We start from the raw sequence: 224,336 nt of genomic DNA, 5'->3' as shown, positions 1-224,336 counted from the left end.
TCCTCCATAGGATAGGAGCAGTTGGAGTGAGATTCAGGAGCCTCCCCGCCTCTGGTGCATGGATTCCTACCAGTGCCTGGACCATGCAGTTGAAACCCTGCACCATGGAGCTCATGCCCTCAGCCATGGAGGTCATGCGTTGAGGCATGGAGCGGATGTTTCCGCAATGGAGTATACCCCCAGCACCAAGGTCTCCACTGCAGATGTCACCCTCAGTTTTGGCCTCGTTGCAGAGCAGTGACGGTAACATTTCTTCAGAGAGGTGGTGATGGGACTTCTCCAGTCGTCCTTGCACTCAGAGGAGAGATACAGGAATCCCTTCCTGATGCTCTCAATTCTGCCGTTGCAGTTCCAGCAGCTCTGGGATGATCGGATCCTGAGATCGGCCATTGGCTAAGAGTTCAGCAGAATCCTGGGCTCCTGCATTCCTCAGAGTGCTGGTTCCCTGGGACATCCTTGCCTCCACCTGCTGTGGATCTTCAAGTGTGAGATGCTCACCAATGTGTGACCAAGAAACCTGGCTACTAATTAATCCCACTGTGTTGAGAGTATCTGTGCTGGTGGAGGGTGCGGGTGACAAATGTGACACCTCTTCAATGGTGGTGTCTGAAATGTCGCCGTCTGAAATGTCGCCCTTGGTGCTGCTCATGTCCATGGTCTCCAAAGAGCATAAGGCTGATCCTGACTGGTCGACTGCCTGCCTTACAAGGGAAGGGAGATGGCATTAGTGCATCACGGAGGATAAATGATGCAACAATGTTTACTCATGGGAGGTTTGAAGGATGACTGTGTCCTGGGGATTCTCACTTTTTTCTGCAACCTCTCTTCTCTCTCTGTGCAGGCGCCGTAGTGTTCCACCCTGGCTGGCTCAGGGGTTCCTTCCTCAAGGGAAAGGCATTACTCTGGGTGGCTGTGCCAGCTCACGCTGATTATGCCTAAGTTGTCGTACAAAGAGACAAATGGAAAGAGTGTAGCCGGGAGCCCATGCAGCTCAGATGGTGAAGAGGTGTTGCATGTCTGGGAGCGGGGATGTGAGGAGCAGAGTAGATACTGTGGAGCACCATGGAGATTGTGGGGTTGTGCACTTAATGGATGTTGACAACCTGCGAGGTAGCTGGGTGAGAGGTCACCTTGGAGGTGTGAGGGAGACTGGAGGGGGCAGCCATATCTTCGTTGTGTGAATGTGGTCATTCATCTTGCAGCACTGCTGCCCCGTCCCTCTTCTGTAATGAGCTGGCACTGGCCAAGGTTGCCACGGCCTTGCAGGCAGAGATGGTGACCTTGCCGAAAGGAGTTCTGCAGGAACAGGGGTCAACAGATCTCACCTCTGCTGCTCACCATCCAGTAGTTTGGTGAAGGCTCCCTCGGAGAATCAAGGTATAGGCTTGCTGGCAGCCACCCCCAACTGAATCTAGAACAAGTGCTGGGAAGGCGTTTATATGCAGCTCCCCACTGATTGCAGAGATCAAGTTGCCCGGGGGTAAGCGAATCAGCAAAAGGCTAAAAAATATTGTTAAAGAGGCTCAAATTTCCATGAGAAGTCGCACCAATTTTCTCACCGGAACTGACTCTTTACCAAATTCTGGCAAGATTCCACCTAATGTAAAATGGGTTTAAAAACATTTTAGCATGCTCACAGAATGAAGTACAACTATTAGTGGGTGCAGAAGTGCTAAAGTCCAAACCGTGCATCAGGCGGGGTGCACAAACACCATGGATGAGGGAAGAAGATGACAGTGTTGGAGTGAGATTTATTCCCCCGCTTTATGTTTTGGCTGTCAGCTTATTGAACAGAACTTGGAACACAATTACACGAGAAGGAATCTTTTCAAATGAATGGACATCTTCAGTTTTGTTTTAGAGAATAGATGTTATTAAGTACAACAAACAGAATTACCACCATAAATTTGAACACAAATCATTTATTAAATCATAGATCAACACACTGCATAGATAAAGTTCAGTTTGGGGCAACAAACCATTTGCATTATCCTGCATCAAATACCTTTAATTTCTTTTGATTTTTTTTTAGTTCATCAATAATCTCCCATGGAAATAAATTTATTGAACATGTAATGGTCAGTTGGTTTTCAAACATTTTGAATAATTTTTTAAATTACTGCTCAGTCTAAATAGCCAATGTGAGAATAAATATAACTACAGAACTGATAGAAGAAAAAGGAATGTTTGACCCGCTGTCTTTTTTTAACTAAAAAGATAAATTATACATTTGGGCAGTGAAAGCAAAGTCTGTCAACTTTTCATGATAAATTGAATATGGAAGTGAGAGTTATTCTCATGTAAAGTGAGGGCAGGCTTAAAATTTTCATTATGTGCCTATGCCATTAATGATGTCTCAATGCTTATTGTTATTTTCCAATTTGTTTTGAACTGTTACAGTGCTTTTCAAGCACATAAGGCCCAGTCGACCAACATTATTTTTTTGATCTGAAACAACAGAATTGTTTAATGGCAAGGTAACCTGCAATTTACAACATTCCAGTTAGCTGGGGTCAACTATACTACCTCTACTGATTCACTCGACATAACTCTGCTTGTTGGCTTACAAGTTTCACCGAATAGTCAAATGAATAGACCAAAGTGAAAAAGTAAAAGGTCTACAGAAGCTAAAAAGCAAAGAAATTCACTTATATTAAACTGGTCATATTTAACATGAAATAAAACAATTTCAACAATTGTAAAGCAATCCACATAAGCTGTCTGTTGCAAGACAAAAATTAATGTTTGCACATATGAAATAGAATTATCTACAATGATATCTTTTAACCATCTCAATAAGATCACCGTGCATGTCTAAATACACACAATGTGTTGATGAGTTTTCATACAATATCATACACACATGACAGTTAATGCGATTTGTCACATGCACAAATCACTAATGGCATTATGATTGATTATATTTGTAAACCGTTGAAGGCTGGAGGCAAGCTCAGCACAAAAAATATTGCCGTTGTAGGATTCATTCTAATGCATTTTTTTTTAGTACTCTATTAGATATGTTTTTCCTAATTAATTTTGATCATACCATGGCTTCACATTTCTTCAATTGAGTTGCAGCAGGTAAAAGGTGACTAATGCCAGAATAATTCCACAGACAGGGAGCATCAGGTATTTCTTGTATTTCTGCCAAGCTGTTTCTTTGGTCTCCATTGTGTCTCGCCTCTTGTTCTTCTTACGGCGACCCTTCAGTCTTTTTTCAAAGGCTTCTAATTCCACCTGGATAAAAGGTCGGACAAAGTTTAGTTCGTGAACGTATTTGGCTGTAAGAGGAATACACATGCGTAAAAATCAAAGTGAAATAAAGTGAAGGCACAACGCCTTTGTGTTGTGAACCGAGATAAACCAAACAAACCAGGTTCAATCGCTGCTTTTAATAGGCTGAGTTCAGCCTGGGCAGGATTTGGGACAATATAAGTGATAGAAAAATATATTGATATATTCAATGTTTATGTTGAACAAATATGCATAGAATTAGACATAATTGCAGTGATAAAAATTGGAACAAGAACATAACAAACTTGCAGTACACTAGCCACAGCACTATTTGCAGAATCAGAAGAGGACTGATCAAGTAAAAACTTGAAGTTTAGAATATTGTTTGAGTATGAACATCAAAAAGACAAAAACATTAGCAACTATGAAAACGAGTGTGAAAATGGAAGTCGATGTTCTCGCGCTGGAACAAATCAATAAGTTTGTCTACTTCAGGAGATGGTAGATGTGATGCCAAAGGCAGGAGGAGGATAGATAGCCAAAAATAATTTTACAAAGATGAAGGATGTTAAAAGCAAGATTGCAACAAGGAAAAACACTCAAGATACTACATTCTGCACACACTTGGGCAATAAATAAAAATCTGAATTAGAAAATTGTGGCCTTTGAAATGTGGATGGTAAGACATATGCTAAATGTTGCAAGCAGAGGTGCTACAAATTGGAAAGACAAAAATAACTCCAAAACCTGACATCTAGAAAAGATACGGCGATTGGGAAACTATGTTCTCCTGCCAGAGGGCCCTGTTACGCGTCTCCCTATTACAGAGCTGTGTGCGTGTGTGGGGGTCTCCCTATTACAGGGGTATCTGTGGGGCGGAGAATTGTCCTTCTTATTACAGTGGTCCCTGTGGGATCGGGGTGGGGTGGAGGTCTCCCTATTACAAGGGCCCCTGGGGTGATGGGGGGGGGGGGGGGGAAGAGAATGGATTCCCTGTTACAGGGGTCCTCCTATTACAGGGGTCCCTGTGGGGGTCTCCCGATTCAGAGGTCCATGGGGGAGGGGTCTCCCTATTACTGGGGTCCCCCTATTTCAAGCGTCCTGTGGAGGGGATGGGAGTGGGGGGAGGGGGTTGCCGGGTCACCCCCATTCTTGAGGTTGGGGAGGGGGGGCAGCCAGGCAATCCGGGGATATGGGGGGTGGGGGCGATTTGCGGGGTAGGTGGTCGTGAGACCTTACTATCGGTCTGCCATCTTCCAGGATTCCCTGGGAATCCCTCGTATTCCACGCCATGCATAAATTTAGCATGGGGTCTGGGGTAGAGGCGTTGGTAGGCAGTGCATTGTGGGGTGGGGGTGGGGGGGTGCTCTTGCATGGGCTGGGTTGGTCTCAACCATCAGGAAGCGGATTCCGGGCGTCCCGGGACAAAGAATCCCACCCAAAGTGTCAGTATTTCAGCCTTTTCATCAAAGCTGAAAAGCTATAAAGATCTCTTCTAGAGGACAAAATGGAGGGCAGCATAAAGAAGGGATGACAGTGGCGTAGTTGGGTGAGGGACAGGTTGCAGAAGAGCTACAGTGGATGTGTGAGGATGGCACAAGACAGACGAGCATGACATACCATGACAGATCTCCTGCTGGGAATAGTTACAAGCAGCAGCAATTGACCTTTGGGCTTCAGAGACAATGGAAAAGTCAGCCCAGAGTTCAGCTCCTGATGACCGTTACTGGAAAGTACATGTGAACGTGCAGACAATGAGAATCAACAGGAACAGACTTGGCTGTTATGTCTACTAGACTGAAATATTTTTCTGCCACTTTGTCTAAGTTTCCACTAGAAGAATGGTCACTTGGGCAAGGAATAGTTGGGTTCTGTCTTTAGAAGAGGGATGAAAAGAGAAGAATTTGAATCGCTACAGTTTTCAAAATTTAGAAACTAATTTAGTTCTTTATGTTGCCTCAGAAGAAACATAAAACACACAACTGAGATCACAAAACAAGATTTTGGAAACAAGAATCACGGGAACAGAACAAAGAAGTGATTTCCAATTTTTAAAAATAATCATTGATCATTCATAGAAAATGTAAATATCACTACAACATTGCTGTGACTGGTTATAAGGCAACAGTTCAGGAAATACAATAGGCATACTTGTAAGTACTAATGATGTTCAAACATGACATTTAATAGTTTCTTTACTGGAAATGTGAATGTGGTAGCATGATACTTTTGCCAAACAACTAAAAGCTGTGCAGCAGCAGAATGTGAAGGACATCTGAATTTTCACCCCCTCCAACAGCTATTTGTGGGGATTACACTCCCTTTGGTTGTTTTTCTTAATTTGTTCTGCAAATTAATGCTACTTTTGCTGAAGTGGGTTACAGATAAATAAATCATTAAATGCTTATGCATCCTCCAGGCTTTTATAGGTCAGTTTCGTTACAGACAAAATAAAGTTTCAAGGTTAGATGATCTCCAAATCTTAGAAAATTACCCAGGGTTGCAAAATTATTGAACTTCTCCAACCAGGTTAACTTTGATGAAGTTATTAAATTGACAAATCTTTTTGTTCCTTCCCATTAACTTTAGCCTGGGTACATAAATCAAACTGACTTAACGAAGAAAGGAAGCACTTGCACAGAATAACATCCCTTCCATTTACGTGTCCTAAAGTCCTGTGTAGCCAACTTGAAATGAAATGAAAATCGCTTATTGTCACAAGTAGGCTTCAAATGAAGTTACTGTGAAAAGCCCCTAGTCGCCACATCCCGGCTCCTGTTCGGGGAGGCTGGTACGGGAATTGAACCATGCTGCTGGCCTGCCCCGGTCTGCTTTCAAAGCCAGCGATTTAGCCGTGTGCTAAACCAGCCCCTGTCTACACATTTGTCTACAGATGTACTCAGTAAGATCCCAAGAACTGCAAACCTCTTGATGCAGGATGAGAAAGAAATACTGGCCAAGAAACCAGGGGAATATCATGTTATCCTTCAAATAGTGGCATGGCGTCTTCACCTAGAGTCACATTTTAATGCGTCACCTAAAAGAAAACACCTCTGGCAATGCAGCACTCCCTTATTACTGAATCATCAACTTATTCTTGAGTGGAGTCTGAGCACATAATCTTCTGATTCAGAGGCAATCAAATACTTAACAGCTTTATTAACTTCAAACAAATGTGGCACAAATAAATCCTCGAAATTCCATTCGCCAGTTTATGCTTTCCACATATTCACTAATCAGAATGATTATCCTTGTCACTTGGCAAGAGCTGAAAGGTAAAATGGAAGCAACCAAACACACCTAGTGAACCTATGTTTACCCTGTTGAGTGAGGGTAAAGCAAAGGCCAACATAATCCTATGCAGAAACACCAGAATTTCATTGTCTCACAAAGGAGCCAAATGTTTTTATATCAGAAATCTCATAAACACATGATAATGAAGGGTCTGAAAAAAAAAAAATCTATTGAATTTGTTCCAAAAGGTCATCTTGCAACCGAGCATCATCACCTGTGCCCCACACCCACAAGTGGTGTAATATCCTGAGAGAGACTAAGAGAATAAATCTCAGGTTAAAGCAGGGATTAAAATCCAGAAAATATCTCTGCAACCCTTGAAGGCAATGAAAACAAGTTTTAGAAAATGCCAGTTTATAAGGCACATTGCCGACTACCCCACCTATCTTACACATGTTGCACATCCCTTTGCGCACTCGCAGCAAATCTACATTAACTGCAAGAGCTGGCAACATGTCCAAAGATCAATAACCCACTGTTAAAAGAAAACCCCCTGACATCTAGTTATTTCTAGTAATCCTATACAGTCAATCTCTGTTATTCATAGACATTCCGTTCCCACAAAATCACAAAAGGTGAATTTGTGCATGTGCGCTTCACTTTGGAAAGGTGAGAATTTAACAGTTTGAGATGAGTCTCCAAATCATGGATGAGAACGTTTTGGGGCCGCAAACGGTGATTTTGCGCACATGTACATTCAAGCGGGTAAACAGATTTGCAAACAGGGGATTGGAGATAACAGGAGACTGTACTAGCATTCCATGATTCCTCTCAGCATGTTTAACTCAAATACTGTATCCACATGGACTTAGTCAAATCTTCACAAAGTCTACGCTTAGAGTTAAAAGGCCAGCTCAGCCTCCCATAGTAGCTAAGAGCTTTCAGGGTACTTATCAGCGTAGTGGCTTCTCTGAACATTTTACAGAGTCTCTATATCACCTACCATGTGATGTGATCAACTGTATATAGTATTCTAGATGAGGCCGAACCAACAAGGATAGTATAATATTTTTTTGTTTTATGTGGGATTACCCTAGCAATACATCCCAGTAGTCTATTTGCCTCACTACACTGTCAGTGAACCTTACGATTAATCTTCTAGAACAACTGAGCCTTTTACACCACTTAACAGTAGTTAGGTGGCAACACTGGATAGTAAGCGGTTATTGGATAGGCACATGGAGCACACCAGAATGACAAGGAGTGGGATAACTTGATCTTGGTTTCGGACAAAGCTCGCTATGTTCTATACACATGCTTAGGATCATGTCTATTCATATGAACACCATATTAATTTAAGTTAAGTGACATGTACCAGCAACAGAATCTGTCCCTCATTACATCAAGATTTATTTGCAGTAATTTTATAAGACCATAAGAAATAGGAGCAGAATTAGGCCACTTGGCCCAATGAGTCTGCTCAGTCATTCAATCATGGCTGATATTTTTCACATCCCCATTCTCCTGCTTTCTCCCTATGACCCCTGATCCCCTTATTGATCAAGAATCATTCTATCTGTCTTAAAGACACTCAGTATGGCTTCCACAGCCTTCTGCAGCAAAGAGTTCCACAGATTCACCACCCTATGGCTGAGGAAATTCGTCCTCATCGCTGTGTTAAAGGATTGTCCCTTCAGTCTGAGGTTGTGCCCTCTGGTTCTAGTTTTTCCTACACGTGGAAACATCCTCGCCACATCCACTCTATCCAGGCTCGTAGTATCCTGTAAGTTTCAATCTTTCTAAACTCCAACAAGTCCAGACAGACCCAGAGTCCTCAACCGCTCCTCATGTGACAAGCTCTTCATTCCAGGGATTAGTCTTGTGAACCTACTCTGGATCCTGACTCATCTAAAATCTTAACATGCAAGTCTGAGATGAGTAATGATCTCAACATCAATGCCTATGAAGCTTCAACAGTAGCCAAGCTCAACTGAGAAATCCCATCATGAATAACAACCTTGGGCCCACCCAAACATAACCAATTCTTTAGCCAAATAAATTGTTCAGCCAACCCAAGAGCTGCTTGTCAAATCCACAGGATTGCTTTTCATGAAATTGAATATTTACCTGGGCTGCACTTTTTTTAATTAAAAGCTTTTTGGAAATGTAATTATATAATTACACTCTCACCCCCACCCACATATTGGTTTGCTGCAATTTCCATCCAGGCTGCGATGAGGCTGTAAAATTCTGCCACTGACTCTCGCACTCCTGCCCTCCCTCCAAACCCTCCCACACGCCCTTCCATGTACATGTGGACATGTACACACACGGTAGGGTTTTTACCTTGTCTGGTGAGTGCGACAGGTGGGACCGGAAGCAGATGTGAAATCTCCTGCCAGCAATTGGCTTCAAACATCAACTTTACATTGGCTGGTCAATTAACTGCTGCCCAGCATGAAACACCTGCTGAGGCAGGCTCAGCACTCCCAGAGGTGATGGGAAGAGTGCAGGTGCCGGGGCCAGTGAGGTCGCAATCGGAGGAATTAAATGGAGCTCCCTGAAGGCCGGCAGTCAGTGTTCCAAGGGCCTCAGGGAACGGCTTTGAAAAAAGTATCGTTTGACTCATTAATTCAGTTATTGTGCTGTGCAGGGGCTGGTTTAGCACAGGGCTAAATCGCTGGCTTTGAAAGCAGATGAAGGCAAGCCAGCAGCACAGTTCAATTCCCGTACCAGCCTCCCCGAACAGGCGCCAGAATGTGGCGACTAGGTAACTTTTCACAGTAACTTCATTTGAAGCCTACTTGTGACAATAAGCAATTTTCATTTCATTTCATTCATTTCGCTAAGTGTCTGCAGCATATCATCTGCACCCAGAGCCCATGCTGGGATGGATGGGAATACACTGAAACAGTCTGCCCCCCCCCCCCCCCCCCCCCCCCCACCACTTTTCAAATGAATGCCTATGGGTTCAGCTGGAGGCAGTCAGTGCCCGATGTGAGATCTCTCTGCCGCAAGCAAGTACAAAGAGGCCACTCCAAACGACAAAGGCGGCCTGGTTAGAGGTGTCAGGCTGGCCAGCAGCCATGATGTCATCCTCAGAACCTGGATCCAGTTCATGAAAAGCTTCAGTGATCTTCTGCACTCTGCAAGTGTGATACTGAATCCAGTTGGAACCTTAGACAGATGTCTTTGTGGTTGGCAGCATATGTTAGTACTCACAGATGTGAAATGCAGAGCGTAAAGTGGCACATAATCCTGTGTTTTGATAAAACTATGGGTGGTATGTATGTGAGGTGTGGCAATGTGATGGGCAGCTGAACCTGTGTCTTGGGGAACAAGGACTGACAAACTGGGATTTTCTGGCATGTAGAGGGGGGACTAATTAAAGCACTTTTGTACTGACAAGAGAAAAGGAGTCACAATGCACAGTAGTGAGGAGGGACAGGTGATGGGATCACAAACCTTTTAGCAAGTCAGGTAGAGCACAAGAGATGATCTGCAAATGTGGAGACAGGTCCACTGGGCATGGAGAGGCAGGACTATTGGACGAAGGCAAGAGTCTAGTGGACAGGAAAGAGATTGGTTGAGGGGAGGAGAGATGTGGGCAGTGATTATAAGACTTATGTGAAATCCGCTTATCCTTGTTGCTCATCCATTCAAAAGTCTTTGCGCAGTCAGATGTCCATTCTGAGAATGAACCAGACTGCACCCAATTCAATTTCGTAATGCTGTTCCAAACAGACTTTTGTTTTTGTCCCTCAGATGGAACATCACCACGACCCCAGGAGAACCCATGACCCCCTCTCCCCCAACCGACCTCCAAGGATGATCAGGAGCCAGATGAACCTGCATCACATTCTCCCTCTGCACCTTGCACCAGCACAGATACAGGCATGTCAGTGGGCATATGCATATCAGAGCAGGTGGCAGTGCAGAGTGGTGAAAGCACATTACACTTGTCGGAGGAGCTAGCGGAGGCAGAAGTCCCAGGGTCCTGGCAGTCCGAGAACTGCTGATGACCATCTTGGAATATAAAAGCAGCGCTGTGCTACTGAGCCTTTATAAGGCTCTGGTTAGGCCCCATTTGGAGTACTGTGTCCAGTTTTGGGCCCCACATCTCAGGAAGGACATACTGGCACTGGAGCGTGTCCAGCGGAGATTCACACGGATGATCCCTGGAATGGCGGGTCTAACATATGATGAACGGCTGAGGATCCTGGGATTGTATTCTTTGGAGTTTAGAAGGTTAAGGGGAGATCCAATAGAAACTTACAAGATAATACATGGCTTAGAAAGGGTGGACGCAAATAAACTGTTTCCGTTAGGCGAGGAGACGAGGACCCGTGGGCACAGCCTTAGAATTAGAGGGGGTAAATTCAGAACAGAAATGCTTAGACATTTCTTCAGCCAGAGTGTGGTGGGCCTGTGGAATTCATTGCCGCGGAGTGCAGTGGAGGCCGGGACGCTAAATGGCTTCAAGGCAGAGATAGATAAATTCTTGATGTCGCGAGGAATTAAGGGCTACGGGGAGAATGCTGGTAGGTGGAGTTGAAATGCCCATCAGCCATGATTGAATGGCGGAGTGGACTCGATGGGCCGAATGGCCTTACTTCCACTCCTATGTCTTATGGTCTTATGGACCAGGACCAAGTTGAGTCAGAGGCAGATGAGGAGCCTCTGCAGTCGGCCACCTGGTGCCAGGTGCTGATTACCCAGTGGGATTCGTGGGGTGATCTGGCAGAGATCCCGGAGGGTCTGCGTGCCATGGTCTCTGTATTGGAGACCAAGTAGAGCACGAGCACAGGGTTGGTCCAGAGGTCAGAACGCACAGCTTCTTCCATAGACAGAGCAGAATCATAGAATTCCTACAGTACCGACAGAGGTCATTTGACCCATCCGGTACACAACGACCCTCCAAAACAGCACCCTTCTGAACAGTGTGTATGTTACCAACTTGCTGCAGCTATGGGCAGCGGTATGTGAGACTACGCATAGATGCCTGGAAAGGACCTGAGGCATAAAACTTTAGGGCCACTGTCACCTTCAGAGCCACTGGCATATGGTGGCCACCTGCACAGTTGTCGATAATTTTGGGGCTAATAATTTCACAGATAGAGGTGACAGGTCCTCTGGAGAGGAGCCTTCTTCAGCACAGAATCTCTGACATGTCCAGGTAGTATAATTGCTCTGGACCTTCTGCTTTGCAAATACTTCTGGCCTTCCACCCCTTCTGGCTGTGCCTAGGGCTAACTGTGGGGTGGTGCCTGTGAGCAACTTGCCTCCTCTCCCTTTTGGCTCTCTTTTCCTCTTCTGAAGACATCCCTCCAGCAGACTGTGCAATCCTCATATTTGTCCTGATGATTACATAGTTTTCTGCACTGAAGGGGCCTTTCTGCAGATAGCCTCTGCAAATATTTAACAATAATAATAATAATCTTTATTGTCACAAGTAGGCTTACAGTAATACTGCAATGAAGTTACTGTGAAAATCCCCTAGTCGCCACACTCTGGCACCTGTTCAGGTACTTGGAGGGAGAATTCAGAATCTCCTATTCACCTAACAAGCATGTCTTTCGGGACTTCTGGGAGGAAACCGGAGTACCTGGAGGAAACCCACGTAGACACAGAGAGAACGTACAGACTCTGCACAGATAGTGACCCAAGCCTGGAATCGAACCTCGGACCCTGGCACTGTGAAGCAACAGTGCTAACCACTGTGCTACCGTGGAGCCCTAAAATTATGTTCGCATTGGCCAGGAATCAAACCCAGGCCTCCCTCATGGCAGGCGAAAATTCTACCACTGAACCGTTATTCAAAACAACTAACAGCAAAACTCTAACTCCTCACCATACCAATATCTTGTGAGCCTTGAAACCGCCCTGGATGTAAAATGAATGAAAAAAGTGAAGGCCGCCTAGCCGATTGTCCCATGCGTTGAGAGTAAAAGTGCACATGCTACTCAAAACCGCTGTCAACTGGTCTTCAAATGGGTTAATTTGGCCCTTTAGCTGTCAGTGGGTGTGGTTCTAACTTCCGAGCATGCTGGCCAGCCAAATATCGCAAGGCAGTGCAATGATGTTGGAATGCCCTCCCAGCATCATCGCGTTTCACCCCATTCATGACCATTAGTATCTAGCACGTGCTGGCACGGCAAGTGGGAAATTCTGGCCTCACTCACTCCCACAGTCCCTCACACACTCGCTCCCACAGTCTCAATCTCTGGCACAGGCCAGCCAGCCTCTTCCCCAACCCCTCTCGCTCAGCCTCTCCGTCCTGAACAGCAAACACGGGAGAGGAGTGACCTGTTATTGGGAAGACAGCTTCTTGCAGAATCTTTCACCACAACTTATTTGTTTGTCTGGTATTTTTAAAATTGTATCCGGGGACCACTTACAGGAACTTGAGGGGCCAGATGCAACCTGCGGGTTGCAATTGGAGAAACCTGATAGAGTATATCCAAACGATCCGTCCTTCCTTGTAATTTTACTTTATAACCAATGACAAAGCTTATAATTGCTGGCTTTTGAATATGGTAGATGAAGTTCCAGCATTAAAAAGCAAATGCCACAAATATAATCCTGTCATAGTAGAGACAAGAAATACCACAGACTGCAAGCATACAGGATCTACCTCAAAATATGAGATGATAGAATTGAAACATTTTGACGAAGTAAATTATATGCACAGTGTAACATGATCAGCAGATAAAAGAAACTCCATTTTAATAATGGGAATATTAAACTCTGGGTTATTCTCACTCTCTCCCCGGTAGTGCTAATCATACATTTAAAGCACTAAAAGAACACCACGTGCATCACTGATAGGTTTTGTGTCTCCATAATTCCCAAAACCAGCCCGTCAAGTAACTTTAGATGAAACAGACAAGAAAGCAAATTCACCATTCAACCAACAAAACAAACAAATAAAAAAAACAATTTTTTTTTTTATCCAAAAAGACACACGGTTTCCAGTGGTTTGAAGGATTATTTTTCAAAGATTAAACATATTGTGTGGGATCAGGAAGGTTGGGAACAGGAGCTGATGAGTGAGCGAATGTATCAGGTGGAAGAGGATTGGGAAGAGGGGCTGGGGAATATATTTACATGCGTGTGTTTATGGTGGGAAGAGAGGGTTGATTACATTGCCTGTGTGGGGGTAATGGGGAGAGGGGCTTCATTGCGTTTTGTCACCAGCCTGTCTGAAACCTACATCAGTGCATAAAATAACATTTTTACAAGTACTTTAAAAAAACTGATTTTCACATGCATATGATGCACATGTTGATCTATAATACACAAATATAAAAAATCACATTCTGAAAGTTACAATGCTGCCTTATTGCTGGTTTGTTTTCGCTGACATTTGGATAGCATTAATTTTTAAACTTAAAATAGATCAATAGTTTGGGAAGCAGAGTTCTAGGCTACTTTACCTGCTGTTTCAATCTTTCTTTTTCAAGGGCCGCTTTTTCTTCAGCTTCTTTCATCTGAAGAAACAGTTGAAAAAATAACAATTGTCCAGAGACAAATTAAAATTTGACATTCATGTAACTACTGCATTATTAAAAGGATATTTAAGGGAAGGCAGTGATTAACTGGCAATGCCATTGGATTAACAATCCTGAGGTCCAAGCTATCACTCTTGGGTCACGGGTTCTATCCTGGTGGAATTTAAATTCAACTAATAAATCGGGAATTAAAAGCTAGTCTTGGTAATAGTGACCATGAAACCATCGTTGATTGTCATAGGAACTCCTTTATAGAATAAAATCTGCTGTCCTTGGCTGGTGTGGCCTAAATGTGACTCCACAGCAATGTGGTTGACTCATAACTGCCCTCTGAGCTGGCCTAGCAAGCTACTCAGTTATACCAAACTTCATGAAGTCCAAAAGAAATGAAACTGGAATAACCACTCAGCACCGACCTAGGTACCGGAAATGACAACTGCACATCAAGCTCTTGTCAGCCCTGCAAAGTCCTCCTTATTAACATTTGTGCCAAATTTGGGAGTGCTGTCCCACAGACTAGTCCAAACAACAGTCTAACAAAGGCATAATCACCAAATCAAAACTTAGACAATTTAATCATACATTTGTCCCAGACGTCACCTTCACAATCCCTGGGCATATCCTGTCTCACCGACAAGGCAAGCCCACCAGAGGTGATGGCACAGTCAGGAGGGAGTTGCCCTGGGAGTTCCCAACATCGACTCTGGATTCCATGACATCCGGTAAAACTTGGACAAGGCAACATCCTGCGGGTTACCACCTGATTGGCTGGGTTGAATTTGTGGCTGGGTTGAATTTGCACTGCTTTTTGTGGATAGGACAAACTTGGGCAATTTTCCACATTGCTGGGGAGGTACCAGTGTTGTAGCTATACTGAAACAGCTCGGATAGTGGTGCGACTAGCCCTGGTGCATAAATCTTCAGTACTATGGCTGGAATGTTGCCAGCACTCTCAGCCTTTGCAATTCAGCTCTTATTTGATATCATATGGGGTGAATTGAATTGGCTGAAGACTGGCATGTGAAGCAGGGGACCTCCAGAGGAGGCGGAGATGGGCAATCATCTGCCATTATAGACGTCATGTGGCTGCAATCAGATCTTCATCTGAATAAAAGCAAATTACTGCGGATGCTGGAATCTGAAACCAAAGAGAAAATGCTGGAAAATCCCTTTGAAGGGTCATCTGAACTCAAAACGTTAGCTCTTTTCTCTCCCTACAGATGCTGCCAGACCTGCTGTTAGTTTCCAGCATTTTCTCTTTGGTTTAAGATCTTCATCTGAGCTTGGACAGTGATATGTCAAAGATGATTTTTTTGCTGCTGGGAACCTCAAGAGGAAGTTAAGATGGATAATCTGCACTTCTTGCTGAAGATCATTGTCCTTTGCACATCATTGGATGGCTATATTTGTGGAACCTCTCTGGTTGGTTGATTAACTTATGGCTGGGTATGGCAGGACTGCAGAGCTTAGTTCTGATCAGTGGGTTGTGAGATCGCTTAGATCTGTCTATTGTATCATAGAATCCTTACAGTGCACAAGGAGTCCATTCGGCCCATTGAGTCTGCACCGACCCTCCAAAAGAACACCTCACCAAAGCTCACTCCCCCACCCTATCCCCGTAACCCCACCTAACCTTTGGACACTAAGCGACAATTTAGCATGGCCATCTAACCTGCACATCTTTGGACTGTGTGAGAAAATCGAGCACCCGGAGGAAACCCATGCAGATACTGGGAGAACGGCAAACTGCACAGAGTCAGCCTCAAGATCGGAATCGAATCCGGGTCCCAGGTGTTGTGAGGCAACAGTGCTAACCACTGTGCCAGCCTATTGCATTTTGCTTCTGTTGTTTGGCACACACTATCCTGTATTGTAGCTCCATCAGGTTAGATCTATTTTTTGGGTATGGCTGGTGCTGCTCCTGGCGCACCCTCCTGAAATTTGAATTCAATAAAAATATGGAATAAAAAAAAATAATGATGACCATGAAATAATTGTTGATTGTTGGAAAAACCCATCTGGTTCCCTAATGTCCTTTAGGGGAGGAAATCTGCCATCCTTACCTGGTCTGGCCTACATGTGACCCCAAACCAACAGCAATGCGGTTGACTCTTAACTATCCCCTCAAGGGCAATTAGGGATGGGCAATAAATGCTGGCACAGCCTGCAACACCCCATGAACGAATAAAAAAACCAAATCACTGCCCCATCAGCCTACTCTTGATCATCAGCAAGGTGTTGAAAGGTGTCACTGAAAGAGCTATCAAAAGGTACTTACTCAGCAATTTCCTGCTCACTGATGTTCTGTTTGGGTTCAGCAAGAGCCACTCAGCTCCTGACCTCATTACAGCCTTGGTCCAAACATGGACAAAAGAGCTGAACTGCAGAGATGAGGTGAAAATGACTGCATTTGACATCAAGGCAGCTTTTGACTGAGTATGGTGTCCAGCAGCCCGTGCAAAACTGGAGTCAATGAGAATAAAGGAGTCGGGAAGGGGGGGCACTCTCCACTGGTTAGAGTTGTGCCTAGCACAAAGGAAGATTGTTGCATTTGTTAAAGGTCAATTATCTCAGTCCCGGACATAGCTGCAGGAGTTCCTCAGGGTTGTGTCCTAGACTCAATCATCTTCAGTTGCTTCATTGATGATCTTCCCTCCATCATAAGGGTTGAAGTGTGGATGTCCACTGATGGCTGCACGATGTTGAGCACCATTCACATCTCCTCATTCACTGAGGCAGCTGTGCAGCATTCAGGCTAGAGCTGATAAGTGAAAAATTATCTTTGTGCCACACAAATTGCCAAACAATGCCCATGCCCAATGAGAGAATCCAACCATCCAATCCAAAGCCTTTCCACCATCTACAGTGCACAAGTCAGAAGTGTGATAGAATACTTTCTACTTGCCTACAGAAGTGCAGCTCTGACAATATCAAGAAGCTTGACACTAACCAGGACAAAGCAGCCTGCTTGATTGGCACACCAAGTTATCACCTTCAACATTCACTCCCTGCACCACAAGTACACAGTGGCAGCAGCCTATACCATCTGCAAGATGTATTTATTATAGCAACCCACCAGGACTCAAACAGTACCCCCCAAACCTGAGATCTCTACCACCTCAAAGAGCAATGGCAACAGATGCCCAGGACACCACTACTTCTAAGTTCTCTTCCAAGCCACACACAATCCTGACTTGGAACTATGACATTCCTTCATTGCCCCCTGGTCAAAATCCTGGAAGTCGCTCCCTCACAGGACTGTCAATAGCACATGGACTGCAGCAGTCCAAGAAGGCTGCTCACCACTGCTTTCTCTAGGGCAATTATAGATGGGCATCAAATGCTGGCCTGTCCAGCAACACCCACATTCCGCTAAGTAATTTCAAAAAATGTAGGATTTTTAGGAAGATGGCCCATTTCTGCAGCTAAATGTGATATTTAAACCATTGCGTACATTTTTGTTTAAATTATTTTCAACGTTATTATTACATTAACTGAACATATTTTCCAAAAAACAAAATGAGTAACTTATCTATTATTTAACTACTGCTTGTAATTTTACCCTTGAAAGTTGCAATAGTAAAATGTAAAACGCTGTCTCATTTATATTCTAGCTCATCAGTGACCCTATTTATTGGGTTTTTTTTGTGAAACTTGTTGCAGTCAATAGTAGTTCAAAACTACTATCTGCAAAAATTACATTATTTTTATGAACCACTATTTAATAACAAAATGTGCACGATTTTCTTTTACATTTTATTGCCAAAATTGCTGATATTTCCCCCCAGGTGCAGCATTCTTTAGGCATCTCATTTGTAGAAATTCAAAAAAGGAAATCTAAGTTGTTGCTACTACTCATAATATGTTGATTTGCAAGGCCCTTAAAAGGAGCAAAATAAAACTGGAGGAGATCCATGAAAAATCCAAGCCACCTGGTCAACTTTAATGAGCATATGCTTTACATCTGAAGCTGACTGTTCTGCAAGGTTCCACATGTAATCCAATACAGTTCTTTGGCCTCACCAATTTAAAATGCTGTCTTCATTCTGAAACAGTAGCTATAAAATGCCAAAAAAGATTACAAATTTCACATGCAGCTTTTGACTAATCTTACTGTTGTTTAATTTTGAGAGTAATGAGCTTACAATTTTCCTTACTGTTTTTGCAATCACTATTTCAGGCAAGTTTTAAATCAGGAACCAACTAATGTTCCTATGTACTGCTGGCAATTCAGTTGGGGAATTCACTATCATTAGAAAATTAGATTTCTGTAACTGAGTTTAAAACATAAAAATGGAATTTATTACAATAACAAATTTAATGAATTTGGATTTCTAACAATTGATAGGTGCTTTGCTTACAGCATTTAGGTTTTTCCTAGTGTATGAAAGTTAATTTTTTAAAAATCAAATGTAATGATTGGGCTAATGGATGTATTTTACCTTCTGAATGGTCGCAGTTCCATCACTTTTTTTGCATTCTTTCATGCAATGTGGGTGTCACTGGAATGGGTCAGCATTTGTTGCCCATCCCTAATTGCCCTTGGCTTACAAGGCCATTTCAGTGCGCAGCTAAGAGACTGGAGTCACATTTAGGCCAGGCCAGGTAAGAATTGCAGATTTTCTCCCCTAATGGCTATTAGTGAACCAGATAGTTTTTTATGACAATCAATAATAGCTTCATGGTCACCATGACTGAGACTAGCTTTCAATGTCAGAGTTATTAATTGAATTTGGGATTTGAACACATGTCCCCAGAGATTGAGATTGATTACTAGTAAAGTGAAATTACTGCTACACCATCAATATCATTCCAAAAAGTCACAAATTGAGATAGTGCAAGTCTGACAAACCATTTCTTTAAAAAAGTAGTATGACTTAAATTATTCAGAGTTAGAAAGACATACAAAACAGGATCAAGACAACATTGTAAATGTAGATCAAGAAGATATAACTTTTACAATGCACCATTTAATACTGCTATTTTAAAATAAATTCAAACTATAACATTTCCCCGAATTAACAAAAGATTTGATGGCCTAAATTGTTGGTTAAGTTTCTAAACAGCTAATAAAAAAATATTTCATCAACTTGAGCCTGGACAGATTACAAGTACTTTCAACTATAGAATTTTAAAAGACACAAGATGATCACTGGGCCTTTGCCAGCTTTTTGAAATGATTCTAAATACTTGACTTTGTCTCTATTATCTGCTCTTTTCACATAGCCTATTGCTTTCCTTTCCAAATGTTTCAAAACATTCTTTTAAAAGCCACGTAAATTCTGCCACTATGATTTCTGGTAGAGCAGTGTATAAAATGCAAGCAGTCTGATAAGTCTAATAATGTAGACAAACAAAATTGAAGCTTAACATATGAAATGCAATGTACTCGTTGCAACAATTGTACATGGGTTTCATTGTATGCAAAGTCTATTTTAGAATATGTTCTTTGTATCTACTCTTAAGCAAAGCTGGGAGTATAATGTAACAAGGCAAGAGACGTTACCTCAGATGCTTTTTGCTTCATTTCCTGACAGACTTCACCACATTCCACCAGGACCTGCTCCTCAGTCACCACTGAACACAGTATTTCCTTCACACAACACATAAACGTCTTTGGTATCAATTCTTCAAAAAAATATTGTATAAATTTAAAACCATACATTCTCTAGGTGCAGAAAGGATATAGTTGATCATTTGAGATTAGATAAACTTTTGATTAAAATAACACCCATTTAATGGGCATACTTAATAACATTGCTCACACGAGTTCTAGTGTTTCCATTCAATTTAGAGACTTTCCATACCCCAATGAGGTTCCATTGGAGATTACACTCAGAAATAAGGGATCATCATCAGTCTGGAGTTTCAAATAATAGAAAACAGCTTATCCTAGTTGAACCCAAAGTAGAACATTTCCCTCTGCCTTCTTTCAGTGGTGGTGTGTGTAACACTCTGCAATGCACCGTCTTGACAGAATAATTAGTTAATATTCCATCTGTTGCTTTACATTCCACCCTTTCTCCAAACTACCTGCCTATACCACCCTCTTAGACATTAGAGTAAAAATCTAGTTCTCTGGAGTACATGGTGATTTTTTAAATGTACACACACAGACTGATATACGCAGACACATCTCCTTTAGTTGAATTTGAAATAGTTCTCTGCACACTTGGTACCAACATAAGCAATCATTTGAAGATAAAACAACATGGCTTGCTTTTTTTTTTCCTTTGCCAAGGGAAGCCTGAATATAATTATGTTTATTTTAAATCGTATTTAAGAAGGATTAGCTTTAAAGTTCACTGGATTTTCTGGCTTTGAAGAGCTGCTTGAAATTAATAACTTTGGAATGTTCTTAATTATATTATATTCAGCACTTTAAATTCCTAAAATTAAACTTGTATTTTTCTGTTAGGGATTTAGAGTTATTTTGGGAGTCCATCTTTCTTTGTATCAAATACATATCTGAATTAAGATGTTTCTTTCAAACCGCTCTTGTTGAATTAACCCTAATCTTTAACGTACAATGCCTAACTTTAAATAGATACTGGGGTCTTTCTGACCTTTCTTGTCCAAGGTTTTTCTCTACATTTTAGAACTACATGGCTTTACAATATTCCTTTGGTCCAAAGTACTGACAGAAATAACTCCAAAATCAAAATAACTTGTCCCAATTACACGATCACCACCAACACTGGGAACTTGTGCCAAAATTGAGAGCCATTACATTGACTAGTCAAAGAAAAGCCTAATGCAGTCATACTCAGAATCATATATTTCAACCAATTTCCAGACTCCTCCACCAGCATTTGTGAGAATTTCCTGCCCCAAATGTAGGGTAGACCCACCAGAGGTGGCAGTACAGTGGTATAGTTAGGAGGAATAGCATTCAACATTAAATCTAAAAGCATCAATGATACATGGGAAAGAAAGTCCCCTGCTGATAGTCATCTCCAACCTCCCTCAGATAATAAAACCATCACTTGGAACAAACATCGATGGTAGCAATGGCACATGTACTCTGAGTGGGGATTTCAACATCCATTGGCAAGCGTGGCTTGGTAACACCGCTGCTAATCAAGATGGCAGGGCCCACGAGAAAATACTGCCAGGTTACAGGCTTCCCAAAAAATCAATGAGTAATACAGACAACAGTACTGTGTGGTGAGCAAAGAGAACAGGCTGCTTGGCTTTGCGAGCTACCATGTCAGATGGGGGAGGAAAACAGTCTCTAGTCGAAAAGACGCATCCTGCAGCCATCTAAGGATTCCGGGAGATTTATTGAGGCTTAGCCAGGGGGAAGAATAATCACTGGTACAGACTTTATTGCTGGTACTGGATTGAGGGAACTCTTTGAAAACTGAGGAAAGCATCTGGAGATGGTCACTCAAAGTTAGCACTGGAGGAATTAGGGATATGGGAACCCTTTGGAGGCTAGGAGCAACTGTGGACTGTTTGCTGCAAGGACTGTGATTCCACAATGTGTAATAAGTATAAAAAAGAAATGTTCCTTTCGGTACTTTAAGTATGGGTTACCTACAAAAAGAAAGCAGGGTTTAGTCAGGTTTTAAAAAATTATTTGTTGCAATAAAAGATTTACAACATGAAATCTTGTGCTATTCTTTCATCGATTAACCGGATGTTTGAAGCAAAATTGACCTTTAAGGGGATTGTAACAATGTCTTGCAAACGAAAAGCAGGACAAATCCAATGCATTTAATAACTAGCCCATCTAGCCGGACAGGCGCCGGAATGTGGTGACTAGGGGCTTTTCACAGTAACTTCATTGAAGCCTACTCGTGACAATAAGCGATTTTCATTTTTTCATTCATCAGTTTCCATCAGCAAGAACAATTAGAGAGAGGCAACAAATATTAGCCTCGCCAGCGAAGCTCACATCACATGAAAAACACTTTTTAAAAAGCGACGGAAGGTATTTAAAAGCACCTATTCATCATGACCTGCTCAAGGATATTCAGTTGGATTCCAGAAGGAGCACACAGTTTCTGACTTCATTACAGCCTGGTCCAATCATGGACAAAAGAGTTGATTTCCACCAGTGATATAGCTAAAGGGGGTGCACAGAGCACACCTAACCAGAACCCGAATGAACAGGCTCAACCCAGAGGTGGAGGACAAATGTGAATGGTGCTAGGGAGGCCCAGCCAACTAAACCCACATGTTCTGGGCTTGTCCCAGACTGGTGGGGTTCTGGACAATCTTTTTCGAGACAATGTCCATGGTGGTGGGGGTGAGGGTGGAGCCATGCCTGAGAGTGGCAGTCTTTGGGATATCAAACCAGACGGAATTCTTTGTGGGGAGAGGGGGCAGACACCCTATCCTTTGCCTCCCCAATCGTTCACTGAAGAATCCTGCTCAGCTGGCAATCAGTGGCACCATCACACGCCGCAGGTTGGCTGGCCTACCTGTCGGAATTCCTCCAACTGCAGAAGATAAAATTCAGAGACAGAGGGGGCTTCCACAAGTTGTGGAAGCCATTCACCAACTTGTTCCAATACCTGCTTGTAGCTAGCAATCAGTAGAGCCATGGAGCATAAAGCATAAAGGAAGGGGGGGGGGACACAAAAACCCGGAGAGAAAGAACGGACATGGGAACAACCACAGGGGACGGGGCCCGAGGGCAAGCTGAGAGCCGAGGACTCAGCAACCCATTCTAGGACCAGCGTTCGGTAGGGTAGCTGAGGCAGAAAAACCCGTATGAGGTCCACGGCCACTTGTAACAAGGTAGATAAATTGACAGCAATAATAGAAGTAAACAGGTTTGGTCAAATGGAAACATGATCGCAGGGTGACCAAGGCTGGGAACTGAATATTCAAAGAAAGATAGTCAAACTGAAAAAGGTGAGATAGCACTGTTAATAAAGGATGAGTTCAATATGTTAATGAGACAGAATCTTTGATCAGAAGATCAAGACGTAGAATCAGTTTGGGTGGAGCTAAGAAACAAAAAAGCAAACACAGTTAGGATTTGGTTTTGGCCAGACAGTAGTGATAATGTAGGGCACAATATAAATCAAGAAATGGAGGTGTATATAATAAGGTTAATATAGTGATCATGGAGGATTTCAATCTATATATATTTATTACAGAATGGACTATTTTAGATCAAATATTGTGCAATGAGAAAGGGATCATTAATAATCTAGTTGTCAGGGAGCCTTTAGGGAAGAGTGACCACAATATGGTAGAACTTTACATTTGAAAATTATGTAGTTCAATCCAAAACTTGAATCTTAAATCTGAACAAAAGAAACTGCAAAGGTGTGAGGGGTAAGTTGGTGTGGTAGATTGGGAAGCTATTTTAAAGGTATGACAGTAGACAGGCAATGGCTAGCATGTAAAGAATTAATGCATGGTTTACAACAAATATGCATTCCTTTAAGGCACAAAAACCCAGCAGGAAAAGTGATCTAACCATGGCTAACAAGAGAAGTTAAGGTGTGTATTAGATCGAAGGAAAAGGCCAATAAAGTTACCAAAAAAAAGTAGTAAGTTTTAAACAGACACTTGTCTATCTTCACAGAAGAAGACCAAAAACATCCTTGAAATACTGGATTGAGGATTGGTTTACAGGCGGAAGACAGTAGCAATAAACAGGTCATTCTCAAGTTGGCAGCTGTGACCGTTGGGGTATCACAAGTTTCAGGGCTTGGAGCCCTGCTATTTGCAATCTATATCAATGATTTGGATGCGAGGGGGCCAAATGTGACAGTGCCCACGTTTGCCGATGGGACAAACTTGTTGGGAGTGTGAGTTGTAAAGAGAATGCAACGAGTTGTCAGGACTTAACTGATAGGCGTTGGATTTGCAATCACTAATTTTTGCAATTTTACATTTTATTTCAGCTTTGCTCTTGATGGAATATGTATTAAGCTTGTATTGAATTTTTAGAAGTTACTTTGTAGATCTTGATTTTAAACTGAGCATGATTGTGCTTTGATTAAGTCATGTAATTAAGCAATTATGTAATCAATAGTAATCAGCGGAGATAATATTAACTGTGGACTTGTTCTTTTCCCCTCCAAGGACTCCTTTGGTGCTTTTCATGCTGATTCAAGTAGGCCAGTTCGCAGCTGTTGTTTTGTCTAAACCACTATTTTTTCTCGTCTTGCTCAATTTGTTGAAATAAAAGTGTCCTATTATTTAACACGAGCACGTTCTTACTGCATTTGATGAACCATGAACTACAAGAAGGACAATGGACAAACTTGCACATGGAGTGGTCAACTATGGTGTAGCTGCTACATCAATCAGTGACCCATTAACATGCCCAGATTGTCTTTCGAGATAGGAAGGCCAAGAAGATTTTTATTGGAACACAAGTTAATGATAGAGATGATATATGATTCTATCCACAAAGGTGACGGACGGTTCTAAAATACAACACCGTTGGACAAATATTACTGTATCTCACTAATTCAGGTGATAGCCACATTTTAAGATTATTTTGTGAAGTAATGAAAATGATTGGGTTGTTCTTAAAACTCCTTATGTCTGAACAAAGTACACAAGAAAGAAATGCTAATGTTTAAAAAAAAAATCAATTTGTGTTATATTTAAGAGATACCTTTTTAATTCGTTTGCAGGGGCACTTCATCTTTACTTTCTGGCTGCAGCTTTGTGGACAGTCACCAGGGTGGCAGGTTGCTTTGCATCGATGACCACATGACAACTGGTTAAAATGCACATGAAAAGAAACATTAAATTCTATTTAATAAAGATTGTATAAAACCAAAACTTTTAAAATGAAACTTCATCCTGCTTAAAATTGTTCAGTTATAAGTTAATCAGCAAATAATTTGTCTGGTTCTCAACTGAGTTCAGCCTTGTTTAAGAAATAGATAACTTTTCATATCCTTGCTAGCCATATGGATGCTCTCATTTTTGCCTTCCTTCTTTTTGCAGTATTTCTTGTATTTCTTTTAGCACTTCTTTTGAAATACAAATTGTGCTCTCCCAATATATCAATGAATTAATTCAATAAGTAGCTAAACCATATTAACAAGTTCCTAAATTTAATCTCCAGTCTGTGTTGAATTAAAAGATTTCAGCAGGCATTGTTATGAAGTGTTAAGATAGACCTCAACATCTCTGGCAGCTAACGTCTGGCTCCTAACTGCTCCCATTACTCCTTTCTGGAAATGGACTATGTGAATGCTGTGTGGGGTATTCAATAGCTGTAGTGCCTCTCAAGATTTAAAAGTCTGTTCAACACAGTTTGAGGCTTTACTTGAGCAAAAGACATTTCAGGGAGGCACTACAGGACCACCAGCATGTATGTAACCATGCAAATTTTCAATGGATTCAAGGGGAAAGAGAACAGAAGTAGCGGACTGGGGATAAGGAAGTAAAATTGGCAAGAAAACAAAATCACTGGCAACTCATATGAACTCCCTCTCTCCACCGAGTGTCGACTTACTGCAATACAGTCTCAGAGGCACCAAGCATCTGCCAATACTTTATTCAAATAGTCCTTTTCTCTGTGTGAACTGAAAATGCAAGTGCTAGCAAAGTAATCACAGAATCCCTACAGTGCAGGAGGCCATTCGACCCATCAAGCCTGCACCGATCCTTCAAATGAGCCATCTACCCACATCCACGTCCTCCCTATTCCCGTAACCCCATAACCCAAGCTGAACATCCCTGGACACTAAGAGGCAATTTATCATGGCCAATCCACATAACCTGTACATCTTTGGACTGAGGGAGGTATCAGGAGCACCCGGAGGAAACCCACGCAGACACGGGGAGAACATGCAAACTCCATACTGACAATGACCCAAGTCGGAATTGAACCCGGGTTCCTGGTGCTGTGAAACAGGAGTGCTAACCACTCTGCCACCGGCCCGCCCTTTCACTAAAGGTAAAGAAGCTAAGCCAGATGCTGCCCCACTCAAGGATAACACTTTTAGTCCAGTGGCAACCTCACAATACCAGGAACCCGGGTTTGATTCCAACCTCGGGTGACTGTGAGGAGTTTGCACATTCTCCCAGTGACGGCATGGTTTCTTCCGGGTAATTCCACAGCCCGAAACTATGCAGGTTAGATGGATTGGCTGTGCTAAAATTGCTCCTAAGTATCCAAAGGTTAGGTGGGGTAAGGCTCTTTCGGAAGGTAGATGCAGATTCGATAGGCCGAATGGTCTCCTTCTGCACTGTAGGGATTCTATGGCAATCATCAGACTTCAGTCAGGATCAAGAAGCCTGGATGATATTCACCAGGTCAATCAAAGCTCTCTAATAACTATGCTAGGGCAGCAAAGGTTTGAATACTCTGGTTTATATGGCACTAACACCATTCCAGTACCTACTCATTTAAGACAGTAGAGGAAACCAAAAAATATCCGATAAAGTGCTACTTGCAGAAAAGTCAGCGATCGTTAGGTTGTCAAATATCAGGGGCTAAAAAGCAGGATATTCCAGCTAAAGGTGATTGACCAGCGCTGTAATTTACATTTTAACTTTGCCATAAATAATGTTTTACCAGCCCGAGCTGATTCACTATCCTTTGGGAAAGAACCCACCGTCTGTACCTGATCTTACCTGTTTGTGGTCCAGTCTCATGCAAAAGTGGTCCACCTTTAACTGCACTCTCAAGTGGCCTATCAGGCTACTCAGTTGCATTAAACCACTATTCAGGGGTTCCAGAAAGTCCATCTTCACTTTCTCAAGGGGAATTAATAAATGGCAGCCTTCACAGCAAAGCCAACACTTCAAAAATATATATATACTTTTAGAAGAAAGTTCTTGAAAAAGCCATCACAAATTACACTGATCCGATTTAAATTATTACCCAAATTCCAAAATAAAATCTTGCTATTTAGTTAATTACAGGCAAATAAGAATTAGTGGACTTTTTGTTGGTGTGGATAAAAATAATTACATCAACTTAAACAACGATTATGTGCACTGATTGAACAAATCATTCCTGGATTTAACTAATGTGATTGAACAAATGGATTGGTGGGCGCGCAACTCCATTTGTCATGATTGAAGTTAATATTGCTTTTTTTGACCCTACAGCAACAAAAAAAAGTACTCTCTGGCTAAACTGCCACCAGAAACTACGTGCTGCCTAGTGAGTCTTAAAATGGAAATCAGGATCATTCTTATAACACTGGAGCATCTTGGCATATTAATAGAGGACTTATTGGAGTCCTTGGAAATACAGCACAGCCATTCTGTCAGCAAGAACAGGAGCAAAAATCATATTCTGCCATTTTTAAGGTGCTAATGCCCATTTTGGTCTTTTCAAGCATCTTCATATTTGTGCAACCGTTGAAATGAGTGCGATCAGGTAGTGGTGTTTGTGTTACTATTTATAATGTACTATTATAATCTATATCATGCCGTGACAGTGCAATGATGCCAGCTTTGGATCAATCTTTGCATTGTGGGTTTGCACCGCTTTCTTTGCACTACCTGCAATCTGATTTTTTTTAATGAAGCCTCTTGTACCACTGCACAAAATGATCTACTGACTGAAAAAATAACTTTTCATTTCTGCTTTTCAGCAATTACCGTTGAAAGACCACCATTTATTAACAGTGCAAACAATATAGCTAGTTACACCTGTACACACAACCACATAAATAGTGGCAGTACAATACTGAACAACCAGTATAACTCGATCACCAAAGGTGTCCATAAAGAAGTGGTAAGTAACAAAATAAAGAGGACATGGAGATGGAAACAAGACAATGATGGATTGAGAACAGATCGATGAAACAAGTTAAAAATAAATTAAAGGACTTATTCCCATTGTTCTTGTCAAAAGATGGCTTTACTTTTAAAAGGGTTTTGCTCTACTGTATTCCCAATTACAGTTTAGGGCAAGAAAGTGACAAATGTACATGTGCATATATGTTTTTTCTACTGGACCATAATTATAAATTAATATAACTGAATGGTTGAGTAAATCTGTTTTTGCTCACCTGCATTACCAAATGTTAACTGTTCCAACATTCAAAACCAAAACAAGAGCATCCTGCTGGGTTAACCACGATTCAAAGTATAAATACAGAATAATTGAATTATGACTGCTAGTCTAATATAAGTATGAGGGAGCATTCCATTCCAGTTATATTGGTTTGAAACGTTAACCCTGTTTCTTTCTCTCCAGATGATACCAAATCTGCTGAGTTTTTTTCCAGCACTTTGTTTTAATTTGAGCAAAGGGACACATTTGTACATTCATAGGCTGCTCACACAATGCACTATTATTAGAAGGAGTCTTTTTAATTTTGGCACAAGTATTATTGAACTACTTAGCATGATTTTTATGCAAATACCTGGTTATGCTTAGGTATAGATTTTTTCAAATTATTACTGTGAAATAAACGCTTCAAACATTGCAAATCCTTTTCTTAACATTTATTTTCAGGATGTGGGAAATGCTTAGGTAACAAGCCTAATTGCCCCAGGGTGGTGGCAAACTTCCTCTTTTAAACACGGCAACTCTCACACTGCTGCAAGGAAGAGAAATCCAGAATATTGATCTAGCAATAATGAATTAATAATTAATGAAAATTTAAGATGAGAGGATTCAAAACAGAAGGTATCCATTAATAAAATGAAAATCCCTTTGTACTTTTTTATTCTTCCTTTTAAGGGCTTCATTTTAGTTCTGCGATCCAACGTTTATTATTCCTTTGCAAAGGAGATAAGTAAGTAATTTACTAACAAACTACCTGCCAATGTTACTTGGCCCAAGTGATTCACCCTCCATTTTCAATTCCCTCCTGCAGGGAAGCCTTGGATCATTGCCTGCCTGCCCTGTACTGTGCAGCAAGGAAAAAAAGGGAAGCCACAAAATTAGTGGCACACCACAGAACCATTTCACTAATTTTTAAAATACAAAAGCGTTCACAAAAGATTAGTCAATTATTTTACATAATTTACTGCAAAGCCGTTAATCCTAATCCCCCAGCTAGCTGCATCATGGGAAAATTTGGACATGTGCCATAGCACTCAAACCAAATGGATTCTTGACAAACTAAGCATATAAAGTAAGTCCCCACTCATACATATTATTGTATTTAGTTGATGGTTAATGACATGCTCATCTGAAACATTCCTTAAAAAAAGTGAAGTAATAAAATGCTCGAGGTTAACATGACATATCCGCAACCAGGTGTTTTACATTTTACAAAGTAATTGAGAGAAAACAAATATAATTGAAGTCCTTAGTCACATGTTTTAGTACCCAACCTCAAAGAACCAAAAAGCTTTGAGATAAATATAGTGCTTTCTAATCAAACAACCTTCATGAGCCCGCTATATGTATTATACTTCTTCTCGAGCCAAAGAGTCCAGCATAATGGACATAATTGGGCAGCACGGTAGCATGGTGGTTAGCATAAATGCTTCACAGCTCCAGGGTCCCAGGTTCGATTCCCGGCTGGGTCACTGTCTGTGTGGAGTCTGCACATCCTCCCCATGTGTGTGTGGGTTTCATCCGGGTGCTCCGGTTTCCTCCCACAGTCCAAAGATGTGCGGGTTAGGTGGATTGGCCATGCTAAATTGCCCGTAGTGTCCTAAAAAAAAGTAAGGTTAGGGGGGGGGGGGGGGGGTTGTTGGGTTACGGGGTATAGGGTGGATACATGGGTTTGAGTAGGGTGATCATTACTCGGCACAACATCGAGGGCCGAAGGGCCTGTTCTGTGCTGTACTGTTCTATGTTCTAATGAGCTCCAAATGTCTCTTTTGTATTGTTCCACGTTTTTTTTAAAAACTCGTTCTTGGGATGTGAGCCTTACTGGCATGGCCAGCACTTGTCTAATGCCCCTTGATAAGGTGGCAAACTACCTTTGTGAACATGCAGTCCATGTGGCGCAGGTACTCCCACAGTGCTGTTAGGGAAGGAGCTCCATGATTTTGACCCAGCAGCAATGAAGGAACAACTAAATTATTCAAAGTCAGGATGGTGTACCCATGCACCTGCTGACCTAGTCCTTCGAGGTGGTAAGGGTCGTGGGTTTAGAAGAGACTGTTGAAGGACCCCTGATGAGTTGCTGCAATGCATCATGTAGATGGCACAACTACAGCCACTGTATAATGGTAGTGGAGGGATGTTTACGGTGGTGGTTATGAGTGCCAATCAAAAAGGCAAGATGGTGTTGAACTAGTGTTGTTGAGTTTCAATTATCCAGACAAGAGGAGAGTACTCCATCACACTCTTGACATGTGCCTCATAGATGGTGGACAGTCTATGAGAAATTAGGTGAGTCACTCATTACAGAATAGCCAGAGTTATCACTTCATCCAGTGCTGGCTATCGTCTTGCTCATTTTTGATTGTATGTTGTGGGAGGTTATCTAGCATGTGCATGTCGACCACCGAGTTCTGACTGAATAACTCTACAAATATATTGGATATTACTGGTGCTCGTCTGAGCACGGAGTGTCTCTTCAGTTGATTTGAAAAAGGTTACTTGTCAGCAAGAAATTAAATGTCATTAAAACTTAAATTTCCTGACTTCTCTGTCCACCATTTTATCTTCAAACCACACGCTCTTCTTTGAAATTCATCTTTCACTGTCCAATGGGCAGGCTTCTTTTCTGTGGAGTTTGGACTCTATTGCCAGTTTTGGAACGTTGTCAGTTTCCACTTGATGAGATTGCGTATTTCTGTGGTGCCCTCATCAAACCAAACTTGGTGTCTTTCAGTAGTGTCTCCCAGGATTTCTCGCAGGTTTTGTGCAAAATGGATTTCAATCATTGCTAGCGATCTTGGATGTTACTTGTTGGCGCAGTTTCTGTATAATGCATCTCTGTAGTTTCTGATTGACTTGCTCTTGAAATTCCTTAACTCTGAGGTAATTTGACAAGCTAAAGATGATTAACTTTAACCGTACTGGTCATGGCCGTCATTTCCTTTTGAAGGACTTGTGAAGCACCAACATTTATTCTTTTAAAATAAATTTAGAGTACCAAATTAATTTTTTCCAATTAAGGGGCAATTTAAAGTGGCCAATCCACCTACCCTGCAAATCTTTGGTTTGTGGCGGTGAAACCCCCACAAACACGGGGAGAATGTGCAAACTCCACACGGATAGTGACCCAGAGCCAGGATTGAAGCACCAACATTGAGCAAATGAACTGCTGGTCTGTCCAGCATTCATTGACCATAAACATAACACATGTAATATGGCGTACTTTTTCGATCCCTGGTCTTGATTTAAGTGCCAGTGCACTTGGATGTTGTCATGATGTTGTCAAATGTTTTTTTGATGTAAACGGGTCAAAAAGTTAAGGAGGTGTATACCATTGGGATTGGATCATTGGGATTGGACTTTCCAACTCCATGCATTCCAATAACGTATGGCCAAAGGTCATGGTTATCATTCACCTTAGCAGTGATATCATGAAAAATCTTTGACTGTGATGGTACAGCTACCCGATGTGCATCTTGGTTGCAATAGAAAATTTCTTTCAGTTCATCTTCAGAGTCCAAGGTAGCTGTATAAATACTGATGAGGATTGCAAGATTGATTGGTCTTTCAGCTGATGATTGAATGTCATAAGTATTTAATCCCAAAAGGGAGTTTGCAGAGTTTCTTCATGAGCATGTATGTGATCGCAAAGCCAATTCCATGAATTCTGAATTTTACCCTCGACTTTCCTTTCCAGAAAAAAGTATATGTAGAATATGTAGACTATTGAATCCGTACACCACAGAATCCAAAGTGCCATCTCAGCCTCTGGTTGTTTTTTAAAATTTGTTCAGGGGATGGGTGCTGTTAACTGAGTGGCTTGCTAGGCCATTTCAGAAGGCAGCAGGTAACCATGTTGCTGTTGGTCTGGAGTCAGAGAGGTGAAGGTGACAGATTTGCTTCCCGAAAGGACATTAGTGAACCTGATGGGTTTTTACAACAATTAACAATGGTTTCATGGTCATCATTAGACTTTTAACTCCCATTTTTATTTCAGTGATGGGATTCAAACCCAGTTCGCCAGGGCATTACCCTGGGTCTCTAGATTTCTAATCCAGTGACAATACTACTATGCCACCGCCTCCCCTTTGATATAATATAAGACCCTACACTAAGTCTAGTGGGCATGTATGGACACTGTATCAAGGCTGTGGGAAAACATTAGCACTGCTGTCTTAGAAGAATATTTCGAACCAAATGAGAAGACAAAGACCAAGCGAGTGTCCAAAACACAGATGCCAAGTTTAGATGCCATGATAATCTCACATCAGCTGAGATGGATGGAACACAATGTCAGAATGCACGATTCATGACTGCCAAAACAAGGGCTCTATGCCAGTTCACACGTGGGCAACAGAAATGTTTAAAAGATAATCTCAAAGTCGCCATGAAGATAGGCTCTATTGTCAAAACGTATCACACCAAAATAACAATCCATTATCAACAAGAGCAGCAACCAAGAGACAAGGTGGGAAAGACAGTAAAAAAAATAATCTGCTCAAGCCAACAATCTGCACTACTGTTACCAGCTGAAAACTGATGTCCTCACTGTGAGAGAGTCTGCAGGGTTAGATAGGGCTTATAAATCACCTATGAACACATAGACAACACTGATATCTCACTTCCATCCAGCCATGCGCAAGGAACAATCACCCTCAACATGAAGGAATGCTAATGATGACAGCCAGAGTATTTATTTGGCTGGTCCAATTGAGTTTCTCGTCAATAATGACCGAAGGAGGCTGGGGTTTCAGCAATGGCAATGCCGTTGAATGTCAAATATGGATGACGCTAGCTAGGGGCACGTTGCCACCCACGTTAGCACAGGCCTCAATCTCGCTGATACCTAAGAAAGACAAAGACCCAACGGAATGTGGGTCATACAGACCCATATCTCTGCTGAATGCAGACGCCAAAATACTGGCCAAAATCCTAGCCAAAAGGCTAGAAGACTGTGTACCTGAGGTGGTCACAGAGGACCAGACGGGCTTTGTCAAAGGTAGACAGCTGACCGCGAACATCAGGCGCCTGCTGAACGTGATAATGACCCCCTCCGGGGAGAGAACACAAGAGGTGATCGTCTCCCTGGACGCAGAAAAGGCCTTCGACAGAGTCGAGTGGAAATACCTCATAGAGATACTGGAGCGGTTCGGGCTTGGAACAGGGTTCACCGCTTGGGTAAAGCTCCTGTACAACGCTCCCATGGCGAGTGTACAGACCAACAATACCAACTCCCAATACTTCCAGCTGCACAGGGGCACCAGACAAGGATGCCCACTGTCCCCGCTGCTGTTCGCACTAGCAATTGAACCGCTAGCAATCGCGCTCAGGGCAGCAAAAAATTGGAGGGGGATCCGAAGGGGAGGTAGAGAGCACAGAGTCTCACTCTATGCGGATGATCTGCTCCTCTATATCTCGGACCCACAAAGCAGCATGGACGGAATCATCGCGCTCCTGAAAGAGTTTGGAGCCTTCTCGGGCTACAAACTCAACATGAGCAAAAGTGAGATCTTCCCATTACACCCGCAAGGGGGGGGGGGAGGGGGCAGCACTAAAGGGGCTGCCGTTCAAACAAGCCCGACATAAATTCCGCTACCTGGGGATCCAAATAGCCCATGACTGGAAAGGGATCCACAAATGGAACCTCACCAGCCTGACGGAGGAAGTTAAAAAGGACCTGCAAAGATGGAACACACTCCCGCTCTCCCTCGCGGGGAGAGTTCAGACGATCAAAATGAACGTACTGCCCAGGTTCCTCTTCCTGTTTAGATCCATTCCGATCTACATCCCCAAGGCCTTTTTCAAAGCGCTGGACAAACTCATCATGGCGTTCGTATGGGGGGGGGGTAAAAATGCTAGGATCCCAAAGAAGGTCTTACAAAAAACAAAAACCAGGGGAGGGTTAGCCCTCCCGAATCTACAATTCTACCACTGGGCAGCAACAGCCGAGCGAGTAAGGGGATGGATCCAGGAGCCAGAAGCTGAGTGGGTGCGTGCGGAGGAGGCCTCCTGCATGGGAACCTCCCTCCGGGCCCTCGCCACGGCAGCACTCCCATCCCCACCCAAAAAACACTCCAGCAGCCCAGTGGTGACAGCCACCCTCCAATCCTGGAACCAACTGCGGCAGCAACTTGGCCTGACCAAAATGTCGAACAGGGCTCCCATCTGCAACAACCATAGGTTCAAACCAGCACTGACCGACGCCACCTTCAAAAGGTGGAGGCAGGACGGGGGGGACACTGACAGTCAGGGACCTATACACGGACGACAGGATCGCAACACTGGACGAACTGACAGAGAAATTTCAGCTAGCTGGGGGGAACGAGCTACGGTACCTGCAGCTCAAAAACTTCCTACGAAAGGAGACAAGGACGTACCCACAACCGCCACGACAGACACTACTGGAAGACCTACTGGACGCAAGTATCCTAGAGAAAGGGAACTGTAGTGACATGAATGACCGACTGGTAGATAGGGACGACACCGTACTGGACGCAACAAGGAGGAAATGGGAGGACGACCTGGGAATGGAGATAGGGTGGGGACTCTGGAGCGAAGCACTGCATAGGGTCAACTCCACCTCCACGTGCGCAAGGCTCAGCCTGACGCAACTAAAAGTGGTACATAGAGCCCACTTAACAAGAACCCGTATGAGTAGGTTCTTCCCGGAGGTGGAAGACAGATGTGAACGGTGCCAAAGAGGCCCGGCCAACCACGCCCACATGTTCTGGTCTTGCCCCAGACTCGTGGAGTACTGGACAGCCTTCTTCGAGGTTATGTCCAAAGTGGTGGGAGTGAGGGTGGAGCCATGCCCGATAGTGGCGGTCTTCGGGGTTTCAGAACAGCCAGATCTATTCCTGGGGAGGAGGGCGGACGCCCTTGCCTTTGCCTCCCTGATCGCCCGCCGTAGAATCCTGTTTGGCTGGCGGTCAGCAGCACCGCCCAGAGCTGCGGACTGGCTGTCCGACCTCTCGGAATCTCTCCAAATGGAGAAAATCAAATTTGCCATCCGAGGGTCGGACGACGGCTTCCACAGAACGTGGGAGCCATTCATGCAACTGTTCCGGGACCTATTTGTGGCCAATGTACAAGAGGAAGAATAGTCGGGGGAAGGTAGCGGGAGGGGGGGGGGCTACAGGTTCGTTACGGGGGTTCGATGGCTAGCTAAGGCCCAAAACCAAACTAAATAAACATGTTGAGGGGGGGGGGGGGGGGGGGGGGGGGGCGCAGTTACTACTACGAAGATGCTTACCTGTAAATATGTATGTTAATTTTTGCGTGTTTGTTTTTTTTTTTCTCTCTCTCCTAACAATTTGTAATTTGTTCAATATAAAATATGAAAACTGAATAAAAACATTTATAAAAAAAAAAATATGGATGACTAGATTCTCTCTTGTGGAATGTTACGGACACCTGGTGAGCCCTCAACAATGGCTAAGATAGTGAAGCAGACGTGTAACTTTTTAAAGTTTTAAATGCGCAGAAAGATCGATCGTTCCGGGAGTGATAATCTAAGAAATAGGGCTTGGTTATTTTATAAACAAACTTTCTGAAAACAAAATAAAACAATATTTAAACTCAACCTTCAACTCTACCTCAAACAGATTACATGCACAGTATTAACACTAGTTCCCATCAAACAACATTTTTCATGAAAATACAGTTCTTGTTTCACTTACATGTACAGACAAAGGCAACACTTGCATTTAGGAAGCAATCTTTCTTCTGTTAGGGACATTGTTCAGAACCCTTTTCCAAAGCCTTCTCTATATGGCTTTTTTCATTGCCTCTTCGATGGCTGCTTACATCCTTCTCCCTTTGCCTGTTCCACATCGGTTCTCTCTCTCTCTAAGCTCGGCCCAGCCCTTCAAACAAAGGTCCTCCTCTGGGATATCCAGACTGGAACATATCAACTGCAATTTGGACTGCTTGATTACCCACTCTGTTTACACAAAAGACCAGAGCTATGCCATTCATATGCAAATAGCTTTCCACTGACGGACAGATGGGCCATCAGACTCTGCAATGGGATAGTAGCTTGTCAAACAAGGTTGCCCCGAATGGCAATGGATTGAAGTCGATCATCTGGCTGAACCAGGGCATCCGGTAAATGAGGTTCAGCCTGAATGGGACAAGGCCGGACATGTCCAAAACATATGGGTGTGGTTCGCTGGGCCTCCCGAACACCTCCCACACCTGTCTTCCCCTCCAAAGAACCGGCTCATCCTGGCCCCGTTCATGTGCACCCTATGCAGCACCTTCAGCTGAATTAAGCTGAGCCGTGCGCAAGAAGAGGACGAGTTCACCCTCTCCAGGGCGTCCGACCACGTTCCATCCTCAATCTCTTCCCCTAGCTCTTCCTCCCACTTCGCTTTGAGCTCCTCTACTGAGGCCTCCTCCTCCTGCATCAACTGATAAATTGCCGAGATCTTCCCCTCACCGACCCACGTCCCCGAGAGCACCCTATCCTGCACCCCCCTAGGCGGCAGCAGCGGGAACTCCGCCACCTGCCGCTTAACAAATGCTCTGATCTGCATATACCTGAAAGCGTTCCCAGGGGGGAGGTTCCACTTCCCCTCCAGCTCCTCCAGAGTCGCGAACTTCCCATCAAGGAAGAGGTCCCCAATCTGTCTGATGCCTGCCCTGTGCCAACTCCCAAATCCACCATCCATTCTCCCCGGTGCAAAGCGGTGATTGCCCCGTATCGGGGCCCAGACTGAGGCCTTCACTTCCCCCCCCTATGCCGCCTCCACTGCCCCCAGATTTTGAGGGACGCCACCACTACCGGACTCGTGGAGTACTTTGGAGTGGAAGTGGGGCCGTCACCAAAGCCTCCAGACTCATACCCACACAGGACGCCACCTCCAATCTCTTCCATGCGTCACCCTCCCCCTCCGTCACCCACCTGCGAATCATTGCCACATTCGCTGCCCAGTAATACCCACACAGGTTGGGCAATGCCAAACCTCCTACCTCCTTTCTTCGCTGCAAGAATGCCCTCCTTACTCTCGGGGCCTTCCGCGCCCACACGGACCCGAGAATAGACTTATTCACCCTTTTTAAAAAAGCCTTTGGGATCAATATGGGGAGGCACTGGAAAAGAAACAAAAACCTCGGGAGCACCGTCATCTTAATCGACTGGACCCTGCCCGCCAACGAGAGCGGCAGCGCGTCCCACCTCCTGAACTCTTCCTCCATCTGCTCCACCAGCCTCGAAAAGTTAAGCCTGTGCATGGCCCCCCAGGTCCTAGCTATCTGGACCCCAAGATATCTAAAGCTCCTCTCAGCCCTCTTCAACGGGAGCTCACCTATCTCCCTCTCCTGATCCCCCAGGTGCAGGACAAACAGCTCACTTTTCCCCACATTGAGCTTGTAACCCGAAAAGTCCCCAAACTCCTCAAGTATCTTCAACACCTCTGGCATCCTCTCAGCCGGATCCGCGATGTACATCAGTAGATCATCTGCGTATAATGACAGCCGGTGTTCCTCCCCCACCCCCCGCACAATCCCCCTCCAACTCTTCGAATCCCTCAGCGCCATGGCTAGGGGCTCAATCGCTAACGCAAAGAGCAGGGGAGACAAGGGGCACCCCTGCCTCGTCCCCCTGGAAAGCCGAAAGTCCTCCAACCTCCTCCTGTTCGTCACCACACTCGCCAGCGGGGAGCTGTACAGCAACCTCACCCAGCTGATGAATCCCCCACCAAACCCAAACCTCCTCAACACTTCCCACAGGTAACTCCACTCCACCCTATCAAAAGCTTTGTCCGCATCCATTGATGCTACTATTTCTGCCTCCCCAGCCGCCGGCGCCATCATCATAACATTAAGGAGCCGCTGTACGTTGACATTCAGTTGCCTCCCCTTTACAAATCCCGTTTGGTCCTCATGGATAACCGTCGGGACTACATCTTCCACCCTTCTGGACAGTACCTTAGCCAACAACTTTACATCCACATTAAGGAGCGAAATCGGCCTGTAAGACCCACACTGAAGGGGGTCTTTGTCCCGCTTCAGGATCAAATAAATAATTGCCCTGGACATCGTCGGGGGTAGAGCCCCCCCCTCCCTTGCCTCATTCAGGGTCCTCACAAGCAGCGGGCCCAGCAGATCCGAAAACTTCTTGTAAAATTCCACCGGGAACCCGTCAGGTCCCGGCGCTTTCCCTGTCTGCATGCTCCCCAGCGCCTCCATCAGTTCCTCCAGCTCGATTGCGGCCCCCAGATCCTCCACCCGCTCATCCTCTACTCTTGGGAACTCCAGCCTATCCAAAAAGCGGTCCATCCCTCCTGCCTCCCTAGGGGGCACCGCTCGATACAGCCCCTCATAAAAGGATCTGAACACCCCATTGATGTCCTTGCCACCCCGCACCAAGTTCCCTCCTGCATCCGTGACTCCCCCTATCTCTCTCGCTGCCTCCCGTTTCCGGAGCTGGTGGGCCAGCATCCGACTTGCCTTCTCCCCATACTCATATACCGCCCCCTGCGCCCTCCTCCACTGCGCCTCTGCCTTCCGGGTGGTTAAAATGTCAAATTCCGCTTGGAGACTGCGCCGCTTCCTCAAAAGCCCCTCCTCCGGGGCATCCGCATATCTCCTATCCACCCTTACCATTTCCTCCACCAGCCTCTCCCTCTCCGCCCTCTCCCTGTACGCCCGAATGGATATCAGCTCCCCTCTGACTACTGCCTTCAGCGCTTCCCAAACAACCCCAACTTGCACCTCCCCGTTGTCGTTGGCTTCCAGATACCCCTCTATGCCCCTACGGACCCGCCCACACACTTCCTCCTCTGCCAAAAGCCCATCATCTCACCTCCATAGTGGGCCTTCCCCAGCTCCAGATCCACCAAATGTGGAGCATGGTCAGATATGGCTATCGCCGAATACTCCGCCCCCACCACTCTCGGGATTAGCGCCCTACTGAGAACAAAAAAGTCAATCCGGGAGTAAGCCTTGTGAACATGGTAGAAAAAGGAGAACTCCCTACTCCCCGGCTTCAAGAACCTCCAAAGGTCCACCCCTCCCATCTGATCCATGAACCCCCTCAGCACAGAGGCCGCCGCCGGCCTCTTGCCCGTCCTAGACTTCAAGCGGTCCAGAGCCGGATTCGGCACCGTATTAAAGTCCCCACCCAGGATCAAACCCCCCGTCTCCAGGTCCGGGATCAGGCCCAGCATTCGACGCATGACGCCCGCATCGTCCCAGTTGGGGGCGTACACATTGACCAGGACCACCTGCTCCCCCTGAAGTCTACCACTCACCATTACATATCTACCTGCACTGTCCGCCAGCAAATTGGACGCAACGTACGACAAGCTCTTACCGACCAAGATTGCCACCCCTCGATTCTTCGCATCGAGCCCCGAGTGAAACACCTGTCCCACCCAGCCTTTTCTTAGCCTCACCTGATCTGTAACCTTGAGGTGCGTCTCCTGGAGCATAGCCACATCCGCTTCCAGCCCCCTCAAGTGTGCCAAGACCCGGGACCACTTCATTGGACCATTCAGCCCCCTCGCGTTCCATGTGACCAGCCGAATCTAGGGGGTCCTCCCCCTCCCTCCGTGCCGATCAGCCATAGCTCTCCCTCAACCCACCATGTGCCCAGGGAACCCCCCAAGCCAGTTCCCCACGGTGGCAGACCCCCCTCCCAACCCCCCCTTCACCAGCCGTTTCCTTACAGCCCCTACAGCAGCAACCCAGTACCCCCCCCTTCTTCCGAGCCCCCGAGGCCCCCTCCCCCCAAAGCTAGGGCAGCCCCTAGCTGCATTACCCCAAACATTGTACTGCCGTAAGTCAGCCGACTCCTGCTGACCCCGGCTACTCCCGCCATACCAACAACCCCCCCCCCCCCCCCCCCAATGCAACACAACCACCAATCCCCCCTCCCAGTGCCGGCCCCGCCCCCAACAGGCGCCGGAATGTGGCGACTAGGGGCTTTTCACAGTAACTTCATTGAAGCCTACTCGTGACAATAAGCGATTTTCATTTTTCCTCCGGCACGGGAAGAAAGCCCGCGCTTCCATCCCGAACCCCACCCCCCAACCCAACACGCGGGAAAAAGATGGGCACATGACCCAGCGGGACCTCAAACTGCTCCCCAACCCCCCACCAGTGGAAAAAAAAAAACAAAAAGCACCACGGTAAATAAATAACAGCCCCAAAAGACGAAAACTCAGAGCAACGAAAAGGTAACATCAAACACAGCCAATATAAGCAAAAGGATACCAAGGAGGACAGAGCCTCCAAACAATGTACATCTTTCCCCAGCCGCCCAGTCCTCAGTTCGAGTCCAATTTCTCTGCCTGGACAAAAGCCCAGGCCTCCCCCGGAGAGTCAAAGTAGAGCTGGCAGTCCTTGTAAGTGACCCAAAGGCGAGCGGCTGTAACAGGCCAAACATCACCCCCTTCCTGTGAAGCACTCCTTTCGCTCGATTGAAGCCAGCCCTTCTCTTCGCCACTTCCGCGCTCAAGTCCTGATAAATCCTAATGTCCGCATTCTCCCACCTGCTGCTCCTTTCCTTCTTCGCCCATCTCAACGCGCACTCACGGTCAACAAAGTGGTGAAAACGGACCAGCACCCGCCCTGGGCGGCTTGTTCAGCCTGGGCTTCCGCAGCAGCACTCGATGGACACCCTCCAGCTCCAGGGGTCCCCGGAACGACCCCGCGCCCACCAACGAGTTCAGCATCAGGACCATGTAGGCCCCCAAATCCGAACCTTCCAGCCCCTCCGGGAGGCCCAAAATCCACAGGTTCTTCCGGCGGGAACAGTTCTCCATCTCCTCCATCCTTGCCAACCATTTCTTGTGAAGCGCCTCGTGCGACTCCACCTTCACTGCCAGGCCCAGGAACTCGTCCTCATTCTCCGAAGCCTTTTGCTGCAGCTTTCGAATCTCCGCGGCCTGAGCCGTCTGAGTCGCCATGACCTTGTCCAGCGAGGCCTTATACGGCTCCAGGATCTCAGCTTTTAGCTCCCTGAAGCAGCTCCTGCTGCTCCCGCGCCCACTGCTGCCACGCTGCCGGTTCCCCGCCCACCGCCATCTTGTTTTTTCTGCCTCGCACCTTCTTCTGCTGCAAAGTCGACTTTTTGACCGCTCCACTTCTAGTCCAGCCCATCCACCGGCCGCTGAGCACAGTGGCTGTGTTCCCACCCGGGGAAAAGCCGAATCAGCGCCGTTGCGGGCCCTTAAAAGAGCCCGAAAGTCCAAAAATAGCGGGAGCTACCAAACGTGCGTTCACTCTCCGGAGCACCTCACACCAGAACCCCTCCTCCATACCCTCTCCCGACTCATCCACCCACTTTGCTTTGATCCCTCCCAGTGGTGCCTTCTCCTCTTCCAAAATAGCCCCGTAGACCGCGACACTACCCCCTTTTCCAGTTCCCTGTTGTCAGCACCTCCTCCAGCAATGTGAAGGCCGGCTCCACCGGGAAGTTCTGTATCTCCTTCCTGGCAAAATCTCGAACCTGGATCTAAACATTTCCCCCTGCTCCAGCTCATACTTCGCTTCCAGCTCCCTCAATCCTGCAAACCAACCCCAAGAAACAAATCTTTTAGCGTCTTAATCCCCTTCTTCTCCCAGTTCCGAAAATTTCTGTCCCACTTCACTGGCTCAAATCTGTGGTTCCCCCGAATCGGCATTTCCCTTGACTCTGCCCCCAACCCGAAGTTTTGACGAAACTGCCTCCAAATTCTCAATGAGGCTATTATTACCGGACTCCCTGATTATTCCCCCGGGGCCATTGGGAGCGGCGCTGTTGCTCGTACCTTGAATCCAGATCCACTGCACAGACTCTCCTCCATTCTGACCCACTGGATATGAACCCCTCTGACCCAGCTCCGCACCTTCTCCACATTCGCCTCCCAGTAATAATACATCAGGTTCAGAAGATCCAAAAACCCCTGCCTGCCTTCCCCTCTGTAGCAGCACCTTTCTAACTCTGGCCACCTTCCCTCCCCATATGAACGAGGTAATCATTCCTTCAATCTCTCTGAAAAATGCCTTTGGCAGGAAATTCGGCTGACATTGGAAAATAAACAGAAATCGTGGCAACATGTTCATTTTAACCGCCTGTACCTGACCCGCCAGTGACAGAGGGAGACCATTCCACCTTGCCAGATCAGCTTTCACTCTCCCCACCAAACTAGAAATGTTGTACCTACAAAGGCCCCCCCGCCCCCACTCACAGGCAACCTGCATCCCACAGGTATCTAAAGTGAGTCCCTGCCTACGGAATGGTTCTCCCCCCCCCCCCCCCCCCCACACACCCCCACACCCCTGCCCTCATCCCCGGCCGAGACACCACAAAATACTCACTCTTCTCTAGATTTAATTTGCACCCCAGAAAAGACCCAAACAATCAAAGCAGCTCCAATATTCCCCCTATTGACAGACTCAGTTCCGACATATAAGGACACCCTATGCTAAATCCCCCCCCTGCACTATCCCTTTCCATATCCCTGAACTTCTTAATGCGATGGCCAACGGCTCAGGGGGGGGGGGGGAAGACGCACAGAGGACATCCCTGCCTAGTCCCAGGATGGAGAGAAAAGTATCTCGATCTGATGTTATTTGTGCAGACACTCGCCTTCGGCTCCTTATATAATAGCTTTACCCAGTTCACAAATCTTGGTCCAATCCCAAACCGCTGCAGAACTGCCATCAAGTATCCCCTCTCTACTTGGTTAAACGCCTTCTCGACGTCCAATGCCACAACCACCTGTTTCCTTCCCCTCCGGCGGTGCCATAACCACGTTCAATAACATTTGAAAAGAGTCTCCTCCCTCTCACAAACCCCGTCTGATCTTCACCGATCACCTTGGGAGGCACTCCTCCAGCCTACCTGCTAGTACCTTCACCAATACTTTTGCGTCCACATTTAAAAGTGATATGGGCAGATACGACTCACACTCCGTCGGATCCTTCTTTTTTAAGCAACAGGGAAATCGGTGCCTGCCCCAAGGTTTGTGGTAACACCCCCTCCCCATCACCTCCTCAAACATCCCCACCATCAGTGGTGCCAGCTTATTCTTGAATTTTTTATAATATCCCACTCCAGCCCATCTTGAAATTCCTGCATCTCCCGGTCTCCCCCAGGTGGCTCTGACCTGTACAACCTCTCATAGAATTCCTCAAAGACCTTATTAATCAGATCCGAAGTCACCATCAACTTCCCTGCCCTGTCCCTCACCTGAACAAGTTCCCTTGCTGCCGACTCCCTCCGAAGCTGACCCGCTGACATACGCCCCACTTTCTCTCCATGCTCGTAAACTGCATCCCTTGCTCGCCTCAGTTGGCGCACCGCCTTCCTGGTAGATAGTCAGTCAAAGCACGCCTGCAGTTCATTCCTCTTTTCCAACTTTGCTGGGTCCTCATCTTCTGCATAATGCCTATCTACCTCCAGCATCTCATCTATTACCCTCTCCTGCTCCAACCCCTCCTCTTTGTCCATCCTGGCCTTAAACGAGATCACCCCTCACCACCACCTTTAGAGCATCCCAGACAACTGTCTTCGACACGTTCCCATACAGTTGAAAGCTACATATTCCTGAATTATATTTTCAGTTTTGTCACAGAACCCTCGGTCCAACAGTCCCAAATCTAATTTCCACACCGGCCTCTGTGCTACCCCCTCTCCAGTACTATATCCACCCAATGTGGAGCATGATCTGATACTGCAATTGCCGAGTACTCTGGCCTCTTAACCCCAGCCAGCAAAGCCTTCCCAACCACAAAAATGTCGATCCGCGAGTATACCTCATGGACTGCTGAGAAAAACGAGTACTCGCGTTCCCTCGGGTGCAAAAACCGCCAAAGGTCCACCCCTCCCATTCCCACCATTAGCCCAGCCAAAGCCTCAGCAAACCCCCCCCCCCCCCCAAATCATGGGACCAGCGAGTGCGGCCGTGACCTGTCCAACCGTGCCTCCTGCACAAAGTTCCAGTCCCATCCCCCACTATCAGTTTGTGTGTGTCCAAGTCGGGGATGGCTCCAAACACCTTCTTCGCGAATCCCACATTGTCCCAATTGGGACCGTATACACATACCAGAGCCACTAACCTCCCCTCCAGTTCCCCTGTCACAATCATATATCTACCCCCCTGATCTGCCATCATATTCTCCATCTGGAACCGTACCCTTTTGCTGACTATTACCGCTACCCCTCGAGCACTCACATAGAGAAATACAGCACAGAACAGGCCCTTCGGCCCACGGTGTTGTGCCGAACTTTTGTCCTAGGTTAATCATAGATTATCATATAATTTTGGACACTAAGCGCAATTTATCATGGCCAATCCACCCAACCTGCACATCTTTGGACTGTGGGAGGAAACCGGAGCACCCGGAGGAAACCCACGCACACACGGGGAGGATGTGCAGACTCCACACAGACAGTGATCCAAACTGGAATCGAACCTGGGACCCTGGAGCTGTGAAGCAATTGTGCTATCCACAATGCTTGACATCATGTGGTATCAACTGAACTGCCTGAAGATTGGCTTGAGACGTGACCTTGGGAGAAGGCCCAGGTGGAGCATCCACTCAGCACTTCTGGGTACAGATGTTTGCAAATGCTTCAATCTTGTCTGTTGTCCTCACATATTGGGCCATGTCACCATTGAAGATGGGGTGCTCATGCAGCCTCCCCCCTCCTCCTCCTATTAGGTGTTGATTTGTTCACTTCCATTTGTGGCAGGACTACAAAAGTTTTCACCTGATCCATTGGTTGTGGGATCATTTATCTCTGTCTAACACATGCAAACAGGAGCAGGGAGTTTCACAGAGCTCTGGCAATCATTGCTCCCTATCCCACACCATCAAAATCATCTATTTTACCCAAAATCAGCCCAAGCAATTAACGAATCATTGAGTTTCAAGCATAATTAAATTCAGTGCTGACGCCAACCACAAAACCGCTGAGTTACCCCAGGTCAAATGAATCACCATTCTGCATTTCTGCTAACTGTGCTGTTTGCAGGTCTTGTGGCAGCTCCAAAAATTAAAGTTTCTTTTGGGTGTTCAGCAGATAATTGGGAAGGCAAATGGAACGCTGGTTCAGAGGTGCGGAGGGGGGTAGACGTTAATGGGGTCTTTAGGGACTTTTATGGGGAACTGTACTGGTCTGAACCCCCGGTGGAGGGGGGGGGGGAGAGAGAAGAGAGAGAGAGAGAGAAATGGGGCGCTTCTTGGACAAGCTGCGATTTCCGAGGGTGGAGGAGGGGCAGGTGGAGGGACTGGGGGCGCCGATTGAGCTGGAGGAGCTAGTTAAAGGGATAGGGAGCATGCAGTCGGGGAAGGCGCCGGGGCCAGATGGGTTTCCGGCCGAACTTTATAAAAGGTATGAGGACCTGTTGGGCCCCCTGTTGGTCCGGACCTTTAACGAGGCAAGGGAGGGGGGGGGGGGGGGGGGGGGGGGGGGGGGGAAGAGGGGGGCTTTGCCCCCAACTATGTCACGGGCGCTGATTTCCTTGATCCTGAAGCGGGACAAGGACTCTCTGCAGTGTGGGTCATATAGGCTGGTCTCGCTGCTAAATGTAGACGCCAAGCTGCTGGCAAAGATCTTAGCCACAAGAATAGGGGCCTCACGGTAGCATGGTGGTTAGCATCAATGCTTCACAGCTCCAGGGTCCCAGGTTCGATTCCCGGCTGGGTCACTGTCTGTGTGGAGTCTGCACGTCCTCCCCGTGTGTGCGTGGGTTTCCTCCGGGTGCTCCGGTTTCCTCCCACAGTCCAAAGATGTGCGGGTTAGGTGGATTGGCCATGCTAAATTGCCCGTAGTGTAAGGTTAATGGGGGGATTGTTGGGCTATGGGTATACGGGTTACGTGGGTTTAAGTAGGGTGATCATTGTTCGGCACAACATCGAGGGCCGAAGGGCCTGTTCTGTGCTGTACTGTTCTATGTTCTAATAGAGGATTGTGTGCCGGGGGTCATTCACGAGGACCAGACGGGGTTTGTGAAGGGAAGGCAGTTGAATACTAACGTACGAAGGCTCCTCAACGTTATTATGATGCCGGCTGTGGAAGGGGAGGCGGAGATAGTGGTGGCATTAGATGCGGAGAAGGCCTTTGATAGGGTTGAGTGGGGTATCTGTGGGAGGTGTTGGAAAGCTTTGGGTTTGGGGAGGAGTTTGTCCGTTGGGTGAGGTTGCTCGATGCGGCCCCGATGGCGAGTGTAGCCACGAATAGGAGGTCGGAGTACTTTCGGCTGTACCGGAGGACGAGACAGGGGTGTCCCCTGTCCCCCTTGCTCTTTGCGTTGGCAATTGAGCCCCTGGCCATGGCGTTGAGGGAGTCAGGGAACTAGAGGGGCCTGGTGCGGGGTGGGGAGGAGCCTTCGAGTGTCGCTTTATGCGGACGACCTGTTGCTGTATGTGGCGGACCCGGTGGGGGGGATGCCGGAGGTGATGAGGATTCTCAGCGAATTTGGGGGCTTCTCTGGGTATAAGCTGAACCTGGGCAAGAGCGAGGTGTTCGTGGTGCACCCGGGGGATCAGGAAGAGGAGATTGGTAGGCTCCCACTGTAGCAGGCAGGGAAGAGCTTCAGGTACCTAGGAGTCCAGGTGGCTGGGAGTTGGGGGGCCCTGCACAAGCTCAACCTCACAAGGTTGGTGGAGCAGGAGTTCAAAAGGTGGGATATGTTACCGCTGTCACTGGCGGGGAGGGTACAGTCCGTTAAGATGACGGTGCTCCTGAGGTTTTTGTTCCTGTTCCAGTGCCTTCCAATCCTTATCCCGAAGGCCTTTTTTAGGAGAGTTAACAGGAGTATTACGGGATTTGTATGGGCGCATGGGACCCCGAGGGTGAGAAGGGTGTTCTTGGAGCGGGGCAGGGATAGGGGGGGTTGGCGCTGCCCAACCTCTGTGGGTACTATTGGGCTGCCAATGCAGCGATGGTGCGTAAGTGGGTAATGGACGGGGAAGGGGCAGCATGGAAGAGGATGGAGATGGCGTCCTGTGTGGGCACGAGCCTGGAGGCGCTGGTAACGGCGACGTTGCCACTCCCTCCAACGAGGTATACCACGAGCCCGGTGGTGGCGGCTACCCTCAAAATTTGGGGGCAATGGAGACGACATAGGGGAGAAGTGCGGGCGGGGCTCGATGGAGGCCCCGATACGGGGGAACCGTCGGTTTGTTCCAGGGAGCATTGATGGCGGATTTCTGGGCTGGCACAGGGTAGGGGTTAGGAGGTTGAGTGACCTGTTTGTGGAGGGGAGGTTCGCGAGCTTGGGGGAGTTAGAGGGGAAGTTTGGGTTCCCCCGGGGAACATGTTTCGGTACATGCAGGTTAGGGCGTTTGCCAGGCGGCAGGTGGAGGGATTCCCCTTGTTGCCCCCAAGTGGGGTACGGGACAGGGTGCTCTCGGGGGTGTGGGTTGGAGGAGGGAGGATTTCGGACATATATCGGGTAATGCAGGAGGTAGACGAGGCCTCGGTGGAGGAACTGAAGGGTAAATGGGAAGAGGAGCTGGGTGAGGAGATTGAGGAGGGGACGTGGGCGGATGCCCTGGAGAGAGTGAATTCCTCCGCTTCCTGTGCGAGGCGTAGCCTCATACAGTTCAAGGTGCTGTATAGGGCCCACATGACTGGGACGAGGATGAGTAGGTTTTTTGGGGGCGAAGACAGGTGTGCTAGGTGCTCGGGGAGCCCAGCGAACCACGCCCATATGTTTTAGGTGTGCCCAGCGCTGGGGGAGGTCTGGAAGGGGGTAGCAAGGACGGTGTCGAGGGTGGTGGGATCCAGGATCAAGCCAGGCTGGGGACTCACAATTTTTGGGGTTGCAGTGGAGTCGGGAGTGCAGGAGGCGAAAGAGGCCGGTGTCCTGGCCTTTGCGTCCCTAGTAGCCCAGCGGAGGATTTGTTTTCAGTGGAAGGATGCGAGGCCCCCAAGCGTGGAGGCCTGGGTCAATGATATGGTGGGGTTCATCAAATTGGAGAAGGTGAAATTTGTTCCGAGGGGATCAGTACAGGGGTTCTTTAGGCGGTAGCAGCCTTTCCTGGACTTCCTGGCGGAACGGTAGGGAAATAGGCCGGCAGCAGCAGCAACCCGGCGGGGGGGGGGGGGGGGGTTTGGTTTGGTGGGAGGGAGAATTGTGTACATGGGCTTGTTGGATGTGGCGGGTGTTATCTCTTTCCTTTTTGTTGTTTGCTTTTTTTTTGTTTTTGTAGTTGCTTTTGTAGTTGGGTGGGTGTTGTTCTTGGGTTTTTACCATGGTTGTTTTGTTAATATTGTTTTGTTGTTTATATTTTGAGAAAATCTTAATAAAAATTATTTTTTTTAAAAAGGAAGGTTCACTAGGTTGATCCCGGGTATGGAGAGATTTTATGAGGACAGGTTGAATAGATTTGAGCCTGTACTTCAGAATAATGAGAGGTGACCTTATTGAGACTTATAGGATTTCCAGGGGACTTGACAGGGTAGATGCTGAGAGGAGGTTTCCTCTTGTGGGAGAGTCTAGGACCAGAGGGCACAATTTCAGAGTGAGTGGTGGTCCATTTAAGACAGAGACGAGGAGGAATTTCTTCTCTCACAGGGTAATCTGTGGAATTCTTTACTGCAGAGCGCTATAAAGGCTGGGTCCTTAGCTATCAGCAAGGGAATGGAGGGTTTTAGGGATATGGTTGGCAAGTGGAGTCGAGAAGTCGAGAATTATATCAGAACAGCCATGATCTCATTGAATAAAGAAGAACACTTGATGGGCCGAGTGGGCCACTTCTGCTCAGACGCCTTATGTGTGCAAGGACTATTACATACGTCCCAAAAGCTTTTACAAATATAAATTGTAAAAATTCACTAAAAAACAGATTACTTTATATCAATACAATGGTTCTGTGTTTCTTTAAAGCTGTTTTTAGTTTTATAAAATCGGGGTAAGATAAGTCACTTAATATTTGATAAATCCATTTTCAACAATTTTTGATAAATCCATTTTCAACAATGTTGAGTAAACTGCCTAAATTACCAGTTGTAAATATATCAAGGATTTTTCTTTGAAACAGAATAGTTTTAAAAAGCTGTCAAAGTATCCTGGCTCACAGCATATGTTACAGGCGTCACTATGCAAAAGGTTTGAGGTGAAATAACACCCGTGAAAATTAGCACAATTTTGGGCCCGGATCATAAATTGTGACCAATGCAGCAACTCTACCCAATATATTTTGGGACACAAGATATAACTTTCGACATATAGGACAGGTGTGAGCTTGAACATGCACAAAAATAGTAGAAAACATGAAGCATGATATTGGTGAGAGGCAGTCAGGTGACACACGTGCAAAAGCAGAAGTCAGATCAAAAGACCCGGTGAAGCAAAAGCTTCTAAGTCAATGCAAGGAGAGGACAAACTTAAAAGCTTTTATCAACTGTATTTATATAGAAAACAAATCACATCAAGGTTTCCGAAAAATGCTTCACAAAATTAATTACTTTTATAATAAAAATGTAAAACTAGCAACCATTCTGTACCAACAATGTTCCATAAACAGCAAGATGAATTGGAAGTTAATTTGCAAATTTTAGCAGAAATGGATGATGGAGAGATACTGTGCTAAAAATTTGGCTTCTTTATATTGCACCTCTTTTGTACTAAAGTTAATCCTCTCCCGCCTCTTCAATCTGAGTTTAACCCAGTCAACACAGGTGGTATGAAATGTTAATAGCAAATTACTGCACATGTGGGGAGAGAAGGGAGCTTTGGCAAAGAGTCATCCAGGCTCGAAATGTTAGCTCCCTTCTCTCTCTGCAGATGTTGTCAGACCGGCTGAGATTATCCAGAATTTTCTGATTTGGTTGGTCTGAAATGTTCTTTGTTCGCTGCAAACAGGGATGAGAGTGACTTAAGACAAAAGGCTTGAATATATTTCTGTGACAAGGATTGATGTAACTATAGCACCTACTATGATCTCTAATGAATGTAAATGCTTCTAGGCCACTTCAAACAGGTGGAGTTATTCGACTTCAAGTATGTAGAAAACATGCTTTTCCTTTGTTTACCTTCGAATACCATCAAGACGGTGGACCAAGGCATTTATACCTATCACCAAAGTGACCTCAGCATTTCAGCATTCAATACAGTTACTGCATGTAACACAGCATGAAACCCATACTAAAGACAGATCTCCTTGCTAGATTATATACATGTGAAGCAAAGCAAAGGACCATGCAGTGCTTTGCGAACTATTTTACAATGTGACCCAATTTTAAGTTACCACCACTGTCTCAAAGACAATTAGAGATGGGCAACAAATGCTGGTTTTGCCAGTGATAACCATTAAAAAGCTGTCGACGGTATTGCTGAAAAAATAGAGAAAAACTTCAAAGAGAAGAAAAGAAGCCAGGCCTTTCAAACACCACCAAGATCCTCTGGCCCCACAATGGCCAGGCCACAGTGACCGAAAATCAGCACAGATTCACTATACCATCCAAGGTTCGGGCTTCGCTGACCCCTGCTGCATAGCTAGTTGAACTATGTCAAAGCATGTCCCTTATCATCTCAGTTTTATCCTATTTTTCAAGAATTCTCGTTCTGACTTGAATCAATGAAGAACTCAAATTATAAACAAAAAATGTAACAATCTGAATTAGCATCATTTTTATAACGACTACATGTTTGATTCTGAATATACTGATGTTGCATTGTTTAAGAAAGATTCTTGCGTCTTGTGAGGTTTTTTTTTTGCAATGTACATGTATTGGAACATCTTGCATTTTCAAGCTAATTAAAGAACATCTTTTTAAATAATTAATAATCTTTATTGTCACAAGTAGGCTTATATTAACACTGCAATGAAGTTATTGTGAGAAGCCCCTTGTCGCCACACTCCGGTGCTTTTTCCGCTACACAGAGGGAGAATTCAGAATATCCAATTCATCTAACAGAACATCTTTCGGGACTTGTGGGAGGAAACTGGAGCAGTCGGAGGAAACCCACTCAGACACAGGGAGAACGTGCAGACTCCACATAGACAGTGACCCAAGCGGGAGTCAAACCTGGGACCCTGGAGCTGTGATTTTCACAGTAACTTAACTGCAGTGTTAATGTAAGCCTACTTATGACACTAACAAACATTATTGTTATTATAATTCTATAATTTCTTTTTTGCTGCCGGAGATCCAAAGTCATCAACTTTCGACATTTCCTTCCAGTGCACAAGTTTAAACATCTCACTTTCTTTTGACTTGACAATTCAATATAAAACACACAATTCAGAATCTACTGGGCTAACTTTTGGAATTTCCAGTTTTGACACATCTTCATGTACGTTCTCTGGAGCCATTGTTTCCAATTCTTGAAGAGAAGAACATAAGACATAGGAGCAGAGTCTGCTCCGCCATTCAATCATGGCTGATATTTTTCTCAGCCCCATTCTCCTGCCTTCTCCCCGTAACCCCCAGTCCCCTTACTTATCAAGAAATTCTATATTAATCAAGAACACCAGATTTGTGCTCGAGGTGCTGTTACCCATAAGGCTATAGACCAAGGGCGGGAAGGTGGAAATATGCAAAATAGTTCTTTCTTAGAACAGAAGGACAAGGAGCCTCTTTAGCCAGTTTAGCCTCTCGAGCCTACTCCACTGTTCAATATGATCATGGCCGATTTCATCAATGCCACCGTCCTGCCTGTTCTCTGTAACCTTTCCACCCATTACTAATTAAAAATCTGTCCAACGCCTCCTTAAATTTATTCACTGTCACAGCATCCACCACACTCTGGGGTAGCGAATTCCACAGATTTACAACCCATTGGGAGTAGTTTCTCCTCATCTGTGTAAAATTTGCTGCCTCTTATCCTGAGACTATGACCTCTTGTTCTAGAATAAAGAACAAAAGAACAAAGAAAAGTAAAAAACAGGAACAGGCCCTTCGGCTCTCCAAGCCTGTGCCGACCATGCTGCCACACAAGAGGAAGCATCTGCTCCACGTCTACTTTATCCACACCTTTTATCATATTATATACTTCAATTTGATCTCCCTCTTTCTTCTAAACTATTAGGGAGTATAGGCCTAAACTGCTTGATCTCTCTTCAGAAGACAAACCCCTCATCTCTGGAATCAATTTAGGGAACCTCCTCTGAACTGCCTCCAAAGCAACAACATTTTTCTTCAAAAAAGGGAACCAAAACTGTGCACAATACTCCAGGTGTGGTTTCACCAATGCCTTGTATAGTTGCAACAACACTTCCTTACCTTGAGACAATTCCTTTCGTTACAAAGGCCAACTTTCCATTCACTTTCTTTATTAACTGCTGTACCTACATGCTAGTTTTCTGCAACTCATGCACAAGGACGCCCAGATCCCTCTGCACCAGAACACCCCTATTGAGATTATAAGTCGCCTTTCCATTGTTTACAACCAAAATGGATGATCTCACACTTATACACATTAAGGTCCATCTGTCACATTTTGACCCATTCGTGTAACTTATCTATATCCATTTGTACGGTTCTTAATCTCCCATTTCAACTTATTGTCCCACCTAATTTAGTGTCATCTGTAAATTTGGTTATAGAGCCTTCTATCCCTGTATCCAAGACATTAATAGAGATTGCAAATAGTTGGGGCCCAAGGACCGAACACTGTGGCACTCCACTAGTTGCATGTTGCCATCCATAAAAAGACCCATTTATCACGACTCTGCCTTCTGTCTGTCAGCCAGTCTTCCATCCAAGGTAATACATTACCCCTAGCCCCATGTGACCTAACTTTGTGTATTAACCTTCTGTGCAGAACCTTAGTAAAAACCTTCTGGAAGTCCAGATGCACTACAACTACAGGATCCCCAAGATTGTTACATCTTTGAAGAACACTAGCATATCTGTCAAACATGATCTGAAATCTCTTGCGGAATAGCATGTTTCCCTTACCCCTGGCAGCAGAGACCTCCCCATCGTAAAAAAGTTGATGAGCGAGTACACTCTGGGCACCAGAGAGAAAAGTAGAATTCCCTGCCTCCAGGGTGCAAAAACCGCTATGGATCCACTCATCTCCTTCTTGAACGCTGCCAGAACCTTCGCTGCCCCTGAAAGGGCCAACATCTTTGGCTTAGACAGATCCAACTTGGGTTCAGAACGCAATTCAAATCTCCCACCAAAATCAGTCGGTGTGTGTCCACGTCTGGTATGGCTGCCAGCATCCTCTTCATGAACTCTGCATCATCCCAGCTTGGAGCGTACATGCTTGCTAAAACCACCCACTTACCCTCCAATGTCCCATAACTATGACATACCTGCCACTCTGGTCCACTACCACCTTCCCCATCTGGAAACTATTTATTTTGTTAATTAGTATCGCTACATCCCCAGGCCCTGCTGTCAAACCCCAGGAACAGCTGGCTCACCCAACCCTTATGGAGTCACTGCTCGTGGTGGTGCTTTCACCCGTGGTTTCACCCGGAGTGACCAAAAGGCCCGATTAAGTCCGATGGGGCAACCGGATCCTCATCTCCCATCAAATTCATAAAAATTGCCTCGTAATATGGCCTCAAGTAACGCCACAACCCTGAGGTTCTGCTGCCTCGATCTGTCCTCCAGGTCATTGACCTTAGCTCTCAGGCCCTTGTCCCTGTATTCCACCTTCTGTAGCGCGACATCCAGCGAGGTCAGCTGATCGCTATGTTGCGGAAAGGATGGGTGGGGTAGGTATATCACTCAAGTTTTGATTGTAGGGCGCGAGGGGGGGTGGCGTATTGATTAATAAGGTGATGGCTTTTCTGCGGTTAATATATTAGCAGACCCAGGTGGGAGGAATGCAATCATTAGTGGGTCGTTGGCAGACACACCGATGGGTTTGGCCAATGTGCATGCACTGAACTGGAATGACACAGCATTCATTAATAAGGTGCAGCCGTCTATCCCAGATCTTAATACACATCAGGGGGAGGAAACTTCAATTGTGTTTTGGATCCTAGGTTGGATAGGTCGAGACCCAAGTCTCGGAGTCCATCGGGGTGGCGAAGCAGTTATTGGTGTCCATGGAATAGATTTTGCCGGGGGGGGCGCAGGGGGTGTCCTCCACATTTTGTGGATCTGATGTTGGAGCTACCAACTGATTTGCCACCTGTGATGGACTCTGAGACTTGGGTCTTGACCTATCCAACCTAGGAGCCAGGCCGATCTCAGTGACCCTCGTAGCGACAAAGCAGGCATCGTTGGAGGAGGTGGGAGGATAATCTGGGTTTGGTCTTTCATGGAGTGTGGGGAATGAGGCTCTTCACAGAGTCAACTTCACCTCACGTGCGAGGTGAAGGCTGATCCAGTTCAAGGTGGTGCACAGGGTGCCGCTGACTAGGGTATGTACGAGTGGTATTTCTCGGGGTGGAGGATAGATGGGGGCGGTGCTCTCGGGTTCCGGCAAATCTTTCCCCAAGCTTCTTAATTAATGGGTCTTCTTTTTTGATAGAATGTCAGGGATTTTGGGCGTTCAGCTGAAGCTGTGCCCGTTGGTGGCCTTTTTTGGTTTATCGACTCACCGGTGCTGCAGACAAAGAAGTGGGCAGATGTCCTAACCATTGCCTCGCTAATAGCCCGGAACAGAGTTCTGTTTGGGGGAGGTCCCTGGTGCCAACCAAGGCCTTGGCTTGGTTGGGGGGCCTGGTGGAATTTTTGCACCTCGAGTAAATCAAGTATATCATGAGGGGATCCGGTGGAAGGGTTCCACTCGAGGTGGCACCCCTTCATCTCCTTTTTCAGGGAACTGATTACCATCAGCTGTTTGGTGGGGTGGGGGGAGGGGGCAGGTTTGTCTTTTATATTTTTTCTTAAGGTTTTGTTTTCTCTATGGGGGGGTGAGGAGGGAGGGGATAAGGGGACTGGAAGATTGGGTAGGTGAACATTTGGTATAGTATGGGGTTGGGATTGTTGAACTGTTGCATGAAAATCATGTTTGAATGAACATTTAAAAAAAAAATCAATGCCTGCAAATTGAGAGGAAGGATGCGTGTCTAATCTGGAAGACAATATGAAATTGGAGCAATTTCAAGAGAAATCAATGCTTACAAAAGAGAATATCAATGCTTACAAATTCAAAGAGGCCTTGACAAGGTTGATCAGTTTGCAGATAAATTGCAAATGTAATAGAATACAGGTAAATGTAAGGTTATGAGATTCGGCAGAGGGAACATTGATGTGTGTTATATGCTCAATGGGAATAAACTTGATGCGTCACATCAGGAGAAGGATCTTGAAGTTTTAGTAAACAGGTCGCTAAAACCATCAGGAAAATATTCCCAAACTGCTTAAAAACCAAACATAATGAGATACATTACCAAGAGTTAAACATCAAATTTCAGAGAACAAATTTTAAAATCATATTGTATTGGTGAGGCCAACAATGGGCGTGTAGCACAATGTGTAGAACATTATTTTGTTTCTCATTACTCAAAAGTGGCTATATCCATGTAATACTGCTAACTTGTACTGTGCACCCATAAATTAGAGACTAACACTAAAGAATAGTGCTCTGCATCCTAATGGATGTCATTTAAGGAATTAGTGTTGTTTTCTGGGAATCAACTGACTCTCAAACTATACCGTGGTATTCCTATCACTGTCATAAATCATTCAGCACAGGCATCATCACATATTGCTAGGGTCTCCTGGTTCACATGTTCATCAGAACACCCATAAATGGAAAATACAGCCAGAAAATCCACAAAACAAAATCCACAATATATCTGATAAACAAAAGACATCATTAGCCAATAATTTATGTTGCAGCCAGACACTATCTTACAGCATTTTAACACAATTGTGATAAAACAATGACACATTGCAAATGCATTAATTGATACCATAAGACTAGTTTTATCCAAAATAATCCACTTTAGGGCAGAACGTACTGACTAGAAAGTATGAATCAGCACTGGAACTACAATACGAGCTGGAGTTGATTGGAGTAATGAGACAGAGTAAAGCTACGTAACATGCTCAATAGATACTGCACAACCAAATGCCCCAAACAGTATGGTGCAGACAATAAGACTCCCATTTTTTTCAAATTTGTCAATGCGAGCCAATTCTAACTTACAAACAAGAAAATAATGGGGATGTTCTCAGAAGATTTAATATAAAACTGGGCAGGTTCAATATAAAACTTTCCACTTCATGGGACAGGATGTTTAATCTTTGATAATAAAACCAACAAAATTAAAATCTGCGATTTCTTTGTTGTGTTATAACCATTTAATGACATCGATTGAAAACAGCCAAAATTAAATCTCACTATGATGAAATAAACTATGCCATATTAGTAAAATCACAAACTGCAAATTTATTATTAACAAAGAGCAAAAAAAAAAGCTTGAGACCTTTTTTTAAAAAAATAGCCAGACAGGGAAATTTGACTGCACAGTTTTAGCTTTATTACTTCTTAAACATGTGACTCTTACGATAAATTCACTGTTGTAACTCTGTCTCTTCCCACTCTGGAGATGAAGCACAGAGGCGACTGACTGGAGTACTAAACCCAAGCCCAACCCTTCAATTTTTTTCAAAAAGATGGTTCTTAGTACATGGCCCCTTGAGTGAAAGACCACATCGCAAGGTTGACATATATAAATCTCAGTCTGTCACTTTCAAATCTCCTCCTTCAACTCTTTTGAAGTCCGGTGTGGAGAAAGACGAAAATGACAGCAGTGCAGTTACAGTTTTGGTCTGAACTGGAGGGCAAGTTCCAAAGTGCTGGAAGTTTCAATCTGCACCAAACCGACTGGTTTGTGCCCTTATGTCACTACAAATACCCTTAATCTTGATGAGAGTAAATAACACAAGATTAGCATATTTTTATAGAGGAATAATGGTGGAATAGAAACAATTTTACAGCAACGCAGTGATGTTTTGAAGGGCGTAGCTTACTTGTTTTGCTCATCTTCCTCTTACACAAGACCACCTAAATATAGAAATCATTCTATGTAGATTGCATTTTGCTCAATACTGCAATCAACACCAGTGTGCCTGCACCAGGTCTTTGAAAGAGTTATTCAATTAGTCCCACTCACTCCACTCTTTCTCCACAGTCTTATGTTTTTTTTCCCGTTTCAAGTATTTATCCATTTCCCTTTTTGAAAATCTACTTCCACTGCCCTTTCAGGCAATGCATTCCAGATCATAATAAATCATTGCCTTGAAAGGGCAGCACAGTAGCACAAGTAGCTAGCACTGTAGCTTCACAGCGCCAGGATCCCAGGTTCGATTCCCCGCTGGGTCACTGTCTGTGCGGAGTCCACACGTTCTCCCCGTGGCTTCGTGTGTTTCCTCCGGGTGCTCCGGTTTTCTCCCACAGTCCAAAGACGTGCAGGTTAGGTGGATTGGCCATGATAAATTGCCCATCGTAACCAAAAAGGTTAGATGGGGTTATTGGGTTACGGGGATAGGGTGGAAGTGAGGGCTTAAGTGGGTCGGTGCGCACTCAATGGGCCGATGGCCTCCTTCTGCACTGTACGTTCTATGAAATGAATTCTCATCTCCCCCCTCTGGCTCTTTTGCCGATTACCTTAACTCACTTCTTCTATCAGCGCAAACAGTTTCTCCTTTATTTGATCAAAACCTGTACTGATCTTGGGCATGGAGGCGAGGGATACCATAGAGTTGGTCGCAGCACACATGGAGATTAAGAGATGTTTGGCTAATAAAGGTTTAATATGGATTTAGCAGGACTTCTAAATGTTTTAATTCTTTCCTGCTAGAAATAAAATCTAGAGCTTGGTTTGTTTGTTGTGCTAACGTGTGGCACGTTTAATGATTGGTGTTTTGGTACTCTGAGATCACTTTATTTTTCTACTCCACTTAGACTTGCAGCTTCCAAGTAATAAATGATTTCTCGAATCTTCCTACCAAAGATTTCCACCTCACATCTATCTTTGCTGAGTTCATTTTGTCAATTATTTGCTCATTCAACACAATAGGTATCATAAACCCAAACATCTGAATAATCCAATTTTTGGCAAATGTGCTTAGGTAGTTAATCCTTCGATAAAATGTTGGCACTTACCTGCTTAGGACACTGATTTTTGCAGGAATTAAGGATAATTTTAGTTTCTGCATCAGCTGTAGTCATTTCCCTAAAATAAGAGGATATGCACAAAGTTGACAGAAGAAAGTTAAAAAATAGCCTTAGGTTCACAAGGTTGCAGTTTTGTGGCTCACTTGCTTCCAGCTTTCTAGATTATCAATCCTACTATTTCCCCATTGCAGAAAATAACTACTTCAATAAATGTAAATTCTGCACTGCTTCCAGCACCAACCCCCTGCAGCCCCCCCCCTCCCCCCCCCCCCCCCCCCCCCCCGCCCCCCCCCCCCCAACACCACCGCCACCCCCAACGATTACCACAAAGGCAGGCAGACAACATGCTCCCAGGTGTCCTTCAATCCCACGCAACAGTAAAATTCTTGAGGTGCACCAAGATAATTAAGTAAAGCTGTCCCGAATTTTTCTGTACCTCCTGTAATGGTGCAGGTTTTGAAAAAAATCACAATTGCAATCTTTCGAGAGTTAATTAGTCACTAAAATAAGGGATCTATATTTTGTTTCGATAAATTTAAAGTACTCAATTTGTTTTTTCCAATTCATAGAATTGTTTCATTGAATTTACAGGACTGAAGGAGGCCATTCGGCCCATCGAGTCTGCACTGGCTCTTGGAAAGAGCACCCCACTTAAGCCCACACTCCCACCCTAATCCAGTAACCCTATCTTACTTTTTTGAACACTAAGGGCAATTTAGCATGGCCAATCCACCTAACCTGCACATCTTTGGACTGTGGGAGGAAACCAGAGCACCTGGAGGAAACCCACGCAGACACGGGAGTAACATGCAGACTTTGCATATACAGTGAAGAAAGGCGGGAATCGAACCTGGGACCCTGGAGCTGTGAAGCAACTGTGCTAATCACTGTGCTACAGTGCAATTATGGGGCAATTAGGGGCTGGTTTAGCACAGGGCTAAATCGCTGGCTTTTAAAGCAGACCAAGGCAGGCCAGCAGCGCAGTTCAATTCCCGCACCAGCCTCCCCGAACAGGTGCCAGAATGTGGTGACTGGGGCTTTGCACAGTAACTTCATTTGAAGCCTACTTGTGGCAATAAGCGATTTTAATTTCATTTCATTTTTGAATTTCAATTTAGCATGGTCAATTCACCTGCCCTGCACATCTTTTTGGGTTGTGGGGGTGAGACCCACGCAGACACGGGGAGAATGTGCAAACTCCACAGACAGTGACCCGGGGTCGGGATCGAACCAGAGTCCTCGGTACCTTGAGGCAGCAGTGCTAACCACTCCGCCACCGCGCTGCCCGTCGGGATTTACATAATATATAATACGGGTGATATCATCGTATATCATGACTGGAAGCACAGGATACTGGAACAGGTACAGTTTCTCCAATAGACTCTTGGCCAGGTGCACTTCGATCTTCCATATGATTGGGTCAACTTTCTCCCAGCTTATGCCACTATCTTGGCGCTTTCCACTGATATCCCCCAGCACTCGCCACATTTCTCCTGCTTGCACCAGTGTTCCGACACTACAAGGTCTCAGACCTCACTGCAGGTCGTCTTCCACTTCCACCGCACTCGTATCCCTCCACCAGAGATTTATTTTTGGTGGTGGGGGAGAAGCAAGAGAGGAGGGCAGCTCGAGCAGGCAGGCTCGAGGGTGACCGCGTATTAGCGAGAACAAGCGAGGGTGGTTTACAGTGTTCCTGAACCATGCAATAGATGGATTTTAACTAAAATTTTATTACAGTGCAATTTGATATGTCTCAACAAAACTGAAGCATTGAACACCAATCCATTTGGAGTACTGACATCACTTTTCCTGTAAATATCCAATCCACATACCTTCCTGGCTTAATGTTTATTGTAACACGGTCGCATTGTGGTTAGCACAATTGCTTCACAGCTCCAGGGTCCCAGGTTCGATTCCCGGCTTGGGTCACTATCTGTGCGTAGTCTGCACATTCTTCCCGTGTGTGCGTGGGTTTCCTCCGGGTGCTCCGGTTTCCTCCCACAGTCCAAAGATGTGCAGGTTAGGTGGATTGGTCATGCTAAATTGCCCATAGTGTCCAAAATTGCCCTCAGTGTTGGGTGGGTTTACTGGTTTATGGGGATAGGGTGGAGGTGTGGACCTTGGGTAGGGTACTCTTTCCAAGAGCCGGTGCAGACTCGATGGGCCGAATGGCCTCCTTCTGCACTGTAAATTCTATGAATTATCCGTCCAAAGACAGGACTTACCATCCTTGTCCTAGGTCCAACCATCTTCAGCTGCTTCATTAATGACCTCCTTTCCATGATAAGGTCAGAAGTGGGGATGTTGCGGATAATTGCACAATGTTCAGTACTATTCTGACTCCTCAGACAATGAAGCAGTTCATGTCCAAATGCAGCAATACCTGGACATTGTCGAGGCTTGGGCTGACAAATGGCAAGTTACATTCATGCCACACAAGTGCCAGACAATGACCATCTCTCCTATGAATCGCCCCTTGACATTCAATGACATTACCATCGCTGAATCCCCCCCAATCAACTTCCTGGAGGCTATCATTGATCAGAAACTGAACTGGACTAGCCATATTAATACTGTGGCTATCAGAGCAGGTGAAAGGCCAGGAATCCTACGGCAAGTAACTCACCTCCTGACCCCCCCAAAGCCTGTCCACTATCTGCAACGCACAAGTCAGGAGTATAACGGAATACTCTCCACTTGCCTGGATGAGTGCAGCTCCACAACACCCAAGAAGCTCGACACCATCCAGGAAAATGCAGCCCACCTGAATCCTCTCTCTTCCACAAACAATTAAACCCTCCACCACCAACAAACTGTGGCAGCCGTGTGCACCATCTTCAAGATGCACTACAGGAAATCACCAAGACTCCTTAGGCAGCACTTTCCAAATCAAAGACCACTACCATGTAGGACAAGTGCTGCAGATACCTGGGAACCCAACCTGCTGGAGGTTCCCCTCCAAGTCACTCACCATCCTAACTTGGAAATATATTGCCGTTCCTTCACTGTCGCTGGGTCAAAATTTTGGAACTCCCTCCCTAACAGCACAGTGGGTGTACCTACACATGGAAGGACTGCAGCGGTTCAAGAAGGCAACTCACCATCACATTCTGAAGGGCAACTAGGGATGGACAATAAATGCTGGCCGAACCAGCGACATCCACACTGTAGATGAATTTTTTTTTAAAAATCCATATAATGTTAATTTTAGGGGCATGTAAGCAGGCAAGGGGCAGAGCAGGCAAGGGGCTAGAGAGAGAGAGAGAGAGAGAGAGAGAGAGAGAGAGAGAGCGAGCAAGTGTGTGCCTGGCTCACTTCCAGTCTCGGGTCTCCCACTCACCCTCCAACACATGCTCTCAGCCACACTCTCATTGGGGAAGGGCGAGTGAGTGAGCAGCTGGAGACTTGGAACAAGTCATACACACACTCCCGCTCTTTCACACCTTAATGGTCATCTTTATTTATTGCTTCTATCAAAAAAAAATCAATTTATTCCTTTGACATTGTTTTTTCTGCACAGCAAACTTTGCTTCTTATATTTGATGTTGTACCAAAACTGGCTTTTAAAAATAAAGTTGGACAAGCCTGGTGTACGGTATAGTGTTTGATCTGGCAACTAATGGCCAAGCCAGTTGTGCGCCAGGTATCATAAATTTGTGCGCCTCCGTCTTGGGGGAGCAAATATCAGGATTGCGGGATGTGGGGTAGCAAGAGGGATGATAGAAGTGGGACACAGTTCTTGTTTTGTTGGGTAGAATAAAGTGGTGAATGAGCAGTTAAATAAATTGAGAGCTGCAGAAGGAGAGCCAAAAGTGGAGGGTCTGAAAGAGACGGGGGAAGGAATGACAGAAGAACTTTTACCTATGGGTAGATGGTGAAAGTATTGGGATTGGAGAAGGCAAGGGATAATAATAATCTTTATTGTCATAAGTAGACTTACATTAACACTGCAATAACGTTACTGTGAAAAGCCCCTAATCGCCACACTCCGGCGCCTGTTCGGGTACACTGAGGGAGAATTCAGAATGTCCAATTCACCTAACAAACAGGTCTTGGGACTTATGGGAGGAAACCGGAGCATCTGGAGGAAACCCACGCAGACACGGGGAAAACGTGCAGACTCCACATTGTGTCCGCTACTTCTAGTTTTTCCTACAAGTGGAAACATCCTCTCCACGTCCACTCTATTCAGGCCTCACAATATCCTGCAAGTTTCAATAAGATCCCCCTGCCTCATCCTTCTAAACACCAACGAGTACAGACTCAGAGTCCTCAACCGTTCATCATATGACAAGCTCTTCATTCCGGGGGTCATTCTTGTGATGGAGACGAGGGTCATGTGTTCACCAGTAGTTTGGGCCAAACAGGTAGTCAAAAGTTTAGTTGACTTCAAGTATAGTTGATGCTTCCAAAAAGGAAAATAAGTTGCACACTGATGAGCCATCAGTGTCAGAATGTGATACATACAATTACTAATGACAAGTCTGTTATTCACGAAAAGGCAAAATTTCTAGAGGGAAAAGTGAGCTGGATGAAGGTGGGTGATGATTACTGCTATCTAGGTTTTACCAGCATCACTGCAATTGTTTGCAAGGAGCTCAGAATGGCCATGTTGATTTACTTGATGATTTTTTCCTTCTTGGGACAGGCAAACACAGGCACTGGAGATCAAAATAACAGTTTGTACTTACATGCATTCCACATAGAGGTTTGTGATTTTGCAATGGCATTTTATGCGGATCATCTGTGAACATGGAGGACATGCACCATCATGGCATGGTAGAGTGCATGCATGCACACAACCAGATGTACGGGGTTTACGACATCCCTCTTCACATGGCTGACATTCTTTACCAGCCTATTCAAAAACAAAAATTAAACATTCTGTAAAGTTTATAAATCTGACAAACAACAAAAATGAAGCACACAAGTGCAAATGTTTGACACACATAGAACCTTTTGATCAGCTCATAAGTTATAAATAAGAATAGTTCCAGTAAACCTCCTGAACGAACCAAAGCCAGTTTTGTATTAAATAAATTATACCAACAGTGTCCCATCACATTTGTTTGTTCACAACAGGAAGTAATATATTAATCGCCCTTTCACAACAACATAGAACAGACATGCTTAGTATCTGAAGATCAGTGGAAAAGTCTAGCTAAAAAAAACGATACACTAATATTTCTATACTTCTGACTCTTAACTTACATCTAGTGAAATACCCAGATTCCTCCTATCCAATTTCCAACTTGGGCATCATCTTCTGTTTTCTGCTTTCAAACAAGGAGGGTTTCAGAGTTGCTGAGACGATTTTAGTACAAGATATAATTATGCAGGAATATACAAATGGCCAAACGTGCTCCTTCAACTGCATATGTTTACCAATTCTATCAACTTGCCAAAACATGGAAGGAGGAAGTGGAAGTACCTTACTTCGAGAGATAAGCCTTTTTTAATTTTGGAACTGATGTAGTATGTTAGAACAGTGATTCAACCAATTTACAAGAGAATCTTACCAACAATTTACATTACTAAATTAACTAATCAGCCACAGATGTGCCAAGTGACACAGTATTTAGCCATGTAGCCTAATTTTAGTGGACACCACATTAAATGCACTTCACATATTTACCATAATTCACTAAGTTAAGCAAATTAAAATAATACCACACACTACTTTTCACTGACCAGTTTATCAACAAACACACAAGTTAAAACACACATGCACACATCATACAAAAATCAGCATTGACATCAGGTGCCCAATGGTTGCGTCTATTGCTCATTTTTTTGTGTCTATTGCTCATTTTTATTTTCGAATCAGAAGAGCTAGTCACTACTTCTGGATTCAGAAATCATGTGTCTTGTGGCTAATGCATTGGCCAACACTCTTAAAATGGTCAATGTCTCAGTAGTCTTTAAAGCTTGCTTAGAAAACTTTTATAATTGTAAAAGAAAAGATTGAATTAATGGCCTCGATTTTAATCCCTTTCACCTGTCGGAAAGTGTATCGGAGCCAATTATTCCCTTATTTTCCCCGTTATCTTTCTGCCATGTCCCGATGTTAACCCACAATCTTAATCAAAGGTCTGCCTTGGCTGCTTTTTCAGGTCAGACCTGTTGGGAGGTGTAAGGTCGTCAAGGAGAAGCAGCTCCTTCAGGCTGCACAAGGTCCCTTCCTAACCTCGGAAAATCCATCTCAGTCGCACCAGCATTCCCTTGCTGCAACTTCGCCTTCTGAGTGGTCTTGAACTTTGTCTACTAATTTATGACATGGCTAGTCTGATTACATGTATTTTCTTCTTGCACATTCTTGGTATTGGTGAAATTTTCTGAGCCCAACATGCTTTGGCTATATGGACCTTTTTACCAGAGTTCTTGCACTTATTTGCTCGACTCCAGCATTCCTCCGCTGAGTGTCCAACCTGTGTACATCGCTGACATGGTTGGGGGGCAGACCTGAGCACCGATGTCTGGGGTGACCAAGCTGAGGCGGGTCCAGAACCGACATCCCATCAGATTCTTTGCTGGTGCCACACCCATGGAGGTATTGGGGGTCGTCCGGTAGCCGAATAGAAACCAGGCCAGCCAGTTCTTCCAAGAATCTGTGGTCAGCTTTTTCATCGCCCTCTTGCAAGTTCAAACCGCCTTCTCAGCCAAACTGTTTGATGCTGGATTATAAGAGGCAGTCCGTACATGTTGAATATCGTTTGCGACCATAAATGCTTCAAACTCCTTGTTGATGAACGCAGTCATGTTACCTGACACCAGCACTTTGGGTATGCCGTGGGCGCTGAAAGTGTGTCGCAGCCTGTCTACTGTTGTCTTCGAGGTCACGGTCTGCACTTTGTGAACCTCGAGCCACTTCGAGTGCGCGTAAACCACCATGAGGAATATTGCTCCCTGAAATAGGCCGGTGAAGTCGATGTGAACGCGAGCCCACTGTTTTCCCGGCCATTCCCAGGGGTGTATTGATGCAGCCGACTGGGCTTTTTGGTTCTCTTGGTACGGGACGCAGAGCTGGGCCAACTTCTCAATGTCTGAGTGAATATGGTACCACCGCTGAGTTTACGTCCAGGTCTTCAATGCGTGGGACTGGGTAATGATGCAGACGAGAGACCCGGTTCATCGTCATTTTATAGTCTCCTCATAGATGTGTTGATTGTTGGGTTTTAGCACCGGGACCACTGGTGCAGCCCAATCGGTGAAATGGGCGGGGCGGCTGATGCTCAACGTTCCAGACGATCCAATTCAGTGCCGACTTTCAGTTGCAGCGCGTTGGGCACTGGGCTGGAGTGGAAATAGCAGGATTGCCCATCCTCGTCCACATTGATCCTGACTGTCGCGCCCTTTATTGTCCCAAGGCCTTCTACGAAAACGGCAGGAAATTTTGCCAACACTCCTTCCAGGTTGTGGAGATACATGCGACAGACGCGTAGCCTATCGCGGCCAAGTAAGCTAGGTCCTCCTCTGCAAACTACCACGAAGGGCAAAAATGTCGACTGGTCCCATATGCCACGGTCACATGGGTGGTTCCCTCAATGGCCAACTGCTCTCCGGTGTATGTTGCCAATCGGGTATCCGTATACCGAAATTCCAAGGCCTGGAGACCAGATTTGATAATGTTGAATGTCCGGCGGCTCCAGTATCGAGCTCCATGTCAATATGGCGTCTGTTCACTTTTAACGTAATTCTGCTGGGCGCAACCCTGGGGACAATAACACAGTGTAAATTGCTGGTACTCCTCCTCCTGGTCCTGCACATAGAATGCACGACATCGAGGGGAGGGGGTGCAGTAACGGCTGGGGTTCCGACGGCACCTGAGCTTGTCCGGTGCCCTGGCCCTGTTCGCAGCACCCAGCCCGTCTGCCACCCTCTTGTCTTCTGTTTCAGGGGAAATCCTCCCAGGCGCACCTAGGCGCTAGGTGGCAGCTCACGTTGTCCGCATCCGGGAGCAGTCAGTCGGCAGTTGTTCCAGCGGCCAAGGTTCTGGACCGCCAGGCCCTGAAACTCTTTGACCCGCGCTCTCTTGGGACATGCCATGTCCACCACCTTCTGGAGGGTTAAGTCGGCCTCCGTAAGGAGTCATCTTTGGCTACTGGCCGTCTCAGAGCCCACAGACGAACAGGTCCTGCAAAGATTCAGACAGTGATGCCCCAAGCTCACATGCGGCAGCGAGCATCCTCAAGCGCCCCAAAAAGTCGCCATTTGATTCTCCTCGGGTCTGCGAGGTCGGGTGGAACTGGTACCGGCAGGCCATTATGGGTGGCTGTGGATTAAAGTCCACCTCAACCAGGTCCAATAACGTAGCCAAACGCTTGGGGTCTGGTCTATCCAGATGAGTGAGCCTCTTGATGAGGCTATAGGTGGGTCGCCCGACTGCCGCCAGCAGGATAATGTTCTGCCTTTAATCCACAACAATCCTGTTCGACCAAAAGAAATATTGCACCCATTCTATGCATTGGGTCAGTCATCAGTACCTGTGTCGAACTGGTTGAGTTTCCCGATACGCGGCATCTTCCCGTCCAGACTGGAGGCCCAAGTGAGCCTGAATGAAGTGGGCTGCCAGTCGAACACATGGCGACTGTAGCAGCTCCACTTTCCCCTCGTTGCCAGTACAGAACCCGAATAGGTCAGAGAACCCATCACAGAGACGACAGTAACTCACTGTCGGGTAGGAATTAATTATATAACTCCTCTCCCCGAAAGGCCACCCTCCCTGAACTGCATCTAGGTCAGGGTTTTTATACTATGTGGATTTCCCTTGTTAAGGGGAAACCCCGTCCCCAATTACCAAGGGAGTTCATACTCAGTTATGTAAGGGGGAAAATGAATGGAGCACAATCCTTGGCCCTCAAGGGGGTTATAACAGTATCCATTTTGTGGATCTTCACTCCAGCTTGTATCTGTGAAGCTTCTTTCGTTGGTAGCTCAGTTGGTATGCATTTCCCGGTAACAGGTTTAGAACGGCAATACCAATAGTTTCTGCAACAAAACCAGAAAATGCTGGAAAATCTCAACAGTCTCGGTGGTGAGGATTAGATGTCTAAATTGAAGTGAAGGCGAGGCAACGACAGGTCAGTCCTGTGCAAAACTAAAAAAAAACACTCCACCACTGCAACAATTACATCCATGGGAATAGCCGGCTGACAGCCATGGTAGAGAACACACATAGATTATGCTGCTGCAGTGGAAGGTCACATGTTCTTATTGATTGTGGATGCACAGTCTTAATGGCCAAAAAGCATGAAATCCATTACAATCGAACAACCATCGAGAAACTAGACAAAATATTTGCAGGGCTTGGTACACTGGAACAGGTCGTAAGTGACAATAGTATTCAGTTCACTTTGAAGGAGTAAGAGGACTATTTGAGGCAACGATATAAAGCACAAATTCAGCTCCGTACTATCATGCAAAAATGGATTGGCTGAACATTTCACTCAATCCTTGAAATATTCCATCAAGGCATCAAAGGACCACAGTGCATTGGCAAGAAGAGTAAACAAACTCTTATTGCCTTACTGGAATACCGCACACAACACAGAGCACACCAGTAATTATGCTGTTCAGGAGGAAACTGCAAACAGTTTGATATGTTACTCCACCTGATACGTCAGAGATTGTCAAACGACAACAACAAGCAAAGATTGATGGAGAAAACAAAACTCTAATCAGTGAGTATTAAATAAAGGAGTGAGTACCAGTAAGAAGTACACCAACACCAAGAAATGGGTGATCCTGCTGTGATCTTAGCAAAGACAAATCCAATATCGTACATCGTAGACAGATGCTGAAAGAGTTTGACGATGTCATGCTGACCAGCTACTAATTTCACAAAGTGAAAATCGCGAAGGCTTCTCAAAATGTATTTCCCTTGGACAATATAGACAATGATACTTTGGAATAGAGGCTGGAGGTAAGTTCAGATTTTGTTTCCGAGAACTTCCCAATACCGACAGAGATGGACACTGGAGTAACTTCCCAGGAAGTATCACCTACTGAAGGAAAAGAGGACACATCCAAGGTCTTGAATAGCCAGGCTCAAAAACATCGATTACAACCTAAAAGGAATAGACATCCACTCAAGAGACCATCTTCTTGAGTTCTATATGTGTGAACAGAGATAATGCATAAGTGGGTCTGTTATAAAAATATTAAGGACTTTGTGTACACAAGGAGTAAAAGGTGTTAAGTACCAGGGAATGTATCCCTGCTGGTGAATCATCATGTAATATGTAGTGACATCAGCAGTGTTTGCGAGGGCTTCAGTTCTCCATCTTAGATTGTGTGAGCAACATCCCTGAGAAAACCTCTCATCACGTTTATAAGAATCCCAAGTGTTGGCACCTCCATACTTTTTCTCTTTGCAGCAAACTCAAAGATATAACAAAACCCTGAATGATTTTTGCAAGAGGATAAGCTATTTTCAAGTTATGCACGGATGAACATAATGATTGTAACATTCGCTTGGTAGTACTTGAATATTGCTGAAAACAGAGACATGTTGCAGAAGCTTTTTGTCTCGCAGTCATCAGGACAAACATAAGAAAGCTAAACTTCAAACGATTATAGCAATTTATACTGCAGGAGCAAAAGATGCTGCTTGGTACTACATGTTCCCTAATTGGGGAGGGAAATAGAAGGGGAAATCTGTAAACAGACCAGTAGGAAGAGTGGAATATGAACTTTATCGTTGAGACATTTATTGGGACAGGAAGAGTGTAAATGGAGAAAAGAATATAGAATTCTAAAATTATACACAGGACGTCTTCCTCAGTATGTTTATATGCCTGCAAGGGGAGAAGCATTGCTAATTTTAGTTACAAATAACAGAAGAGATCAAGCAGATGAATTATATATGGGTGAGCACCTTCGAATCAGAACATATGATTTAAAGTTCAAAGTTAGTCTAAAACATGTTAAAGTGGAATATAGTAGCTTTAGAAAGTTTAAACCGAGTTAACTAAGTTGAACCTAAAAGTGAATTCAAATTTTGTTTAAAATATTTTATTCAAGGCATAAACAATCAAAAGCAGAACAGCTAAACAACATTGTAAACAACCAACACCCACAACCCCCCATATCTAATCACAAACCTCCTTAAAGAAATCACTTAACGACTTCCACCTCCGAGTGCACCCATCCAGCAGACATCTCAAGATGAACTTGACCTTTTCCAGCCTTAAGAATTCCGCCAGGTCACTCACCCACACTCACCCCACTTTTGGCGGCTCAGAGTCCCGTCACCCAAGCAAAATCCATCTCCGGGCTACCAGGGAGGCAAAGGCTAGAATATCGGCCTCTCTCACCCCCGGGCTCCCGGGTCCTCCGACACCCAGAATATCGCGACCTCTGGACTCAGGACCACCTCCACCCCAGCACCTCGGACATTGTCTGCGAACCCCTGCAGCCTTGGACACATCCAGAACATGTGGGCGTGACACAGGCCCCACACAACGGTGCACCGGCCACACCTATCATCCACCCCCTCAAAGAACCTAATCTTCATTGCTACCTTCATATGCGCCCTAAATATTACCTTAAACTGGATGAGGCTTAACCTGGAACACGACGAGGACGCATTCACCCTCCAGAGGGCTTCTGCCCATGTCTTGGCCCCCCCCTCCCCCTCGCGCTTTATATACCCCACCAGGGCCCTCTCCCAGTCCATCAACTCTTTGTACACATGGGACAACTTCCCCTCCCCGATCCCATCTCTGGACAGCACCATGTCTTGCAATCCCAGGACGGTAGCCCAGGAAAGGACGGCACTTCTCTCCTTACGAAATCCCAGACCTGCAGGTACCTAAAACCGTTTCCCATGTGCAGCTCATACTCTTCCTCCAGGTCTTCCAACCTCACAAATTTGGCCCCTATGAACAGATCCCCAAAACGCTCTATCCCTGCTTATCACCACTCCCGAAACCTCGCATCCAAGCCACCAGATCTTCTCCTTGTCCAGAAAGCGGCTCACACGCCTGTGTCCTCCCCACCAGTGCCCTGTGCGCTCGGTCTACTTCCAGGGGCCGGTCAAAGGCCCCTTCCCGCATCAGATTCTCCAGCATCTTAGCCACGTACACACCGGACTCCGCACCCTCAAAGCCTTCAGGCATCCCCACGATCCTACGGTTTTGTCTTCTGGAGCGATTCTCCAGATCACTTTAGGGTCTCCCGCATCACCCCCTCCTCAGCCACCAATGAGGCCAACTGCTGCTCATGCTCCCCCACCGCCTCCTCCACTTTCTGGATCGGCCAGCCCTGGGACTCCAGTCTCTGCTTCACTTTCTCGATCCCCAACTGAATCGGCTCCACCTCGTTGGCCAGGACTTCCAGTGTCTCTTTCCTCTGCTGGCAGAACTCTATTAACTGCTCCGTTGACCACTTGGCAAGCAGAGCAGCCCCCTTGCCCTCCGCCATCTTATCCTGTGGCGCATCTCGATGACTCTCCTGCTCCAGCAGCTATTTCCTTCTTGGCCCACTCCTAGTCCATGGATCCAGCCAATCCCACCTTCCCCAGGCACTCCTGCAGCTCTTGCACTCAAATGCTTCGCCCTTCGGGCAGGGAAAAAGACCAAAAAGGTCCGCCATAAGCGGGAGGCACCAAACGTGCAAACGCTCACTCTATGACTGCCACCGTTAAGTCATGAATTCAAATCATACCATAACAACATATGAATTAGGAGCAGGAGTCAGTCATTCAGCCCCTTAAGCCTGCTCTGCCATTTGATATGATTATGGCTGATCCTATTGTGGCCTCTACCTGGTTTAGCACAGTGGGTTAAACAGCTGGCTTGTAATGCAGAACAAGGCAGCAGCGCAGGTTCAATTCCTGGACCAGCCTCCCCGAACAGGCGCCGGAGTGTGGCGACTCGGGGCTTTACACAGCAACTTCATTGAAGCCTACTTGTGACAATAAGCTAGTCTTCTTCTTCCTATTTATTATTACTTCCCTGTCAACTCTTTAACTGCCTCGTCAATCAAGTATCTATCTAATTCAACCGTAAACATATTCAATGACCCTACCTCTACTGCTCCCTGCGGAGAATTCCATTGACTAATGACATTGGAAAAAAGATTTTCCCTCACTGCTATCTTAAATGATACACCCGTCATGTTTAAACTGTGCCCCTTCATTCTAGTCTCTCCCATAAGGAGAAACGTAATTCCAGCATCCAGTAAACTCAACAAACAGAGTCATTTGTAATGTCACAGCACAAGAACTACTGCACTGTTATAAATGCCCTGCAGGAGTCAGTTGACTTACGGGAGTGCAATGGGGGGAGCAGGGGGGTTAAGCAATTGCTTGGCCGGGGGAGGAGGGGGGTTGGGGGGATGGAACTGGGTTGCTGCTGTACTGACTGAGGGGGAGCTGGAGGTAAGAGAGCGAGTCGGGGCGAGGAGCCTCCGCCTGGGGGGCTGGAGAGTGCGGGAGGCATGTGCACGTGGCTGGCCTAAAAAAGATGGATTGTGATGGTGAGTGGTAGACTGTAGGGGGCCCAGGTGGTGCTGGTGAATGTATATGCCCCAAATTGGGACAATGCAGGGTTCATGAAGCGGATGTTAAGCCGGATCCCGGATCTGGAGGCAGGGAATCTGATAATCAGCGGGGACTTTACCACGATACTGGACCCGGCACTGGATCAGTCAAGGTCGAGGTCGGGGAAGAGGCCGGCTGCGGCCAAGGTCCTGAGAGGGTTTATGGATCAGATGGGGGGAGTGGATCCGTGGAGGTTTGCTAGGCCAAGGGAGTTCTCCTTCTTTTCCCACGTGCACGTGGCCTACTCACGGATAGACTTTTCGTGGTGAGCAGGGCGCTGATCCCGAGAGTGGAGGGGACGGAGTATTCGGCCATTGCGATTTCCTTTCACGCCCCACACTGGGTTGAGCTGGAGTTGGGGGAAGAGAGGGGGGCATGCCGCAGTTCCTGGACCAATTGAGGTTTCCGAGGGTGGAGAAGGAACAGGTAGAAGGTTTGGGGGCCCGATCGGGATGGAGGAGGTGGTTAAGGGGTTGGGGAGCATGCAGGTGGGCAAGGCCCCGGGACCGGATGGGTTCCCGGTTGAGTTGTACAGGAAGTTCTCGGAACTGTTGGGCCCGTTGCTGTGGAGAACCTTTAACGAGGCGAAAGAAAAAGGAACTCTTCCCCCGAAGAACCCGCTGCAGTGTGGCTCGTATAGGCCGATTTCACTCCTGAATGTGGATGCCAAGTTGTTGGCGAAGGTCCTGGCCACTAGGAATGAGGATTTATGTCCCGGGAGTGATACATGAGGATCAGATGGGGTTTATGAAGGGCAGGCAGCTGAATGCAAATGTGCGGAGGCTCCTGAATGTGATTATGATGCCCTCGGGGGAAGGGGGGGGGGGGGCAGAAGTAGCGGCGGAAATGGACACGGAGAAGGCCTTTGACCGGGTGGAGTGGGAGTACCTGTGGGAGGTGCTGGGCAGGTTTGGGTTCGGGGAGGGGTTCATAGGATGGGTTAAATTGTTGTACCAGGCCCTGGTGGTGAGTGTATCTACGAACCAGCTGAGGTCAGAGTACTTCAGACCGTACCGTGGAACGAGGCAGGGGTGCCCCCTGCTGTTTGCCCTGGCGATTGAACCGCTGGCCGTGGCGCTGAGGGAGTCTAGAAACACGCTGGGAAGATACTCGGGTAAAACCGAGTTGGGGGACAGCGATATTTGGAGTATCGGATGATCCGGGAGTACAGGAATCGAAAGAGGCCGGAGTTCTGGCCTTTGCCTCCTTGGTAGCCCGGGGAAGGCTCTTGTTAATGTGGAGGGACGCGAAGCCCCCAAGCGTAGAGGCTTGGATCAACGACATGGCGCGGTTTCTCAGCCTGGAGAAGATAAAGTTTGCCTTGCGGGGGTCGTTGCAGGGGTTCTCCTCCTTGACTTTCTCGCGGAACGTTAGGTGGAGGTCAACAGCAGCAGCAACCCGGGGAGGGTGATTTCTTTTCCTCTTTGTAAGGGGCGCATGCCCCATTCTGTTTTGAGTTAGATGTTAATTTACAAAACTGTTTATCGTTTAGAGGGTTAAGTTGTTTTGTTGGCATGTTGCCCTTCTTTCTTTGTATTAATTTCTTTTTTGGAGTGTTTTTTAAACTTATTGAAAAACTTTGAATAAATACATTTTTTTTAAAAAGGGGCAGAGCAGAAGATTAAATATGTATCATTAAATTAAGACTTTCAAATTTCAGGAAGATGTACACAATGAAGAGTTAGAAACTAAAATTGAAATATGTACCATATGGCAGCCAAAATGTCTAATAAAAATGGGAAATGAAAAAAATGGGGAAACAGGAGAGGGATAAAGAAAACAAGGAGGGAGTACGAGGAGAGAATCGTTAAAATATTTAAAAGAATCAAATGGTACATTCCATGTAAACTATGTGGCAGCATTCTACAAAAACATCAGTAAATAGGGAACTGTTCACTGTTAATTGGGACCTCCTCCCTCTTCCACCCTTAAGGGAAACAATTCAGTGCAAGTTAAAAAGATATTAACAGGCATGGTTAGCATGTACGTTGCTTTAGTAATTATGAAATAAAAAGATACCGAGGAGATATTGCATAAATGTGAGGAGACTGTTAGAACAAATAAAAAGTATTAAAGAAGTTAGTTAAGCCAAAAGAAAATGTGAGCATCCGATGGAATTTATCCATGGATCCTGAGCAACTGCGAACAGAAATCATGAAGGCCATTGAAATTATGGGCGGAATTTTACCGGCTCTCAAATTTTCTGCTGCCGGAACCAAAAGCAGTTGGAGTTAACTGCCCATATGACATCACAATCTTACAGGAAGTTCACTATCCTATTAAGGACAGCAGGCCGATCCCCAAGGCAGGAGATCCAATCAGAGAACCAAAGGTGTGGATGGCTTGCAACCTCTGTGAGAGGGATGGAGGCTGAAGCCAGAAGAAAACCAGGTGAGTACCACAAAAATGGAGATATTTTCTGAAGCCCTCAGAAAACGCTACAATGCTTTATTGTGACACCAGGATTGCGTGTGGTTGCAACTGTGGCCTTCTCATTCTAGTAGCTCAGTGTGGGGGATTGTGAGGAAGAATCGATAGCTCCCTGGCCAATCACTGGGTTGCCATCGAGGTAATACCTGCCAGTGTCCCAGGCTCAGCAAGAGGCCCATCTGATTCAGAGGTGGCTGGCTATTGCCTCATTGACCCTACCACTGGCAAGATCACCTCTGTCAGGAAACCAACCTTGCACACGATTTTCAAATTTGGTCCGAGTCCTGCCTTAAATTCCTCCTCCCCAGGCTACTGAGATTCTGCTCTAAATCTCAGCGTTCCATTATCAGTAGATGCGTGCTGGAGAATTGTCAATACAATATCAGGTTTTTAAAAGTAAGACAGAGTTAATATTAATAAATACAGAACAGTAGTAGTCAGGGAAATTCTGGAATCTTTACAAATTCCTAAATTACTAGATGGAAACAGAAGCCGCCAACATGGATTTCAGAAAGGATAATCATGCTTGACAAACTTGATTGCTCTCTGCAGAGATGAGAGATACAAGATGGCAGAAATTAGATGGTGCGGTATATATGGAAATTCAAGAGGCATTAAGATGACGACATGGTAAAAAAATAGAGATTAGCAATTAGGCATTTTCGGGTTGGCTGGATGTAGGCAGTAGTGTCACATATTGTATTTACTTCACATTTTAAAAAATATTCGTTCATGGGATTCAGGCATCGCTGGTTAGGCCAGCGTTTATTGCCCATCCCTAACTGCCCTTGTTCAGAGGGCATTTAAGAGTCAACCACATTGACTCATAGAATTTACAGTGCAGAAAGAGGCCACTCAGCCCATCGAGTCTACACCGACCCTTGAAAAGAGCACCCTACCCAACCCCACACTTCCACCCGATCCCTGCAACCCAGTAACCCAACCTGAGGACACGAAGGGCAATTTAGCATGGCCAATCCACCTAACTTGCACATCTTTGGACTGTGGAAGGGGAGGAAACCGGAGTACCCGGAGGAAACCCACGCAGACACAGGGAGAAAGTGCAAACTCCACACAGACGGTGACCCATGCTGGGAATCGAACCTGGGACCCTGGAGCTGTGAAGCAACTGTGCTAACCACTGTGCTACCATGCCATCCATTGCTGTGGATCTGGAAGGTCACATGTAGGTCAGACCAGGCGAGGGTGGCAGACTTCCTTCCCTAATGGACATTCGTGCATTAAACGGGTTTTAACAACAATTAGCAATGGTTTCATGGTCATCACTGAACTTTTAATTCTGGATGTTTAAAGATTGAATTCAAATTCCACCATCTGCCAGGGTGGGTTTCAAATCTGGGTCCCCAGAGCATTACCCAGAGTCTCTAGAATATGTACAGATTGTGGAACTGGGAGACAGTGTGTATCCAATCTGCAAGCAATGCTTACAAACAGAAAGCACAATAAATAAATGAAGTGGTCAATTTTAGTTAAAATTTAATAAGAACGGGGTAGATCAAATAATGCAGAAAAGCATAGATAAATTAATGAATGAAAGTTACAATTATAATTTTACAAATATTTTAACTGGAGAGAATGAAATACAATCTGAAAGGAAGTCCTCTTTAAAACTAAGAATCCTCATGTATGGTTTTCATACCTTTTGTTTATCATCTCCTTCAACAATGGTAACTGCATGACATTCTTTTGCACATGTATGATTCCCGCAGGGCAGGAGTCGTCCGCAAGGTCTCTTACAGGAGTAGGGCCCTACTGCATGGCAAGGCAAATGACTAACCTGAAATACAAAAATATATGCATCACAAATGTCTTTGCATCAAAACACAATGTCAGATCTCAAACGCCCAATGAAGAAAACGTATTATCACCTTGGTTGTTTCCTTTTGCTTTTTCAACCTTTCTTGCCCTGCAAGGAATTGGTTCCTACTCTGATACAGGAAAAGGAGCTAGCTATTTGATGAGTTTCTTAGTAGTTACCAACAGTTACAGTCCTAAGTTATAAAATACCGTACAAACTGGTGGTAAAGTTAATAAAAATATTTTAAAAACTAAGTAAATATAATTAAGTAATTAAAACACATTAACAATGGCAAGAGAGGTGATATATCAAGGCTACTTTATGACAGTACAGTGATTAGCACTGCTGCCTCACAGCGTCAGGGAGCCAGTTCGATTCTGACCTTGGGTGACTGATATCCTCCGGGTGCTCCGGTTTCCTCCCACAGTCCAAAGATGTGCAGGATAGGTGGATTGGCCATGCTAAATTGCGTCTATGTGTCCAAAGGTTAGATGGGGTTACGGGGCTGGGGAGCAGGCCTAGGTAGGGTACGCTTTCGGAGGGTCGGTGCAGACTCAGTGGGCCAAATGGCCTCCTTCTGCACTATAATGTGTGTTTCTATGATGTGGGAGCTCCCGGATGCCGGGATTCTTTTCTCTCCACTTTGAACTAACATCTATTTCTAAATATACGTATTCCCCGAGTCACTTGAGTAGATTTGTTTTCCTACTGCTACATTAATTCACATATCCAAAACATCCCTGAGACAGCTGCCCTCATCAGTCCCCCTTTTATCCAATTTCTTTCCTTTAGCTTACCTCAATTTACCTCATAATCTTGATTTTACTCAATTCTTGAATCTTCCTTTTACTCCAGCATCTTAAATTGTAAAATCGGCTATTCAGTTAAACCAGAAAAGCCTTGGGGTTGCAAGCAGCAATTTGATGTTCCACAGCAGAGAGAAAGTGAGGAGTGAAATATTATGTGGTATACCTCAATTGCGTAATACTGTAGCAGCTTTGCCTTGGGGGTGTTTTTACTGGATGTTTACATTTAAACAATCTGTAAGGGACCTAAAATGATATTTATTTGTGCGTCTAACCAAGTAGGAATTTAGTTTGTGGGCAATGTTCTGCAAGATGAATTTCAACTGTGTAACTGAAATCTTGTATGTTTAAGTTTTCTTCTCTTAATAAATGTTTTAACTTAATATTTAAAATCTCCAAAAGTGTTCCTGAAATTTGTGGCTCCTGCCTAACAAATATCTTCAAATGGCAAAATACAAACAAAGTAGTTGCAATAGCTGGCCAAGTTTCCCTTAGGAATTTGATTTGCATGGCACTTACCACCTGCCAGATCATAACAGGCAATTATTATGGGGGAATTTAACACATAGACTGGAATAATCAGATGGATAAAAGCGGTGTAGATGACCAATTTACAGGACAATTTCTTAGATCAATGCATTTTAGAGCCAAACAGTGAGCAGGCGATACTAAACCTGGCATTGTGCAATGAGGTAGAATTAATGAAAGACCTCATAGTGAAAGCTAGGCAGTAACAATCATACGACTGAATTTTCCATTCAGTTTGAGGTAGAGGGGAATGGGTCTAAGACTACTATTTTAATCTTCAATAAGGGCAATTAAGAGGGCATCAAAGCAGAGTAAACAAAAGTTGAATGGCAATTCAGCTCAAGGGATAGGATAATAGATTATGGAGCAGATACTTAAGCGTTTATTTCATAAAATACTGTACGGGCTCTTCCTGTTGATTCCCTTATTTCCCATTTGTTTTATTTTGTTATCGTTTTTGGTCCATGGATTTTTTTTTTTTACATTTAGAGTACCCAATTAATTTTTTCCAATTAAGGGGCAATTTAGCATGGTCAATACACCTTCCATCCACATCTTTGGGTTGTGCGGGCGAAACCCATGCAAACACTGGGAATGTACAAACTCCACACGGACCCAGAGCCGGGATGGAACCTGGGACTTGGGTGCCGTGAGACAGCACTTCGCCACCATGTATCCTTAATGGACATATACCTTTAAGTCAAGCAGAGAAAGTGAGGACCCAAGTTTCAACATAGTACACTGCTATGAAATTTTAGCTTTTGAACAGAAGAACTCAGACTTTCTGGCACTTGAAAGATGGAAAGGGGTCTGGTTCAATTGGTGGGCTGGTGGCCAATGGATTGGCCATGGACAATATTCTGCCTGGAAATGGGCAGCATTTGGGTTCTGCCAGTAGAGGGTTTTTAGAGGACCCAGCAGAGTAGAAATGACAGGATATATAGGATGAATACGTGACTGAAGAGATGGTGTCAGGGGGAGGGTTTCAGATTCCTGAGGTATTGGGACTGGTTCTGGGGGAGGTGAGACCTGTGCCAACTGGACGGGTTATTCTGATGTCAAGTTTGGTTTGAGATTTCTGTCTGTAAATCCTCAGATGTTGGAGACCAGGAGCAGGTTTCAGTATGTGTGAAGCTCGATCTTCATTCATTGGCAGAGGAGCAGCAGCTCCACGTATTTCCATTGGTCAGTGTCCCTCATGGAAACATTTAGAAGGCGTGACCCAGGCCCACAGAGAGACTGCCCACCTGGGCAGGACTAGAACTGATGTCCTAGGGGGGGCTATTTGCGAGAGCAGTTGGGGAGGGTTTAAACTAATATGCCGGGGGATGGGAACCTTTGCAAGGAGTCAGAGAAAGAGGGATCAAGGACAAAACCAAAAGATAGAAAAGTGAATAAGAAAAGTGATAGGTGGAGAAATCAACGGCAAAATTCAAACAGGGCAATAGAGAAAAGTATTGGGAGCAAGGCAAACAATGTGAAAAAGACAAACTTAAAGGATCTGTGCGTTAATGCACGGAGAATTTGCAAGAAAGTGGATGAACTAATCGCGCAGATAGATATAAACGGGTATGATATAATTGGGATTACGGAGACATGGCTGCAGGGTGACCACAGATGGGAACTGAATGTCCCAGGGTTTTCAGTATTTAGGAAGGACAGGCATAAGAGAAAAGGTGGTTGCGTGGCACTGCTGGTTAAAGAGGAAATTAACACAGTAGTGAAAATGGATATTTGCTCAGATAATGTAGAATCTGTATGGGTAGAGTTGAGAAATACCAAAGGGCAAAAAATACTAGTGGGTGTCACATATAGACCCCCAAACTGCAGTGGTGAGGTTGGGAATGGCATTAAAAACAAAATTAGAGACACATGTAATAAAGGAATATCGGTGATCATGGGTGATTTTAATCTTCACATAGTTTTGTGAGGACCACGAAGAATGCAGCACGAGTTGAAGGATAGAAAGAAATAACATTTATTTACAATAACATATATATACACACACTACAGCAGCAGCAACTCCCTTGTTGCTCACTCCTCTCTAGCTGGTTCCAAACTGGCCAGCTTTATTTATGCAGGGAATCTGCTAATGATCTTTCTGTCCCCCTAATTGGGGAAGCTCATACTCGCAAAGGATTGTGGGATTGCCATTAGTCGCCAGCCAGTGGTAAGCAGGCAGGTTCTAACACATTTATTGGGCAAATCAAATTAGCCACAATGCCATAGAGGAGGAATTCCTGGAGTGTGTACGGGATGGTTTTCTTGACCAATGTGTGGAGGAACCAAGACCAATATGTGGACAAACCAGGCCATCTTAGTATGGGTACTGTGTAATGAGAAGGGAATCATTGCCAATCTGGCTGTACGAGACCCCTTGGAGATGAGCGACCATAACATGATATAATTTTTTATCAAGATAGAGAGTGAAGTAGTTGATTCGGAGACTAGGGTGCTGAATCTTAATAAATGGAACTATGAAGATATGAGGTGCGAGTTGGCCTTGATAGATTGGGGAGAGTTACTTAAGGGGATGACAGTGAATAGATAATGGCAAACATTCAAGGAACGCATGGGGGAACTATAGCAACGGTTCATTCCTGTCTGGCACAAAAGCAAAGGGGGCAAGAGGTCAAATCCATGGCTTACAAAGGAAATTAGAAATAGTATCCGACCAAGGAAGAAGCATACAGATTGGCCAAGAAAAATAATAGGTCTGAGGATTGGGAGCAGTTTAGATTTCAGTAAAGAAAGACAAAGGTGTTGATTAAGAAGGGGAAAGTACAGTACGAAAGGAAGCTTGCAGGGAACCAAAAAACTAAGAGTTTCTATAGATATGTGAAGAAAGAGAGATTGGCAAAGAGAAATGTAGGCCCCCTACAGACAGAAACAGGGGAATGCATAATAAGGGACAAAGAAATGGCTGAGCAATTGAATACATACATTGGTTCTGTCTTCACAAAAGAGGACACAAGTCAAAAACCAGACGTGTTGGAGAATGAAAGGTTTAGTGAGAGGGAAGAACTGAGGGAGATCAACATTAGTAGAGAAATGGTGCTGGGAAAACCGATGGGATTAATGGTGGATAAATCCCTAGGGCCTGAGAATCTGCATCCCAGAGTGCTGAAGAAGGTGGCTCTGGAAATAGTGGATGCATTAGTGGTCATCTTCCGGGATTCTATAGACTCTGGAACTGTCCCTGCAGATTGGAGCTCATGTCACTCGATATTCAAAAAGGGAGGCAGAGAGAAAGCAGGGAATTATAGACCAGTAAGCCTAACATCGATAGTGGGAAAAATGCTTGAATCCATTATCAAGGACTTTATAGCGGAATATTTAGAAAGCAGTGGCAGGATCAGTCAGAATCAGCATGGATTTATGAAGAGAAAATCACGTTTGACAAATCTGTTGGAATCTGTTGCAATTCTTTGAAGATGTAACCATTACAGTTGACAAGGGGGAGCCAGTCGATGTGGTATATTTGGACTTTCAGAAGGCGTTTGACAAAGTCCCGCATAAGAGATTATTGTGCAAAATTAAAGCGCGTGGGATTGGGGGAAATGTATTGAGGTGGATAGAAAACTGGTTGGCAGAGAGGAAATAAAGTAGGGATTAATGGGTCCTTTTCAAATTGGCAGGCAGTAACTAGTGGGGTACCACAGGGATTGGTGCTGGGACCCCAGCTATTCACATTATATATTAATGATTTGGATAAGGGAACAAAATGTCACATCTCAAAGTTTGCAGATTATAACAAGTTAGGTGGGAGGATGAATTGTGATGAGGATGCAGGGATCCTACATCAAGATCTGGACAGATTGGATGAGTGGGCAAATCAATGGCAGATGCAGTATAATTTGGATAAGTGTGAAGTTATTCACTTTGGAAGCAAAAACAGGAAGGCAGATGACGACCTTGAATAGTTGTAAATTGGGAGAAGGGAGTGTGCAGCAGGACCTGGGTGTCCTTGTGCACCATTCGCTGAAGGTAAGCATGCAGGTGCAGCAGGCGGTAAAGAAGGCAAATGGTATGTTGGCCTTCATTGCAAGAGGTTTCGAGTATAGAAGCAGGGATGTGTTGCTACAATTGTACAGGGCCTTGGAGGCCACACCTGGAGTATTGTGTGCAGTTTTGGTCTCCTTCTCTGAGGAAGGATGTTCTTGCTCTCGAGGGAGTGCAGCGAAGGTTTACCAGACTGATTCCAGGGATGGCAGGACTGTCATATGAGGAGAGATTGACTAGGTTGGGCTTGTTCTCGCTGGAGTTCAGAAGAATGAGGGGGAATCTCATGGAGACTTATAAAATTTTAACGGGACCAGACAAGGTAGATGTTACCAATAATAGGTGTGTCCAGAACCAGGGGTCACAGTCTGAGGATTCAGGGTAAACCATTACGGACAGATATAAGGAGACATTTCTTCACCCAAAGAGTGGTGAGCCTGTGGAATTCATTACCACAGGAAGTAGTTGATGCTAAAACATTGAATATTCAAGAGGCGGCTAGATATAGCACTTGGGGAACACAGAACATAGAGCAGAAGGAGGCCATTCGGCCCATCGCGTCTGCACCGACCCACTTAAGCCCTCACTTCCACCCAATCCCCGTAATCCAATAACCACTCCTAATCTTTTCTTTTTGGACACTAAGGGCAATTTAGCATGGCCAATTTACCTAACCCGCACATCTTTGGACTGTGGGAGGAAACTGGAGCACCCGGAGGAAACCCACGCAGACACTGGGAGAACGTGCAGACTCCGCACAGACAGTGACCCAGCGGGGAATCGAACCTGGGACGCTGGTGCTGTGAAGCCACAGTGCTATCTACTTGTGCTACCTTGTTGCCCTAAATGGGAAAATGGGATCAAAAGCTACGGGGAGAAAGCAGGATTAGGCTACTGAGTTGGATGATCAGCCATGATCGTGATGAATGGCGGAGCAAGCTCAAAGGGTCAAAAGGCTTCCTCCTGCTCCTATCTTCTATGCATCTATATAAAGCTCCTAGACATGGAGAGATACTGTGTGTTGCTCTCTCTCTCTCTCACCAGAATGTTGCCCGGCTGTATCTGAGTCTGCAGAGAAGTCTCAAGACCCTGATGGCCAAAGACTATGCATTTTTTTTAAAATTAAGAGTTATTTTCAATTGTATTGTGACTCCGGTTCAAGTGGGGCTGGAATTGACCCAGGGTATCATAACAACACAGAATGGATATATTGCAACAAGAAACAAAAATTCCAAGGGGAGGACCCACTATCTGTGGTTAACGAGAAAAGTTAAAGATAGTATCAAGCTTAAAGTATATAATTGCGCAAAGGTGGGCGATAGGTCAGAAGATTAGCATAAAGAAAACAAAGAATTACGAAAAGATCAATAAGGAGGGGAAAAATTAGAGTACGAGAGGAAGCTTGCTAGAAATAGAACGACAGATAGTGAAAGTTCCCAGAGATATTTTTTAAAAGTGTTAACAAAGTGTGTGTTCGTCTTATAGAAAGTGAGTCTCGGGAATTAATAATGGAAAATGAGATGTCAGATGAACTGAACAGGTATTTTGCATTGGTCTTCACAATAGAGGACACAAGTAACATCCCAGAAACAGCTCCAAATCGGGAAATGGAAGGAAGGGAGGAATTCAAGAAAATTACAATCACCAGGGAAAATTGTTGGAACTGTAAGTTGACAAGTTCCCAAGTCCTGATGAATTTCATCCTACGGTCTCAAAAGAAGTAGCGTGTGAGATGGTTGGTGCATTGTTGTTAATTTTCCTAAATGTGTTAGATTTTGGGGAAGTTCTACTAGATTAGGAAATAGCTAATTTGACTCCTGTATTCAAATAGGATGGGAGGCATAAAGAAAGAAAAAATAGGCTAGTTAACTTAACATCTGTCATAGGGGAAATGCTAGAAACTACTGTTCAAGATGTTGCAACAGGGCACTTGGATAAATTCAAGCTAATCAGATAGAATCAACATAGTTTGTGAATGGCAAATCATGTTTGGCCAATTTACTGCAGTTGTTTGAAGAAGTAACATGTGTTGTGGGTAAAGGGGAATCAGTGGATGTACTGATTTTCAGAAGACATTTTGATCAGATGGATCAGCAAACGTCACTGCAGAAAATATGAGCTCATGGTGTAGGGTGTAACATTTTAGCATGGTAGAGGATTAATTAACAACAGAAAACAAGAGTAGGCATCAATGGATTGCTTTCTGGTTAGCAAGATTTGACGACTGATTAGTAAATTTGCGGACGACACAAAGGTCGGTGGAATTGCGGATAGCGATGACGACTGTCAGAGGATACAGCAAGATTTAGATCATTTGGCGACTTGGGCGGCAAGATGGCAGATGGAGTTTAATCCGGAAAAATGTGAGGTAATGCATTTTGGAAGCTCTAATACAGGTAGGGAATATACAGCGAATGGTAGAACTCTCAAGAGTATTGACAGTCAGAGAGATCTTGGTGTACAGGTCCACAGGTCACTGAAAGTGGCAACACATGTTGCTATGTTGATTCTATCTGATTAGCTTGAATTTATCCAATACATGAGGCTATGTCAGGTAAGGATCTTGAGAGGATTGTTATCACTAAGGAGGTAGTGATGGGCAGGCTAATGGGGCTAAAGGTAGACAAGTCTCCTGGCCCTGATGGAATGCATCCCAGAGTGCTAAAAGAGATGGCTAGGGAAATTGCAGATGCACTAATGATGATTTACCAAAATTCACGAGACTCTGGGGTGGTCCCGGTGGATTGGAAATGAGCAAACGTGACACCACTGTTTAAAAAAGGAGGTACGCAGAGAGCAGGAAATTATAGGCCAGTGAGCTTAACTTCAGTAGTAGGGAAGATGCTGGAATCTATCATTAAGGAAGAAATAGCGAGGCATCTGGATAGAAATTGTCCCATTGGGCAGACGCAGCATGGGTTTAGAAAGGGCAGGTCATGCCTGACTAATTTAGTGGAATTTTTTGAGGACATTACCAGTGCAGCAGATAACGGGGAGCCAATGGATGTGGTATATCTGGATTTCCAGAAAGCCTTTGACAAGGTGCCACACAAAAGGTTGCTGCATAAGATAAAGATGCATGGCATTAAGAGTAAAGTAGTAGCATGGATAGAGGATTGGTTAATTAATAGAAAGCAAAGAGTGGGGATTAATGGGTGTTTCTCTGGTTGGCAATCAGTAGCTAGTGGTGTCCTTCAGGGATCCGTATTGGGCCCACAAGTGTTCACAATTTACATAAATGATGGGGACCAAGGGCAATGTGTCCAAGTTTGCAGATGACACTAAGATGAGTGGTAAAGCGAAAAGTGCAGAGGATACTGGAAGTCTGCAGAGGGATTTGGATAGGTTAAGTGAATGGGCTAGGGTCTGGCAGATGGAATACAATGTTGACAAATGTGAGGTTATCCATTTTGGTAGGAATAACAGCAAACGGGATTATTATTTAAACGATAAAATATTAAAGCATGCCGCTGTGCAGAGAGACCTGCGTGTGCTAGTGCATGAGTCACAGAAAGTTGGTTTACAGGTGCAACAGGTGATTAAGAAGGCAAATGGAATTTTGTCCTTCATTGCTAGAGGGATGGAGTTTAAGACTAGGGAGGTTATGTTGCAATTGTATAAGGTGTTAGTGAGGCCACACCTGGAGTATTGTGTTCAGTTTTGGTCTCCTTACTTGAGAAAGGACATACTGGCACTGGAGGGTGTGCAGAGGAGATTCACTAGGTTAATCCCAGAACTGAAGGGATTGGATTATGAGGAGAGGTTGAGTAGACTGGGACTGTACTCGTTGGAATTTAGAAGGATGAGGGGGGATCTTATAGAAACATTTAAAATTATGAAGGGAATAGATAGGATAGATGCGGGCAGGTTGTTTCCATTGGCGGGTTAAAGCAGAACTAGGGGACATAGCCTCAAAATAAGGGGAAGTAGATTTAGGAACGAGTTTAGGAGGAACTGCTTCACCCAAAGGGTTGTGAATCTGTGGAATTCCTTGCCCAGTGAAGCAGTTGAGGCTCCTTCATTAAATGTTTTTAAGGTAAAGATAGATAGTTTTTTGAAGAATAAAGGGATTAAGGGTTATGGTGTTCGGGCCGGAAAGTGGAGCTGAGTCCACAAAAGATCAGCCATGATCTCATTGAATGGTGGAGCAGGCTCGAGGGGCCAGATGGCCTACTCCTTCTCCTAGTTCTTATGTGGAGAAGGTAGTCAAGAAGGCATACGGCATGCTTGCCTTCATTGGCTGGGGCACTGAGTATAAAAATTGACAAGTCATGTTGCAGCTGTATAGAACCTTAGTTAGGTCACACTTGGGAGTATAGTGTACAATTCTGGTCGCCACACTACCAGAAGAATGTGGAGGCTTTAAAGAGGGTGCAGATGAGATTTACCAGGATGTTGCCTGGTATGGAGGGCATTAGCTATGAGGAGAGGTTGAATAAACTTGGTTTGTTCTCACTGGAACGAAGGAGGTTGAGGGACCACCTGATAGAGGTCTACAAAGTTATGAGGGGCATAGACAGTCTGGATAGTCAGAGACTTTTTCCCAGAGTAGAGGGGTCAATTACTAGGGGGCAAAGGTTTAAGGGGAGAGAGGCAAGGGGAAGGTTTAAAGGAGATGTGCGAGGCAAGTTTTTTTTACACAGGGGGTAGTGGGTGCCTGGAACCTGCTGCCGGAGGAGGTGGTGGAAGCAGGGACAATAGTGACGTTTAAGGGGCATCTTGACAAATACATGAATAGGATGGGAATAGAGGGATACAGAGCCCGGAAGTGTTGAAGATTTTAGTTTAGACGGGCAGCAAGGTTGGCGCAGGCTTGGAGGGCCGAAGGGCCTGTTCGTGTGCTGTACTTTTATTTGTTCTTTGACTGGTGTGCCACAGGAATCAGTACTGGAACCTCAAATACTTATGTGTACAAATGATTGGATGAAGGGACCGAAGGTATAGTTGCTAAATTTGCTGATGACACAAAGTAGGAAAATAAGTTGTGAAGAGGACATCGGGGGCCACAAAGACTAATTGATAAGAGAAGTAAGTGGGCAAAGATCTGGCAAGAGGGTATAATGTGGGAATATGTGAAATTGTCCATTCTGTCAGGAGTTTAGATCTTAGATCATTTATATCTGGAAATTTTTGGTTGTTTGTCTTTAGTAGTCAGGAAGATATTTCAGTGCTTTTATCCTGTAAGTTTGATGTGGTTATCTAAAGAAACGGAGGTTACTTTCCTTCAAGAAGAGGAGGCCAAGAAGAGATTTGAGAGAGGTGTTTAAAATCATGAAGGATTTAGATAAAAGTAACAAAGCCAAACTCTTTCCAATGACTGAAGGCTCAATAACCAGACAGCACAAGTTCAAGGTGATTGGCTAAAGGACCCGAAGTGATAGGAAGAAAACCTTTATACAGCAAATAGTTAGGATTTGAATACAGTGATTGAAAGGAATCGGATAAATACTTGAAGAAGAATTGCGGGAACATGGGGAAAGAACCCGGGAATGGAAATAACTAGATTGCTCTTCAAAAAGAGTAGACACAGCTGCATGGTCTCTTTCTGTGTTGCACTATTCTATGATTCTTCTTCATCCTCAGAAACCAAAATATAGTAGTCTAAGAAATGTATTGTGGCCTTTCCTCTCCTCATTTCTATGACCTTCTCGAGCCCTACAACCTTGTGAGAACTCTGCACATCTACAACTCTGACTTTTTGGCATCTCCCATTTCCTTCACCCTCCAAGACAGCTATTTCATCTGCTGTCTGGGCCCCTAAGCTCTGGAATTCCCTCTCTCGATTTTCCTTCAGCTTACCTTTTTTGATTTGTGTCAATGTTTTCTTCTTCCAATATTCGTGTCAATTTTTGTCTTATTGAAAGGCACCTTGGGATGTACCAATTTAAAAGGTGCTACATAATGCAAGTAGCTGTTGAGCATTCAGCTGCTCAGTCTTATTCTCTACAATTCCCTCCCTACACCTCTCCATCTTCCCAACCAAGTTGGTGTCTCATCCTCATCTCTCCCTTTCATTCTGTGCATTAAATGTGTTATGCAGGCATTGGTTGTTCTGTTAGAAACAGAAGAATTAATACTGTTTAGAGGAGCAACAACTTCATTAATTCTATTCATATTTAGGCTGACTCCGACAGTTATTTGGGTATTCCTGTTATTGACTTGAATGTGAATAAATGAAAAGTATTTGTAGCAGGGAAAAGAGGGAAAGCTATTGTGAAAAAGATGCTTGCTGTGTTATTATAATCTCTTTAGAAATAATGCTTTTGCTATGACTATTAAAGTGTGTTCAGAGAAATCCGTAAGCGAAAACCTCTCGTACAAAATGTAGCACATGGACAAATAGGTTGGTTTTATGATTTGTAGACTATTGTCAACTGCCATTTTGAAAGCAAATAATTTAAAGTGTCGAGAGCAACCTAAAAAAAACTAACAAAGCCGGTTAAGCGCATCGTAAAAAAAAAAACTGATGCAGCTCTCAAAAAAGGTTAACTCAAAATTACCCAAGCCATATGACTTAAGTTGTAATAGCGTTATTTAAATTTGCAATTGGAAGAAAACTTTAAAGGGATGAAAGTTTGAAGCCAAAATCCAAAGGTCAAAGGCAAGAAAATGGTGGTGCAATGTGGACAGTAACATACTGGAAAATTTTGATTACATTAAAAGTAATGCTTTTTTCCTATCATATTTCATCATTGCATCAAATTTTAACAAACCAATCAAATGGTAAATTTTCAAAATTACTCTTTCATATTCAACCACTCTAGTACACAAATAACCTTAACTACTTTTAGACCCAGAGATTCTTCATTTCACAGATACTCTCTTATCAACCTATCAAGTTAATACTGGCACTCTTGTTACTTCCCCCTTCTGTTCAACCTGGTACTCTTCCCATTAAACCTTGTTAAAGTGATAACCTTCCTCAATTAATTTCCATAGCTAAAGCTGGGACTTTTATCTCTGTTCCGCCCAGCCTGTCCAAGAAGTAAATTCTAACACTGTAACCCCAACCTCCCAGTTTATACTGGCATTCTTTTGAAAGTAGGATTGCAAGGTGCAAGAAACCTAGTTGAGTGTTATAACATCCAAATGCAGGCAGGTGCAGTAGTATTAAGAGCTGTGAACACCAATTTTATTTCGAGGGAATTTCTGACATACTAACATGCCTCCAAAACCCTGATGTCAGTATGAAAACTCATGGTTGCCACCTATAAAACACTTATTTTTGCACAAGCTGTTTGGAATATTCCGACAATAAAAACAAAAGCTGATGGAAAAATATAATTTTAAGCTCCTTCCATGTACATGCCCTTGGATATCTGTTTACTTTTTGAGGCAACTGAACCCATTCAGAAAAGAAAATGCATTTTTGAAAAAGATTTAAGATTAAAATTTCAGAATAATTTCCAACATCCAAGCGCCTTCACCACCCCCCCACCCCGCCCGTTATGTATGAAAGCCCAAACAGAAGCAACACTTTAAAAATATTTACATTATTTCAAATCAATAGAATCACGTAGAGGATTTGTTATTTAATTTCTTCAATTAGTTAAGCTGGAATATTATCATTCAATAAAAATAAACGTTACCATTTTAAGTTGGAAAACATATCTGACACCTCGTGTACAAGCATTTGAACTGAATGAAGAAGCTACAGACCTTTGGCTGCCAACTACAAAGTGTTGTTCAGTAATATCACTAAGAATGGAATTCATCCTAATACCCCGCACCAAAGCATATTGTGAACATGACATCTTGTAACATAATCCAGACCAAATGTTATGCAAAAGTAATAAACCCATAACCTTCCTCTATGTTAGGATATGGTCACTCGGGCAATTCAGTCCTATATCTAGGCTCTGCCAAGGTGTTAAATGCCAGGAGAATAATTTCAGCTTCTTTTTGGAATTTCTTTTAAAAAAGTGCTTTTTAGTTTAATTCCCTTTTCACAAGGTGTTGACTTGATGACAAAATGTTCTTTGATGTTCTAGTGTAATTCACAGTATATTAAAAATGTTGGCATCACTAATGCCATAAGAAGAGAGTAGCATTTGGTTGATGAAATAAATTATCAGTTCAGCTGGAGAGAGAAGAAAAATCAGTAACATTTAAAAAAAAAGTGAGTGCTATTCATAACTTGTCTATAGAATTCAGATGCACAACCAAATAATAGTGCATGCACAAAACCCAAAAATGTTTAAAGAGACTGGATTTATACATAGCAATTTATCTGGGCTATACAATCTTTTACAACCAATGGATTACTTTCGGAGTGCACGGACTTATGTTACAAAGGTCAGGTTTACTATTAATTGGAATTATTGAAAACAATTACTTTGCTAACATTTTACTAAAGGCTATTTAAATTTTCTTAGCCAATTCATCAATTTAACTGTAAGCAGAGTATAGTAGCATATTTGCACCAAAACGAGAATAGATCACTAGCTTTCTAATTTGAAAAATATGCTTCCAAAGTCTCTAACTCTGAATAGTATATTCGTAGTATCACTTCCAGAAAATTTAGTAAGTTTCAATACTTGACTGCTTACTTGTCTCCCTAGTATGCTCGAGAATGACTTCCCCTACTATGAAGACTGACAATTTTTCAACAAGATGTATTATCCACATCTGTTTTAAAAATCTACATTACTGCCATGACTATTCTTTCTTTCAATATAATTGTAAGAACCTCTCTGTGTTAATCCTTTTGTATTCCTTCTTGCAATTCTTTTTTTTGACTTACATTATGTAAAGTATATAGAGGCATCAAGGAATTAGCAAAAGTGACTGACAAGAACGGAGATGTCTGACCAGGCTGGGACTATTCTCATGAAAATAAGTGATGAAGTCCTTCAAGACAATGAAAGGGTTTTCTATCACTAACTTACAGAAAATTCATTTTGGGATGAAAAAAAATAATCACAAATATAAGATAGTCACTAATAAATCTAATTGGAATTCAGGAGGAACTTCCTTACCCAAAGAATGGGAACAATACAAGAAAAGGCACTGTTAGGGTTAGAAATATTAGGGTGGAAGGAGGCACTTATAGAGCATAAACACCAGCACAGACCGGAGGTCAATTAGCCATTCTTTTTGTGCTGTACACTCAATGGGCAAAACCATTTCAGAAATCGTCAACATCCAATTTCAGGAGGGTGAAGTGATGTTCAAACAACTGACGGCAATGGCTGCTTTTTTCGCTATATTGTGCAGCAGGCACGGGTTCCACGGCATATCACTGGCAGAGCAGGTGAACCAGAGCAGCCTCTGATTCACCCACTCCGCCATCACCACAGCTCATTTCAATGATCTGGGCACCAGATATAAAGGCTGCCCCTACACATAGCTAGCACCCTTTGGAGGCCGCGAGGACGTTATGGTTGCCAGATGGAGGAAAGATTTCTCGTGAAGTTCATTGACACCTCCCTTGTACATCACGTCATTTTGGCATTACACTGCTATGGACGCTTTGGGCTAATGTATTATAATGCCGTTCTCGATGTTGAATGGCAGGAAATGTGGCCCGCCACTGTTGGGGAGAGAGGGGACATCGCATCCTGCATTTACACCATTAGGCAATGTGTCAAAGGCCTTCTCGCAATATTGTCTGCTCGTTACCTGCTACAAATGGGAGCAGAAAATCCTGGCCAATGTCTCCGAAACCCCTGGATAAACACGCCTCTTTGCAGTTTTGTAACACATTGAGTATTAGCCAATTTTCTTCTTGAACACATTTATTGTTTTACTCAATAATAGTTTTGACCAATTTGTTATCATTAGTCTTAGTCAGATCCCATTTAGATTAGCCTCACCAAAATCTAGAATCCAATTTCTTCTTTTCAAATCTATATATTTTAAACATGGTTAGAAAAACTTTAAGGGGCGGCATGTGGCGCAGTGGTTAGCACTGGGACGTGGCGCTGAGGACCCGGGTTAAAATCCCAGCCCTGAGTCACTGTCCATGTGGAGTTTGCACATTCTCCCCATGCCTGTGTGGGTTTCACCCCCACAACCCAAAATGTGCAGGTGAGGTGGATTGGCCACGCTAAATTTCCCCATAATTGGAAACAAAAATAATTGGGTACACTAAATTTAAAAAAAAAACTTTAGATAAATGTTCCCATCTGGTTCATTACTCAATATTAAATATAGTATGGCTGCCTGCTGTTTGGTTCTGGAACATAGTTGCCCCAGACAGCTATATTTTATTTTTGTTTTGCATAGTCGTTTATGTACAAAGCAAGTATACAATTAATATAAATGCAATGTCAAAAGAAACATTAGTCTTATTATTTGAGCAAAGCAATTATCCTGGGTACTGAATTACGAGAGAGATGGCTAGGACTGTTGGGAGAGCCGCTAGAGTTGGTCTGTAAGTATTGGCGAGGGAGGATGGGTGGGAAGGGGCTTAGCCACTTTGATGTAGAATAATATTAGTGGAATACTTGTCATTTCTTGTAAACTAATATTTGTCATTGAGAACCTTTATGCGGTAAAATGTTTTTGGAACCGGATTACTTTTATTCAATACATTACTATCCTGGACCAGACCCCAACAGTGGCTAGGATACTGGACAGAAACCCCAATATTTTATTTTAATTTTGTAAGACTGTGAGGAAAGAATACCTCGCTCCAGGATATCCAAATAGGATGTGATATATTAAAACAAACTTTATTACCAACAGTATTAAAATATCTTTAACATCACACAAGAAAATAGCTGACAATTTCCACTTAAGCAGTGCTAATCAATACAGTGACACAATAACCCTTAAGTGCTATCTTTATTTCCACTCAAACAACAAAACCATCTCAGATCCCAATCTACTTTTAAATCCAATTAGCACCCATGAATACTTGCTGTACAGAGATGTCTTGAATACTCTACTTGCGAAAGAGAGGTTTTTCAGACTGCTGTAAAGAGAGAGACCTGGTATCCTGTCAGGATAATGCAGAATCTCTGGCTGTATTTCTTCAGAAACCCTCTCAGCTCACCTTCCAGCCAAAAAGTAAAACTGAACCTGACTGCTTCAGCCCTTGGCTCTTCCCTTTAAATTTACCATCTTACTAAACTGAACACGATGTCTCTGACTGACTACTCCGCAGGAAGCCCTCTTAAATAAACAAAAATCCATTAGCCCAATCTTTTACGATGCTTTAATTGCACCTCTAGCTCCTAAAAAATCTAGCTGTGTTGTAAACCAGGATTTCTAAAACACTACTGCAGCAGTCATACACACACTAATCCAACTTTTAACCATCACTGCACCAATTACATAAAATACAACATCTCTGAAATGCCTACATTAATCACAAATGGAATGCTCAATCTTGGTACAGTTTGTTGCACATTTTTAAAACGTTATTTGAAAATGACGAATTGCACAGTTCTGTACATTTTTACATGTTTGGTAGTTGGGGACCTGCATGTTGCTTCCATATTGGATGTTTCTGCCTGAAGAGACTTTGTTTCATGTGTCTGATAGCATTGCTGTTTGCTTACTTGCATTTGTATAACAAACGTTAAACAATATTACTGACCATAATTGGTGTTTAATTTAAAGCTAAGAGTTTACCTTTTTATTCTCTTTGTAATAATGAAACTTGTAAACTACAAATTTACTTTCAATTAAATCTCATTACTTAATTGATTGGTTTATATTATGCATCAAAGAACACAAACCTTTATATTTAATATAACATTTTCATTCAAATATGTTTAATAATGGATATCCATGCACAAAAGAACAATTTAATAATTGAACTTCAGGTGTCTATAAATGTTTAAAGCTTGACATTTCTCATGTATGACTTCTAAATCGGATCAGGTGCTGCCTTGCAGAACAGTTCTACATTTGGGCAGCCATTTCATAGGCCAGTATAATAATCACTCCATTCTGGAGCTGCTCTAAAGGTCAATGGACAAGAGTGAACATTAAACTCTGACCTGATAATGTCACTAAGGAGTTCCAGTCACATTTTTCTATATTGTTTGTGTGAATTAGCTCTTTAAACTGTTGCTGATGCATAGCATGAGGCAATGCAGAGCCTGTGCTATCATATCTATTTGTTTATTGCATGAAGTATTAAAGTCTTTGAAGCAAAATTATAAGCAATAGCATGTGACACCACTAATATCCTTACTTCACATTATTGAATCAGAAGGTTCATGGAAATATTTTAGAAAATAGAAGTAAACTTGTGGTTAGCACAGTGGGATAAACAGCTGGCTTGTAATGCAGAACAAGTCCAGCAGCACGAGTTCAATTCCCGTACCAGCCTCCCCCAATAGGCGCAAGAATGTGGCGACCAGGGGCTTTTCACAGTAACTTCATTGAAGCCTACTTGTGACAATAAATGATTTTCATTTCATTTCATTTTCAACTTGACCGGTACAATTTGAATTATCTTCTAAAATTATTTATTTGTTTTCTCTGAAGTGTTGTTAATTGTAAAGATTATTTGAAAGTAATAAAGTTAGCTTTAGAGGATTTGTTAAAAAAGCTCTGTTTAAAAGACCAGGGAAAGTACTCATTGTTATCCATAAATAGATAAAAATAAATACTCTGCTGCAATGGGTGAATTGTTCTAAGAATTGCTTTATACGTGTCTACAAAATTAAGTCAATAGTCTAAACAATGGGAAAGCAAAAGGGCTAATGTGAATTAAAGTCATGCGACTTATGTGAAATACAGCACTCTAAAACAAAAACTGAAGAAGTGTAACTCAACGAGACCATATACCAAATGATAGTTCATTCAGAAATATAGGGATGCCATTTCTTGACAGTGTGCTAGACATTTTGTGAAAAATAAAGAACTGGGGGCGTCTGGCATTTAATTAACCGGAGATCATAAGGTCATTAACATAGCCCAGGTCACTGACATGAGATACCGGTGAATATTTCTCATGTGTCACTCGGATGGGTCGACTGAGTCTGGTCATAAACTAGTTTCACTAAGTTATTGATCATAACTGTCAAATTATATTCAGCAAGTCAGTTAATACTGAATTACAACCACATGACTGCCTTTGTAATCTTGGTCCTTTGGCAGTTAAAACGATCTACTAAATAATTGCATTTTAATGTTCACTTCGAATGCTAAATAATTGTTAATTCATAATTTTGTTCTCTGCCTGCAATAAAGAGTTAATTAATTTGCTCAGTTGTTTGTGTGTACTCTGACCGGTTCATAGTACAAGTGTTAATATAATTCAAAATAGTTGATACAAGGCAGCTCAGCAAGACAGATTTTAGCATTGTTCATTCCTCAGTATAGATTGGATGGTAATCTCAAATAACTATGACAAGGAGATTATGAAGGTTTTGGGGTTCATCTTATCACTTTGGTAAATATTCTTCTTAGGCTATTAATCCTAAAATTCTTTCCTAACCAATACTGGCAATGAGGAAACTCTAATTATATCAATCTGGGAAGCATATTTCCACATCAATTTCAAAGTTCAACATTTAAGCCCTCACTTCCACCCTATTCTTGTAACCCAATAACCCCTCCTAAACGTTTTGGTCACTAAGGACAATTTATCATGGCCAATCCACCTAAACCACACATCTTTGGACTGTGGGAGGAAACCGGAGCACCTGGAGGAAACCCACGCAGACACGGGGAGAACGTGCAGACTCCGCACAGACAGTGACCCAGTGGGGAATCGAACCTAGGACCCTGGCGCCGTGAAGCCACAGTGCTATCCACTTGTGCTACCGTGCTGCCCAAAGGCATGTCCCTATGAAAATGAAGGCCAGAAATGGCAGGATTAGGGAACCATGGATGACAGGGGAAATTGTGAGACTAGTCAAAAAGAAAAAGGAAGCATAGAAAAGGTTTAGATGGCTAAATACAGACAAAGCTTTTGAAGAATATAGGGAAAGTATGAACAAACTCAAATGGGGAGTTAGGAGGACTAAAAGAGGTCATGAAATGTCATTGGCAAGCAGGGTCAAGTAAAATCCCAAGGGCTTTTATTCATATATAAGCAAGAGGGTAGCTAGGGTAAGAGTTAGCCCATTCAAGGATAAAGGAGGGATGTGGAGTCAGAGGAAGTGGGTGAGATCCTTAATGAATACTTTGCATCGATATTCACCAAGTAGAGGGACATGACGGATGTTGAGGTTAGGGATGGGTTTGTGTATACGCTTGGTCATGCCAGCATAATGAAGGAGGAAGCGTTGGATATCTTAAAACACATTATGGTAGATAAGTTCCCTGGGCCGAATGGGATATATCCCACGTTACTGTGGGAGGCAAGAGAGGAAATAGCTGGGGCCTTAACAGATATCTTTGCATCATCTTTGACCACAGGCGAGGTTCCAGAGGATTTAAGAATAGCCAATGTTTTCCCTTTGTTTAAGAGAAGCAGTGATAATCCAGGTAATTATAGGTCAGTGAGTCTGACATCAGTGGTGGGGCAGGTGTTGGAGAAGATGCTGAGAGACAAGTTTTATTCACATTTGAAAACAAATAGATTTGTTAGTTGACAGGCAACATGGTCTTGTGCGGGGAAGGGATTTTTGAGGAGGTGACAAAATGAGGGAAAAGCTGTGGATATCGCCTCCGTGGACTTTAGTAAGACGTTTGACAAGGTCCCTTGTGGCAGACTGGTACGAAAGTTAAAAACGCATGGGATTCGGGGTGTGCCAGCTAGATGGCTTGGCAACAGGAGACAGAGATTAACAGTGGAAGGGAGTTTTTCAGAATGGAGATCTGTAACTAGTGGTGTTCCACATGTATCAGTGCTAAGACCACTGCTGTTTGTAATACAGTATATATATATAAATGTAGATGATCTGGTTAGCAAGTTTGCAGATGACACTAAGATAGTTGGAGTTGCAGATAGTGAAGGAGACTATTAGAGAATACAGCAGAATATAGCTAGATTGGAGAGTTGGGCAGATAAATGGTAGATTGCATTCAAACTGGACAAATGTGAGGTGATGCATTTTGGAAGATCAAATTCAGGTGTGAATCATACAGTAAATGGCAGAACCCTTAGGAGCACTGACATACAGAGGGATCTGGGCGTTCAGGTCCATAGTTCCATGAAAGTGACAATGCAGGTCGATAATGTGGTCAAAAGGGGATACAGCATGCTTGCCTTCATAGGCCGGGGCACTGGGTACAAGAGTCGGCAGGTCATGTTACAGTTGCTAAAACTTTAGTTAGGCTATATTTAGAATATTGCGTGTAGTTCTGATCACCACACTACCAGATGGGCGTGGATGCTTTGGAGAGAGTACAAAGAAGGTTTACCAGGATGTTGCCCAGTCTGGAGGGTGTTAGCCATGAGGAGAGTTTGAATAAACTCGTACTGTTTGTGTCAGAAAGACGGAGTCTGAAGAGAGACCTGATTGAGGTCTACAAAATTACAAGAGGTATAGACAGGTGAATAGTCAGAAGCTTTTCCCAAGGTGAAAGACTCAATTGCAAGGGGGCGCAGGTTTACGGTGAGAGAGGGAAAGTTTAGGGGAGATGTGCAGGGAAAGGTTTTCAGGCAGAGCGTGGTGGTGTCTGAATGCGCTGGCAGTGGAGGCAGGCACAATAGCAATGTTTAAGATTTATCTTCATAGACACATAAACGGGCGGGGAATGGAAGGATACAGATCGTTTGGGAATGAGTAATACGTCTAAATAAGGAATCTGGATCAGCGCAGGCTTAGTGGGCTGAAGGGCCTGTTCCTGTGTTGTAATGTTCTTTGGTGCCCTCCAAGCCGCTCACCATCCTGACTTGGAAATATATCGCCGTTCCGTCACTATTAGAAATCCTGGAACTGCCTCCAGCACTGTGGGTGTACCTGCACCTTAGGGACTGCAGCGGTTCAAGGCAACTCACCACCACCTTCTGAAGGACTACTAGGGTTGGGCAACTAATGCTGGCCTACCCAGCGACACTCACATCCCACAACCAGGTCACTTCAGCATCCGCACACCTCCAATACTTTTTTTAAAAAATAATTTTTATTGAGTTTTTCAAAAACATATCCAAAACAGAAAATAACAAGAAAACAATATTAACAACAAAAAGAAAAACACACTAACCCCGCCATATAATTGATCCAGGCCTCCACGCTTGGGGGCCTCGCATCCTTCCATTGAAGCAAGATGCTCCGCCGGGCTACTAGGGACGCAAAGGCCAGAACCCCAGCCTCTTTCGCCTCCTGCACTCCTGGCTCCACTGCAACCCCAAAAATTGCGAGTCCCCAGCCTGGCTTGACCCTGGATCCTACCACCCTCGACACCGTCCTTGCTACCCCCTTCCAAAATTCCCCCAGCGCTGGGCATGCCCAGAACGTATGGGCATGGTTCGCTGGGCTCCCCGAGCACCTAGCACACCTGTCTTCGCCCCTGAAAAACCTACTCATCCTCGTCCCAGTCATGTGGGCCCTGTGCAGCACCTTGAACTGTATGAGGCTAAGCCTCGCACAGGAAGAGGAGGAATTCACTCTTTCCAGGGCATCCGCCCACGTCCCCTCCTCAATCTCCTCACCCAGTTCCTCCTCCCATTTACCCTTCAGCTCCTCCACCGAGGCCTCATCCACCTCCTGCATGACGTGGTACATGTCCAAAATCCTCCCCCCTCCAACCCACACCCCGGAGAGCACCCTGTCCCGTACCCCACGTGGGGGCAGCAGAGAGAATCCCTCCACCTGCCGCCTGGCAAACGCCCTAACCAGCATGTACCTAAACATGTTCCCCGGGGGGAGCCCAAACTTCCCCTCTAACTCACCCAGGCTCGCGAACCTCCCATCCACAAACAGGTCCAACAACCTCCTAATACCTACCCTGTGCCAGCCCAGAAACCCGCCATCGATGCTCCCTGGAACAAACCGGTGGTTCCCCCGTATCGGGGACTCCATCGAGCCCCCCACCTCCCCCCATACCGTCTCCATTGCCCCCAAATTTTGAGGGTAGCCACCACCACCGGGCTCGTGGTATACCTCGTTGGAGGGAGCGGCAACGGCGTCGTTACCAGCGCCTCCAGGCTCGGTGCACGCAGGACGCCATCTCCATCCTCTTCCATGCTGTCCCTGCCCCGTCCATTACCCACTTACGCACCATCGCTGCGTTGGCAGCCCAGTAGTACCCTCAGAGGTTGGGCAACGCCAGCCCCCCCCCAATCCCTACCCCGCTCCAAAAACACCCTTCTCACACTCGGAGTCCCATGCGTCCATATAAATCACGTAATACCCCTATTGACCCTCCCAAAAAAGGCCTTCGGGATAAGGATGGGGAGGCACTGGCACACCTCCAATACTTACTCAGGCCTGCCGTAGGAAGGGGCAGACCCAAACTTTGCCTGCTCACATAATCTGGCATGTGTGGGAGGGGATGACAGTTTGAGATTAGCAAAGTCGGAAACTGCCCCAAATTTGCGTTTCCTAATTCCAAAGAAGAAAATCAGTTGATCCTGTATCTACTACCAGAAACAGGATGCTTCCATTAAACTTGTCCCATCCTTTCATAGTTTATCTTCCACCTGATTCCATTCTCCCTAATATTCTCTAGTGATCTCCTATATGGTATCTTGCCTAAACCTCATGTGCACAACATTCACTCTACTTTCCCTCACCTATACTGTCTATTATTTTTCTCAAAGAACTCAATGAATTGCTAATCACCATCATCCCTTTTGAATTTCATATTTGCTACTCTTCTCAATTTATTTCCATATCCTCTTTTATCGAAATATTTAAAAAGTCTGTTATCTGGCATGCTGTAGGAATGGGAGGCATTGATTAATCAAATATGCCTCTTAAGTGACGTCCGTGTTTTCCCAATGAGAAAGTTTCAGCCTGGTCACATGGGAGTTGAGGTCGGACAGGTGCACACATGTGCAAATCGAGTGAGATACGCTCAGAGGAGATGGTGCTGCAGAGCAGTGGGAGGTTCAGACCAGAACAAGGACCTGTTGCCGATAACTGTTAGTTTTGTGGGCAATTTTCCTTTAGGTTAACCAGGTTGAGGCAATTACATCTTTAAAAAGTCCAACCGTAATCCCCATCACAGATGTTAAATTAACTGACTATATTTCTGTGGATACACTTTTTTTTCAAAAGTGGGCATTAGATTGACTGTTATTCAGTCCTTTGGCATGCGCCCACCTTCAAAAAAGCCCTCTCTGGAAATTATATGTCACATATAGTGCAGTGTTTTTCAATGTACAATGTCAATTCAATGACCAGAAATTCTATATGAACTCCACCACCATTCTATTCCCTCAGACAGCCCCACAAATTCCAATGCCAATTCTTCAACATTTTGGCTCCTTTAAATCAGTTTGACTTGGCATTGGTCCAAGATTCTTAATAGTTATTTTCTCAATCTACTGCCCAAGATCTTGATTTTTTTGCCTGCAAAACCGAAAAAAACATACTTCTACTAATTTGATGCTTCCAACATTTACCATGATCGTTGGCTATCCCCTTTCCCATCCATGTTATGATGTATTTTATGGACTCCAGAAATAAAGTGAAACATTCATGAACATCGATTATCTATTGAATAATTCCACAAACACATGACACAGATTGTAAACAGTTTAGTTCCGCCTGACACAGTGGCCAGGGAGTGAAATTGAATCAGTGCTGAGGATAGAGCTTATGCCAAGAGGAATTTCAACTTTCCCCAACATCATGTAGGAGCAAATTTTATCATTGCATATCGGCCAATCAGACAGCATTGAGGCAGTGTAAATTTAAAAGATGTCAGAATCGCAGGTGGAAGCGGAGTTCCATAATCACAGCTAATGTCACCAAGGGTTGGCAAAGAGATGAGGAATCTAGAATAATCAAGGATAATAAGGATGGACAATACCCCACAGCCACATTCACAGAGAATATTGGCCGGGATTCTCTGAAAACGCGACTAAGTGTTGACGCCAGCATAAACACCGGAGTGCCTCTTGGCCCAGCGATTCTGTTGCCCACAGGGGGCCAGGATGGCGCTGGAGTGTTCTGTGCTGCCCCAGCTGTCGTACACGGCCCTGCACTGCATGCTGCGGGTCTGCACATGGCGGCCGTTTTCACACCAGTCCCCGCGCAACATGGCGGAGCCACACAGCGGGCTCCCGGGACACCCCTCGGATTGCTTGCGCCCACCGATCAGTAGCCCCCGATCGCGTGCCTGTCCGTCGTGGAGGCCCCCTGATCGCGTGCCTGTCCATTGTGGAGGCCCCCCCCCCACACCAGGATGGCCAGCACGGCCGCATGTCCAAGCTCCCACCGGAGCTCAATGACCCTCGATCAGCGGCGCGGCTGGCGGCAATTCTCCGGTCCGCGGAGAATCGTCCCGGTGCCGTGGGTCTGAGACCCCATTCTCCGCCCCTGCGCCGAGCGCGATTTCGGCATGGAGGATCCCGGCCATTGTTTTTAATTTAGTTAAGAGCTTTTCATTGCTGTGGGCTAATTAAAAAGTGACGGAATGAAGGGCTTGGGCTTGAGGGGATAGGAGATGGAGCAGTAAAGCCAAGGATCTAAAGGTTTTTAAGAGGAAGTGCGGACAGTTTTGAAAAGGTGGAGAATCATGCATAAAATCTGTGGATCCTAGTTTGAAAGTTATCATGGTTATATCATTGTAACCCAAGAGTATACCATGAAATCCAGAACAAGCAGTTTTGCTTTGACTTTCACTGGACAGCAAGCTTGCCAGACTAAAAATGGGAAATTCAGGTGACCTCATCCAAATAGAGGAAAAAGAGGAAAAAGCACAGAGCCCATGGACTAGGTTATCATGCAGCATACCATGAATGATTTCTCATTTCTGAAAGTTTCAAACAAAAGAGTTCTTCCAAAGAGGGAAGACATTATGGCAAGTAGGATATTACATATTTTTTAATGCATAGAGAAAAGAGAGACCAGGAGAAAGAATAATCTGACACAAATTGAAGTGGTTGGGCTGTACAGTGGTAAAAATTGTACTTGAAGCATTTAATTAACAATTTGGAGTTATATATACACAAATGTTTTATTCTTGCATTACTAAGTTAAAATATGATATCAGTGTCACTATTCACAAGTTAAAAATCTGATCAGTTCTGGGAGAAACTTTTCCATTAAACTGCAGACAATCTAAGCACGAATACTTTGTCAGACCACTCAATCACACACTTCTTCCAATGCCTCCCCTGTTGCCTAATTCGATGGGACTACTGTAGCCACCTGGGGTGGCCACGTCCCGATTCCAAAACGGATGCCCGCAAAGAGTGCAGGGAAAATTGGACAGCACTAGGGAAAATAAGCAGATGCAAGGTTTCCTGTGCATTAAGATTTGCAGAACCCAGACAGAACTGAAACCAATAGCCATTAACATATTAATAAGCTATCTCCGGAGACAAAAAGGAAACACTGAAACAATCGACACCAGGACAGACTTCCCAGCGTCAGTGGGAGCTAAAACAAAGGCAGGCCAACGGCCACATAGGGCCCGCCCAACGATCAGGGAACAACTCCGGTATTGGCGAAAATCAATACGAACGATTGGGACATGGTCCAATTAATTGGGACCAAGTCCAGGGTCCGCCCAGAAGGGCACAAAACCCCTTGGGGCATAAAGCAGAGTCCCCAAGTTCAGTTGGCTCTCTTGGAAGTTCTTGGAAGAACTCCCACCTTGGCTTTGGCTCTCAGCGACGAGAGGCCGCCAAGCACCAACCAAGTAAGTCTAAGGTCAACGCACGCTACAAGATAGACGCTCCGAGCTACTATTCGGTACTGGTTCGAAGCCAGCAGTATCAGAACCGGACAATGGCCATTGTTCCTCTGACTGAGTGGACCACTCAAAGCTAAGTATGGGCTTTTAGTAGTAGTTGTAGTTTAGCGAGTAGAGTTTATGCATGAGTAATAATTGACTGTGTGTATAATAAATGTGTATTGATTTCAAACTTACTAACTGGTGTATCGAGTCATTGATCAGTACTTGGCTTTGAACCCTGTGATGGTATCAGAAAGATACCTGGCGACTCTTGAGCAAAGGTAATTAGAACAGAGCAAATTAAGGGAAAGCATAACGAGCAACATTTACTGGCGACTCCGCCGGGACTCGACTTAGAAGTGGCCCCCCCACTCCGAGAGAACCCAAAATTTGAATTAGAAATCCAATTGGAAACAGAAAGAACCACAAGTGTTTAAGCAGTACTGATCAATCCTTCAGAATTCGGAAGTGTGTTAATGCATGCGTACTAACAGGGATATAAGGTAAAGCTGAGAGATTTTGTTGCGTAAAACTGTCGGGAGTTTTGTAGGCCGGAAATGAGTGTAAGCCGTACCCGTGTTTACATCACCGCTTTATCACCCCCTGTTCCAAATTTAATAGAGAACCACAGATATAGGAAAAATGGCAATGAAGGCAATGGAACGCCTTATGAACCCCCAGGAATTAGAGGTTGCAGCGACCAGCAGAGTAGGACAGTGTCCCGTTTGGGAAGAAGAAATTAGGTAAGTACCTCAAAGGGAAAGGATGGCCCCTTTGGAGCGAATTTTGCGCGAATGAAGGAACAGGTCCCGGGAGTATAGGACATACTTGGTGGGAGAACCTGACAGAGATTCACAGGAAGAGCTTGGGAAAAGCTCGCAAGCCGATGGCAATCGTGTCCTGTCTGGCACAATAGCGAGGCACAGAGGAGGTCGTTAGGATGCTCTGTAGAGAGATAGAGGAGAGAGATAGGATGAGTAAAGCAGATGTGAGCGAGATAGAGAGAGAGAACAGAGAGTTAAAAGGGAGGTTGGCAGCAAAAGACAGAGAGGTGGATGATGCCAAGAGGGCACACCAGTCTTGTCTGGCGCACTTAAGCAGCTTCCACACCCAGTACGACAAGGACTACCAGGACACACAACGTGCAGTCCTGGTAAGACAAGAAACAGAACAGCAGGTAGAGGCATTGCAGAAGCAGTGCAGTGATTTAAAGGCAGCCCTACGAGCACTCCATGCTTCCACAACGGAACAAAGGCAGAGCTCGGTAGACCACGCGAAGTGCCGGAAGCAAATTGCAGAATTGCAATCCCTGCTTTCAGTTCAAAATGGCTTTCAGAGCACATTCGGATCCCAACTAGATGAGGAAAATGGCCCCGATTGGCAGGAATTAAATGAGACAGCTCATAGATACGTACATCGAGCATGTGCGCAGGAGAAGCCCCAGAAAAGAAGAGCACCCCAGCCCCCCACAGAACAGGTTGAACACACCCCCATGAATCCGGTAACCACACACCACAGAGCCGCAGCAGAAGGAGAATCAGACTTTCTGTATACAACCCCCTTAACCGTGACCCAATTACGGGACGTGTGCAAGAAAATCACACCGTTCCTCCCCACTTCAGACCCCCACCAATTCTTTGCGAAAGTTAAACAGGCCACTATGTACGGCCTGGACGAGAGAGAGCAGGTAAAGCTTACAGTTTTGAGTCTCGATCCTTCAGTAGTAGCAGCCCTTCCCGACCCACAGAATGTAAGAGGAGGCACCCCAGCAGAGATGCACACAGCGATCCTTGATGCGATCGGCTATAACAAAGGTGACCCGGTAGAAGGCCTGAATAGATGCAGGCAAAAGAAGACAGAGCACTCCACAGCGTTTGCTGGACGCTTGTGGATTCATTTCACTGCAGTTTTTGGAGAGTTAGCCCGCGCCCATTTGTCCCCAGATAACATGGCAAAATGGACTTGAATCTTGATCTCTCATGCAACAGAGGCAGGACAGAGAGCTTGCGCAAATTATGACCCCTCAGATGAGGCCCACAATGAGAAATGGGTTTTAAAAAGATTGTCCCACGCATGGGAGCAATCAGTACAGAAGAAGACCAATTTTAAGAAACCCGATGAAGAGCAGGCAGATGCAGATATGCATGCAATTAAAGCGCACCAGAACCCCGCATGGATAAATGAAAGTAATAGACAGCTTGTTAGATCAGGGTGTACTGAGATCAGTAGCCTCCGCTAAGAATGCTCCGATTTAGCCAGTCAGGAAACCCGATGGATCATGGCGACTGACCATTGATTATCGGGAACTCAACAAAGTCACCCCTGCAGCCACAAGTCCTGAGACCATGCTCAAGTAGGGACTCCAGTCACGATTCTTTACGGTTTTGGACATTAGTAATGGCTTCTGGTCCATTCCATTGGCTAAAGCGTGCCAGTACAAATTCGCCTTCACTTTTAAAGGACAGCAGTATACGTGGACATGCCTTCCACAAGGATTCCACAACTCCCCCTCCATTTTCCACAGACAGCTGGCAAATGGATTAGCTAAATGTTCCCGCCCCGAATGTCTGTTCCAGTATGTAGACAACCTGCTACTACAGACAGACACAAAGGCAGAGCACATTTCATTTCTAGCAGAACTCCTAGGACTCCTAAAAGAAATTAGATGCAAGGTTAATCCCAAAAAGGCCCAGATTTTGGAAGAAAAATTGATATATTTGGGAAATGTTATCACGTATGGTAAACGCGAGATCGAGCATAAAAGGATTGACTCGATTGTCAAATTGCCCCTTCCCCACAACGTCTCAGCCCTCCGTTCGTTTTTAGGACTGGTTGGCTACTGCCGAAACCACATCGACGGTTTCGGCACTAAAGCAGCGCCCCTATCCGACCTTAAGAACCTTGACCTCATGTGCACGCAATTTGATCACAATCACAGTATTCCAAACAACAGCAATTTTTAAAAGCCCACATGTTCACCTCATCTCTTTACTATCCCTTAGCAACATTATGAATATAGGAATCAGCTTCCACCTGTATGATCTTGATATCCTGTTTTACCTTTCCATTCCCTCTGTGCTGTCTAACTGATTGTCCAACGTATAGACACCTATCCAAAGCCACAACCGTATTATTTTAAAGCAGCAAACAATCAAGTCCACATTGCTAAAATTCAAACTTAATTACCAGCTGTATGATTTCAAAACCCTCAAAATGATTCTCTTAACAAAAATCAAAAGCCAAAAAATGTCCAGGATAAAACAGGCAATGCCAATACTATTACCACTGTGGAAACTCGAGTGAGTGCTTTCCTCAAAAATATATTGTTAAATTAAAGAAGCATCTAAAGTCCTCAAGGTCTTGATTGCAAACTTATTTTTATTCCTCATCTAGCCTGGGTTTTCCTTTAACAATCTAAAAATGGGTTTACGTTTTACAAACAAGGTGCTTTATCATCACAGGCGCCTATTCTGCAGATGCATACATAGGACAGGTGTTTTTGGGTGGTAGGGTTTCCGCTGCTGACTGATTGATTGATTTATATTTATTGTCACATGTACCGAAGTACTGTGAAAAGTATTTTTCTGCGGCCAAGGTAACGTACACAGTAGACAAAAGAATAATCGACAGTGTACATTGACAAATGGTACATCAACAAATAGAGATTGGTTACAGTGCGGAACAAGGGCCAAAGAAGCAATACATGAGCAAGAACAGCACAGAGCGTCATGAACAGTGTTCTTGCAAGAACACAGCTGATAACAGCTGCCAAATAGCTGGGCGGCATAGTAGCACAATGGTTAGCACTGTTGCTTCACAGCTCCAGGGTCCCAGGTTCGATTGCCGGCTTGGGTCAGTGTGTGTGTGGAGTCTGCACGATCTCCCTGTGTCTGTGTGGGTTTCCTCCGGGTGCTCCAGTTTCCTCCCACAAGTCCCGAAAGATGTGGTGTTAGGTAACGTGGACATTCTGAATTCTCCCTCAGTGTACCCGAACAGACGCCAGAATGCGGTGACTAGGGGCTTTTCACAGTAACTTCATTGCAGTGTTAATGTAAGCCTACTTGTGACAATAAAAATTATTAATATTAAATATTCGGCAAGGCACTGGCTCGCTAAGTGCAAGACTTCCACCCCCATTTTGGCCATCAGCTCTGTAGTCCCAGCTGCGCCAAGTTTGAGTAGTGGCAATTGTTGGACTGTTAGGTGAATTGGACATTCTGAATTTTCCCTGTGTGTACCGAAACAGGCGTTGGAATGTGGTGGCGAGGGGCTTTTCACAGTAACTTCATTGCACTATTAATGTAAGCCTACTTGTGGCAATATAGATTATTAAAATTGGCCCAAGGACAGGCGAGCCACAAAGTCCCTTGCCACCCCCTCCCCCCAACACATCCTCCCTCCCCCCCTTCACCCATAAAATGGGGTTCGGGAATTAGCTACGCAAGAGGCAGGCCATGCACTGCATTTTATGAGATCCTCACTTTCAAACCCGACAAATAAAAAGTTTTCTTTGCAAACAACACTCAGCAATTGCTTGAAAAAGATTATCCAAGATGTGCAGCCTTACAATCACACTTGTTCCTTACTATCTTTTAAGTTTCAACGTCTCTGGCACAGCTGACTCTGACATTTAAAAAGGCCTGATTACAAATCCCCCTTGACATACTTCAAAGCAACATTTACAATAGCTGAATAACTGACCTTTGCTATATCAAAGGATGTACAAGACATCTCACATATCTCTTTGCTGTCTACTGAAAGCTGCCCGTTGCAAATGCAAGCAAAACAAAAGGGACTCATTTTAGTTCTGTGAACATTTTAGAGTGAATTTGATTTCATACTCATCATGCATGTTGCTGGGAAGAAATACAATCCGTACATTAATAAAGAACATCTGGCCTTGAATTTACAATGTTCAAATTAAACTAAAGTTAAAGTAGCTTTTAAGATACGTATTTTGGCACAAGGGATTTTAATTAACCAGTTTCATGTCTGTTTCAAAGGAATAACTATTTCCCTTCACCTCTATGTTCTAAAGCAAAGAATGATCTGTGAGCAATCTATCAAATTTCCAAATTTCCTTTTCCGAACTGCAGTCAGAGATTCTCCCAACTGCGGATTCACTGACTAATGGCTACTCTTTACATTTTTGATACAAGTGATCTCATGAAAAGATCCAAACTGAATCAAACCAACACACCTTTAATAATGTTGACAGAGATTAAGTACATCCTCAATGTTCTCTCTTTCACTCCCCATCAAGTCAAAAGGTTGTTCTGCATTTCATACCATTCTTAAGGAGGGCAGGGCAACCTGTTCCTGACCATAAATTATCTTATTTTTGAATGCACACATCCTCTTTTTCATCCACCAAGTTTACAGAGACCGGGTAATTGTCTTCTGGATACATGTAACAAGAATAAAATTGCCTAGTCTTTTTTATGTTTAACATTTTAGAAAAATTAATGAATTCACCCCAAAAAGGTGTATTATGACGATTCCTTTGACTGTGTTTAAAAATAAAATCACATTCATGAATAATTTTAAGAAGTCTTACAACACCAGGTTAAAGTCCAACAGGTTTGTTTCGAATCACTAGCTTTCGGAGCACTGCTCCTTCCTCAGGTCATTCACCTGAGCAAGGAGCAGTGCTCGAAAAGCTAGTGATTCGAAACAAACGTGTTGGACTTTAACCTGATGCTGTAAAACTTCTTACTGTGCTCACCCTAGTCCAACGCCGGCATCTCCACTTCATGAATAATTTTGACAGTGATTTTATTTTATTTTAATGTGGCATCAACAAAGCGTTGGAACTACATAGGAACATAGGAATTAGCAGAAGTAGGCAATTCAGCCCTTCGAGTCTGCTCCGCCATTCAATCAGATCATGGCTGATCAATTCCTGGTTTCTAACCCATCTTCCTTCCTGTTCCCAATATCTCTTTAACCCGTTTTTTAAAAAAAATCAGAAATACATTTATCTCCCTCTTGAAACCATTTAAGATTCGGACTCCAGCACATTATGGGGCAGTGAGTTCCACAAATTCACCACCCTCTGCGAGAAGTAGTGCGTCCTCATCTCAGTTTTAAATCTACTGCCTCCCAACCTATATCTGTGGCCTCAAGTCTACGGAGGGTAGATATGGGAGCAGCCATGAGTACATTGGAACAGTTGGGCCCATGGTAACAAAGGCATGAGTGTGGGTTTTGTTGAGACAGGAGCCAAATTACGGAGGTGGAAATACATGGTCTCAGTGATGGCATGAATACAAGGTCTAAGTTCATCTCAGATCAAAAGCGCCAGCAAGGTTATGAACAGACTGGCTTCATCCCAGACTGCTGTCAGAGATTGATGAAGGGATGGAGTCAGTAGCTCGGAAAACGAGTTTGGAGAGGGGACTGAAACTAACAGCTTCACTCTTCCCAATATTTAATTGGAGGAAATTTCCATTCATCGAATAGTGATGTGGGTTAAGCAGTCTGTCAATACAGCAACAGTGGCGGAGTCAAGGGAATGGCGGTGTGGGAAAGCGAGGTTTCACCAGTGTACATGTGAAGATTAATTCTGTGCCTTGGATGGTATCACCAAGGGGTAACATATAGATGAGAAACAACAGGATAGATGTGTCGGAGCACCAGAGTAAATGGTGCAGAGCAGGAGAGGAGCCATTGAAGAGCATCCCTGAAAATATTTTGAAAAGGAGTAGGGAAGTTATCTATGATGTTCTGCCCAATTGCTGTTTCTGGGAGTTTGCTGCGTGCATGCTCTACATTATAAGTGACTACACTTCAAAAGTACTTCATTGGCTGTAAAGTACTTCATTGGGCAGCACGGTAGCATAGCGGTTAGCAGCACAATGGTCCCAGGTTCGATTCCCGCTTGGGTCACTGTCTGTGCGGAGTCTGCACGCTCTCCCAGTGTCTGCGTGGGTTTCCTCCGGGTGCTCTGGTTTCCTCCCACAGTCCAAAGATGTGCGGGTTAGATGGATTGGCCATGCTAAATTTCCTTTAGGTTAGATGGGTTTGCAGAGTTACTAGCATAGGGTGGAGGTGTGGGCTTAAGTAGAGTTCTTTCCAAGAGCTAGTGCAGACTCGATGGGCCAAATGGTCTCCTTCTGCACTGTAAATTCTATGACAGCGCTTTGAGACATCCAATGGTCATGAAAAGATACATAAATGCAAGACTTTAAAGCTCCCCACAACCCTGGCATGATTTTTCTCAACTCAAATTTCTTTCCCAATCTCCTCTTTGCCTGTGCATGAAGTGACTCTCCCAACATTGGATGATTCAACTCTCCATCTAAACCTTCCATGCTTCTTCTCTGCTCTCTTGCATTCACTGTGACATTTTCCCTGCCAGCTTTACTCCAAAGTATTAGACTAACATCTACACGACAATCCAGCTCCCAAAACCTACTACCTTCATTCTCTTTCCTGTTTCATTCTTATTTCAGAAGCCAAGTACAAGGAATGCATGCAAAAGCCAAATACTGCAGATGCTGTTCTGATGAAGGGCCATTGACCTAAAATGTTAACTGTTTCTCTCTACAGATGCTGCCAAACCTGAGTATTTCCAGCATTTTGTTTTTGTGCAAACGATCATGGATTGCTTTACCTCCAAAATTGAGACCCGTTTTGTTACCTCAAGTCTCCTATATCTCCATTTTCTTTTGTGTTTACTCAAAGGGTGTCGGCATTGTTTCTCGAGGCCAGCATTTATTCATCACTCATTGTCCTCGAGAGGTCAGTGGTGAGATGCCTTCTTGAATCACTACACTCCATGCAGCACTCCCAGTGTTGTTTGGTAGAATGTTTCAGGATCTTAATGCAGTGACAATGAAGGAATGGCGGAATATTTCTGTCGGAATGGTGCAAGGCTTGGATTTGCAGGTCACGCTTCCATAGGCCCGCTGCCACCATCTTAAGTGGCAGACTTTGTGGTATTGTGAGACACTGTTGAAGAAGCCTTCTCAAGTTACTGAAGTGCAGTGGCAGTTGGGCTCAGTTGTAGGAGCATGCTGCCTTGGAGTCAAAAGATTTGGGGTTCAAGTCTAAATCAAGAACTTGAGCACAAAAATTAAGGCTGAAATTCCAGTGCAGTACTAAGGGAGTTACCCTAGTGTGTGGCCAATATTTACTCCTTAACATCACAAAACAGATTACTCACTATCACAAGAGTTTATGGCGCACAAATTGGCTGCTAGGGTTCTTCCTCTGCAATAGTGCACTTCAAAGGTATCTCATTGGTTGTAAAATGCTTTGAGGCATTCAGTGGTTGTTAAAGACACTATTCAAATGCAAGTTCTTATTATTAAATGATACATATTGTAGCCACAGTGGAGGTTTAAAGTGGCAGATAGGGATGCCAATGTCTGAAACGCGTAGTGCACAAGAAATTCCTGCAAGGAAAAGACAAATCAGTAGGACATATTTAAAAACCTTGTACCTAAATGCACACAGTATTCGGAATAAGTCCAATGAGCTGCCAGCCCAAAAGAGACAAATGGGTATGATTTGGTGGGGATTACTGAAACACGGTTGCAGGAGGACCAGGACTGGGATTTGAATGTCTAAGGGTGCACAGTATTCCAAAAGGATAGACAGGATGGAACAGAAGGTGGAGCTGCTTTATTATTTAAAGATGGCATCAAGGCGATATAAAGAAATGATATTGGCACTAAGGGCCAAAACGTTGAATAGATGTGGGTGGAAATAAAAAAGAGAAAAAACTCCTTGGTGGGAGTAATTTACAGGCCCATAAGCAATACTTCCAAAGTGGGGCACAGTATAAGCAAGACAAAATGAGGGCCTGTGAGAATGACACAACGGTAATTACGGATGATTTTAATATGCATATTGGCTGGATTAATCAAATTGGCAAGGGTAGCCTAGAGGAAGCCAACCAAGGAGATACTATATTAGGTTGTGAAAAATTGCTTGTCACGAGTAGGCTTCAAAAATGAAGTTCCTGTGAAAAGCCCCTAGTCGCCACATTCCAGCGCCTGTTCAGGGAGACTGTTACGGTAATCGAACCGTGCGGCTGGCCTGCTTGGTCTGCTTTCAAAGTCAGCGATTTAGCCCTGTGCTAAACAGTGATGGGCAGCACAATAGCATAGTGGTTAGCACTGTGCCTTCACAGCTCCAGGATCGATTCCCGGCTTGGGTCACTGTCTGCATGCTCTCCCCGTGTCTGCGTGGGTTTCCTCCAGGTATCCAGTATCCCCCACAAGTCCCAAAAGACATATTATTAGGTAATTTGGACATTCTGAATTCTCCCTCCGTGTACCCGAACAGGCGCCGGAATGTGGCGACTAGGGGATTTTCACGGTAACTTCATTGCAGTGTTAATGTAAGCCTACTTATGACAATAAAGGTTATTAAAATCATAGAATTTACAGTGCAAAAGGAGGCCATTCAGCCCATCGGGTCGGAACTGCCCGATGCTTCCGGTGGCGGTCATGGAGTAGGAGGTGGCTTATTTGGTAGCTCATGCTCGTGGTGGGCTTTTGGGACCTTTTCTCCCAACTTTTGTGGGATTTGATCGGTAAAAAGGGTGTGGAACCTACAGCACAGGAGAACGTGGCGGAGGCACAGGAGCTGGGATTGGCGGCCCAGTGGTCAACAATGCAGACGGTGAAATTTATACAGGAAAGTTTCGCCAAGCAAAAGCGGGAATATTTAGACTCGATTAAGACAGGGATTGTCGGGTGGAACTACGACTAGAAGGCCAAGGACGGACGATCCAGAAGGTGGAAGAGAAGGTGGCTGAGAATGAGGACCAGCTAACCGCAATGCAGGCGGAGATGGGGGACCACCAGAAAAGACTGCAGGAGAAGGTGGAGGACCTGGAGAATGGGTACCGCAGGCAGAATCTGAGGCTCATTGGCCTCCCGGAGGGCATTGAGGGATCGGATGCAAGGGCATATGTGGCACACGTTTGAAAAGCTGCTGAGCGATGGGGCATTTGCTCGACCCTTGGAAGTGGATAGGGCGCATAGAGCGCTTGTGAGGAAGCTGCGGCTGAATGAGCCATCGAGGGCAATGGTGGGGTTACTGGATAAGGAACAGATTTTGCGGTGGACCAAGCAGACACGGAGCTGCAAATGGGAAAACAACGAGCAGTGCATCTATCAGTATTTAGGTCCTGAACTGGCCAAAAGAGCAGGCTTTAGTAGGGTAAAATCAGCCCTCTTCAAGAAAGAGGTGAAGTTCGGTATGTTGCATCCAGCTCGTTTATGGCCCACTTACGATAATCAAGAACATTACTTTGGATAGCCAGGCGAGGCAATGGACTTTGTTAAGGACAAAAGACTGGCAAGTCCCTCCACGCTAACACTATCCGTCTCTGGCTACCAAGGGGGCAAAGGCCTAAACGTCAGCCTCTTTCGCTTCCTGAACTACCGGATCTTCCGCCACTCCAAAGATCGCCCCTCTGGACTCTTCCCCCCCCCCCCCCCCATCTGTTTTAAGTACCACGGACATGACATCTGCAAATCCCTGCCAGTAACCCCTAAGCTTCGGGCATGCCCAAAACATATGGACATGGTTTGCTGGCCCTCCTGCACAATTCACACACTTGTGCTCTATCTTGAAAAACTTGCTCATCCGGCCACCGTCATGTGTGCCCTGTGGACCACATTGAATTGTATCAGGCTGCGCCTGGCAGATGATGAGGACGTGTTGATTCTGCTCATCTGCCACCCCTGGGGGGGGGGGGGGGGGGGGGGGGCACTGCGGCCGCATGGCGCCGAGGTCCCAGGTTCAAACCCGGCTCTGGGTCACTGGCCGTGTGGAGTTTGCACATTCTCCCAGTGTTTGCATGGGTTTCGCCCCCACAACCCAAAAATGTGCAAGCTAGATGGATTGGCCACGCTAAATTGTCCCTTAATTGGAAAAGAAATGAATTGGGTACTGTAAATTTATTTTTTTTAAATGGGGGGAACTTGCAGACACCGCACAGACGGCGACCGAAGCCGGGAATTGAACCTGGGGCCCTGGAGCTGTGAAGCAACTGTGCTAACCACTGTGCTACCATGCTGCTGCTATTATATTATATTATATATTGATAAATAATCCTGACGTTAAGGATCCTCTTGGAAGGAGTGATTACTGCACGCTAGAATTTAAATATCAGATTGAGCGAGAGAAGACAGAGTGCCGAACTAGAATTTTAGCATTGGGCTGGGCAGAGGTCATTATACAGACCTGGGAAAGAGTTGGCCCAAGTAGACTGGGGACAGATAATGGAGTGTAGGACAGTTGAGGAACAATGGCGGATGTTAAGGGAGATATTAACTACCATTCAAAGTACATTCCTGAGAGGAAGAGGCATGGTAAAAGGGAGAAAAATGTTCCATGGTTAAAATAGGAAGTCAAGGAAGGCATGAAGGCAAAAATTAGGCCACACTGCAAAAGCTAGTGGTAAGATGGAGGATTGGGAGAATGTTAAGGTTCAGCAAAAGGCTACTGTCAGGTGGATGCGCCTTTAAGAAATGGGTGTTTATCAAATAGCTGCAGTGATGTCAGTGTGTGGGTGGAGCTGGGCTGTCTTTCACTTTCACTTTGAGCTGAAAAGCTGCTTTGTGGCTGTGTTTTTGGTTTCGTTTTCAGAGTTTGAGAGCTGCATTCAGACAAGAAGCTGTATATTTCTCTCTCTATAAAGAATGTCTCCAGATCATTTGGTGATTTCAAAGTAACACGTGTTTCTGTCGAGAATTTAAACCTGTTGTCTTTATTTAAGAAGGACTTAACTTATGGAAGTTGCTAGGAAAGGTATTAGGGGTTACCTATAGAGTAGCTATTAGGATAGGTTGAATAAACTCAGTTTGTTCACAGTGGAACGACGGAGGTTGAGGGGCGACCTGATAAGAGTTCTACAAAATTATGAGGGGCATAGACAGGGTGGATAGTCAGAGACTTTTTCCCAGGGTAGAGGGGTCAATTACGCAGGGGCATAGGTTTAAGGTGTGAGGGGCAAGGCTTAGAGGAGATGTACGAGGCAAGTTTTTTTTACACGGAGGGTAATGGGTGCCTGGAACTTGCTGCCGGAGGAGGTGGTGGAAGCAGGGACGATAGTGACGTTTAAGGGGCATCTTGACAAATACATGAATAGGATGGGAATAGAGGGATACGGACCCCGGAAGTGTAGAAGATTTTAGTTCAGACGGGCAGCATGGTCGGCGAAGGCTTGGAGGGCCAAAGGGCCTGTTCCTGTGCTGTACTCTTCTTTGTTCTTTTAGTATCTGTGGGGTTGTGTGTGTCGCTATTTGATAAGATGTTTACTGTGTTTATAAAATGTTAACTGGATTCATAGAATAAACATTGTTTTTGTTTAAAAATACTTAAGGTCTCTGTTGCATAGCATCTGGAGAGTGGACCCTTGTGCTCCCCATAACCAAAATCTATTAAAAGTCGTGGGTCAGGTGAACTCGATGATATACTTTGGAGTTTTCGAAACCCTGGCCCATAACACTACTAAAAATAAAATCAAAAGAGCCAAGATTAACTATGAAACGAAACTAACAGAAAACAAACACTGATACCAAAAGCTTCTTTAAGTATCTAAAGAGGAAGAGAATAGCTGAAGTAAATGTTGGCCCTTTAGCGGACAATACTGGTGAGGTTATAAAGGGGAACACAGAGATGGTGGAGGCACTGAACCAATATTTTGCCTCGGTCTTTACAGTAGAGGATAATAATTTTCCAAAAACTACAATTAACGCAGAGGACCTTGTGCAATAACCATCACTAAGGAGACGGTATTGAATAAACTGATGGGACTAAGGACAGATAAATCTCCAGGACCTGATGGCCTGCACGATAGGGTATTAAGAGAGGTGGCAGCGGAGATAGTGGATGCATTGGTTGTGATATTTCAGAATTCCCTGGATTCTGGAAGGGTCCCGGTGGACTGGAAACACGCTAATGTGGCGCCCCTATTCAAAAAGGGAGAGAGGCAAAAAGTAGGAAACTATAGACTGATCAGCTTGACCTCTGGTGGGGAAGTTGCTGGAATCAATCATCAAGGAAGAGATGACTGAATATTTGCAAAGATAAAGCTCAATCCACCATTGTCAGCACGGTTTTAGGAGGGGTAAGTCATGCTTGACAAACTTGCTTGAGTTCTTTGAAGACGTAACCAGCAAGGTGAATAATGGGAATCTGTGGATGTTCCAGAATGTTCCTAGACTTCCAGAAGACCTTTGATAAGGTGCCACATTAAAGACTGCTCCAGAAGGTGAGATTGCAGGTAATTGGGGGCAGACTACTAGATTGAGTTGCAGATTGGCTGACTAACAGAAAGCAAAGAGTCGGGATTAATGGGTCCTTCTTTGGCTGACAAACTGTAACCAGTGGGGTGCCGCAGGGGTCAGCCCTCAACTATTTACAATTTATATAAATGATCTGCAAGCAGGGACAGAGTGTAATATAGCAAGATTTGAGGATGATACTAAAATAGGTGGGAAAGCAGACAGTGAAGAGGATATAAAGATTTTACAGACAGATATCGATAGGCTAGGAGATGGGGCCAAGATTTGGCAGATGGAGTTTAATGTGGTCAGTGTGAGGTTATCAATTTTGGTCGAAAAAATAGAAAGGGAAATTATTTAAATGGAAAGCAAATTCAAGGTGCATCTGGGCAGAAGGATTTGTTCATGAATCACAGCAAGTTGCTATGCAGGTACAGCATGCAATTACAAAAGCAAATTGAATGTTAGCGTTTATTGCAAAAGGATTGGAGTATAAAAGTAGAGAATTATTGTGGCAATTCTATAGGGTGCTGATGACACCATATCTGGTGTATTGTGACCAGTTTTGGTCTCCTTATTTGAGAATTTGGCTTTGGAGGCAGTTCAGAGGAGATTCACCAGATTGATTACGCGGATGAAAGGGTTGACAAATACTTTGGGCTTATACACGCTGGAGTTTGGATGGATGAGAGGGGATCTGATCCAAATGTAAAAATACTAAATGGGATTGATAAAGTAAACGCAGACCAAACGTTTCCCCTTGTGGGGAAATCTAAAACGAGAGGTCATGGATATAGGTTCAGAGTCAATCGATTTAGAACTGAGATTAGGAGGAACTACTTTTCACAGAGGATGGTGAATTTGTGAAACTTACTGCCCCAGAGTGCGGTGGAATCCAGTCACTAACTGTTTTCAAGAAAGAGATAGATATATTTTTGATTTGCCTACTTCTGCTCCTAATTCCTATGTTCCTATTGAATGGGCTGTTGCGTCCTACAATATGCCAAGTTTCTTCAGTGCTGATGGCTAATAGATGATGCAATTCTTATATTTAAGAAGGGGCAGAACAAGCCAGGGAATTACAGATCAGTCAGTTTAACGTGGGTGGTAGGACAAATAATGAAAATCTTACGAAAGGATAGAATAGGAAACATCTGGAAAGAAAAAATACATAAACGAACAGTGAACATATATTCATAAATGGAAAATCTCGCTTGACCAATCGTATTGGCGGCACTTCATCCACCACTGACGTGGCAGCAATGTGTACAAGATGCACTCTCACGACTCACCAAGACACCTCTCAAAACCACAAACTCTACCAGCAAGACGATCAAAGGAAATAGATAGATGGGAACGCTTCCAAGTTCCCCTTCAAGCAACATGCCATTCTGACTTTGAACCATATTGCACTCCTTTATCACTGGGTCAAAATCCTGAAATGCCTCCCTAACAGCACTGTGGATGTACCTGCACCATATGGACTGCAGCAGTTCGAGAAGACAGCTCACCACCAACTTCTCAAAGTCCACAATGTCCACATCCCATGAAAGAACCCAATAGGGAATTCAGGGAGTGGTTGAAGCATATAGATGCATTTAAGAGGAAATAATACAAGTACACAAAGGAGAAGGGATTGGAAGGTAACGATGGTAGATTTAGATGATAAAAGATAGAAGGAGACTCAAGTGCAGCATAAGCACCCACATCAACTGATTGGGCTGAATGGCCTATTTCTGTGTTATTAAAACCTCCTTAAAATTATGATTTGGTTCCCACAAAAAACTTCACACTTTAAGCCTCTTCCTTGCCAATGGTACACGACTTAAGTGCCATGTTAGTAAGCTCACAGCAGCATTGATACTATTAGATGATATTGTATACAAAGTTTAAATCTGCATCTCAAAGTAAAAATGCAATTTTGAATCAAGGCAAAAGATATTTAAAGTTGCAACGAATAAGCAATTATTTTTAAACTATAGTCAATAAAGATATAAAAAAAAACTAGAAATAATTCAATCCCTATGTTTAAATTAAAATTAAATCACAACGTTTGCATGGTTCGCCTGCAATACTCAAAGACAAGACTTCTTCACACATTCAACTGCTAATCTCAGTTCGGTATACAACTATCTGCTGAAGTGAATATCTAATATCACAACAGTTACATACAAAATGCCAGGCCACCAGAGAGCAGGTTTTATAGGTAGAAGCTCCTTCAAATAAATCCTATTACACAGATAAGGAAGCTAGCGTTTTATCTGAAAATGTTCTCCTGCTACCAAGCACAATGCTCATTGTGATTTATACTCTTTTCAAAAAGTAAACTACAGTACAAATAAATTTTCTAATCCTCTTCTATGTCTTACTACATAAAATCATGCTCAAAAAGTAGTTTCAATGACTGTAAATCTCAACATTTCTATAAATGTAATAGAAATATTTAATGGGCGGCACAGTGGCTAGCACTGCTGGGTTTAATTCTGGCCTTGGGCAACTATCTCTGTGGAGTTAGCACTGTCTCAGTGTCTGCGTGGGTTGCTCCAGGTGCTCCAGTTTCCTTCCAGTCTAAAGATGTGCAGGTTAGGTGGACTAGCCAAGATAAAATTGCCCCTCAAGTGTCCAGGTTAGGCTACGGGGTTACGGAGACTGGGCAGGGGAGTGGGCCTTGCTGGAGCACTTTTTCAGAGGGTCGGCGTAGACTTGATTAGCCGAATGGCCTCCTTCTGCACCGTAGGGATTCTACGATTAGGAGAGCAAATAAGTATTTTCAAGGTGGAGCACCAAAAACCACTTCATTGAAATTTTTAAAGAAGCTGTATATATTGATTGTAACATTGCATACACCGTGGTCTACAAACCTGGTGAACTGGTTTATAAGACAGTGTTAACAAGCACAATCTTCAAAGAAGTTAAATTAGACACAAAACGTCAGCTCTTCTCTCTTCCACAGATGCTGCTGGAGTTTTTCCAGCAGTTTTTATTTCACAACGCCACCATATGCAGTACTTTGCTTTTATTTAAAGGATAGTCATTAAAGATTTAGAATACTGAAGTAACAGCTCCTCTGATCTCTGGAATCACTAATATGAAAGTTCAATAGTAAAAGACGTAGTCATGAGGTCCTAAGGAACACAGACTTAATATTAATTTGTATATTCACAATTAGGTTATTCAAACAACATCAGGGACATTGTTTTTACTTAATGTTGCCTTATTTTTTCTTTTGTGAAATTGTCTTCTCGTTCAGGGGTGGTATGGGTGAGGCTTTTCATTGTACTTAATTTAAAGTATCAGAGTGTTTCATATGGGAATTTTTTAATGTACTATTTTTCTACCAATTTTCACCATGAAAAGATTTGGCTTTTAGGGCACAGTTCCATTGACATACCAATATTCCACACCAAAGGGCCATTCTTTGTGCAAGAGTAGAATGCGAGTGTTGTAGGCCAACTTAGTCTATAGTACACCACATCCAAGCCCATCAGTGTCCACAGTTGCTGTCTACATACACATTGTCCACTCAACCGCAATTTGTAGGGATCATGGTAGTCCTTGGCTTCCAAACCTCGGTGACTGTTATGCCCTAATGCTGCCTTAGCTAAGATTGACTAACACAACATAAACTATGAAGTGATCCTGGGATCTTCTGGTCTGTAAGATCTTTCTTAAACGGAGCAAATATAGGTAATTTTCACCTTCAATATCAAATGGTCTTAAACAGACTATCTGCAAACTTTGATTAAACAAACGGGTTTAAGCAGTTAAATAGCAAATTCAGATGAACAGAACAGCAGCAACATTGGAATTGATTGGGTGGTAATATTAAGAGTACTTGTATCAACTGAACAAGTTTCCCCTCAACCAAAGTCATCTTTGTAATTAAAAGTATATAGAATCAAGTAAAATAATATAATTTTGGCACACGTGACCATTGCCACATCCAATAAGTAAATCAGAAATAAGGTAATAATCTCTTTGCAGAAAATAAATGCACATTAACTACCGCTCTGTATCAACTTTTTGAACTTTGCAGATTGATTTAAATTGAAGGACGCTTGATGTCTTTTAAATATCAACAATGTCCCATTGAAATCAAAATGGGGTTCAAACTAAGATGTAAAATACATTTAAAGTTTGTTTTCAATATGAACACTTACTTTCTCTCAGCCCTTTGCCTCAGATCTAAAAACAATACACTGAATTCTGCTAAAATCAGATCTCATCAACCACCAGTCTGCAACAACCCATCCTGGTCCAGTAGATGCATTTTTATTTACAAGAAATTTATACGGACACTGCACTGAAATTTGATGACTCCGATACCCAATTGCATATTTTACTCTTATTGTTGTTTTTGGGCTCACCTCATGTTTTCCAAGACAAGCCCTGCAAAACAAAATAGTGAATTATAGTAGATTTAAACAAGCAAGCAAATTTTTAAATAAATATTACTAATTATTTCTGTACCAATTAATAACATGGATGAAATTAACACAAATGCTCATTCAATCACCGTCCTTCTAATTATTTAAAGGGTCAGAAATAACTAAGCAAAAACAAAATAAAAGCATAGATTATTCGCTCCAGGGCGTTACTCCAATTTTGTTCTTGCAAACCTCCTTCACTCTCCACAAACCTCAGCTTGAAAGGTCTGTTGTACATATCTTAATCAAGTCCCACTTTCCACTGTCCTGCTGATCCAAGTAGCCAATATGTTTAAACTTAAAATTCATATCCCATGCCTCCCCATCTTTCTCCCTCTCTCTCTAGGTTTCTTTAATTGCCTCCAGTTTTCCATCTGCAAACCATTTATTTCCACCTCTTAAATTCAAACTGGCACTCCTTCAGCTTCTTTGCTGCTGAAAGTTATACTCACCTTGCGACTCATTACCTCGGAAGTCCCTCTCACTGATCTTCCAACCTCCGAAAACTCCCAATTAACGTAAACAAAACCGGTCGCACACCAAGTGCTATTAAAAGATTAACTCCATCTTTGCTGATCCATTGCGTTCTCTCTCAGCCAACCCAGTTCCTCGTCTCTTTTCCAGATTTGAAAATCTCATTAAAGTCCAGCTTTTAGACATGGCTGCCTCCTCCTCACCCATGGTGCAATGCCTATTCCCTCTCTTCTACCTTAAAAGATATTAAATAAATGCACGTTGTTGTGGTAATATAATGTAGTCACCATAGTCCCAAATTACCATAGGCTGCTTTCCCCTGAGGGGGAGAGTTGACTGGTGGTGATTTAGCCTGAGGGCCACCTCACCTCAAGCAAGGGGCAAGGTCTTCACGAATAATCTCAGCCTGGTTGGGAATTGAACTCACACTGTTGGCCTCATTCTGCATCAAAAAACACAGCTGTCCAGCCGACTAAGCTAAACTGGTCCCAGCTGTTGTGGTAAATAGTTGTGCATGCAACATTTTGGCCAAATAAGTTTTCAATAATAACAGTGCCAGCAACCATAACAAAGTGGAAGTCCAAAGATGTGCAGGTTGGGTGGATTGGCCATGAAAAATTGTCCAAAATTCTATGATTAACCTAGGACAAAAGTTCGGCGCAACATCGTGGGCCGAAGGGCCTGTTCTGTGCTGTATTTCTCTAAAAAAAACCGGCATATGCTCCAAAAGGAAGAAACGATGAAAATGCAAATAATGAAAGCAATTCCTGTGCATGAATGAGCCTTTTTAAATTTTAATTTGAAAAAATAATATTCTAAAAGCCCAACTTGTAGTATAATTCTCAAATAATGGAAAGAATACTATGATGAACTAAAATCAGCATTGTGTTTGAAACGGAAATGTTTTTGGATTAGAGAAATTATAAGAAATGGTGGGCAACAGGGAAACGAGCTGCATACTGTCAATTAACATCCAGAATTACCTACAGAAATATTTCAAGACTGAGTTAAAAGTCATACATCAGTACTTACACAGGAATAGGAATCATACAAGGTGGGCAGGGCACTGCAGTTCGAATGAAAGTCGGCTCAGAACGTTGCTCCCATGGACCTGTAGGTTGATGCTAAGAGGATAAGAGATATAGGAGTGATAAATGAAATCCTTAGAAACATATTAACCTAAATTATAATTTGTTTTCAAGTAAACTTTACCCAAGAATGTTTAAAGCTAATCAAGATATTTTGATATAAGATATCTTAGCCTGCATAATTTCATTTCAATTTTCAGAATCCTTTTCCACATTGAATTTGTTTCCATTTATTCTTTCTGGGCGTGAATGTCACTGACTAGACCAGCATTTATTGCCCACCCCTAATTTGTCTTGAGAAGGTGGTGGTGAGCTGCCTTTTTGAACCGCTGCAGGTCATGTGATGCAAGTACAACCACAATGCTGTTCAGCAGTTGCAGGTTTGTGACCCAACAACACAAAAGGAACAGCAAAATAGTTCCAAGTCCTGGATCATGTCCACCTTCTTAAGGTGCCGATGGAGCTGCACTCATCGAGGCAAGTGGAGAGCGATCCATTACACTCCTGACCTGAGCCTTGTAGAGGCTTTGGTAAGTTGGGAGGCAGTTTACTAGCTGCAGAATTCTCATCCTTTGAATTTGAAATTGTACCGTATAGTAATAATCTGCAAGTTACAGTTCCAAAACAATCAAGATTTATGCGAACTTGAAAACAGAACCTGATTCAATGCTGGAAAAAAATGCAAGTAGTAACTTTTCTTGATGGAAAGATAAAATTTTACCCCCTTAGTAAAAACATTGTTGCTTTTGTTTCAAATATCCTACTTCCATCCATCATCTACAGTTTTTTTTTAAAAAGCTGGGCCGGGATTGCGCTGACGGCCCCCCCAGCAATTCTCTGGGCCCCGATGGGCCGAGCGTTCCTGGCCAGTGCTGCCGCCATGAAATGGACATGGTCCATCCTGGCAGGACCTGGCTTGTCAGCCATCTAGCGGGGTCCTCGGGGGGGCCACGGTGGCCTGGCCCGCGATCGGGGCCCACCGATAAGGAGTCAATACTCTAATTAGAATTGCAGATAATTTGCCAGATGCTGCATTGTCTGTATCCAGACTAATAAGCTCAAGGAACGTTAATTTCAAGTTTAGCTCTGTACTGAAGACTAAAAATTCTTACTGAATTTGCTTGCTTGACAAGTACTTCATCATGACATGTTGCAGGACAAAGGTGGACGCACTTAGCTAGTACATTCTGGCAGGGTTGCTTGCATGGAGGACAACAATCAAAGTGGCATCTGTGTTTCTCTCTGCTTGGGTGATGACATGTGGGTGGTTTCCTAGAGAGAAATTATTTTTTTTAAACTTAGAAAATTTAAATAGATTTGCTGGAATCAAAAAACACATAGGTATTTAGAAAATACAACGGATTGATTTTGTGTAGTAGGAGTTGAAAGATGCAGTTATTCTGGGGAGAAGGTGGAGAGGAGATTTGATTGAAGTTCAAAATCAAGAGGACAAGGTAGATGGGGAGGGGGGGATTTCTCATTGTTGGAAGAATTGAGAACCAGAGGCCACTGATTTGTGATTGCAAAAAGATCAGAAGTAACGTTTTATGCAGTGAGTGGTTAGGATCTGGGAGGAACTGCCTAACAGTGTGATGGATCCAGATTCAATCATAGCTTTAAAAAGAGTCGTATCATTATCTGAAGAGTAAAATTTGCAGAGCCAAGAGCAAAAGCCAGAAGAATAGGACTAGGGGAATTGCTCTTGCAGAGTGCTGGTACAGACACAAAAGGATAAATGGCTTCCTTCTGTGCTGCAAACATTCTATGATTGCATGATATGACATGATATTTAATACTATTAAATGAACCTTGGCTGATATAATAATGTCTTGCAAACCCCATCTGAAGCGGCACCATTAAGGTTACAAAGTCTAAGTGTATACATTTCTGCTTTCCCATAGCTATGACTAAAAGGATGTTTGTTGCTAAATTGACAGCTACATGTAAATTTAGGTCAAGAGAGATCAGGAGTAAGGAACTGATACTTTTGGAAAAAATACATAAACATTGGCACTACTTCTTCTATCTACTTAATTATAATTTGTCGCTGCTTTCTGAACTTGAGAACAAGCACATCATGGAATCAGATTTACTATGTCAGTTTATATGTTTACATTGTTCAGAGTAAATCAGAAGAAATAGAGGGTAAAATTCAGTTTCACATTGGGTCCAGAATGAGCAGTCGTGAACTTCATGCCAATTTTACAGTTTTCTCTTTCCATGGAGTGATCTCTCTTCTATACCTCTTTCCTTTCTAAACTTTTTCAGTAAAGCTAGCGAGGGCAGAGCCCCAGAGGCTGGTGCACTTCATCCTTGAGGTGGACTATCAGTACTCACGTGCCCCAAACCGGAATTGTTGGCAAGTAGGAAAAATCTGCAGATATAATTTGAATTAGCATCAACGGATAAGGAGGTGGGCCAGCTGCGATATTCGAGGGTTGTATTTTATGAACCAAGGGAGAAGGCCAGTTGCCTTTTAGCTCACCAGCTGAGACGGCAGACAACTTCCCAGGAGATTGCGCAGGTATGGGATTACAGTGGCATCCTGGTTTCCGCACCACCTCAGGTCAATGCAGCTTTTGAAACATTTTAAACTGGAATCTCTATAGATCGGAGCACCCAACGGAGAGTTCAGCCATGACTGATATTTTGGATGGTTATCCACCCCAGTGGTAGGGAGGGAGGAGCGGGAAAAGTTGGAATCCCCGTTGGACCCAGAAGAAATTATGACATGCAGACGGGTAAAGCTCTCAGCCCAATGGCTTCCCCATTGAATTTTATAAGTTTGCGGAACAATTAGTACCTCTAATTTTAGACATGTTCAGCGACTCCTAGGGTTTGTCCATTACAGCACAGGCCTCTATTTCCTTGATCCTTGAGAAAGATGGACCCTACAGAATGTGGGTTGTATCGACCCATTTCACGTTTAAATGCGTACACCAAGTTATCTGCAAAAGTGCTGCCACTGCGGTTGGAGCCCTGCCTCCCACTTCGGTGCCCGAACCGGAGGGGATTGTTTCCTTAGACGCTGAAAAGGTGCTTGATAGGGTGCAGTGGGCATACCTCGGAGATTCTTGGGAGCTTTGGATTTTGACAAAAGTTTCTATCCTGGATTTGTTTATTGTAAAGGGCCCCTATTGCTCGTGTCCATACTAATGCTTTAAACTCTGACTATTTTCTACTGACTAGGGACATGAGGCAGGGATGTCTATTGTCTCCGGACCGGTTTGCTCTGGCAATAGAACCACTTGCCATAGCACTGAGATCTTCCAGTAGGTGGAGGAGCATAAATCGGAAGGGTGGGGGGGGGGGGTCTTTATATTACAGACCGAGTATCCACAATGGATGAAATAATGAAGCTGTTTGGGAGCTTTGGTTCCTTCTCCGGGTATGAGTTGAACTTGGATAAGAGCAAATACTTCCTACTTAATCCACAGGGAGAGGAGCCTAACTAGGGATGTTGCCTTTTTGCCTTGCCATATCTAGCTTTCGTTATCTCGGAATCCGGGTGGTCCACGATTGAGCCTTGCTTCATAAATTAAATTATACTAGTCTCGTGAATGGGATCAAATCTGATTTACAGAAGTGGAATAACCTCCCTCTGCCCTTGGTGGGTAAGGACCGGACTATTAAGATGAATGTTCTCCAAGATTTCTTTTTTCAATGTCTCCCCAAGTCCCTCTTTATTAATAAATTAATTATTAAATTAATAAATTAGTGTCCTTATTCATTTGGGCAGGTAAGACCCCAAGGATCCAAAGAGCGTTCCTCCAGAGAGATAGGCAATCAAGATGCTTGGCTTTACCTAATTTATTATTTTACTATTAGGCAGCCAATAATCAGAAGGTACTGGAATGGTTCAGTGATCCAGGTTCCACATGGGGGCAAATGGGTTTTAGCCTTGGTGCATTAGTAACCGTATTGGTGCTGTTCTCTCTGGCCAAATTATCCTTGAATTCGGTAGTGGTGTCCACTCTTAGAATCTGGAAGCAGTTCAGACAGCATTTTAAACTTAGTTCCATATCTTTGTTGGCCCCATCTGCAATAACCACTTCTTTGCCAGCAGGTCTGGACTCGACGTTTAGGTCATTTCAGATACTTCGCAGGGCAGCACGGTGACGCAGTGGGTTAGCCCTGCAGCCTCACAGCGCTGAGGTCCCAGGTTTGATCCTGGCTCTAGGTCACTGTCTGTGTGGAGTTTGCACATTCTCCCCGTGTTTGCGTGGGTTTCGCGCCCACAACCCAAAAATGTGCAGGCTAGGTGGATTGGCCACACTAAATTGCCCCTTATTTGGAAAAAATGAATTTTTTGGCAAGCTGTTTCCCTCTTTCCCCTTGGCACCACCCTCCTCGCCCTTGAAGCAAATTTTGTCTTTGACCGAGTCTGGTGGGAGGACTATTTCGTGCCTGGTCCTATCAGCAGTGTCGGCTACATTGAATGATGTATAGACGAAATGAGATGGTGAATTGGGTCCGATTATGGATGATGAGGTATGGAGGGAAGCTCTCCTCTTCAAGGGATCAAATCCATGTCCTTTTGTGGTCGGCTTAGTCTGATCTAATTCATGATGGTGCACACGGCTGCACCTGGCCAAGGAGAGGATGAGTGGATTCTTATTGGGGTGGAGGAACAGTGAGAGCAGTGTTCTCAGGGGCCAGCTAACTACACTCTGTTCTGGTCTTGACCCAAGTTAGTAAGCTTTTGGATCTGTTTCTTCAACTTAATATCGATCTGGAGCCATGTCCACTGGTTGCCATTTTCAGTGTGACCTCATGCCTTTCTTCCATTTGGAGATGGTCAAGTAGGGCTTTGACAAAGTCATTGGACTCGAAACATTAGCTCTTTTCCCTCCCTACAGATGCTGCCAGACCTGCTGAGATTTTCCAGCATTTTCTCTTTCGGTCAAGTAGGGGGTCAGTAGAAGGGTGCTGCCTATGATGGCAGCCATTCATTTCCTTTTTTAAAGAGCTAGTCACCATCAGTTGCTAAAGGGTTACATTTAGTTTTTTTTGGGGGGGTGGGGTTAATCAGTGCTTTTGCTTGCCGTGTTATTTGTCTTGGTAAATTGAATTCATTGTTTTGTCTTATTTTGTTTATAATGAAGAATTTTCAATAAATGTATTTTTTAAAAACTGTTTCAGCAGTGTGTTGAATACAGCAATTGAGCGTCACTCTTGCAAGGATCTTCACAACAATGACAAGCAATTCCCTGGTGGTTATCAGATATTTTTTTAAAAGTTCAATTCCCTTGCAGAGTTTGACAATTAAAGCATCTTTGGACTACTGGGATATCTACTCAAGCACCACGGAAACGGAGAGTTAATTGAGGCTACACGTTCACAACCAGCTTTATCTCAGCCAAAATAATTTGAAAACTAGGTGGCATTCCCATTTTATAGAAACCACTGGTCTTTTCAGCATCGCTGATGGCACACAAAGGAAACTGAAAGATAGCCTCATTACTAACAGCTCATTGCCTGTCTCAAAGATTTTGGAAATGGTTATCCCACCTTTTCAAATTTCTTTTTGTCTGGGAGAACAGTTGCTTCATTAGTGCACGACAGATTCCCGTACCAGCCTCCCCAGACAGGCGCCGGAATATGGCGACTAGGGGCTTTTCACAGTAACTTCATTGAAGCCTACTCGTGACAATAAGCGATTTTCGTTTTTTTTTTCAGATATGGAACCACTAGCCTATGGCTATATACTATCTTTAAGGGCATTATAGAAGAATAAGTCAGCAATCAAGAAACTAGCTTATTGCAAAGTTTCAGGCGAGTGACCACATGGAAGTGACGACTGTAAGAAAACTCAATATTTATTTTCCCTATATAATACAACTCCTACTCCCCAAAGGGTCTCCCATGCGGGGTATTTATTTTCCATGGGACCCCTGACTTAAGGGTGTAGCTCCACCCCTTCCCTCATCCGGGGAGATCATATTCAGGTGAGGCCACAGGTACTCCAATGTTGCAGGCCCCATGGCTTCCAGTCGGGTTATAACACTTATGAAGGCATTTATAAACAAGTCCACACCAAGTCAAGCTTGAGAGAGACAACTATGGAAGCAAAAGGGAAAATGAATGGCAGACGCTTGAGATAAGACAGAATCACGAAGCAAAGTGTAAGAAATAAGAAGGCAAATGGCAGTTCTTGGTGTGGTCTCAAGTTGTTTTTTTAAATTTTAAGTTTTTTAAAAGATTTTTTTTATTATTATTGAATGAAATGAAAATCGCTTATTGTCACGAGTAGGCTTCAATGAAGTTACTGTGAAAAGCCCCTAGTCGCCACATTCCGGCGCCTGTCCGGGGAGGCTGGTACGGGAATCGAACCGTGCTACTGCATTCGGACTAACTGGTTTATGTCAATGTTTATACTCCACAGTAGCCATCTTTCAATTTGAACTCTTGACATTCTGATTGCCAAAACCACCTTATAATAGTTTAATCAGTTATGCTGATCAATTCTACTGAAAAATGGTGGAAGAAGAGCAGCAGACTGCGCCTCAAGCATGCCTTTTACGCAATCGAGTAGCAGGAGATCTCAAGCTGCACTTCATCTTAAATAACCAATTCCAGCCATGTTATCCTCCTATGGAGTGTTTAGAAGCAAAATAAAATACCATTACACTCTGTTCCACTCTATGCAGAAGAAGCATCTGCAACAGCACAGCAATTCCTTGACTGGAAACTTACAGTTAAGATTACATTCTCATGCAGCAGACCATGGATATCCGAAAGGCAAACAGAATCTTCATGACTCCTCAAAACCAAGCACTGGTCTACTACTGTGGCACAATATTTTTGTATGCATGCTCGGTATAAAGGTGTATAGGCATTGCAAAATATAACACTTTTTTCATGAGTGTCAGGACCAAATGTATAGGCAATAAAAAATGTCCAGAGATCGTAAAATAATAAGAAATGCAAACATATCTTGACCAGTTAACTCAAACATAATATATATTATCCACTGACCTGCATAGCTCTTTACATCTTGGAGGTTTAGTAGTGCGTTCTCTGCCACAAGGTACAACCAGAACAGATGCACTGCAATTGCATTTTATTTCTACAGCCTCTGGACATGGGTAGCAAGCACCTAGTAATTTGGGGGGAAAATATTTGAAATAGAATACATTCAATCTGTAAAATTTACATTTTAATTAAACCAGTCAAATTAGGATGAAAAAAGACATTGTCTGTCTCACTCTCTGACCCTCCATGCATGTCACAAAAGTTAGTTATAGAAAAAAACTTGCGGTTTTATACACCTTTAACAACCCCACTGTACAGCCAAAATGTAATCACCGTCATATCAAGGAAAATCATAATTTTTTTTTCTATTCGTTCATGGGATGTGGGCATCGCTGGATGGGTCAGCATTTATTGCCCACCCTGGGGGCATTTAAGAGTCAACTACATTGCCCTGGGTCTGGCATGCAGGCCAGCCCAGGTAAGGACGAAAGATTTCCTTCCCTAAAGGACATGAGTGAAGCAGATGGGTTTTTCTGACAATCGACAATGGTTTCATGGTGACCTTTTAATTCAAGATTTTATTGAATTCAAATTTCACCATCTGCCACGCCGAGATTCAAACCCGGGTCCCCAGAGCATGACTCTAGTACTCTGGATTACTAGTCGAACGACAGTCCCACTACGCCACTGCCTCCCCAATAATGCAGTAACTAGAATGTTTATACTTTCTAACCATCAGTAAAACAATTAGTAATTAGAATCTATCTTCTTTGAAAATTTTAGAAATGAAACTCAAATTAGGATTAAGAAAACATTTAGTACACTTTCTCAAATTGTTCATGGTTAAAGCGCTGTCAAGGATCACCCTGGAGTCTGGCAGAATTGAGGAATGGACCAGACTTTCACTTTTTGATGGATTTGTGATATTTAAGTAGAGGGATGGGGGAAGAAATTGGCCATCCTCATTCTGCCAGCACTGGTTTTGTATTTTATGATTCATTCTTGAAAAGGTAGCTTTTTTTCTGCATTTTCCTCCATCACTGCAAGTCTTTTCACCATTAATCTCATAGCTATCAATGTGATTGTTTATGTTTATTTTCCAACCATTTACAAAACACAGGTAGTAATTATGATGAAGATATTGACGTAAATAAAGTTCTCAAAATAGGGTGAGAGAGAATGATGGAAATGATTAATTATTAAAAATACACACCAACGTACATCTGGTTAATCTCCAATTGAAAGATTATTCAGCAGACAAATATATGTTGTATTTAACTTCCTTGTTTAACATTAGAAATTTCCAGTCACTTAAAAAGTAATAACATTTTCAAAAAGTATTCCGAATGATTCATTCACAGTAGAATCACAGACTGATACGAAAGGCGATTTGGCTCATCATGCCTATACCAGCACTTTCTAAGAGCAAATCAGCTCATCCCATTCCCTAGCCCTTTCCTTGTACCCATGCATTTTTATTTTTTTTGCTATAGTGATTGCAAAATGCATATTAAATAATTAATCTAAATTTACATACAAAATCACAATAAAATTGTTTGCTTAGGAAGTATGCAATACAATAGTTAAGTATATAAATCGTTACAGAAAATACTGAAATGGGTTTGCAGATAGTGGTGGTGGTGCAAAATTCCCCCGGTGGCCTTCCCTCCACCCGCCCGCTCTGGTTTCTCCCAGATCAGGATTCAATAAATATTCTCCCCACCACTTTCCTATTAACGGTATAATGCCATCAGTAGTTCAACTAATTTGAATTTGTTTTCCCTAATCTCACTGTTTCCACCAGCAGCAGTTCTTAAAAATAATGTAGTTTTTCACTCCGTTTTCAAAAATCTGTGCATCCCAAGTGAAAAATACTAATAACATAACTGAATTTAACATGCAGCAACTAACAATTTACGAAATTAGAAGTTGGAAAGTTCACTAATTAACATAATTATAAAATATGAACACTTTAATGCTTTCCATTCACTGGTTTAAGAAGTCTCAATGTGATTTGAATTGATATTTTTTAGAATATACAAGAACGAGTATAGAAGATGACAGGACTGGTTATTTGATCCAGTCACAATGGCAAATGGATCTCTACATCTTTCACCTAAGAGCAATGAAAGTTGACATTACATAGTTTGTATAGTTAAATAATTTCAATATATTAAAGGCATTCCCAGCCCAATTCACATGTTTAACAGGCTGATGCAGAACTTGGTGAGAGTTGGGTTTATCAGCTAAATGGATTGGCTTGCTTAACAGTCTGACAACAGGCAGACTTAAGGAAAATTATGGGACAGCCGAATTCTGTTCCCTGTCATTTCTATGCCCCCACAACCCAATGATGTGCAGAGTAGGTTGATTGGCCACACTAAATTGCCCCTTAATTGAAAAAAATGAATTGGGTACTCCAAATTTATTTTTAAAACGAAAGCTAGCGCAAAGGTCTTTATTTTTCAAAAGAACATTTTGTCTTTTCCTTGGATGTTAATGAGGTTAATCTTGTGTTAATAATAAAGCTTGTTTTAATATAAAAGATCCCTATAATCTTAAAAATATATCTTACATTAACACTGCAATGAAGTTACTGTGAAAAGCCCCCAGTCATCACATTCCGGCACCTGTTCGGGTACACGGAGGGAGAATTCAGAATGTCCAATTCACCTAACAGCACGTCTTTCGGGATTTGTGGGAGGAAACCGGAGCACCCGGAGGAAACCCACACAGACACGGGGAGAACGTGCAGACTCCGCAAAGTGACCCAAGCGAAACCGGAGCACCCGGAGGAAACCCACACAGGCACGGGGAGAACGTGCAGACTCCGCAAAGTGACCCAAGCTGTGAAGCAAACCGGAGACCCTGCCGCTGTGAAACCACAGTGCTACCCACTGTGCAATCGTGCCACCCAATGGTGGAATCACTCCTCGAGCAAAGTATCTTTCACTCAGTTTAAAAATTCAAAAATTGTCAAGATCTCATCTGGTTTCATAATATACATTGAGGTCTGGGTACTGTAATAGGGGTGAAGCACAGCAAAGCATAGAAATTCAGGAGGTATAGCAGATTTGATAAACAGAGAAAAGTCAAGATGCATTCCTGCATCTGTCAATGTGAGCCTAATTCTGCTCCTACCTTAGTGTCTTATCTCAAAGATAGCAAACCTGGATTACCTAAATGCTATTGGGGCTGGTTAGCACACTGGGCTAAATCGCTGGCTTTTAAAGCAGACCCAGGCAGGCCAGGAACACGGCTCAATTCCCATACCAGCCTCCCCGAACAGATGCCGGAATGTGACGACTAGGGGCTTTTCACAGTAACTTCATTGAAGCCTACTTGCGACAATAAGCGATTTTCATTTAATTTCATTTTCTATATGTTGCTGGGTATAGTTCCAAGGTAAGACAACTTAAACACGCAACTGGAGGAATACTGTAGTAAGAGGACTTCAGATTCCTGGGCATTGGGACCAGTTCCGAGCAGATGAGATCTGTACAAGTTGAATAAGTTGCACTGCAACAGGTCTAAGGCCAATGTTGTGATGGCACAACTAACGAGATCTGCAAGGAGAGATTGAACTACTTTGGCAGGGGCCACCAGGATGAAACAGAAAAGAGGGGCTGCAAGGTGCACAGAGAACTGGCAAAGACAAACAATATGAGAATAAAAGCAGTTCAGAAATAGGAAGGATCAGACAGGGAAATGCAAGGCCAAATTAAGGTGGGTTTAGAGTACATGTGCATGAATGCACAGAGAATGTGGCAATTAAGGCTGGTGGGTTGCAAGCTCAACAAACCAAAATGAGATTTTGAAGTAGAGGCAATAGAGGGAACTGGCTCAAATTTGGAAGGAACGGGCTACTAACATTCATAAGAACATAACATAAGAACATAAGAACTAGGAGCAGGAGTAGGCCATCTGGCCCCTCAAGTCTGCTCCGCCATTCAATGAGATCGTGGCTGATCTTTTGTGGACTCAGCTCCACTTTCCGGCCCGAACACCAGAACCCTTAATCCCTTTATTCTTCAAAAAACTATCTATCTTTATCTTAAAAACATTTAATGAAGGAGCCTCTCCTGCTTCACTGGGCAATGAATTCCAAAGATTCACAACCCTTTGGGTGAAGAAGTTCCTCCTAAACTCAGTCCTAAATCTACTTACCCTTATTTTGAGGCTATGTCCCCGAGTTCTGCTTTCACCCGCCAGTGGAAACAACCTGCCCGCATCTATCCTATCTATTCCCTTCATAATTTTAAATGTTTCTGTAAGATCCCCCCTCATCCTTCTAAATTCCAATGAGTACAGTCCCAGCCTACTCAACCTCTCCTCTTAATCCAACCCCTTCAGCTCTGGGATTAACCTAGTGAATCTCCTCTGTACACTCTCCAGTTCCAGTACGTCCTTTCTCAAGTAAGGAGACCAAAACTGAACACAATACTCCACGTGTGGCCTCACTAACACCTTATACAATTGCAGCATAACCTCCCTAGTCTTAAACTCCAGCCCTCTAACAATGAAGGACAAAATTCCATTTGCCGCCTTAATCACCTGTTGCACCTGTAAACCAACTTTCTGTGACTCATGCACTAGCACACGCAGGTCTCTCTGCACAGCAGCATGCTTTAATATTTTATCGTTTAAATAATAATCCCGTTTGCTGTTATTCCTACTAAAATGGATAACCTCACATTTGTCAACATTGTATTCCATCTGCCAGACCCTAGCCCATTCTTTTAACCGATCCAAATCCCTCTGCAGATTTCCAGTATGCTCTGCACTTTTCGCTTTACCACTCATCTTAGTGTCACCTGCAAACCTGGACACATTGCCCTTGGTCCTCGACTCCAAATCATCTATGTAAATTGTGAGCAATTGTGGGCCCAACACGGATCCCCGAGGGACACCACTAGCTACTGATTGTCAACCAGAGAAACACCCATTAATCCCCACTCTTTGCTTTTTATTAATTAACCAATCCTCTATCCATGCTACTACTTTACCCTTAATGCCATGCATCTTTATCTTATGCAGCAACCTTTTGTGTGAGGTGCCTTGTGACCACCTTGTCAAAGGCTTTCTGGAAATCCAGATATACCACATCCATTGGCTCCCCGTTATCTACTGCACTGGTAATGTCCTCAAAAAATTCCACTAAATTAGTCAGGCATGACCTGCCCTTTATAAACCCATGCTGCGTCTGCCCAATTGGACAATTTCTATCCAGATGCCTCGTTATTTCTTCCTTGATGATAGATTTCAGCATCTTTCCTACTACCGAAGTTAAGCTCACTGGCCTATAATTTCCTGCTCTCTGCCTACCTCCTTTTTTAAACAGTGGTGTCATGTTCGCTAATTTCCAATCCACCGGGACCATCCCAGAGTCCAGTGAATTTTGGTAAATCATCACTAGTGCATCTGCAATTTCCCTAGCCATCTCTTTTAGCACTCTGGGATGCATTCCATCAGGGCCAGGAGACTTGTCTACCTTTAGCCCCGTTAGCTTGCCCATCACTACATCCTTAGTGATAACAATCCTCTCAAGGACCTCACCTGTCATAGCCTTATTTCTATCAGTCACTGGCATGTTATTTGCATCTTCCACTGTGAAGACCGACCCAAAAAACCTGTTCAGTTCCTCAGCCATTTCCTCATCTCCCATTATTAAAACTCCCTTCTCATCCTCTAAAGACCAATATTTACCTTAGCCACTCTTTTTTGTTTTATATATTTGTAAAATCTTTTACTGTCTGTTTTTATATTCTGAGCAAGTTTACTCTCAAACTCTATCTTACTCTTCTTTATAGCTTTTTTAGTAGCTTTCTGTTGCCCCCTAAAGATTTCCCAGTCCTCTAGTCTCCCACCAATCTTTGCCACTTTGTATGCTTTTCCCTTCAATTTGATACTGTCCCTTATTTCCTTAGATATCCACGGTCGATTTTCACTCTTTCTACCGTCCTTCCTTTTTGTTGGTATAAACCTTTGCTGAGCACTGTGAAAAATCGCTTGAAAGGTTCTCCACTGTTCCTCAACTGTTCCACCATAAAGTCTTTGCTCCCAGTCTACCATAGCTAGTTCTTCTCTCATCCCATTGTAATCTCCTTTGTTTAAGCACAAAACACGAGTATTTGATTTTACCTTCTCACCCTCCATCTGTATTTTAAATTCCACCATATTGTGATCGCTCCTTCCGAGAGGATCCCTAACTATGAGATCATGAATCAATCCTGTCTCATTATACAGGACAAGATCTAGGACCGCTTGTTCCCACGTAGGTTCCATTACATACTATTCTAGGAAACTATCGCGGATACATTCTATAAACTCCTCCTCAAGGTTGACTTGACTGACCTGGTTAAACCAATCGACATGTAGATTAAAATCCCCCATGATAACTGCTGTACCATTTCTATTCCTGGCTGCAATGTATTCAGGGTGGAGAGGAAATGGGAAAAAGAGAAAGCAGTAGCAGAAATCAAAACAGAAAATACTGGAAAAACTCAGGTCTCGGCAGCATCTATGGTCACCACACTATAGAAAGAAATTGCGCACTGGAGAGGGTGCAGAGGAGATTGACCAGGGTGTTGCCTAGGCTGGATCAAGAGAGCTATCAAGAGAGACCGGATAGGCTGGGGTTGTTTTCCCTGAAGCAGAGAAGGCTGAGGGGCACCGGACTGAGGTCTATAAAATTATGAGGGATGTAGATAGGGTGGACAAGAAGGTACTTTTCCCCATAGTGGAGAGGTCAATAACCAGGAGGCATAGATTTAAGGTAAGGGGAAGGAGGTTTAGAGGAGATGCGAGAGAAACCTTTTTCACCCAGAGAGTGGTGGGAGTCTGGAACTCACTGCCTGAAAGAGTGGTAAAGGCAGGAACCCTGACAACAGTTTTAGATGAGCACTTGAAATGCCTCAGCAGACAGGCTACGGACCAAGAAAACTGGATTAGAATAGTTAGGTGCTTGATGGTTAGCGCAGACACAATGGGCTGAACGACCTCTTTCTGTGCTGTAAAACTCTATTGACTCTATGAGCCCAAAGTGACTTCTTCAGGGCTAAAGAGAATGAGAAATATGAAGGCTTATATATTGTATAAGAGGAGGTGGAGCAGATGGAACAAACTCGAAGGTCAGTGATAGTGAAAATAGGAGAGAATGCAACAAAGGTGTCTCGCCAAAAGACCAAGGAAGTGTTATTGGCAGCATGAAGGACTACGGAAGGTGCAAATAGTAAGGGAAGATCACAGAACGCGTTAATAGGAGAACAAAGAAATGTTCAGTGAAAGTAAAACTTCAAGGTCACAGATAGATGCTGTTACCACACTAGAAAGGGATGATGTACTTGAAGGTTCAAAGACCAATTAAGGAACAGAGGGCATATATTACAGGTCAGCAAAAAAATAGGCGAGAGGAGAAAAATGGCAGGCAAATTACAGAAAATGCAACGGGTACAGAGAAAGAACAACTGGGGACATCAATTAATCTAATGTATACCAGGAAAATATCTGTACAGGAGCAAAAGAGAATAATGTGAAATATGAAGAAAAAATTCCTTCTAACTAGGTTTCCAGGCCAATGAGGAAGGATGCATTGCTGGAACTAATTCTAGGGAAGCAGCTGGTGTAAGTGAGTATATTTGTACGTGGACGTTTTTAGTGATCACACTAAAGGCGAGTAAAAGTAAGGATATTTGTACGTGGGTGTTTTTAGTGATCACGTTATTAGATTTAGGATAGTTATGCAAAAAGAAGAAATGTCCGTAGTAACAAGTTGCAGCCATCATAAAAGAGTTTGTCTCCATTTTCAAAATGTATGATTTTTACAGTCCGCAACATTCAATATTCTACTGAACGTGACAATGAACTTAAAAAAGTATTTTATAAAATGTATGCGGGACCTTAAAGGAATACTCTAGAGTTAAGGGGATGAGTAAGATCTCAATGAAAAATGTATTTCCTCCCCCATTTCAGTTTGATAGGTGTGAAGAAGCAATTGAAAAATACCCAATCTGAATTCCATTCTCTCCTCCTGTGAACGGAATAAAGCATGGTGTACATCAATAGACAGTGGAAGGTAAGTGACATAGTGTCTTTCCTTGCTGCCACCCTACTGTTAGATGTGTTTACACATTTGTGTTATCAAAAGACTAACTCAACATTGCTAATGGGAAGCTTTCAGGGAATGTAGCTCAGATAGAGTGACAACCGCATCTCTCACCGCAACTCCCCACTGGGAATGCAACAGTGTTAAATTAGTCTTGCGACTTCCACAATAACAAGTTGAACATGTTATATTTATTATGAGGTTTTAGAAGGATAATTGCCATGACAAAATAATTTCAATCAAACATCAGCATTTTTATTCAGCACACAAAATTGGCTTCCTCTAATATTTAGTGTACTTGCCATTTATCCACATCTGATTTAGGTAAAAATCATTTATACTAAAGCTGTACAAGATCATTTTTCATTAGAAATAACCTTTTTCTCCTCTCAATCTGATTAAGGTAAGAAAAAGAGCAATGTTTAGAAATCAGCATATGAAAAGGTCACTAGAATTAACTAAAGTGAAGATAAAAACATAGAAAATGAAGAATGTGTTCTTTTGACAGATGCATTATAGAAATATGAAATTTACTACAAAGCCATTTTGTACAAGAATTATGGTCCACAAAAAGCTTTGCTGTTTCAATAGTGTATTTATTTGCTCTAAACAAATTATGCAATAAAAAATGTATAATGCAATAAAAATATGCATTTAATTGTGTATCTGCCCATGTAAAGCACAACACGATTTGTCTTTACAAGGCACTGCTGGTGTAGTACAGGGGCCAGGAATGAGCTAAGCAATCCCACAAACAACTATGCAGCCCTGCCTCATCCTGTGGTGAATGGTGATAGACAGTTAAACAACTATCTGGAGGAAGCAGTTCCACAAATATCCAGGTACTCACTGGTGAGGAAGCCCAGCCCAGCACAGCAGTGCAAAAGACAAGGTTGAAGTATTGGCAACATCTTAAGCCAGAAGTGCCATGGGGTCCTCCAGAGGACCACAGCATCACAGATGCCCACACTTCACCATTCCAAATCTCTCAATTTGACATTCCAGTTCTAGTACTAAGATATTTGTTCTAGAACTAACCATGCACTTAGCCAAGTTGTTCCAGTTAACCGACATTATTGGCATCTACCTGCTAATGTGAAAAATTGCCCATGTGTATCCTATGCACAACAAAGCAGGAGAAATCCAATCCAGCCATTTACCACCCCATCAGTCTACTCAGCAAAGTGATAGAAGATGTCAATTACACTTACACAGCAATAACTTATCTGCCCAGCAGTCTACATCCTTGAAGTCTCTCATTATTCTTCTCGTAACTCACAATACTTTGAAATTCTGGCCTGCACAAAGACTAGGTCATTAATATAGATTAAGAAAAGCAGTGGCCCTTTAGATCTGCCTGTGAACCCCACAATATATCCCCTCCTCCAGTGCAAAAAAGCTAATTCCTGTCACTCAGCTAACTTCATAACCATCCTGTCATTCGCATGGGCTTCAACTCTGCCGGCAAGCCTGTTAGGTGGGACTTCATCAAACTCTTTTTGTAAGTCCGTGCACACATCTCCATCACTTCCATATTAGCTTTTCCATATTTAGTCCAAACTTGTCCCAAATTATCATCTCTGTTCGACTACCAATGTTGAATTAACTAGCCTGTAGTTGTTGGGCTTCTCCTTGCACCATTTTTTGAATATGCACTTCACCAGTCCTCTGGCACCACCCCTGTATCCAAGAACGATTGAAAGATTACAGTCAGTGTAAGGGTTCCTCCTGCTTATTCTCCATTTCCCCTTTCTTTTATTTTTGCAGTTACATTTTAGATTCCATGGATGATTAATAGACCTGCCACTTGAAGACAAACAGGCTGTATCTTTAATTCAAACAGAAGAAAACGGAAGGATGTGTTGATTTAGACTTGTGATCGGAAACTGGCCAGCATCAGTGATGACTTAGTTTGATTGATTTGACTGATGGCCATTGAATTGTCCCAAAAGGCTAAGCTCTGCCTGATCCCACTGGAATGTTTTAGAGTCATGAGGTTCCACTTTTGATTCTGGCAGCTTGGATGAAGAGATCTAACCGACTCTCTCCAAAAAGATCTAACACATTTTCTCCAGAAGGCCAATGTGAGAGCTGATTCTCTCTCCAGCAAGTCTGTGTGTCATTCTCCTGAGCCTGCAGAGGCCTGAAGTCAAACCACAAGCTGAAAGCAAGAGTTGATGTAAAATAAAGTGCCTCTGCAGAAAGACAGAAGCCTGAAGGTCAACCTCGAGTTGAAGGTCCAGTTTGATGAGAAGTAAGGTGTCTCCAGAGAGCCTGCTGCCTGCGAGTACTGTATTTTCTAACCTACAGGGAACCTAAATGAATGATTCTACAGAGAAGACCATTGTTGCCTGTAAATCAGAGACTGTAATCAGGAAGCGTGCTGTGAAACAAAGACTTATTGTTTGACTTTCATCCTTATTATCTTTCATTCAATCCCCCCGACCCCCGCCCTGTTTCTTTATCGATCTTGTCCATGTGGGTAGAGAGGGGGGCAGTTACAGTGGGAGTGAGGGGTTAGGTGAAAGCTAACCAGTTGTATTCACTACATTTTTCCATGATAGTTCTTCTTATAAATAAACAGTAATTATGCTTAAACTTAAAAATCTGATGACCAACTATTGGGCAGCCAAGGGCCAAAGACTTTGGGTATTTAAGAATTATTAATTCACTTGTATTGTGGCTCCAAGACAAGTGGGGCTGGAATTGGCCACGCAATTGCCCAGGGTGTCGTGACTTCAGTGCCACCATTATTCCTTCGGACTATCTCACCTGCTCTTGGTGACTTATCAATCTGAAGTGCAGACAGCCTTTCCAATACCTCCAGTTTGTCAATTTTTACCATATTCAACATCTCAACTATTCCCTCCTTATGCCCTCCAACCTTGGCAGCATCTTCTTCCTCGGCAAAGACAGATGCAAATAATTAATTTAATACCTCAGCCATGCCCACTACCTCCATGTATTAAATCCCTTTTTGGCCTTACTCCTCCTGTTACCACCCCTTTGCTACTTCTATGCCTTTTTGATTCTCTTTCATGTTGTCTGCCAGTCTCTTCTCATACTTTCGTTGTTGCCCTTATTTCCTTTTTCACTTCCCCTTTGAACTTTCTATATTTAGCCTGGTTCTCAATTGTAATATCCGATTGTCCTTAAAGCGTAGATTTTAAATGTTGTGGCTAATTTAGGTTAGCTAGTTCCTTGGATGAGATCAGACGTCGCAGGTATTACAAAATCTCAGTTCGCTGTTAGGTTTCTGGTAACATTGACTTCTCAAACTGAGTAATACATTTGCTCTAAAAGAAAGGGAGTGGAACGGAACAGAGAACTTTCAACCGATCTCTTCTGTGGAGGTCTTTCTTGCTTCAGCCTTGCCTGTAATACTTCATCCATTGTGTATTTCCAAAGGGTTTTGGGTGGGTCTGTCCATGGCAGCCATTGTTGTAATATCCATTTGCATTTTAACGTCTCTTCCTGAGACAGTGACGTGTTTCAATGGGTCTTCAAATTAGAGGAAATGTCCCTCTCTTCGCACTCCCAAGGGCGTCTGGGTTGCTTTTTCACCTTCATTTTGAAGGTGGTCTTGCATTGTTCTGTCTTATTTTAAATTGTAAAACTTCTAGTCAGTTGAAAGTTGAAAAGTCAAAAAGTAATATTTTAAAAATTGAAGGGACATAGTCTCGTGATAAGTTGCTGCTCAAGCTCAGAGGAAATAGGGCCAGATAGTGACATTGACATTTCCTGCGAAAATGGTTGTTCAAGAAGCATTTTTATCTTAAGAAATTTTATCTTAAGAATTTCTTTATCTTATTACATTTTTGATCCAATTAAATATTTTTACTATGCCCTGAAGATAACATTATTTTGAAAAGATATCACTGGAAGGAAAACATTGATTCATTCAGATCAATCTTTAAAGCATGGGATTATATTTAACATAGTTTTTACCAGTTCTGTTTTGAATTAGTTCAGGTCATGTGGAATGAAAAGAATGCACACCAAATTACTATGGAACACTGCCTGCTGCTAACTGCATTGCAGTCATGATGACCTTGTTGTGTCTGCACCATTAGCCAAGCCTATTTGTGAGGTACAAATTATATCCCATCTACATTGGAACAAGAAACACACTTTCCTTGTATGTGTGTAGAGGATGCTGTTTCTTTTTATAAAAACTTTAAGTCTGGAGCTTGTTAATCCCAAGAAAAGTATATTCAAACATGCGCGTTATAATCAATGACAGGCTTTTGGAAATTACACGAAATGAGAAACAGACACAATGACACACAAACTTTAGCTTACCAAACTCTTTCACCCAAATGGTTTGTAAATAGAATTTCCTTGCGTTTCAGCATGTTTATTTTCAAATGCATTATTTTTATACGAAATTAGATACATCATCAGCACTCTTATTTCACCATTTTTCCTCAAAAAATAGGGTGAAAACAAAGAGACAAAAGTAAAATAAAGTGCCTTGAAGCATGGAATCAGAAACGGGAACCCTAATGCAAATTCAATTCTTGAAAATTATGATGGATTTCATCCAGGAAATAGAAGCAGGATGAAGTTATTGAGAAATTTATTCTGTTGCTCCATCATACAATCAGAACACAAACTCCATTTTCCTACTTTTGCATCACATCCCTCAGTACTCTTGTACACCACAAATCTATTGATTCCAGTATTAAACAAATTAGCTGAATATGAATAAGTGTCTAACTCCTTCAGGAGAGCCATTACCAATGTGACTGGATGAACAGTCTCTTTCTGTGAAATTCTATGATTAACTTAAAAACTTAAAACAAACAAAACTTTTGTTTTTCTATTATGCAAGGTATTTGTTATGTATCTGGGAACCAATTCTTGCTCGGTCTGTCTCACATGATATGTAGCGACGTCAGCAGAATGTTTGCGCTGGCTTTGAACAGATCATCATCTTGATTGTATGAGCAACACCCTTAATAAACCTCTCACCATGTTTTACATGAATCCAGGGTTTGGGCATCTCCAAGAGAAAGAGAAAAATAGCAAGAGAAAAAAAACTGGTGACAAGGATCAAGGCCAAAAGAATCACTGGAAAGAAGATTTCTCGAGTAGCTATGGGACGGCATCAGGAGCAAAGATTTGCGGCACTCAACTCGCGCACACACGGGTTAACAAAAGTATTCGACAGCAACTGTAAGGAAGACAGACAGTTGGGGAAGACTTGCTTGCGTCGGAGTGTGGTGTGGGTTGCGGGGACTGCGTACATGACGGGAACGGGGATTTCAAAGTCTGCTGACTCTGCACGGGCCACCACCCGGGCAAAAAGTCAAAACATACTCAGGCAAAAAATTCCTAGTTGCTTGTGCCATACTATCCAACAGCCAGAAGGGAGGAAATATAAACTCTAGGAACTGGGATACAAAAATGGTGTGAAAAACATGTGCTAGGAATGCATTTGATGAGGATAATGAAACTTGGAATTCATATTAGGAAAGATTTCAATTGTTTTTAAGAGCTAATCAGACACTGGAGAACCAAAAGGTCGCAACATTTCTCAGCTCAGTTGGCTGTAAAACGTTTATGCTGCAGGACCTTGTTCACCCAGCAAAACCAGGAGACAAGTCCTTCAGTGAATTAATAAAAATTTTAAAGGGAAAATATTTTGGTTCCACCACTATAGTCAGGAAGAAGATAAAACCATTTTACAGTTCATAGTTTCCTAGATTTTGTGAATTTGGCATAAGACTTGATGTCATCAGGCTGGTTTGCAGGTTATGCAGTGAAGCTATTCAGAGGAAGCTGCTTACTGTAAGTGACAACTCTAAAAGCTGCTGTGGAGGTTACCACATCTATGGAGCTTGCTACAAGAGAAGCTTCACAGGTAGAGGGCGGGAGCAAAAATCCAGAAAATGGATCTCTCAAGGAACAGGGCTGCAAAGGTGTAACCATGCCATCTTTTTACACCAGTGGGAAACTCAGTGGGAAATGTTGGGAGTAAATCGAATACATGCAAGAACTGTGGCAAGAAGGATCATACTGCCAAGGTATGTTGGACTCAGAAAATCTCTTCTACACCAAGGAAGTGCAAAAAAAAACAAGTAAACAATCTAGTCAGGTCTACAAATTAATGGATGAATCTCAAACACGGGCAAAACAGCTCGTCCCAGGCAGGGACGAGGTGTTTTCCCCGTGTCTAGGTGGGATTCCTCCGGGTGCTCCGGTTTCCACCCACAATCCAAAGATGTGCCGGTTAGGTGAATTGCCCATGCTAAACTTCCTTTAGTGTCTAAATAGGTGGGATGGGATTACGGGGATAGGGTGGAGGTGTGGGCTTGGGTAGGGTGCTCTTTCCTCGGGCCGGTGCAGACTCGATGGGCCGAATGGCCTCCTTCGGCACTGTAAATTCTATGATCATGCAAAAGTCAGCGAAATCAAACTACTGCAAGAGCTTAAGCCAAGTGTCTTATCAATGCTGGGCAACCAACGACGCTTTTGGGCATATCCAAAACTTGAAAGTCATGAAAGAAAAATAGAAGTGGACACAAGCACAGCTGTTTTGTTAAGACTCAAGATAATTTATCAAAAAAATATTTAAAAGCATCTGCTTTTAAAACGGACAATTGTGATCCTAAGGTCATGCACTGAAGAGGTCTTACCATTAAAATGATGAATTATGGTGAAAGTAGAAGCAAATGGACGGACGGTAAAGTTGTATCTTCATGTTGCCCATGCACACTTTCCTGCTTTATTTGGCAGAACATGTATGCTAAGATTAGGTTTAGCTGGGAAACAGTCAATCAATTTGTGGATTCAAAGAGCAACTTGCAACAACTTCTGAAGAAATATGAGAAGGTGTTTGAAGATTCACTGGGCTCTATGACTGGAGTTGAGCTGCACCTAAATTTCTCAAAGCTAGAACTGTACCACAGGCCATCGGGCTTAAAGTTGGAGAAGAACTAGAAAGATTAGTAAAGCCAGGAGTCATTGAACCTGTTGCTATAAGAGATTGGGCTAAACCAATCATTCTTGTAGCAAAATGAGGTGGCTCAGTGAGAATATGTGGAAATTTTAAAACTATTATTAACCCAGTTTTGTGTGTAGATCATTATCCACTGCTGCGGATTGAAGAATTGTTTGCTAGACTTTTCTGGAGGGCAGACATGCAGTAAGATTTTTCATAGACATATCTGAAGATGAACGAGGCTACCTAATCTCACACACTACTCACCATCATAGCGCACAAAGGTCTGTTTTGTTACATAATATCTGTGCCTTTTCTTTTTCAAAGATCTAGGGATCAAATTCTAGGTGGGCTGAATGGAGTGCAATGTTATTTAGATGACATACTGATCACCGGTTCAAGTGAACGGGAACATTTGTGATTCTTACTCCGTGCTAAGGAACACTCCATCATTACATCCTTGGGAATCGATGACTCGACCATGGCAGAGAATATGCCCCACTGGAGGGCACATGATATTAGTGATTGTGGACATGCACGCAATGGCCAGAAGTCGTGATAATGAAGTCAACAAGGACTGAGCAAACCATTGAAAAACTAGACAAAATATTCGCAAGATTTCAAACACTGGAGCAGACAGTCAGTGATAATGGTGCACAGTTTACTTCAAAGGAGTTTAGGGCTATTTAAAAGGGAATGACATACACCATATCAAGTCAGCTGCACATCATCCAGCAACAAATGGATTGACCAAACTATCTGTGCAGTGATTAAAGTATTCTATCAAAGCGTTGAAGGACCAGGGGACATTAGCACGAAGAATAAACTTGTTTCTAATATCTTATTGGAGCAAGGTAAATGCTACCATGCAAAGTTCACCGGCAATGTTGTTATTTAAAAGAAACTACGAACAGTTGATTTGTTAACTCCATCTGTTACTTCAGAAATTGTCAGATGATAAACACTACTTACTAGGAAAGAGAAAATCTTTAAAAGTAGAGTATTTAACCAGGGAGAGAGCATGGTATCTAGGAAGATACACCAATGAGAAATGGGTACCAGCTAGGATCTGAGAAAAGACAAATCTAATATTATACACCGTACAGACGGATGAAGGAAGAGTTTGGCGACGTCATAATGATCAGTTACTTTCCACACAAAGTGAGTTTGCAGAAACAGCTTAAGAGGTTCTATATTTAGAAGATCTAGAGAACTGTGTTTTGGAATGGAGACCAAACACAGTGACAAGTTCAGATTTGGTTTCCGAGGACTTTTCAATCCTATAGTGACAGATACTGAAATATCTTCTCAAGAAACACGATCTACAGAAAGAAATGAGGGCATTTCTGAAATTGCATGTAGCCAAGTTTAAGAACGTCAAATTCTATCAAAAAGGAATAGATGTCTACCACAGAGATCGAATTGTGTAAATGTGTAGAAATAACCTATCAGGGGATCTGCTGTATAAGTGTTAATTGTCATTGCACATGGATGTTATGTATCCGGGTGGACATACTTGGTCACTCTGCATCACATGATGTGTCGTGCCATCAGCAGTATTTGCACAGCTTTGGGCAAATCGCTATCTTGATTGTATAAGCAACACACTTAAAGAATTTAACAACGCGGAAAGAGACCCTTCGGCCCATCGTGTCCGCACTCATCAGGTTTCACAAGAATCCAGAGTGTGGCCGCCTCCATACTTTTTCCAGATCTCCATACAACAAAGAAATATCATAGTTTTAATGTTAAAAACACATTTTAAATGAGTGAAAATTACCTCTGTGACAGGCTGATGGGCATTTGTGGTTTCTACAACCAAGAGTTCGACTACAGTTTTGATCACATGGAGGACAATTCCCAGAGCAGCACTGAAAGCAAAGAATATCGGTGGATTACTACAGTGAAAAAAGTGTTCATACTGTCAACTCAAGACAAGAAATTCTTTAGATGAAATTACATCTTCAAACTACTACTCATCACAAAGACAAGTCTCTAATATAACTTACAATTCTTAGCTTTAACTTAAATTGGTTTGCCTTGAAGGCATTAGACTGAAAATATGACAACTAGTGGTACACCTTGACCCTAAGGACCATGTATTATCGTACAAAAGCAACGCTCGACTGGTAGTTATCCATGTTTATACAAGTACATCCCCACATGAAATTGTATGTTTAAAAATAAGCTGTTTTAGGCAATTAAAATCCCGACACCTTTCGGTTTTGTTTTGAAACAAACAAGTAGACTTCATGGTTATCCATGCAACCTGAACAGTTTGTCAACTCATATCAATACAAATAGAGTAGATCATACTATAAGTTACCTTGTGTTCCACTGCACCAGCTGTGGCTCAGTTACAGCACCCATTCACATTCAAGGAAATTAAAGTTGGAGAGAATAGTGCACTTTTACAAGTTCTATTAAAAAACAGTTCATCATTCACAAGTGAGCTTGTTTTGGAGAAGGCACACAGTAATGCTGAATGGAAGGTCTTCCTCATTCAGGAAATGTGGTTTATGTGAATTCAACAGCCAAACGCATTATCATAGTTTAGCATAGAATTTACAATGCAGAAGGAGCCATTCGGCCCATCGAGTCTGTACTTGCCCTTGGATAGAGCACCCAACCCAAGCCCACGGCCCCATCGTATCCCTGTAACCCAGTAACCCCACCTAACCTTTTTGGACACTAAGGGCAATTATCATGGGCAATCCACCTAACCCGCACAGCTTTGGACTGTGGGAGGAAACCGGAGCACCCGGGAGGAAACCCACACACACTTGGGGAGAACGTGCAGACTCCGCACAGACAGTCCCGTCCAATGAAGGCAAGCATTCCATATGCTTTCTTGACTACCTTGTCCACTTGTGTTGCCACTTTCAACGATCTGTGGATCTGCGGACACAGATCTCTGACTTTCTATATTCCTAAAAGTTTTGCCATTACGATATATTTCCCCTCTTTGTTAGACCTACCAAAATGCATTACCACACATTTGTCTGGAATAAACTCCATTTGCCATTTCTCTGCCCAAGTCTCCAACCTATCTATGTCCTGCTGTATCATCTAACAATCCTCAACACTATCTGCCACTCCACCAACCTTGGTGTCATCCGCAAACTTACTAATCAGACCAGCTACATTTTCCTCCAAATCGTCTATATATACTACAAACAACAGAGGCCCCAGCACAGATCCCTGTGGAACATCGTTAGTCACAACCTTCCATTCAGAAAAACTTCTACTGCTACCCTTTGCCTTCCATGACCGAGCCAGTTCCCGCCACCTCACCTCTGATCCCGTATGACTTCATCTTTTGTACCAGTTTGCCATGAGGCACCTTGTCAAAGGCTTTACTGAAGTCCACGTAAACAACATCCACCGTCCCTCACCAATCATCTTTGTTACCTCAAAAAACTTGATCAAGTGAATGAAGCACGACCTCCCTTTCACAAAACCATGCTGTCTATTGCTAATGAGTCCACTAGTTTCCAAATGGGTATAAATCCTGTTCCTAAGAATTCTCTCCAATAATTTACCCACCGACGAGAAGCTCACCGGCCTAGTTTCCTGGATTATCCCTGCTGCCGTTCTTAAACAGCAGTACCACATTGGCTAGTCTCCAGTCCTATGGGATCTCACCTGCAGCCAATGAGGACACAAAGATATCAGTCAAGGCCCCAGCAATTTCCTCCCTTGCTTCCCTCAAAATTCTGGGGTAAATCCCATCCGACCCAGACCTATCTACCTTAATGTCTTTTAAACACTCAATACCTCCCTCTTTTTGATGTCAACATGACTCAGACTGTCCACACACCCAAGCCAAGATTCATATTCCAAAGTCCTTTTCTTTGGTGAACACTGGTGCAAAGTACTAATTTAGTACCTCACCCATTTCCACTGGCTCAACACACAGATTCCCCCCACTGTCTTTAAATGGTCCAATACTTTCCCTGGCCACCCTCTTGTTTATTACATGTGAATAAAAAGCTTTGGGATTCATCTTAATCCTACTTGCCAAGGACTTTTCATGACCCCTCCTAATTTATCACTTCAGTACCTTCCTATTTTCTTTATACTCAAAGATTTTGACTGTCCCCACCCTTCTAGACCATACAAAAGTCTCCTTTTTCTTTTTGACAAGGTTCATCCAGGGCTCCCTAAACTTCACATACTTATCCTTCGTTCTCTCAGGAACTTGACTTCCCTGAATCCTAATCAACTGTCACTTGAAAGACTTCCATATGACAATGTTGATTTACCCTCCAACAGCTGCACTCAATCCAAATTCTTCAATTCCTATCTAATGTTATCTTAATTTGCCTTTCCCCAGTTTAGCACCTTAACCCTCATCTCTATCCAAAAGTACCCTAAAGCTTACTGAATTGTGGTCACTACTCCCAAAATGTTCCTCTACTGAAACCTCAACCCCCTGTCCAGGCTCATTCTCCAGTACCAGGTTCAGTACTGCCCCTTCCCTAGTTGGTCTATCTAGATATTGCATCAAGAAGCCTTGCTGGGTATACCTTACAAACTCTGCCCCATGCAAATCCCTAGCACTAAGTGAGTTCCAGTCAATATAGGGGAAGTTAAAATCCCCTACCACAACAACCCTATTTGCACCTATCTAAAATCTCTCTACTTATCTGCTCCTCTATCTCTCGCTGGCAGTTGGGGGGCCAGTAATAGACCCCTAACTTTGTGATTGCCCCCTCCCTGGGCCTGAGCTCTTCCCAGATTGCCTCACTGTATGAACCCTCCAAGGTGCCCTCCCGTAGTATGGCAATAATATTCTCTTTAACCAGAAATGCTACTCCCCCACCCCTTTTACATTCCACTCTATCTCTCCTGAAGCATCCATATCCTCCAACGTTCAGCTGCCAATCCTGCCCTTCTTTTAACCTGGTTTCTGTGATAGCCACAACATCATAGTTACAAAGAACAAAGAAAAATTACAGCACAGGAACAGGCCCTTCAGCCCTCCAAGCCTGCGCCGATCCAGATCCTCTATCTAAAACTGTCACCTATTTTCCAAGGATCTGTATCCCTCTGCTCCCTGCCCATTCGTGTATCTGTCTAGATACGTCTTAAATGACGCTATCGTGCCCACCTCTACCATCTCCGCTTTCAGATCGTTCTCAGGCATGGATGTTATTGCCTTTTCCTCCCAGTGTGTCTCTTTCTACAGATAGCCACAACATCATAGTTACGATGTTGTAGCTTTCAGATCTTTCTCAGGCATGGATGTTATTGCCTTTTCCTCCCAGTGTGTCTCTTTCTACAGATAGCCACAACATCATAGTTACGATGTTGTAGCTTTCAGATCTTTCGCAGGCATGGATGTTATTGCCTTTTCCTCCCAGTGTGTCTCTTTCTACAGATAGCACTTAAGATTCAAAGGGGCAAATAGGTTTGCCCTACCATGCGAGTTCTCGCAATTGTGGTCCCTTTACCAAATATGGTGACGGTTTTAAATTGATGAGCCCTATCCTGATTTCTTACGTTAACCTCGATGGGTTGAAACAATTACTGTCTTCTCTTGTCAAAAAGGTCTATGTAATTCATTACTAATGTCACAAAAACAGATCTTCTGGTTATTATTACATTGTTGTTAGTGAGAATTTGCTGTGCACAAATTGGCTACTGCATTTCCCATGCTACAACAGTGCCTACATTTCAAACGTACTTCATTGGCTGTAAAGTACTTTGATGCATCCTACAGTCATGAAAGGTGCTAAAAGGAGCTAAATAAATGCAAGTCTTTCTCCGTTCCCGATTGCTTTTATAATTCCGAAATCAATATGACCAAATATTAAATGATGACTCACGGTTCAAGGTAAAGAGGGTGAAAAGGTTGCTGTCAGCATAAAGAGGGAACTACTGCAAGAAATAAAATTAAATGGGGGCAGGGATTATCATTATTAATGTAAACACAGAAAATCCTGGACAATCTCAATAGGTCTGACAGCATCTGTGGGGAGAGAAGGGAGCTAACATTTTGAGTCTGGATGACTCCGTCAAAAGCGGCTTTTGATATGCATGGAAAAGTGCCTTGGTTATTAATGTGGTATCAAATGCAGCAATGTGGTATAGCATACATCCTTTAAAACAGAAATGAGAAGGAATTTCTTCAGCCAGAGGGTGGTGAATCTGTGGAACTCTTCACTGCAGAAGGCTGCGGAGGCCAAATCACTGAGTGTCTTTAAGGCAGAGATAGATAGATTCTTAACTAATAAGGGAATCAGGGGTTATGGGGAAAAAGCAGGAGAATGGGGATGAGAAAAATATCAGCCATGTTGTAATAGCAGAGCAGACTCGATGGGCCGAGTGGCCTAATTCTGCTCCTATATCTTATGGTGAATGAAAGCAAATTGACTGGCCATTTGGTCTACTCCTGCCCCATCTCATCTTGTGTAATCAGCCCTTCACTTTTGCTCTTTTTCCACCGTCCCCCTTTCATTTCATAAAACCTATTACGTATATATATGTTTTTCCAGCTCCGATTAACTATCATCTGCCTAAAACATTAACTCTGTATTCCTCTCCACAAATGCTGCCTGAACCTACTGCATATTTCCAGCATGTTCTGTTTTTACTTATAGTTAATTGTCTAAAAGTCTATACTTTACACACAGTTAAAACAATTTTTTGAATTCATTCATGCGACTTGGACGTTGGCTAGCATTATTAGCCCATCCCCAAATCAAATTTTTTTAAATTAATCAAATTAATGCCCATCTTAACACAATAAGAAATTCCTGTGGCCTGATGGATAAAAGCATCGAGTGGCGAATTACAGACCAGGAAGGTTCAAAATTTAATCCCTCGTCCAAGTACTGGCTAATCTTAAATTGTGCAGCAGTGAAGCATCTACACATGGCTTCAATAATGAGGTTTATTTTTAAAGATTTGGGTTCCTGCTTCCGATCACAGAACAGTGGCATTTGTTGGGAAGTAAGCCTGATCTCAGCTGAATCAGGGTGCACAGGTTTTGTCGCCTTTTTCCATACAGTCAGGCATCTTTAAAAGCATGAATCAATTAATTTGTTCTTGGGGATTTGATTCATATTTAACCAAAATTAGCTTCAAATCATATATCAGTGGCTCCACCATTGAGATCACCTGCTTTTACCTCCATTACTTTCATGACCTCTCCCTGTCTCAACCCATGTGTTCCTGAAATCCTCAGCAATGTTTTTGCTACCTCTAGATTTAACTTTGCTAATGTGCACCTCGCCAGTCTCCCATGTTCTATACTCTGTAAATTTGAGGTAATCCAACTGCCACGTCCTAACTCACCAGAAGTCCTGACCATCCATAAACCCCCGCGTTACTTGACCTATATTGGAATTTGTTAAGAAAACCTGCAATTACAAAATTTGCATCAGTGTTCTCAAATTTCTCCATGGCCTCACTCCTGCCTATCTCTACAATTTTATCTTGGTCCAAAACCCTCCATTCCTCTACCTCTGGCCTCTTGAGCATCCAGAGTTTTAATTGCTCCACTATTGGGGGCTGTACTTTCAGTTTTTAAGGCCTTACTCTCTGGCACTCCCTCCCTAAACCCTTCTGGCTCTACCTCTTTATCCTCTCTGAAAACTAATCTTAAAACCTCCCTATTTGACCAAGCTTTTGGCCATCGACCCCCATTATTTCCTTACGTGGTTCAGTGTGAAATTTAATCTTAAAGTGCTCTTCTGAAGCACCTCGGGATATTGTATTTGTATTAAAAGGTGCAACGTAAATACAAGTTGCTGCTGTTACATATTGTTTACATTAGAAAACATTGTTTTTTCTTCAAACAGCAGCATGGGGTCTTAAATACTGGGTGCGTGCATGTGTGAAGACTGGGTGTTAACAGGATCAGATTGGTTGTGAAGAAGCTCAGATGACGAGGGGAAAATCAGCAGCAAACTGTGAAACAATGTTCCAATGCCAGCTACTGCTTTCTGGAGAAAGAAAATAAGCTGGTTTTGTCTTAAAGTTTAACATATTAGTGGAGACAGGAAGGATGGTATGAATATAGCATGGCAGGTTTATACAGTTTAGTTTATAATTGTAGATAGAAGATATTATAAATGGAAAAAGGTGGATAAGTACACATTGACACGAGATTTTAATCCATATCGGCACATGCACACAAGTCTCAAAAGCCTGGGGCAGCACGGTGGCACAGTGGTCAGCATAGATGCTTCACAGCTCCAGGGTCCCAGGCTTGGGACACTGTCTGTGCGGAATCTGCACATTCTCCCCGTGTCTGCGTGGGTTTCCTCCGGGTGCTCCGGTTTCCTCCCACAGTCCAAAGATGTGCAGGTTAGGTGGATTGGCCATGATAAATTTCCCTTAAGTGTCCAAAATTGCCCTTATTGTTGGGTGGGGTTACTGGGTTATGGGGATGGGGTGGAGGTGTCGGCTTAAGTGGACTACTCTTTCCGAGAGCCGGTGCAGTCTCGATGGGCTGAATGGCCTCCTTCTGCACTGTAAATTCTTATGATTCTATGAAAATTGACTATTTGCACTTCCCAATTAGGTCACACATTTCACAATAGAATTAGTTTTCATCTCATAATTCTACATTTAAATTCACCATTCCTGTGCTTCCACAGAGAAATACACGTCAGAGAATTGTAGTGTTGTAATCAGATGTAGCACAATATCATCCTATGTGACTGCAACGACAGTAAAATATCTCTCCTCATTCTTCTCAACCTCCCTGCAGCATTCAACACAATTGGCCACACTATCCTCCCAATACCCCTCAAGCGTCATTTTAAAAAAAAAATCATTTTATACAGGATTATGGGCTTCACCAGCAAGGCCAGCATTTGTTGCCCATCCCTGCACTGCACTTGCCTGGTTCTACTTTCATTTTTCCTGTCACAGCCAGAGAATCACCTGCAATGGCTTTTCTTCCCATTCCCAGAGTTAGAAACACAGGAAATAGGAGGAGTAAGCCATTTGGCTCGCCGTGCCTCCTCTACCATTCAAGCAGATCATGGCTTTAATCATCCGACACCATTTTTCCTACTATCCCTATATCCCTTGATATCATAAGTATCCAGAAACCCGTCGATTGGTGCTGAACATGCACAATGACAGAGCTTTAGCAGCTCTCTGGGATAGAGAATTCCAAAGATTCACCACGCTCAGTGAAAAAGTTCCTCATCTCAGGCTTAAATGGCCTGTCCCTTATTCTGAGACTGTGTCTCCTGGTTTTAAACTAACCAGCCAGGGGAAACATCTGATTTACATCTACCATGTCACACCCTTCGTGAATTTTGTAAGTTTCAATGAGATCACATCTTATTCTTTGTTTAGCACAGTGGGCTAAACAGCTGGCTTGTAGAACAAGGCCAGCAGCGCGGGTTCAATTCCCGTATCGGCCTCCCCGAACAGGTGCCGGAATGTGGCGACTAGGGGCTTTTCACAGTAACTTCATTGAAGCCTACTTGTGACAATAAGCGATTATTCTTGTTCCAGAGATTATGGCTCAGTTTCCTCAATCTATCCTCATAAGAAAATCCTGCCACCACCCAGGAATTAGTTTTCCGTTTTACTCCCTCTAGAACAAGTATATCCTTCTTGGACAAGGAGATCAAAACTGAACACAATACGGTGGGGTGCAGTGTCACCATGACTCTATGCAATTCAAGCATAACGTATCATTTGCCTTCCCAATTGCCTATTGCACCTGCATACTAGCTTTTAGTGACTCATGAAGAAAGAACCCAGGTCCCTTTGGACATCAAAACTTTCCAACCACTCCCCCGTTAAGAGATTCTCTGCCTTTCAGTGTGTTATACCAAAGTGGATAACGTCACACTGATTCACATTATATTCCATCTGCCATGTTCTTGCCCATTCACTTATTAGCCTGTTCAAATCCTCTTGAAGTCTCCTTGCATCCTCCTCACATTCACAGTTACCTCTTATGTGGCCTAGGATCTGTCCTTGGAACCTTCCAGTTTCTCAACTACATGCTGTCCTCTGCAACATCAACCAAACACACATTAGTTTCCCTTGAATGCCTCTAATTTGTTATACTGTTTTGGTCAGACATCCAGTAATGAATAAGCAGAAATTTACTTCCAATTGGGGAGATGTTCTCTTGGCCCAGCAAAAAGAAATTCTCCAGACACGATACCAAACATCTCCCAGGCAATTAGCTGAGGCTGAACCGGACTGTTCACATACTGTGTGTGAGGAAGCGATCAACCATGAAACTACAGGTAGTCAGTCTAACCTCAGTGGCGGGGAAACTATTGGAAACAATTCAGAGATGCTAAATTAATCTACATTTGGATAGGCAGGGTTTTATCAAGAACAGTCAGCATGGTTTTGTTAAAGGGAGAACATATCTGACCAACTTAATTAATTTTTTCAGAGGTGACCAGGTGTGTAGATGAGGACAATGCATTTGACGTAGTCTACTTGGATTTCAGCAATGCTTTTGATAAGGTCCCACATGGGAGACTAATAACAAAGGTTAACAGCCCAAGAGATCCAAGGATATTTGGCGAATTGGATCCAGTATTAGTTGAGTGGCAAGAAGCAGAGGTTGCTGGTCGAGGGGTGTTGTGTCCAGTGTGGTCCCACAGGGATCGGTATTGGGGCCCTTGCTGTTTGTGGTTTATATAAATGATTTGGACATAAATGTAAGAGGGTTAATCAGTAAGTTCATGGATATAAGAGTGAGGATTAACAAGGCATAATGTGAGAAGGTAGGCCAGTGAATGTACTGTTCTCCCATGTTTCAGGTCTCCAACCATTGAGACCATTCACAGTTCCCAGCTCCTCCTGAATAGTGAAAATGTCAAGCAAAGCTTGAGTTGGGTGTTCACCGACACCATCTTCCGCATTAATAATAGGTTTTCGGCAATGTTTAGCAGCAAGTTCAACTGCACCTGGCTGAGGATGGCGAAGAACCAATACACCCACACAGCAACTCATTGTTTGTACCGAGTCTGAGAGAGACTCCCCTTTCTGTACACATGAAGTCGCTTCCGAAAAATAAATCACCGTACCTCCAAGCCTCTGCATGGCAGCAGGAAATGAACTATTAGTTGTTGTGCTGACCTCATAAAGCATGGACACCATAACTTTCCCCTTTAGAATGTCCAAGCTCCAATCTTTCTGCACTATTAAACGTAGATTATGAGCAACATTGAACAAATGGGGCAACTGGTTCTTAGTAAAACTGGCTGACTGACATCATCCGTTCTCCACAAAAGAAGGTATCAAAGGGGAACAATGGTGAGGGACAGTTTGTGCTGCAAGATTCTGCGGTGACAGAAGCCTCGAGACTGGTGGAGAGTGTATGTAACTGTCCGGATTAATGGTATCTTGTTCGATGAGTTTCCTGTCTGGTTTTTCCTTGTAATCTCCTTCAGTATTTGGAAGTCCAGTGTTTGAAGAGCGATGGATTCCTGGAGGAAGATGGAATCTGGGATCCAAGCAGGACCACAACTTGCCAATCTGCGAGGGGGCGGGGGGCCTTTACTGTAGTTAATGGTGGCAGCAATGGGATACTCAAAGGCCAGGCCCTCACATCGTGTCCGCAACCTGGAGGAACGAATAACTGTCCTTCAATGTAGGCCACTTCACCTCTTAACACAACTCGTCTGACTTTTCCTTTCACCTTTCCTTCAAATGGTGTCCACTTGGACTTGGTGAACTGCATGTGGTTTGGGATAATCCATTCTTGCTCTAAGTCAACCTCCACATGGATGTTTTCCTGAACTGGCAAGGAGAATATTTTATGGGAATTTTCATAGTCGTTTAACTAAATCATCAATGGTGAGTCTGCATTCCCTGACAGACGTGAGCAGTAGTGGCAGCATGGTCTCTAAGCCAGGGTAACCTGGTGGTGGTGAATCACTATTCTTTTTTTCAAACAGAATGTGGGGCGTGATCAGTGGCAAAACAGTCGATGATGTCCAAATTCTCAAGAGAGCTTTCACATTTTTTTTTTTTTTTTTTTTAATGTATTTTATTCCAAACGTATATAAAACGTTACAAAACAAACAATTTGGGGAGCAAACTCCCCAACAAACAACTAGACAGTTGGTACAAATTTTTCCCCTTATCACCCCCTCCTTCCCCCTTCCTCCCCCCCTCGTGAAGAACAGCTCCTCAAATAAGACGACGAACATCCCCCACCTCTCCTCAAAGCCCTCCGCTGAACCTCTTAATTCGTACTTGACCCTTTCCAGCCAAAGGTGGTCACACAGGACCCCCAGTCAGACCGCCACCCCCGGTGGCGTTGCTGACCGCCACTCCAACAGGAACCTTTGCCGGGCGATCAGAGAGGCGAAGGCCACAACATCGGCCCTCCTCCCCTCCATCAGCTTCGGCTTCTCCAATATCCCGAATATCATCAAAGGGTCCGGCTCAATCTCCTCCCCCACTATCCTCGTTAATGCCGCAAACTCTCCTGTGCAGAATTTCTCCTACTTTTCACAGCCTGCACTTCTCACACCCGTCTGCCACTCCCTGGAAGAACCCACTCATTCTTGCTCGAGTCAGATGTACCTTGTGCACAACCTTGAACTCTTATCAGTTATTTTTTAAAAACATTTTATTAAGCTATTTGTAATTTTATAATAATAACAGAAAAGAAAGCGAATCCAAATATAAATGTAGTACATACATCATTTCCATCCCTAACAAGTCCCTCCTACCCTTAACAGAAAATAGCCGAACGATCCCCCCCCCCCCCCCACTCTTTAGATTATTGTCTCTGCTGACAGTTCCCTGAATTTTCCCCCAAGTCGATAAACAGCTGCCACCTCCGGACAAACCCGAGCATTGACCCTCTTAGGGCTTACTTGATTTTCTCAAGACTGAGAAACCCAGCCATGTTGCTAACACAGGTCTCTGATTTCGGGGGCGTCGAGTCCCTCCACGCTAGCAATATCCATCTCCGGGCTACCAGGGAGGCAAAGGCCAAAACGTCAGCCTCTCTCGTCCCCCGACTCCTGGATCTTCCAACACTCCAACACCCCTGGACTCAGCACTACCCTTGTTTTTAATACTGTGGACATGACATCTGCAAAATCCTGCCAGAATCCCCTAATCTTCGGGCATGCCCAAAACAAATGGACATGATTTGCTGGGCCCCCGGACACCTCGCGCACCTGTCCTCTAATCCAAAATCTTGCTCATCCAGGCCATCGTCATGTCTGCCCGGTGGAGTAACGTAAATTGTATCAGGCTGAGCCTGGCACATGATGTGGATATATTAACTCTGCTCAAAGCATCTGCCCACAGACTCACCTCTATCTCTCCCCCTAGCTCATCTTCCCACTTGCCCTTTAGTTCCTCTATCCGAGTTTCCTCCGACTCAAACTACCCTGTCCTGTATCCCCCGTGGTGGCAGGAACGTGAATGTCGGAACCTGCCTTTGTAAAAAATCCCGCACCTGCAGATACCCGACTAAATTTCCTGCCGGCAGTTCAAACTTCTCCTTCAAACCCCGCCCCCCCATGATCAGTTTATGCAACTCAGGATCTTCCCTAACACCCGCCTCATAAATTCCACATCGTCCCGGTTTGGTGCATATATATTCACCAGCACCACCAGCATCCCGTCAAGGTTCCCGCTCACCATGATGTACCTGCCCCCCACTATTCTCCCTGCCTCAAATGCCACCCGCTTGTTGATCAGGATCGCAACCGCCCCCAGCCTTAGAATCCAACCAGGAATGACATATTTGGCCGACCCACCCCTTCCTCAATCTGGTCTAACCTATTACCCTCAGGTATGTCTCCTGTAACATTGCCATGTCCGCCTTCAATCCCTTCAAATGCGCGAACACGCGAGCCCTCTTAACCGGCCCATTCAGCCCTCTAACGTTCCATGTAATCAGCCTAATCGGGAGGCTTCCCCCCCGGTTCCTCCCATGTCAATCAGCCATCACCTTCTTAGGCCAGCCTCCAGCTCGTGTCTCTCACCTCCGTGGGCCCGCTCTCGGGCATCCACCATCCTTGACCGCCCTTTAGTCTCCCAGTGACAGTTCCTCCCCTGTCAGCAGAGCCGCTCCCCCCTCCCCTGTTAGCAGAGCCACTCCCCCCGCCCCACATCAGCAGCACCACAATCCCAATACCCCTTAACAAACTTACCACCTGCTAGCCATCCACTGTGCTTCCATGAGCTAGCCCACCCAGCTAGCCTGGTAACCCCTGCCCATGGCGCCAGATATCCTATCCCCTATTGTTCTTCCTCCCCTCCCGCTCGAACATACATATTCAAAACATCACAGTCCCCAAGAAACATACATAAACATACAGTTAACTTACAGATCTGAGCAACGGCCCAAAAGCTTGTTACAAAGGGCACTGCATATACAATTCAAAACTAAAATAAGTTTAACAGAATCGAGACCGCAATACCCTACCCCAAGGTTCAATGCCCTCAGACCCCTGCCAGCCGTTTGTCTTTGATAAAGTCCATCGCTTCGTCCGGCGATTCAAAGTAAAGTTTCTGGCCCTCATAAGTAACCCACAAATGCACTGGGTATAACATCCCAAACTTCACCCCCTTCTTGAAGAGGTCCGAATTTACCGTATTGAATGCCGATTTTATTGAGGTCTGATTTTACACTATGTCTTTTGGCCAGTTCCGCGCCCAGGTCCTGGTAGATGTGCAGCTCACAGTTCTCCCACTTGCAGCTTGAAGTTAAAACTCACCACTATTCTTAGAATTCCCCCTATACCAAAAAAAGGTCGATATTCTAAATGGTGAACAGGGATTCTCACTCCCTGACTACAATGCAGGCTTCGGTGGGTGCTATTTAGGTCAAACTATATTTTCAAGTTATCCCCCAGTATAACCCATACCTTCACCGAAGAATTTTACCTACTTACCCCTTAGTAGCATCGATGTCCTGGGTCCTGCGTTGTTAAGGAAGTAAAGTAGGCTAATAACCACTTTTTCAGGTTAAGTTAAGTTATTTTATTATTATATTTTTTCTTTTAAAAGCTGCAAACACTTTCTTTACAGAAAGGAAAAAAGATCTTGCTTCTGGCTGCTGCTGGTTGGTTGTAGAGACCTTCAGGCCCACCTTGACAATCAATCTTCTTAAAATCTGGTCTTCTTGAGTTGTATTCGCTGGTGAACTTGGTTGCTGTGTCCTGTCCTTCCCATGCACCGAGCTGTGAGAGCTGGCTCTGGCTCTGCTCTCTGTACCCTTTCTTCCGGTGGTTTATATTCTCTTTCGAAGAGTTATTAAGTTTTAACGACTTTATTGTAAATGAGCTTGTTTCACTTTGATAGTTTAAAAGTATCTTTGATGTAAACATTTTACTACAACTAATTATTCATTTTGGGCATATCGTCTCCTCTCAGATCTGATTAAAAAATGCTTTAGTTTCAATAGTTAACTTTTATTTCTGTGATTTCGAATAGTTTAATTTTCCAATTGTCCCCAGCTCATAACTTTGCCTTTGATTTTGACTTAAATTATGTTTCTCGTAGACAGATCGTCTCCAATTTTCTTTTAATTGACTTGATGTTCATAGAATTTTACACTTTAGAATTGACACCAAATTCGACTGAGCATCATCGATCCTTTCCAGCTGTTTACTAAGAGAGTTTATTTCAATTAAGGTGTGAAACTTTGCTTTTAGCTGTATGCTAAAATTTTATTTGGTTATGACTTGAAAGACTTGCCTGTTTTAAACATTCGTCACTTAATGCAATTGAAACTCTCATCCATGCTTTTCCAGATGCTTCCTGAGATAGTTACATTCCATGAAGGTGTGAGCCATTGTTTTAGCTTACCACATGAAACCTGTGTGTTTGCTAAACCTGCTTGTGAGCAAGAATCTGCATTTTATAACCCTGCTCTTTGAAGCTGCTATTAAACTTTTGTGGGATCTTTCCCTGTATCCTCTCAAACCAGATATTGCCAGACTTCCATGTTTCAAATGACACATTTTTCTGTATTTTCAAGAACAAGCTCCGTGTCTGCTTGAACCACTGCAAAATCTGTTCCTTGTCCAGGAACATTCGCACCACCATCGCACTCGGCGGTTCATTCACTCGTGGTTTCCTTGCAAGCGCTCTATGCACTCTGTCAACTTCCATGGGTAGAGTAAACGCCCCATCTCCCATCAGCTTTTCCAGCATACTTGCCACATATGCCCTTGCGTCCGATCCCTCACTGCCCTCCAGGAGGCCGTCGATCCTCAGGTTTTGTCTCCGGGACCTATTCTCCAGGTCCTCCACCTTGCCCTGCAGCCTTTTCTGGTGGTCCCTCATCAGCCCCACCTACGCTTCCAACGCAGTCAAATGGTCCTCTTGCTCGGACACCTTCTCCTCCATCTTCTGAATCGTCAGTCTGTGGGTCTCCAGACCCTGTTCCACCCGATCAATCGTTGCCTTAATCGGGTCTAGCCCTTCCTTCTTTTGCTTGGCGAAGCTTTCCTGAATGAATTCCACCAGCTGTATTGTTGACCACTGTGCCACCAAACCGGGATCCTGCACCTCCACCATGCTTTGCTGTGCCGCAGGTTCTATAGGTCGCCTTTGTTACTCGACAAATTCTTCTTACACGACCACTTCTGGTCCACGGCTCCATATACTGGCTGGGGATTTCTCCTCCCAGTCCCACTTTCCACCACATTTTCTCATAAAAGTCCGAAAAAAAATCGGGAGAAAAGGTCCAAAAGGTCAGTCACGAGCGGGTGCTACCAAATGTGCGGCCTCATACTCCATGGCCGCCACTGCAAGTCCCTTGAACTCTATCATGCTCATCCTTGCGCACGAGGAGGTCGTATTTACCCTTCGTAGCCTTCACTCCATACTCCCCAGTTTATCTCCCCTCCCACTTCTCGTTAATCTTCACCACCTGCTCACCTCCCTGCTCTCCCAGCCACCTGTGTATGTCTCCGAACCTACCCTCCCCTTCCACATCGGGAAGCAGCAGTCGCTGCAACAGGGTGTACCTCAGCAACCTGGGGGAAATCTTTCCAAACCTTCTGCGTGAAGTCCTTTACTTCCAGGTATCTCAACTCACTTACTCTCGGGAGCTCTACCCTCTCCTTCATTTCCTCTGCACTGGCAACCCCCTCTTCCAGGTATAGATCCCTCACCTAAACCAGCTCTACTTCTCTCCACTTCCTATACATACCATCTATCCCCCCCTGCCCTGGCTCAAATCCATGGTTTTCGCACAGCGGCACCAGCACCAACATCCCTTCTGTCCTAAAATACCTTCTCAGCTGGTTCAAGACCTTTACTGTGGACTGCACCACCGTGCTCTCCTCACATTTCCTTGACACCATTGGCAATGCCGCCGTCACAATAGCCCTCAGGCTGGACCCCCTGCAGAATTATTCCTCCATCCTAACCCATTCTGCCCACTCTCCTTCCCACCACTGCTTCACCTTCTCCACATTCGCCGCCCAGTAATAGTGTAGCAGGTTCGGCTATGTAAACCCTCCCTTCTGGTTTTGTCTCTGTACCACGGTCTCTTAACGCTTGGCACCTTCCCTGCCCATACAAAGTCTGAGATAATCATATTGAGTTTTCAAAAGAAGACCTTCGGTACAATGAACAAGAACCTCGGCAGAATGTTCACCTTCATCACTCGGATCCTCCCTGCCCGAGTCAGGTGCAATGTGTCCCACCTCCAAAGATGTGCGGGTTAGGTGGATTGGCCATGCTAAATTGCCCGTAGTGTCCTAAAAAAAGTAAGGTTAAGAGGGGGGTTGTTGGGTTGCGGGTGTAGGGTGGATACGTGGGTTTGAGTAGGGTGATCATGGCTCGGCACAACATTGAGGGCCGAAGGGCCTGTTCTGTGCTGTACTGTTCTATGTTCTATGTTCTTCAGATCCTCCCTAACCTCCTCCACTAGCTTTGTTAAATTGCATTTATGTAGCATTGCTAATTCCATCACCACCTGAATCGCCAGGTATCTAAACCTGTCTCTGGCCACCTTGAATTGCAACGTCCCTAGGTTGGCTCGCCAACCCAACTCATTCACCGGGAACACTTCACTTTTCTCTACATTTAGCTTATATCTCGAGAACGACCCAAACTTCCCCAACAGACCCATGATCCTCTTCATGCTCTCCAGTGGGTCCGAAACATACCGTAGGTAACCGTAGACAACCATAGGTTGTCCTTGTATAGCGACACCAGGTCCTTGCCACTCTGTCGCCCCCTAAGTGCCATTGGCAGATGCTCTATCTCTAATGCAAGCATTTGCGACAGCAGGCATCCCTGTCTTATTCCCCTGTGCAGTCCAAAGTATTGTGAGCCCAAGTCGTTGGTCCGCACACTCTACTCTGGTGGCACATGTAACAGGTGCACCCATACCACAAACTTCGGCCCAAACCCGAACCTTCCCAGGACCTAAAACAGGTACCGCCACTCCACCGCCAATGCCTTCTTCGCATCCATGAACACCACTACCTCCGGTACCCGAGCTCTCGACGAGGTCATGACCACATTTAACAGCCTCCTTATATTACTAGAAAGCTGCCTGCCCGTTACAAAACCTGTCTGGTTTTCTGCAACCACCCCCGGAACACAGCCTTCCATCACAAACTTAGCCAACACTTTCACATCTACCGTATATACTCGCGTATCATTCGATCTCGCGTATCATGCAACCCCTAAATTTTCGTCCCCAAAACATGATTTTATGCTATACCTCATGTATCATGCGAGTCACTTTTTTGGAAATTAATTTTGGAAACTAAAACTTCCAAATGGTATCATTGTGTGTGGTTTCTGCAGAGTGGATTCTCCTGTGAAAGCTGTTCGCGATTCGAACAGCTTTCCAGCTGGCTTTACTAACGTCGTTCTGCCACTTGACGTTTCCATTCATAAAAACATGAATGGAAACGTCAAGTGGCTGAACATCTTCCCATCAGAATGCTGTGGTCAAAATCTGAAGAGTAGTATTCTGATGGGAAGATGTTCAGCCACTTGACGTTTCCATTCATGTTTTTATGAATGGAAACGGCAAGCGGCAGAACGACGCTAGTAAAGCCAGCTGGAAAGCTGTTCGAATCGCGAACAGCTTTCACAACAGAATCCACTCTTCCCATCTTCCCATCAGAATACTACTGATTGCAACCACAGCATTCTGATGGGAAGATGTTCAGCCACTTGACGTTTCCATTCATGTTTTTATGAATGGAAACGTCAAGTGGCTGAACATCGTCCCATCAGAAAAAACAGCAAGTAAAACACCCGCGAATTTTGTATCTCGCGTATCATGCGACCCCCCAAATTTAGGCTACAATTTAGGTGCTCAAACGTCGCATGTTACGCGAGTATATACAGTATATTCAATAGCGGTATGGGGCTATACGAACACATTCTAATGGGTCTTTCCCCTTCTTTGGTATTACTTCTTTGGTATTAAAGTGATTGTTGCCTGGGTCATCATCTCCGGCAGCTCTCCTTTCTCCAAGGCCTCATTAAACGCCCCCAAGTGATGTGGTGCCAGGTCCGTCACAAACTCCTTATAGAATTCCATCAGGTAACCATCAGGCCCCGGGGCCTTTTCTGATTTCATACCCCTTATATTGTCCAATACTTCCTCCAACTGTGGAAACTCCATTCCATCTAAAAACTGTCCCCCTCTTCTCTCCCTGCCCTCTCCCCCCCCCCCCCACTCCCCCCCCCCCCCCCCCCCCCCCCCCCCCAAAACCCCAGGTCTACCCTGTACAGCTCCTTATAATAATCCCTAAATGCATCGTTTATCTTCCCCGGCTCAGGCACCACATGCCCCAGCATGCATCTTCAATATTTATCTGGACATGGCCTGCTTTCGCAGCTAACATTCGATTTGCCTTCTTATTCGTACTGCACCCCTCTTGCCCTAAGCAGCTGTCCTACCACCCACCCCGTCGTCAACCTCTCAAATTGCCCCTGCAACTTTTTCCTCCTCGCCAATCCCTCTGTGGTGGGCATGTACTCCCCATCTACCTCAACTATCTTGTTCATATTACTCCTTCCCTTCCCTATCCGCATGTGCCTTGAACGAAATAATATCCCCTCGGACCACCGTTTTTAGTGCTTCCCAAAATGTCATAATCGTCAGTACTTTATCCTTCACGTGCAAGAAGTGTGTTCAGTTGAAGCTCCTGTTAGACCGCTTGACGGCTCTGGAGCTGCGGATGGACTCACTTTGGAGCATCCGCGATGCTGAGGATGTCATGGATAGCACGTTTAGCGAGTTGGTCACACCGCAGGTGAAAGTTACTGAGGGAGATAGAATATGGGTGACCAAAAGACAGAGCAAGAGTAAGAAGGCAGTGCAGGTGTCCCCTGCAGTCATCTCCTGGCAAAACAGATATACCGCTTTGGGTACTGTTGAGAGAGATGGCTCACCAGGGGAAGGCAGCAGCAGCAAGGCTCATGGCACCGTGGCTGGCTCTGCTGCGCAGCAGGGCAGGGCTATAGTGATAGGGGACTCAATCGTAAGGGGAATAGTCAGGCGATTCCGTGGATGCAATCGAGACTCCAGGATGGTATGTTGCCCCCCTGGTGCAAGGGTCAAGGATGTCTCGGAGCGGCTGCAGGACATTCTTTGGGGGGGGGGGGGGGGGGGGGGGGGGTGTTGGTTGGTGAACGGCCAGCTGTCATGGTGCACATAGGCACCATCGATATTGGTTAAAAAAAAGGGACGAGGTCCTACAAGCTGAATTCAGGGAGTTAGGGGTTAAACTAAAAAGTAGGACCTCAAAGGTAGTAATCTCAGGATTGCTGCCAGCGCCACGAGCTAGTCATAGTAGGAATGTCAGGATAGGTAGGATGAATGCGTGGCTCGAGAGATGGTGCAAGAGGGAGGGATTCAAATTTCTGGGACATTGGAACCGGGTCTGGGGGAGGGGAGTACAAACCGGACGGTCTGCACGTGGGCAGGACTGTAACCGATGTCCATGGGGGGGTGTTTGCTAGAGCTGTTGGGGAAGCTTTAAACTAATGTGGCAGGGGGATGGGAACCGATGCAGGAAGTTAGAAGGTAGTAACAGGGACAGAAGCAAAAGGAAGTAAGGGGGAAAGTGTAAGGCAGAGACGCCATAGTCAAAAATCAAAAAGGGCGACAGTACAAGGTGCAGTGACTGAGGGGAGCTCAGTGAATAGGCCCAGTAATACTAAACGGAATAAAACTGGAAGTAAAAACATTAATGGTAAGCGACGCGGCAGGTTGTTACATGAAGATATGGGTTCAACGACAAGGAAATTAGGAGAAAAGTAAAGAGGAAATATAACTTAGGAGAGGTTACTGATCGAGGTGTTAAGATTCAAAACAGAGGTAAAAAAGCCAACATAAGTGAACTTTACCTGAATGCTCGCAGTATTCGGAATAAGGTAAATGAGTTGATGGCGCAAATCATCGTGAATGATTATGATTTAGTGGCCATTACTGAAACATGGTTAAAGGATGGTCATGACTGGGAGTTAAATACCCGAGGGTATCAAACTATTCGGAAGGACAGAGTGGATGGTAAGGGAGGTGGTGTAGCTCTGTTATTTAAGGATGATGTCCGGGCAATAGTAAGGGGTGACATCGGTGCTATGGAGGATAAGGTTGAATCCATTTGGGTGGAAATCAGGAATAGTAAGGCGAAAAAGTCACTGATAGGAGTAGTCTATAGGCCACCAAATAGTAACATTATGGTGGGGCAGGCAATAAACAAAGAAATAACGGATGCATGTAGAAATGGTACAGCAGTTATCATGAGGGATTTTAATCTACGTGTCGATTGGTTTAACCAGGTCAGTCAAGGCAACCTTGAGGAGGAGTTTATAGAATGTATCCGCGATAGTTTCCTAGAACAGTATGTAATGGAACCTACCAGGGGACAAGCGGTCCTAGATCTTGCCCTGTGTAATGAGACAGGATTGATTCATGATCTCATAGTTAGGGATCCTCTCGGAAGGAGCGATCACAATATGGTGGAATTTAAAATACAGATGGAGGGTGAGAAGGTAAAATCAAATACTCGTGTTTTGTGCTTAAACAAAGGAGATTACAATGGGATGAGAGAAGAACTAGCTATGGTAGACTGGGAGCAAAGACTTTATGGTGGAACAGTTGAGGAACAGTGGAGAACCTTCTAAGCGATTTTTCACAGTGCTCAGCAAAGGTTTATACCAACAAAAAGGAAGGACGGTAGAAAGAGTGAAAATCGACCGTGGATATCTAAGGAAATAAGGGACAGTATCAAATTGAAGGGAAAAGCATACAAAGTGGCAAAGATTAATGGGAGACTAGAGGACTGGGAAATCTTTAGGGGACAACAGAAAGCTACTAAAAAGCTATAAAGAAGAGTAAGATAGATTATGAGAGTAAACTTGCTCAGAATATCAAAACAGATAGTAAAAGTTTCTACAAATATATAAAACACAAAAGAGTGGCTAAGGTAAATATTGGTCCTTTTGAGGATGAGAAGGGAGTTTTAATAATGGGAGATGAGGTAATGGCCGAGGAACTGAACAGGTTTTTTGGGTCGGTCTTCACAGTGGAAGACACAAATAACATGCCAGTGACTGATAGAAATGAGGCTATGACAGGTGAGGACCTTGAGAGGATTGTTATCACTAAAAAGGTAGTGATGGGCAAGCTAATGGTGCTAAAGGTAGATAAGTCTCCTGGCCCTGATGGAATGCATTCCAGAGTGTTAAAAGAGATGGCTAGGGAAATTGCAAATGCACTAGTGATAATTTACCAAAATTCACTGACTCTGGGGTGGTCCCGGCGGATTGGAAATGAGCAAACGTGACACCACGGTTTAAAAAAGGAGGTAGGCAGAGAGCAGGTAATTATAGGCCCGTGAGCTTAACTTCTGTAGTAGGGAAGATGCTGGAATCTATCATCAAGGAATAGCGAGGCATCTGGATAGAAATTGCCCCATTGGGCAGACGCAGCATGGGTTCATAAAGGGCAGGTCGTGCCTAACTAATTTAGTGGAATTGTTTGAGGACATTACCAGTGCGGTAGATAACGGGGAGCCAATGGTATATCTGGATTTCCAGAAAGCCTTTGACAAGGTGCCACACAAAAGGTTGCTGCATAAGATAAAGATGCATGGCATTAAGGGTAAAGTAGTCGCATGGATAGAGGATTGGTTAATTAATAGAAAGCAAAGAGTGGGGATTAATGGGTGTTTCTCTGGTTGGCAATCAGTAGCGAGTGGTGTCCCTCAGGGATCAGTGTTGGGCCCACAACTGTTCACAATTTACATAGATGATTTGGAGTTGGAGACCAAAGGCAATGTGTCCAAGTTTGCAGACGACACTAAGATGAGTGGTAAAGCAAAAAGTGCAGAGGATACTGGAAGTCTGCAGAGGGATTTGGATAGGTTAAGTGAATGGGCTAGGGTCTGGCAGATGGAATACAATGTTGACAAATGTGAGGTTATCCATTTTGGTAGGAATAACAGCAAATGGGATTATTATTTAAATGATAAAATATTAAAACATGCTGCTGTGCAGAGAGACCTGGGTGTGCTAGTGCATGAGTCGCAAAAAGTTGGTTTACAGGTGCAACAGGTGATTAAGAAGGCAAATGGAATTTTGTCGTTCATTGCTAGAGGGATGGAATTTAAGACTAGGGAGGTTATGCTGCAATTGTATAAGGTGTGAGGCCACACCTGGAGTATTGTGTTCAGTTTTGGTCTCCTTACTTAAGAAAGGACGTACTGGCACTGGAGAGTGGGCAGAGGAGATTCACTAGGTTAATCCCAGAGCTGAAGGGGTTGGATTATGAGGAGAGGTTGAGTAGACTGGGACTGTACTCGTTGGACTTTAGAAGGATGAGGGGGGATCTTCTGGAAACATATAAAATTATGAAGGGAATAGATAGGATAGATGCGGGCAGGTTGTTTCCACTGGCGGGAGAAAGCAGAACCAGAGGGCATAGCCTCAAAATAAGGGGAAGTAGATTTAGGACTGAGTTTAGGAGGAACTTCTTCACCCAAAGGGTTGTGAATCTTTGGAATTCATTGCCCAGTGAAGCAGGAGAGGCTCCTTCATTAAATGTTTTTAAGATAAAGATAGATAGTTTTTTGAAGAATAAAGGGATTAAGGGTTATGGTGTTCAGGCTAGAAAGTGGAGCTGAGTCCACAAAAGATCAGCCACGATCTCATTGAATGGCGGAGCAGGCACATGGGGCCAGATGGCCTACTCCTGCTCCTAGTTCTTATGTTTTTATCACAAAACCCTCTATCTGCCAACAACCCGAATTGAGCCTTCACCCCGCTGCTGTCCCAATCTAAGCCTAATCTCCAGCCCATGGGGCGCATGGTCCAAGATTACTATCCCAGCTCACCACAGAAAAAGTTGAATCTTGAATACCCTGCAAACACGAGAGAAAAAGGAATACTCCCTTCTCCCTGAATTCCTGAATAACCTCAGGTCCACCATACCCATCTTTTCCATAAACCCACCTAACTCCTTACCATTTGTATCCTACCCATTGACCTGGGGCTCGATCTATCTACCCTCGGCTCAAGGACACAATTAAAATATCTTCCTATAATTAACTGGTCCATGGTCAAATATGGGATGGCTACCAAACAACCCCCCTCATAAAATCTACATCGGCCCAATTCTATGCATATACATTCACCAGTACCACCGGCGTCCTCTCTAATACCCCACCCACCATCATATATTTCCCACCTGGGTCCCTCATTTTCTTCATGCTCACAAACCCCATTTCTTTGCTCATCAAAATGGCCCTCACTCTACCCATATTCTCCATTATTCCAGAGTGTCAGCACCTTCGTCTCCCAAAATTGTTCAGTTCTCCCCAGTTTATGCTCCTTGATAAAGTCATTGGCCGCTTCTGGGGTCTCAAAATAATATTCTGGCCTTCATAAGTCACCCATAGTTTCGCTGAGTAGAGCACCCCAAACCTGATCTGCCGTCGATATAATACCACCTTGGCCTGGATGAACCCCACACGCCGTTTTGCCAGTTCAGCTCCAATGCCCTGGTATATTCGGACCTTGTTCCCCTGCCATTCGCAGTTCCGCTTCTCCTTGGCCCACTGCAAGATCTTCTCTTTCTTCACAAACCTGTGGAGTCTCACAGTCGCCACCCGTGGCAGTTACCCCGCTCTTGGCTTATGCCTCATAGACCTATGCGCTCTGTCCACCTCAGAGGCTTTGTCCTGCACCCCCTCCGCCACAGCCCCATCAGCATCCTCAAAACGTACCCGTTGGCACTCACACCTTCCACTCCTTCAGGCAGGTCAACTATTCGCAGGTTCTGCATCCTCAACCCGTTTTCCTGCTCCTGTACCTTTACTCTCAACATCTTGCAACGGTCTCCTAGGAGCCCTACCTCCACCTCCAATGCTACCACTCTATCTTTGTGTTCAGAGATCACCCTTTCGGTCTCTTGGATTTGCACCCGAGCCTCTAGACATTATTCCACCCTCTCCATTGGGCCCTTCAGAGGTCCCACAGCCCCTTTGATGGCCTTTGATCGATCCTCCTGCATCTCCTTCCTCTGCTGGCAGAACTCTTCCTTGATGAAGGCCATCAACTGTTCCATCTGGGGTTTTCCAACTTGCACTGACCCTTCAGCCTCCACTAGCTGCTTGCCACAGATGTCTTCCAACTCCTTGGCCAGATATTTCACCTTCATCTGCCAGGTTTGTTAACCAGCAGATATACCACTCCCAGGGGTGGGGGGCTCTCCTCCCACCTTCAGTTACACTTTTCGAAAGTTACACCCAATTTTGGGTACAAAGAGCTCTTTTCTATGCCTTAAAGCAGGCGACCACTCACACCATGGCCGCCACCTAAAGTCCTTTCAATCTTCTTTAGTACCGAGCATTGGCCTGACCTGACTTTTGCCATGGCCTATACATTCACGGTCCTCCTCAGTCGAGAACAGGTGGCGGAGAGCTACTTCACAGGTTACTTCCACACCATTCTGTTTTGCAGCTTGAATAATCTGGATCTCCTCCTTTCCAGCAACATGGCAAATGTGAACTCATCTCTGGTACAACTGAGCAACCATTAAAATGGCTGCTGCAGTCAGTCTCTCAGCATGTGCAACTATGGGCAAATGTTTGGGCCACTTCTCAACATGCTCTATCCAGGATAGGTTATCCATTTTGAGTATCAAATGAGTATCATTTAAATACATCTTCCAGCCAGCAGCTGAATTGTTCATCAGTGGCAAAACATTAGCATTGTCTGAAGTTGCTCCAAGGAAAATGAAAAGTCCCACTGAGAGCCAGCTTTTGTAGAAGAGCAAAGGAGATATGGTCTGTGTTTTCTGGGGTTGTTTTTGGCTTAGCATACACACATGGTCTGGGCAGCATTGTAGCATAGTGGTTAGCACAATTGCTTCACAGCTCCAGGGTCCCAGGTTTGATTCCGGCTTGGGTCACTGTCGGTGTGGAATCTGCACGTTCTCCCCGTGTATGACTGGGTTTCCTCCGGGTGCTCCGGTTTCCTCCCACAATCCAAAGATGTGCATGTTAGGTGGACTGGCCATGCTAAATTGCCCTTAGTATCCAAAATTGCCCTTAGCGTTGGATAGGGTTACTGGGTTGTGGGGATGAGGTGGAGATGTGGGCTTGGGTGGGGTGCTCTTTCCAAGAGCCGATGCAGACTCGATGGGCCGAATGGCCTCCTTCTGCACTGTAAATTCTATGATTCTACAGTAATTCCTTCTGCCAAAACTGCTACAGTACCAGAAACAAAATCCTCCTTATGGCTTCCACCAGACTCATGAAGATGCACATGGACATCAATCAAACCTGTTTATCGACTCAACCTCTGCCCCTGCCTGAGATCATCTGCTATTGGAAACTTCATTCATACTTTCGTTAACTTAAAATTAACAATTCCAAAGTACTCCTGTCTAGCCTCCAATTTTCCAAAATGTAATTCTTCCAAGACTCTGGTGCAAAAATTTTGTCTACCATGCTCCCACATTGGCTGGCTCCCAGTTGAGCAAAGTCTCCATTTCAAAATTCTTATCCTTGCTTTCAAACTCTTCTCCACCTCACCTTAGCCCTACAACAACTTTAATCGCTCTACCATTGGTCATACAATACCCCTCTTTCCTCCTTTAAGATACTTTAAAACCTATCTCTTTGACCAAATTTTTCGTTATCTCCCTTAATATTGTCTTACGCAATACTTTTGATTATTTTGTGAAGCATCTTGGTGTTTTATTTTTATTCAAGACGCTGTATAAATACATGTTGTGCATCTCCAATCAAGCTTTCCTAGTGTAGCTTCCCATTAGATGGGCGGTTGCCTGTCTATCTAATTCATTACTTCAGTTCTGGGAACATGTCTAACAAAAAATTTGTACTGTTCTGGTGTAATACTGTTATAAAAATAACTAGTACAGATTTCAAATTCAGACTCGCCTTCACTCTTACCTTCCTCTTACACTGATGCCTTTGGCAATTGCGCAATTTAGTGCATTTTGTTTCACACAGGTACTCCTTGTGGCATGGCAAGATCTTCGAGTGCTTCCCACAGCGACATTGTTTTTCCACTTCCTGAAAATCAGAAACACCACATTTAATAACCCTGATAGAAGATTTAACACTATTTTTCAGACTGGCTTCATAGTAACAAGTTTTATAGCAAAGCAACCTACTCCCCAAACTTGCCTGCTGTCTAAATTTATTTAATGTTTTTTAATTATCTTCAAATTGTTGTACACCAATAAATTTGTGGTACACTTCACAGTCTCTTTTACTTCAGAAATGCATCCCTGTGTAATCTCGTGCTTCACTCAACAGGAATAAAAGTCCTGGAATAATCCTTTATGCCAACCCACTATCAAACTGAAAATAGAATATTTTAAGTGCTTTATAAATCGGATCTTCTAACGAAGACATCAAACGTTGCGTAGTAACTTAGAGTATCAAAATAGTACGTTAAAATTCTAAAAGTAGACATGTGCTTAACAATGTGATTAGTTTTACTTCACAAACAAGCTAAAATAACCCTGAAGATTTATACGGCAATTATCCGATCCAACAAGAAACTTTTCTTTGTGCCTTTGATAAGATGTTAAGATTCTCCATTCACAATATGATACAGAACCATAGCATGGTGCAAACCAAAGAATCATTACCATTTCGACAATTGAAAAAAAGAAATTCCATATTTAGTCAGACACACCAAAATTCCTGCAAATTCAAATCTTCCTTACATCATTGTCTCCAATGTTCTGCCCCTTAACTGCTTAACTTCACCTTTGCTGTCCTTATCTTTCAGATTAAAGATGGTCTTCCGGTATTTTATCTTGCATAACAACCACCGCTGCAACTTTAAATCCATCATTCATAATCTCCAACATTCTTGAAGAGCACCTGCCATGGCAATGTGCCATTAGATCTTGTGGGATGGGCGGCGCGGTGGTTAGCACTGCTGCCTCATTGTGCCAAGGGCCCGGGTTTGATCCTGGCCCCGGGTCACTGCCCATGTGAAATTTGCACATTCTCCCCATGTTTGCGTGGATCTCACCCCCATAACCCAAAGATGTGCAGGATAAGTGGATTGGCCACGCTAATTTGCCCCTTAATTGGAAAAACATTTTGTTTTTTAAAATCTGAAATGAAAAATGAAAATCGCTTATCGTCATGAGTAGGCTTCAATGAAGTTACTGTGAAAAGCCCCTAGTCGCCACATTCTGGCTCCTGTTATGGGAGGCTGTTACGGGAATCGAACCGTGCTGCTGGCCTGCCTTGGTCTGCTTTAAAAGTCAGCGATTTAGCCCAGTGTGCTAAACAGCCCCAGTCAAATCTGGTGGGACAATCTCCAGTTACATAGCTAAAACATAAGGAACTTGATATTTTGTATCTATACGAAAGGCCATTTGAATAGCTGCCTACTATGACCCAGCTTGCCCTTCCCCATCAATTGAGCGCTCCTTCCTCTCAGCAAACTGTCCAGTAATCTCTCAATTTCCCCCATCTCAGTGGCTGATCACTTAAACCGAACCACCTCATACTGATGGGAATTCATTCAATTGGACTGATTCTCTCAAATTACCACCCTGTATCCAATACCTTATTTATTTGCAAAGTCCTGGAAATACTCTTGCCGTATAACTTTAATCCCGTTACAATTTGGTCATTATCTTATATTGAGACTTTTCCCCAATAATAGCATTGAGACTATTCTAGCCAAAATAAATATTGCGCAGTTGTAATTGTGACTCTGTATCCTTCCTGACAATGACACCCCCCTTAAATATATTTCCTCTGTAGTCCACATGGTAGTTCTGTTAATTCATGCGGCAATGGAGATACTACAGGATAGAATACCGAATATTCAGTTCCATCGCAGTTAAGAAACTAACTGCATATAATGGATGACCAATCCAATACTGTGCTTCTTGTCACCTGTCGAGTCAAATTTCTACCCTCACATTTCCTCTTATGGCTTAATGAAAATGTTCAAGTATTATTTGTGCATACATATTTCAATTTACCATTATTGGGATTGATGTAGGCCAGAAGTAGGCCATTCAGCCCCTCAAGCCCATCACGCCATTCAATGAGATTGTGGCTTATATGTGTGACCTAATTCCAGATTTGGCCCCTATCTCTTAATATCTTTGCTTAACAAAAATCTCAGCTTTAAAATTAACTGATCGAGCTTCAACTGCTATTTGTGAAAGAAATTACTTCTTTTGTTTTTTAGTCAACTTGTATTACTTTGAACTTTTCAGAGAACATTTTTATACCAGTTGCAAGGTAGTCATAAACTCAAATTACAGCCCTAAAAATATTCATTACAAGCAGATAATTATGTATTTCACCATCTAACCATACACTTTATAGACACTCATCAGGAACATTTGCTATTATTCAGCTAACAATTTCAAGCAACAACAGGATTTGTTAACATTTGAACCCGCACTCGTGGTCATGATTGTGCTTTGTGGTTACTATACTACTCCCGTATTCATGTCTCAGTTAAGAAGTTTATTCAGCTGTAGCAAGGTTGCATGGAAAGTACCATTTCAAAGCAAAGCATCACTCTGACAGAACTGTGTAAAAACAGACATCAACCCATATCTCTCTATTTCTCACACTAAGAGCAGATTCACTCTGGAAAATACGTATGGCAAGAATAGAGAAGTGAGCAAACCTTTTCCAAAACTTATTTGTGTAAAAGAATTTTAATAATATCCTTTTTTTAAAAAGTCACACCACCAGTGAAGATGCATGCTCTCACCTGTCTGCAGGTTTCACAGGGACCTCGGTGGCAGCGCATTGAACATCTATGAAGGCCACACTCCAATCGTTTGTCACAAGTATCACCACAGGTTGGGATATCCTCTGTACAGGGCAGTGCAGATTCTGGATAAAGCAATAAACTCCTTCAATTTGTTTCTGGTTTCTATCCACAAAAAGCTAACCAAAGATTTTTAACAAGATGAAAAGTACTCAGGAACCTTGTTCTCATGGTGATTCTTTGGGGTTTTGTGATTATGCATAATCAGACTGCAGAAGCCCTCTGGAGCAATCAGAAATAAAAAAATAGATTTTGTTAAATGTGGAAAATCCGAAGAGATTATGGCCGGGATTCTCGGTTACCTGCTAAAACCAGGAGTCCCACACGGGCAAAGAATTCTATATCCGCCCAAAAACGGGATTGGCGCTGGGCAGCATATCTGTCGCAGGTCTCCAGCCCCATCAGCCATAGTGGGCTTCCCACCCCAGTGGGAACATGCAAACAGCTGATATGTATTCATTAGAATGCAATTAAACAGGCTGGAAACCCAAATCCCCCCCCCCCATTAAACCTTGGTGGAACTGGAAAATATGGAGTACTGGAGAAATCCTGGAGCTGGTGAGTCTACCAACAGCACAATAACTTCAGTAAAAAGGAAGGCTACAGTTTCGAATCAAATAGGATATTGAGGTTGTCAATAATTTGGTTCAACCCATGACAGCGGTTGGGGAAGAAAAAAAAGTAAGCAACAAGAATACAGAATATGAAGCTAGAACTGAAAAATATTAAACTGTTGATAATTATAGCCGAGCCAAAGCTGGATTTTAGGCACAGCTCAGAGGCAATAGATCAGTCAAGGGAGCAGGTGGAGCTGCATGACATCAGTCAACACAGAGTGAAAGCTGACCCCACAATGCCAGGATAGGAGACCTTTGTTAGGTCTAGAATTTGATCAAGCTGGAGAATGGAGTTGAGAATCGTATATCTTATAAATAACCTGTTCTCTCATACATAATCACGGACAATTTCCAGAATGCCGTGCATATTTCAATCTGTGCTGACACTGGAAAAGTATCAATTTATTTTGTGATTCCCATTTTCCAATATGACAATATAAATCCAGATTTGGATGCCAATCTGACAGCTGAAGAGTCATATGAAACTTCATGAGTAAGGCCATCTCATACAATTTTGGTTTGAAACGGTTTGCTTTAAAAGTTCTTCGGTGGGATCTGAGGCATCCTTGGTCAATGCATCTTGAACTCCCCCCCCCAATCGACACCAAACTTGAAAGAGCAGAGGAAGGATGGCGGATTTGCAGAGCTGGCCAGAGGATGGGAGGGAAAGAGACGGCTGACCAGGGGCACAGCAAGATTAAAACTGCTAGGTTTTTCCCCAAAACAGTGACGATTATGCAGGCTATGGTTGTAGCAGCAATCAGGTTTCAGAACAGATAATTAAGCCATCCACCAATAAAATAAATAAACAATTAATTCAAAGGGTATATTCTAAAAAAATGATTACTTCTGGAAAACAATAAAATCAGTTGGCAGTTGTGGAAGGGGTGAAGGGAGAAGGTGAAGGGCTGGAGGAAGGAGAAAGGAAAATGTGAAGGAGAAAGAAAAGCGCGCAATTGTTCCCCGTTATCTCCTACTTTTTCCTCAAACCTACAAGATTAGTAATACAATAGCAATTGCTGAATTTATGTAGCTTAATTACTGTAAAGAACATTCAAAAGCATTCCACACAGGCAAAAGGAAAACAGACATTAAGCAGGCAAGTGAGAGATTAAGACCATAAGACATAGGAGCAGAATTAGGCCACTCGGCCCATCGAGTCTGCTCCGCCATTCAATCGTGGCTGATATTTACTCATCCCATTCTCTTGCCTTCTCTCCATAACCCCCGATCCCCTAATCAATCAAGAACCTAGCCAAGGCCAGCACATCCTTCCTTAGATACGGGGCCCAAAACTGCTCACAATACTCCAAATGGGGTCTGACCAGAGCCTTATACAGCCTCAGAAGTACATCCTTGGTCTTGTATTCTAGCCCTCTTGACATGAATGCTAACATTGCATTTGCCTTCTTAACTGCCGACTGAATCTACACATTAACCTTAAGAGAATCGTGAACAAGGACTCCTCCCATGCCCCTTTGTGCTTCTGCTTTCCGAAGCATTTCCCCATTTATAAAATAGTCTATGCCTAAATTCCTCCTTCCAAAGTGCATAACCTCACACTTTTCCACACTGTATTTCATTTGCCCATTAAGAGCGAGATGTAGGTATGGGACAGAATCTACATGGCAGATTTGCACAATTTCAGGAGTTTATGGAGGGTAGAGATGGGAGATCAGCAAGGAAAGCCTGAAATTCCTGAAGGGACGACACTCAGCATAGTCTGAAGGGTGCAGGGGTGGAAGAATGGATAATTAGACCAAGCCACACAAACAAAATAGTGTTAATTTTAAGTCACACGTTCTGCATTTATCTATACTGAACTTTATATTATTTATAGCTTTAAAAGTTGCATCCTTTCCATCGCTGGACGGGATGCCTCAAAGCACCTTCAGCCAATTAAGTGATCAAAGTGTAATCATTGCTGTAATGCGAATAACACTGCAGTCAATTTATGCACAGCAAAATCCTACAAACAGCAATGAAATAACAATCTTATGATATATTTTTGTGATGTTCATTGAACAATCAAATACTGACCAGGACACGGAGATTAACTACCTAGTTCTTCAAAACAATGCAATGTGATCTTTCACATCTACCCAGAAATAGGGCCTTGGGTAATCATCAAAAATATGGCACCTCCAACACTGTAGGACTCCCTCACGACCTGGTGTAGACCACCTTATTTTTGTGCTCAAGCCCTGGAGTGACTCAAGAGGCAAATGTTCCACCAACTGTGCCATGGCTGACAGGCAAATAGCAATAATTATGGAATTTGAAAAGCAAGGATACTTGAGCTGTTTAGAGCACAATTTCTTTGCAACAGAGGCTGAGACACAGGACAGAATCACCATAGCACCCAGAGGCGAAATTATAGTGAGACAATGTGTAAGTTATGTCATGGGAATGTCGCTTTAAGAAATGCTTGGCTGCTCATGTTACTGCAGTTATGTCAGAGTGTGGGTAGAGCTGAGCTCTAGTTCTGCTTTTTAGTTTCACTTTGAGAAAAGCTTGGGTGTGTCTCTGTCTTTTTGGTTGTTTTTTCAGTATGTTGCAGCTAAAGTCAGACAAAGCAGCTGTACTGCTGTTCTCTCTGCCATGAAAGACTATCTCTTGATCATTTAGTGAATTCAAAATTATAAATGTTTTCAGTAGTGAATGTAAACCCCAATGTGTTTCTGTTTAAAGGTTTGTTAAGTCTTCTAGGTGTTAAAAGGACAGCATACAGATTACATAGTGTTGTATTATTTGGAGGGTGTATTTGATTTACTGGTTGCTTTAGAAAGGTTAACTTGAGTTCATAGAATAAACATTGTTTTGCTTTAAAAACTACTTTTCCATTTCTGCTGTACCACACCTGTAGAGTGGACTGTGTGCTCCCCATACCACAATCTATTAAAAGTTGTGGGTCAGGTGAACTCCATGACACAATTTGGGGTTCTCTAAACCTTGGTCCATAACAGTTAATAGCGAACAAAATAATTTAGAATGGTAAAATATTAACAAAAAAATTACAACTGGAAGTAAGGTTTTATAGATAGTAAACACAGATTTTTTTATTTTTTTACATACTTGACTTTCCACAGGGGCAAGCCCTGAATCCTGATCGGGGACAATTTCCACAAACTCCACGATGACAGACCTGTTCACATGTATGATTGTCACAAGGTAGAGTTCTTCCACACACCTAAGTGGTAATAAATTGGAATTACAAACTTTACTGTAATTTAATTCCTTAAATCTATTGTTTACTTTAACAAAAGTCTTTGATAAATGAACAAGAGGATAGAAATGGAAACCAGTAAGCTTAATCTATTCGCAGAATCATTTGTCAGTTTGAGTATGTTCGAAACTATTTTTTAGCTCCTCCAAAAAGCCATGCTTTGCAAAATTACATTCGGATGAGAATTTTGTTGACAAGTCACTTCTTTACTCACTAATTTAAGATTCTTCAGAAAGTTGGAGAAACACAACAGCTTATGTTCAACTGGCAGGAATAATTACATACATGTAAACAATGAATAGACATTAGAGACACAAAAATTACATATGTCTTTCATCTATAATGCATTATTTCTTGGATTCTTCCCCACTAGTCACGAGAGGATGGTACTACTGAGGCTAGCACTACTGCCTCACAGCGCCAGAGATCCTGTCTCAATTCCAACCCTGATTTGAGTTATTGTCACATGCATCGAAGTACAGTAAAAAGTATTTTTCTGCAGCCAAGTACGTACATAGTCGACAAAAAAAGAGAATAATTGATAGAGTACAGTGACAAATAGTACATCGACAGTGGTTGGTTACAGTGCGGAACAAGGGGCCAAACAAAGCAAATACATGAGCAAGAGCAGCTTAGGGCGTCGCAAATAGTGTTCTTACAGAGAACAGTTCAGTCTGAGGGAGAATCGTTGAGGAGTCCGGTAGCTGTGGGGAAGAAGCTGTTCCTATGTCTAGCTGTGCGGGTCTTCAGACTTCTGGAGCTTCTGCCTGGTGGAAGGGTCTGGAAGAAGGCAAAGCCTGGGTGAAAGGGGTCTCTGATAATGCTGTCTGCCTTCCTGAGGCAGCGGGAGGTGTAGACAGAATCAACGCAAGGGTGGCAAAGCTGGTGTGATGCAGTGGGTTGAGTTAACCACATTCTGCAGTTTCTTGCATTCTTGGGCTGAGCAGTTGCCATACCAAGCTGTGATGCAGCCGGATAGGATGCTCTCTATGGTACATCCACCTGTAGCACCATCCACAGCTGCAGACTGGCTTCCTGACCTTCTCAGAATTTCTCCACCTGGAGAAGATTAAGTATGCCATGCGAGGGTCGGAGGAAGACTTCCTAAACGCATGGGGGCAGTTTGTCGAACTGTTCCAGAACCTGTTTGAGGCCAGCAACAACGATTAAGAAGGGGAAACGGGAAAGTTAGAAAGAAAAGGGAGAGGAAAAAGAAAAAGTAAAAACAGGGGGGGGGGGGGGGGAGAAACCATATGAAAGAGCAACCCGTAAGGATGGACGGACACAAAAGGGTGTGTCTGGAAGGACACAAAAGGGACAATGTGCCCCCCCCCCCCAAATCACAGGGGAAACACAGCCAAAGTGGATGGAGTTAGAGATGGGACCCCTCCCCCCTGAAAATGCGGCAGAATGGAAAAGTGGAGTTCAGTCCACAAAAGATCAGCCATGATCTCATTGAATGGCAGAGCTGTCTCGAAGGGCCAGTTGGCCTACTCCTGCTCCTAGTTATGTTCTTTAATAGGCAAATTTAAGGGAAGGACAAGACAAACCTTTCTGTCTAATACAGTAAATAAACACGGCCAATGTACATAACTGTTTATAAATTTTGAAAATGCCAATAAAATGATATGTTAAAAAAATAATTGATGACACAGCAAGATGGTTGGGCCCAGGACACTATCCTGACAAAGTCTTACAGCAGATGTCCTAGGACGGAGATGATTTACCTCCAACAATCACAGCCATCTTCCTTTCTGCTAGATATGGCTCCAACTACTGGAGAGTGTCCCCCCACATCCTCCTGCCAACTCTCACTGACTTCAGTTATGCTCGGGCTTCTTGATGCCACATGGTTAAATGCTGCCTTTCTGTCAAGGGCAGTTACTCTCATCTCACCCCTTCAGTTCAGCTCTTTTGTCCATGGTTGGATCAGGGCTATAATAACATAGGAACTGAGTGGCCCTGGTAGAACCCAAACTGAAAACTGCTAGAAATAATCTTAGGCACGAGCACTATTTACAAATTCTTTAGACAGTTTTACTAAAAGCAAGATCACAGATAATGAACAACCTAACAAACTACCAAGGATACAAGAAGAGGCTTTTTTAACATAAGGTGGCACCTACAGGCATAATCCAGAATTAATCGTTGACATTTTGGTGTTAGAAATTCAACTGGAAATGTACCAACAGTCTTATTTTTAACCTCCTATACAATAGCCTAATTTTTAATCCCTACTATAGGATGGAGGTATTCGGAAGTTTCTAATTGCATAGCACGCATCTGAATTGATTAATTGTACAGATTAGTCCCCTGCCCCTCAGAAAATTAACATTTGTCCCTCCTATCAACATAGATTTGGAGTAGCAACTGGTTAATACAATCAACTCAATAGTTTCCGATGCCCCTCACTGTCCTTCCTCAATTTCTAATTCTCCAATGGGTTTCACCAACAAATTCTGTTTTGTGCTGGAGAAAGAGGACTACAAACGAAGGAAGGCAGTTGTTCTATCCTGCTAAACTGTTGTAATTTACTTCAGGTTACCTCCTCACACTGCCACTGTGGCCTAGCACACAGCCGCTCAGCTGTTTTCTTGCCACACAAACACCGTTGCCTGCTGACACGAGGACACTCTGGGCATCCACCTAAAACAGGAATTTTCAAAGTTATGGAAAATTTGGAATACATTTCTAAATTTAAACAGCAGCATATGTCGTTAAGACAGACTCAAGCATGAAGACGTACTCCCTTTTCATTGCATGTCAAGGATTTGGCTAATCAATTTTAATTATTTGAAGATTCTCTTAAAAGTTCTCTTTTCAATACTCTATCTAGGAGCAAGTAATTTTAAAAACAATAAAACTGGTGTAATCTTCAACCAGTAATTTAAAAATAAAATTATGAAATGTTAATGGCAAATACATAAGATGGTGTGACACAATGCAGAACATTGCGCGCACACTTCAGGAATCAATTCGATAAAATGTCAGCTTTTAAGTTTCAGGAATTCTACATGAACTGAAGCCAGACACAAGTTATTTCCAACTTGGTATACTTCTGCAGTCCAATTCTACAAATAGAAGAATAGCTTTTCTAGTGGCATCTAATCCTTTAAGTGCAATAGGGTTTAAACCCAATAACTGTGAACCATGAAACGTTAAATGCAGTCTAACCTAGATTGGCCATAATTGTGGTGTGTCGGAGCAACAATAAAACATTTGAAGGAAGCTGATAACTTTACTGACTCTCATTCACAGGAGAATATTTCACAAGAATTTAACCAGTGTTTTATTCTTCAGCGTCCGGGTTTGGTTGCATGAGGGAATGAAAACTATGGTTGTTATTTTGTACCAAAATAGCAATCAAGCTTCAATTCACAAGATTTAGAAAAACGTAAAACCAATCTTCTCCGGTCTTAAATTTATCTTTAAGGCACGGGGAGAAATTTATCTTCGAGATTTGGTTGCAAGTTTAAGTCAGGTCAGTATCACATTCACCGAGGGGAGACTTAACCAAAATCTGCATTAAAAAACAATTACATAAGAGGCACAGTGGTTAACACTGTTACCTTACAGCACCAAGGACCCGGGTTACTGTATGGAGTTTGCACTTTCTCCCCGTGTCTGCGTCGGTCTCACCTCCACAACCCAAAAATGTGCAGGGTAGGTGGATTGGCCACACAAAAAGGTAATTGCACACAAAATAAATTCACTCTCATCTTAGTTTGGATGAAAGAAAAATTAAAATACATTATTTGCCCTGCTGCATTTAAATTACATTTCAGAATAATCAAGAAATATATATATGTGTTCCAATGGTTCTGCTCTTTAAATGGCAAAACTGCAAGACAAATAGAGAATAAATCATCAAGATTATTGTTTTATGCATATGCCCTATTCGGATTAAACAAGACAGAAAATTGACAGAAATCAACGGTACAATTCTTTCCCCATCAAACAGAATGTTTCCTACAGTCAAAATTTAAACACACCTATTTCCAGATGCAAACCATGCTTTATGAACACTGTCGGTAACAATTCTTCATGCTACGTCTTTTCATTTTCCCAAATCTTTATATCTTAACTAACCTCTTGTGTATGGTAATTTAACCAACCTGTATGACATGGATTTTCACATTTATGCTGCCCACAAGTTAAGAGTTGGTTACACCGTTGCTGACAGGACCACCCCTTAGCACTGCATCGTCGGGATACTGGTTTAGCCTTTTTACAGTAACATGTAATGGAGACCATCTTTGGGCAAGGTGGGCAAGGACCTAAATCAGAAGCACAAGACACTTTTAGACTCGTAGCCAAGTTTATTGAAGTTGTACAAAACAATTAGTCAATTCTAAATCACTTACCAGGATGGCATAAAAGAAGACACTTATGTCCACATAAAGGCTTGAAGTCTTTGTCACAAACTTGGCCACAGGAATGAGGTACAAGCCAAGGATCTGGTGGGGGATCTTCAACCTTTCCACAGTAACAATAGTATCTTGTTGGAGTTTGAGACTGTTCATATTGGTGCCTACATTTAGGACTAAACAGGAATACTAAAATTATTGTTTTTTGAAGAACCAAAATTATTAATTTTTGCCTGTCCAAAACACAATGAGAACCATTCAAACGTTGCTATACATTATCTGACACTATGCATTTTTTGTAATAAAATAGTTTACATTGTTGCACTCAGTAAAAAGAAAAAGGTTATTCACTCGGAGAAAGACTGACTAAAAAGATAAAGATAATTTTTCAAATCACAAAACTAGCAACTTAGGCTTTTTCGAAGATTGTGGAAAAATATATAATCAAGTGTTACCTACAGAACTAAACGCTAAAGCAGATCATTACACAACAATTATGCAAGATCAAAACGCTTTAATTTAAATTAAAAGATAGTGTGACACTTCTCTATTGTTCAAATAAACAACTTCATTATACAGGTTTATGATATATACTTTGAAGATACCAATCAAATTCATAGAATTTTTCCCAAGGTGGTCGCAGTCAACATTTTTACTTCTTGCCTAGTTGATCATGCCTATGTATAGATTATTAAAATTCCAAGTCATTAATCACATGATCACATATATAACTAGCAAATTTTAACATCACGGAGAACAAAGAGGATGATTTTAGAATGGGCTTTATAAGAAAATATTTTCCAGCTGTGAGAATGCGTCCAAAGAGATTTTAAGGAAGCTTAAAACAATTTTTGCCATACTCGGTAATTATTCAGCAAATTACAGATTTGAAGATGACAATGGATCTATATAATAGAAAACACAATGAAGACAAGATGAGGAATACAGCGAGGCTTCTAGAATTAATCAAACTATTCCAGGTTATTTAGTTGCTTAACTACATAACTAAGTTAGCCGCAAATTCAAAAGATAAATTCTCAGAGCAATGAACATATAATGCTAAAAGTCCTTCATTTGAGAGCAAATACCCGTCACTTACCATGGCCAGGAATGGTCTTTTTGTCCAAAATCATCATCCAACACTGAGGATACAAGAAAAATGCTGTCTTTTGCCCACTTTTGGATACATGGCATGTGAAAGATACAGTAACAACGGAAGCAACTCCAAATCTAATGAGGAAACAATTTAAGTGTATCATAAATTAATGTGTACTTGAAAAGATATATTTGAAGTGACTGTACGAAGTTAGCGTCCAATATATATTATATTCTTTCATCCAATGAGCATATCTAATTTTTAAAATTATAACTCCTGTACATTTATGATGCTGTTGTAAGAATTGCCCTGATTACCCTATTTTCATTGTTAATTCACAAAATCTATGAGCCAAGTTGGTGATCAGTTGCAAAAGACAGAAAAGAACATAATTTAACAAGATACTTTTTTTAAAATTCCACTTTCATAGAATCCATACAGTGCAGGAGGCCACTCAGCCCATCAAGTCTGCACCAACCCATGCCCACGCCCCCACCATATCCACTTCACATCATCTAAACTGCTCATCTTTGGACTATGGGAGGAAGCTGGTGCACCCGGAGGAAACCCATGCAGACACGGGGAGAATGGGCAAACTTGCAGTCATCCAAGCCCGGAATTGAACCCGGATCCCAGATGCGGTGATGCAGCACTGCAATCCACTGTGCCACCATGTCGCTTCATTGCTCCCCTCCAGAATTTTAAGCAAGCTACAAATTGTAAATAAAAAAATCAATTTATTAGGTGGCCCATTCAGATGCCTTTTAAAATGTAGGTTGAGAGATGACTGCTGAGACAAGGGTGCGAAGGAAAATATTCAACCCACACCCAGTGACTCTGAAGCTATAGTTTCAAACAATAATTTGGCATGGGGGTACATTCACATACATTAGTCCGAATCCATTCACCACATGGATCTCTATGCTATAAAAAGCAAGCCAAGTTGAGAAACAACCTATTACTGTAGAAGTCAGCATGTAGGTTGACCTTGTTTTAAAACAGCCTTCCAAAAATAGGGGTTGACTTGTAGACCAAGTATAAAAAGTGAACTGTTGGGTGGGTGATTGCCACCTTTGTTGTTGACTACATGGATGTGTCTTAAACTCCCATGCATTTTCGCGACACAGCACTTATTGCTTGCTTGATCTCTTTTGTCCAAGCAAAACATCCATTAGTGAGGGGGAAAACTGAGGCCAACTACCAACGTGAGTATAGCATGTCGTGGCTGAAATGGAGAGGTTGGCTTATGCCTAGTGGCCAAAATCTTCAGGACTCAGATTAACAGTGATGGGACATTTATTTGAAGAAACAAATCAGGACCGTGGAAGTCCTTACACAGAGACAAACATGTGGGAATATGAATGTCTCTGCCATGAACTCAAGGCAGAGACTTGAGCCAGTATTGGTAGTTTCAAAGGCATTTTTAATGTAACTATCACTTCGTAGTCTAAATTAGTATGTTATTTAGTATTTTGTGCTAAATTGACAAAAGGCATCTTAAAAAAACTAAGCCTGCAATACTGGAAACCAGCCAGATTAATTAAACAGCCTTAATTGTAAGGTAATTAAATAATTCATTAACAGGTGTATTAGTAAGGCTGGTAATGTATCTGTAACTCAAAGTTTATAACTTTTATAATTATAAACAAATTATATAACTAACACTTAATTTCTTTACATGTAATGAGATTTGCAAGATGCTGCCTTCCCAGACAGACTAAAAAGATAACATGGAATTCATAGAATCCCTACAGTAAAGGAGGGGGCCATTTGGGCCATCACGTCTGCACCGGCCTTCTGAAAGAGCACCCCAAATAGGCCCATTTCCCCCACCCCAATCCTGTAACCCCATCTAACCTGCGCATCTCTGGACACAAAGTAGCAATTTCACCATGGTCAATCCACCTAACCTGCACACCTTTGGACTGTGGGATGAAACCAGAGCACCAGGAGGAAATCCATGCAGATACAGGGAGAACGTGCAAATTCCATAGACAATCACCCATGACCGGAATTGAACCTGGGACTCTGATGCTGTGAGGCAATAGTGCTACCCAAGGTGAAATTTCAGACTTTTCTTTAACCTAGACTGTGTTACAACACCCTGGGCTAGGGCAGAGTCACTTCCAGCCCTCTTTGACTCGGAGTTACAGCACAACTGAATTTTCCTTAGGTCTCTGGAAATCATCATACTCAGGCAGGATCCAATCACCATCTGTTACTGGGCAGAATACAGTCTTTTGGATAATTCACTGACCACCAGCCAACCAATTGAACAGGTGCCACAAAGTTTGGACCTTGCTGTCCAAAGCTATGTTGCAACTTCTTGAATTCCTCATTCTCTCTGCTAGTCTTAAAGGTACATGTCTATTAAGCATCCATGGATCAAAGATAATAACAGAAAAAAAAAAGCGGGGGTGGGAGGGGGGAGAAATAAGGGAATCAACAGGAAGGACCCTTACAACTGAAATAATTAATAGGCTTTTATTCATGATGTCTCAATTATAAATGACAGATGGTTATGTTTATCGGTTATTGGTCGATGCTTAAGCTAACTCAAGAAAAGACAAAGACAATTAAGGTGGGCTTTCAACATTTTCAAGGTATTAAAAAAGGGTCTCAAGAAATCATATTGGGGATGTGTTTTAACATGTTATCCATGTTTTTGGAGCCTCCACTTCACATCCTAGTCCGAGAAGGGTGGTGAGAAGTCTGTTCAGCTGTTAAAATTAAGCTTTCGCATCTTACTGTTACTGCTAATTAACACTTTGCTTTTTATCGTTCTGACTTGTTACCTTTTTAATAGTTAGTGTTATTTCGTGCCATGTGATTAAATCTGTAGAACCTGGTGAGATTTACCAATTGGGAAAGTTATTGCAAACAGGTGAACACCATAAATCCTAGTTCAAATAAGTTGTAACACTGGGTCCGTGGGAATAATGGAAAAAGACAGAACACTTAACTGGAAATGTACCTAGGAAATGTTAAACAGTTTGATACATGGTCCATTAGCCATGCAACTCACTGAGCACCAAATACCCCTCAACCATCTAACTACATCCTAACCCAACCAGCCACTCACCCCCCCCCCACCCCCCCCCCCCTCCCCCCCACCCCCCCCCACCCCACCCCCCCCACCCCCCCACCCCCCCCCCCCCCCCCCCCCCCCCCCCTCCCCCCCACCCACACGCCAAATGACCCATTCAGATTTGTACCTTTGAAACTTACCGGAATACTGTCATAAAACTCGCTATGCTTGCTAGACGTACTCTGAAGTCCCTCCACTGCCCATTTCTGCTTCAGCTGAGATCCCAGCAGAAATGGGCAGCATCATTAGGTTGGAAAAAATATTGTGGGCAGTGGCAATATGCTGCTGACCAGAAGATCTAGGCCACAACTTTTGGAGCTAAAAAGAATTGGGTCATCTTAAACGCCACAATCTACGTTAAGTATTAAAAGTTTAAAGCATTAAGGAATTAGCATCTAACTTTTCTGCATTAAAACTCAAAATTAAATCTGAAATAGTAGAGTCTCAGGATAATCAAAATGTAATTGTGAACATGAACTTGTAATATAATATTTATTAGAAGCTGAAATATATTAAATTTAAAAAGGAAATCTCATATTAACCCTGAGTTAACATTCTTTATTAGATTAATGAGGCAACACTTAAAAACGCTTGACAAATACTAACAGCCTGATTCCGCTTCACTGAGGCAATACAGATGAGGCACGTTTGAGCTCCTGACTGAAATGCATCATTCAGATATTGTTTTGTGCGTTCCAGTTCTCTGGAAGAGTCATCACCTAAATAAAAAGATTAATCCATCACAAAAATATTTCATATTTTACGTTTTAAATACATTTTAATTTCTTAAGTAACAGTATATAACACTCCATTAACCATCAAATGGTAAATGTAGACTTTCCTCCAACTTAGTTAGATTCTCATTTTTTATTACTTAAAGATGCATGTCCACCGGTACTATAACAATTTTGCTCCATACCAATATTAGCAGTTATAAAGTAAATGCAACCCAAACCCAACCAGGAACGGACCCTACACTGGCGCAAACTACAGCAATAATGCCTGGTGAGGAACGGACTTTCTAAATGAATTGGAATGAATCATTCAAGATGGAATCAATTGGGCCTTAATTTTACACTGCAAAGTCAAAACTGCTTTGTACCAATGCTAACCCTTTTGTAAATCCATAAGTAACATTCCACTGACGCAGTTATCCTAAATTTAGACTATTATGCAGCTTAATTGTACAGTTTACCATTCACATCAGTATAAACTCTTATTGTTACAGGAGGTCATTCATCCCATCACTTTCCACACAGCATCTAACTGCTGCTGCTTCAATGACTTCAGAATTGCTGCATCTACTACTTCACCCATATCAGAATTTCAGTCTTGGCATAGAAAGAAAATGCTGTGTGACATAAGCCCTGAACTTACATTTTACCAGTGGGTACTTGTGCACACTTATCTTGCTTTTGTGATTCATCTGAAAACAGATTCAGATCAATCTTTCTATTCCATTTAGTATTTTTAATATTGCTATAATGGATATTTTTATTGGCAAAAATTAATGGGTCTGTAGTTGCCCAGGTCTATTTTGTTGCCTTTCTTTAAACTAGTACTGCATAATCCATTTCTAAGCCTGTGGGGCTGCCCACCCTATTAATGAGTTTCTTGAGATCAGGAATGTAATTTACCCAGTCTTGCAACCGCCACTTTAGGAGATTTAGTTTCAACCTTTAAGGATTTGTTAATTTTTTGAGTCTCCTCAAGTACAAAACATACATTTGGGTGATATCAAAACCATAAAGTTTACTGTAGGAATCTCCGATCATCAATTTCAGAAAGCATGTATGTTAATTATTTTAGTCCATCTCTAATTTCAACCTAATCAGCATCTTTAATAACCATCCTGTTGTTACAAAACTAGAGCAATGTCTCGCAGTTTCACAGAGAGACATATTTCAATTTCTCCCTGCCCACCTTGTATTTATTCCACTTCAAAAAAGATAGCTACAAAGTCAAAAAAATATAAATTTGTATTTCCATATATGAAAATTAATCAATTCTGGTCCCATTTAATGGAAAATCACGATGAAGAAAACGACAAAAACTATTTAACCACCTTAAGCCAGCAACACAATGTGCTTTTTCTTCATTCATATACTCATATTTTGTAGATCCAACATACTTTGTAATTTATTATCGTCTTCAAGCATATCTTTTTAGGGGCAATCAACTGGAAGAACCTTTTCTTCATGTCACATTGTCAACAAAACATGCAGCAAAAATGTAATCAAAGTGAGCAGGTACTCAAGTAATTAAGCAACACATTCTGTTGATTAAAACAGTACATGACTAAATTTAGTCACTGTTTTCAGATCTAGAAATGTAGTTGAGATGGACTTTATCAATTTGTTTCAAATATCAATTGTACTCCAGACAAAAAGTATATTATTTAGATTTTAGGGTTTATCTTATTTCCAGCTAGCATAACGCAGTTTCATAACTTGTCATATATTTAGATATATTGCATATTCAAATAACTTACCTATGTGACTAGTATATGTTGTAAATGTTGAGGCAACAATTTTCCCTCGTTGGCCTTCAAAATCCTCCTCTTCTTCTGAGGAAGTGTCCTCATCAACAAACTTTTGAGCTACAGCTTGATTGGCCTTACGAATCGCTTCAAATTTTTTCAGTGACGACAGCTCTGTTGCAAACAGTAACATAAATATTACAATTAGATAAATTAAAAGCAGCTGGACCAATCACTGACTAAACTTTTGCAATATCTGATAGTGTACTAAATGCAAGATAGACTACATATGATTTCACAAGCACATGCACACAAGTATATATGGCTACAATAAAGACAGATGAGAGAATAGAAATATGAAATATACTGTATTATAACCTGTATTAGAAATAGAGGCAACTGGAAAAAGTCATTTGACCCAAAAATCCTGTCCTTTTTAAAATGAATTTCAAACTTTGGGCTAGAACTAGATCTTAGATCACATTGCATAAGCCACCCTTTGAAGCTTTGAAAAAATCTTGCAAAAACTTATACACCAAGTATAAAATGTGAACTGCTGGTGTCAGTAGTCCCCATTTTCAAATGTGAAGAAAATAACACTAGGAATTCAAAGTAATCAATGCATCACATTATTTAATGAAATAATTCAAAAGAGTTTGAGCCACAATCAAAGTCATAAAAACCGCCAAATTAATCGCCTTTGGCTTCCAACTGTTACTCAGCCAACTTCATGCCATGCTTCCACTGTCCCTTTTGTTTAATTCCTTCAACTTTACTGGCAAGTCTAGTGCAGTACCAGTGCAGTAGATAACGGGGAGCCGATGGATGTGGTATATCTGGATTTCCAGAAAGCCTTTGACAAGGTGCCACACAAAAGGTTGCTGCATAAGATAAAGATGCATGGCATTAAGGGTAAAGTAGTAGCATGGATAGAGGATTGGTTAATTAATAGAAAGCAAAGAGTTGGGATAAATGGGTGTTTCTCTGGTTGGCAATCAGTAGCTAGTGGTGTCCCTCAGGGATCCGTGTTGGGCCCACAATTGTTCACAATTTACATTGATGATTTGGAGTTGGGGACCAAAGGCAATGTGTCCAAGTTTGCAGATGACACTAAGATGAGTGGTAAAGCGAAAAGTGCAGAGGATACTGGAAGTCTGCAGAGGGATTTGGATAGGTTAAGTGAATGGGCTCGGGTCTGGCAGATGGAATACAATGTTGACAAATGTGAGGTTATCCATTTTGGTAGGAATAACAGCAAACGGGATTATTATTTAAATGATAAAATATTAAAGCATGCCGCTGTTCAGAGAGACTTGGGTGTGCTAGTGCATGAGTCACAGAAGGTTGGTTTACAAGTGCAACAGGTGATTAAGAAGGCAAATGGAATTTTGTCCTTCATTGCTAGAGGGATGGAGTTTAAGACTAGGGAGGTTATGTTGCAATTGTATACGGTGTTAGTGCGGCCACACCTGGAGTATTGTGTTCAGTTTTGGTCTCCTTACTTGAGAAAGGACGTACTGGCACTGGAGGGTGTGCAGAGGAGATTCACTAGGTTAATCCCAGAGCTGAAGGGGTTGGATTATGAGGAGAGGTTGAGTAGACTGGGACTGTACTCGTTGGAATTTAGAAGGATGAGGGGGGATCTTATAGAAACATTTAAAATTAAGAAGGGAATAGATAGGATAGATGCGGGCAGGTTGTTTCCACTGGCGGGTGACAGCAGAACTAGGGGGCATAGCCTCAAAATAAGGGGAAGTAGATTTAGGACTGAGTTTAGGAGGAACTTCTTCACCCAAAGGGTTGTGAATCTATGGAATTCCTTGCCCAGTGAAGCAGTTGAGGCTCCTTCATTACATGTTTTTAAGGTAAAGATAGATAGTTTTTTGAAGAATAAAGGGATTAAGGGTTATGGTGTTCGGGCCGGAAAGTGGAGCTGAGTCCACAAAAGATCAGCCATGATCTAATTGAATGGCGGAGCAGGCTCGAGGGGCCAGATGGCCTACTCCTGCTCCTAGTTCTTATGTTCTTATGTTCTTATATTTCACTTTACCAAACGGTGTTTCATATACGCGTCAATCACATTACCCTCACCAACCCTTTCTGTTACCTCATCATGACATGAATCTGTGTTAGCTTTCCTTAATTAATTCAGGCTCGTCCAAGTGACTGTTAGTTAGCTTTTCCACCAGTGAGGTTAACAGACTGGTCTGTCGAGGCAGTTTATGCTGATACCCTTTTTTGAACAAGACCTAACATTTGTAAATCTCAGGTCGCCACTGGTTCTTTTGCCAGTCATCTAATATAAAAAGGGTGGCCAAACTGCAGCTTGTGAGCCACATGCGGCTCTTTGACAGACGGAATGCAGCTCATTCCTTGTACTGTGTAACCAGTTAAATCACACATTGAAGGGGGGTAAATAGTCAGATGCAGCTTTAGCTTCACAGTAAGAGAGAACCAGAGAGTAAGCAGCAGAACTGGGAGGGAGGAAGGTTAAGATCAATGAATGATTTGTTCCAGCACTGTCGCAAGATTCCTTTAGTAGTTTCCTGCTCAACCTGTGCAGGGCCACATTACCCTCAGTACCATTCTCTCTGGCTTCCTAACATGCCCTCACACCGCGGACCCTCCAACTTCTGTCTGGAAAGGGAGGAAAAAGTTTAATACAGAACCAGATTGTAAGACTCTACCGTATTGGAACAATGGTACTCTGATTCAAATTTGGTGTTCAGTTGGTAGTGTCCTTGAAGTACCTTTAAGAAATGGGTATTATCAGTGATGTCAGAAAGTGGGTGGAGCTGGGCTGTCTGTCAGCTTTTTACTTTTATTTTTGAGCAAGCTGCAGGGTGTGTTTTAGTTTTGTTTTCAGTGTTGGAGCTGAAGCAAGATCAAGCAGGTGTACCGCTGTTCTCTCTGCCATCAAAAAGCTATCTCTTGATCATTTGGCTAATTCAGAATTATAAATGTTCTCAGTAGTGAACGTAAACCTAATATGCTTCTGTTAAAAGGTGTTTTTAAGTTGTATGGATGTTAAAAGGAAAGCTTAAAGGATTACTTAGTGTTGTAGTCTTTGGGGGTTGTATTTGAATTAATGGTTGATAAGATGTTCACTGTGTGTTTCAAAAAGGTTAATTTGAGTTCATAGAATAAACATTGTTTTGTTTTTAAAAATACTTTTCCATTTCTGCGGTACCACACCTGCAGAATGTGCCGGGTGCTCCCCATACCACAGTATATTAAGTGTTGTGGGTCAGGGGAACTCCATGATACACTTTGGAGTTCTCTAAACCCTGGTCCATAACAGTAGCTGCAGCATCTCTTCCCCTCCCTTTCAAGTAAAGTTAATACTTTTTTTTTAAACTTCATGACTGATTTTCCACATTGGAAGAGCAAGCAGTAAAAGTTAGTTATGTGCTAGCTTCGATGAGTGTCAGTGAAGCAGATTTATTTTTGCCACCATCTGTATAGATTCAAAAACAGCTTCTTCCCCACTGTTACCTGACTCCTGAATGACCCTCTTATGGACTGATCTAATTTCTTCACACATCTTCTCTACTAAGTCGTACTGCACTCCTGTATGCTTCACCCGATGCCTGTGTCTATGTATTTACATTGTGCATTTGTGTTTGCCCTCAATTTTTTTTCATATATGGAATGATCTGTCTGGATTGTACACAGACAAAACTTTTCACTGTACCTACCAGGTACACATGACAATAAACAAATCCAAATCTATAGTGTATGAAGGAAGCCTGGAAGGCTTTTGTCACAGTAGTGTGCAATAGTAATAAAAATGTGTCTATAAAGGTTATCTGTATCTTGCAGCTCACAAATTTCTGTATGCAGCTCCAAGGTTAATAAGTTGTGACTACCTAGATTTTCTTTTTAAATTTAGGGTACCCAATTCATTTTTTCCAATTAGGGGCAATTTTTAGCATGGCAAATCCACCTACCCTGCACATCTTTGGGTTGTGGGGGCAAAACCACGCAGACACGGGGAGAATGTACAAACTCCACATGGACAGTGACCCAGAGCCGGGATCAAACCTGGGACCTCGGCACCGTGAGACAGCAGTGCTAACCAGTGCGCCACCGTGCTACCCCCGTGGCTCCCCAGACTTACCTATTTACCAGTGGTTCCCTACCTTTTGTCCATCTTTAAAAAGGTCCTCTATCCTGTTTAAACTCTTCATGATTTTAAACATATTTATGAAATCTAAACTCTTGGTGATTTGAAACACATTTTATGACATCTACTCTGCTGCTAGAAGAACAGCTCCAATTTATCCAGTAATTCTAATCCCTCATCCGTGGAACCATTCTAGTAGCTCTTGAAAGAATCATTGCAACTTCCCAGTCTAGGAATCAAGTCATTTCTGGATTTCAGAATGCTTAACCACTCAAGTGTGTGAGCCAGAACATAAAACAGTGATAAAACATTATAAGTAAGTAATGAAAATTCCATTACTTATTCAAATGCTGACTGTCCCATGTTTCTGTTCCAAAATTACTTGACTAAAATGATCCCTGGGTCTGCTCAGAAAGAAAATCCGGACAACTGGTGTTTCCGAACAATAGATTTCCGGACTGTAGAGGTTACAGTGCATGGACATTTTATAAGATGAGACATTTGCAGTTACAAGAGCAAAGGTTAGTTAGAAAGCCTTTACGCTGGTGTTTCTTTGCACCGGATTATTTACCATTACTTATACCGGGCTGACTCCTTGAACAGCTGCTGTCAGAGCCTCTTCCATTCGCCTGCCTGTCAGCTCTACCGCCTCCTCCAGTCTCAGTTTCTCTTACGGATCCAACCGCTTGACTGCCGCCGCTTTTGGCCCGTCCGCGCCCCCGGCCCCGACCTGCCTGTCGCCAAGCGGGGGGCTCCATGCCATCCGCCGGGGTCTGGCGCCGTGGCAAACTACCACCTCAAGCCCAGGCCGCCCGGGCTCTCACAGCGCATGCGTCCCAAACCCAGGGCGCATGCGCGACGGGCGATGCCTGCCTTCTGGGATTTGCTGTTTCTGTCACAACAACAACTTTTTTTTTAAATAGCGCCTCAGATGAATTATTCGAAACAAGGCCTTTTTCAGGCGTCATTTCAAGCTGTGTTTAACACCGTTACGCAAAGAGGATATTATAGGGCCGATAATCAAAATGTTGATGGCCAGATCTCTGGATAGTGAAGGAGCTGATTGTCCAGAAACTATCTTGTGGGCATTCTCACGCCAACCACCCTTTATTTGCCGACGTGACCCCTATTGACCCCATTTTCCCAGCCAGGTTGCGTCCGGGAAACAATTTTGAGCGAAATTCAGAATTTTAAATCTCGCACATGCGCAGTAGTCGTTCTGCTGATCTGTGCGCCCCCCCCCCCCCCCCCGTACCCCCTCCACCTCACTCCCAGCAGGCCTGTAGCCCCTTCCCCTCACTCCCAGCAGGCTTGTACCCCCTTCCCCTCACTCCCAGCAGGCCTGTACCCCCTTCCCCTCACTCCCAGCAGGCCTGTACCCCCCTCCTGCTCCTCCTCACTCCCAGCAGCCCTGTACCCCCCTCCCCCTCCTCCTCACTTCCAGCAGCACCAACCCACTCCCCTCCCATCCCACAGCAGCACCCCCCCCCCAAAGCAGCTCCATCTCCCCCCACTCTGCAACAGTATTAATCCTCCTCCCACTCAGCAGCAGCACCAACCGCCATTCCTGCTCACTAGAACTCTGCCAGCACCAACCCCCCTCCCCCCGCCCGCCCTCCAAAGCAGCACCACCACCAAACCCCACCCACTCACACTCTGCAGCAGCACCAAACCCACCCACTCACACCCAGCAGCAGTACCAAACCCCACCCACTCATACTCAGCAGCAGCACCAAACCCCACCCACTCATTCTCGGCAGCAGTACCAAACCCCACCCACTCACACTCAGCAGCAGCACCAAACCCCATTTTCCCCCTACTAGAACTCTGCCAGCACCAACCCTCCGCCCTCCCACACTCATAAGCAGTACCAACCCCCATTTCCCCAACTCGGCAACAACACCAACCTCACCCCCCCTCCCCAAAGAACTCTGGCAGCACCACTGCCACCCCTATCAGAACTCTGGCAGCACTATTGCCTCCCCCCCCCCCCCCCAGACTGTGGGAGAACCAACCCCACCCCCCAATACTCAGTAGCAGCATACATCTCCCCAAACCACTCTAGTGAACCCCTTGCCAGAGAGTTCCTTAAGTTCTCTATGCTGTTCTTTCCCAAAGGTTACTGCATTTCCCATGGAGGGAACAGGCCAGAAGAACGGTGTTGTCCACAGTGTTGAATGCAGCAGAGAAGTCGAGAAGGAATTGCAAGCCCTCATGGATGTTAGTGTTGATTTTGACCATGCTAGATTGAAGAGCTCAAATAATGGGTGGTTATGATGTACTTTTAATGTTCTTGATGACAAAGATGAGTTGGAGCAATACTATTATTAACCAGCTCTGATTATTGAAGAAAGGAGGTCATATAGTGGCATATGATTCTTTCCAAAAAGCCAGAGTACAGTGATGGTGGGGTCCCTGTTCAAGGCTTGAATCACACTACATTTACCTGCATAGCGCAATGTACTGCATAGCGCAATGTAATTTGAGGCAGGGCCTGTCCAGCGACTCTGAACTTGGGAAAATGACCAACATCAATAGCGAGAAATATCAATCTCTTAACTCAATCAGGTATCTTAGACAATATTCCATGGTGTTTGGCTTCAGTGTACTGTTCGCCCCTGAACAGTTGTTATATATTATCTGCCATTGGAACAATAGTTGTACACTCAATGGCATTACTTGGTTGCTCATTTATTTCCTCGCCACTTTTGAAGTTCAAATCCTCAAGGATTTGATAGAAAAAACATGAGACATCAGGAAGATATTAACAGGGTGGTCATCAGGAAGATATTAATGAAGCAGAGAAATGCAGGGATGAGAAATTTCTGTCATTTGGCAGAAACCTGACTTATGGAGAATGCAATTCCACCTTTTTAATTTTTTTCCAGCTTCTGCCTTCCCTCGGCCGCTGCCTCTTCCAAGGCCAAAGCCGTGAGATTAATCTCAGAAAGCCTGGAAAGTCTCTGGCGATAATAAGTGTTATGGGCCAGGGTTTAGAGAACCCCAAAGTGTATCATGGAGTTTACCTGACCCACAACTTTTAATAGATTGTGGTATGGGAAGCACACAGCCCACTCTGCAGGTGCAGTACAGCAGAAATGGAAAAGTATTTTATAAGGAAAAACAATGTTTATTCTATGATCTCAAGTTAACCTTTTTAAAACATACAGTGAACATCTTAGCAACCATCAATTCAAATACAACCCCTAAAGAATACAATACTAAACAATCCTTAATAACTTCCCAAACAACATCCAGAAGACAAGAAACACCTTTTAACAGAAGCACATTAGGTTTACATTCACTACTGAGAACATTTATAATTCTGAATTCACCAAATCATCAAGAGATAGTCTTTTCATGGCAGAGAGATCAACAGTACATCTGCTCTGTCTGGCTTCAGCTCCAACACCGAAAACAAAACTAAAACACACCCTGCAGCAAACAGCCTAAAACAAAAGTAAAAAGCTGACAGACAGCCCAGCTCCACCCACACTCTGACATCACTGATAAACACCCTTTCTTAAAGGTACATTTCTTTAAACACCTTTAAATACCTTTCTTAAAGGTACTCTCACATGACACAAGACTGGAAGCAGGCTTAGTGGAGCTGTCATTCCTCCCACACTCTGCTGCTGGCTGTTATGTATCAGAGTAACACCATTGGCTGGTGTAATGTCACATCTTATGCAATGAATCATTGTAGTGTTTTGCGGGCTTTTGTGGAGTTCACCATTGTGCTCTGTTTGAGCAACATCTTGTCAATAGACCCCTTGCACAATGTTATACGAACTCGATGTGTGCCATCTCTGCTTCTCACTCTTTTCGACTACAATAAAGGACATAACAAAAGAGAAACTGACAACGAGATCTGGGCCATTAAGATAAAACAGGAAGTGAAAAATGACGATTTTGTGAGCCAGATGGATTGATCAATGGAATATCAGGCCCATACATCATCAGGAGTGAAGCGGGGAAAAATATTGTTGATTTCCAAGGTGAATCATAGTTGTGGCAAGTAAAAACAACTCTCAAGTAAATATTTGTAGCGTGGCATCGGCGAATCAGCTGGTCGATCACAACAGCAGTTAGTGCAAGTAAAAGGGTTTTCAAAATAGAAAAAATACAATTGGACAACTGCAAGTTATTGGGGACTTACTTAAAATGGACGATCAAAGTTTTCGGTAGTCTTCCCTCTGTAGTGTGTAGAGCAGTGGAGACTGTGCACATGGCACTGAAACGGGCCACAGGAACACAGACCTATGGGGCTGAACTCTGCAACATACTGCCCGGAAATTGATAACAGGGCACAGAAACAGTTAGTCTGCTTGTGCGCTGTGAGTGTGCCTGTTTTAAACAGAGAGAAAATAGACAGCAGAGAAGACAGGCTGAAGGTTGAGTAGCACAGATCGGGAGTTGCAATCCAAAAATGGTGGGAAGAAAAGGCATGGAACTTTTTGTCGTCTATCTTGCATTTAGTGCACTATCAGATATTGCAAAATTTTAGTCAGTGATTGGTACAGCTGCTTTTAATTTATCTAATTGTAATATTTATGTTACTGTTTGCAACAGAGCTGTCATCACTGAAAAAATTTGAAGCGATTCGTAAGGCCAATCAAGCTGTAGCTCAAAAGGTTGTTGATGAGGACACTTCCTCAGAAGAAGAGGAGGATTTTGAAGGCCAACGAGGGAAAATTGTTGCCTCAACCTTTACCACATATACTAGTCACATAGATAATTTATTTGAATATGCAATATATCTAAATATATGACAAGTTATGAACTTTTATGAGGAAAGTTTCCAATCATTCCTTAAAGCCAATCAGACACCAGATGACCTGTATACTGCGAGCTTTCTCAGCTCAGTTGGGAGGAAAACATTCATGTTGATGCAGAATTAGTACACCCAGCCAAGTCTGGAGACATGTTATATGATGAGTTAATAACTGTCTTGCAAGAACATTTCTCGCCCCGTCGACTATCAATAGCTGAAAGATTCCGTTTTCACCGTCGTGCATGGGAGGAAGGGGAAAACATTTCACACTTTGTTGCATCACTGCAAAAGCAGCAAAGTACTGATAATTTGATCAGACTTTGGATGATATACTTTGTGACCGATTAGTTTGTGGACTCAGGAATGACACCATCCAAAGGAAATTGTTGACTGAAGGTGCATTAACCCTAAAATCTGCTATAGATTGAGAACACTATTAAGATGGATGTGGATATGGGCACTGCAATATCACTTCCAACTGAATCGCAAAACCATCAGAAATTGAAATATCTGCCATTGCAACCATCTGCTGTGGTCTTGAGGATCTAAGCAGAGGAGGTTGTGCCACTGAAGGGCTTCATCAAGGTGACTGTGGAAGTTAACAAGCAGAAAGTGGAGCTGCCTCTTCACATTCAAGGGAACTTTCCAGCATTGTTTGGGAGGTATTGGTTAAAGAAGATTAAGTTAAACTGGGCCATCGTGAACCAACCTGTTGATTCTACGACCAATCTTCAACCACTTCTGAGAAAGTATGTGAAGGTACTTGAGGAGTCAATTGGATCCATGACTGGAGTCAAAATGAAATTCAAGATAAAGGCAGAAAGCGTGCCGATGCGTTTCAAAGAGCGTACTGTACCCTATGCCATTCAACCTAAAGTGCAAGAAGAAGTCGAGAGGTGACTGAAGACAGGAGTCATTGAGCCTGTCACCACCAGTGATGGTGCAACCCAAATTGTCCCTTCTTAAAGAAGGATAGCTCAGTACGAATATGCGGGGATTTCAAAACGACTATAAACCCTGTGTTTTATTCTGATCAGTCCCGTCTACCAGAGGCAGAGAAACAGTGAAACAGACAGTGCTTCAATGGGGGTCCTGAACATACTGAGAGGTGGCTGTGTGTGCCACCAAAAGCGTGACTCCACCTCTGCTGTGAAGCTTTCAGTGGCCAACAGCCGTCGTGCGGAGCAGCGGGGCAATTCACAAACTCCAGGACAGGGCTGAGGAAGGTGGGCGGGCAACCAACCAAAAAAGAACAGAGGCAACCAGGTCAGATGGCCAGGAGCAGCATCCAGGCAACCATTCAGGAGCACACGCTGCCGTCGAGGCACAAGGTCCGGCCACCCGAGCGAGAGCTGAGACATGAGCAGAGCAGCAGTTGGGAGGTGCAAAGAAGGCCGGGCAAATACCGGCATCATGTCTCGGGGAATTGGGGAGTACTGACCAGAGGGAGCAGGGCCAGAGGCCAGCCAGGTAGTGCTGGAAGTGAGAGGCTGGACTGGGCAGCTAGCGCACTTGACAGTGAGGGCAAGAGAGAGCACAGGCCAGGTAAGCAGCAGCTAGGCAGCTAGCCTGGACCATACGCAGCCATCAATGCCTGAGCAGGAACTGAAAGATAAGCAGAGCAACTGTCGGAATGTGCGAAGAAAGCCAAGCAAGCGCCAGCATCATATCTGAAGGAATCGGGACAGCTCGACAGCGGACAGACAGGCAGGGCTGAGAGTGAGAGGGTTGGACTGGGAAGCAACCAGACAGGGCGGTCAGGTGTTGCTCGTTCTGTGTGAATGTGCTTTACACTCAATTTGGCTCTGTTTTATTCCTTAGCTCTAGAGTCGCCAGGTATTGTTAAGATACCGCCACAAGATTCAAATTCAAGTTCAGACCAATAACTCAATACACCAGTTAGTAAGTTTAAACAAGACACGTTTATTATCATAGTTATCTACTACTTATGCATATAAAACTAAAAGACTAGGCTATTCCTACCACTAACAGGCCAATACTTATCTGGAATAAGGGAACTGCCGGATCAGGGAACAATGGCCTCTTGCTTTGTCCTGGATCCGCAGGCTTCCAGTTGTTGTGGACTAAAGGGGTCAGGAGTGTCTACTCTCGTAGCGTGCGTTGTATGACACTTACTTGATGGCGGCTGCTGACCAGGCATCTCCTTCTCAAGGTTCTTCTACTGCAAAGGTGTTCTGCTGGGAGGGCCGGCTGGTCAAGAAGAACGAATCAGTCCTGGGACCTGATGGGGCTTCGCTTCCTTCTGGGCGGACCCTCTATAAACCTGCAATCGATTGGGTCTCTTCCCAATCGATTGATTTGAATTTCCCCAATAACGGGGCTGTTCCTCGATCACTGGGCGGTTCCTTCCACCTTATTGGTGTCCTTTGTCTCAGACTCCACTGGCGCCGGAATGTCTGACCTTCCATAGAATGTAGTGATTGCAGTTAACTGTTGTGTCCATTGTGCCTGGGAATCACCGTGAATCGCTCACTTAATATGCGCAGCTCGTTAGTTAAAATTCTGTCTGGTTTCTGTAGCAGCTAGAATACAGGGGATTCTGCAGACTGCTTGTTTCTTTGCCAATGTCCATTTTTGGCTATAACCTTTGCTTTCTTCCATTTTGTGTGAAGAAGTGGCCACCCCAGGTGGCTACACAGGTGAGAGACAGCAGAAGCCTAGCCAGTCAGCCAGGAGCACACGTGGTCGTCAAAGCTCGAGGCCTGGCCACCCAAGCGAAAGCCAATAGGTGAGCAGAGCAGCAGTCAGGAGGTGAGAAGGAGGCCAGGAAAATGCCAGCATCATATTTCAGGGAATTGGGGAGCAGTGATCAGCAGTAGCAGAGGCCAGAGATAGAGGACAGCCAGTGAGAGCACCAGGCTGGACAACAATCAGACTGGGTAGTGAGGCCAGGATTTGGGGTTTCTATGCCTTGCATTGCATGCGCTGAGGGGGTGGACAGGGTCAGGAGAGCACTGATGTAAGTCGGGTGGGGTTGACATCATTGTAGGCGGGGCTCTCATTGGGGAGGGGCTCAACATCATTGGGGTTGGGTCTCCATGTCACCATGAGGCGGGCATGGTGTGGGGCCCCTATAAAGAGGGAGAGAGCATTGCACTCAAAAGTGTAAGACTACCTTTTCCTTCTCAGACTTATCAAAAACCTTTTTGCAGATCAATCAGGCAGTGAAAAACTTAGCAAAAGTGATCTCACCTCGGCCTACATGCAAATCAATGTAACTATTGAGTTTCAGCCATTGCTGACAATGGTAACACAAAAGGGTTTGTTTCAGTATCGGAGGCTCCCATTTAGGGATAGTGTCAGCCCTGGCTCTCTCCCAACAATCTATGGATCGGATCTTGAATGGGCTATCAGGTGTGCATTGCTACCTGGATGACATTTTGATTAGAGGCTCGAATGATCTTGAACATGTAAAGAGCCTAGAGGCTACTCTTGCAAGCCTGCAACTACTCACAGTCTCACGGTCAAGAAAGAGAAGTGCAAATTTTTTAAATCTTCTATTCAGTGTCTTGGACACATCATCAACCAAAGATTCTTTGTGAAGACCATCAAGAAGATGTTGGAGATCCTGCTCTACGACTACAGAATATGATTCAGTTAAGGCCATTTCTAGGATTACTAAATTACTACAGAAAGTTCATACAACACTCTGCAACAAAGTTTCAATCTTTAAACACGTTGCTCTGTTACGAACAAGCTAAGCTTTGGACAAAAGATTCTGAGGATGCTGATAATAACATAACAATCTTTATTGTCACAAGAAGGGTTACATTAACCCTGCAATGAAGTTACTGTGAAAAGCCACATTCCGGCGCCTTTTGTCATGTGAGAGTACCTTTAAGAAATGGGTGTTTATAAATGGGTGTGTATAGAAGTATCTGTAGTGAGAGTACCTTTAAGACATAGGTGTTTATTACTGCAGTGATGTCAGAAAGTGGGTGGAGCTAGGCTGTCTGTCAGCTTTTTACCTTCGTTTTAGGCTGTTTGCAGCAGCGTGTGTTTTAGTTTCGTTTTCAGAGCTGGATAGCTGCAGTCACAGCCAGGAGGCATATTAGAGTCTCTCTCTGTAATCTCAAGACTGTAAATCGATCCTGGTGATTTAAAACTAATAACAGTAGTGACTTTAACCTGATGTGCTTCTGGTAAAAGGTGTTTTAAGTCTTACGGATGTTAAAAGAAAAGCTTAAGGATTACTTAGTGTTGTATTATTTGAGGGTTGTATTTGAATTAATGGCTGCTAAGATGTTCACTGTATGTTGTAAAAAGGCTAACTTGAGTTCATAGAATAAACATTGTTTTGCTTTAAAAAATACTTTTCCATTTCTGCTGTACCACCCCTGTAGAGTGGGCCGTGTGCTCCCCATACCACAATCTAGTAAAAGTTGTGGGTCAGGTGAACTCCATGATACACTTTGGGGTTCTGTGAACCCTGGCCCATAACACTGTTCGGGTACACGGAGGGAGAATTCAAAATGCCCAAATTATCTAACACAACGTCTTTCGGGACGATACCAGGAATCAGAGTTATTGGTCCATTATAACTCAAAACTGAAGTTGCAGCTTGCTTGCGATGCATCACCTTATGATGTTGAAGCAGTTGTCTCACATATATTGCCTTCAGGTGAAGAGCGACCAATAGCATTTGCTTCCAGGACATTGACTAGCACTGAGTCCAACTATGCTCAACTTGAGAAAGAGGCTTTCAGCATTGTTTTTGGTATTTAAAGGTTCCACCATTATTTATTTGCCCATCAATTTACCCTATTGACTAACCACCGTCCCGTACCATTTTTTTGGGCCGCAGAAGGGGATCCCTTTGCTCGCTGCTCGTCGATTACAATGTTGAGCGTTAATCTTGTCAGCACATGATTATATCATCAAGTATCGTCTGTCTCAACAGCACATGAATGCAGACACTTTGTCTTGACTGCCGCTGACGATAAGCACAAATCTGATGAACACTTCAACAACACATTCTAACTGTCTTATGTGGAAAATGTTCCGTAACATCTTCTCAGGTGTAGAAATTTACCCAAGCAGAACCAGTGATGGAGAAGGTGTTGGCATGATTCAAAAAGGCACTCTAACACAAGGATACAGAAATAAGCCAGACCTTAAACCCCATCTTACCAGGCATCTTGAATTGACAGTACAAAATAGAGTATTGTTGTGGGGTATTACAGTAATCATTCCGTGTCTACGAAGTAAAATCCTGGAACAGCTGCATGAAGACCTTCCCGATGTAGTTAAAATGAAGGAGTTGGCAAGAAGCTACGGGATGGATGCTCAAATAGAGGAGAAATGTGTTGAGAAATGTACCTCGACTACACCTTTGAATCCATGGGAATGGTCTACTACAGTGTTTTTCAAACTTTTTTTCCGGGGCCCCGTTTTTACCAACTGGCCAACCTTCGGGACCCACGCCTGCTGACCTCCGAGACCCATGCCGGTCGACCTTCGTGGCCCAAGCCTGCCGGCCTTCGCGACCCACACCGGCTGACCTTTGCAACCCACGCTGGCCGACCTTCGCGACCCACCATTTTCTCTCACCGTGTTTGCTGCTGACAAAATGGAGGAATCGCAATCATGCCCAACCCATGTGATGGCGACGTTCGGAGGCCGTGACCTGCTCTCTGCCTCCCTCCGGCAGGAAGATCGCATAGAATTTTTAAAAAAATCTTCTGCGTCTCCGATTGCACAAATCCGCGGTCTTCAGTCGCAGCAGCCGGCTTTTATATTCAAATTTTATTTATTTTTAGTAAATTGTAACAATGTTGTTGCACGGCACGTTTAATCAAAGAGACCAAGTCCATGTCATTGTCAAACTCTTCAGATTCTTCCTGTTTCTTCTCTTTCTTTTTCTCTTCAGCAGCAACAGGGGCAGCGGTGGAAACAATTGCTGCAGGAGCTGGGGCAATGCTACCAGCACTAACGTTGCAGATCAGACTATTGACGTCAATATTAGCCAGTACCTTGGCACACAGACTAGGCCAGAAAGGCTCAATGGTCACACAAGCTGTTTTAATCAGGATATTGAGTTTGTCTTTGGTGACAGTGACCTCGTCGTCGTGCAGGATGAACACGCTGTAGATACAGGCAAGTTCCGAGGTGGAGGCCATGGCGCTGGATCTCTGCGGGTGGGTCCGATGTTGCTAGTCGCCGGGGGGAAACTCGACCGTGAACGAGAAAACTCCACACAGTGACCCAGCGGGGAATCGAACCAGGGACCCTGTCGCTGTGAAGCCACAGTGCTATCCACTTGTGCTACTGTGCTGCCCCTACTGTGCTGCAGACCATAGAAAGGCTTGGCGAAGTATTTGCAAGATTCAGGAGACCTGAACAACTCGTGAATGATAACAGTGCTCAGTTCACATCTGTTAAATATGAGGACTGCCTGAAGGGGTGTGGCATCCACCATACCAAATCTGGCCCCTGCCATCCAGCTACCAACAGTTTAGCTGAACGTTTTGTACAATCACCCAAGCATGCAGTGAAGGTTGAGAGATAAAGGTTCTCTACCTAAACGTGTCAATAGCTTTCTAATGACATACAGAGACACTGCGAATTCCACAACACCGGCTATGTTGACGTTAAAAAGAAAACTATGTGCACAGGTCGACCTTTTAACCACCCTCTTCATCTTTAGAGAATATTAGGTAATGAGATCAGACGCAAGTGGCTAGAAGGAAACAACATTCCAAAAGCAGAGTCTTTGACCGTGGAGAATGTGTTCTTGTGAGAAACCACACCTCAGGTGAAAAATGGACTTCAGCCAATGTACTAGCCAAAATGCATCCGATTTCATATCCTGTGCAAACTGACGATTTATTGTCTGCAAATAGTGAGAGAACAGAAATCTGTACCAGATGTTTACACCACAGAGTATATTGACATCAACATATCTTTTTTAAAATAAATTTAGAGTACCCAATTATTTTTTCCAATTAAGGGGCAATTTAGCATGGCCAATCCACCTAGCCTGCACATCTTTTTTTGGGTTGTGGGGGTGAAACCCACGCAGACATGGGGAGAATGTGCAAACTCCTCACGGACAGTGACACAGGGCCGTGATTCGAACCCGGGTCCTCAGCGCCGTAGGTCGCAATACTAACCACTATGCCACCGTGCTGCCCGACATCAACATATCTGACTTGAGGACTACAACTGCTGAGATTATGGAATCTGTTATGACAGAGTAAGCCACACAAGCAGAGACAGTTCCTGAGTTGCTTTCGCCAGATGTAACACCAGCCAGTTCAGGAAGATACTCCTAGTACCACTAAGAGCCAAGCTCCAGACCATCGTACCAAAGTGAAACAGACATCCACCCAAGAAACTGTCTTACCAATGTACATATGTATTCGTAATATAACAATGTTAGTTATGATAAAATTTGTTGGATCTGTGTTAAAATGTGCGATTAAGTAAAAATGCTGGGTCGCTAAAGGAGTAAAGAGGGAGGGGTGTTGTAAGATCTTCTTATTTCTTCTGGGAATAAGGTACTCAGTCCAGTTACACTTAATACATTTGCACATAAGTAAATTGAAAAACTTAGATCAAAATAATAGAGTTCAGCGAAAAGTCTTCTAAGTTTTGAGATAAGAAAGAGTAAATGAATAGGCTTCAAAATTAAAGTGGTTTCAACAAAGGCCTCAAAATAAAAGTAACTTTCATGGATGCTTCAAGAATCTCAGAAGGCTAAAATTCTCTTAACTATAATCAATCATACGATCATATTCTTGAAGAAATCCTTATCTATGGTTTAGCCCCTTATTTACTGGGCAGCACGGTAGCATTGTGGATAGCACAATTGCTTCACAGCTCCAGGGTCCCAGGTTCGATTCCGGCTTGGGTCACTGTCTGTGCGGAGTCTGCACATCCTCCCCGTGTGTACGTGGGTTTCCTCCGGATGCTCTGGTTTCCTCCCACAGTCCAAAGATGTGCAGGTTAGGTGGATTGGCCATGCTAAATTGCCCTTAGTGTCCAAAATTGCCCTTAGTGTTGGGTGGGGTTACTGGGTTATGGGGATAGGGTGGAGGTGTTGACCTTGGGTAGGGTGCTCTTTCCAAGAGCCGGTGCAGACCTGATGGGCCGAATGGCCTCCTTCTGCACTGTAAATTCTATAATTACTCTCATTGGTTCTAATTCTCAGCTGAGACCCCCCCCCCCCCATTCATTCAGAAAGATGTCAATCACTTAACAGTGATTGGTTAATTAGACATTAATCACTTACTCCAATTAATTATTATTTCCCCCTGACATAGCATAGTTCCCATGTGTTCGATCCCATAGTCAACATCTTTGCATCAGGTCTGGTCTAATCATGTCATTGTTAATACAGCATTGCAAATTCTATTGAATGTACCCTTGTATCTCTTCTTTAAGCATATTTATGCGGTACATCTTTGAAACATTGTCAGAATCTATAGACAGTCATGGTCAGTCAATCATTTCGTCAATGTTTTATAATTTGATCATACTTCTGCAGATTGAGTAATTTTTCAATAATCATTTTATTTTTCCAGTAATTTTAGCTGACTCTCTTAAAGGAACCCCTAAATAATTGTCAAATCCAAAAGATGTTATGTATCAGATTAACACCATTGGCAGGTATAAAGTCATTTGTTACACAATTATGTCACTGGAGCATTTCACTTGCTTTTGGGAAGTTCACCATTGTACCTTGTTTGAGCGGCATCTTGTAAAATAAGCAGAATGCACTGTGTTATACGAACTCGACATGCCCCCTCTGATTCTCCGACTTTGCGGCTACAACAAAGAACATAACATTGGTCAATGGTGGAGATAGGCAGGCATGGCAGGCCCAAGGGGCGGGTTGGGCAGAAGCAGACCCTGAGTCTCAGCAGGGTTCACCTGGTCTGAGGAGGGAAGAGTGGAGTCCGAGCAGAAGTGGCTTCAGTGGATTGCAATGAAGTTGTGTCGTAACTGAAAATTCTTAAAGTTAGCCCGGTCGATTCTGTATTGTGTGCTCTTCATCGATTTGTCAAGTCAAAAGGAATAGAGTGAGATGTTTAAACTTGTGCACTGGAAGTGAACATGTGAAGGTGGATGACCTCCGATCTCCAGCAAAATAAATTACAGAATTATTTGCTGCATTACAAGAATCACAAGCCACAAACATTTTATTTATTTTGTGAGATGTTGTACTGTAATTAGTTTTAACAATAATTTTTACTGGTTAATGAATAACATCTGCACAAAGTACTTTTCGGAAATAATCTCAGAAAATCCTTGTTTGGATTCATCAGCATTATAAAAATAATTTATTAATTCAGACTGAGTTCTTCATTGAATCAAGTCCAAACAAGAATCTAAGCAAAATAGGTTACAACTGACAGGTTAAGGGACATATTTAACACAATACAACTAGCTGTCCAGGAGGGTGCAGCAGAGCTCAAGTCTTGGCTGATCATACTGAATCTGCAGTTTTCAGTTATGTGGCCTGACCATGAAGGGGCCTGTGGAGCAGGACAACTTGGTGTTGGAAAGGCCAGGTTACTGAGTGAATAAGTTGGGGGATATATTTCTTTGATACCATAAAGAGAAAAGGTATGGTGGTGCTTACGAATTCTTGTAAAACACGATGATAGGTTTATAAAGATGTGTTGCTCATACAATCAAAGATGGTGACCTGCTTAACACTTAGCTGACATCACTACCTTTTATGTGACGCGTAACCAGTAGGAATGTATTCCCTTACACATAACAGGGGCAAAGGGGGTTACAAAAAGGGGCTGCTGAGTGGGGTCGGTGTGAGGTGGCGGGAAGTGGAGCGTGTGTGTTGCTGTATCAAGGTCAACTGTTACCCATCGCCAATTGTAGTTTAGAAGGTAGTGGTGTGTTAAAATGGGGTTTCATTGGAAAATAGTTCACAAAGCACTGCTGTCGTCCTTTACTTTGTTTTGCAAGTACATAATCTAGCAAGATCATGTTTTTAGTGTGGACTTCAACTTGTGTTATATGCATTCATTTCATTCAATGCTGAAATACTGAGGTCACTTTGGTGATGTTCATAGAATTATAGAATTTACAGTGCAGAAGGAGGCCATTCGGCCCATCGAGTCTGCACCAGCTCTTTTCTGAAAAGGCATCCCACCCAAGCCCACACCTCCGCCCTATCCCCATAACCCAGTAACCCCACCCAACACTAAGGGCAATTTTGGACACTAAGGGCAATTTAGCATGGCCAATCCACCTAACCTGCACATCTTTGGACCGTGGGAGGAAACTGGAGCACCCGGAGGAAACCCACGCACACACGGGGAGAATGTGCAGACTCCACACAGACAGTGACCCAAGCCGGGAATTGAACCTGGGACCCTGGAGCTGTGAAGCAATTGTGCTAACCACCATGCTTGCTGCGGTCCATTGGTCCACAGCCTTGATGATAATGGAAAGTGTGAAGAAAACAATAATGATTCCACCTATTTGAAGCTTTCTAGATGCATTATCATTCACTGCAGATAATTTTAAAACAATATCATTACATAATCCCTTGTCACACAGAAATTGAAAACAAATTCAGTCCAGAGAAGTTCATTTGGAGAGGGAAAACATAGGCAGGGGGACAACATTAAATTGTTCTAAATGTAGAATAGAACGATCTTGGTTCACATCCACAGATCCCTGAAGGTACAGTAAACTCTGTTATCCAGTGCTCCACCAACCAGAATTCTCTACTAATCAGAATTTCTGATGTTCTCCGGATATGAATCAACACTTTATTAATATGAAGCAATTATAAACTTGTCTGGAACCCATATCTATATACTGTAGTAAATTATACATCAATTTATGTTTTAATGTACTGTTGATGATCTAGAAGTAAAAAGAATACTGTTCTTTACTTCCTGAGTGCTTTTATGTTCCTTCGCGCTACAAGTATTTAGCTGTACTCCATTGGTAAATGGAGCTCTCCATTAACCGGCATTTTTGATTATCTGGCACCACCAATTCATCTGCAATTGGGAAGGTAGATAAAGTGGTTAAGGCATAGAGGATAATTTCCTTTTATCAGCCAAGACATTAAATATAAAGGCTGGAAGGTTATGCTTAAACTATATAAAACCCTACTTAAGCCATAGCTAGATTTCTATGTAGAATCATAGAATCATTGAATGTATAATACAGAAGGAGGCCATTCGGCCCATTGAGTCTGCGCAGGTCCTTGGAAAGAGCACCCCACTTAAGACCACACCTCCACCCTATCCTCATAACCCAGTAACACCACCTAAACTTTTTGGACACTGATAGAAATCTAATTTTTTAAGATGTAATAAGTTTAAAGGAAGAAATGATTTAGAAGTAAATGGTTTATTAAAGGCACACATTTCAAACATGACAGTGAAAACTGCTGAATAGCATGAAAAGATCAGATTAAATAGGCCAGACAGAAGCAAGGACACATTTTGTTAGTATGAAAATCTAAGCAACGTTCCTAGTCCAGTTTTCATGGCAACGGATAAGCTTGGTGGAAAAGCAATATCTCAATCGCACCATATCAAAATTTGATGGACAGACATTTCAAACAAATTGAATGAACTATAATTATTATGACTCAATCACAGCCAGAAAGGGGACAGAACATTAACAATAGCAATTACCTTAAAGTTAGGTGTCGGTTTTGAACAATTCATCCCGGGATCATCTTACTTCATTTCTGAAACTATTTCCTGTGCTTTGCTTTGAAATCCGCCACTTTGTCTATTTCCATCTTCTCTATTGTGTATTTTGATTTGAAGAAATTATCAAGAACTGTAATCTGTATTGAACTGTATTGAATTCAACTCAGTCATCTGTATTTGCTTGGACAAAATGAACTTTCTAAAACTCTGTATTTGCAAACAAACTGACCTGATCAAGAGACATTTTAAAACTGACTGAATAAAGCTACAATTTATTCCACGCATGAAGCTCTGTTTTATATTCTCTCGAGTGATATATGAGTGCGGCGACACATAGGTATATTAACCAAGTACAGATCTATCAGACACTAAGGACACCTTTTTAAGCATGGCCAATCCATCTAACCTGCACATCTTTGGACTGTGGGAGGAAACCAGAGCAGCCGGAGGAATCCATGCAGACAGGAGGAGAACATGCAGACTCCACACAGACAGTGACCCAAGCCAGGAATCGAACCGAGGTCCCTGGAGTTGTGACGAGACTGTGCTAACCACTGTGCTACCATGCCACCCACTTTTCTGGTTACAGATAGGATGTGATCACATAAAGAGGGTACAGAGGAGATTTAAGAGCCTGTTGCCAGGACTGGAACAATTCTTTGAGGGCAGATTGGATAGGCTCTGTTTATTTTCTTTGAAACAGAGATTTAATTCACGCGTATGAAACTGTCAGCAATAAAGATAGAATAGGTAGGAAGGAGGCTAAGAGCTCCACGCCAAGGAATACCAACATGTCACCATTAAAAAACACTTCCTCATCACAGATTTCACAGCCCGCTCACCCAGCTTCAACCTGCCATGCCAACATTGGGCACTCCTCAACCGTTTCTGCACTGACCAAGGTCTTTGTGCATCAAGTTGGCACAAATAGGGCCTTGTAGGGAACCCAGACTGCAGCTGTGATGTACCCCAATCAATGATTAACATCATTGAAGATTGCTCCCTGGCAAAAGCAGGGGGTTCGGAGATCTCCATTTAACCGCTGCAACAGCTATCGCCTAGCTTGCTGATTACTGCACACAATAAAAAAAATGGAATGTATTTTTTCTGAGTATTCTGAAATATCTGCTTAAATGTCTGCCACTGCATCTCTACTGACTTATCCCTTAACCCAATTTCCCCGTTCACTTTAACCAGCTCTGTCTTCATGCCCTCATTAATGTCCTTATTTAATTTTAAAACACTAGTCTTAGATCCACTCCTCTATCCCTCAAATTGGATGTAGAGTTTATGTTATGACCACTGCTATTTTACAATGATGTAAGTAATTAATACTGTTTCATTGCGCATATCCTGATTTATTATAGCTTGCTGCCTAGTTGATGCTAAAACATACCGCTTAAAGAAATGGTCCTGAACCGGCTGGGACCATTCTTTTATCACTTTGCGAGGGGTTTTCTATCCTCTTTTTAATCTCTACACTCTTCTCAATTTGAAGATTAAAATATTCATCAAAGGCTGTTCATAGTTGCTCAAGGCTGGTTGAGGGTTCATCCATACCATGCATTAGGATGTGATTCACAAGATCACCAAACCAGTAAGAAAAGGCTATAATCTGGATTTCCTCTATTTTTGTTGCTGAGACTCAATGTTATGTAATGAAGAAGACTTGCTTCTTAAAGATGCCACCTTATAAGGCCTCCTGTACCTGATAAGGCCCCAGTTGCTAAACAACACCAACAGGCTTGTGCCTTTTATTTACTCTTCACAGTATAACCCTTTCCAAGCACAATAGAAACACAGTTGAAGCTAAACCAACCGCCACACATACAAACATATTTGTCTAGCATGAACCTAACTATAGGTTTTACCCTTTCTTCGACAGAAACTTTAAATTAAACACACTTAAAACTACACCTTGCTTCTAATGTTTACCAATATAAATCTCTTTAAACTACCTTTGTTTTCCTAACACAATGAATTAACACTTGCACTCTTAATACAAGCCATGAATGGGATTACATGGTCTAAGACGAAGAGTCACCACTTAATTGTGGTATAATTCTGTCATGTTATCCTATGGATGGTGAAAAATACTCTCAGACAATTATGTTCAGGTTAAAATTAAAAGACAAGTAAGATATCACACAAAAGCAGGAAGTCAAAGCAAAAATCTAATAATACTCTACTTCAAAGAAAGAGAAAAGACCAATGGCTAAATTCATCCTCAGAAGTGAATCACACAATATGAAAGACCTTTGAATAAATAGCTTAATGAATTTGGACCCAATGAAGATATCCACTCAAATTCATCATTTGCTTTCTTTAACATCAACCTATTATAGAAATTGCCGGATACCTATTTGTGCTATTTCCAAGGAATGTAAAAATAAAACTTACTGATGATCTGGACTGGGTTTCTATGTCTGGAATTCCACTAGTTGAGGTAACCTTTGGTTCAAAAAATAAGTTGATCCATTCCTCAATCAATAAAGCATATCGGACAACAAATAAGATGCAAGTCGCTACAATTATTGCTATTTCTGCTCAATGCACTACAAGGAACACATTAACATGTTCCCATACCAGTGAGTCATCTTGCTCAGCGTAAACTCCCTGAACTCTGTCCAATTGTCCAGGGGCAGAGATATTTTCCGTGCGCAGCCTGCTGCAGCCTGACTGTCTCTTGATGAATCTCTCATGAAATTTGTCCATTAAAGACCGGAGAGAGGGTAGTGTGTGAGAGTGAAATAAAAGTTTAGTTAGACTCATGGAATCATAGAATCTACAGTGCAGAAGGAGGCCATTCGGCCCATCGAGTCTGCACCAGCCCTTGGAAAGAGCACTCCACTTAAGCCCACACTCCCAACCTATCCCCGTAACCCAGTAACCCCACATAACCTTTTTGGACATTAAAGACAATTTTAGCATGGCCAATACACCTAACCTGCACATCGTTTGGACTGTTGGAAGAAACCGGAGCACCCGGAGGAAACCCACGCAGACATGGGGAGAATGTACAGATCCACACAAACAGTGACCCAAGCCGGGGATCAAACCTCGGACCATAGAGTTGTGAAGCAACAGTGCTAACCATTGTGCTACTGTGCCATTGAGGAATAACTGTGGGTGAGTGAGAGCAACAAGGCAGTAGTGCAACTAACTTTGTTGGAAAGGATCAAGGCAGTAAGAGATGTGAAGATAGGAGCAAGAAGGGTCTAGAGGTGAAAGTGTTTGGGTGCAAACCAGCAGCCATTACAAATCATAGATCATAGAATTTACAGTGCAGAAGGAGGCCATTCGGCCCATCGAGTCTGCACCGGCTCTTGGAAAGAGCACCCTACCCAAGTTCAACACCTCCACCCTATCCCAATAACCCAGTAACCCCACCCAACACTAAGGGCAATTTTGGACACTAAGGGCAATTTATCATGGCCAATCCACCTAACCTGCACATGTAATAGATAAGAGCACCAAGATTGCAATATCATTAGATGAACATCTCAGATGCTTGAGGTCAAAAAGACTGTCGTTTGAACAATTCTGTAAGTTTTATTGTGAGAAAATGCCGCAGTTTTGAGATGGAGGTGAAGAAAACCTGTTTGGGAACTGATTCTGTGACCAGGTTGGAAGCTATGATCCCGGGAGAGAACAGTAATATTTTATTGTTTAAGAATCTGAAAATCCAGTATTTACAAAACAAAATGAAGCCACAAGGCTCACAGTTGAATTCAAAAGAATTTTACTATACCAAATCAAAGAATATTAATAATTACACCACATTAAGTAGTTACAGTAAAGATATTAAAAAACAATGAACACAGTTACTTATTCTCTAAACTGAATTCCTTAACTTAAATTTCCTTGTACATCAATTTGACTTACACCCGAAAACTCCAATTAACCACATGATTTGAGTACAGGGTGGCACAGTAGCATAGTGGTTAGCACTGTTGCTGCACAGCACCAGGGTCCTTGGTTCGATTCCCGGCTTGGGTCACTCTGTGCAGAGTTTGCAAGTTCTCCCGGTGTCTGCGTGGGATTCCTTCGGGTGCTCCGGGTTCCTCCCACAGTCCAAAGATGTGCAGGTTAGGTGAATTGGACATTCTGAATTCTCCCTCAGTGTACCCGAACAGGTGCCGTAGTGTAGCGACTAAGGGATTTTCACAGTAACTTAATTGCAATGTGTACTAATAAAGATTATTATTATTATTACTGTTACAAAGATTTATATGAGGGATGAGTTTTCCCAGGCCTTCTAACCACCTCCAGTGGTTATCCCTTCAAATTGCTTCCAACCAACCCACAGTTGTACTCTCCCAGTTCAACACATGTCGCTAACATCTCAAGCATAACCAGTCACCGGTCAGACCTCTCCGGTGACTAATATTCTTCAACTCTGGGGTTTTGCATCTGAAGCTTTTTCTTTCCTCTCAGCATGCCTATCCCAGAAGTCCAAATCAATGTCAGCACCTAAAAATTCAACTGAACTCTTCTGCAAAAAGCCATTCCGTGTTCTGAAGCTAGATTATTCTAAACTAAAACTAAAACCCAGCTAGTGCCTAGAGCCACTCCCAGTGACGTATTCATCCCTTTAATGAATGTATTGTTGATCCTTTTCCTAAGGTTTATCGCCCAGGCAATTTCGTCACATGATCAGTTCCTGGTAACATAGGGGGCGATTCTCCGAGCCCCGCGCTGGAGATTTGCCACAATCGCGCCACAACAACATTTGCGCCGGCACGGCATGGCCGCGGGCTGCTGGAATCGGCGGGGCTGCCGATTCTCCGGCCCGGATGAGCCGAGCGGCCGCGCCAATATGACAGAGTCCCGCCAGCACAGTTCACCCCTGCTCGCTGCCAGCGGGAACTCTGCAGGAATGGTCGGGTTGGCCTGTGGGGGGGGAGGGGGGGGGCCTCTGATGGGGTCTGGCCCGCGATCAGTGCCCACCGATCGGCAGGCTGGCCTCTCCCCCCCTGGGCCTACGTTCTGGCGCGGCCGGCCCCTGAACACCGACTCCATCTTGAGTGGGGCTGGCGCACGAAAGAAGTTCCCAATGCATGCGCAGGATGGAGCGGCCCAACTGCAGATGCGGAGGATGGAGCTGGCCCAACTGCGCATGCGCGGGTTGGCACGGCACCCATTTGGCACCATGAAAGGAAGCTGGAGCAGCGTGAACCGCTCCAGCGCCGTGCTGGCCCAATCGGACGTAACTGGGCCCGTTTCTCGCCGTCGTGAAACGCAACGGCGTTCACGACAGCGCAAACACTTGGGCCCAATATTGGAGAATCACCCCCAAGGTGCTTGACAAGAAATCATTCAGAGAAATCAAGCTTTTAAAGGGGCCATTACCCCAACATAAAATTTAACTTATTCCTGATGAACCATCAATTGAACGCGAGACGAGTTGCTGTACAAATGTAAGCTAGATGTTAGCCCTGCGGTCGACTACAGTAAATGGACGACCGCCAGGCGTACTGGGTATTTATACCTCGCCCTGGAGGCGGGGTTAACTCAGCCTCTCGACCAATCGGGGTGCCGTCACATGACTGGTCTCAACCAATCGGTCGAGAGGCACATGATCGACCAGGGCCAATGGTAAGCCGGTGTTCTGCACCAATGGCAGGCAGCTATGTTAATCATACCACACGACAGCGCGAACACTTGGGCCCAATATTGGAGAATCACCCCCAAGGTGCTTGACAAGAAATCATTCAGAGAAATCAAGCTTTTAAAGGGGCCATAAAATTTAACTTATTCCCCAATAGCACCATGGGCCTTTACACAAGTCCATTGTTGTTTGGATGGTCAACTGGAGAACTGAGGCAACAAAAACAACTTACATTTATAGAACTACTTTATCTTAGTAAAACGCCCCAAGGTACTTCATAAATAGATTTCACATACAGCTTCCTGATGATATATTGGGAGAGATAAAATAAAACAGAAACTTGATCAAAGAGTTATGTTTTAAGGAGTGTCTTAAAAGTTGGTGAGAAAGGCATAGTATTATTTCAAGACTGAAAGAATTAATGTGAACGACTGGAAAAACTATAACACCTGTGACATTATAGAGATTTATAGAGAAATACAGCACAGAACAGGCCCTTCGGCCCACGATGTTGCGCCGAACTTTTGTCCTAGGTTAATCATAGAATTTTGGACAATTTTTCATGGCCAATCCACCCAACCTGCACATCTTTGGACTGTGGGAGGAAACCGGAGTACCCGGAGGAAACCCACGCAGTCACGGGGAGGATGTGCAGACTCCACACAGACAGTGACCCAAGTCGAAATCGAACTTGGGACCCTGGAGCTGTGAAGCAATTGTGCTATCCACAATGCTACCATGCTGCCCTTAAGAAGTTAACCTACACTCCCTTATTCTACCCTAATCCAAGTACCTATCCAATAGCCGCTTGAAGGTCCATAAATTTTCCGACTCAACTACTACCACAGGCAGTGCATTCCATGCCCCCACTACTCTCTGGGTAAAGAACCTACCTCTGACAAAAGAGATTATGAGAATGTTTAGAATACAAAGGGTTAATGTCACATCATAATTAACCACTGTATGGAGCTCGATGCAGAACTATATAAAGCACTGACTCACAGGCTTCTGAGAGAAGGCTGGAGAGGAGAGCCTAGCAGTAGTGAGGGAGATCAGAGTACAGAGGTACAGTTATAGATAGAGTGTAGAGACGAGTGTTAGTTGAGTGTAGAATTTAGATTACTAGATTATTGTTTACTATAGGAGTAAGTGATCAAGCTTTAATAAGTAGTGTAAATAAATGTTAGTTTTGTTCATGAACTTAACTTCTGTGGTCTTTGTGAACACTACAACATCCACTCTGATAACAGAATCACAAAGAGCACCACAACGCCCACATGATGATGTAACAGAGCATCACATGACTAGGAATCTAGTTGGAGGAAATTCATGCTTAAGACTAAGAAATAACTAATGTATCTGCAGAACATCTGTAAATAGTTATGTTCTTCCAATAAACCAGTTATTGTTCAGACACCTATGCTTCAAAATCTGTTCTATCAGCAATCACAACCAATATAGAACAGAAAGTAGACAGGTGGCTAAATATAAAGATGGAATTCTTCAATCATGGAGCTATTAAAATCAGGAATACACAAGACCTTAGAAATGAAATGAAATGAAATGAAAATCGCTTATTGTCACAAGTGGGCTTCAAATGAAGTTACTGTGAAAAGCCCCCAGTCACCACATTCCGGCGCCTGTTCGGGGAGGCTGATACGAGAATCAAACCGTGCTGCTGGCCTGCCTTGGTCTGCTTTCAAAGCCAGTGATCTAGCCCTGTGCTAAACAGCCCCTAATTGAAGCAGTTCAGAGATCTTAGAGGGTTGTTGGGTTGTTCCCAATCATAGGATCACAAAATGGTTATAGAAAAGGTGGCCATTTGGCCCAAAGGTTCTCTGCAAGAACTTTTCACCTGGTTTCACTCCCTTCCATTTCCTGTAACCCTGCAATTATTTTTCCTCTCCAGATGGTTACCTAATTCTCTTTTGAAAGCTACTATTGAATCTGCCACAACTACATTCGCAGGCAGCATATTCCAGACCCTAACCACTCGCTCTTTAAAAATATATTTTCTCATGTCGTTGTTGCTTCTTTTGTCAATCAGTTGGTGTCCTCTGTTCTTCATTCTTCTGCCAATGGGAAATTTGCTCCTATCTGTTTAGACCTCTCATGATTTTTGAAAACCTCCCTCAAACCTTATCTTCTCTGAGAAGAGCCCCAGTATCTCCTATGTAACTGAAGTTCCGAATCCTGAAAACATTCTCGCGAATCATTTATGTACTCACTGCAATACATTCACATCCTTCTTATTATGTGACTGGAACACAGAACTCCAGTTGAGGCCGAACCAGTATTTTATAAAGATTCACCATAACCTCTTTGCTTTTCAACTTTATGTCCCTATTTATGAAGCCCAGCATCCCGTATGCTTTATTATTTACATTTTCTCCACCTGCCCTCCGCCCTTCAATGATTTGTGCACATATGCTTCCAGATCTGTCTGCTGCAGATCTGTCTGCTGCAGCTGCGATAGAATTGTACCTTTCATTAAATATTGCGTCTGTGGTGAATGTAACATATATATGTATATATGATAATTCACACTGTCTTTGTAAGCGCAGTAGCGCTATCCTACCACTATGGGGGAGTAGCGCTGGGAGCACTCAGGAACTTGTACTGGGCTCCACCCTTGGCTCCACCCACAACTCCTCCCCCTAGTGCAGCTGTATAAATACCCGTGTCCAGTGTCAGCCTGAGTTCACTAAGAGTTCATCAACGGGTAACAGGCTGGCTCTGAAGTAAGTCGATTAAAGCCTAGATTCATATCGGAAACACGGGTCTGGTGAATTGATGGTCCCATTAATTTAATCGACTTAAGAACAGTAAAGATCGATTATGGAATCAGCCCTCAAGACTGGACGCCTGGAACTCGACCCGCAGGATGCAGAGGCTAAAGAAATCGTCTCCCACTGGATCCGGTGCTTCAAGGCCTACCTGGCAGAAGCGAGCACAGCCGAAACGACAGAGGATCAGAAGCTAAGTCTACTGCACGCGAGGGTGAGCCACAGAATCTCTACACAACTAAACTCGGCCAGTTCATATACTGCGGCGCTAGCAGTTCTCGATAAAATTTATGTAAGGCCTATTAATGAAGTTTACGCTCACCATGTGTTCACAACTCGCCACCAGCGGCCTACAGAATCACTCGCCGAATTTCTAAGGGAACTCAATAATTTGTCCAATGACTGTAATTACCAAGCGGTTACCGCGGCTGAACACAGGGAACTTGAGGTACACAATGTTTTTGTAGCGGGCCTCAGGTCTAACTATGTGCGCCAACGACTGCTGGAAAAGGGGGCCCAGGACTTAGAAACGACTGTGGAAGCTGCTACCACGATGGAGGTCTCCTTCCGCAGCCTTAACTCGTTCCCCGCGGACCCCGCGACCCAATCATGGGCCCCCATCCAGCGACTCCCCCAGGCCTGTGCTACGCGGCCGCCCAGCCACCATGCTGCCCCAGCCAGCCATTATGCTGCTCCAGCCAACCACTACGCTGCTCCAGCCTGCCATTTCTGCGGCCAGAACCAGCACCCACGGCAGCATTGCCCGGCCCGCAACGTGACCTGCAGCAGCTGCGGGCGAAAAGGCCATTACGCAAGAGTGTGCCTCGCTAAAAGGGCCCCAGCTTCCAACTCCCCAGCAACTCGAAGTAATCACTCCCCTCACTCGCACCGTGGGGCCCAAAACGCTGCGGCCTATGCCCCGACTCCGCCCCCTCCAGCCACATGCGATCCATGGGGCCGCCATCTTGGAAAACCTCCACCACGCGGCCAGCCACGTGCGACTCATGGGGGCCGCCATCTTGGACGCCATCATCCTCGCCGCCCACCACGTGCGATCCACGGGCCCGATCGGCATCTCCGTGCTCAGACAACTCTGCGGAAGAATTCGAATTCGACTATGAACTCAGAGGGCAGTCATCACGGGGCCACTTCAGCACAGCTGATTGAGCCGCCGACTACCCACAACTCAGCACGGTCACCCTGGACCAATCATGACCTAAGAATCTACGAAACTCGATGGCAGAGGTCCATATCAACGGGTACAAAACGCCATGCCTCTTCGACTCCGGGAGCACGGAGAGCTTCATACATCCAGACCTGGTAAGAAGCTGTTCGCTCCCCGTTTTCCCCATGCAGCAAACTATCTCGCTCGCTTCAGGCTCCCATTCAGTCCAGATCCACGGGCGCACCGCCACGACACTCACAATCTGAGGCGCTAGCTACCCGAAATTCAAACTCTACGTTTTGCCCGAACTCTGCGCGCCACTCTTACTAGGCCTAGACTTCCAATGTACCCTCAAGAGCCTCACCCTCAGCTTCGGAGGGCCCCTCCCCCCCCTCCTCTCTTCGCCAATCTCACAAAGGACTTTAAACCCGTAGCCACTCGTAACAGGCGGTGTTCTGTGCTGTACTGTTCTATATTCTATATAGCCTGAAGGATAGGGTATTTGTCAGAGCAGTGGTCCGAAGGCTACTCAGTGAGGGGGTTATAGAGGCCAGCAATAGTCCCTGGAGAGCTCAGGTGGTGGTCGTTAAGACCGGGGGAAAATTCCGTATGGTGGTCGACTACAGTCAGACCATAAATAGATTTACACTCCTCGACGCGTATCCCCTCCCCAGGATTGCAGACATGGTAAACCAGATCACCCAGTACCGGCTCTTTTTCACGGTGGATCTGAAGTCTGCATATCACCAGCTCCCAATCCGCCCGGAGGACCGCCACTACACGGCATTCGAGGCCGATGGCCGCCTCTTCCATTTCCTCCGGGTCCCTTTCGGCGTCACTAATGGGGTCTCGGTCTTCCAACGAGCAAAGGACCGAATGGTGGACCAGTACGGGCTGCGGGCCACGTTTCCGTACTTGGACAATGTCACCATCTGCGGCTATGACCAGCAGGACCACGACGCCAAACTCCACCGTTTTCTCCAGACGGAATAGAAACTGAACCTCACGTACAACAAGGAGAAATGCGTTTTCTGCACAACCAGACTAGCCATCCTCGGCTATGTCGTGGAAAACGGAGTCCTGGGCCCAGACCCAGACCGTATGCGCCCCCTCTTAGAACTCCCCCTCCCCCATTGCCCCAAGGCCCTCAAACGGTACTTGGGCTTCTTTTCCTACTACGCCCAGTGGGTCCCTCAATATGCGGACAAAGCCCGCCCACTCTTTAGGGTCACACGATTTCCCCTGTCAGCCGAGGCACGCCAGGCCTTCGACGGCATCAAGGAGGACATCGCCAAAGCGGCCATGCGGGCAGTGGATGAATCCACCCCATTTCAGGTTGAGAGCGACGCCTCAGCGGTAGCTCTTGCAGCCACGTTAAATCAGGCAGGGAGACCAGTTGCATTTTTCTCCCGTACCCTCTCCGCTTCAGAACTCCTACACTCTTCAGTCGAGAAAGAAGCACAAGCCATTGTAGAGGCTATCCGTCACTGGAGGCACTACCTCGCAGGTAGGAGGTTCACCCTCATCACCGACCAAAGATCGGTTGCCTTCATGCTCGACAATTCGCAAAGGGGCAAAATTAAAAACGACAAAATTCTGAGGTGGAGGATCGAACTCTCCACCTGCAATTACGATATCAAATATCGACCCAGGAAGGTCAACGAGCCTCCGGATGCCGTATCCCGCGGGACATGCGCCAGCGCGCAGATCGACCGATTAAAAGTCATCCACAATGACCTCTGCCACTCGGGGGTCACCTGGCTCACCCACTACATCAGGGCCCGAAACCTGCCTTTCTCCAACGAGGAGGTAAATGCGGTCACCAGGGACTGCCCGATTTGTGCGGAGTGCAAACCACACTTCTATAGACCAGACAGGGCCCACCTGGTCAAGGCTTCTAGGCCCTTTGAACGCCTCGCGATTGATTTCAAAGGGCCACTCCCCTCAACTAACAAGAACGTTTACTTTTTAAACGTCATAGACGAGTTCTCCCGTTTCCCATTTGCTATCCCGTGCCCCGACATGACCTCCCACACAGTCATTAGGGCCCTGCTTAGCATCTTCACCCTGTTTGGTTTCCCCAGCTATATACACAACGACCAGGGTTCATCCTTCATGAGCGACGAGCTGCGTCAGTTCCTGCTCGACAAGGGCATTGCCTCAAGCAGGACTACCAGCTACAATCCCAGGGAGAACGTGACGGTCTGGAAGACCATCCTACTAACCCTCCGGTCTAGAAAGCTCCAAGTCTCCCAGTGGCAGAAAGTCCTCCCAGACGCGCTCCACGCTATTAGGTCCCTTTTGTGCACAGCGACCAATCAGACCCCTCACGAGAGGCTCTTCATTTTTTCCAGGGGCACTACCACGGGGGTCTCACTTCCGGCATGGCTGAGGACGCCGGGCCCCGTACTTCTGAGGAAACACGTCAGGGCGCACAAAACCGACCCCCTTGTTGAAAAGGTGCGCATGCTCCACTCCAACCCCCAGTACGCATTCGTCGAGTTCCCTGACGGCCGTCAGGACACTGTATTCCCCCGGGATTTGGCACCCGCCGGATCCAGCGCCCCCTCTACCCTCACAGAAGGGTCCTCTCACCCTACACCCCATGCTGCCCCCCCCCTCGCACTCCCGAGCCCACGAGCTCGCTCCACCAGTTCCGCGCCCCCGCGCCGGCCAGCCCCCAGCGCCCCCAGTCGAACCAGAAGAGTATGAAGCTCGGATACAACCCTCCCTGGAGTCCGCTATCGTACCCCAGCACACAACACCCACCCAGCCACCGCAAGAGGCTGCAACCCCGGTGCTCCGCAGGTCACAGCGGACAATTCGACCACCGGACAGACTGACGTTGTAGGCCACCACCCCCGCCGGACTTGATTTTTTTTGCAGGGAGTGAATGTAGTGAATGTAATATATATATGTATATATGATAATTCTTGTAAGCGCAGTAGCGCTATCCTACCACTAGGGGGAGTAGCTCTGGGAGTACTCAGGAACGTGTACTGGTCTCCACCCTTGGCTCCGCCCACGACTCCTCCCCCTAGTACAGCTGTATAAACATCCTTGTCCAGAGTCAGCCTGAGTTCACTAAGAGTTCATCAACGGGTAACAGGCTGGCTCTGAAGTAAGTCGATTAAAGCCTAGATTCATATCGGAAACACGTGTATGGTGAATTGATGGTTCCATCAGCGTCTTCTTGTTCTTCCTATCAAAATAAGTCACTTTTCAGATTACAGAGAAAAGGAAGGATGACGGTCTGGAAGGTTTTGAAAACTAGGATGATAATTTTGAAATCAAAGTGTAACCAGACAGAGTACCAGTGTAACTTTGTAAGTACAGGGGAAGATGGGAAGCCAGCCAGAATATGTTGGAATAGTTAAGTCTGGAGGTAACAAAGGCATGCACAGCAGTTTCAGCAGCATATAAGATACTGAGAAATGTAAAGGAAATGAGGCAACAAGGAGTGATTATTCAAAAAACGATGAAGGAGGAAAGGTTAAGATGATTAAAACTATTATTGGACATTTTATGGACCGAGGCATAGAATCTAAGAGCAGGGAGTGCTGGAGCTATACAGTACGGTAGTTAGGCCACAGCTGGACTACTGCATGCAGTTTTGGTAATCTTATTAAGAAAGGGTGTAATGGCACCGAAGAGCGGACAGAGGAGCTTTATAAGGAAATTGCTAAGACTAGAAACTTACAGCTGTAAGGAAAGATTAGATAGTCTAGAGTTGTTTCCCTTGAAACAGTGGAGATTGATGGGGATTTAAATGTGTACAAGATTGTGAGGGGTCTGGATAGAGTGGATGAGAAGGCGAGGTCAGCGATTATAGGAGGCAGAGATTTAAAGTTAGTGGCAGGATTATAGGGAGATAAGAAAAATGTGTTTATCCAGAGAGAAGGTTGTGGCCATCCAGAACTCACTGCCTAAAAGGGTAGCAAGAGCAATGGTTAACACTGTTGCTTCACAGCGCCAGGGTCCCAGGTTCAATTCCCACTTGGTCACTGTCTGTGTGGAGGCTGCATGTTCTCCCCATCTCTTTTTTTTTAATAAACAATTTTATTGAGGCATTTTTGCATAGTAAACAGCAACAGTACAGAACAGTGTACAAAGAACAATCAACATAGTGCAAAAACCAGCTCCCATCCCACAAGGACCCACCTAATTAACCCCCAATCTACATTGCCCCAACCCCCCCCAACCCCCCCCCCCCCCCCCCTACTGACGATTAATTTTCTGCGAAAAAGTCGATAAATGGTTGCCCCCTCCGGGCGAACCCTAACAGTGACCCTCTCAGAGCGAACTTAATTTTCTCCAGGCCGAGAAAGCTCGCCATGTCCGATAGCCAGGCCTCCGACTTTGGGGACTTTGAGTCCCCCATACCAGCAGTATTCGTCGACGGGCTACCAGGGAAGCAAAGGCCGGAACGTCGGCCTCTCTCTCCTCCTGGACTCCCAAAACCCCAAAAATTGCCACCTCTGGACTCATCACCACCCTTGTTTTCAGTACCCGGGACATAACATCCGTGAATCCCTGCCAGTACCCCGAGTTTTGGACATGCCCAGAACATGTGGACATGGTTCGCTGGTCCTCACACACATCTGGTGCACCTGTCCTCTAATCCAAAGCATTTACTCATCCTGGCCACTGTCATGTGGGCCCGGTGGACGACCTTGAATTGGATCAGACTGAGCCTACCGCATGATGCGGTTGCGTTTACCCTACTCAACGCCTCCGCCCATAAGCCCTCTTCTATCTCACCTCCGAGCTCCTCTTTCCACCTAAGCTTCAGCTCCTCGGTCTGCGTCTCCTCTGCCCCCATAAATTCTTTATATATATCCGCGACCCTCCCCTCCCCCACCCATCCACTGGACACTACCCTGTCCTGGATCCCCTTAAGTGGCAGGCTGAGAAGGATGGAATCTGTCTGCGTAGAAAGCCCCGCACCTGCGAGTACCTGAAATCATTCCCTCTCGCCAGCCCAAATTTCTCCTCCAGCGCCCTCATGCTCGGGAAGCTCCCTTCTAAGAACAGATCCCCCATCCTCTCAATCCCAGCCTTCCGCCATTTTCGAAACCCACCGTTCATATTCCCCGGGGCAAACCGGTGATTATCGCAAATTGGGGACCAAACCGATGGTCTCACTTCCCCCATGTGCCTCCTCCATTGGCCCCAGATCCGCAAAGTCGCCACCACTATAGGGCTGGTGGAGGACCATGCTGGCGGGAGCGGCAGGAGCGCCGTAACCAGGGCTGCCAAACTGGTGCCCCTGCACAAAGTGGCCTCCATCTGCCCCCAAACCGACCCCCCACCACCATCCACTTCCTTATCATAGCTATGTTGGCCGCCCAGTAGTAATTACTAAAGTTTGGCAGCATCAGCCCCCCTTCCCCTCAGTTCCTCTCGAGCATCACCCTCTTCACCCGCGGGGACAGTCCCGCCCACACAAATCCCATAATCATTTTATTGACCTTCTTAAAAAAAGATCACGGAATGAAAATGGGGAGACACTGGAATATGAACAGGAATCTCAGGAGGATCGTCATTTTAACTGTCTGCACTCTCCCCGCTAGTGTCAGTGGGTGCGCATCCCATCTCTGGAACTCAACCCTCATTTGCTCCACCAACCAACCCCAGTCCCACGCCTAAGTATCTGAAACTATCCCCTAATAACCTAAATGGCAGCCCCCTCAGCCGACCTTCCTGACCCCTTGCCTGGTCTCCAAACAACTCACTCTTTGCCATGTTCAGTTTATACCACGAGAACTAGCCAAATTCCCTCAAGATTCCCATGATTCCATCCATCCCAGCCACTGGATCCGTGATGTATAAGAGCAGGTCGTCGGCGTATAACGGGACTCTGTGTTCCACCCCCACCCCCACACCGAATGAGCCCCTTGAAGCTCTCGTTGCAATTGCCAGCGGCTCTATTGCTAGCGCAAACAGCAGTGGGGAGAGGGGGCACCCCTGCCTTGTCCCTCAGTACAGTCTAAAATAGTCAGACGTCGTCCTATTCATCCTTACACTAGCCTCCGGAGCATGGTACAGCAGTC

General features: G+C 43.9%; 1 protein-coding gene across 2 annotated transcripts; it reads right to left on the bottom strand.

Moving 5' to 3' along the window:
* Positions 1-1,902: 1,902 nt before the first annotated feature.
* nfxl1 (nuclear transcription factor, X-box binding-like 1) lies at positions 1,903-193,459 on the bottom strand. 2 transcript variants are annotated; one of them, XM_038791249.1, is made up of 22 exons: positions 192,853-193,456; positions 188,168-188,329; positions 186,283-186,395; positions 182,592-182,722; positions 181,490-181,668; positions 181,241-181,402; positions 179,671-179,771; positions 176,975-177,089; positions 173,223-173,347; positions 170,405-170,527; positions 144,802-144,892; positions 127,975-128,095; positions 122,109-122,268; positions 120,941-121,032; positions 119,375-119,396; positions 75,557-75,694; positions 62,615-62,781; positions 57,912-57,981; positions 24,574-24,678; positions 19,489-19,575; positions 13,908-13,961; positions 1,903-3,240 (listed from the first exon to the last, which is right to left on the bottom strand). In XM_038791249.1, exons 1-22 carry the CDS (start codon positions 193,037-193,039, stop codon positions 3,067-3,069), a joined length of 2,679 nt encoding a protein of 892 aa, XP_038647177.1. In that variant the 5' UTR covers positions 193,040-193,456; the 3' UTR covers positions 1,903-3,066. The 2 variants fall into 2 exon arrangements, 1 of the variants encoding a protein (XP_038647177.1); XR_005459994.1 differs by lacking the exon at positions 1,903-3,240 and having other exon boundaries at positions 19,489-19,610; positions 192,853-193,459.
* Between the last annotated feature and the right edge of the window lie 30,877 nt (positions 193,460-224,336).

The sequence above is a fragment of the Scyliorhinus canicula genome, chromosome 3 (assembly GCF_902713615.1).
Source record: "Scyliorhinus canicula chromosome 3, sScyCan1.1, whole genome shotgun sequence".
Taxonomy (NCBI): domain Eukaryota; kingdom Metazoa; phylum Chordata; class Chondrichthyes; order Carcharhiniformes; family Scyliorhinidae; genus Scyliorhinus; species Scyliorhinus canicula.
The sequence above is the reverse complement of the archived record's forward strand: the minus strand, read 5'-3'. Positions and strand labels throughout refer to the sequence as shown.

What these genes read in the sequence shown, in the direction of transcription:
- nfxl1 (XM_038791249.1), bottom strand. Translation starts at nt 193,039, where the DNA reads ATGGAGCCCCCCGCTTGGCGACAGGCAGGTCGGGGCCGGGGGCGCGGA. An exon ending in AAGGAGATGATAAACAAAAG is followed by an intron (nt 62,782 to 75,556) that starts GTATGAAAACCA and finishes GTTTTTGAATAG; the next exon opens with GCTGGTAAAGAATGTCAGCC. An exon ending in AAAATCAGTGTCCTAAGCAG is followed by an intron (nt 24,679 to 57,911) that starts GTAAGTGCCAAC and finishes CATTTTAACCAG; the next exon opens with TTGTCATGTGGTCATCGATG.